Below are 288358 nucleotides of genomic sequence, written 5' to 3'. Positions count from 1 at the left end.
AGATATTCTTCCTTGCCATTTTTATGTCTTTGTGTTTATCGGTATATGCTCCCGATGGTACCATCATTTATTTTACAAGCAGTTATATAGTAGCACTAGAAACAATGATTTCTTGAATATATAAATTAATACTATTGCCATATCAGAATTTTGTCCTTGGCAATTAAAAAAAAAAAGATTATTCAAAGACAAGATTCTAAAATAAACAGTTGAAGTGCGCCTCCGGGTGCGAAATTTTCTCTCTGTTTGAAGACTCGTTGGTGGCCTTGTGCTGTTTTCTGTTCTTTTGTCGGATTGTTTCTTTGACGCATTCCCCATTACCATTCTCAAATCTTATTTTATTACCTCCATTATTTTCATTACTATATTATTACAATACGGAATACGATATCAAATTGCATATACAATATTTTTCATGATCAGATATAGGTTTGCAAGGAAGAAATATAAAAAAATAGCTTTTGATAGGTATGATGACAAAATGTAACATGATACATGTGTATAATCCAACTTGAGAAAACTCAATTCATGTCTGAAGTAACTCAAACTCCAAATGTTCATCCGGTTTTTTTTTATTTAACGTAAGCAGAGTGGTCACATGAACTTTGTTGTGAATGTGATTAATAAAAAAAAACTAGAAAAAACATACATGTATCAGCACTAACTTTACTCATATATAGATGATAACTATTTTGTATTATCTTTAAGAACTACTTTAAGTTTGTATATTATTTCAAGGTCTTTTTAAGCATGTGTAGTCATACAGCACCATAGGAAGTATTTTTATTGAAGAGTTCTAATGGTGTTAAACCAATTCAGAAAAATGCTTTGGATGCACCAACATTATATAATTTATAATAATGTACTTAATATTTCCACAACTAGATACGTTCAGATACATTTGAATCATAAAAACAATATCTACCAGAAGTCATATATATTGTATAGTAACACCACAGTAATCAAATACATTTACGATAGGAAATACGGTTATATATGGCTGGGAATCATAAGGCGTACAGTTTCTGGGAAAATAATCATTACAAAGACGACTATAAAACACAGTTAAGAAGCAATGTTAAAAGGTTTTTCTTGCACAGTTTAGTATCTGAAGTTAAACATCATGCTGTATACGTAATTTTATATTTTGTTGATTTTCGCAAATCGCGGTATATGGTTTCTTTGTTAAATTGATATGCTATCAATATTTAGACATTGTTTCGAATATACGTTTATTATTTATTCATCTATGCTTATCGATTTATTGGAATCATGCGCAATCTTGATCCGACTTTCCAATGCCATTTCCCGATTGTTTATACTAGAATTATCAATGAACACACGCATCGGTGCCGTTGTATCGATTTAAGCATAGAGAAGAAAAACATTTCATAGACATGATTTCAAGGCTGTTGTTGGTAGAGGACAAGCTAGAATAAGGTTTGTTTCTTATTTTACAAATGATTTATTCATCATTTATATACAAATTAGGAAATACAAATTATCTTTTAAATGTAAACGAAATCCTACATATTTGTTCTTGAAATACAAATAAGCTTCACTCCAAATACAACGTAAGATACACAGTTTTATCAGCCTTTCTGGACATGAAAATATGTTGTGTTATCGTCAACACTTTTATGTATGATTAAATACCAACAAAACATATAAAAATATCAGATTGGTACAGTAAACACACCAGATACTGCGTGTTGTTGGTTTTTTGTCTTGTTTACCAAAATCTCATTGGTTTTTTTTATTAAGAAGTAGATAAATATTTTAATGATATCATGTTTCATATATTCCTAGCAGAGTATATTGATTTTAATTTCGTAATTAAAAACCTAATGATTTATTAAAATAAAAATTACATTCGTAAACTTAGAATTGATTTCATCGTTTTTTGGTCAAACCCTATTTGACAGAATCTTATTCTTAAAACAACCTTCTGTCAATTAATGAAATACAAGATTTTCATTTCTACACGTATGTGAAACAGTTTGCAATTAAAAACTTCATATAAATCTTGATTTCCAAATTTTGCATAAAAATGAAGAAAAAATGACTCGTCATTGTCAACGACGAGACTGCCTGTTGAAGTTATATTAAATCGCTTATATGAATGTAAACATTCAACTAATACGTTGTAAAAGTTAAATAAATGTATACTAATAGACTTAAAGACTAGCTCGTGTTCTTTTCACCTAATCGGTCTGCTTTCCTCCCTGTGTTACTATGCCTTTGAGCGCAAATACAAGACTCTCAGTGTTGAAAACTCGATTTGAAAATATATGGCATTTACTTTACTCTCGGATATAAAACAGATTTGAGTAGTAGGGCTTTGGGTTCTTATTTAACCCAAATTTTTGTACACAAATAAAATTAAACACACTAGTCCACAATCTCGACATAGAAACATTAAATTAAACAATTAAAATCTCTGACATTTTAATCAGTTTTCAAATTTCCTCAATATTTCATTTATTGTGTATAAACTTTTGATCAGATATTGGAATGAGGAGAATCGTGAATAGAAACTATCTTATTATTCTATTATTTGGTATAGTTCTGTTCTTAATTCCTTGTTGTTTCTTAAACACAAAAAAGTGCAAACAATTTGTTCCTTTATTGATTTTAATAAATGTTGGTGTATGCTCTCCCAATATTTGATTAATGACAAAATATGCCCCTTTTTTTCATTTTCCAATTTTTAAGGTAAAACCCTTCTTGTGTATTCCTGAACAAAATTAGACTCAATGTCCTTATTCATCTACTGAAAGAAAAGAATAAATTTAAAAGTTTACATTGATAAAGCAAGGAAACTATCACTTGTTTTGGTTTTATAAATTTTACTGGTATTCTTGTCATTGAGGCTCTTGTTTTTATCACATTGAGACTTTAGGTTATCGAAAAAGTTCCTACTCCTTGTATCTTGTTTTCAAGTTCGTTTTTTTTTGCCTTGACATGTTTGTAAGCCCTTCTCATTTGTAATAAGACGTAATAATATTTTTTATTTCACCAAATTGCCTTTTTCTACCGACTGCAATCTTTTATCAATGCTTGATATTAGGTTTAAAAAGGTGTTTAAAAGTAGGGATACGCTTTGGATCTCCCCATTTTCTTCTACAATCTTTCTACTCTCCTCCACAAGTTTGAAACAAATCATCACTGGTCTCTAAAAACACAGTCACGAACTTAATTGTCTTAACGACATTGTATTTTATTACATTTCCAAAACAAAGAAGGTTAATTCAGCAAAAAACATCTCTATCGACCCTGAAACACTTTCATTTACATAAAAGTGTTATCATTTATCAGCAAAATGTTCAGGTTTTGGCAATTAAACTCCTAAAATACAAGATAGTACAGCGAGTTTTATAGCCATATAAAAGCAGTATTAATTTAAGGACAGAAAATAGTCGCAATTAAGATTTCATTTCAAACCCATAACTATGAAACATTTTCTAAAGTGTACTGCATCTTGAAAATTTTAGATAATGACACTATTCTTGCTAATTTCTCTTTTTTAGAGCAAGATAACAAATAAGACAATTAATATTCATTATAGATGTAATCTTCTCATATCTTTGTGGCTGACACCACTCATATGCGAGAAGACTACATATAAAAAGTAAAATCACAAAAATTCTGAACTCCAAGGAAAGTTTAAAACGGAAAGTGATTTAGTCCCCAATCAAATGGCAAAATTAAATAACAAAACACATCAAACGAATGGACAACAACTGTCATATTCCTGATTTGGTACAGACATTTTCACATGTAGAAAATGGATTGAACCTGGTTCTATATAGCGCTAAACCTCTCAATTATATGACATTCGCATCAACTTCCGTTATTTTAACAACGATGCGTGAACAAAACAGACATAATCGGTAAAATAGTCAAAATATAGTTATAGCAATACACATTAAACGGACATTCTATTAGCTATCAAATAAACATGTGGAATAAGTTTTCATAAATTATACAACAAATGGAATTTCTTTTACCCATACTATGCAAATATAATCTATTTATATAATCGATGTTGTTTCGGAAAATATACGCATACCCATTCATACTGAGTGTACAAACATGATTACGGTACGATCAAAGTATTCATATGTCATCGTACAAAAATATTTAGCACATTACAAATGCGTTTGCATTTAAATAATTTATTTTGAATTTTTCGGGAACTCTTTTAATGGTCATCTCTCTTGGGCGGTTACTTATGATACTTTCCATGGGTGACTGCTTAATGTAGGTTTTACAAATGTATTAACATTTCAATCAGTATAATGGTATCTTTTGTGTAAGTATGTTAAATATGATAGTATTATGCAACCAATTTTCGTGGATTACGGAAACCTTGCATTTTCGATCTGTGATTTCGTGGTTCTGCTAAAGTCTTGATACAATTTAATAGAAATTTGCGTTTCGCTGGAAATTTTGTGGTTCACCTGTACACACTAAACCTACGAAAATTGGTATCCAACAAATGATAATAGATCCACAGTATTTGTAGTACCACGTGTAATGTTTTTAATGAAAATCAGAGTGACTTTACAACTTTACATGACTCTTATTATTAAATTTTAAATTAATTCTCATCATTTAGTAAAGCACATACAAAATCGTCACACTAAATCATTTAAATCATTTGATTTACACTGATGTAGATTTATTTTTCGGACCTTGATAGTCAAGTGGTTTAAAACAGCAGGACATTATATATATGTTGCTGTCTTGTATTTTCTTCAGCGGTGTTCTTTAAAAAAAACCTTGTATTTTCTTCAGCGGTGTTCTTTAAAAAAAAAAACCCGTTATATGCGAGTCAATTATCCTAACTATGCTATTTTTAGTGTGTTTAACTTTCAGTGGCAAACAATACATGCACATCTGGAGGAGAAAATGATAATGTGATATGAATAAGTAACCTATCCGTTAAACATGGTTAAAACCAGGTTAATATACCGACAAGCTGAGCTGTATTTCTAACGTACATGTTCAAAAGGTTATTTAGTCTTCAAGATGACATTTCACCCTATCCGGACATTGCTCTCACTCTAAAATTCAGCTTGTTAAGAAGGAAAACACAAATACCAATTCTTAAGTCTTTGACTAGACCCGGGTTGAGTTCAATATCGTAGCAGCTACGTAGCGGCTACGTAGCTGCTATCAATATCTATGTAGCAGCTAGTTTATAGCTACACGTTCAATAGTCAAAATCTACGTAGCACTACGTAGCAGCTACGATATTGAACGCGGCCCGGTATGAGATAGAACCCATATATCGTGCACACGAAGTAAGCACGCTTCATCAAGATCATCGTAGCGATATACGCTAGATAATTGAAAGTACAATTTTAGTCAAGTGATTATACCGACGGCAAAATTGAATTTGAGATTTTGATTAGTTTTACGGTTATATTAATTGAATTCTGCAGAATGCGTTGCCTTATTTGATTTTAAGAAAACAAGATGAAAATCGTCATAAATCTTAACATCCGTTACCTAATTTACACAAATTAATGCATTTCGTCCATTATGTTATTGTTCTTTTGTGCTTATCCGGATTTTCTAATCGAAACCTGACTTGATTCTGGAGTTAACAATCATTTCAGGTTTGTTAACGCTTCTATTGTACAAAAGAATATTGTTATCACGGAAGAATCGCATTCAAACGGCAATTATGATATGATTTGAAAAAGAAATTGCATGTGAGGTTAATCGTCTCACAGTGACTAATTGCAATTGCTGTCAATGTATTGCAGCACACTCTGAAATTGCAACAGCATGCTATTGAGGATTATTATTAGAATTGTTTTTAACGCAACAATGGAACGGTAACCATAGAAATATAAAAACATTGCAAAACAGAAAACTGGAACGAAGTTTAAACAATTGAATATAAAAATATTGTAAAAACGTTATTAACATTAAGTAAAGGTAAAAGTAGACATAAAATTAAAGGTGCCGGGATGAAACCAAATAACATGGTATACCTGAAGAACAGTTACATAACAAAAAACTAGAGATTTTGTGATAAACTTCGAAAGGAACCTTGAAAATAAAATAATTTTTATTCATGTTTCTTGATTCTATGCAATATCAGCTGCTTTAAGGCAACCCTTTGACCTCAAAATCTGTTCGATTAAATATACAGTGAAGTAAATAAATATTAATGCATATCTGGCTTTTTTTACTAAAGACCCTACAACATAAATGCCAAAAAGCTAACAAGCAATGAAGCACACTATATATTTAACGATAACATTACGAAATACAATGATTAAAAGTACGTGCTTTTTCGTGGGTACTTTCCGATGAAAAATTAAACTTTTGACCGAACGAACTTTAAAATCACGCGATTGAAAATGCAAAACAATCTGTGCAAAAATACGTTCAAATGAAACTACAAAAAATATCCTAAAATGAATAAATTATTGAGTAAAAACAAATGAAAAATGTCTACACATTATGATTTGCTTGTTTTAGAGATTAAGATGATCTGCCATCGATACTCTTTGACAGTATAATGTGTCTTATTAATTTTTCCTATTTTTCATATATAACAGCGATACTGTTTGACAACATAATGTCTCTCATTAATTTTTCTGTTTGATCATATGGAATACTAACATTGAGTATATCGAATATCTTTCGACTTAACCGTGTAACGCAACCAATTTACTGAGTTAGATTTACTAAAACTAATAGATAATTAGTACACTTAATGGTGAACGAGTGTTGCTTCATTAGATCCATTGTAAATCTAATAGGTTTATTTTCTTAGTTGCTGTCAGATAATACAATTTAAGCAAGACCTCTAGTTATCCTTTTCTTTGTGGCTTTTATGTCGTTTGAACTTGTGTCGTTGACCTATAATACAAACGTCTTATGATTTATTCACATTACTCTAAAAGCAAAATGATCTAACTTTCATGTGTCAAGTTGAAACTGAAAAATTAGATACTAGTAGCATTGTAAGAGTTAAAAAGTAAGAAACAATTTAACAAGGGAAATTGATATGCATTTCAGTTATTGGATGAATATTTGTTAGCGTTCCTTGAATATAGGCAATTTGGTGACCAATCTTTTGCTTTCAAAATTGGCCTCACTCATAAAACAGTGAAGTTCACAATCGAACACATAATTTGCTTCTATTCAAAAGGCATTACAACTTAAGTGCCAATTGCTAACAAGCATTGAAGAACAACAATTTTTTTAACACAATCATCATTTTTCAACTTTGATGACCTTCTAATGGGAAATAAAAAATCTTCTATGTTTAAGTGACTTTCTAATTAAATTAACGTTAGAAATGACATCTTCAAATTATGATTTAGATCGTAATATGTTGTTTTTTCGAGATAAAGATGATATGTCATCCATTCTGTTTGACAATATTTCTCATTAATTTTTGTTCATATGTTATTCTAACAGTGAGTTGATCCAATATCTCCCATAATAGTGTAACACAACCAATTTACTTTGTTAGGTGTCAAAATACTGGTAAATAATTGATACACTATTTGCTGATCGAGTGTGCTATCATATTATATGTTTACATTTTTCAGTCAGTTCTGTTGTATGCCTGTGATGTATATTTACCCAGTTTTGGCTGCTGGGTCCTAATAATTGTCACAGTATTAAACCTATCATGTCTCCTCGAATTGTTTACCAAACTTGGACAATATTATCTATCGAACTACTAACAACGTTCATACAAGTCGGATGTTAAGCTATGCAACCAGGTTAAAAAAAACACCAGTAAAATCACAACAACAAAAAAACTGAACTCCGAGGAAAATTCAAAAAGAAAAGTCCTTAATCCAATGGCAAAATCAAAAGCTCAAGCATATCATTTCTTCGAAAATTTTCTGTAAGTTAGGAATTTTACCGCTGTTTTTCACTCGTTATGTCGGTTGACAATGTTTTATTTTGTCAGTTTTTGAAATCTAAATGTGTGTCCTGCATACACAGTTTAATCCTGGTATCTATAATAAAAATTTTAAAGAGAATATATGAAAAAGCATCAAAGTATAGTAAGACAAAGGTTTTTTCGCAAGATATTTTCCCGTCGTTTAGTAATAACCAAAGTCTATTGTAAGTTTTTTGTCTTATTTATCAACCGTTTTTTATATTCTTATTTTCATCATAGTTGACTTAATAAGGGGTAAGTTCCTGACAATGTCTGTTCTTTTCACTAAGGTAAAGTTTTGTCTATACAGCAAGATATCATGATTTTGGCACCTGAATAGTTTATTACGTACATATTAGAAATTATCACAGCATTTAGTCATTCAGTCCTCTTTGGCTGTCCAAACTTTTTGATGGATGAATAGGTGGGAAATGGTGTTAATATTTCATAAATATCAGGACATGTTGGTATAATTTGAATATTAACCATTCTTTGTACTAGGTCGACAGGCCGAACTGAATATTAGAGGTGCTATGTGTTAGGTTAGTCAATAAGAAGACTTGTCACCACACTAGAACTCATTAATCCTACACTAAGCCGACAACTCGTTTTGCTCTTACTCCGAAATACTGTTCGCTTAGCGGAGAAGCAGAAGATGCCAATGGTCAAGTATTTGGTTGGGAATTAGTAAAGAATTTCTGCGCCCAAGGCGAGAAAGGCACCTCAAAATCACGCATGTGCTTTTCAAAATATTTGGCTGTCCACGTCACTTATGTAGTTTAATTAAACAAAATGTGGTACGCACACAGCATGCAGCAGAATCGTTTCGTTTTATATGATGCTTTTATTGTTCTTGTACTTTTCATATTCGTATTTGTGCTTGTTTGTTTATGATTTGATATTAAGTAAATGTTCTCATCTCATCTGCCTGATCATTATAATTATAAAAAAAAGACTTGTGCTCTGGAAAATAAATATCCAGTTGCAACAATATGCTGTTACAAAGTTTTCGTGAAAAACGTAAAGTGTGTAATTTCCTGTTGACGATCATTCAGTTCAAAGCTTTGATCATAATTCGATTCTTTTTTGGGGAAACCTTTAACGTTAAATGAATCATCTTTAAAAAACTTGAGGTCTGTTTTTAGTTTTCTAAATATAGTAGTTAATGCTAAAAAAAGGCAACAGTAGTATATCGCTGTTCAAAACTCGTAAAACATTGTTATACCATGAGCTTTTTATAGAAACAATGATGCAGTTTAATAGAAAACCTTTGAGTTCTAAACTTGGGCCTGAAAATACTCATAGAAGAATAATAACTTTTTTTTTCATTTTTCTTTTGGTATTTTTATCCCTTTTATGTCTGTTTTCCAAATATGAAAATAAATCTTCAATACTGATGGTGTGGAGTTTTTGTGAATTCGAAAATAACAAACACATTATCTATTCGTATTATAGACAATTTCTTAGATGATAGAATATATTATAACACACGCAAAAGTAATTTCATCGAGTATAATTAAGTCATCAAAAATAATTCTATCTGTACATGTGTTGCTTTGATGCTTTTTTTCAAATCGAGTCAAATTTGGGTCAGATTTCCGACTGGGTATTGTAATACTTTGAATTGAACAGTTACAAAATTTAATTAAGATCGCTTGGGCAAAAATAATCACGAATATAATGCCTACCCATGTTAAAACTACAATAAAGTATAGCTTGCATCAATTATTTCGATTCTGATTCGGACAATTAAGGTAACTTCTATGTCCGATGTGTAGAAGGGTAAAGCGATTGTGTAGGCTCTTCCATGAACCTCCCTTTTTTGTTTGTAAAGAAGCAAACAGCTGGCATTGTGATTTTTCAGAGGGAGAGGTTTTTGAAAAGCCAGCACGAACGGTTGTCGTATCTAGGTCAAATATGTCAATTTTGGAATGCAGCACATTACAGTCATAATAAATGAATTAGTAACAACCTGTGCATCATTTAAGAGTTTGGAAGTGTTTTAAGCTAATGAAATATATCAAATGCATGCCAATTTGATAAAATTCATTATTCTGCAGAGTCAATATACATAAGCACAAAAAAATTATTGGAGCATTGGTTTATTCATAAAGCGAAAGAAGCATGTCATATTAGAATGAAATGTAAATGTTTATCTATGTGATTTTTTTATCATGAGGACTTAGTTAATTACATGGTATCATTCAAAACGACTTAAAGGTCCAAATTCTGATTAACCACTGACCACTAACACTAATTCAATTATTTTACTTCAATAAAAAATATACGACAAACTTGGACTCATATGCTCCATAAAATGAAACTAGCAAAACAGTATTTCCCGACCGTATAAAAACAACTTAAAATCATCACTCAATCGCTGACATGGCTATCTCTCACATGCTTCTTGAAAATTGAATTTTCTCTCTTAAAATAATTCCTCGAACTATCTTTTCGTTATTTCAGTAGCTTACCTTTAATACAAATCTGCCGATGAATAATATCCTGTATTTAAAGGCAATAAATTACAATGCATTAGCTTTCGAGCACTTATTTTTTTACGATTGTTCCCAAATCCACATCAATTGTTATTCAGATCAAATATTGCCTTTTTAGCTCACCTGGCCCAAAGGGCCAAGTGAGCTTTTCCCATCACTTTGCGTCTGGCGTCCGTTGTCGTCCGTCGTCGTCCGTCGTTAGCTTTTACAAAAATCTTCTCCTCTGAAACTACTGGGCCAAATTTAACCAAACTTGGCCACAATCATCATTGGGGTATCTAGTTTAAAAAAGTGTGGCGTGACTCGGCCAACCAACCAAGATGGCTGCCATGGCTAAAAATAGAACATAGGGGTGAAATGTAGATTTTGACTTGTATCTCTGAAACCAAAGCATTTAGAGCAAATCTGACATGGAGTAAAATCGTTCATCAAGTAAAAATCTATCTGCCCTGAAACTTTCAAATGAATCGGACAACGGGTTGTTGGGTTGCTGCCCCGAAATCAGTAATTTGAAGGAAATTTTGCAGATTTTGGTTATTATCTTTAATATTATTATAGAAAGAGATAAAATGTAATCAGCAATAATGTTCAGCAAAGTAAGATCTACAAATAAGTTAATATGACTAAAATGGTCAGTTGACCCCTTAAGGAGTTATTGCCCTTTATAGTCAATTTTGACCAATTTTTCGTAAATTTTTGTAATCTTTTACAAAAATCTTCTCCTCTGAAACTACTGGGCCAAATTAAACCAAACTTGGCCACAATCATCATTGGGGTATATTGTTAAAAAATGTGTGGCGTGACCCCGCCAACCGACCAATATGGCTGCCATGGCTAAAAATAGAACATAGGGGTAAAATGCAGTTTTTGACTTATAACTCAAAAACCAAAGCATTTAGAGCAATCTGACATGGGATAAAATTAATTATCAGGTCAAGATCTATCTGCCCTGAAATTTTCAGATGAATCGGACAACCTGTTGTTGGGTTACTGCCCCCGAATTAGTAATTTTAAGGAAATTTTGCAGATTTTGGTTATTATCTTGAATATTATTATAGATAGAGATAAACTGTAAACAGCAATAATGTTCAGCAAAGTAAGATTTACAAATAAGTCAGCATGACTGAAATGGTCAGTTGACCCCTTTAGGAGTTATTGTCCTTTATAGTCAATTTTTAACCATTTTTCGTAAATCTTAGTAATCTTTTACAAAAATCTTCTCCTCTGAAACTACTGGGCCAAATTAAACCAAACTTGGCCACATCATCATTGGGGTATCTAGTTTAAAAAAATTCAGTTTTTGGCTTATAACTCAAAAACAAAAGCATTTAAAGTAAATCTGACGAAGTAAAATTATTTATCAGGTCAAGATCTATCTGCCCTGAAATTTTCAGATGAATCGGACAACCGATTGTTGGGTTGCTGCCCCTGAATTGGTAATTTTAAGGAAATTTTGCTGTTTTTGGTTATTATCTTGAATATTATTATAGATAGAGATAAACTGTAAAAAGCAATAAATGTCGGCAAAGTAAGATCTACAAATAAGTCAACATGACCGAAATGGTCAGTTGATCCCTTTAGGAGTTATTGCCCTGTATAGTCAATTTTTAACCATTTTTCGTAAATCTTAGTAATCTTTTATAAAAATCTTCTCCTCTGAAACTACTGGGCCAAGTTCATTATACATAGAGATAATTGTAAGCAGCAAGAATGTTCAGTAAAGTAAGATGTACAAACACATCACCATCACCAAAACACAATTTTGTCATGAATCCATCTGCGTCCTTTGTTTAATATTCACATAGACCAAGGTGAGCGACACAGGCTCTTTAGAGCCTCTAGTTTGATCTTGCTCCGAAAAACCTTTAGCTAAGCGGAGGAGCAGAAAATGCCAATGGTCAAGTATTTGGTTGAAACCAAATATACATCAAGCGCTCGAGGAAAGGCATCATGCAATCACCAAGGTGGTTTTTGAAATTTTTGACTGTCAACGTTACCTATCAAGCTTAATTAACCAAATCGGAGAACAAACGTAGCAGAAACGCTTCGTTGTATTTTATTCCCCCTTTTTTTTTAGCTTCATGTTCTTTATATGTCATGTCATAGAAATGAATGAACATATCGTACTTCACTCTAATAAAACAAGTTATGAATGCAATGTAAGGTTTCTGTAGTTCCCCTTCAACTATACGCATTTTAACAGTTTATTTGATAATATGAGGTAGACATTACCTGTAAATGGGGACGAAGTATGTATGAATTGCCCTGTATAGTCAATTTTTAACCATTTTTCGTAAATCTTAGTAATCTTTTATAAAAATCTTCTCCTCTGAAACTACTGGGCCAAGTTCATTATACATAGAGATAATTGTAAGCAGCAAGAATGTTCAGTAAAGTAAGATGTACAAACACATCACCATCACCAAAACACAATTTTGTCATGAATCCATCTGCGTCCTTTGTTTAATATTCACATAGACCAAGGTGAGCGACACAGGCTCTTTAGAGCCTCTAGTTTGATCTTGCTCCGAAAAACCTTTAGCTAAGCGGAGGAGCAGAAAATGCCAATGGTCAAGTATTTGGTTGAAACCAAATATACATCAAGCGCTCGAGGAAAGGCATCATGCAATCACCAAGGTGGTTTTTGAAATTTTTGACTGTCAACGTTACCTATCAAGCTTAATGAACCAAATCGGAGAACAAACGTAGCAGAAACGCTTCGTTGTATTTTATTCCCCCCCTTTTTTTTTAGCTTCATGTTCTTTATATGTCATGTCATAGAAATGAATGAACATATCGTACTTCACTCTAATAAAACAAGTTATGAATGCAATGTAAGGTTTCTGTAGTTCCCCTTCAACTATACGCATTTTAACAGTTAATTTGATAATATGAGGCAGACATTACCTGTAAATGGGGACGAAGTATGTATGAATTGCCCTGTATAGTCAATTTTTAACCATTTTTCGTAAATCTTAGTAATCTTTTATAAAAATCTTCTCCTCTGAAACTACTGGGCCAAGTTCATTATACATAGAGATAATTGTAAGCAGCAAGAATGTTCAGTAAAGTAAGATGTACAAACACATCACCATCACCAAAACACAATTTTGTCATGAATCCATCTGCGTCCTTTGTTTAATATTCACATAGACCAAGGTGAGCGACACAGGCTCTTTAGAGCCTCTAGTTTGATCTTGCTCCGAAAAACCTTTAGCTAAGCGGAACAAACGTAGCAGAAACGCTTCGTTGTATTTTATTCCCCCTTTTTTTTTTTTAGCTTCATGTACTTTTCATCTCCCTAGTTGTGCTTGTTTGTTAATGACTTGATACTGTTCAAATTTCATAAACAAATCTCCTATAATCATAATAATCAGATTTACGTTCTAAGGTCAATTAAACAAATATCCCTTTGCAAAAATACACTGTTTCCGAGTTTCCGTGAAATAGAATATTGTGTAATTTCCTGTTGACGATGATTCACTTTAAAGCTGTAATCACCATTCGATTCTTTCAAACTGGAAAACCTTTACCTTTTAACGTTAAAAAAATGACATGTGCCATCTTTCAAAACCTTAAGGTTTCTTTTTAATTTCTAAATATAGATGTTTGTTCTAATACATTGTTATACCTTGCGCTTTTTATAGAATCAATGACGCAGTTTCAATACAAAACCTTTGAGTTCTGTACTTGGGCCTGAAACTACTAATAAAATAATGAGTGTGATTTAATAACTAATTTTTTCCATTGGTGTTTTGGGTAAAATTTCCCTTTTATGTCTGTTTTCAAAGTATGAAAATAAATAAAAAAAAATGATGTGATGACTGAATGTAAAGGGAAAAATCCCACAATATTCATTATTGTCATATGGACAAATTCGTAGATGATAGATGACATTTTTAAAAACACACACAAAAGTAATTTTATCAAGTCATCAACCTCATACCATCTGTGCATATGTTGCTTTGTTGCTTTTTTTTTACATAGGGTCAAAACGTGGTCAGATTTCCGATTTTTTAATGGAATTCTTTGAATTAAACAATTACAAAATCTCATGAAATGTGATTTTTTTTATCTATGATTTTTTTTATCATGATGACTTACTTTACTATATGTTATCATGCAAAACAACTAAAAGGTCAAATTCGTGATTAACCACTGACCGCAAACCCAATGCAATGATGTAAAAATAAGGTGTACGACAAAGTTGAACTCAGATTAGTTAAACGCAAAAGTTTTTGTCCGTGTCATATTTGAAGTGCCGGGTTTTTCTGATGTAAATAAATAAACAAATGTTATACATTTAAATGTGGATGCGATACTTTAAAAATATGATAGCAGAATTGTTTTAAAGCCATATGAAACGACTGACTGGTGAAAAAATAATTATAATCCAATTTTTTAACAAATACCTGCATGTATCATAAACTTTTTATCAATTTTTATGCATCCATATCGTATAATCGTAAAAAAAATATTTCACTCGGTCAATATGGCAGCTAATTAATGGTCGTGTTTTGAAACCGAAGTTTACCGATTGTCATCTGTGTAAACAATCAATAAAGGATGTATAACATGTACAATACGACATTTTTTAACCAATGAGATAATTCTTTTAATTCATTTGATTTGTATTAAAAATCTAACATGCTGTCAATTTAAGTGTGTCAATTTGAAACTGGGAAGAGGTAGGGGAGAGATAGCATGGTAAAAGTTTAATCATCACGAGTTGGATGACCGTTATGGAATTATCGTTTCACAGATGATATCAGATATGTCCCTTATGACGTTACTAACATCCCCTTCTCTTTTCGCGAATGTAATAACATGAGCAACACGACGGGTGCCACATATGGAGCAGGATCTGCTTACCCTTCCGGAGCACCTTAGTTTTCTATGTTGTGTGTTGTGTACTATTATTTGTCTGTTTGTCTTTATCTTTTTTAGCCATGGCGTTGTCAGTTTATTTTGACTGTCCCTCTGATATCTTTCGCCCCTCTTTTAAAAGTTATCAAACATTAAAACTAGGAATTTCGTTATAAAGTTACGAAATGCACATTGGATGACTATTTTATGTTAATGTTTCAATATTAAAGTGAAAGTATCATAGAGGTAACATTATAATTCATATCTACATATTATGATTTGAATCAGAATTTGTTGGTTTTATAGATAAAGATGATCAGTCAACGATACCGTTTGACTACATAATATGTTTTATACTGCACTCATTTTATTTGAGCAGTCAAAATGCGTTGACTGTATATTTCTATGTCATATACAGTCACTGACCCGATATCACTTTTCCTCATGAATATTTAAATAGAAGTTGCCGAAATAATATTTAATTATTCATACGACCTCTTCAACCTGTTCTTGTTTCCAATGCATACAACGATGCGTGGAACGACTCAACCTTGTTTCTTTTGCAATTATTGAAAAAAACATATATCATTTGTTAATATTTTTTGTTTGCAACCTATTAATCATTATGTTTTATGCTTATGGTTGATATTTTAGTCCATACTCAAGCGTTCACCATCGAGTGTGGATTTCAACAGGTAAAAATGTACATTTCATTGTGTTGTATATTTCTCCCCGAGTATGATATGAGGTCTTTTTAAAGGGGATTTTCCACAATATTTAAATCAAATAAATAACCTAAAGGCATTAAACAACAATTGAAATGTTGTTTTTTTTTTTAGATTGCAGTATAAAGAAAATAATAGTGCATTGACTTGACATATCAAAGACATAAGGATTCGGCCCCAAACGGGGAAATAGCTCGGCACAGCCTCGCATTTCCGCTTTTCTAAGCCTCATCCTTATATCGTTGATATGCCAAGTCAATTCACTATTATTGTCTATTTATCAATGTTTTGTTTGTTAATATTTAACTCTTACCGTGAGTATATCAAATATACCTCCCACTTTACAGTATAACACAACCAATTAACTGAGTAAGGTATCAACATACTGATTAATAATTGATACACTTTAATAAATGAGTGCGCTATCATTTTTGTGTTGACCATTGTTTCTTGTATAGTTCTGCATATTCTCTATGAATTACAATCTCCAAGTACATATACTAGTATGACATAGGTTTTATCCTTTTTTGTTTCCTTACTTGTTTTTGCCGGACATGTTTAGCCCAACCAGGTTTTAAATGATCTAGACTTGTTTACAATCCCATGGCATCAGAGACCACTCTCGATTTTGGTAGATCATGAAGCTCAGTCTTAAGTTTTTATGTAGTTTTATTTAAACTTTTGTCTTCTCGTCGTTTTCCGGATTTTTTTGCCATGGTTTTGTCGGTCTCTTTTTGACTTCAATATTAGTTTCGATTCTCCATTTGATATCTTCATTATCTTTTCTATTTCTGACAGACCATTATCATTATAGCATACGATAGTCCGTTCTTTATATGTCATGTCATAGAAATGAATGAACATATCGTACTTAACCCTAATAGAACAAATTATGAATGCAATGTAAGGTTTCTGTATTTCCCCTTCAACTATACGCATTTTAACAGTTTATTTGATAATAAGAGGCAGGCATTACCTGTAAATGGGTACGAAGTATGTATGAATTATTTTGTTGTAACTTAAATATTTTTTAAAATAGAAATGGAAATACCGTTACGTTTCCGATTTTGGTTCTGTTGTTAGGGATTTTAGTTGTGACGTTATTTATAAGTTATGACGTCATATGCAATGACTATCATCAGGTAACGTTTTTTCATATCAAGGAATTATTAAAAATGAAATTGGTATTGCGTTCCTTCCTATTTTATACTAGACTGATAAATATATATTTTACTCAAAGTTTCATACAAACGAGACCGGAAAAAAGAAGTACATTGTAGATTTCTGCACAGATGCGGGAATTCAAAACATGACATCAAAAAAATTGAACGATTTTGAGTTCATTAGTACAATGAAAATTTCGGGAAAAAATTTCCGATTTTTTTTTTATTATTATTTTATTGATTTTTCTACTGTTATTGGGGACTTCGTCCCCATACGTTTTGATTTACTTAGCCTTTCATAAGATAAGAACCAACAAGTATACACTATCAAAAGTAAAATAAAAAAATACTGAACTCCGAGAAAAATAACCACAATATTTTTCGTTTTGTTTGGTATTGACCAAAGACTATTTTGGTCTTCTGCTCTTTTCGTACACCCTTCTACCTAATCTTATTTACATAATAAGTTTATTCCTCTGTCTATGTTCCAGACCATATGAGTATTTGGACCGTACGCGTTCGGTCCGGACCGTATATGTATACTCGTACGCTCCGACCATACGCGTACGGTCGGACCGTATGAGTATACGCGTACGGTCCAACTGATGTTTTGAGATCATATGGGTTAAATTTAAACAAACATTTATTAAAATCTTTATTTTTAGTTATACAAATTGTTATTATTACATGTATATGGATAAAATGATTAAGCGAACAATTGAAATTAAATATGTTTATTTGTATATCCGTGAATCCTATTTTGATTCTCAAGGTGACACTGACTTCCACAAAGAACGTCATATTTTGTTTACAGTAACATAATTTGTTCATGCACGTTCCTTTGCAGTTTTTTTTTTTGTAAAGTTCCTAAATATTCTAAAACGATTGTCCTCCAACTCTAAGTTTACTTCCGATAACTGCGATTTCAATGAGCATACTTGGCTTCAATTTATGAATTACTGACATGCTAAATACAGGAGATTAACAGATTAAATAAACGTGATTTTTTAAATAGTTATATTATTTTTTTTTATTTCAATTACTATTGAACTTTTTACATTAATTTGAGATATAAGTTATGTTGATCTGTTATATACATTTGTATCTGATAAAGGTGACCAACTTCTTAATATTAGTCAGACCGTACGCGTACGGTCCAAATACTCATACGGTCTTGAACATCTATACATCTCTTGGAGGACTGTTAATCTACAAAGGTATAACCAGTCAACCTCAGTCGCCAGTACTTCGGTACTGACATGAAATTACCGATATTGCATGTTTTTGAATTTGTTGTTTCAAAATTTGAAACTATTCTAAATTAAATGATATGTCATCTTAATGCGTATCTCTGATTCCTCGCCTGGCTATATTTTGAGTCGTTTTTGGTTTTGTTAGCTCAAATTGTTGAATAAGTCTTGGATTTTCAAATATTTTGGCCTCGGGCGTCACTGACGAGTCATTAGTTGTCGACATGCGCATCTGGTGCAGCATAAATTTAAGAAGGGATTCAATTTCCTAACAATGTCGTTTCTTTCAATAAGGCTTATCTCTGTTTTGGGTTTTGTGGATAGTTGTGCTTCTATATCATGATTTTGGCATTTTCATCAATGATTTATTACGTACATTTTATAAATACTTATTCTATGTATTCATTCATTCCTCTTTGAATGCCCAAACTTTTGATGGATAGAATTGTGATAATATTTTATACTTATCGGACATGTTGAGGTTGTTCGATTATAAACCATTAGACCAATTTGTACTAGAGCGACAGGCTGAACCTAATATTTGGGGTGCTAGGTAAAGGTAACAGTCCACACGAAGACAAACACATTAAATCTATTCCGAGCCGAAAAGTCTTTGTATTTACTTCGAAATGTCGCTTGCTAAGCAAAGCAACAAATGCAAGTTGGACTCAACTAACGCTCGATAATAAAATGCTCCAGAGAGATCATGAGATCACCGATGTGGTTGACCATATTTTGACTTTCGGTGTTTCTTCTGAAATTAAATACAAAACAAAATATGGAACGAACGCATCAGACACGTTTCCTGTTATCTCATGCCTTTTTAATTCTTGTTGTTTTCATCTCCTTATTTGTGCTTGTTTGTTTATGATTTAATATCGTTAAAATTGTATCCATCAATCTGCTAAGTCATGATTATAAGGTTTGTGTTTTAATGTCGATTAAATAAATATCCTGTTGCAAAAAAAACATAGTTTCATAGTTTCCGTGAAAACAGACAAAAAGTGTCATTTCCTGTTGACAAAGCATTAATCACCATTCGATCCTTTGAAACTGAAAACTTTTAATTTTTTAACGTTAAAGAATCAAAGATATCAGGTTACTGTTTAATGTCTTGAATAGAGCAGTAAATGCGAAGACATGACTGTAATGACTCATGAAAGAATGAGCACGATTTAATTGCTTAATTTTTCCTTCTCTCTTTCGTTGTTGTTTCATAACTGTTTTCCAAATCTTGAAATTATTTTGCCATTCGGATGATAAAAGGCTGAATTTGAAAAATAAACAATTCATTATTTGTTTGTATTATAGACACATTCTAAGATTACAGAAGTAATTTAAACACATACAGAAGTAATTCAAACACTTACAGAAGTAATTTAAACACATACAGAAGTCCATTAACATTACACCATCTGTTCATGTACTGCTTTGTTGCTATAATTAATAGGGTCAAACCGGGGTTAGCTTTTCGACAGTGTAATGGAATACTTTGAATAAAACAATTACAAAATGTATGAAATGTCGATGTTTATCAATGTCAATACTTTTTACCATGATGACTTAGTTGGCAATATATGGTATCATACTTTTTGATTAACCACTGACCACTAAACCTAATTAGATAACTTTAGTTCATGAAAATATGTACGACAAAATTGAACTCATGTGCACCGGAAACAGAAAGCAATCAGCTCATACAAATAATATTTGCTGATCGTAAAGAAACTTTAAATCATCAATCAATCGATGGCATGTCGGGCTCTCACATGCGTTCTCGAAATGGGTTTTTTTTTACTCATGCATTAATTTCTTGGACTGATCTTTTCGTTATTCCATTATATTATTTCAATGTTTTTGAACAAATCTGTCAATAAAGTAATATCCTGTATTATCCCTTCAAATATAATTAATTATAATGACTGGACATTTGCTTTCGCGTCATTATTTTTTACAATTATTCCGAAAGGAACATAAACTGTAATTGAGATCATATATTGCTTTTTTCATGGACATTTTTTGATAATTGTGTATGCAATTCTCAATTATATCTAACATGTGAAAATAAGAAAATTTGATATGATCTTCAATTAGACAACTCTGTGGACCGAAGATCAAATGACCTAGAATTAAAAAATATATTAAGGCACCGTACGGCTTTTAGGTTGCACTTTGTAAATACAGCTGTTTCTCAAAACACACCTCTTTTGGTAAGATCTTGAATATTCATAGAAAATTAATTTTGTTTACATACTGGTTCCCAGTTAAGCTCTCTGTGTTCTATCTCACAGAGACATAACTTGGGAATGTAACTAGTAAATAAACATGTGCATATTGTTTACATTGAAATCTGTGGTAACCTTTCATTCGAGGTAGGGGTAGCTAAGAAAATTAGTGTTAGTTTAAACTGTGAGAAGTTCAGGGCATATAAACGTTGAAAATATGCCGCACAGCCCTATATTTTGACGTTGAAAAAACTTGTGGTGCATATGAACTTTCAATTCTAGGATAAGATTTTTTTCAAAACTTCATAGTAAAAGTGGTACAGTTTTAGCCGTAAAAGGAGTTCCTATGGGAAATTGCATTGTCAATATTTACAGAAATGCAACCTATATAGGGTGAAAAAGGGGAACATTCAGAATTTAACCAAACTTGCTTTATTTCACAGATTTTAAAGAAATTAACTCAAATATGAACTTTTATAAATATTTAATGAAGATTGATAGAATCCTGGGCCTTAAATATGATGACTCAGCATAATTTCACAGTTACAGTATGCATAGTTTACTTAAAGTACTAGATACAAAATTAATTTATAATATTTGCATATTTGTAAGTTAAATTGTTAAGAAGTGCTTGTATTTACTCTTCGCAGTCATTGAAACTCATAGATCCTTCTTGAATATTATTTATGGAGTATTGTGTCCTTTCGATAACCTAAAAGTAAACCGCAACACCTAAATCTGCTTGTTCGTCACCACGTCATAATACATATAAGCTAGAAAAACAAAAATATCTCAATAAAACTTACAATGGTGTGTTCTATCCTGAATATGTACTAAATATTCCAAATTGCTAGAAACAGCAGAATAATTTAGGAAATTTGAGGCCCCAGGGGCAAAAAAAAAATGTGTTCTTTAATTGACAAATAGGCATACAGTAAGATGTGGACTGGAGACAGAGGCTGGATTATATAATCTTGAATGTTGTATTGATTGACTGCTAAACTTTACATTTATAGTATTCTGATATGCTTTTAATATGTTATCAAAACAGTTTTAAACAGGTTCTAGGCATTTTTTTTATCAGAAAATATGCAAATAGGGTAAGCTGGCAATAATTAAAGTCTTGTTTTCAAATTCTTTCAAAAATTGAAATAGGGGAGGGGGTAAAAAATGTATAGTAAAGAAAAACTTAGAGTATACGCAGTGATTTCTTTTAGACTTTAATTCTGATAAATGAGTATTAATGTGAGAAAAACTGATTTTAGAGAGTTTTCTACTTGAATAAATGTCTGTAAAATAATGAGCAAAACCTTTACCGCATAGAAAGCTATACACATGTTTGTTGTTATTTTCCCTTTATCAATATTGTCCCTGTCTCATAGCGGTATACATGCTCAATGGAGAAGTTTACGTTCAAAGTTTAATTGTACAATTTAATTACAAAAACATAGATGTACTTAAGAAAGAGTTCAAAGTCCCCCCCTCCCCTTTGGAAAAATTGAACTCTCAGTGCTTCGAAAATAAATTGGGCGCTTTCTTTGGTGTCTACTTAATACATTTGAGCATATCTTAGAAATCTTAACGCGAGTCTTTATCTTGTATCATCTTTTAAGATGTTGAACCATTATTACCATTTATAATTTTTTTGCAGTGGTTTCAGTGGATGCGTGTCTCTAAGTATCTGAATTCTTTTCAAATGTCTTCGGACTTTTAATCTTTGCGATATTCATTTTAGAAATTAGTCAAAGAAATCGCTTTGAGCATCATACATGTAATCAAATATCCTTTTTTAGATTTTATAGAGCAATACAATTTCGTATGTTTGTTTCCATAAGTAAAAATAAACATGTTTATACTGTCTCAGTTGCATTCTTAAACATCTATATCTTAAAATATGAGCAAAAATGATGGATTTAATTATTAATGTTTACGAAGAAAATTAATATTTTGCATATTAGCATTTGATATGTTTACGACAAACGACTTATATATTCGCATAAGAAGATCAAATTATCTAAAAAAAAAAACCAAGTAAACTACATTTCACTAAATTTCTTCTAATGTGTTCAATCAACAATTTTCTAACGTTTGAACTACACTTAGATTTTCTTAAATCTTAGAATCATAGTCAATCAATATATATTCATAAATTGGTTCTTATAAAAGCATTAACGTCATGTCATGATTTTTAGACATTTACTCTTTAAATAAACTAGTAGTTAGATATAACTCTAAATTAAATGAGATTCAAGCATAAAAATATAATCTTAAAACCCATACCAGTTTGCATCGATAGGATTTCGTTCGCTTGATATAATCAAGACATCTAATATTGTTCACGTGACAAATCAAGTATATTTTCTAGGAGCAATTTTGTCGTAATTAAGTTTATAGATAGAATCGTATTCGTAAAATCTACATAAATCTATGTTGATATTGACAAACCCGTGTAAGCAAAAATTATACTGTTCCGTTTTCCCATCATGATAAGAATTATATCATTCGTTACGTATTTATTTCCCAATCAAAAATCTATAAACAACGATTAGTTCCACAGACAGAATCATAATTGTTATCTCTTGAGAAATTTAGTCCTGTATCAGTCTATATGATATTATCAACCATTTTAATTTAATACCATTTATAGCATTCACGATGAAACATTAATGTTCTTGTTCTCTAGCTGCATTACAACCCGGAAGATAAGACTGAAATCTATTTCTGTATATATTTCATAGAAAAATGAAAGTAATTTCAGAAATAAATTCCTGTATTCATTATTGCCAGTCATTGATCCATTTAAAATACTTTGAGTTTTATCAAACGCGATTATGTGAGGATTGCTGTAGAGAAAACCAAGTGTTACTTATTAAAATATCTCATTATAAAAAGGAGATATGGTATGATTGACAATGAAACAACCTTTCACAGATCAACACAACGTGAGTGAAAGCACCTATAGACCCAACGTTTCCTTAATTTGAAATAAATCATTTATAGTCATATTTTATATCTACAAATTTTCTAGTATGTCATCGCGTCATTGGTTTCTTGGTAGCTTGCTTGCCTCGAGTACGGGAAGTGATGAGCTCAATACCCGACCGGTTTAAAATTAAGACTTCAAAAATATCATTTGTTGATTCTCTTCCAAGTACGCGACATTTAAGAGTACGAAAAATTACTGTGCTCCTTAGATTTGGGAAATGATTGTGTCCGAGTAGAGTGACCTGTCTTCTTGTTGACTGTTAACAAGCACGTAAAAAATCCCACTCAGCATGTCGGTATAGAATTCAGCAGGTTTTTAATAAGCCATATTTTTTAACATTGCTATATAAGCGGGAGGTTTTCTAACCATAAAACCAGGTTCAAGCCACCAGTTTTTCTTAAAATGTCCTCATCAAAGTCCCGAATATATGGCAGTTGTGATCAAATAGTTCGTTTCTATATTTGTTGGCGTTTGTTTTTGTTACACTTCAGTGTGTTCTGTTGTTCCGTTGTTTTCCTCTTATAGTTGGTGTGTTTCCAACGATTTAAGTTTGTAACCCGAATTTGTTTTCTCTCAATTGATATATGAATAACGGGTACTACAGTTGCCTTTATTTATTTTTCATATCACATAATCATGTTCTCGTCCATAATTTGCAATCAATTTTCCACTGGCCGTTCATCAGCCAGCCATTCATTCAGCTATCATGCCTGACTGTTAAAATCTATTTCCCTTTTGCGGAAACCTAATAAGTGCATGGTGTAATATAATTCAGTCAATACATTTTAAGTATGGAGACATTACATCTACCATGTAAGATATGCCTTATAATTTTCTCAAAATTCTTCATGTTCGATGCATCCAAAATTTATATATTAATTTGTTTTAGTATAATGTAGTATTATCACAGTAAACACTTTAACTTGAAGTCGCCAACTTCCAGAGCTCATAGCTATCGTTTGGGTTTACAACCACATATAACCTTTTCAGTTCGTATTGTTGTCATGACTGGATATTTAAAGACACTTATGAAGGATGAATATATTTTGTAACTAATGTAAAACACATAAGTGCTCCAAATACCCGTTAAGAGAAAAGACACAATTTTTGACTAGCTGGAAAAATAGTAGTTTTACAACATAATACATTTTGGACCAGAAATTAAAAAAAAACTTGTAGAGCAGGATCTGCTTACCCTTCCGGAGCACATAAGATCACCCCCGGTTTTTGATGGGGTTCGTTTTGCTTAGTCTTTAGTTTTCTTTGTTGTGTCTTTTGTACTATTATTTGTCTGTTTGTCTTTTTATTTTTTAGCCATGGCGTTTTCAGTTTATTTGCAATCTATGAGTTTGACCGTGCCTTTGGTATCTTTAGCACCGCTTTTGTAGTATAGAAGTAACTTAAAAATAATAAATATTAATAGATTGACATTCTTCTGCTGCCGAATTCTGATTTTCAAAGAAAGACTGAGTTTGGGACGCGACGGATATCTCGTATTTTTTCAAGATCTACAGTTCAAGTACTTATTTGATAAGTTAAAACAAAAAATCTGTTCCTGTAAGCTCCCTCACGTTCTAAAAATCGCATAATTTCTACTTTGAGATATTATTTTTTCATATGGAGATCAATTATTTCATGTTCGTCTGAGAGATCAATTTACAATTAGTTATAAAGGAAATCCATCTTCCTTAGTCGTAAAAGCATTGCGTTTAATGGAAATTATAGCATATAATTACAATTGTGTGTCTCATTAAATGTATGAAAACGATTTGGATATCCATAGATGACAAAATTTTAATATTTACAATTTAGATGTGTCAAAGGCAGACAGTATGCGTCCTTAGAGAGAAATGAAAATATTACTCTGGCTTTTTTCACTTTCTTTGATTGCTTCCATTTTGATACCAGTAAGTCTCCAAAGCTAATATAAATGGTTCTGTTTATTGCAATTCATCTAACTCACTCACAAAGTGTGTAGTCTTTCATCATCTAGTGCGGCATAACTTCCAACTGCACATGTTTACTATATTCGATGGGTTTTTATTGTAATTATTGGTTCTTTATGGAGGTTATAACTTAATTGCTGATATAATGTGATTATTAAAGCTCCAACCTTACAAAGGGCAAATACTGATCTAAGATTTTAAAGCTGTTTTTCCCCGACCAATGTACTACAAATTTCACAAAGAAACTGTTAATATTACTATGTATACAAAATAACTTCATTTAAGCACTTCCTATTATAAAATTCAAAGTTGAAAGTACATCAATTGTGCTGTAACACTAGTTTTTAGTCCAATTCTTCCTTAAATCATAACAGTTTAAATCATAATTTACTTTGGCCGCCATCTCTGATACAGAAAATATCTATGTCTACGGTCAGATTTAATATTTACCTTAGTACTTTTTGGTAACAGCATATTTTGGATCGTAGGTTGCTGCTAAAGTTTCTTAAGCTTTTAGTTCCAAAAATGCACACACTCATCGTATTATGGAATTATCGTCAAAATATGCTAACTTTGGACTCGTTTACTATATGTATACATTTTTAAAGAAAAAAAAATCCTAGCATTTGGGCTTTTGAAAAATATACATTTAAAAACCTTGTTGGCCTTGATGAAAAAGTCAAAATTCAAGACCATATACGTGGATATTTTGTAAATAGTAAACCTTCTATTGATACAAAAAATGATAAACGAAAAAGACGATATAAATAAAAACTTCCTCATCCAACACAGTTTGTTCTGTAAATTATACCGACTTTACGGTTAAAGACTATCAGAAAATTCAGTGACATATCATGCACGCGTCTTTATTCTAGAACTACTTGTCGTCTGCCAAATCCATCATCTGGAATATTATTGTTGTAACACAAGACTTAAAAGTCATCTTTTGATATCGATATAACAATATTTCATATCATAGCATCATTTTAATGTAGCAAACAAATAATAGCCATAGATATAAATGAAAAAATATCTGATTAATGTTTTTGAAATAATATATACATGAAAGAGAATAGACGCCTTTAGAAAGAACATATATATACATATAACAGTAAATGGATAAAGTTTCTAAGTTATTACGAATCGATAAATATAAGTCTGATGTTGTAGCGACTGCTGTAGAAATTATAATGAAGACTGGATGCTCTACAATGAAACACTAAGCATAAAGGGATAATGACATTAACCACCAAAATGTGCTGACCTTGGAACCTACTATGAACCCTTTTAAAGAAAAAACAAGAAAAATACTTAGCATTTGGGCTTTAGAAAATTATCCATTTAAGAACATTGTTAGCTGTTATGATAAAGTCCAAATTCAAGACCATATACATGCATTTTTTGCCCAAAGTAAACCTTTTATTGATATAAAAAATGATAAACGAAAAAGACGATCTAAACCAAAACTCCCTCATCCCATACACACAGTGTAGATACTATTCTGTACGCTATCCGGAAGTCGAGATTTTCGAAGCGAGAACTTTTTGGATCACATTTTAAATTTGTTTGATATGCTATATTAAACGGTAAAATGTTCATCTGTACATTGCTTAATGATTAATTCATCTGACATCTATATTCACAAATGGTTTAAAATTAAATTTAGCACATTCATTATTCGTATCTTTGCCTTAATCAAGAGATTTTCAAGTGCATCACTAAGAAAAATCAGTCGGTGAACCTAAAAACAATCTTTTTGCACCCTTACTGTACAAATTAACGTAAGAACCAGACTTAATTTACTAAATAAAGTATATTTAAAGTTGTGGTAAAAGATTCAGCCAGATCTTTGAAGCCAGAAATAAGAAAATTACACTTGTTTGAATTTCTCACTGTACGATCAGTCTCGCTTGTATATTTTGAAACCGTATGATCAGTCTTTATTTCACTGTATTCTAGTGGTGATTTCAAAGTTATTTACGATACATTAGAAGATGGCATTTTTCTAAATAACACAAATATATTTTAATAAATTCACATCCTGAAAACTTATCAAACATGTTTTAGCTTGATAGCGTGTACTCGACTTACTACATTAAGTATAAGGATGTTTGAATGTTGTTGAAATAAGAGAAAGGTTTTTTTGTTTATATAAAATTCAAAAATGTCCTCCGTTATACTTAAAATTGTATTTTTATTTAATTGTTATATAAAAATGCATGTATTTACAAACAATCGAGGCCGTACTGTAGCCTATAATTGATCACAGTTCTTTCACTTTGTTTTGGATGTAGATCTGTCTCTTTCACACTCAATTGTACACCACTTTGTAAAGCGGTGGTTTATAGTGGTAATGAAGTCCATCTTTCCGTTCGTCCGTTGGACCGGTACAACATGTTTCGCCGGTTTTGTAAGCGCATCTCCTCATAAACCACTTAATTTACATTGGGGTTTCCAAACATTTTTAAATAGAGAGGAGGTCCAATTCAGGAGAAAAGTCATTAACAAATATAGGTCACCGTATGACCTTCAACACATGATAAGCAAAGCCAATACCACAAAGTCAGCTATAAAAGGCCCCGAAATGACAATGTAAAACAATTCAAACGAGAAAATTAACGGTCTTATTTATATAAAAAAAACGGAATGTATTTCGAATTTTATTAAAAATCTTTTATGGGTTTTCAAGATACGGTCTTGAACATTGCATTATATGGGGGCACCCATCAGGTATTTCCAACCTTGACCTCCAAAACCAACTGTTAAACTTTTGTAAAATTGCTTCATTTTTAATCAATTAACGTATTATGGACCTTCTATTTCGAATTTTTGGTAAAAATGTTTTTGATATTTTTATATCTAAAATACGGACTTTGTCATAACCTTATATTGGTCGAACCTATTTTATATCCTACACTTCCTTCAGACACTTGTCATAACTTAATGAATCTTTTTTTTCCAGATTCCTTATCATTAAATTCAATTGTGAACCTCTTATTTTGATTTTTCGAAAATTCACCAGTTTTCTATTTCCATGATAAGGACTTTTCCACTACCTTATTGGGTGGTACCCGTTTACTATACGCAAATTTCAAAAACTTACCATATATTAATAAAACTTCCTCATATTCGTTATTAAATGATGCCCCTGTGCACCTATAATTTAGTTTTTTTGGTGGTTTATTTTTTTTCCAAAACATGGACTATAGAAGTGGCGGGGTATAATTTCGTTAATTCTTTCCTCAATACCGAAAGTTTTTAAACAAAGCTTTCTCTATTTATTTTTTTGTCATTTTAAAAGAGACAGGCTTGATGTATGTTATCACCAATTTGTCAACAGCAGACGGTGTAAATAGTCTTTAAAAATGTAATCGTTAACCAGATAACTGCAACGACACAAAGGTCCACAAGCGAATCATGTATTGCTTTTTAGGCATTTGATTTTAAGTAAGACTGACGGGAAAAAAATATAATTATTTTGCCGTCTACAAAAATCATCAGAAATATATTTGTAATTGTCGGATGAAAGAATTTACACGTTATAGTTCCATGGACACAATCATAATATCACTTAGACACGTATATACCTTCAAATTGCCGGGTTTTTTTTCTTCAAAATCACGACTGGTCATACAGACAAAAAAATCTGAAATCGCTTCTAGAATACAGTCAGTTTTAGACTGATCGTACAGTAATTTATTTTGGGATCCTCAAGGAAAGCATATTTTTTATTTGAAATACGAACATTCTACTTAAATACGGTAAGAATATTGAAACAGTATATATTTAACTGTAAACTGATGCAAATATTTGCAATAAAAGATTAGTTGCTTTGTACTACGAGAGCAAAATTGTCAATCGATTTCACTTTTTTCTATGAAGTTGGCGTGATGCACACGTATATTTCATATTCTACGGCATGTTTTTGTTACAGTTACTCATATTTATGATGATATACATACTTTTAAGATGTGCAAAGCACTTAATAGATATAGGAGTAAACAAATGATGAAAAAAAGCACCAAAACAAAACCGTTCTGTTAGCCAGTTTGAAATCCTCGCTTCGAAAATCGCGACTTCCGGATATCGTACAGAATAGTATCTACACTGTGATACAGTTCGGTCTGTAAATTATACCGACTTTACAGTTATGGACTATCCGGAAAATCAGTGAAATTTTATGCATGCGTCTGTATACTGGAACTACTTGTCGTCTGCTACATCCATCATCTGGAATATTATTGTTGTAACACAATACTTAAAAGTCATCTTTTGATATCGATATAGCAATATTTCATATCATAGCGTCATTTTAATGTAGCAAAAAAACTAATAGCAATAGATATAAATGAAAAAAAATATCTGATTAATGTTTTTGAAATATATACAAGAAAGACAATAGACGCCTTTAAAAAGAACACATATATATAAACGAGTTTAAATTGAAAACTACGTTCAAACCTATGATTGCGTTGGATAAAAACAGCAATTTTTATACGTGTGCATGTAAAACAAATTTCGTTGTAGAAGGGTCGAAATACAGCACAAACAACATTTTATAAAAGACCTAAAAAGTGAAAAAGTATATTTAAACAAAACGCATTTGACTAACAAGTCGAACAACTGATGTTCTTTAACCCTGCTGACTGTCATTGGCGCTTGCCAAATAAAATTGATCACAAGATGTAACAAAATGAATTTTAATGTAAATTTAATACTAAACAGAAAACAATTAACTTGTGGCCACGATGTTATGCCACAAACATAAGGTGTTAATATTTTTTAGTACACCAGATCCGGATTTCGACAATAAATGTCTATTCAGTGATGTTAGGGATCGAAACGGTGTTTGGAAGGCCATATAAAATGTACCCTCATTTTTAGATAAACGTTTGAATTTTAAGAGTCAATATAGGATGAACGGATCATATAAACTGGAGGGAAAATATGATACAAGCCCAAACGAAAAAATATAAACGAGTCTATATTGAAAACTACGTTCAAACCTATGATTGCGTTTGATAAAAACCGCAATTTTTATATATATAACAGGTTTATCCATCGGATCACCAGCAATGATGGTGATACATGGCTATGCACATTATGTATATACAACTTGTCTAAAAAACATCAACCCAACAATTTTAGATCTGTAAATTTGCTTTCGTAATTTTTTTGTTCTTCCCTCGCCGGGATTCGAACCCATGCTACTGAGATATCGTGACACCAAACCGCCTGCACTGTATCCGGTGCGCTAGACCACACGACCACCTTGGCTTCACAAAAATGAAGCTTTTGGTGGCCGTGTGTTCCCTTTCCACGTCAATTTTAATCCAGCGTCGTACTATAGCATATGATATATAAGCCAGGCGATTTAGTGTCACGATATCTCAGTAGCATTGGTTCGAATCCCGTCGAGGAAGAACAAAAAATTTGCGAAAGCAAATTTACAGATCTAACATTGTTGGGTTGATGTTTAGACAAGTTGTATATACATAATGTACACAGCCATGTATCACCATCATTGCTGGTGATCCGATGGATAAATCTATTGTAGAGTTGTTACTGACTCAGACGTACTTATATAATTATATAATTATTTTCTGTAACTGTATCTTACATTAATTTGTAGGATCCTTTACTATAGATACTTAAGCTGATCTGTAAAAATAACATCTCCATGGCTTACATATCATGTACTGTAGTACGACGCTAGATTAAAACTGACGTGGAAAGGTAACACACGGCCACGGAAAGCTTCATTTTTGTGAAGCCAAGGTAGTCGTGTGGTCTAGCGCACCGGATACAGTGCAGGCGATTTGGTGTCACGATATCTCAGTAGCATGGGTTCGAATCCCGGCGAGGGAAGAACAAAAAATTTGCGAAAGCAAATTTACATATCTGACATTGTTGGGTTGATGTTTAGACAAGTTGTATATATATATATGAAAAACAGTAAACGGATAAGGTTTCTATTTTATTACGAATCGATAAATAAGTCTGATGTTGTAGCGACTGCTGAAAAAATTAGAATGAAGACTGCATGGATGTTCAACAATAAAACACTAAGCATAAAGGGAGAATGACATTAGCAACCGAATCTTTTTTTAGGTTAAAGACACAGATAATTTTTTGTAAATACAAATGCTGTTGAAAAAAATGCGTTTGACTCTGATTCTCTTTTCTCCCAATCATTTGTATAACCTCTTTGGTGTTGATTTAAGGTTTCGAATTATAAAGTTTTGGCAATATGGAAATGTTCATACACTGCATAAAATGAGACGTTTTGGTATTTTGATCCTCAATGCTCTTCAACTTATTACTTGTTTGGCTTTATAACTATTTTGATCTGAGAGTCACTGGTGAGTCTTGTGTAGACGAAACGCGCATCTGGTGTACTAAAATATAATCCTGGTACCTTTGATAGCTATTTACTATATATATTTGCATGTTTTATCTGTTGTTTTGATTTGATGGTCTCAAAAATAAAAATTGTGGATTTAGCCAAGTTTAGAGGTTGTAGGGTGGTGACCTATAGTTGTCAATGTCTGTGTCGTTTGGTTTATTGTTGCAATATGAATATACAACATCTTCTTATCTTTATATAAGAGTGAATATGTTGATTCACTTCGTTTTTTAACGTTCTTCAGAATACTGAAACAACAATATTACTAATATATACATTCGAATTGATTTTGTCTACCTTACATACCATTACCGTTTACGGGTTCAATAACTTTGTGAGTATTTTGCTATGATTATTTTTTAACTATCCATCTATGACATGCATCGTATTTAGTATTACCAAATAAAATTAATTAAAATAATGTCCAATCTTGCAATATGTTATAACAACTGTACGGAATAACACCACACTGGATTGCAAAATTGCTATTTTAATTCTAACAGCACGAACAGTGTCATTGAAAATTTTTGTACAATTTATTTTAAGAACAAATTTTTCTACAATCTTTTATTCTACGTACAAACAGATTTTGGTGAAGGTATTTAAATGAATGGGGAGAAGAAATGAGTTGAGAACTAAAGTTACTTTTGAATCCCACCGCACCTTCTTGTGTCTGTCCTATGTAATTAAAAGGGTCATCATTGAAGTCATTAAATACTTTGGTGTATTTTGCAATTTGGTGTTGAAGGCAGTTCTTCATAGTTCGAGTTTGTAGAATTTAATAGAAATAATTATAATAATTCAGTACGTATTTGCATTCATTTCAATTCAATTCCAAAGTACTTGCTAAGGTGGATGCTACCCATGGGGATTGTAATCTGAAAAATAATTATAATAATTCAGTACGTATTTGCATTCATTTCAGTTCAATTCCAAGGCCTTGCTAAGGTGGATGCTACCCAAGGGGATTGTAATCTGAAAATATTTAGTGAATAAAATCATTCATATTCAAAGCCATTTATTTCAAGAATACAAATTCTAATATGATACATGTTGTTGTTGTTGCTAAAGCATCCTTCATGTACATATTATCTGAAAAAAGTCAACGTTCTTTATACTTCCTGGTTGTGACATCTGTCACTCGAAATACAGGAATACACAATTTAAATTGTCAGAAATGAAACAGAAGCTATTAGGTAAGGTTGAATATAAAAAAAGTCTTTACGATAACTTAAAGAAATCAACTATTTTTTATATGGGGATTTACTTGTAAAAAGTAAAATATAAGTAATATCGGTCCTGCAAGGATTCTTGATCATTCTTAATTGCATTATTATATAAGTTGATGATATTTTTTGGTTGTTCAGTACAAACTTATTGTTATATCAAAACGAATTGTACAATTTAGAAGTGTGTATTCTAGGATATCTACAATTGAATTAATTAATAACTTTGATTTATCCTGCAACAGATTATATAGTTCAGTTCTAGGTTCTGTGACAATTTTAACTTCTAATAATCACTATTTGGACAAGGTAATTTTAAAAAGTATGTCCCTGAAATCAATCAATATCGCAAAGAAATTTGAATTTACCACTTTTTCATTCATTGGCTGCTATTTATACTCTTTCTCTAGCCTTCAATATAAGTGTAGCATGTGTAGAGAAGGAAAACTGTGTGTTGGCTAAGTATCCAGCACTTATAATCATGTCAAAGTAAGAAACGGCCATAACAGTGATCGTTATTTTTTATTAATGGTATCGTATTTTGGCTAATTATCCAGCGATATAGTCGAACACTCATTTCAAAAGAAAGGTGTGACTGTCAAACATGTCAAACGCGGAGCTGCATTTCATAACAAATATAATAGGTTTTTAGCAGTTTGAAAAGTAAAAACAATTTTATAATTAATTTCTTTGATAATCGCATTTCCGAACATCCCTTACTCACTTTCACAATTTCATCATGGCACGGCCAAAAAAACAGTCGAGGTGAGATTCTTTCTTAATATCCTTCATGAAAGATAGAAATACTGTTTCAAGCGAAAGGTTAGTTGATAATTTGTATCTCTGTGTCTATATATATATATTGCTTACTTGCAACCTATAAATTTTGCCGAATTATGTACAGTATTACATGCATGGGATCTCCAGAAAATAAACATAACTTCCGACGGTAAATGCATCTCATTCTGATTTAGTGGTTTGTGGCGAACATAGTTTATATAAGGCAGGAACGACTTCCGAAAATAAAAAAAAAATAAAAACAGATACATGTATTATGAAAGGACAATTAAAAAGCACGGGGGAAGTAGAAATTTTCGTTTGCAAAATCTTATACTAGTATACTGTTGTGACCTGTCTCGTCTCACTTTGCGTCCGTCGGTCCGTCTATCTGTCAACTTTTCACATTTCCATCGTCTTTACCAAGTTTGTCAGGGCTGGTGTTATGGAGTGTAAAAGTAATTCTTAAGTTAACCGGGTTCATTTCGCATTATTGAAAACACCTGTACAATTGGCTTAGACACATTGACGATGTGCAAAACACAGGTCTTTTTTTTTGTAATGTTCCAGTATTTCTTTATGTCCCAACTACCACTTTACCAGCACCATGTCTTTCAAGGATTAGTTCAGTTATTACCTGATATTTCTACATAAATAATTTTACAACAAGTGCTGGTGTCTTGATTGTAGATTGGTTTGCATAGGTACACAGAATCAATATAAAATGTTTGCATGATCTTCAGCTACTGTTTTTGGGGGCTGCAGCTTGTTTATAACTGTAACTTTATAAACTCATTTATGCACGATGAATCTCTTAGTGTGTAAGTTAGGGACGACATCAAAAGTTCAATGAAGGATAAAAAAACTTAATTCACATAGTTTTTTTTTCACTCACCCCTACACCCCCTCTTAACTTAATTTGGGAAAAATTGATTGACAAATAGGGATATATGTAAAATCGATTTTAGATTAACAAAACTTGCAGCAATGTTGATATTATAAAACTGGTGCATCGCAGGTTTTGTTTCCCTAAATAGGCTAGCCAACCTTTTTTTCACATAAGGGGTTGGGTCTCTGTAGACTCTCCCCCTTCGTCAGCCTCTTTCTCTATCTTTTGCAAATCTAAGTCAATACCAGGTGCATCGCAGGTTTTAGTTGGGAGAAGATAAAGTTTTATACTTTTTTATCAATTCGTAGTATACAAGCAGATATTATATCAAATCACTTTTACTGTCGTTTTAGGTCCCAATTAGCTATACATATTACCATGGATCTATAAATTGAGGATAATAAATCGTAAAAAAAAGTTTATTAGCTCCTGGTGAAGCTTAACTAGAAAAAAAAACACTTCTAACTCAATACGCACAACTTGTATTTTTGTGCATAATGAAACAACTGGACTTTTGACATTTACCTGTAACATAATGCACAATTGATCTCTCTCTTCCAAACTATTGGGTGTATATCATTTACCTTTTAGTCCAATATACTGTTTCATATATCATATATTCATATTAATCTATAAATAATGGATTTTTGTGTAAAAGTGTAAATGTAAATATGTTTCCATTACTTCTCATGTACATTAAAATCTGTTACAGGTATGTGTAAGACTATATAAGATTTGGTTTCTTATTCAATATGTTCAATAAAACAGGTGTTTATTGGGTTTTATTTCCCAAAGGATTTTTAATTATTTAGCTAGACAGTAAGTATGAATATTTAGAAAATAAGAATTTAGAGACATTGTCATGGAATGCAAATCATATACATGTACATGAACCGAATAATACAAATTAAAAAGAATTTTTACACACCACTTATACGCAATAATGTAACTGAAACTGTATTTTGTCTGGTACATTGTATTATGACAAAAATGTTTAATAAAGTAGTTTTTACGTTTGGATAAGAATGCCTCCGTATTCGTTTTTTAATTTTGGTTTAAATTGTCCGTCTTTCTTCTGCGTAAATTCTTAAAATTTCTGAAATATAAAATTTTAGCAGTTTTGCTTTATCTAGCAGCAGTTATAATTTGGTATCATATAAAAACAAATGTGTCAGTATCGAAGTACATACAAGCCCCGGTTCTGTGACTTGAAGTGAATATTGAACAAAAACGGCATAAATTAACAAATTTGGTGGATTCAGACTGTAGTATATTATAAAGGACAAATCATTAACCTCTCTTACATATAAGTTGATATACAAGCAAATATAAATGTCAATAAGACAGCAACCTAACGACAAGAATAAACACACGACAACCTACTGTCGTTAACCATAGAATTTGGTATTCACAATTTGCAAGCTCTGAATAGTCCAGTTTACAATATTAATTTATCATGAAACAATCAAATATTTACAATAAACACCAAATTCACATTGTTATTAAACAAATAAACAAAGTATGACAACCAAAGACAGTTTCAATCATTTTTTTTTTTATTTTTTTACACTCGGACACAAAATATGTGTTATATGAGAACAAATTGCAAATTACAAATCAAATACGATAAATGTCAGAATATAGGATCGTGACTTGGAGCAAATAAACGGATATGGATTTTAATTGTTATTTTAGACTAACAATACATATGCATGTATTGAAAGACATATGATACATATAGTACAATGAAACTAAGAAATACTAGTTAGTACTTAGATATGTGCTATGAATAGTAAGTAAACATTTTAAACAAAATCAAACAAATAATACACCAAATGACATATATAAATATTTAAAATAATCATCATTACTATAATAAAAGAAGTATGCTTATGATTTTCCATCCTTTCTAAACCCTATCTGTGGAAAGATTAAGTGACATAAATAAAATGGACTCTTGTTAGTGGCTTTTAACTAGCTGTCAGTAACAGCGAGTACTGTCAGTAAATAGATATAGGAAGATGCGGTATGAGTGCCAATGGGACAACTCTCAATCCAAATAACAATTTATAAAAGTAAATCATTATAGGTCAAGGTACGGCCTTCACCATGGAGCCTTGGCTCACACCGAACAACAAGCTATAACGGGTCCCAAAATTACTAGTGTAAAGTTGTATTTAGTGTCTTTTTGTTGATGGGATATACAAGTACCTGGCCACGTCCGCTCTCTGTGGTCTTTGTATTTGTATCCATCTGATGAGTTAATTCTTTTTCAATTGATTATTATAGTTAGTTCTTATTTTGTACTGATATACCACTGTCCCAGGTTAGTGGAGGGACATCGCTAACATTTTTAACCTCGTCACATTCTGTATGTATGTGCCTGCCCAAGTCAGGAGCCTGTAATTCAGTGGTTGTCGTTTGTTTATGTGTTGCATATTTGTTTCTCTTTCATTTTTTGTATATAAATTAGGCTGTTACGGTTTTCTCGTTTGAATTGTTTTACAATGTCATTTCGAGGCCTTTTATAGCTGACTATGCGGTATGGGCTTTGATGATTTTGATTATTGTTGAAGTTCGTACGGTGACCTAAAGTTGATAATTTCTGTGTCATTTGGTTACTTGTGGAGAGTGGTCTCATTGGCAATCATACCACTTCTTCTGTTGTATATCTAACGAAAGTCATTTTCTAAATTAAATGCAAAATTTACTTATCTTATATTAAAAAGCTTTCGGCAATTTTTAATGGTTTCGACAGGAAATCTCCCAATTTAACATTTGTTGTATTTACTTATTAATCATCAATTTGAATCCTTTATTTATTTTTCTGCTACCTTTAATTCGATTAACAATTTTTAAGCGAGGGTGTTTAAACATGTTTATTATTCACGCTCAGTATACTTCTATTGTTGTAACTTTATAATAAGTGAGTTTACCTTACAGTCACATTTAATCGATTATGTTCCGATTTCGATAAATGAAAATAAAAACTGACCCGTGACTAGACGAAAGTATTTCTATATCAGATCATTGGAGATATTATTAAAAATTTTGAATGGTGTATTTTCCATTGTATTATAATTATTCACGTGGATACAGGTATGTTGAAATTCGTATATTGTAAAACTTTGACACACCCCTTTTACACATGATTACTATATGTTGTAACACGACTTCACTATTTTGATTAAAACATTGATTTTCGTACCGATTTTTATTGCTAAATTGAAATAGTGTTAATTTAAAGTATCATATTATGTAGGATATGTAAATAAACGGAAGTAATATAAACGTAGCTATCATATTTGTAATTTTTTTTCGTCACGGTATGTTTTGATTATTTTATTATTGCGCATTTTCTGATTATTTGAATGTTATTTATCAAACATTGTCATTATCATAAATGCTCGCATAGCTTTAATCATCATGGCGGCTTCTAACCCATTCGTTCCCATCCAACGTCTAACCCCAATAGCACTTGACCCAAATAGATTTAGTTGCATTTAAAAACCAACCCGGACATGCTTTTTATAGTAGATTATATACTTCCTTCATTTTTGAAGTATGAACATGTGGTTTAAATGTTTCCTTGATATTTCAAATTTGGCAGGAAACTCGTATGTGTCTGCTTGTATTGTAATCCCCATGTTAGTTCTATATTTGGACCACGTGTATGCATAGACTAGAATTGGCGGTAAGCTCTCATTCATTATATGTATTTATTTTAAATGTATATTATATATATACCCTGAAGGATTGGTGGCTTGTACAATGTTGTAACTATCATCAACACACAATACTAACGGAAAGAAGCATACAAACTTAAGGGATGACATCAAAAGTTCAATGTAGGATAAAAAAGTTTAAACTTAATTCACATTTTTTTCACAGAAATTAGCAACTATAGGTCACCCGTTACGCCTTCAACAATGAACAAAGCCAATACTGCATAGTCAGCTATAAAAGGCCCTAAATGACAAATGTTTAACAATTCCTATGTTACTATCCTAGAGGAATCGTATACTTTTCGGATAAAGACTGATCAACTTTCTGCAGTTCTCTATGGTTTTTATCAATGGAATACCAAAGACATTATACATTCAGAAATAGATTACAGTTTTGTTAGTTGGTATTCCTTATATAAATCATTAAGCTCTGATTTCTGATTTCTGTTTATAATTTTATAGTTTATATGATTTATTCATAATTCAGTAATCCTTAAATTTGTATTATGATTTAAGTTATGCGTTTAATTTACGAAGAATCGAGATCGAAGTTTTAACACTTTTGAATGGTCATTGACAATTTCATAAGAGGATAATAATCATATTAGTCCAATTGTTAACTAAAATTATTAATACGATCAAAGTACACTTTTAAAATTCACTTGACAAAATCCTTTTCTACAAATCCGTGTGTTAGTATAATGACCCATATCTGTATGCGCAGAGTAAACATATATTTATATTCGTCGGTGGTGATAAATGCAATCTTTAATTCATATATAGATATAGATAATAGCAAGAAATATTGACCAAAACAACTGATAAAATAAAATAAACGCATAGTAACTAAATTAGGTGCGGAAGATTTATCTCTTATTCATTGAAAGTAAAGATTATGTTTCTATCATAACATTTCCGGACTTGTATGATATATTACTACAAAAATGATAATATCTGCGTTTATGGTTGTTTTTTTTTTTGTAAGAAAAGAAAGAAGTTATAAATGTATCAATATTTGCGTGTGGTCCAAGTTTTAATTGTGACTTTTAGATAAGCATCTAACTTTAAATACAACATTAATGTAACAGTACCTAAAACAAAAGGAAGGGCCCCATTAAGGGTTTCCTTTTACGTAAATGTTATGCATTTTGTAATGATTTATGATTGATGTTAAAAGAGAAAAAGAAGATACCAAGGGGACAATCAAAACCCTTGTCGAAAGAATCCCCTGACAAAAATAATGGCAAAAGAAAATCGACTAAAATAAAAAAAAAACAATAGTCTACAAAATAACTTACGATGTTAAAAAAACTGCTAAGGAAACAATATATGCTAAATTTCATTTCTTAAATATTGAATATTCGTCTTAGTTTGAGAATAATAATAATAATCTGATTAAAATATAGATACTGTGTCCAAAACTGTCTAACAGATTTGGAGACCGAATCAGTAATTTAATCAGATTGTTTCATTTTATTATTAATAATATCCAACTTAACCTACACTTTGAAGCTCGGATGCGCGATATTATCTGGCTTAAAAAAATAAAAAAAGATAGGATGAAAAGTAAGAGTGTAAATACAGTACGTTATACAATAAAGAGATAATCTTCTTAGCTTTCAAAGACTCTAAGTGACAGGTATGAAAGGAATAAGAATTTATAAAAACATGATGATTTAAAGGGTAAAAAACATTTATCACTATCCAATGTTTGGATAAGATATAGTTTAATATTGCAGTTACTATGTCAGTGATTAAAATATTTTCTTTGTGATTTATTATTTTTTCATTTCACTTTATTTTAATACAGGTCCAACAACAGGGTGATTAAATATCAACAAACATGTGCTGAGGGTGTTGACAGGAATGCTTTCTTCAAAGTCGACCATCTTTTTGCATTCAGCCGTTTCTTAACATATAATGCTTCCGCGGATACCATCTATTTATAGAGGCATTCTTACACTGGTTGGAATAACTTTATTACTATTCATGCTTTTAATGCAAGGCAACAGACCAGATACTGTTAGTTTACGACGTTTGGAAATTCAGAATGAGGTTGTGGGTTCTGCTAAAATCCGAGAAGAGTTTGGAATGGAAAAGTCTACTGCGAATATAAGAACAACACTCAGAACAATAAAAGAGACTGTACGATATCAAAATACAGATACTCGGAATATAGTAAACCCTCATAATTTTTCGTACTTGAAAAACCCTGTTAATATTTGTAGTGAAAAGGATATATACATGATAACATACATTCATACATCACCGAAGAATTTCCATAAGCGCCAAACCATCAGAAGCACGTGGGGAGACAAACGTCTGCTTGAGCAATACAAAACGAAAATTGTGTTTGTGATGGGGAGAGTGGAGGATACAAAAGTAATGAACAAATTAGACCTAGAAAATGCTCATTATGGAGACATAGTACAAGAAGATTTCTTAGATTCCTACAAAAATTTAACTTATAAAGGCATCGCGGCTTTGAAATGGATATCAAATTATTGCAATAATACCGTGTTCACTTTGAAAACAGACGATGATATTCTAGTCAACATTTTTAAGCTTGTGAAACATTTAAAAGAAATTGTAGAATTTCAGCTAGGTCACAAGAATCTAATTTTGTGCAATCAATGGTTACGTATGGCAGTATTAAGAGACAAAAATAGTAAATGGTATATTCCGAAAGAAGACTTTACACCGGACTATTTCCCGCCATATTGTTCCGGCTCGGCATTTGTGCTGAGCACTGATATGACTAGTCGGATGTACAATGCTTCTTTATATGAAAAGTTTTTCTGGGTTGATGATTACTACATCACGGGTATGTTACCTAGCCATATAAAAGTGAAGCAGAAACGATTAAACGAAGCTTATATACTCAATGGTAGGGTAGTTTATGACAAGTTAGTGAATGATACGAAAAATCAATTGATGTTTTTTCATGTGCCTAAACTAAATACAATTTTTTCAATGTGGAGATTGATCAAACAGCGACTTAAAATGCATATTCAAGAGGAATTCACGTGGTCACCCGTCGTTTCTCCTAGTACAGTTGTGTAATAAGTGTATTTAGAATTTGCATACATTATGTTAATAAGTAATTTCAAACCCCCTCTTATTACGATTAGGAAGAGTCAATTTATACTTTATTCACTTTCTGTTTCAAGCAAATTATGATATTTTCTAACTAAATGTGTTTCTCCTAGTACAGTTGTGTAATAAGTGTATTTTGAATTTGCATAAATTATGTTAATAAGTAATTTCAAACCCCCTCTTATTATGATTAGGAAGAGTCAATTTATACTTTATTCAATTTCTGTTTCAAGCAAATTATGATATTTTCTAACAAAATAATGTGTAGATATATAATGAATGCCTTAAATTGAAACTTGCCTCAACCAATAATATTCAAAACCTTCATGAAATCCAGAACGTATTTTTTTTTTTTTTTTTTTTTTTTATTTCTTTATTGCATTTCTTATTTACATTTTTTAAATTTTACTGTTTTGCATATACATGTACGTTGAATTCATATCATTACTCTCTTTTAAATTATCATTTCAAATACACATAAAATGTACGGGTATGTATGTCAAATGTGCCAATACGGTTTAAAATATACACCAATTTTAGATACATAAGAGTTATTTACAAAAAAATAAAAAAAATAATATTATAAATATGATTGCTTCTAATTTAACAGTTCGATGCAACATTAATATGGCTTTATTAAAACCGCATCTTAATTTCACGATTCAACAAGTTATAAATGTTAGTACTATAATACTATAAATATTAGTCCCAGATAACTGTTATAGCGAATTGTGATGCAACCAAGTAAAACCAAAGATTTTCTTCGTAGTTTTATATGTTGTATACTTTCTTTTAAAAATGGTTAAACTCTTTGATGCAAAACAAATAAATAGCAGGCTTTGAAAATATATAAATGCATGTTAGGTGCTACCATGGAACCAAATTGGATAGCATGGGAAATATAAAATGGCCGTGCAAGTTCAATTGTTTCAAAAATACATTTTTGTTGAATATAAAATTAAATCGGTTACAGGTTGGGTTGACCTTTAAGGATTATGTACCCTTGTGTTGATTCAATGCTAAACATATGAAAATTTTATAGAAAATCCACAATAAAAGTCTTGATCCTTGTACTCTCATATTTAGCAATTTGATGACTGATAGATATAGGATTATTGCATGCAGTGCTAGCATTGATTTCCTTAAAACAAGTTTATTAATGTAGTTATTGGTTAAAACAAATAAAAATATGGACCAAATCAAGTACACCTTTTAGGGTGTGCTTGACTCAGCACGAGGTATTTTGGAATTAACATGTTCTTTAGAACTTTTTGTAAAAAATAAACACTAGCACATCATTGAAAAGCAAGTGAGTAATCTATGTTTCAAATTTTATAACACAAATATCTGTATTAAAGGCTGTGGATTTTCTATAAAAATCTTGGTTTATTTGCCACAAAGGACTCTTTTTCTATTAAATGCAATGAAACAGTAGGTAATAGAATGAAATTCAAAACAGTGTGGCTGTGGCCATTGATTGACACATTAAATTCATCCATTGACTGGGACAATTTACGTGAACGTTTGTCTGTAACGACCACTGTTCACGACGTATCTACGATAGACATTTAAACTGTGGGGTCACCAAAGGTTTCTTAACGCCTTTAATTATAAAATAATTCGAAAAAATAATCAGGAATAACCTTTATGTTTTGATTTATATAATTGATATAAATCAAAACATCGTGTTATTTCTGATTAATTTTTCGAATTACTTTATTAAGGTGTTGAGAACCTTTGGAGGCCCCATAGTTTAAGTGTCTTTAAAAAGTACATAGTGAGCAGTGGTCGTTACATACATACGTTCACCTAAATTGTCCCAGTCAATGGATGAATTTAATGTGTCAATCAATGGCCACAGCCACACTGTTTTGAATTTCATTCTAATGCTTTGCATCAAGTTTCCCCTTGGTATATGTACAAAATAGCCGATCTCTATTATTCATTGCATCTGTAGTTTTGATACAATTGAAGTTTGAAAAGTTCGTACAAAAATGACTACAGAAGGGGTCATAAACCTTAAAAAAAATCCTGTCATTGTTGTATATAAAGATAAAACATATTTAGAGTAGAGTGTTTATGATCTCAAATCCAAGATACTCCTTTATTTTTAATTTTTGATATAAATGATAAAAGTAATTAAAATGATGGAAATTATAAAGTAAAAATGTATTATGGTCTGAATTAAGTACGATTCCAACGAAAATCATAGCTGGTCGACTCCTCCTTTATTTCTTGAACAACTGAAATTCTTGGCACGATCTTTTCAATTTGTGTTTTTCCAATTCAATTTTCTATTCGAATAATGACAATAATCAGCCAAAGCAAAAATCGATTCTATTTTGTACATTTACTTTCTTGTCAATATTCAAAATAATTAAATTTCTCAGAAGTAAAATCTGATTTATAGTAGTGTCAAGTATGATAGACTGAACCGTTTTATTTAATTTGCTTCCATGTAAAAGTTTTGTAATCATCGTGTGAAGGATAGCAAGTCTACCTCCTTAGTCTAAATATAGCAAAGCTACCTTTTGAAAGTGTTTTATAATGGGAAATAAAACTACTTTAACAAGATTTACATATTCATATGCATTTGGGAGTCATAAACTGACTTTTAAATGAAACATTTATTAGTCTTTTGAAATAGATTATATTAATGACTGTATTGAGAAATGTTAAGTTAAACGAGAAGGTGTAAAAACCCGTAATGACGGTGCATTCCAGTAAGTGGCTTGTGAAGTTGACTCAGCAACTAGGATTATAGGTTTGAAACATGTATAAAAATCATCGATCATGAAGTCGAGGGGTACACATGGTTGCATAGGTTCAAAATATGGGACGTGGGTTTTATTTTTTCTATTTGAGGGAATGCTTTTTTTTTTAATATCATGGAAATGATTAAAGGGAATGTTTTTTTTTTTAATATGACGGAGAAAAAAAAACACCAAATAAACCCTCACAATTAGAAGAGTGCACAGTTTTACATTTAAAGGTATACATATTAAATATGAATAAAAAATTAGTTTTTCTAAAAAAAATAGATAAAAAAAAATAAATGCTGAACACATAGACCTATATAAGATACTCAAACAATTATAAAACATGTACATTTCGAAACTGATTAGTTGTATGTGGCATATTGTTTAACAATTCTTGCTAGAATGATAATGCATTTAAACTATATAATCACTTGTTACTATACTATATATAAAAATATTAATTTTCGCGAACCATTTAGGTCACGGAAATTCCAAAATATGGCATCAGTAAGGAGAGTTGTGCAAATAATGTGAATACACAGAACCCCCATCCAAATTATCTTTAGCTAAAAGTATTCATCATTTTCTATTTTATATGTACTAACAACATTCCATTTTTCCATAATTTCGATTGAAATATTCCAAAATCTGAGTTAAAATCGATCGAATGCCCCAAATAAACATTGTCTGATTGGTTGAAGTACTGTGGCGTCGATGATTAGCATAATAAGCCTCGATGTAAAGAATAAGCCTCGATGTAAAGCACACGCTTCACATGAATAAGGAGAGTTTTACAAATAATGTGAATACACAGATCCTCCATCCTATTTATATTTTGCTGGAAATGTTGCAGTGTTCATCATTTCTGTTTTGATTCTGCTCACAACATTCCATTTTTTCTATAATTCCGATTTAAATATGTGGAACCCGCAATAAAAATAGATGGCCTCAATGATCTAATAGTATTTAGTGTAAAAAATAGCTAAGAAAAAACAAACAGAAATGAAAAAATGCATTAGACCTTTTCTAAATTAAGATATGTCAACATAACATTAATACATATCAGGGGCGAATCCAGCCTTGGACAAAAAAGGGGGCGTCCAACTACACCGTGTAGAACGCCACATGCGGGGTGTCGGCTATGTTTGACATGGGGTGGCAATTTTGAAGCGACGAAAAAGTAACAAGGTAAGTTCAAGCATCAAAATTTCTTATTTCTAGAACTCTCAGTACCATATAATGTATTGCACGGAAAGAACCGCAACATAATCTATTTCCTGAAAGCAGAAGCAGTCGTTTTCAGTGCTCAGTTTTCTCAAACACCTCGCCCTAGTTTAAAATAAAGAATAAATGTGTTAAGGGTTTCTAAACATTACTTCTTTTTTTTTATGAGGAAACCTTAACCACGCATACTTTTTAACATTATTTAGATTTTTATATTTACTTTTTTAGCGTTTCGAACATTTTTTACAAAGCGCTGGCTGGTAGACTTGTAGTCATAGGTCATGAGTCATAGGCCATGAAATGCCGCTTCCTTGTGCAATGTTAATTGAATTTTGTGTAAATTGTGATAAAAGTGAATTCCATGTTGTTATTATTATTACTATTCTTAAAATTGTTGTTTTACTAAAAATAAACTTTAAATATCAAATAAGTGTTATTTTTTGTTTTACTTGTATTCTAGAGAAAATATACGAAATACGAAATATTTTATTAAAGAAAGCTCAATTATGAACATTAATAGCATAGATACAACAAAGAATAACATTTAAACAATATATATATGGTGGTGGATAGAGAAAGCTACAGAAACATCTCACTGTTTACAACGAAGGAAACCCACAGCTTACTGGTCAAAGGGTCTTAGTGAATATAATCTATGATTCTCCATGATTCTGTATCGCAAGTCATCTTATTCAAGTTTGATTCACATGGATACCATTGAACATAACGAACATATGTACTGACTTATGGAATTTTCGAATTATTCCCTTTATTTTGATTATGTTTTCTAAACGTAAAGTTAAAAATAGTTCACACATGATAAGCACGAGGAACAAATAAAACAATTACTTCAATATGTAGCCTTTGGCAAAACCGAAGATCGAAAATTTGGACTACCACTAAAACTTGAGGGACTGTTAGATGTGGCTCGGTATTTATACATCCCGTCATTGTGTTATTTTGCTATGGTAATTTTTTGTGTTCTCTTCTTTCGTGTTTGCTTATTTGCTTTGTCTACATGCCTTTTTGTTTATCTTCGTAGACATATTTGCTTGTTTTTATGTGATTAAGATTATAACACAGTGTTGATTACTGTACCCCTATTTTTGAAATTTTTACTTATTATGTATGTTTGTTTTGTTCACACATCGTTACAATGGATTTTTTGCGAGTCGCGTCACTTTTAGTACAAGTGAGAGGTTTGGCTGGCTATGAAACCAGGTTTAATCCACGGTTTTATACATAAGAAAATGTCTGTACCAGGTAATGCATATGACAGTTGTTATCCATTCGTTTGATGTGTTTGAGCTTTTGATTTTGCCATTCGCGTAGGGACTTATTGTTCAGAATTTTCCTCGGAAATCGGTATTTTTGTAATTTTACTTTTTGGATATGTCACACATTTAGTTTTGCAACTGATGACCCTTCTGACCTATTTTCGGAGTTGTTAATAGTGGTATTTCACACTAGGAGACACTTTCTCTACAAGAAGCACTGGATTAAACGTTGCCATTCCGACCTGACGTGACTGCGTATTTGTACATTCTTCAAATTCAAATGTACACCCCTCTTTAACAAAGAATTCACTAACGATTTTGAGAAGTCCAGTTGACCACATTTTAATACTACAGTCAATCATTGGGGTCCTTATTTAAGAAACGAGTTAGAGAATACTGCAACAGTGTAAGTGATGTACGACTTCAAATTATTTTTCACATGACCATAAGATAATGGAATAAAAGCGTCTAATGTGTTCATTGATGAGGCCGGTTACTTTATACTATCATGGTAAATATTTTATATTACCACACTATTGTTATCTATTATTGCATATTGATTTTATTGGATATGGTAACTCTAAATTAAACATATTTACAATGAAGATGTTTCAAGATTTTTCGAAAATCCTTCTTCTACTAGTTGCCTTTTGTTAATTTATGTTTATAATTGTCATTTGCCTCTTAATTCTTCTGTTACCCATTTGTACACTGGATTCGGACTTCTTTTGGCCTGAGTTTTACTGTGCGTTTTGCTTGTGTTTGTTTATTCCACTTTGGCTAGAGGTATATGAGAGTGTTGAGATCTCAGAAAACTTGTTTGACCCTGTTCCAAGTTAGGAAGCTCCACCCTTCATCAGTCTTGTGTATTTTGTTAATTTTGGTTGACTGTATGTTTCAGATTGTTTGGGGCGTCCTATCGCTGAAATAGTATACATTATCGTTTAGGGGCGAGTGGCGCCCACCTCCGGTCTCAGGATTTTCAAGTTGTGTTGTAGACCAATCGGCGACCTTGTGCTGTTTTCTGCATTTCATTTTGGGTTGAATTGTTGTCTCTTTGGCACATCCCCGTTGCCCTTATCTATTTTATCCTATAGCTAACAGCACTTTCAACAAAATTTCTAGTGTGGAGGAATTATTCTTGTAATTGTGTTTAACTCTTTGAAAAATATGCAGTTTTAGTTAGATGCCATAAAAAAAACTACAATTCTAATTTGACGTGCTTCTTTCGCTTTATGAATAAACCCATGCTCTAAATCCAATAATTTATTTTTGCACTTGGCAGTTGCGTATATTGACTACTGCAGAATAATGAATTTTATCAAATTGGCATGCATTTAATATTTTTCATTAACTTAAAACACTTCCAAACTCTTAAATGATGCACATGTTGTTATGAATTCATTTATTATGACTGTAATGTGTTGCATTCCGAAATTGACATATTTGACCTACATACGACAACCGTTCATACTGGCTGTTCAAAAACTCCTCCCTCTGAAAAATCACAGTGCCAGACGTTTGTTTCTTTACAAACAAAAAAGGGAGGTTCGTGGAAGAGCTTACACAATCGCTTTATCCTTATACACATCGGACATATAAATTACCTTAATTGTCCTAATCAGAATCGAAATAATTGATGCAAGCTATACTTTATTGTAGTTTTAATTATATTCGTGTTATTTTATCCCTCACTATCGCTCGGGCAAAAATAATCACGAATATAATGCCTACCCATGTTAAAACTACAATGAAGTATAGCTTGCATCAATTATTTCTTAATTTTAAAATAATAATTTTTGATTTGTATATAATGGATATAGCGTGTGGTTATTGCTTCTAATAAACATTGAACATGTACATATTTTAAGGATGCGATTTGATTTGAAAAACGGTTTCTAAATGTGTGTGTCATATGTGACAATGTATCATACCCACAACATCGTCTTCTGTCGTCGTTTCACGAGATCATTGAAATCGACTTCATGTAATTTTTTACGATCACCTCACCCATTTGGTCGACCGATATATGTGTCACAAGATATTAGCGCTATGCAGTTGCAGTCTGAAATCCGGCTTTAGATCACAGAACAGTTGAGTGATCCATAGATTTACGGATTGTGGGCTATCACCGAACGTGATATTTTGACTGAATGTGGAGTCAATTATGGGTAATACCTGCAATAAAAGGAGATGCCTTCCCTGACTCAGAAGAATCCATTCTTGCTCCTTTTGGAGATCACTAATTTCATCAGATGTTTTCCTTGATTATGATCGTCTTAGTGTTTTGTAATGATATTTGAACATTGATAAACTACTGCTGCCATTAATTTGTCACCAGACTTCTACTTGTCAAGTGCAGCATGCATAAATCGGTCAAACTTTGACCACATATTTCAAATATTTACACTGTTACACCTTTAAATCACCCAATACGGTGGCAAGATTCAATCTTATACATTTATAGTTAAAATCTTATTTGTACGAAACAGACCTTGATTTTTTTCTCCTGGAGCAAACAAGTTCAACCGAAAATGTACCTGCACAATTGTCTCTATCGTGTTTACATATCGTAGGTTATTTGAAAGTGTGGTGTTTAGTTTCCCAATGGGCTTTATGATATAAACACTCAGTAAACAATACTATATCTTGCTTGAAGTTGTATCGAAATACCTACACATACATTTAATTTGTTGTGACAATATGCGTAGGAATTCCGTTTAATATGAAGCCATGTAGTAAACAACTGCACAGTTTAATAATATTTCGTCACAATATTGTACGAAATTAAAAATCCTTTTTGTCCACAATGATTTAACTAATGGAGGTAGACGGTGGCTTCTGAAGCAAACAAAAAAGACAAAATGGATCATTTTATGGATTTTACCCTTAAAACTTCTGTCTTCTTTTGTAATTATAAAGAGAAATACTAATTACAGTGACACAAACAGCTGAGCTTGCCTAGTGATAATTGAAGGGTTTTTTTCAATCCTGATTAATTTCAACATGCTGTAATTTAATATCAGTACATTTTTATTCATCGTAGCCTCAGGTACATTTTTCCATTCTCATACCGAACCGAACCGAACTGTTTACTGCAATTGACCTTCAATCATTAAACCTATACAATTGTTAGATCAACATGTTCACGAGAAACAGAACCTGGTCTCATAGGAAAAATAAAATTACAAAAAGACCGAACCCCAAAGAAAATTCAAAATGGAAAAAACCTTTATCCAATTGCAAAAGCTCAAACACCATAAACGAATGGAAATCAACGATATACGAGTTTATTAAGATGTAATTCTACTGTTACATAAAGGTAACAGTAGTATACCGATGTTCAAAACTCATAAATCGATAGAAAAAACAAATCCGGGTCACAAACCGAAACCGAGGGAAACGCACACTTAATTCCGATTAAAAGTGATATTTTGTGTAAGGGTAAACGTACGTTACAGTGGCGGATCCAGCCATTTTAAAAAGGGGGTTCCCAACCCAGAGTAAAGGGGGGGGGTTCCAACTATATGCTCCCATTCAAATGCATTGATCGTCCGATAAAAAGGGGGGTTCCAACCCCCGGAACCCCCCCCCCCCTGGATCCGCCACTGCGTTATATTTATAAGCCGACGTGGTCGGACTCACACTGTAGATCAGGAAGTCCTATTGGCAGTGTTATTTTTATTAAAAAATACACCTACAGCTTTTTTTCAATTACTTTGCCAATTGTTTATAAATGGATTATTGATAAGTACATAACCACACACTACAAAGGACGCAACATGCGACTAACTGCATTCAATATGTGACCAAATTCATTTCAATATGGTGTTTGCAATATGACCATTGTGATGTGTACATAGCGTAAATGAAAATAATAGATTTCTATATGCTCACTGATTATATAATTCGAAATTAATTTAAAAAAAACAACATTAAGTTATCAAAATGTCGATAAAAAATAACGTCACAAAGTTGAACATGTAAATTTATTAACTTGTTCAGCAAACACATGTTGTCTTGAACAGTTGCTTTGAAACATGCCCCAAACAAAACTCATAGCCCTTCAAAGATTTATCGAGAGGATTAGTTTGCGTGCACAAACGTCATAGCACTCACGTATGCACATGGGTCTTACTTAAAGAGCGTTAGACATCAGGCGACTGATAAAGAGAAAGACTGATTAGTAATTACAGTTTTTTATTTATTTTATTTTATTTTATTTTACTTCTCTGTTTTTTTAGTACATACAAAACATCTAACTAATTATTTTTTGCGAAACTCACATACACAAATTTAGGCTTATTTCGGTTTATACAAAATATTTGGCATATAAATTCACATACACAATTTGGCATATCAAAATTATCCGCTCTTTACTTGGCTGCTGGTGTACCAGGACAACGTTGCTGCCGTTCACTGCTGTTTGCTTGGTCTAGCTTTCATCCTGTTCCTACTTCTGGTGGCTCCGTGTTTATTATTTTTTTTATTTTTACGCATATATTGTTTTTGTTTTTTGTTTTTTTTTTTTATTTTAAAAATGTTTTATTAAAAAAGAAAGAATATATATATTATTTTAGTATATTTATTTTTATATTCTTTTCGTTTCTTTTTTTATTTAATTTCATCAATTTATTCATTCATTTATTTATTCAATTTTTGCTCTATTAATTTTTACTAAATTTTATTTTATCATTCTAAAAGAGGAACGAAAGATACCAAAGGGACAGTCAAACTCATAAATCTAAAACAAACTGACAACGCCATGGATAAAAATGAAAAAGACAAATTATGTCAATTTATATGGTAAATATTAAATTATTTAATGCCCAAAAAGGCACAAGCCGGGGCCGACCGTGCAAGGGCTGTATAGCCAGTCAAGGTCGTTAAAAACTGCCACGGAAAGACCTTTAATTTATCAAATTGCAAATTCAAAAGCTCAAACACATCAAACGAAAGGAAAACAACTATCATAGGAGGTGTATGTTGAACCTATTGTACTGTTACAATAGATTCTGATTAAAAATGATATTTTGTGTACAGGAAAAACTATCATTAAATTTATAATCCGACAAGATGTCACTTCAAATCTCAGTTCAAACGACCTTAAAGTAGATAAGGAAGTCCTGTTAACAGTGTTATTTTTTTTAAACACACATTAAGATTTTTGTAATTACTTCGCCATTTGTAAATAAATAGATTATTGGCAAGTAAATAAACACACACTACAAAGGACGCAACATGCGACCAACTGCATTCAATATGTGACCAAATTCATTTCAATAAGGTGTTTGCAATATGACCTTTTCTATGTGTACATAGACTACATGAAAATAAAAGATTTCTATGATTATTTAATTTTAAATTAATTAAAAAAACAATTTAATATTCCAATGCTAAAAAATACATTTTTTTTACGTCATGAAGTTGAACACGTTTAAAATTTAATAACTTAGCAAACATATGTTCTCGTCTGATTATCACAATCGGGCGGACTGAAAAGCTTACAATTTGAAATACCACTAGGATTAATGAAAATGTTTGGTATGGTCTATATAGGTAGTTGCTTTGCAATATGCATCAAACAAAAACTCATAGCTCCTTCAAAGATTTATCGATATGATCATTTTGCGTCAACACATCATAGCACTTGCGTAGTATATACTTGATTTAAACATCCGCATTTGGACGAGGAAGCTGCATGTTTGTACATCTCGCACATTTGAACGGTTTGCGCATGGGTCTTTTAAAGGAGGTTAGAGGCATCAGGTGACTAACCATTATGACATATTTACCAGTACTAGTATTCAAAATTGTTGTTTTCAAAACCAGTACAGCTTTATACATGTAATGTTGCTTTGAGAGTTAAAAAAGTTCTACAAAGGAAACATTGCTCACATGCCTGATAAGATAGGAAAAATATTGATAAATCAAAAAAAAAAAATGGAACATTTGAAAAAAGTACATGGTGTATATATGCTATAGTAATTTAATCATTATAGTTATTTCTTTGATTCTTTTTTAGACTACTCCGCTATTCTTGAGATGTCAACCCATGGACAAATATAATAATGACGAATGAATAAAGGCGCTGTTTAAAAGTCATAAATCGGTTTTGGAGAAACCAAATCCGCGGAAGAAACTAAAACCAACCAAAACACATAAACTTTAATATGAAAACTATGAAACAACAGAACATAGAAGTGCAAAAAAAAAAAAAAAACAACAATGCAACATACATAGAAACGATATATTAGATAACAACTGCCATATTCCTGACTTGGTATAGGACATTTTAAGAAAAATTGGTGGGTTGAACCTGGTTTTGTGGCTAGCCAAATCTCCGTGCCTAATGACATTGTAAAATATTTCGCAAGAAGGACAACATTACATGACGGGAATACAGTACAAATATTGCAAGAACACTTAAGAAATAAAGGCAACAGTAGTATACCGCTGTTCGAAATTCATAAATCGATAGAGAAAAAACAAATCCGAGTTACAAACTATAACTGAGGGAAACACAACAAATATAAGAGAACTACGACGCAACAGAAACACATCATTAAAATGTAAGACACACAGATACGAACTATAATATAAGAATGGCCATTTCCCTGACTTGGTACAGGGCATTTTAAGATAAAAATGATGGGTTGAATCTGGTTTTGTGGCATGCCAAACCTCCCGCTTTAATGGCAATGTTAATCAATATACCATTAAAATGACAACATTACATGACAGGACTACAATACAAATAAATGGGAGAAAATATAGGGCAGAGAAACAAACGATTAATAGCCAAGAAAAGGTACCTGGTAAAAAATTTAACACGGCAGACGCGCACCTCGTCAACACAAGACCAACCAGCGACGCCCAGGTAAAGACAGAGAAATTATAAATAAATAATATAGTAGTGCATTTCGACATGTTAACCACAGAATGACAACACATAACTAAAAATAGTTAAAAACAGTTCATAAACACCGCTTCATACTAGACTTACGAGCTTTGTGTCTGTGGCACGAATGGATCAACGCCACAAAAAGTAACGTCACAGGTAAATTTCTAAAAAATTGAGTACAATCAAGATTAGGTTTCTTATTATATTATTTGATGCATTTTATAATTTTCTCTTTAGACAGAATGTTAGAATAGTTATCAAAGGTACCAGGATTATAATTTAATACGCCAGACGCGCGTTTCGTCTACATAAGACTCATCAGTGACACTCAGATCAAAATATTTATAAAGCCAAACAAGTACAAAGTTGAAGAGTATTGAGGACCACAAAATACCCAAAAGTTGTGCAAATTCGTCTAAGGTAATCTATTCCTGGGATAAGAAAATCCTTCGTTTTTCAAAAAATTCAAAGTTTTGTGACAGGAAATTTATAAAAATTACCATATGATCAACACCGAAGTGCTGAATACTGGGCTGGTGATACCCTAGGGAACCCATATCTTACTCACACAGCTGGGTGAATATATCTGATGACAATATTTCTGAATACCATCCGTTACTGTGGAAAGATTTTTGTATGAACTTAACAAAGATCAATGTTTCGTTTGACATCTTGATGACCACTGTATGTAATGGTAATGTTATTTATAAAATTTGTGAACACTGATCAGTGTGGATATATATTATCATATTTGACGATGGGTCTTTTTAGAGAGTTTATTTGATATTGGATATTTGTGTTGTAAAAGTTTGGGTATCAATATAAAAAAATAAAGATTTTCATCATCTATTTCAAAGTTAACAAAGAGAAGAACAGATATGTAATTTTCTCAAATTCTTTTTTTACTGATTTTTTTTTCTAATATCAATTACACCATTTTAATTGATGATATGTTATCCCTTTACTTGTGAGATCACCGAAACGGTATATAAATCTAGAATCTCGTTTTGGAAGAGAGTTGTCTCATTTGCCCTCATACAACATCTTTTTATTATTAGTGACGATTAGATTTAGGTTCATTTTAGATATACATTGTATAAAAACTCATCAAGGATACCCGGTTTATAATCTAGTACTTCGTCTACATAAAAATCACTAATGGCACCCAAATTAATAACGAAGTTAAGAGTGATAAAACCAAAAATATTCCCCATAGTTGTGCTAAATATGGCAAAGGCAATCTATGATTTGGGCAAAAACTTGTTATAAACAGTAAATGTACAAAACAAAACCACAGAAGTGATAGTTCTTGTCAAAACAGGAAACGATACTAATATGATGGTTCAATCGGGAACAAAACATCACTAGTTCAGTGATTGTAAAAACTCATTGAGGACACCAGGCTTATATAAGTTAGTGCACAAAACTTGCGGTCGAATCAAAATCGTTGGAAAACCAAATCAATCACAAAGGAAGAATATATGACATCCGAAAATCAATTACCGTATATCAGTTATCTTTGATATTTGATAATTAATTCTAATATGACATGCTTCTTTCGTTTTGTAAACAACACTGTGTGAAAAATCTCTATATATTTATACTTAGCGCAGACTCAGAAATATACATAACAATGGATGTTACAATATACCTCCCACGTAAATCCACATGTATTTGAACCTACTTTGCAAACGCTTTGCAAATTTTATTGTATAAGAAATTGTGATAAAACAGAAGACAAAAGAACTTTTATTCTTATTCGGATACATAATAAAAAGAATTAATATATTGTTAACTATTTTTTTTTTATTTCCTAGATATAGTAACACAGCTATATTTTGTGCAATGTCAATTTCATCATGGAACACTTTCTCTACAATCAGGGGTTCATTAAGGTATGAAAATAAGCTTGATATTTATGTTACGATTTTAAAAGCTATCAATATACTAATTTAAGTTGCAGTATAAAAACATTATTTAGTCAATGTCACAAAAATATAAACTTTTTTGTAACCATCGAAGTTCGTATAATATTGTATTAAAATGGAATTCTGAGGTAAGTTTTGTTTTGTTTTCTATTCTATTGCATTTGATTTCAGCGAGTCAACATGGCAGCTCCTTCGTTACGAAATGTCAATGTTGGTTTTGACGGTAGTTTACGAGAAAACATGTAAATGAAAAATCGGAAATATTGGGTTTGAGAATTAAACATATTTTTTCTAGCGGTTATGAACGAAATAATCAATGCAAGATAAGGATTAATGAGAAGATTTGAGCTTTATCTAACAAGAAGTAAAAAAGAACAGCTACACACACGGCATACCCACCCACGTTTCAGTATTTGAATGCACTTATTTGTCCTATTAGAATCGAAATAATTCATGGAAGCCATGGATTTGTTGGAAATTTACACATGGCCTGGGCCGTGATATTTGTTAATTTAATCTGTGGCTTCCATGAATTATTTCTTAAATGAAACTGTCATGCATGGTTTTTTTTTTTTATCTCAAACATGCAAAACACAAAAATGTATCGAATACCATGATAAAAACTTCACATCTAGGAAAGTTTTGCCTTCAAGTGTTCAACAAAAAGTAAAAAGGAATTTTTTAGTTTGATCTTTAATTGTTGAAATGCATTTAAATTTTAAAGGGAATCCAGTTTCATATTTGAACACTTTGGTCGAAGTACCTAGAGAGCTTCCACATCATCTGAAATAGTTCTGGTTGTTCTTGTTCGCACTCTTCTCGCACTCTTTCCCGTAGTCGATTTTTACTCATTTCTGCTTCATACTTGTCCCTTAATTCTGAAAGTTTACTATCGGAAAGATTATTCCCATTCATCTCACGAAATGTGTTCTCCTCGTTTATACTTCCTTCAAAGAAATCTTCGTTTGGTAAATGCAAAGTTGGAATATCGAAATCTTCATTTATTCTTCTCTTTAAAGCTTCTATATCGCAATCACCGAAGTCATCGTCTTCATCTGCAAAAGACAAGTCACATTTTGACGATGTTCTTCGTTTCGAGAGCCTATCATTTTCATTTACTTTATGTTTTAAATGCTTATCCCTCTGTTTACTTTCTTTACTGTGAGATGTTAAATTTGGCAGTTTTGTAAAATGATCTTCTATCCCGTTATTTATACTTGTAGTTTTTGAATTTTTTCTTCTAGTTGATTTCTTTGACTTTGAAGGTTTGCTTCTTGGTGTTGCACTTTCACCGAAACCACTTGTTGGTCTGACGGATCGAGGAGTTTCATACATCTTAATCTGAGCTTCAATGATTTCCTGTTCACGCCTCAGTTTACCTTTTAAGTTACGTTTAATATCGTCTATTCGTCGTTTTATGATCATCTCTGTAGCACCGTAAACCTCCGACGAAAAATGTCTTCTATTATTTAGCTTCATAATATTATCGATCATATCTATTAATCGATGAACTTGAACATCCTTTTCCCGCCCAGTTGCATTGTTGTTAAACGCCAAATAACGTCTTTTACATTGTTCCATAACTTCCTGTATCCCTTTCGGAACGTCACTGACATACCCGTATATAGTTGAACCATCACTGTCCAGAATATCTCGTCTAGTAAAAAGAATAATAGTGCGAAACTTGATATCATTTCCAAAATGGCGGACGAATTCGCGGAACACGTGGTGCTCCTTGCTGTCAATATTTCCTATAGACAATACTAAAACTAACACATGAAATCCTGGTGATGTAAGCCCCACTAATTTGACAAGTTCGTGAGAAATGACACTTTTGTCTGAATGTTTGTCAAACACGTTGTAAGTATCTACAACAGAGATCTTCTTTCCAAATCTGTCTGTTGTTCCGTAACGACATTTTGTACTACTTTTTCCAAAGATTTCTTCGTTAAGAATACAATTTCCTGTAGAACTTTTACCAGATCCAGCTTTGCCTATCAATATTATTCTGTATTCCTCTTCTTCGTCTGGGGGACATTCTTCCCATGCATTCTTTGGTTGTGAAACTGTCACTATAAAAGAAGCATGATAATATATTTTTAACCAAAATTTTTTAGTTTAATCTTTTTTAATGTTTAATAATTTCAATGAATTTTTAGATACAGAAAAATTGCAAACAAAATGCATTTCATTGGTTGAAGACATCTTTCTTTTCTTAAATACTAAAACTGTAATCCATGTTTACATCTATTTAAGAATAGATAGGTCATATTAACCGCATTGCTGTCACAATTCAAAAAGTTAAATATTTTTTCAATAATGATTTAAGTTGAAAATAATTAGATTAAAACAAAAACACGAGAACTATAGGCACTGCTTAAGACTTTAATCAAATACAATGCTCTTACTTTCTGGATTTCTTCTGTGCGATTTGTCTTCGTGAAATGACGAGTCCCGAACAAGCTGTGTCCATGACTTCACAGGAAAGGGGGCTGAAAACAGTATTTGTATATAAAAAATGTGTATTGAACAGTTGTAATCTATAGTAAATATGCCTCTTTCGGGGACATCATATGACTGGCTAGGATTTGAATGCACTTTTGTGATTAAATGTGTTGCTTCTTAAATTTATTTTTTAGTTAAAAATTTCTTACAAAGAAACAGAAAAATTTTCCTATATTTTCTACTCAAAAGTTCGTTACCTTTTTTTTTAAATTACACTAACCTGTTTTTGGTCTTGATTCTGACAGGGCTGCAGGTGGACTCCTTACAGTTCTCTTTCTAACACCTAAATAAGAATTAAGCATTGATATTTACGAAAAAATATGTTCCTATTATGCGTTTAATGTTAAATTTAGTTATAGTAAGAAGTAATTAAAATATAATACTGTTTATGTTAGATTATACAAGATTATAGTATTTTAATCGCTTTGACATTATTAATAGATTATCACACTTCGTATGAACTTTTATTATTTCGTATCTTGGTAAAAGGATAATGACCCTGTCTAGACATAATGACTTCGTTCATTTTTCCATTGTTCATTACAGCTATTATAGTTAGAGTTAGCGTGTGGTCAAATAATAGGAACAGTTTCAAATGGACCTAGAAAAGAGTGGGGGAGTTACCAATGGTGTATGACAAACCGAAAACACAGTGCCAAAAAAAAAACAACAAACGACAAACAACAGTAAAAACCCAACCTAGAAAACTAAAGAAACAATCAAAAGCTGGGGGAGTTGTGTCTGCTACTGTAAGGGTAAGCAGATCCTACTCCACATGTGTGACCAGTCGTATTATTCAAACTCTATGACAAGTCTAATTCGGTGACGTCAAATTTAAGGAAAAGAAAAATGTATTGTGATACAATTGCAAGCTTGGTTATAATTGCTTCAATATAGATCACAAATTGACGCCTTTTAGACATACGGCCCCTCGCACTGAATCTTAAACATATGATTATGTCTATATATGACTCGTATTACATGCTGAAACCATGCAAATAGATCAAAGTTCTACTCTTGGAATCCATATAGCAATATTTCGATAGATTAACTTTGCTTTTTGTGTTCATGCCTCCGAAATTTACTTACAATGGTGAAATGGCATTTTCTTACCGAACAAAAAAATATATAGTGTAGTCTACATAATATTATTGATTTGAAAGAGGCATCAATTTAAAGCTAAAATATAGTTTTGAGTGAAGAAGAAATACACAAATAAGCATAAATTACTTAATGAGTCTTATTATTCATTTTTCTTCTTATCCATAAACAAAATGTTGTATTTGTCATTAATTTTATCATACTTTTTTCTTCAGACTGCGGTTGACAACACGTATAAAATTTATTAAATTGACTTTGAAAATTGGAATCCTCTCATAACGATAATTCAATGTGTATGTAAACTAAAGTTGCTGGTGTGAGCCATAATAGATAGATACACATCACTGATATTTTTATAGAAAAGTAATTAGTCTCTCCAGTTCAATGTGCTAACTTTAGTAAGAGAACATCAAAGTCAGACTGAAGTATATCACTTCAGTAAAAAGTACAGACTTAAGTATACATGACTACATAGCCGACTGATAAGTAAATTATTATAAAGAGCAGTTACAATACAAATAGGATCATTATGAAAATAATGAGATGTATATCTAAAACATAAAGATGCTGTATGATAACAAATGTGACAAAAATCGACAAGAGATAGATATGGTCATTATGACAATAATGAGATGTATATATAAAACAAAACAGATGTTGTATGATAACAAATGTGACAAGAATCTACAAGAGACAGATACAGATAGACGAAGATGAAAACAACTGTTCAAAGATTGAATTTTGATTTTCCAATGAGACAACTATCAACCATAAAATTTGAAGAAGAAAAAAACTAACGATTAATGATCATGGTAAAAACCCATTTATTACCATAGGATGGGGGCTCATCAGGAAAGGTCGTATGATGATATATAGTAGCTTGTCAACTATAACAGGTCCCTTCATAGCAAAAAGTTAGACATTTCGACAGGTTATACTGTTATACCACTGTCCGAGGTTAGGGGGAGGGTTGGGATCCCGCTAACATGTTTTACCCCGCCACATTATTTATGTATGTGCCTGTCCCAAGTCAGGAGCCTGTAATTCAGTGGTTGTCGTTTGTTTATGTGTTACATATTTGCTTTTCGTCCATTTTTTTTTACATAAATAAGGCTGTTAGTTTTCTCGTTTGAATTGATTTACATTGTCTTATCGGGGCCTTTTATAGCTCACTATGCGGTATGGGCTTTGCTCATTGTTGAAGGCCGTACGGTGACCTATAGTTGTTAATGTCTGTGTCATTTTGGTCTTTTGTGGATAGTTGTCTCATTGGCAATCAAACCACATCTTCTTTTTTATATTTGGTCTGGTTATATCAATTAATACCAACGAAAACCAACTTTGACAGACAAGAACTTATTGGGCCATGCACCTAAAAACTGGCTGGGTTAAACATATGTGTTAGGGCGCAACACTCATGTGCATTCTGCTTTGTTTTGTTTGTTGGTCGCAACCTTGAACACTCAATTTTTTAAATGTTTTGAATTGAACGCAGCTTTTTTTTTTCTTTCTCTGTATATAAGGTTTGACTTCAAGAGACAAAAGAAGCGGATTTAAGCTCTTATATTTCATTATATGGCTATCAATACTTAACAAAACCCTTACCTTACAAGGCACTGACATGAAAATTCAATGACCAGAACTTTGATAAAATAATAAACGAACAATAAATATGGTAGATGGTAACCAATGACCAAAATTGAATCACATGCTAGGCACACATAGAATGCTGCGGGATTAAACATGTATGTGAACGCCCAACCCTTCCCTGGCGTGGGACATGGTGTAAGACAAGAAAGAAAAAGTAAAAATTGGTTCGAAAAAGCTTTATTGGTCAGATCGGCATGAAGCATGCACAAAATAGACTAACATAATACAAAAGATACAAAGTGTCGATCTAAGAGTACTCGAAGTTATTGAAAACAAGTCCAAATAGTTATCAAAGGTACCAGGATTATTATTTAGTACGCCAGACGCGCGTCTCGTCTACATACGACTCATCAGTGACGCTCATATCAAAACTGATAACAACTAATCAATAAATAATAAATTCGGTATAAAAAGAAACCTTACTTGTGGTAGGTCTGCAAACAGGTAATTCTACAAGTTCCTCTGTTGCAACTGGTTTTGGCTTCTTTGTTAAATATGTAAAATTCGTCAGTGCTGCAATTGAAAATTTTGTTATATAAAATATGTAGTCTTATTATTCTTTTGTAATTGTAAATTTATATGATAAGGAATTTTTGTTTTACATTGTTCTTGGGAGAAATTCATTTTTGCATCTAAAACCAGACAATACATTTTTTTCAGTTTACACACATATGTCCTTTTCTTTTTCATATTCCATTCTTTTTAAAATCAGTTCATGTTAATCGATAAAAATAAATCGTTCAGTTATTTAAAAATGTACAAAAGATTAATTCAATTATGTGTTATTGATAAAATAAGTTAACAAGAAAAGGTTATTTGCTTATTTTCCTTTAACTTCATATACAAAGTTCTATCCTAATCCAAACCCGGCGATTTGAATATGTATTCTTAATGACTAGGGTTTACAGACAAGTCGATGGCCGCTTGAAATAATACATACCAGTTTTTGGACGATTTAGAATGGAATCACCGACAATTAATGTTGACAAACCATCAATTGATGACCTCGGGGTTCGAGAGCTTGATGCTCTGGAAGTTCGACCTTTGAAATGATGAGAAATAATTATTGCAATTTAAAAATATTTGGAAATAATGCATAATTTAATATGGAATAAGCCAAGACTATTTTATGCGTGTAAAACTTATAACATTAAGAGTAATTTTGAAGAAAGAAAGACAACTCAAAGGTTTTTTCATACCTTCGGTAAATTCTTGATTATGCATGAAATACTTGCCACTGGAATTTAAACCAGTAACAGTAAATCAATCAATGAAAGGAATAACATGTTCCAGAGGCGAATTTAGGGGGGCAGGAACCCCGCCCCCTCCCCCTTTTTGAGAAAAAAATTTGGTTGCTTATAGGTTGCATTTCTGTAAATATTGACAATGCAATTTCCCATAGGAACTCCTTTTACGGCTAAAACTGTACCACTTTTACTATGAAGTTTTGAAAAAAATCTTATCCTAGAATTGAAAGTTCACAATTTTTTTCAAAGGTCAAAATATAGGGCTGTGCGGCATATTTTCAACGTTTATATGCCCTGAACTTCTCAGAGTTTAAACTTACACTAATTTTCTTAACTACCCCTACCTCGAATGAAAGGTTACCACATATTTCAATGTAAACAATATGCACGTGTTTATTTACTGGTAACATTCCCAAGTTCTGTCTCTGCGATATGGAACACAGAGAGCAAAACTGGGAACCAGTATGTAAACAAAATGAATTTTCTATGAATATTCAATTACTCCCCAAAAGAGGCGTGTTTTGAGAAACAGCTGTATTTACAAAGTGCAACCTATATAGGGAATCACTAAAGCGTAACGAGATCGGGCCCCCTCTTAGGCAGCCAGTGGGCCCCCACTTATGAAAATTTTTGGATCCTCAACTGTCAGTTTCATCACCATAAGAAATACATTATACGTATGTCATATAGTACAGCCAGCTGTTGAAAAATCCTGTTCATGCACAAATTGTTACGGGAATTATTTTTGTGTCATGATATTGGGATCCTTAGAAAAGATATAGATTTTAAAAAATATGTAAATCTGTTTATATCATTTTTTTATAATACAGAGTATGATCATATGATATGTAAAATACAACCTTTAAAATATCATTAAACACTGAAGTTTGTCGAACATGCGGCATGGGTTTTACTTGTTGTTGAAGACAGTACGGTGTCCTGTAATTATTACATCTGGTTGTCATTTTTTCTATGGTGGAGAGAAAGTAGTCTCATTTGGCAATATACCACATCTTCTTCTTTTTTTTATGACATCGTTATCGGACATTGATAATTTCAATTTTTGCTAAATTGGGTTAAAATCTTGCGCTTAAATGGGGTAAACTTTGGCGCTAAAACGTCCTATTTTTTCTGCAAAAATGTTCGCCACAGCATGTAAAAAGTTCGAGAAAGATTGATAAAGAAAAAAATGAGCCTGCTATACAGAAATTCGTTTTCTAAAATAGATAAATATTTATAAACTTGCATGACAACTATTCTATTATCGAATTAAATGCAACATTCAGTATAGATGTACTAGATGAACCAAATGATGTAAGTTAATTAAAAAAGTCATTAGAAATTGTTCGTCAATTTAATCTTCAATTTACTCGAAATCAATAGGTTTTATAATATCATTGCATCTAGAATTATTGATCACAATTATGTAATGCCTGTCAAGACTATTGTAGAACAAAATCGAGTAATTATTAATATCATAATTATATATAATAACATGTCTGATAAAATCAACTATAGAATGCTACATGGACATGTTTTAAAGCTGTTCAAAACAGTTTGTTATGAATATATTTGATTGACGTTTTATAAGTAATTTTCAAAAGGGCAATTGCGTCAGAAAAAGTTTCACTGAATGACCTAAAGTGTACTTACTGCTCATTTGGGTTTTAGGACGATCCATTTGATCTACAAATATGAAAATATGGTAAAGTACTGATAATAAAGTAACTTTCAGTAATACTTTCCGTGTTGTATGTTTTGCTATAGCTTATATACAAGTAATTCCGATACATAGATTAATTAAGAAATAAAGGACATAAATAGATATGACCGAGCGATGAAGTGATGATTTTTGATTTTGTGTTTATTATGTTATTTTACACTGAAGATAGCATCGATTTCGGGAAATCATGGGTTTGGTCCCCTGCCTGCAGGGTCAAACATGCAGTGACATAAAAATTGGTATCTGTTGCCTCTCCACTTATCACGTTGCATTTAGGGGTAGAGTAGTCCTTTTGTTGCATTGAAGACCAATTGATGGCATTCGTGTGTTATCTGCTCTTTGTTCGAGTTGTCGTCTCTATGACATATTCCCCATTTCCATTCTCAAATTTATATTTTTGTTTTCTTAAACGGCAGGATCCAACCAATTATTTAGCAGTAGCTAGCTGCCAGTAGTAGCTAGCACAGTTAACCCTTGTTTCCAAATAAAGTGTATTTATTTCCTTGTTCAAGTTGGTGGTCATCCTGTTTTATGACGTTTGCCAAATTGGTATAGATAGTCAAAAGGGGATGTTTGTTCGCATCGATCCCTGTACCCTGTAGTCTAACCTCGCCGTAAGTTGGTTGTTCCCGTCATCAAATCAGCTTATCTTGACAATGACTTTTCGTCTTTGAGTGTACTTCAATTTGTTTCGGAGGAACCGGTAAGTTTAATTTTTCTTGGGGAGAGGGGGGGGGGGGCATTTTAAGAGATCCCTTTTTTATGGATAACTATAAACCAACTTTTTTCGTGGATACTTTGTTTTGTGTTCATGGCCACCATTTCTAACCAACTTCATGGCATGGCGATTTAGAATGAAATTCAAAACAGTGTGGCTGTGGCCATTGATTGACACATTAAATTCATCCATTGACTGGGACAATTTAGGTGAACGTTTGTATGTAACGACCACTGCTCACTATGTACTTTTTAAAGACACTTAAACTATGGGGTCATCAAAGGTTCTCAACACCTTAATAAAGTAATTAGAAAAATATTCAGAAATAACACGATGTTTTGATTTATATAAATTATATAAATCAACACATAAAGGTTATTCCTGATTAATTTGTCGAATTATTTTATGATTAAAGGCGTTAAGAAACCTTTGGTGACCCCACAGTTTAAATGTCTATCGTAGGTACGTTGTGAACAGTGGTCGTTACAGACAAACGTTCACGTAAATTGTCCCAGTCAATGGATGAATTTAATGTGTCAATCAATGGCCACAGCCACACTGTTTTGAATTTCATTCTAGTTTCGCGATTTTCTTTATTTGATGTAGTTTTTAAAAAAAAATGGTAAGATCTAACGGTTTAACATATATTTTGGACGATTTAGTTTGCGTTATTTTTTCTATTCTCGAAATTCGCGAAAATGAAGTTGTTTACAATATTCGCAGTAATTTGGAAAAGGTCGAAATGCAGTCAGTACCTTACAACCTTGTGACTTTATTATCGGGATTTGACATGTAGAACACGACGGATGTCACTTATGGAACAGAAACTTGCTTTCCGAGTTCCATCACGCCTGTTCTTGTGGTTTGTGTTAGTCAATCTTTTTTCTGTGTATAATTATATTGACTTGTTTGTAGTTTATTAGTTGTGTTTACTCTGCTTGCAAAAATAATGTTTTCAAATTGGGTGGATCTAAAATTTAACTACTAGTACTATAGAAGAAGATGCTTTATTTCCATAAAATGGGCTCACAAGGAGCATAATATGATATCATTATAATATTATTTTTTTACAAAAATAATAAACAATACAGTGTACATAGTTACAAACACAAATAAGAAACAACAGTTTTCATATATTAGTATATATATATAGGTATATATATATATATAAGTACGTCTGAGCCAGTGACAACTCTACAACATTGTTGGGTTGATGTTTAGATGAGTTGTATATAGTTGTACATAAACCTTCGTCTTAGCCACATCTCTAGAAAGTAACAAAAAAAATTCTGTGAGTAGGCTAAATCATAAAATTTAGCTGAACTGCAGGAGGTACTATATAAATCATATTTGTTATGTCTGAATTGAATTTATTATCTGTTGTTGTAATTATATTGTTCTCAAGGAAATTCTGGCATGCGTTTCCATTTTTGGGTCAAATCAAACATGGCGGCTGTGCTGACATTCCTTTTAACAAAAATGTTTTTAAAAGACCCAGAAGACCGCTATGTACTTACTTTGATATTGATTCCTTAAGACGTCATTTTCTGATTTCACCATTTAGAATGTTTCAACAAATTTATATTCTCTTTTAACTATCTTCTCTTTCCTCAATTCATTTCTTTTACATGAAAACTCAATTTTATAAACAACATAAAAATAAAATTGAGAAAGGAAATGGTGAATATGTCAAAGCGACAACCACCCGACCATAGAGCAAACAACAGCCGAAGGCAACCAATGGGTCTTCAATGTAGCGAGAATTCCCGCACCCGTAGGTGTCCTTCAGCTGGCCCCTAAAATATGCATAATAGTACAGTGATAATGGACTAATAAATGGTTACGCACCCTTGTTTTCTTTAAGAATAAATAATACGGTTAATTATTCTGTCTATTGTTTTGTACCTTACATGGTAATTTGTCGTAAATTGTAAAAGAAGAAATCAGTGAAACACAATAAAATCATTAAACTGTTGAAAATACATTGTCTTCGTATTATTAAGGTAAAGGTTGAAATGTTGAAATATAAAGAAAGTGATCTACATAATAACAATTTTAGCGGGTGCGTATGTTGTATATTTCGACATGACATGCAATAAAGAAAATAGTAACAAACATTTTTCGTTCGACAATTTTTTTTTTTTAAATTCGTCTAAAATATATAAATGTATATTTTTCATTACATGTAAAATTGCTCCTAAATGTATGTTGGAGTCCTATTAAAAGGCGTATGATTTATTTCATTTTTTATCGACATCTTAACAGGGATGTATGACCAATTGGTATATAAATGTCTACCCGTTGTCATATCATAGAGATATAGTCATTATTGCTAACATCAACGTCATTTGAATTTTGGTGGATATATATACATGTATATAGTTGCCTAATTGACAATCATACCCCCATCTCGTTCTTTCTATATTATGGCTTCGATATCTTCTATGGTCATATTGCCTCTGTGAAAAGGTGCACCCTATTCATATATTTGGCATTTTTTTTTTTAAATTACCAATACCGAGCCAATACCAGTCTCTGTATACTTTTTTGTAGTAAGAGACCCCCCTTTTCAGTTTTAGTTTGGAGAATGACAAATTCTCACATTTAAAATAGACTTTAGTACAATTACTATTGATCTATTGATAGATTATCTACCTCAACATTTAAAATATGATAGGACTAATACTTCGGCTATAATGTTTATAATATACGTATTAGTCCAAGATATATGTATATTTTGTTCTCGTACCGTGATATTAATTGTTGATTTTAATGATCATTGTTCAACACATTTTGGTAAAAATCGATTTATCTATTTAATCAACTTCGCTTTTCTCTAACAGTCTTTCTATATTATGGCTTCGATATCTTCTATGGTCATATTGCCTCTGTGAAAAGGTTCACCCTATTCATATATTTGGCTTTTTTTTTTTTAAAAATTACCAATACCGAGCCAATACCAGTCTCTGTATACTTTTTTGTAGTAAGAGACCCCCCTTTTCAGTTTTAGTTTGGAGAATGACAAATTCTCACATTTAAAATAGACTTTAGTACAATTACTATTGATCTATTGATAGATTATCTACCTCAACATTTAAAATATGATAGGACTAATACTTCGGCTATAATGTTTATAATATACGTATTAGTCCAAGATATATGTATATTTTGTTCTCGTACCGTGATATTAATTGTTGATTTTAATGATCATTGTTCAACACATTTTGGTAAAAATCGATTTATCTATTTAATCAACTTCGCTTTTCTCTAACAGTCTCAAACATGTCTCAAACGCCTATAGATTATAAAACTTCTGTGTAAACGCCACGTGTAAAGTCTTGTATTTAATACATTTATCTATGTTAGATGGGAGATAACTCAAAACACAAATTAAGCAAAATTTTCATTTTAAAGTGCTAGTTCACGTTCAAGTTGAAATTTTTAGCGAAAAATGGTTGATCATAATATTATTTTGGCTTGCGCTTCTTAATTAGTGTTGAATAAAACATAATTGAGCAAATACTATTCAAATGAAAAATTCAACAATATTTGTAAATTTAAATTTCAATACCTTTCCCCTAGAAATGCAATTGAAAATGTTAGTATATAAAGAATACAAGTATCAATATTGTCGCCTGAATGAACCTCAGTGGTCTGGGGTGCAGGCTTCAAACCTGTAGCTGATTAGCGTCAGAGTGGTTCAATTCCACCTTTCGGGCGTATCACGATGTGAATGCTTCCTGCAAATCATATTGCAAGAGAGCAGTATTTTTGCATTGGCCCATTGTTGTGCGAAAATAGGTTTTTGTCGCAAACTTTTTACAAGCTTTTTACAACGTTGTCTATATTGTATTTCGTACGTTTCCTTTGACTGGAAACCAACAGTAAAACTAACAACCTGAAGAAAATATAGCAACCATTATGATTATTTTTTCATCTAGATTGGGAAACAAATGGGGTTCCTTAGGAATCCTTTCCACTCCACCGCTGGAAATCTTGTTTAAATAGCTTCCTTGTGGCCAACAACTGTCTTTCATGGAAATCATGATAGGAAATGCAAGCCCTGGAATTTCGTATCAGTTGGGAGACATATACTACATATGCAGTCACATTCGAGGAAAAGAGGAAAGGATTGTGGTTACGACAATTGGAACATATACGTCGTCTTCTGTGAAACAGATCTATAAATACTTTTTCAATATTCCACGAATGACCGATCATACCACGACAAATGTCTGTGTTATAAAATGAAATACTATTATTGTGAACCATAAGAATAAAATGATACTTTAAATAAATTTAACCTTAATATATATTTATTTATGATGATATGTGTAATAAAAATCTCCAAGTTCAAGCAAATTTTTATGTTAAAAATAAACCCACCCAAGGCTCTCCAAACATCATTATGGATATAAAAGTGAACAAAGATACAATGAAACGTGTTTCTTAAAAAAATCATTTTGTTGCAAAACAACAAATATTTAGTCTTGTGTGACAGAATATATGTATGCATATTAATAATTTGTCCTAAATTGCCTACATTGTTGAGCATACTTTGTAGACTAAAATAGCAGAAGATTAAGTGTCAGAGAGATTTTATAAGTATGCATAGATTGTATCACATAACCCCGTCGATTTCGATATTTATCCACTCAAGTTCGTCAAGTTTGACACTTCAAACATTATTGAATGTCGTTAGTAGACTAAAATAGCGGAAGATTAAGTATCAATAAGATTTGATATATATAAAGATTGAACCACTCAAATCCGTTTTCGATTTTTTTTTTGTGTGTATTTATCCACTCGAGATAGCTAACTTTTTATACTTAAAAATAAAACGCATTATATGCAGCAACACTAAGTCAAAGTTATCATGATAGAAAATGCAAGCTCTTGAATAGTGTATCAATATTTTAATGATTAAACGCTGATGGAACTGGCGAAAGAAGCACCCGAAATAAGCCTTCCCTATCCACACTTTTAGAATTGATTAATCGATGGATAGCTGCTAAGCACCCTGTAGCAAATACTACATGCATATGAGTAACAATACATTGCAGTCATATTCAGGTCGATAGCACGTTAATGAAGATTCGAATGTATATTCAACATTCGCTTTGGACATAAGGCCTCTTTTTTCTTTCCTCTTTTCGTGTTTTTTTTTTTTTTTTTTTTTGTAGAAAATAGTCTTTAATATTTTTTACATTTGTCACTTATCTATAATAATGCTCGCTCTTAACCATGCGATATTACGAGCATCTGAAACAATAACAACATTGACTATATACAAAAATAAGAAGATGTGGACCACTTTTATACTAGTTTACATACGACTCGACTGTATTCTTGCGGGAAATAAAGGAATCCAACAAACGTCTATGATAAAATCTCTATCCGACAAGACAGGACGATCATAGCATGCTAGCACACAAGGAAATAGTAATGTAAACATGTTTAACCCCGCCGCATTTTTGCGTCTGTCCCAAGTCAGGAGCCTCTGGCCTTTGTTAGTCTTGTATTATTTTAACTTTTAGTTTCTTGTGTACAATTTTGAGTTTAGTATGGTGTTCATTATCACTGAACTAGTATATATTTGTTTAGGGGCCAGCTTAAGGACGCCTCCGGGTGCGAGAATTTCTCGTTGCATTGAAGACCTGTTGGTGACCTGCTGTTGCCTGCTGTATGGTCGGGTGTTGTCTCTTTGACACATTCCCCATTTTCTTTCTCAATTTTAATTTTATAGTAACTGATTCTATTATTCAGATACATTATCATGATTCATGATAGCAGACTAGTATTTGCTTTTTTTCTTAAATAGCGAGAATTTGGCGGAGGATCATGAAATACCATGTTATCTTTGAGTCATTTATTTCAACCCTTTGAAATCAGACCCACTACCTTAACGCCAATCAGAATTCTGGAGTTTCGTAGTCTTACCGTACAAAGGTCGTATGGTTGAAGTGATTCGACTCTCTTATTAGTCAAGAGTTTCCGACTTATTTGACTTCCGTTTGGAGTAAATGTTGCAGTTGTTTTTGTTTCACTCTAATTGTATAACGAAAATTATCACATAGATCTAAGAACAAAGTCCTGTCGTCTAATAATATCTTGACCATATGTATGAAACTTGTTTTGATGAATAACCTTATTTTGAATATATTTTTTTTCCGAGAAAAATTTCATAACAGTGTGGTTGAAATCTTCTTTGGTTCTAGGAAATTTTACTTGAATGTTGTTTTCGGCCCTGTAACTTTGTACTAGAGCTTAAAACATTATCTGGAAGAACTATTTTTCTAATGTCATTTTAGAACAGTGACTTTACGGTATACGTTTTTTCATTGTTGAAGGCCGTACTGTTGCCTTTGTAATTGCTGAAATCCACTTTTGTAGATAGTTGTCTTATTGACAATCATATCGCATCTCTTTGTTTCTATAGTGAGATCGACGTCTTCTGGTGTTTCATAAGATCCTGTTTGGATGTAGCTTTGTAAAGTGGTGTTTAGCTATTACTTATTGAAATTATCGGTCTTAAATATAGAAAAATTAATATCATATGAGGCATCGTTTCATTACGAAGAAACAAGATGTAAGACATGAATATAATGATATATTTTATATATGCGAAAACTTAACAAAACCCCAAAAAAGGCAATATGTGTGCCATCACTAGATTTTTTTTGGTAAACCTATTTCTTCAACCCTTTGTTTCATCTTAGAGTCCACATTATAAGATACAGTGAAGAAGCTGCTAATATCATGGTAAACCACGGGGCTGAAATAGAAAAATTGTCTATTTAAATATCTCATTTCCGAATGCAAACCAAATATCTCATTTCCGAATGCAAACCAAATATCTCATTTCCGATGCAAAACACTTTTGTGAATGTTTTTTTTAATCTATAGTCTCTTTCAATTAAATGATAAAGTTTTTAGTAAAGTCGAAATGAATAATATAAACATAATCTTTACATAATAAATATATCAGCATTTGCGCCGTCGATCTTTGCTGTCTTCTGTTGGTTTTGATGCCTTCAAACATTTCATATTCACTCTTTTTTAAGTCTATAGCGTGTTAGATATCTGAACTATCCAAGAAACATGTTTCGTGCACTATGAAGTTAACATCATAATTTCATTTTGCCGTTTTGTCTACCATCTTAATATTGTTCCACTTAAACACGTATAATCATTTTGTTCGTCCTGAATATGCATTTAAAATAATTTTCCGCTGCAAAGACGTTTAACATCCATTCATCCACATATCTCATCAACTCATAGCTTCCTTTAAATGCAACTCAAGCAAATTACCTTTTATATTTAGCTAGTTGTTAAAGATGTCCACCGGAAGAAAGTACATGTTCTTCCATGATTAAACTTACCTGAAAGCAAGGTACTGGCAGTGTCACAGTCATCTCCATCCGAAGCCAGTGTTAGATGATTTAGATAGCCAGCATCTGAAACAATAACACATACAAAAATAAGAAGATGTGGACCACTTTTACACTATGAAAAAGTCTCTCTATTTTCTAAGAAAAAAATCTTAAAAAATTCAGCAGACAGTCAGTCGATTAAGGAATCTTATGTATCGGGTAAGATTCAACTACTGTCTATTTATTTTTTTTATTCTTTATTTTTCAAAAATGTTTTAACAAGAATGTGTCCCAAGTACACGGATGCCCCATCCACACTATACTTTTCTATGTTCAGTGGACCGTGGAAATAGGACAAAATCTCTATTTTGGCATTAAAAATAGAAAGATCATATCATAGGGAACATGTTTACTAAGTTTCAAGTAGATTGGACTTCAACTTCATCAAAAACTACCTCGAACAAAAACTTCAACCTGAAGCGATACGAACGGACGGACAAAGGACGCACAGACCAGAAAACATAATGCCCATAAAATGGGGCATAAAAAGTACTTCATCAATTTTGAATAGACACAGCGATCATTGTCGATCTTATCTAACTTGAAAATATCATTTGTCCTTTTTTTATGGTACCATACATATGCTTTTGTGCTGAGTTCACACGTAATTCGAATTCGATTCGCATTAACTAATTCGAATTAGTTTAATTCGTATTCGAAACGTTTTACGTCCTAACGTCAATTCTAATTCGAATTCCAAACGACGTTAACTTTTAATTCGTATTAACAAAAACGTATTTCTAATGCGAATTTACTAATTCGAATCAATTCGAATTAAAAAAAGAAGAGTGTGTGAACGCGATAAGCGAATTCGATTCGAGGCGTTATCATAAAAATATAAACACATTGATTTTAATCAGTCACTTTACAATCTTCATTTATACCATGTTTCTACAAGTCTTTCTAAAATATTCGCCTGAAAAATAAGGTAAAATCACCTTCGAGACCTCTTGTATCGTTGTTCCGATGGGGAAATTCAATCAAAATCATGCCAACTCTCTAGTATGAAAGAGTTTTATAAATTAATCTTAAATATATTCAAAACTAAATGACAGCCCCATGAATACAATCCTTCGTATTGGTGCACGGGGGATGCATATGTTGACCAAGTCTTTAAATTCTGAAGATTGTTGAATAAAGAAAACTTCACTGATCTCGTGAATCCGAAGCGCTTTTCCGGATATATCTTCATAAGAAACGATCAAATGAAAACATTTCAAAGCCAATGATGTTAAAGAGACGAGAAAAGCCATAAATGCGTTATGAAACTTCTACTACATGTAATGGATTGATGTCATTACACAGCTATTATATGTTATTCTGTATGTGTAATAGAGTTTCGTGTCTATTTCAAACACGTGAATTTTTAATCTGCTAAGATATTGATGTGAGATAACATTCAAATATGCGCTCTGATTGATTAATGTGCATCGTTGTCAAAACATTGAAGGTCATGATTTCAAATTTTCTTTGAATGTGATGCATAAAATATACAATCGTTTATTCAATTATTGAAAAGATTTTTTTGAATGTTTTTTGACAAAAAGCACTGATACTGGTTCTTTGAAGTATGATATAAAATCAAAAGTTGCAGTAAAATTGCAGTAAATTACTGCACTCCATCATTAGAGCATAACTGATTTTATAACATATATTTGTGGTATATTTTTATATTTTAGTTATTATCAGATTCAGATCATACAAACATTTATAAATATTGATAATTATTTGAATGATTCACGCTTTTTTAGAATTCAGAGTGTTAAATGGAGTTACGTTATACAACAAAGAGATTGGGTGAATGATTTGTATTTTTTTTTTTTCAAATGTAAATATACTTTTTTGTAAGCAGTTATGTTGACTTTATAATTCGCTATTTTATTTTCATCATACAAGTAAGGAAAACAAGATGAATATTTGAGACTTTTTTCATTTTTTCTGGTTATTCAGAAAAAAAGTTTTATAAAATGTTTAGACAATATTGACACAGATGGACGACTTTACACTAAAATCTATGACAAACAGGATGATTTCTACTTCCCAATAATCAATTTTCCATTTTTCTACCGTAAAATTGAGAATGGAACTGGGGAATGTGTCCAAGAGACAACAACCCGACCACAGAAAAAACAACAGCAGAAGGTCACCAACAGGTCTTCAATGTAGCGAGAAATTCCCGCACCCGGAGCCGTCCTTCAGCTGGCCCCTTACATACCCACTGCTACGTCGTATGGTGTGTATATATCTTAATTGATGTGTGCATATTCACACTATACTGACATCATATACAAAAGTGTTCTACTTCCTCAGAAACTGCTCAAGTATAGTTATGAGGAGGACAGACTAAGAATGACACTCTGTAAACTTTATGGACACCATCACGAATTCGGTTGATCTATACGATGTGTCTGTATCTAAACTAATTTATGACATTTTTACCATGTCTTAGATTGTGGTTTAACATCTATGTTGTCTTTCTACTAGGTACCGAACCTGACCTATTTCCTAATATGACTGTTATGCCAAATAGTTATCAAAAGTACCAGGATTATAATTTAGTACGCCAGACGCGCGTTTCGTCCACATAAGAGTCATCAGTGACGCACATATCAAAATAGTTATAAAGCCAAACAAGTACAAAGTTGAAGAGCATTGAGGATCCAAAATTCCCAAAAGTTGTGCCAAATACGTCTAAGGTAATCTATTCCTGGGACAAGAAAATCCTTAGTTTTTCGAAAAATTCAAAGTTTTGTAAACAGGAAATTTATAAAAATGACCACATAATTGATATTCATGTCAACACCGAAGTGCTGACTACTGGGCTGGTGAAATCCTCGGAGACGAAAGTGAATTCACATTGCTGTGCAGTGTATGTCGGTGTTTTGTACATACACACAACATTCATGGATTTATTGTTTATGTTTCTGTTATGGTTTCGAGTAAATACTATGTTTATGTCTTATAGTTTCTAGTCCAAATAATTATAATATTGCCTTTCCATACCATTGTTTAAATGAATATTATAAAATAATAGTTTAAAAATTCGAGATTGTATGTTAGTGAAGTAAGCGCGTCACAGTTTTTAATATCCTGTGGTGTTTATCGATAGTGGAATATGTTCGTTGTTGTTCTGCAGTTTGCATGTTGTGTCGACTATAATATAATTTGTTAGTGCCTGTCTCTGTTGTTAATGTTCTTGCGTGTGTTTGTTCTGTATTGCTGTCACATTGTGTTTTAGTGATATTTTTTAACATTGTCATAAAGCGGGAGGTTTGACATCCCATTAAAGCAGGTTCAACACACCAATTTGTTTTCTTAAAATGTCCCATACAAAGTAAAGAATATGGCAGTGGTTATCAAATTGTTAGTATCTATGTGTGTTGGCGGTTTTTTTGTTCGGTGTTCCTGTTGTTCCTATGTTTTCCTTTTATAGTTGATGTATTCCTCTAGGTTTTGGTTTGTAACCCGGATTTTTTTTTCAATCGATTTATGACTTTTAAACACCGGTATAACCAATTTTATTTGCTAATTGAAAATTAAGCGGAATAAAATAATTTAAGACAGCAGAGAAGATAATTCTGTTTTAATTGGTTATTACTAACCGACTTAAATAAAAGAGTGAGCTATTAATACTGTAAATGTATTATGTCTCTAGTCTGATCAAAGGGTCAGAGTGTCCTACTTAATTAAACGATAAATTGTTGAAATTAGATAACATGTTTTCACGTGCAGAGAAATTTCACTTATGACCAATGCATGATTGGATATCATCTTTCTTATTGGTCAGTGATCTTGCGGGTCAGTACGAGTTCACGTGTAAGTGTATTGTGGTCACTTCCTTTTATCATCAGCATTTGATGTGTTAACTTGTGATTCTTAGCAAACAATTTGTTCAAAATTATATGTGATTTTGTTTTTTGTTTTATGGATAATTTTGGACTGGAGTGATTTCATTTTAGCTATTTCAGGTAAAATCGAACTATACTTTTATTTTTAAGCTATTCTATGCTTACATTTTGAACAAACGTACAGTTAAATTTTTTTTTTTAACCATTCTTCCATTCGGATAGAACTCACGATTTAGATTTATGCCAAACATGAGCAGTTGGTCAAATTCATTTCTTTGTCAAAGAGATAGTGGGTCAAATTGATTTTCATGTGGGTGGCGACACTGTGCGTTTGCGATCAAAATGTATATAATTATCATTTATCTGATGATTAACCGCTGATGCTGTTATTTTACAAGTTACTGAATCCTTCACATCATCATTATATGTTTGCAGAACGTATATCCGCCTTATGTATTTGTAAGATACAGGATTCGTTTAAATTTAACTACAATTAAAAATTGGATTATTGCATAACGATAATAATCACTGTGTCTAAACCACACCGGCAAAATTTGCTCGGACTCGATGCTATCTAACATCCGGCACAATGACGGAACACCAATAGACAAAAGAAAGGTAGGTTTCTCCTTATTGTTTTATTCATTTTATGATATCGAAGAATATATATACATATACAGCTATTTTCTATTGTGAGATGCAATATTTTCTACAACCGTTCTCTATTAACGGAGAATTAAGTCAAAATGAATGTCAAAATGACGAATTGAGTGAACCTTGCCTCGAAATTGTTCAATGTCTCGTTAAATTGTTCACATTGTACGGAAAGAAAGGTACGGGAAGATAGATATTGACACGGAGATTGCAAATTTAGTTATTATGAGCATCTCAATAATTGTAACTCTGTGTATGGAACGAAAGAAATGGGTCATGTCAAAATCGAACTGGCCGGTTTCGTCAATGTATACAACCCGGTTTCGTCATAGATTTCAAAATGCATAACCCGGTTTGGTCAAATAAAAAAAATCATAATCGCATTACATTAGAATTGATTATTTAACTTCAGCGTCCAGAAGGAGTTTTGTGGGTCATTCGAAAACAATTTCGCTCACCGAACAGCGGCTTATTAGTTATATGAGTCTCAGATTCAAATAAATAATAAGCAAATTCATACTCTTATAGCCGACACATATATGTTAGTTTTACTTTGCATTCCGAAATTTATTAACAGCATATTGAGATTAAAGCTCTCTAAATATGTCTTTTCTATATGAGTTATGGGAAATATGTTGAACAATTTTAAACTTGAAATTAAAGTTTACGGTCTAAAAAATCGAAACACAATTGATATGTGATTTTCTCGCACAAAAGAATGGACACCTTTATAAGTAATCTAATCATTCCATGTATGTAATCTTTTCTACCATCGTTAAAAATAAATCTTCTTAAGGATAAACGTTGATAATAAGACAAATGTATATGCATGCATAATCGGCATAGAAAATGAATGTAGGGTTACAACTACCATGCATTAAAATAAAATTTATTTATCACTATACTGCTATGTACAAATTAGTATAATAGTCTCAGGTCATCGATACAATTCAATAATAATTATTTTGTTAACATTATTAAAAAAAACCGAGTCTGCACTGTCGCCATTGTGTTATGATGATCGTACACTGATGTTGATCAATATATTTTGACAATATATACGGACAGACGAATTCAGTTTATTTCAAAGTTGGCGTATTTCGAACAACTTTTACATACCGACGAGCGTAGCGAGTCGAACAATATTTTGATTATTTTTTGCTTTACAAAATCTTTAAATACAGGAATCAATAAAGTTTTGGCAACCAAAGGTGGGGTCGGGGCGTGCAACATATACGTCATCTAGATTCGCCACTTATCTTATAAAGTGTATACCGAATTAAAATATTGTAAGAAATGAGAAAACAGGGAAACCTGGGAAATCGGATTATGTCAGTTGGATTATGTTTCTCATAATAAATGCCGAATATCAAGTTCTTTTTATCGATTTCTATACATTTTGTTTCAAATATATATAAAAGTTATATAGGAAAATGATAAGGCAGACAAATATACAAATAAATCGACTTGGCCGATATCCTAATAAAAATTATTGACCTTTAATTACGATTTTTTTCTCCATTTCTTCGCGTTTTTACACGCCCGTCCCAATTTTGACAGGCCGTATTATTGTATACACCCGTCTAACCGTCCGTCCTTCCATCCGTCCGTTCCTCCATCTATCAGTCATTCTGTCCGTCCGTCCGTCCGTCTATCTATCCGTCTGTCCACCATAAACATGTCGCACCGTAACTTCAGGACAGCTTATCTTATTTTCTTAAAATTTAACATGATCTGTAAACCTTTTAGTGAAAATCAAATTAAATCTTTTTGAGTTACAGAACATGTAAGTGAAACAGGAATGTGGTTTTTTTTTTAACATGTCGCGCCATATCTCAAAAACGAATTATTATAACTGCATCAAACTTTATACACTTCTTAGTTATATAAATACTATAAACTTCTGTTTACTTTTTGGTGATGTTTAAAATTTTGGTTTAGAGGGATTGAATTTTTTTTGGTAAAACAAAAACAAAAATAGGGGGGGGGGGGCATTTAATTCATACAAATTCCAAGCGACAACAACCCGACCATAGAGCAGAAAACAGCCGAAGGCCACAATGGGTCTTCAATGAAGCGAGAAACTCCCGCATCCGGTGGTGTCCTTTAGCTGGCCCCTTAATAAATATGTATACTAGTTCAGTGATAGTGAATTTCATAGTAAACTGCGAATACATGTATATTTATCATATTTAATGGATAATTTGAACTATGATACAAGTTTTGGCACAAATCGCGAATTTACTATAAAGGCTCTGTCAAAGGACGAGTTAAGGTTTATTCATCATTTTTTATTATTTGTACTTTTGTTGTACTGTTTGTGTCAGCGACAACACCTTGACTCAGTCCATTTCCCGAGTCACAGGCTTGTAATTCTATGGTTGTCTTTGGTTGATTTATACCATATGTGTTTTGAACATAAAATAGGCAGGTAGTTTTTTTGTTTGAATTGTTTTACATTTATAATTTAGGGCCCTGTTATAGCTTCCGCGCATCATACAAAATGTACTTCGGTCAACGCTTTTACACCCCAATAAATTTACAAAAAGAAGCATTCAATTCTTAAATAAATATATATTTAAATCTCGAAATACAATGTTCAGATCCGTGCAAAAGTTGCTTTTCATAAATTGTTTGTTAAAAAAAACAACCAAACCGGGTGATATATATAGACGAAACCGGGTGATTGTGTAGTAACAACATTGACGAAACCGGTTTATTTTAATTTGACATGACCCTTTTCTTTCGTTCCATACAAAGAGATACAATTAATGAGATGCTCATAATAACTTAATTTGCAATCTCCGTGTCAATATCTATCTTCCTGTACCTTTCTTTCCGTACAATGTGAACAATTTAACGAGAAATTAAACAATTTCGAGGCAAGGTTCACTCAATTCGTCATTTTGACATGCATTTTGACTTATTTCTCCGTTAATAGAGAACGGTTGTAGAAAATATTGCATCTCACAATAGAAAATAGTTGTATATGTATATATATTCTTCGATATCATAAAAAGAATAAAACAATAAGGAGAAACCTACCTTTCTTGTGTCTATTGGTGTTCCGTCATTGTGTTGGATGTTAGATAGCATCGAGTCCGAGCAAATTTTGCCGGTGTGGTTTAGACACAGTGATAATACCATACGTGATAGAATGCAAAGTTATACACTTATAATTTATACGATGTTATTAACGGTTCCATACATTTTAAGTACTCTTATATGAAAGAGCAGGACAGTTTAAGTTTTAATGCTAAGCTATTGTGTTACAAACCCATTTGCCTTACTTGTTTGGGTAAGGTTGACGATATTTCAATTGGTGCAGTGAACTTGACTGCTTGTACGTATGACCTCTGTGTATGTTCCTTTTCAATACGTTTTATGCAGAGTTCATTGTTTTATGCTATGTCACGAAACTCATGCTACTTTCGTAAATCTCGTCACGGCAGTTTGGTTTGAGCTTATTATAATTTTGCAAGTTAGCCTAATCGCTATAATTGTTAGTATTTTAATTTATGCAAGTGTACCTTGTTTGCTTTATGTAATCGGTATAAAAAGGATATATCTCTTACCTATATCGCAACCCAATGCTTATTTATTACGAACCAATTTACCTGTCTTTGCCTGTTTGGGTAATGTGGACGATATTTAAATTTTCGCAGAGGGCGTGGTTGCTTGTACTTATGTCCTCTGTGTATTATTTTCTCAGAGGTTGTGGTAGCTTGGTCTATGACCTCTGTGTATTTACTTTTGCAAATATTGTAGTATGTAGTGGGTATTGTTTTATGCTTCGTCATGAAACTCATGCTGCTTTGGTTTTGCAGAGGTCGTAGTAGCTTGGTCTATGATCTCTACATTGTTTTATGCTTCGTCATGAAACTCATGCTACTCTTTCAGAGGTCGTAGTAGCTTGGTCTATGGCCTCTGTGTATTTGCTTTTGTAAAGTTAATATGTAGTGGGTTTTGTTTTATGCTTCGTCATGAAACGCATGTTATACTTTTGCAGAGGTCGTAGTAGCTTGGTCTATGATCTCTGTATTGTTTTATGCTTCGTCATGAAACTCATGCTAAACTACTTTTAATTATTATTTCGTCATGGTGATTGGTTTGGAATAAATTAATTTTGTAATCAATTCTTTAGCTACATACAAAATTGCCAGTATTTTGAGACATGTAGCCAGATTTACATGTTTTTCAGTTTGTAATACTTGTTTTTAATGTATTATTTTATTTATCTTTACTAGTATAATTCATGTACATGATATAGTTTGGGATGCGATGAACGTAATTGATAATTTTTATGCCGATACTTATGCACTGTAAGGTCGTTTGCTTTTTTCTATATACTAGATTTATTAATAAAAATAACATTGGACAAGACATATATATATATACTGATGATATTTTAAAGTTCATACTCTTCATTTAATACATGATAAAAACATCTTTTCTGTTTAATGGTTGATTATTAAAGAAGAGAAACTATGATAATTTAATTATCGCATATTATTCCTCAACATTCGTTATGTTTGTGGTCCTTGAGTAAGACCAAGTTTGTTTTTTAATGGGAATTTAATTTCATCCATTATTTTATATTCTTTTTTTGTTTATTTCATGCCTTAACTATGGACGAAGAGCACTAAGAATGGTATTCACCTACGAAAGAACTTTTCCCATTGAAGGACATGTGCAATAAAGCGTGATATCAACAACTTACATATACTTTCATTTGTCAGCGGTATGCCATTAGTCCGATAATACAAACATACGATTATTGATGGTTTGCTGTTTCACTGGCATTAATGACACATACCTAATTTAGATTAGAATTTTGATCCAGAAGTGCGAGTCGTATCAACATTGACTAACCAAAGCCTAATTTTACTGTTTTATAAATACAAATTTACAAAATACGACTTCTATCAGCATTTTGATACACAACTGGACCCTAGTTACAATGAAAGCTCAAAGCACCTATTGTTATTCCACCATCTCTTTAAAGTTGACTATGTCGTTAATTGTCCAGGACTCTCGTTACTTAATTACAGCACTTAGTTTTAGAGGAAGGAAAATAAAACAAAGAAAGACTTCTGCCGCAGTTCATGGATGGAATGGTCCTATTAGTATCCGTGATTCAAGAATTGAAGTCAAATACGTTTATGGAATTTTACAGCTAAAAAGAATAAATTTAGTATCAGAACTTTATACTTCAGCTGTTGCGGGTCAGTATTACCTGACAAAACATTATGATCTTTATTTCATATAATTACTACTGTCTTGTTTTGGGTCAGCATTGCTTGCCAAAACATTTTATTATTTTTATTTCTTATAATTACAACTGTCTTGGTTTGGGCCAGCATTGCCTGCCAAAACGTTTTATTATCTTTATCTCTTATAATTACAACTGTCTTGTTTTGGGTCAGCATTGCCTGCCAAAACGTTTTATTATCTTTATTTCTTATAATTACAACTGTCTTGTTTTGAGTCAGCATTGCCTGCCAAAACTTTTTATGATTTTATTTCATATAATTACAACGGTCTTGTTTTGGGTCAGCATTGCCTGCCAAAACGTTTTATGATTTTATTTCATATAATTACAACTGTCTTGTTTTGGGTCAGCATTGCCTGCCAAAACGTTTGATTATCTTTATTTCTTATAATTACAACTGTCTTGTTTTGGGTCAGCATTGCTTGCCAAAACGTTTTATGATTTTTATTTCATATAATTACAACTGTCTTGTTTTGGGTCAGCATTGCCTGCCAAAACGTTTTATGATTTTTATTTCATATAATTACAACCGTCTTGTTTTGGGTCAGCATTGCCTGCCAAAACGTTTTATGATTTTTATTTCATATAATTACAACCGTCTTGTTTTGGGTCAGCATTGGCTGCCAAAACGGTTTTTATCTTTATTTCACATAATTTCAACCGTATCTTGTTTGGGTCAGTATAGCCTGCTAAAACGTTTGTGATCTTTATTTCATACGATTTGTGTCTTTATTGCCGCCCTCCTGCCGATGCTGTCTTTACACATTGTTGGGGTGTCAATGGGATCATTCGATAGGCTACCTTAAAATTATTTTTTAATTTCATGGCTCTGTTTAACTTCCTGTATGTATACATGAATAGTTCGTAAATCATGTTATGGTTTTTAATGTTGCCTATCTAATTCATATTAAGTATTCATATTATATATATAAAAAGACTTTGATGGTTTATTCCAATGTTGTCTAAATGCTATGGTCTTTAGAGGTAAATCCATCACAAACCAAAGTTTTTATATTTAATTAAACTGGTTATTAACTAAATTGGATTTTTCTTTTGTTTAAAAAATATATATGAAACATCACTTAAAGCTGGATTATTATATTTTTCATTTAACAACTTTATTTACTACCATACAATATAATCCTTTAAAAATGTATTGCATTGAAATAACAGTTTGTTAAAATAAGTTCTGTAGCATGCCAGGTAGAAATGAATTTATTTTATGTAAGTTTTAAGTAAGTTTGGTGTATTCCCCCTTTTTTATAGTGATATTATCGATATAAATTATTACTATTAATATTGAATGGTGATGTTCACCAGTCATTAAATTTCTAAAAAGCTGTATATTAAAAATTGTGACTAAAACTTTTCTTTTTACAGTATCATGAGTTACGAAAATTATTTCTATAGTCTCATACCAATTCGGATCACAACAAAATTAACTGAGAGTTAAAAAAGGTTTACACTAAATACTTATTTACTAATTTCAATTTAAAAACTTTTACCCTATGGAATTCACCCCTCCACATTATTTATGTATGTGCCTGTCCCAAGTTAGGAGCCTGTAGTTCAGTGGTTGTCGTTTGTTTATGTGTTACATTTAAGTTTTTCGTTCATATTTTTTTTTTTATATATAAATAAGGCCGTTAGCTTTCTCGTTTGAATTGTTTTACATGGTCATTTTGGGGCCTTTTATAGCTGACTATGCAATATGGGCTTTGCTCATTGTTGAAGGCCGTGCGATGACCTATAGTCGTTAATTTCCGTGTCATTTTGGTCTCTTGTGGTGAACTGTCTGATTGGCAATCATACCATCTTCTTTTTTATATTTATACATTTTCGATTGAAAAATGTCAAGTGTAGTATGATAATCCTTTGCTCATAATCCCTTACAGAAATAGTCAGATATAAAACTTCGTATTTAGGACGGATCCAGGGCTTCGTAAAAATGTACTTTATTTTTGTTTGAATTTTCACTGTCCGGAATAAGATTTACACCTTTAATAATTGTTACCAGTAATATCTTGGTATATGATAATACGAACTTTTAATATTTCTGCTAAATGTGGAAACGTTTTACATAATAAAGTGATATGTGTTTGGTGTACATGTATGTGAATGTATTTTTTTTTCAAGTCATATATAATTGTATTCACGTCGCCAGAGTCCTCGGGTGGGGGATCCGCTCTTTCAGCCTTAGAGTGGATTTCAGATCCACTCTTTCAGCCTAAGAGTGGATTTGTGGCAGATTTTTCTCCCCACCTTTGCTATTCTTTGTCATTTATTCAATTGACATGATATTAGTTGATGTAATTTCGTATTAATTATGTATTATTATTTCATATTAAATATGAACTTTTATGTCAAATGTTTTATTTGCAAAATGTATTTTTTGCATTTTATGATTTTGAATAAATGACCTTTTTTCGTCAGTTTAGTTTTTATATCATATAGCAAATCAAGCTCAGACTCTGGCATGTGTATACATAGTATGTTTATGGTATCTAGCTGTCTGTCTTAAAACCAATTTTATTTGCTAATTGAAAATTAAGCGGAATAAAATAATTTAAGACAGCAGAGAAGATAATTCTGTTTTAATTGGTTATTACTAACCGACTTAAATAAAAGAGTGAGCTATTAATACTGTAAATGTATTATGTCTCTAGTCTGATCAAAGGGTCAGAGTGTCCTACTTAATTAAACGATAAATTGTTGAAATAAGATAACATGTTTTCACGTGCAGAGAAATTTCACTTATGACCAATGCATGATTGGATATCATCTTTCTTATTGGTCAGTGATCTTGCGGGTCAGTACGAGTTCACGTGTAAGTGTATTGTGGTCACTTCCTTTTATCATCAGCATTTGATGTGTTAACTTGTGATTCTTAGCAAACAATTTGTTCAAAATTCCCACCCACATACCGCCCTTAATGTTATCTTTTGAAGTAGATATGTATATATGTTTATTTATGGGCAGATTTTTCTCCCCACCTTTGCTATTCTTTGTCATTTATTCAATTGACATGATATTAGTTGATGTAATTTCGTATTAATTATGTATTATTATTTCATATTAAATATGAACTTTTATGTCAAATGTTTTATTTGCAAAATGTATTTTTTGCATTTTATGATTTTGAATAAATGATCTTTTTTCGTCAGTTTAGTTTTTATATCATATAGCAAATCAAGCTCAGACTCTGGCATGTGTATACATAGTATGTTTATGGTATCTAGCTGTCTGTCTTAAACTACTTTTCTCTTAATTTAGAACAACAACGAAACTCGAAGTAGAAGGAACGACAGAACTTAAAAAAGGAATTAAGAAAGGAACGGAAAGGAAAAAAATACACAGAAGAGATTTAGAATTTAACCGACCTTCATTTGAAACAATTGTGTAAATACTGTAGAATGGAAAGAATACACGTGCGGATGTCGTGTAAAATGTTTTAAGCTTTATCTACAACATTCAATTTTCGTTTAAATGTAATGCCTTTTTTGTATTATGTTTATCGATATTCATACAAGGAGGAGCTTGACATTGAAATGTTGAAATCATATATTTTCATGTAAAATTATATTTGTCATCTTATTTTAATTAATGCTTTAATATCCAAAACACACATTCTAGAATTAAATCGTTACACTAAATACCTATACAATTATATAATTTAAAAAAAAATGAACTCTTAGCCTTTTTCTATTTACAGCATTTTTTTTTCCGATATCAGTAGTGTGATTACAGGTACCATCCAACACACAAGATATTCACATTCTTTTAACTTGTACCATAATATAAAATATTACATAGATACTTATTACATATTTGTGTATCTAACATTCTTTATTATTTCTTATAAAATAATAGGGAGACAAATACAAATAAGAAAACATTTAATGGAAACTTATTTACGCTTAGATTCGTGAAAAAAAACCCAAAGTTATTATCATAATTGTATAAAAGAGGGACAAAAGATACCAAAGGGACAGTCACACTCATAAATCTAAAATAAACTGACAACGCCATGGCTAAAAATGAAAAAGACAAACAGACAAACAATAGTACACATGACACAACATAGAAAACTAAAGAATAAACAACACGAACCCCACCAAAAACTAGGGGTGATCTCAGGTGCTCCGGAAGGGTAAGCAGATCATGCTCCACATGTGGCACCCGTCGTGTTGCCATGAATATATATTGGTTATTCTCATCGGGTTTTGTCTAATGCTTAGTCCGTTGCTGTGTGTGTTACATATTAATGTTGTGTCGTTGTTCTCCTCGAATATCTAATGCGTTTCCCTCAGTTTTAGTTTGTTACCCCGATTTTGTTTTTTGTCCATAGATTTATGAGTTTTGAACAGCGGTATACTACTGTTGTCTTTATTTAGGTAGCAATACACAGTTAGGAGTTTAGTTTCGCATTTTGGCCCCTGGTGGATTTTTTAAATATGAAAGTTATTGTGTAATAAAATTCAGTTTTAGACAGCTGAGTACTAATTTAACCTTCAAAGATGGTTTATAAGAACCTCAAGATTATTTTTAACATGTTTTATGGGCTATTTTCTGTTTGACTCTCCGTATTTTCATAGCTAGACCGGTCATCGGTCCAGAAAATAATGTGATGTTTACAAACACTTTTTTTCTACACGAAGTTTTTGACACAATTTTATTTTTAAAAAAAATGAGACGAAAGACATATTATTTTCATTGTATTAACTGAAAGATATATGTAACAAGCATTAGCCTTTCAAAAAGGGCTAGTCGACTCTTAACTGATGAAAATGGAAAGTGCTCTCGCTTTGTAGATTAATTCATTTACTAGAATAGCCACGTGCATCAATCAACAAATTTTACCACACACGTGAGGTCACACGTTATGAAGCAGTATATATCATTTAACGTTGTTGTTGACGAAACTCCAGAAGATTCGACTTTTTATAGATAAAAGTTACCTGTGTACCAATATCAAGAATATGCATGATTAATGACCAGGCAAAATCTAATTGCTAAAATAGAGAGGACAAATCCGATACTCTACGGGATTGAAGGACATTTACTAGGTTTGGATTGTCCTTACCAATAAATAAACTTTGATTATTCACGTCTCGTAATATCTTCCAATCAGGTAGCAAAAATAATTCACGCACTAACTGTCCATCGTTCAATTTTTAATATCGACTCCTAGGAGTCAATAACTAGGAGTCGATAATCAGCTTCAGAAAAGGTATTACTTCAGGCGATTGGAGTTCTACTTTTAGCCAAATTTTGGGGAAATATGTGACATTCCCCTCCCCCCCTTTTTGCAATATTTTATAGCAGATGAATGCAGTTTGTTTCCATAGATACACCAAAAACGAAACTATATTTTACCATTTTATATACTGGATATGAAATCTATGGAATATTCCTATTCCATACATATGCACATATATGACACAAATAATAAGCTTAATATTGCAAGAAAGCAATAAAAAGGGGATGGTAAAATTTATGAGGGCTAATTTTGATATTTTTCCTAACTGTTTATTGCTACCTTATGTGATAACAAATCCGGTAAATAGTCTTATTCGGTAGGTCACATTCATGAAAGGGAAGGGGATTGTAGTTGCAACGTAAGGGACATATCCGATATCATTTGTGAAACGGTTATTCCATAACGGTCAACCAACTCGTGATGGCGTCCGTAAAACTTACGAAAGGATGATTTCAACTTCACCATTTGCAACTCTTGGTTTAATAGCTTCCTTGTGAGCAGCAACCCTCTATCAAGAAAATCATGATAGGAAATGCAAGCACGGGAATATCGTATCCATTGGGAGATATATACCCCGTGTGCAGGTGCTGCTGGAATGTTGCTACTAAGAAATGGAAAGTTCACAATTGGAAAGCTGAAATCATCTCTTTTGTCGTAAAGTTTTGTTTTCAACCGACCCTCATTGTCAATTTCTAGACGTAAGTCAAGATATGAGGCCGACTTAACTGTATCTGTAGTATTCTTTATCGCTAGTTCGATGGGATAAATGCGTTCCACATAGTCACCAAATTTTGAATTATTTAGTGAAAGAACATCGTCTATATAGCGGAAAGTAGAGTTAAAGGATATTGCTAACTTCTTATCTTTCTTCCTAAGAAGTTCCTGCATGAAGTCAGCCTCATAATAATAAAGAAACAAGTCGGCAAGTAGAGGGGCACAGTTTGTTCCCATTGGAATGCCGACATTCTGTTGAAATACACGTCCTCCGAACGTAACAAATATCTTGTCAATCAAGAAATCAATCATCTTGAAAATATCAGTTTCAGAGAATTTTTTGTTTGAATCAGAGTGATCCTTTACAAAGTAGGATTTATCCCTCTCTAAGACAAGATACCTGTATCTACGTTGGCCATTCTTTTTTATGAAGCAAAGCAATACTAACTCTTTCAATTTGTCTTTTAGTTTGGAACGTGGAATACTTGTGTAAAGAATAGAAAAGTCAAATATTTTAATACTGTTACAAGATGAAAGCGAGTTAGATTGTATGTACTCTAAAAGATCTGTGGAATTTTTAAGTATCCACATCTGATTCACGCCACCTCTAGAATAAGCAGTTTCTCAATAACTTTGAAGCCCGTCTTTAATGTAAACAAGATCATGAAATTTTATTTATAAATATTATCTACTTATTTTAAATCATATTTTTTACGAATCATTAATTTTTATTTTATTTTTAATTTTGATATATTTCAATCGTGTGATATATTACACGGTATCTAATATATTAGATGGTAATATCCGATATAACAAAAAAGAATTTAATAAATATATAATAGTTTGTTCAGTCGATGAACAGTTTCTAAATAAGCCCTCATTTTAATGAAAGGAGGCAGACAGTGGGAACGTTTGTTTGTGTGTTTTAAGATTGTAACACAGTTGTACCCATATTTTGACTATTTTATTTATTTATAATGTTTGTTTTGTTCACGCATCGTTGTAAATATAACGGAATTTGATGAAACTGTCGTACAAGTGAGAGGTTTAGCGCTATAAAACCAGGTTCAATTCACCATTTTCTACATTTGTGAATGCCTGTACCAAGTCAGGAATATGACAGTTGTTGTCGATTCGTTTGATGTGTTTTGTCATTTGATTTGCAATGTGAATAGGGACTTTCCGATTGAATTTTCCTTTGAGTTAGGTATTTTTATGATTTTAATTTTTGTTAGGAGCAAAGCTAAGGAACTTAGCTACCACCAAGTGGCTACTAGCTTTAGTCAAGCACTTAGAGAGTGACTAAACAGTCAAGCTTTCCTGAATTTTTGGTTATTAATGCTAAACTTCGTATTTGATTTCGCTTTGGAACTCCTTTGATTAGAACGCCACTGAGGAGTATAATGGAAACGAAGCATGTGTCTGGCGTACCAAATTATAAGCTGGTATCTTTGATCAGTTTATTGTTCGAACGCTCATAAGGATTATAGGGTTCCAAACGTTCAATGGTAGTCAAATGGTTTTAAAGAGATTGAGACTGTTTTATCTTAAGGCAACACAAAATTAAAAACCATATAAATCTTAGATGAACTTTTGACTGATTGTTTTGCAACCTTAGTTATGTAATATTAAGATAAAGTATGTGGGACAATGAAAAAATTTACTGTATCATAGCCCTTGTCATTATTTTTATTCTTGTATAACATCGTGTAAAATCTAAGATCAATCAATCAAATTATAAATATTTTAAGATGGATCAAATAGAGTTTAAAACATGAATATGAAAAACATTTCAAATTCTGTTATCTTGCTTTTATTTTGCTATCAGATACAAGTATTTTTTTTATCATATCCCAGGTACTTTATTGTAAATTTATAAAAAGGATGTCATGAAATGTAATATTTAATCAAAAACTCATTCAACGGCAAATTGTATGCCGAAATCTAATTATATTTTCAAGATATTCATCAAAATGTTAGACTAAATCATATTCAAGTTTCACTAGGTTTTTTATTATTGATAATCATGGCTCTGCAACTTGTTGACTATAGTCAAGGAGTCATTTTATTCAACTAGGTGATAAAAAAAAATATTTAAGAGAATATTCGAAACCATATAAGGTTAGGTATCTGAAGGATTTGAAAATCTAAATTTTATATTATTCAAAGAATTTATCAGGTGCGATTTGTCAAGTGTACATAATAAATAATAAAGTCCTTCCCATTTTTAAACTTAAATAAATGCGTCTGCATTTCAGCATTTTATTTTTTACAACATAAGTCGCGCGCTTAAATGTACAAGTTCAATTGTTGGTATGGTTATCTGAAACTTCTTCTCTCTTTTTACTCACCCTAATTTTCATAATCTTAATACCTTAATGAAACTTGTAATGCAATGTTCGTGGTATATGCAACATATGGATTATCCATTTCAAAAAATCATGTTGGTATGACCAAAACTATAATTTTAATTTCATTAATTTTAATAGTAAGAAAACATATTAAAAGTCATAAAAGTATTAATATTACAACACCTACCTTGCAAAGAATTTATAAGAATTAATACCAAAAAACATTTTACAAGTAGTTGGGTCGTCATTTCAAATGGTACACTTTCAACGTAATAAAGACGAAGAAATTTGTCTCTTTAAATATTTCATTTTGATAAATAAAAATTAATTGGTCCTGTCGCCTGCGTTATTTGTGCTTGATTAAATTTCTATCGTCATTATATTATGTTTATATCTAACTAATTCAATGTGATCTTGGTTTGATGCATAAAGATATGATTAATAATTGCGATGACCAATCACAATTTTAATCGCTGAAATTGTGATGACCAATTATTTTAGTCTTATTTTTGAAAGTAAGAGACAATTGTTATAGTTATACCAATCCTCCTATGTAGTTTTAATACTTGAAAGGTCGCATTTGTTTCAGGAGCAAGCAACTCGAAAATCACCCCAATTTTTGGTGGGGTTCGTGTTGCCCAGTCTTAGTTTTCTATGTTGTTTCTTGTGTACTATTGTTCGTTTCTTTGTCTTTTTCATTTTTAGCCATGGCGTTTTCAATTTGTTTTAGATTGATGAGTTTGCCTGTTCCTCTGGTATCTTTCGCCCCTTTTTTGAAATTGAATAACCGTTTAACCTTGGACGAGATTATTGTTTGATAGATTGATTATTTGGTGTCTAAACTTTCAGCACTTTTGTTAGTACCTACTGGGCTGATAATATTCCTTGGGACTAACAGTCGAACGACAGAGTTATCAACCAAGGGTTCAACCTTTGGCATCCCATCTATCTTTTTAGTCAGTTACATTTTGAACGACAATTTAAAGATATTAGAGAGTGTTCTAGATTTAGTTTATAAATTTTCGGTAGTAAAGAGAAATATAAGTTGGTGTCAAAACTAGACGTAGAAAGGACTAGATAATTCTTTTTTTTTCAAATGTGAGCGCAATTGAATGAATGTATGTTCATTTTGTTACACATGTCAATAAGTAGAATAGTTATATCATTTGAACTTAATTTTGTTGTAGTTGTTTATATTTAATATGAATTTACAGAGATACGTTACCAAACAACTATCTAGTCATAGTCCCCCAGCAAACCAAATTCAAATAAACACTCTACATTTAATATACCGGTATAGAAAAATTAAGGGATGCATTTGTCGTGAAAGAGATGTCAATTAATTAGAAATGCTGTGTTTAGTATCAACCGAAGGTCTTTGATGATTTCAAAAAATGTGATAGACATCATCTTTTATTCAAACTTTGGCGTAAATGATTTTATAGATTTTGTTTGAATGGATATAAGGTGTTTCCTTGGTTGAGACACAGCAATTTAAAATTTGAATATATAAAATTCGTTATTGCAAAAAGTAAAAACCGGCCTGACGTGTATAAAATATTTGAATCTAATATACTAGAAGTTAAGTTTAGACTTTGAGTCAAACTGGTTAGAATTAAGATAATTAATTCTTGCAATTATTTGTACTGTATACCTGCCATGTTATGTTGTCATTTTAGTGTTATATTTAATATTCAGCCATCAAAGCTCGAGGTTTGGCTAGCCACAAAACCAGGTTCAACCCACCATTTTAAGAGTCCTGTCAGGAGAATGGCGGTAGCTATCTTATAGTTCGTTTCAGTGTGTGTTGCATTGTCTTTTTTTTGTGTGTTGCACTTCAGTGTTTCTGTTGTTTCGTTATTTTCCTTTTAAACTAGTAGTTGATTTGTTTCCCTCGGTTTTAGTTTGTAACCCGGATTTGTTTTCTCTCATTGATTTTTTACTTTCGAACAGTGGTCTACTACTGTTGTATTCATTTAATTGCATTTATAAAGGGATTTGTAATAAAATTGATAGAAAAAAATGTTCTTCAAATTATTTCTTCTCGCGTTACAGAATAATAATTTTACAGTGAATATCTACAGCCCATATAATGCAAAAAATCTTGATACATGTAGTAAGGCTACACATGTCTGCTTCGTGACGAGATCAGTTGATTAGTAAATTAAACATCTACGAACAATTCCTTATAAGGGAGCAACCATTTAACTTCAAAAGGGTTGAAGAGTAATAGTTGTTTGTCTGAGTCGCCTAAAAAATGTCGCGCTTTTTTAACATGTTTTCGACACTATCAATCAATTATTATTTTCAAAATTCAACACTATAAGGTATGGGGAAAACTTGATTCAGAATATCATCTTTTTTATCAAATTGGGGATTATAATATTATTTTTAAGAAAATAAACATAACTCGCCCCCAAGACGTTGTATTTGTGTTCCCTTGGGATGTTTGATAAAAGTAACGATTCAGCTTCAATACGGTTTATTCACCAAATTTTAACTTCGCAAGTTTTGCTGTTGCCATCCCAAACTGAAAGATTTGTTTTACAGTGTCGCAGTCTGCAGACATTTATTTGACCTGTCATAGATCAATTAAGCTCAATATGTTTTATATGGGATTATAAGGGAAATAGCATTACATGCTAAGTATAACTTTTGAAATGCAGGTTGTCTGTCAATGGATATACCTCATTCACATTCAGATTATTAATACATTTAAAAACAAAAATGTAAATTGTTCCAATCAAATTACTTCATAACCCTTAAATATCACATGATATAACACATATCTTCTTTATCCTGTAATACACCCTAGCGACTTAGTAAAATATAGCATTTCAGACAATATTGCAGTTCAGTAAAATCACCAAAAAAAATCATTCTCTCATATTAGTAGTTAACCGCCCGATTCATAAACTGCCATAGCGCTCACTGTCATTATTTCAATTAATTATTTAAAAAAAAACTGCATATCTTTTTTATAAACTGTCAACCTTGTTAAACAAACAAACACTTAAATATGACAAATTACTGCACAAATATCGTTTTAGATTTTAAACTTTTTATTAGCTCAGTAACAGTTTGATGACACTTCGGGAGCACCACATGTATTGAAGTCTCAAATTTAGCAAATGTCAAAATTTGTGTTAAAGTCTTAGTTCCTAGTCGATTAATTTGTTTGCTAAACTTGTCGATTTATTTGCATTATATTAAGTAGCCCAAAGGTGAGACCAACTTGACAGGTTAATGTGAATGATGAAAATGTATTGAATTTTTTAAGCTATAGAAAACCAACACCCAACTAAGGTTATTTTCAGAATTTTTTAATGGTCTAAATTATTTGCTTATATCAAATTAACATCTTTAGCGTGATGGATAATTATTCAATTATTTGAAAATTATAACTTGAATTTAGGTGTGATTTATATTCCATCGTGATTTAAGCTTCAATTTTGGATCAGTTTACCTCCGATTAAATATTTTTTTAAATTTAATAAATAATGTATTACATATACTTTAAAGACATTGTTCTTTCATCTCAGAACGTAGGTATCAATTTTTAATGTAAATGCACCTAGACGGGGGCCTGTAACAATATACGAAGAAATACAGTACTCTTCCTAACATTTGACAAATACAATAATAGATATTTGTTTTATATTTGCATATCTGCATGTAAATATATCGAAGCATGGACTAACGGATGGAATAACACGCTAATGTTAGTTGACAACTTGAGATTCACAATAAACATACACTCCATGACGTACCAAACGTCAAAGGTTTCAGCTGAGAAAAAATCTTCTTCAGAATTATGCCTTATATCTCTTTACTTTATCAGTTTTTCAATGGGATTAAAAAGTTTATATAATTTCCAATTACAATGATAGGTGTAACACCGTTTATTCGCATTCAGTTATAAAAACAAACCAAAAGGAAGTAGATGATACTTAAAACAAAATAGTTCGTACGCATGGGTGAAAAAATATGAAGACTAGTTTGGTATCAAATTAAAGCTAAATTATTGGTGGTAAGGGAAGTTTGAACATTATTTCAAATTAGAGAATATATCTCCCTAGCGTAAATATCTGATTTCTTCTCCGGCGTTCGGTATACCTTTTGTAACAATGTCGACACCTATATTGTCGAAATCCGTACCGTTTATGTTATTTAACCAATTTACATCACATGATTTCCCTTAAACAATAATATCGTCAAAATATAACACTGCAATATGTCATTGAAGTCCGTTAACTGCGCTTCAATTATTCTCTATAACATCGATGCCACATAACAAAGTCCAAACTGCATTGGTTTAAACTTGGTGATGAGAACCACTGACACTCACACAAATATCAAAATTACCTTTAATCCTCGGGTTCGGATACGCATCTTTTATGGTACCTTCATTGAGTTTTCGGTGATCCACACATTGCTTTCATGAGGAACCACTTGTTGTTGTTGTTATTGTTGTCTGTACTAAAACAGTGGACCATGGACTTCATAATTTTATATGGTACTTTTCTTTTGTAAATGCTCTATATAAGTTTTGTCTCTTAAAACAATGGTAAAAGGGGTTATTTTGATTTATCGTGTAATTTTATGAATGCATTCCAAACAAATGCTTTCAATTATAATTGGCAAGTAACTCTTAGTATTGCATGAACACCTCCAAAATATATTGGTCTCTTCGAGTCAGAAATATGACAGAGTTGATGTGTTTGAGCTTTTGGTTTTGCCAATTGATCATATACTTTACGTTTTGAATTTTCCTCGGAGTTCGGTATTTTTGTAACTTTATTTTTTTCCTGTGTTAATAACTTCTTCCCATAAAAAAAATTCGTTATCCATATAGTGAGGAAACTGTGAATCAGTTTTGTATCTTTTCTTGCTAGTCAACATTACCATTACATCACTTTTGTCATCGATTTCATAAAGGAAAATATTGTATATATATAGAGTATGATCATTATTTTTCATGTATCTTGGATACACTCTGATTTACATTTTCTATGCCGTTTACAACCACCAGTTGGGACATTTTATACTGCATCCTGTCCATATAAATGTTAGTGGGCATTATCACTCCGTCGAACGGTATTGTGAGACACCTCCAAAGACTTCTTTTGCCCTTTTCTAGCACGTTAAAACTGTATTAGTCGTTTTGCCTTATTGCAAGGTGGAACATTTATACGTCTCTGTCGTCCGTGAATATTTGTATCCTGACTCTTTTCTCTGCGCTCCACAGTTTGCTTTCCTCGTGGATTTCTTTAACATTTCAATCATTGACGCGAATGCACTTTTCTGCATAGCACTTGTCATTGCTTGGTGAATATTTGACTTCGTTCATTGGTTGTCCCACATCTGAACCATTGTACTGGTATTCTTCTTCTCAATCTTGCTTCACGGAGACAATTTTCATTCATGTTTTTATAACTAATGCTTTCTTATATGATAATATTTTGTATTTATAAAAAAAAAAACAGATTGCAATTCCCTCTGTTTAAACTCCTTAGAATAAGATATCGGGTTAATATTTTAGTGTGCAAGGCGTCTACATGTTTTGACTCCTAAAATCAGCCGGAAAACAAATCAATTACTAAGTGGAAAGCCATTCAAAACAAAACGATGCAAAGCATTGATCCAAATCTGGCTAAGAAGATCTACAGTGGCGGATGTAGAAATTTTCATAAATGGGGGCCCACTGAATGCCTAAGAGGGGCCCGCCTCAGTCATGCTTCAGTGATTCCCTATATAAGCAACCAAATTTTTCTCAGAAAAGGGTAGGCGGGCCCCCTGCACCCCTAAATCCGCCGCTGATCTAGATTTGTTTGGGTTTTTTTTTGGGGGAGAGGGTTCTTCATTCTTTAATTTTGATACTATGTTCTGTACTCTTTTTTTTATATAATTTACTATACTTTATAATTTATCACGCATTAGTCTCTATTTTTTTGGATGTTTTCCTCTATTATTTGTTTTGTTTGCCCTCTATTCTACAATTTTGCCTATTATCTTTGAAATGTAAACCTTAAGTCTATCTTTGGCTAAAAGTAGAAAAGAACTGAAGTTAAAGGGTGTCGTAAAATTGGTTTACAAAAGGTAATTCTGAAGTTACCTTTGATCGGTATTGACACACAGATCGGGTAGGGAATCGACAATGTCGTGTAGGTGTTGGAAAAATTGTCGATATATAATTGCTGTTGAATTGGAAGATATGAATCTAAAATATGACAAGCGATTAAAATCAAGCCATATTGATCAACGTTTAAAGAAAAGAAAAATACATAAAATATTAAAACTGAAAATGACTTAACATTTCATGTCGTAAAAATTAAAAGTAGTAATTAAACAAATGAATACAAGAAAGATAGCATCTTGAAAGACTTGCAAATCAAATCTATGAGTAATTCACCTACCACAAACAGGAATCATGTTATGATGAATTGGTTTTGACAAAAAAGGATTTATGAATTGGTTTTGACAAAAAAGGATTTACTCACCATGAAATCGATGTCAAGTGTAAAGAAATCAAACGTCTTAAGAAGAAGAGATGGATGACATTAACATAACAACCCAAAGAGGTACAAATATAAACAAACAAAAATGGTTGACGTTTGTTGATGCATATGATTTTTTTTTCGTTCATTGTTTTTGACATATACTAGACATTTATATTTCTAGTTGGAGTTGTTTTATGGTGAAGGGGGCTTTTATACCTTACTATGTTGTATGGGGTTCGCTAATTGTTGAGGGCCGTTCTGTGACCTACAGTTGTTAGCTTCTATGTCACTTGTGATCTGGTTGAGAGTTGTCCCATTGGCAATTACACTACCTCTTCTATTTTTTATAACGAGATAGGCGTTTTTGTTTGTATTTCACATCTCCTCTATACGGTAGATAATTTTGCAATTGATAAGTGTTTCTGAAACACCCATCATGTACATGTAGTATACAAATATTATCAAGAGGACTCTCCCGTTAATCCGATGTCTCCCCTTGGGAGTGCCAAGATCTCTCTCTATACATACTAAAGAACATTTGCAATAACTTTTTACAGGGGATTTCCATAGTAGTTTATTGTGAGGCATATTTGATATTTTCTTCCAAAGTATAGAAAACTACAATGAAAAAGTTTACAATATATTTAGGACTTCAGTGTGATGGTATAAAATATAAAATGCATAAATAGATGCTTGAAATTAAGTCCAACTGATTCAAACCTACCACGTTCTTTGGATGAAAACAAGTAAAACTTATGTAACATATGTTGTCCGCAGTGGTGGATACAGAATTTTCCATGAAAGGGGTGGGGGCGATGACTGACCTAAGGGAAAAGGGGGGGGGGCTCCAGTCATGCTTCAGTTATTCCCTATATAATCAACCAAATTTCGGGGTCCCCAGCCCCACGCCCTGGATCCGCCTACGGTCCGTTGTTTTTTTTTGTTTATGTGACATTATCTGTTTTGGGTGTTGGTGGTTTGTGTGGTTCGGTTTTATCTTTTAGCGATCCATGTTTGTTTTATACATTATACTCGATGACGCTGAAATTAGAAATGGGTCTGGATTAGATCACGTCGGGGTTTGTTTATATCTAGATGTTTTGGTACTATTAAATATCAGAAGTAAATATGAATAACGTAAAAATAACTCAATGAATAGGCTATTCATGTCAGATGTAAAAAAAACTTCTATCAGACTTCTAACAGATCCTTTTTAACAACTTTTTAACAAAAAAAAATCGGTACATAATCTATTTATAAATTTATTTCGTGAAGGTACAAGTTTTAGAATGAGAGCTAGTGCTTGTTGGTCTGGTAGGTAATCAAAATCAAAGTCACTGTAAAATTTTCTCAAAGAAAAGAAACACAAATTCAAACACTTAGGCTAACAATGCTACCAATTTAAACTTCTTGAAGTTAAAAGATTGAATCAGTAATTATGACAGATAACATCTTGATCATGCATAGATAAAATCTAAATGTGATTTACCCACCTCACATTCAAATGATAAAGTCTTGTCTAAAAAAAAAGTTAAAGGGTTCGCCTGATTTTGCTTTCTCATCCTGCTTTTTTCCATTTGTTTAAACATACAAACGGATTATATTATGACATGTTTATATTTTTAATTTTTCTTAACATCAACACGAATTGTGACATGTTCACATTTTTTTTTCATTTTTCTTATATTAACATCAACAAAGATTATGACATGCTTTATTTGTATCATTTGTCTAAACATCAAAACGGAACATAGCATGTTATTTTTTTCATGTGTCTAAACATTAAAACGGATTATGACACTTAAATGCTATAGACTCTTAGAATCAAAATAAAATTAAATTTTACATTCTTATATATACTATAATACTAAAGTAATGAGGTCCAATTTGTTAGCTGGCATGACATAAAAACCACGAATCACAGTCAAGGCATCCAACTTTATATATAACTAATATGGGACAATGATGTTGATTACAAATTAGTTCATTACAGGCCCTTTTGTTTTCCACATAATGGATATTACCAATAATTAAAAAGTTCCGGGTCGAATTCGATACCAAACCAATCGTGTATGTCACACGTTACTTGTTACCTAATCTGTACGTTCGGTCTCTTTTAGGAGCAATTCTATGAAGGTTGGACCATGGAAGTATTTTATGTCAATTTGCTCATTGTTGAAGTTGTTAATTGTTAATAGTTGTTAATTTCTGTGTCATTTGGTCTCTTGTGGAGAGTTGTCTCATTGACAATCATACTGCATCTTCTGTTTTTTTTTATATATACACAAGGGAGATTCACTTCGTAACATTCAAAATGATTTCAAAATAGAGGCCAAAGATATACTCAAACTCATAAGCCAAAATATAAGGACCGGCAATTTCATAGCAAAAAAAAGACCAAAAGGACAAACATCAGCACAGAAAGTACTACAGAGAAAACTAAAAACTAAGCAATACTGACCACAAAAAAAAAACGAATGTAATCTTAGGTGCTCCGGAAGGGTAAGAAGATCCTGCTTCAAATGCGATATCAAACGTTTTATAACTGGTCCACCAGCAGAGCGAATTGGTAATTACTTACATCAATTAAAAATACTCTGAAATATCATACTGCATATATTTTAAAGAAATCTTCCTTTTGTATTGTCATTATGATGTCAAATCGAGGACGATTCTACAAAACTGGGATATACATTATTAAGCTAGAAACACATCATTAAAACGCCTGAAGTGTAAAAATGTTGGTACTCAAGAACTATTTATATTTGAAAAAAACGTAATGATTTTATGTAACATTTATTTCATTCTAACGTACATATTTAGTATATCCCAAAATTCCGACCTTAGAAATTACAATTAATTAAATAATAAATCAAATTGGTAAATTAACATTTGTATTCAGAGTGCAAGATCGAAAAGGTTTTATTTGTTATTTTTAAATTGCTATCAAATTCGTGCCCCATAGAGTCAATATTTTGCTTGCATTTCGTCAAGCAAAAATGTTTATTTATTTATTCATAAATGCTGATTTGTATCATGAAGGTTTGATTGCATATTAACGAAACGAATTACACAAAGCATAAAATCATAAATTATACATCACAAAGCAAGTAAATTACTGAAGAACTTATGCAGGTGTGGAGTCTACCTGTCGCAGTGCAAACGAGATTTTGATTAATGGGACAACCGAAGTGTTGTTTGTGTAAATTGTAAGTGCAAGAGCTTTGCAATATTTAGAAACATTTTAATGGAATAAAACAAATCTGGATTGAACGCAAATGAAAATGTCTGTGGAGTTCAGTTCGATTAATAGAAATGGACACTATTCAACTGGCAAAACTTTTTGTTTTAAGGTGGTACCCAACACTACAGGGAGATAACTCTGTAAAATCAGCAGAACGCTTAAATAACGTTGTGTTGTTAAGGAATATTAAGCTTCTCAATGATCAAAATAAGTATTTGTCAAACTGCTATATAACCAGTGTAATTTTTCTGATTAAACGGTTGGTTCATGTTTTTTGAAATTTTTTATATTAATTTTGTCAAAGAGTCAAAGTAAATACTTTGTCAAAAATTTAAGAAAATTAAAAGAGCCAAATAAATTTTAGTTAAGATGTTGGGTACCACCTTAAACATTTTGCAAAGAGGTAGACTCACATCCCCTATATCTTTTTTTCAAAATTGGGCTTATTCAATAGATTGTGCTTTCTAAACTGTACACTATATACGGTTTTAGTAGTAAGCATCACATATAACCATTTACAACCTTGAACAGTATAGTTTGTATCTATAAACGCCAAATTCTCTCTTTATTTTTTTTTAATTCCAAAGTCTACCCCTACTTTAAAAAGCAAACTACTACTTATTCATCACAAAATGATTGTCTATCCAAATAGTTTATATATTGCAGCGATTTCAAAGAATAAGGCAAGGAGCTTTTATGGTCTTTGAAAATTGACTGTTTTCACGTTTTAAATAAGCATGTTTGGGAAAATACATAGTGATAATTTCACCTCATGTGCATAAAAAATGCATACTACTATACTGTGATCAGAATTTTGTGAAACATCAAAATTAACGAAGTATATTACAGATTCAAGCATGGGGCACTTCCTCGGGTCAATAAATCTGATTTTATTGATCATAATACATGTTTAGTGCCTTATCTTATCCGGTGTATTACATCGCGATCAAAGAAATGGTGTTTATTTTGTGCTTTATTTTTACGATTCTTTGTACAGTAGAGTGCCAGGATTATATATTCAAAACCATCGACAGTCTTGAAGAGCGACTTTCTGCTTTGGAATCTAACAGAAACGCGTGTCCAGCATGTTGTGACTGTGCTGATATAAAAACAAAATACAATGACCTTAAAGTTGAAATGGGTCAAGTTATGACTACAGTAAATCAATTGAAACTGGAACTGAAACGGTTGCAGCCCTCAGAAAGTACCTCCAAACAAATATCCACAACCTCGGGTTCGCAAAATGGAATGGATCAACAAACTTCAAAGTTAAATGTGGCTTTATCAACTGTAGAGCACAATTCGATTCCCTCAATAACGATGTTCAACACTAAACCGATAGTTAGTAATCCGCCAGTCACATTTCTAGGTACAGCAATGGAAACTATTTTGCCTACTACTTCCGCGATAGCTTCTACTTCAACACAAAATCTAACAACTACAGCCAAAACAACATCACCTACTACCTCATCGAAAACGATATCAACCACAGCCAAAACAACATTACCCACTACCTCATCGACTATTTCAGCAAAGACCTTCACCACTCCAGCAGGTAGTAGATAATATATTTCAAAACTGATGTACTCTCCTGTTTACATGTCCCTGTTTATCTATTAAATGCTGGTGTTTTTTGTGTTCTCTGCATTTCCCCATCGCGTTCTCCTCCTCGTTAAAAGTCACCCTTTCTCTCTTTCTTTGTATCATCGGAGTATAAATGCGCCTTGTTTTTGTTCAATTTTAATTAATTTGCCAAAAAACACAGTAAATGACATATTTTGTTCACACTTATGGCACATTTTATATAAAAAACGACATTTAAGGGGTGCTCATTTTGTTGTATTTTAAGGTCAAAAGGAAACAAAGATATTGCGAGGTATAATAAACACTTCAATTCATGAACATACAGGGTATAGTAACAGAAGCTTGAATAAAGAGGACAAATAGAGAGATACAAAATTAGCGTACATAAACAAGATAAAGTTACAGAGCGAAACATTTGGAACTTAATTTTAATTCCTTTCCAACATGAATTATATTTTGAGATAAGAATGGAAAAATGACCCAGAAACATTTCCATGTACATGGTAAAATGAGAAAATTAAGATGTTCAGTAAAATAATTTATAATTTAGGGCCACAACACGACTGTAAAGATGTCATAAGAAATGGACATAAAGGAAGTGGTTTGTATGACCTTAGTTTACCAAATGGTTAGTAGTCTATATAGTAATGATTGAAAAGTATTATAATGGAAATTGAACCCCAATGAGAAATGATTAGTGTATTAGTAAATTCAGCGGAGGAATAGCCTCCAACATAATAAATACCGCAGAGCGCCTGTCTTTGACTTAAACATTATTTTAAGTCAAAGACAGGCGCTCCCCTTGAATCAGCCACTGATACTTCAACTTCGTAAAGACACCTCTAAGGTAAAAATGACGAATTCACAAAATATGTTACGAAAGTATGCAATAAAGTAATCTATTGATCCTATTAAATATCAAATCAAATCATTGAAACTCTAAAGAATAACACACCTTATTGTAAAGTTGACCTTTTCTGATCTAAAACTCACAACTGTGCATGAAAGAAAAGAAAATCAAATGATAAATGCATATGACAAATATAAATGATATTTTAAAGATTATAAAACACATGATAATCTATCAAATATTCGTGTTGAAAAATTATTATGACAGTAATTAGAGAAAGTGAACAATCGACGATTGTTATTGAGACAATACGCGAGTATATTAAATGCATTTTAGGATATAAAAATTCAGTGTAGTTTTAACATTATGATATATCCCATTAATTCTCTTAAATGACTTATAAAGCATATATAAAACGCCCGCATATAGCGTCTTGTCAATTATTTTCATAAGTTCGATCTGTCGCGATTGAAGCATTGTATACTTATGAAAAACAATGTATGATTTATCAATTGTATGGGTAAAAGAGGGACGAAAGATACCAGAGAGACAGTCAAACTCATAGATCGAAAAAAAAACAAAACCGGAAAACGCCATTGCTAAAAAGTTATAAGACAAACACACAAATAATGGTACACAAGACACAACTTAGAAAACTACAGACTAAGCAACACGAACCCGACCAAAAACTGGGGGTGATCTCAGGTGCTCCGGAAGTGTAAGCAGATCCTGTTCCACATGTGGAACCCGTCGTGTTGCGCAGGTTATTACAACCCCTGTAAAAAATACAGTCAGTGAAAGTTTTGTCAAAATAAGGACATCTAACCCATAATTCTCAAGGTCGCCCCTTAACCTATCCAATCAAATCCTGGATCCACGCATGCAAAATCTTGAGTAGAAGATAGACAGCATTACAAAAAAAAAAAAAAAAAGAAAGAAAAACCTCAAGTGGAAAAAAAATAATTAACAAAAAGCTCAAGATAAAAAAAAAACGAGATTTCAGGTCTGACGGTCAGCAAAAGACTTCTGTAATTGTGTATTTTTAAATATGTTTGATTAACATGTTTTATTGTGTTTCACAACTTTGAAGGTAAGCAAATAACAGCTTATTGTGACCAACAAAATGATGAGGGTGGATGGATTGTAATACAAAGACGAGTGGACGGCAAACAGAGCTTTAATCAGAATTGGAACCAGTATAAAGCAGGATTTGGAAATCCTTTAAACGAATTCTGGATAGGCAACGAAAACCTGCATGCTTTAACAGATGGGAAAGATATGATTTTACATATCAAGATGATGACATGGGAAGAGAAAAACTATACGGCGGTTTATAGTGGTTTTCGTGTAGGGAGTGAGCAAGAGAAGTACAAACTGAATATACAGCAAATGATTTCTGGTGATGCAGGTAACTAGTTTATACTTAAGTTGACTAATACGTCTTATCATGTACGCAAGTCTAGATTGGGGGGTTTCTTTCTTTCTGTTATATTTAAATCTTTGTGTCGTTTTTCTCTATTCTCTGATTATTTTGTCCATTATCTTTATTATTTTATTTTTGACCTATTCTCTTATCCCCATCTAAACCCTCTAGCATTTGATACTGTAAACATAGAATTAAGAAATTAACATTGTTGCAAAACTACCAAATCCGAGCGAGACCAAATCACTTTGAGCTACTAGCTATTAGACAATAGACGGGGTAATTTGCAAGTCTAAGCAAGAACCACCATTTTTGTTTAATGATCAATGCTTCTGAATGGGGAAATTTGCAATTCTAAGCAAGAACCACCATTTTTGTTTAATGATCAATGCTTCTGAATGGGGAAATTTGGTTTGAACCCCCCTTACTTTTTTTTTATCCTGGGTTGTAATTGCCCCCCTTTTAAAAATGGTTGAATCCGCCCCTGGTTCTCTGTCTTTAGTTTGGAATGTGTTTTGAAATAATTGGAACGCAAATTAATAAACGATACACATGAAGTCCTACTAATGTACAAGTTTATTCTTATGTTGAAAGATGGTCACAGCTTGAAGAACGACAACTCTTGTTGGTCTATTAGAATGTCTTTTTTTCCAATAGTTGAATTTATACCGCACACTTGTCCTTGTTCATTGGTAATCAGATTTGATGCGATTGAGAGCGATAAATAAAAGCAAGTGAAAGTGTTGATTTAAAACAGACGAACTACACAGAATGAATAAGATTTTTTTCTTCTTCAAAACTTCAAAATTCAATAGACCTGAGAGCATACTAAATGAGTAATATTTTTTTTTTATTTAAAGAAACTTCAAAGACAGAAAATTAACCCAAGAATACTCTTACAAAGAAGATAGAATATACATTGCCATTGATATCAGGTATTATACCCTTATTTTTGTTTAAACACTTGAAAAACAATTCAATGGCAATGCTGTATTGTGCAAATGCGATGACTGAAAATTTGCATACTATAAAAGCTCACAGTGAACGTAAAGTTAACAACTCAACCTCGTTCATTTATTGAAAAAATCAATCAATTGTTTTCTCCTTTTTTTTCTAATTCCGTTTCAGGTGACTCCTTTAAATATCCATCATCTTACATGTTAAGACACAATAACATGGCTTTTAGTACACCAGATCGTGACAATGATGTCAGCTTCCAGAACTGTGCCAAAGTACTTCAGTCTGGTTGGTGGTTTAACCAGTGTTACAGGTAAAGTGTTCAGATACTTGAGTCTGGTTGGCGGTTTAACGTGTTTTAAAGGTAAAGTGTTCAGTTATTTCAGACTGGTTGGTGGTTCAACATGTGTTACAGGTTAAGAGTTCAGTTATTTCAGTCTGGTTGGTGGTTTAACGTGTGTTAAAGGTAAAGTGTTCAGTTATTTCAGTTTGGTTGGTGGTTCAACATGTGTTCAGTTACTTCAGTCTGGTTGTTGGTTTAACAATTACATGTGTTACAGGTAAAGTGTTCAGTTACTTTAGTCTGTTTGGTGGTTTAACATGTGTTACAGGTAAAGTGTTCAGTTACTTTAGTCTGGTTGGTGGTTTAACATGTGTTACAGGTAAAGTGTTCAGTTACTTTAGTCTGGTTGGTGGTTTAACATGTGTTACAGGTAAAGTGTTCAGTTATTGCAATCTAATTGGTAGTTTAACATGTGTTACAGGTAAAGTGTTCAGCTATTGCAGTCTGGTTGGTGGTTTAACATGTGTTACAGGTAAAGTGTTCAGTTACTGCAGTCTGGTTGGTGATTTAGCACTTGAAGTATCCAAATAGAGAAATATTCTCCTATTTAGGATGCACTATGCAGCAGATTTGACCAGACTTGGAAAGTTTGCTTCATCGTCAAATCTTGGAGCAGTATCCCGAGGTAAAGTGTTCAGTTATTGCAGTCTGGTTGGGGGTTTAACATGTGTTACAGGTAAAGTGGTCAGTAATTGCAGTCTGGTAGGTGGTTTAACATGTGCTACAGGTAAAGTGTTCAGTTACTGCTGTCTGGTTGGTGGTTTAACATGTGTTACAGGTTAAGTGTTCAGTTACTTCAGTCTGATTGGAGGTTTAATGTGTGTTACAGGTAAAGTGTTCAGTGACAGTAGTCAAGTTGGAGGTTTAACATGTGTTACAGGTAAAGTGTTCAGTTACTGCTGTCTGGTTGGTGGTTTAACATGTGTTACAGGTTAAGTGTTCAGTTACTTCGGTCTGGTTGGAGGTTTAACATGTGTTACAGGTAGGTAAAGTGTTCAGTGACTGTAGTCAGGTTGGAGGTTTAACATGTGTCACAGGTAAAGTGTTCAGTTACTGCTGTCTGTTTGGTGGTTTAACATGTGTTACAGGTTAAGTGTTCAGTTACTACAGTCTGGTTGGAGGTTTTACGTGTGTTACAGGTAAAGTGTTCAGTGACAGTAGTCAGGTTGGAAGTTTAGTTTCTCCAGTCTTGTTGGTTTAACAAGGTTACTCCAGTCTGGTTGTAGGTTTAACATGTTTAAAAGGCTAAGTTGTCAGTTATTCAAGTCTGGATGCTGCTTTTTGATACTAACCATTACTTTTAAATACTTCTGGTTTGAAATTTCTTAGGTGTAACAGATAACATATGCCGTATTTTTGGTTATTTAAAAGTGTCACACTGACAGTAATTTCAGATTGATTGATTGTTGGTTGCTTTACGCCCAGTAGCAAATATTTCATGCATATTCAGGACGACAGTAATTTCAGAAGGTATTTAAGTAGTTTAATACTGTTAAATGTAAAGCAAAGAATAAACTTGTTCAAGTTCTAAAATTAGAGAAGAATAGAGAATAATGAGCAAAATTTAAAAGAAATAGATGATTGAAGGATTTCAATCCAGACACTCAGACACTAAGGTCTTTTTTGGTCAGTCTTGTTGACAATGGTCTAATATGATTTACAGGTAAAGTTAATATCGAGACTGACTTCACCTTGTTGCTCTAACTTGGTGAAAGGTTGTTTTGAAAGTGTCCAGTAAATCTTACAACTGTGTTTTTTCACTTAAATCTGGAAACATGATTGTTCACAAAATGTGAATGAAAGAGTGCCAAGAAAATATCTCTGGCTAAAAGATCATTTAAGATGTACTGGTAACATCAGTATACATGTATATTAATTTTCAAGCTGTCTTTTTACTTTCATTTGGTAACATAATATTTAACATGTGTTTCACAAAGTGTGAATGGAAATGTGGTCTACATGTGCCAAGAAAATATCTCTGGTTCAAAGGTCATTGAAAGAAGTTAAATAATTATACTAGTACTAGTACGTAAATTTTAAAGCTGTCTTTTTACTTCAATCTGGTAACATAAACGTTTAACATGTGTTTCACAAAATGTGAATGAAAGAGTGGCCAACATGTGTCAGGAAAATGGCTAAAAAGTCAATCAGGATGTAAGGACAACATAAATATATATATTTTTCAACACCATCTTTTTACTTCAATCTGGTAACAACCTTGTTTACATGTGTTTCACAAAATGTGAATGAAATAGTGGTCAACATGTGCCTAGAAAATATATCTGGCTAAAAGGTCATTTAAGCGTCTAAATCAATTTTTTTCTTAATATAGGATTTCGCTATATTTTATGTATAAATGAACTTTAACTTATACTTACAATCACTTAATAGAAAAATAAAATAAAAAAATGGGGTCACCATTCATTTACACTCACAATCTGCCCGTAAAGATGCATACATTTTTGTGAAGGTACTTTTTTTCCAGAGAAATAGAGGTAATATCGAAATAAAAAAAGAACTAAATTACAGAAATCGCTCAAATTTTACAATAGTTTAGTTTAAGTTCAGCTTATTTGAAAATAATAATAAAAATAAAGGTCACTGATGAGTTAAAAAAGATATTTCAATTTTAATGCCAAAAAATATCATTTTTAAACCAAAGGGAGATAATTTGGAGCTTTTTCAATGATATATACATTTTAAGTCATCTGGGGCCAAAACAAATTGATTTTTTTGAATGATTTTTGTACCATATGATAAAGTAACAACTAATAAAGTAATAAATAAAATTTATGATGAAAAAAAAAAAGTTTTAATTTTTTTCTGAAATTTTTATACCCTAAAGATGTAACATAAATATATGTATATTTTAACACCATCTTTCTACTTCAATCTGGTAACAAACTTGTGTACATGTGTTTAACAAAATGTGAATGAAATAGTGGTCAACATGTGCCAAGAAAATATCTCTTGTGAAAAGGTGAATGAAAGGTAATTAAGGATGCAACATAAGATAGTAAAAGTATATGAAGTTTTTCAGATCACAAAATTCTATTAGCTATGATTAGTTGTACGTTTCTTGAAATGAAAACATTATTGACAGTAAAAACAAAACAAAAAATAGCAGATATCACCAGTCATCATGTCTTTCTAATAACTTGCACACACACACATTAAACAGTTTCATTTTCTTTTCTAGATTTGTACTAATGTATTATTATCTTATCTTATATCATTGACATACTTGAAGTTACACTATTTTCAGTTCCAATTTGAATGGAGTATATTTGAGAGGACCATATGGCCAAAGAAATTATGGTGAATCTTTTGGACAGCCAACAACAGAAGGCACGGGAATAGAGTGGTATCCACTGAAACAAAAACAGTACTCAATGAAATATGTTGAAATGAAAATCAGAGCAAAATAAAAGTTATTTCACAAAACTGTTTTTTCTTTAATTTTTCACTGTACTGCTATCATATGGTATTTTGAACCTCCTGAAAGTGAACTCCGGGTCAAAATATCATATGGAAAATTTACCCCAGGGTCATTATACCACATGGTAATGTATAATTCTTTTGTATATGAAGTACAATGTATGAGTATGTTTGTAAACTCAACTTGTATGGTAAAATTTATTTATTATGTTTTGATTTTAAATGCCAGTTCATAGAAGCTTTCTGAACACATATAAAATCACAGTGCAGACATTTTTGTTCCTTCACACCAGTGTGTGTTGACATGTGTGTTCTTAAATTGTAAGAATCTCGAAATGACTTTTCACAATCATCAAAAGTACATTTATAGTTGCATTTCTGGTCACAATTCTTTGACTTAGTCTGTTGTTTTTGACGGCCATTTTGTTTCACATTGATACATGTACTTATTCCATGAACATATCTTTCATGATCAGTTAATGCACTTTTTACTTTGAAACTTTTATCGCAGCTTTCAAATGTACAAACAAAAGGTCTAGCTTCTTGGTGAGTTTTAGAATGTCTCTTTAATGCAGTAGCTGTAACAAATCTCTTTTGACAGATGTCACATTGAGATTCAAATTCACCTGAATGGCGTTTGATGTGAAGAAGCAGACTTCGCTTTTGTTTACATGTGTAATCACATTGGGAACATTTTAAGACCGAATCAACGAGATTGTCACAATCACTTTTACCGGTATTTTGTTTTTGATGTAAAATATCACTTTGATCACTGCCAACAGTTGTATTAAGTTCTGTGTCCGTTAAAACTGATGCATTTATAGGGTCCAGTTTATTCTGCTTTTGAGATGCACTTGTCACATCAGAAAAATGAGGTTTGTTTGAGTCGAATGTCTTGATGTGGCGTCTTTTGAAGTGCTTTAAAAGTACCTTCCGACAGGATGCTACATAGTTACAAGACTCACACTGAAAGGGATTTGTCACTTGATGATTAATTAACATATGCCTACAAAACTTTGATTCAAATTTAAATTTTTCGTTACAGAAAGAACAGGAGTATTCATTTTTACTCTCCTTTTCCAGTTTAACTGATGAGTTATTTGAGAAAGATATGCATAGGCTGACATTATTCCCAAAAAGGGCTGTAGGTAAAACATGAGCATCACTACTTATACATGGCATATCATAATTTCCATCATCATCACATTCTAGATGAAGTTCCATTTGATCTAAATTTTCCAAAAGGTCACCATGGATACCACTGGCATCAATTGAACTGATGTTTTCAAGAACACTTTCTTCGCTTAACATAAAAGGTTCTAATGTAGGAACTTGTATAATGGTATTAAGGTCTGCCGAAGACAAACCAAGTTCTTCATTATCAAAATTCTGCATCACTATGTAGGATTCTTCCTCCATGATCTGGTAATATAATTGGTTGTTTTCTCTTATATACAGTTTGAATTTCTTGGGTTATCTCCCTTTCTTTAATCTTCAAGTGAACTGAAAAAGATAGAACATGTAAGTACCGAAGATTTCTTTTTAAATCCTTTAAACTTATATGTTTGTCCTGTACAGCAATAGATGAGGTAGTTCTATAATATAAGACTTTGTAGGTCCAATTGTTTGCATTCAAGGTTTTTTATCTGATATTTCTTTTTTTACCATCATTGTTGAACCAAGAACATTGACAGTGAAAAAAATAATCTTATAAAAAACTTTTTAAAGCAAACAATATGCACCTTTAAAGTCTTATATCAAAGGACTGTAGATGAGTGTCTGAGTGATCCTTAATTTCTTTATCCTTTAATTTTATGAGTCATGGAGAGATGGACACATGGACTTGCCTTAGTGAGAACACTGCAAAATCTGAGTTGTCATTAATTCTGAAAGAAAAGTTCTTGTATTTGTACATTACAAAATAAAAAGATTGATTTATTGTTGCCTGCTAAATGTCCAGTGGAAAATAGCTGATGCATTTTAAATAAAGAAAATATCATATTTATTTCAAATGGAAATTAAAATTATAATGTGGTAAATAGTCATTTTTTTTCAGTTATATTCTGTCTTTCTCTAGAATATAACCTCATTTCCCTATGGTAGGTAGTCTTATATTCCTATCCTTTAAGTCAGGAGATTTGCTATTCCAGGCCTACTTATTGTACTTTAAAATTGTTAATTTATTTTTTGTCCTAATTAGATATAGGAAGATGTGATATGAGTGCCAATGAGACAACTCTCCATCCAAATAACAATTTACAAAAGTAAACCATTATAGGTCAATGTACAGCCTTCAACACAGAGCCTTGGCTCACACCTAATAACAAGCTATAAAAGGCCCCACAACTACAAGTGTAAAACCATTCAAACGGGAAAACCAACAGTCTAATCTATATAAAAAAACATGCATGAAATATTTGCCACTGAACCTAAACCTAACTGTGGAACCATAGCTCTTAAATCTGTATGTTATTTTTTTACTATTTGCAGTCTCTGCAAAATCAACAAAAATATATAAAAAGGATCAAAAGAGTTATGGTTCCGCAGCTAGATATAACACAAAAAGAAATCAATCAACCAAATTCACTTTTAAGTTTTAAGTACTGGTAGTGTTTTTATTATGAAAGCTTTATTGTAGGTCACACTTTGTAGAAGTAAAACAAACTTTTGCAAGGTTGTTGATTGCCTTATATTCATAGGATCACAGTGTTTCTTACAATACATATAAGAAATGTACCGGTCTTTTCATTTAGTTGTTATATTCAGAAGGGACTAATTCAAATCTACCGATTCTATGAAGTAGATTTTTAATGATGACATGTACAGTGTACATGTACATGTGTTGGACAATTTGTAGGATTTAATAATGTCCCTCATGAAAAAATGTCCACCTGACACTTTTTGACAATATTTACTTAATTAAATGTGTCCTGGACACAATTTCCTATGATAACATGTCCTCAGGTATGAAAAAGTGTCCATGAATATGGACATTATTCACTACCATAATATTGTCCAGGTGGACATTTTTTTTCACAGGACTTTGTGTCCGCCAGGGTATTTTTTGATATGATTAAAGTATTAAATGATATCCATTGCCTTGTTATTACTGGACGCATTTTTACTTTAATTATTAAATTGAATTAATTGTTACTTTGAAATAGAAATTGTCTCATTGGCACTCATACCATCCTTATCTCCATATCTATATCTTTTAATATAATTATATACATGTATAATTCAAACTCAAATAAGTAACAGCTGCTGTTCAGTTTTATTAACCTTGGAGGACACAATTTAAGAACATTCACTACGAAAATGTGTTCTACAGATGGACCATATTTCACAACTGTTGCTGTAAAATGCTGTCCACTTAGGAGACAATATTTCATGGCAATGGACATTATTTATTTTCTATTGCCTTCTTCTCTGACATAGTAAATATAGTAAAGTTACATATTTGATTTTACACTTCCTTCTTATTGTTATTCTTTCATTGTCATTACCATTTGCTGGGAATTTCTTAGAACTTAAATTTCTCTATATTAACTTCAATCCATTATTCATTTGTTTACCTTTGTATATTGATTAATTTCTCATCAATCCTTCATATCTATAATACTAAAATTACGAGGTCCAATTTGTCAGCCGTCATCACGTAAAAACGACGAATCACAGAATTCAACTTTATATATAACTAATATAGTACAAAGGTGTAGATTAAAAATTACACCACTCCAGGCCCTTTTGTTTTCCACGTAATTAATATTGCCAATAATTAAGAAGTTCCGGGTCGAGTCCGCTACCGATACCAATAGTATATTCACCTGTTACCTATTACCTTATCTGTACGTTCCGAATCTGACAGGCGCACCACCAAACGTTGTATTCAGGATTAATATGCTATATACACGGGTCATAACCACAGGGTTGACACTACTAAATTGTCAAATTGTTACCTATTGTAGTATTTTAATCAGTAACACTTTCTAAGATAACAATACGAATACTAAAAATCTGGACTAAAAATAAGGCGTATAGGTACAGTTTTCAATTTGTTAGTGGGCATGACGTAAAACAGCGAAGCAAAGAATTCAACTTTATTTATAACTTATATAGGACAATGCTGTTGATTAAAAAATATTCCATTCCAGGACCTTTTGTTTTCCAAATAATTAATATTATTGTTTCAGTTCGACGGGTTCAAACAGAAAGACTTGAAAGCAGAGAAAAACTGTGTATCTATTCTTATAATCGGCATGACTTTATCAGATGACAATACTAATACTAAAATAAGGCTTGCGCATAGTTATATACTTTAATTCAGTCACGGACCCGTGATATCACGGGTGTGTTCTAGTTTTAATTAAAATTCAAGTATAATAAAACTTTGTAATGACCTTTGTATTACTTTCCTTGGAGGACACAATTTAATAGCAACAACTATGAAAATTTGTCCCGTGAGTGGACACTATTTTATATTGATACCAGTAAAAATCTGTCCTTTTGATGGACACCATTCCATGGCAATGGACATTATTAAATAACAAATTCCCATAAGAAACTGTCCACATGGAAAAATTTTCACAGGACACTATTATGTCTTACACATTGGGATGTCTGACTACTTGGGTGTCTGACTTATTGATGTCAGAATATCGGGTGACCCTTAAATGAGGGTAGTAATGCCCTCTACCGTCAGGTGTCAAAATTAAAAAAAATCTGTGATTTGTCAGAGGTTTGATAAAATTACTGTTAGCGTCAAAATAAGTTGATTTTTATATTCCAAAAGAAAGTGTACATTTTATTGTCATGCATAACGTCATTTGGCATTAGTTTTTACTATTATTTTCGTCATGAAGGTAACTCCATAACTACCCTCTTAATTTTGATTGCCACCTAATGGAAAGAATTTACTTTAAAGAAAAGATCAGAAAAGGGATGGAGTACCCAAAACCTAAGAATAAAGATTAAATTAAGCAAGGCCTTACTATATAACAATTGATATTAACCCTTATGACTGTGATTTATAGAAAAAAGATAGGTATTTTTTTACAGATTGCCATTGTTCCCATATATATCAAGTATCACCACATAATTTTAAATTAGATATTTGATCATATTTCACTATTTGAATAAAAAACAAACTGCATTCAATATTTCCATTACTTATCATAAAATTGAGAATTATCATGTCAACATAAATTATCTATCGATTTTTTAAACACAGGTTTACAATTGTATACACTATATACCTCTGATTTGCACATAATTTTACTTTTCTTAATTTCTAATCTGCTACTTTCACTTTGGAACATCTGGGACAATATTTGATATCGAGGCTACATATAGCATCCGGGCATGCTAATTTCAACATGGCTGCCGTCTGGAGGTCTGCATTTTGTAAATTTATTCAGTTTTATTCATCAATGATGATTCTTTAAAGGTTGCATTTGACTGTAATCAGTACTTGGTATTCCACTTTCCCCAAAACATATATTATACACCCTTTCAAAATGTCCATTTTAGATAATTATGCATCATCATCATTTTCCGCCATTTTCTATAGTATTTCGAATTTTTTATCTAGAGAAGACGGACGCAGTTTACAGGGCGTGATAATCCATTTATTTTGTTCCTCATGGTCGTAGGGAAACAGTGCTTCAGTTTCTCTCTACATGACGCCAAAACTATAGAATGTTCGAGAACGGAGGGAGCACGTGTTCTAAATTTAAATAGATCTGATTCATATAGAAATTTCCGTTTCAACAGTTTAATATGAAAGCAAAAGTAAAACAGGCAAAGTAAGGCATTACCTCACTGTCAGTGAAAGCTACACAAAAAACTCTAATGTTTAAATGTATGTATTGAAGGTTTTATACATGATTTCAAACCAAGTTTTTGATATGGGCTATTTATATATTAAATTATTTGTAATCTAAAGCACTGAATTTCCTTATTTTTTGGTGGGTTTATTTATGTATGCAGTTGACTATGAACAGTAATGAAAGCCATGCATGCTAGCCTATAGTTAATGATTATTAGCTTTTATGATGAGTGACCAATACACCTCATCGCTATTTATTCCATTCCGGATAAGTTCTAAAATTACGCAGCTTTTTCATCCAGTTGAAGCTATCTTGGACCCTGTTTAAACAATTCACCATGCATGATACTTTTTAAACTAACATAAATACTTCAAAAAAAATATTTTTTTACTCCAATTTTTATTATGAAAAAGTGGATCATACTCTATCAAAGTTTCTTAATGGTCGCTTTCTAAAGTTTTTCATCCCTCAGCTCACTACTGATGACCTCTATTTTCGGCGGCCTTACCCAAACAGGAAGCTGCATAAATGACTGTTTTTCCCGGATTGGACTAAATAGCGATAAGGTGTATTAAAGCCTAAAGAAAAGAAATGAGTTTCTAAAGGAGATGTGTGAAAATGATAAAACAGCGACCTAATGATAATTGTTTATTTTGCATGCAGTAGACCACTTTCAAGTTATTTCCGGTACTGAAATGTTTGTCAATCATGTACTTCATTTATCAGATGAAAGGGATGCACTATTTAGGTTCAAGTGACAAGTGTCTTCGTGGTCGTCATTATGCAGGATATACTACAAATAATGTTTGTTCTGTAGTTATTTAATCAAGATTCCCTTATGACAGCAGTGCTGATTATCAATTATAAAAAAATAAGTAGCCAAATAATTCATGCAATATATAGCATCATATTTTTTTCAACAGCTTGCTAGCTTTCTTATGCCTGAGGTTAATGACTCCCTTTTTATACGACTGCAAAAATTTAAATTTTTTGGTCGTATATTGCTATCACGTTGGCGTCGTCGTCGTCCGAATACTTTTAGTTTTCGCACTCTAACTTTAGTAAAAGTGAATAGAAATCAATGAAATTTTAACACAAGGTTTACGACCACAAAAGGAAGGTTGGGATTGATTTTGGGAGTCTTGGTCCCAACATTTTAGGAATTAGGGGCCAAAAAGGGTCCAAATAAGCATTTTCTTGGTTTTCGCACTATAACTTTAGTTTAAGTGAATAGAAATCTATGAAATTTTGACACAAGGTTTATGACCACAAAAAGAAGGTTGGGATTGATTTTGGGAGTTTTGGTTCGAACAGTTTAGGAATTTAGGGCCAAAAAAGGGCCCAAATAAGCATTATTCTTGGTTTTCGCACAATAACTTTAGTATAAGTAAATAGAAATCAATGAAATTTTAACACAAGGTTTATGACCACAAAAGGAAGGTTGGGATTGATTTTTGGAGTTGAGGTCACAACAGTTTATGAATTAGGGGCCAAAAAGGGGCCCAAATAAGCATTATTTTTGGTTTTTGCACCATAACTTTAGTATAAGTAAATAGAAATCTATGAAATTTAAACACAAGGTTTATGACCATAAAAGGAAGGTTGGGTTTGATTTTGGGAGTTTTGGTCCTAACAGTTTAGGAATAAGGGGCCCAAAGGGTCCAAAATTGAACTTTGTGTGATTTCATCAAAAATTGAATAATTGGGGTTCTTTGATATGCCGAATCTAACTATGTATGTAGATTCTTAATTTTTGGTCCCGTTTTCAAATTGGTCTACATTAAGGTCCAAAGGGTCCAAAATTAAACCTAGTTTGATTTTAACAAAAATTGAATCCTTGGGGTTCTTTGATATGCTGAATTTAAAAATGTACTTAGATTTTTAATTATTGGCCTAGTTTTCAAGTTGGTCCAAATGGGGGTCCAAAATTAAACTTTGTTTGATTTCATCAAAAATTGAATAAATGGGTTCTTTGATATGCCAAATCTTACTGTGTATGTAGATTCTTAATTTTTGGTCCTGTTTTCAAATTGGTCTACATTAAGGTCCAAAGGGTCCAAAATTAAACTAAGTTTGATTTTAACAAAAATTAAATTCTTGGGCTTATTTGATATGCTTTATCTAAATATGTACTTTGATTTTTGATTATGGGCCCAGTTTTCAAGTTGGTCCAAATCAGGATTCCATATCAAGTCTTGTGCAATAGCAAGAAATTTTCAATTGCACAGTATTGCACAATAGCAAGAAATATCTAATTGCACAATATTGTGCAATAGCAATTAATTTTCAATTGGAGTTATCTTTCTTTGTATAGAATAGTAGTTGATAATATATATGTTGGAAATTTGCCAGACATGACTATGATGTCATTTTCTATTTTTATTTGCCAATAACTTTATGTAAATAACTTCATTGGAAATTTGCCAATATAAAATGTTGCTGATGAAGATTTTTTCCTTATCTTATCTAAAATGTTTTTAGATAATGTATGTTGGACATTTGCCAGACATGACTATGATGTCATTTTCTATTTTTATTTGCCAATAACTTTATGTAAATAACTTCATTGGAAATTTGCCAATATTAAATGTTGCTGATGAAGTTTTTTTTATTGTTTTATACACTAAACAATGTATATTCACTTTTACTACCAACCAATCTTTACCATTCAGTGATAACAAGCACTTTATTTTACATTTTAATATTTTATGATGTATTTAAATGAGTAGTTATTGTTGCAAACTCCATTAGAAATTTGAATTGATATCAGTTTTGGAAAAAGGGAAACGGGGATGTGAACAAAAAGGGGGGGGGGGGGGGGGGTTTAAATTTTTCTCATTTCAGATTTCATAAATAAAAAAAATTTCTTCAAACATTTTTTTGAGAGGATTAATATTCAACAGCATAGTGAATTGCTCAAAGGCAAAAAAAAACTTTTAAGTTCATTAGACCACATTCATTCTGTGTTAGAAACCAATGCTGTGTCAACTATTTTATTTTAGATTTAAAAAGTTTGAAGAAGAAATCTTTAATTGATTTGTAAAATCTTGACATTTGTTTTTTGTAAAAAAAAACACCATGTAATGTCAAAAATTTGATCACAATCCAAATTCAGAGCTGTATCACGCTTGAATGTTTTGTCCATACTTGCCCCAACTGTTCAGGGTTCGACCTCTGCGGTCGTATAAAGCTGCGCCCTGCGGAGCACCTGGTTGTGAATATAAAATTTTAATCTTTTAGTTAATCATGCCTTAGTAGCATTTAGTAGAAATCAAATGCATATTTAAAGATTTATAGCATTTTGCCAGTCTTCACGCTGAATGGCAGTCCTGGCAGCCCAGGCTTGTAAAATTGCACTTGGGCCTGTTAAAATTCTATCTACAGGCCGATAGATTCTAACTAAAAAATTTCAAAAATTGAGCTCCGGGCCTGTAGATTTAACAGTTCACCGTGTAAACTGTAATTTGCAATTCTTTACAAGAGTCCAAATGTCACAGAAATTGATAATTATAAGTCACATACAGCCTTCAACACTGATCAAAGCCTATACTGTACAGTCTGCTATATAATACAAAACCCAGAAATAACACATGTACTGGTAAAACAATTCAAAAGAGAAAACTAACCGCCTAAAAAGGAAGATCAAACATGTAGCACAGCAGCGAACAACAACCACTAAATTACAGGCTCCTGACTTGGGACAGGCACATACCATAAGTATATGACAGGGTTAAACATGTTAGCATGATTCCAACCCTTCCCTTAACCTGGGACAGTGGTGTAACAGTTCAACATAGCAACGAACTATAAAAATCAGTAGGAAAATGCTTGACCCATCAGATAGATTCAAATAGAGTGGACCTGGCTGAGTACTTGTATATCCCAACAACAAAAAGACACTAAAGTACAGATCTGAGAATACTCGCAGTTACTGACAGCTAATGCAAAGTCGATGACAACTGATTAAAAATAATCATGCGTCTAAGACTATTGGAATATTTGACTGATAAAACTCTGACACTAACCTGTACATGTGCAGGGGTCACCACACTTTAAAATTATAGGGAGAAGTCACTTCTCCCTGGCAGCAATACAGGGAGAAGTGAAGACCCAACAGGGAGACTTCAGGGAGAAGTGAAGGCTCAACAGGGAGACTAGTGAAAATCGACAGATCGCGTGTATACTTTTTATGAATAAAATTTTCTAAGAATCTATACTTTTTGTTACTTTTCTAATAATTTTTTACTTTTTGTAAGTCATTGTCTTGCCATGTTTGTAGTCTGAAATACTTTTTTATTTACATGTGTACCTATGCAAATTGTCAAAAAATATCATGACACAAGGACCATAAGTTAATGGCATAAGAGCTATAGCTATGTTTATTCTGGTAGGTCTGAATGAATTGAAGATTTGATCAAATTATGCTGCATTTCAAAGATTTTACAATTAAACCCAAGTCCAAGAACCTTTTAAAACAGAAATAATAATCAATTAAGAAAAGTTAAAATACGGTTTCACTGTCTTTCATAGCTAAGATCATGATTCAAAAATGTATTTGTTCTTAAAATAATATTTAATAAGAATTGAGAGAGAAAACTGTTTGACATGTGTTGAAAACGTAAAGTAAAACTGTTAATTTCAAATCGTGTACATGTAATCGCACACGTTTGCGGTATATTCATGGAAATGTCAATTTCCAAAATCAAGTTGCCGTTAGAAATGTATGTAATTGATTCTAAAACACTTCACGAGTGTTTAAATATGACTAAATCACAAAAAAATAACATTGTATTCAGTCATATTTTTCATAACCGGAATTGAATAGATACTTGTAAATCAAAAACAAATACGGTGCGATCCGCGTCAAAAATTCTTACTATATATTTTTCAAAAATATACGACTTTGGAAGTAAATATTGCCAATCCTAATCAAATTAATGAGCAGATATTCATTGAAATACTGTTTAAAGGACCTTTAGCTGAAACAAAGCACATGTATCAGTCTGTAAAACAAAATCCTGAACGAAAACCGACTGCGTTTTTATAGTTTATAATCATTGTGCTCGTTCCTGGTAGTGTACTAAACTACCTAAGTAGTAAAAATACAAGTGGATACCAGTTGATAATATTCCGTTTTTGAAAAGAAATCTGAAATTTTTTATAGGGCATCACATATTGTCAGTAAATATAAGAAAATCAAAATTAATAGTGCATATCAATATGGATTAGGTAAATGATGAGTTGAAAAGATGAAATGGCGCCATCTACAATTTTCAATAACAAAGATGGCGGACAATAAAAAATTCGCAAGGGTTCCACGGAACCCAGTGTCTCGCCTACTTTTGCTGTTAATCGCAGACTCAACAAAAATGAGGAAAAACATCAATAAAAATTTCCCTCTCGATACTGTCTTTTGATTGAAAGAAGCTTCCAAGTTTGGTAAAAAATCCAGGATAGTTTATGAATCTAATAAATGTTTTATAAACTTTAACTGCAGACTGTATGTAATGTTAACTGGAAGAAAAACTAAGTCCATTTATAAGTAAAATACGGAAAAAGTGAATTTTTTTTTACAAAATTTCCTTCTTGATACTATCTTATGATCATAAACAAGCTTCTGTCCAAGTTTGGTACAAATCAAGGACAGTTTATGAAAGTTATTAAAATTTTAAAAACTTTAACCACAGAGTGAATGTAATGTTTCCTCGCAAAAAAAACTAAGTCCATTTATAAGTAAAATACGGAAAAGTGGAAATTCATTTTTACAAAATTTTCTTCTTGATACTATCTTATGATCATAAACAAGCTTCTGTCCAAGTTTGGTACAAATCAAGGATAGTTTATGAAAGTTATTAAAATTTTAAAAACTTTAACCACAGAGTGAATGTAATGTTTCCTCGCAGAAAAACTAAGTCCATTTATAAGTAAAATACGGAAAAAATGGAATTTTATTTTTACAAAATTTACTTCTGGATACTTTCTTATGATCATAAACAAGCTTCTGTCCAAGTTTGGTAGAAATTCAGTATAGTTTAAGAAAGTTATTAAAATTTCAAAAACTTTAACCACAGAGTGAATATTTGTGGACGCCGCCGACGACGGAATGTAGGATCGCTTAGTCTCGCTTTTTCGACTAAAGTCGAAGGCTCGACAAAAATCATAACAAAATCGAGATTTTTCTTTTTACTAGCTTATAGTACACCCGGGCATGCAATTTTTATGTTGAAGTATGATACTATCGCGGAGGAATCAGTTAATTTGGGGAAAACATGCTTTGTATTTCAATACCTATCGGTCGTTTACGTTTGAATCGAGAATTTCTCAAAAATCATGAGGCGACATTGGGGAATTTTACTGAAAATCGAGGGCGACATAAACTTCTCCCTGGAGCTTCTCTAGAGCGAAGTGGGGAGACCTAGAGCGACTTTGTCACCCACTTCGCCTGGTGTGGTGACCCCTGCATGTGATATGTTAATGCTTCATACATTTTTGTCGAGCCTTCGACTTTAGTCGAAAAAGCGAGACTAAGCGATCCTACATTCCGTTGTCCTCCGCGGCGGCGTCCACAAATATTCACTCTGTGGTTAAAGTGTTTGAAATTTTAATAACTTTCTTAAACTATACTGAATTTCTACCAAACATGGACAGAAGCTTGTTTATGATCATAAGAAAGTATCCAGAAGTAAATTTTGTAAAAATAAAATTCCATTTTTTCCGTATTTTACTTATAAATGGACTTTGTTTTTTCTGCGAGGAAACATTACATTCACTCTGTGGTTAAAGTTTTAAAAATTTTAATAACTTTCATAAACTATCCTTGATTTGTACCAAACTTGGACAGAAGCTTGTTTATGATCATAAGATAGTATCAAGAAGAATATTTTGTAAAAATAAATTTCCACTTTTCCATATTTTACTTATAAATGGACTTAGTTTTTCTGCGAGGAAACATTACATTCACTCTGTGGTTTAAGTTTTTAAAATTTTTATAATGTTCTTAAACTATCCTGGATTTCTACCAAACTTAGACAGAAGCTTGTTTCTGATCATAAGATATTATTCAGAAGTAAATTTTGTAAAAAAAAAATTCACTTTTTCCGTATTTTACTTATCAATGGACTTAGTTTTTATACGACCGCAAATTTTGAAAAAATTTTCGTCGTATATTGCTATCACGTTGGCGTCGGCGTCGTCGTCGTCGTCGTCGTCCGGCGTCCGAATACTTTTAGTTTTCGCACTCTAACTTTAGTAAAAGTGAATGGAAATCTATGAAATTTTAACACAAGGTTTATGACCACAAAAGGAAGGTTGGTATTGATTTTGGGAGTTTTGGTCCCAACATTTTAGGAATTAGGGGCCAAAAAGGGCCCGAATAAGCATTTTCTTGGTTTTCGCACTATAACTTTAGTTTAAGTTAATAGAAATCTATGAAATTTTGACACAAGGTTTATGACCACAAAAGAACGGTTGGGATTGATTTTGGGAGTTTTGGTCTCAACAGTTTAGGAATTAGGGGCCAAAAAAGGGCCCAAATAAGCATTATTCTTGGTTTTCGCACAATAACATTAGTTTAAGTAAATAGAAATCAATGAAATTTAAACACAATGTTAATGACTACAAAAGGAAGGTTGGTATTGATTTTGGGAGTTTAGGTCCCAATAGTTTAGGAATTAGGGGCCAAAAAGGGACCCAAATAAGCATTTTTCTTGGTTTTCACACCATAACGTTAGTATAAGTAAATAGAAATCTATGAAATTTAAACACAAGGTTTATGACCATAAAAGAAAGGTTGGGTTTGATTTTGGGAGTTTTGGTCCCAACATAATAAGGGGCCCAAAGGGTCCAAAATTAAACTTTTGTTTGATTTCATCAAAATTGAATAATTGGGGTTCTTTGATATGCTGAATCTAACTGTCATGACTGTGTATGTAGATTCTTAACTTTTGGTCCCGTTTTCAAATTGGTCTACATTAAGGTCCAAAGGGTCCAAAATTAAACTTAGTTTGATTTTGACAAAAAATGAATCAGTTAGGTTCTTTGATATGCTGAATCTAAAAATGTACTTAGATTCTTGATTATTGGCCCAGTTTTCAAGTTGGTCCAAATCGGGGTCCAAAATTAAACTTTGTTTGATTTCATCAAAAATTGAATAAATGGGGTTCTTTGATATACCAAATCTAACTGTGTATGTAGATTCTTCATTTTTGGTCCTGTTTTCAAATTGGTCTACACTAAAGTCCAAAGGGTCCAAAATTAAACTTAGTCTGATTTTAACAAAAATTGAAATCTTGAAGTTCTTTGATATGCTGAATCCAAAAATGTACTTAGATTTTTTATTATGGGCCCAGTTTTCAAGTTGGTCCAAATCAGGATCTAAAATTATTATATTAAGTATTGTGCAATAGCAAGTCTTTTCAATTGCACAGTATTGCGCAATGGCAAGAAATATCTAATTGCACAATATTGTGAAATATCAAATTTTTTTTTAATTAGAGTTATCTTTCTTTGTCCAGAATAGTAAGCAAGAAATATCTAATTGCAAAATATTGTGCAATAGCAAGATTTTTTTTTAATTGGAGTTATCTTTCTTTGTCCAGAATCAACTTAAATCTTTGTTATATACAATATACAATGTATATTCACTTTTTACTACCAACTGATAAATTAAAATAATCTTTACCATTCAGTGATAACAAGCAGTTTTTTTACATCTTAATATTTTATGATGTATTTAAATGAGTAGTTATTGTTGCAAACTCCATTAGAAATTTTAATTGATTAGTTTTGGAATAAGGGAAAGGGGGATGTGATTAAAAAAATTGGGTTCAATTTTTCTCATTTGAAATTTCATAAATAAAAAAGAAAATTTCTTCAAACATTTTTTTGAGAGGATTAATATTCAACAGCATAGTGAATTGCTCTAAGAGAAACAAAAATTTTAAGTTCATTAGAACACATTCATTCTGTGTCAGAAACCTATGCTGTGTCAACTATTTAATCACAATCCAAATTTAGAGCTGAATCCAGCTTGAATGTTGTGTCCATACTTGCCCTAACCGTTCAGGGTTCAACCTCTGCGGTCGTATAAAGCTACGCCCTGCGGAGCATCTGGTTCTTCCAGTTAACATTACATACAGTCTGCAGTTAAAGTTTATACAACATTTATTAGATTCATAAACTATCCTGGATTTTTTACCAAACTTGGAAGCTTCTTTCAATCAAAAGACAGTATCGAGAGGGAAAATTTTATTGATGTTTTTCCTCATTTTGTTGAGTCTGCAATTAACAGCAAAAGTAGGCGCAGTGATTTTGCTAGCACTCGTCACTTTCGTATTTTACGAAAGGGTTTTCTCATTGACGAAAGTATTTCAAATCAATTTCGTCACTTTAATTTTGAAAGTGAAAAAAAAATTTCGCAATAAAAACTATAAATCTACCTGTCCATGTTTTTGACAAGTTTATGGCCTCCAGGTAATTAAACATTTCATAAAGGTATTACAAGTTGTGATTACAACTAATCCGCCTATCGCCATCGGATGGGTCACTAATCCGTTAATTATTAATAAACCCCATAATTGAATGACCATCATAATTATTTCCCCCAGGAAGATCAGTCAGTCAGTCGGCATTTCAACAACCAGGAGTATAGTTTCGTCATTTAATAAAAAATGTAACAACCCGGGCAGTTCGCATTTGAATTTCAATATTTCTCAAACGATCACAATCTGAAGTTCGTTTGTCGTAGATTCGTCATTCGAAGGCATTTTCGTCATATTTGATTTAAATTTTCATCAAAAACTTCCGGCAATTTCCATTTAAAATAAAGAAATTTAATGTGTTTATTCAAAACTTTCACAAGTTAAACAGGTGCTTTCTGTATTGTGTTCTACGCATGCGTGAAAGTATTCCTTTGACTATTTATAGACATTAAAAACGTAAAATACGAAATCATATAGAATCAATTTAACGAGAGAGACAAATATATATCTCTTACTAAAGGAATTTAAATCGAAAAAATATAATTTTCTGATGAATCCGGACTCGTTTTAAATTTATTATCCACGTGTCACTTCCCGTTTTCGTTTCATTTTAAAACCGAAAGTAGTAAACGTGATCTATTGTTGATTTGTTTACAACCTCCTTTCAGTCATTATAATAGTTCCAAAAAGGATTTTACACATTTCCAACTTGATAGAAATGATTTCCAAATATCGATTTAGACCTTTTATAAGGATAATGATTATTGAGTGAAATAATTATTGCAAGTTAGTTTCTGCTGTGATTCCTTGTTTAAAAAAAAAATAGAATCCAACTTTTGTTGATCAGGAATGACCCCTGGAACAAACTGAAGAGAAATTGTGAACTTAATTTCTGGATTCCATGTCAGAATCTTTCATAATAATGGCCAATACAGTCAAATCATACAATAACTGCCAACCATGCTGGTGCCTCAATCCCTTAAAATCTGACAAAGTCAAAAGATGAAGTTAGTAATATACATCATTGGTCCCTTGCTTTTACACAAAATAAGGTTGATTTTAATAGCGCGCAAAAGTGACTAAAGCCCTCAAAATCCTAGCTTAAACCCTGAGTAGGCGAGACACTGGGTTCCACGGAACCCTTACGAATTTTACTATTGCTATGTATTACTCTTGTAAATTTGTTGCAGTCATAATCGTATGCTCACACATAAATTACTTTCAGAATACATGACTTAATGAATGAAGTACATTAACAGATATTGATAACATACAGAACTGAAAACATGCCTCAATTTAACATGTATATATATATATTTTTTTTAGGAACTTGTATTTGTTAGAATAGTTACAGAACTTCACAATGAAGATTGACAGAGCAAAGTTGAAAAAGTCAACAACAGAAGTGGTAAGAATTAAAGTATATAACACGATCTTTTCTACATGTTCACAATTTTCTTCAAAGACTGTTTCAGCATCATGTGACTAATAAAACAAGATTTTATCAAGAGAGGTGAAATATAATGGGGATGTTTTAACTTACAACTAAGAAAAGCAATCTACATGTAACTATGTCATAGCAAAAAATGGCAAAAAGACTACAGTATTCAAAACACAACATAGATAACTTAATTCTGATCAACATGATCCAACATCAAAATTGGGAGTGATACCAACTTCTCTGTATTTGTGAATGCCAGATACTACAATCAGACAGAGCATTGGGTTCCACAACTTTGAAATTGATGCCAAATATAGTTCATTTGTGTTAGCAAACTGAAGTAAAAAAAATCTTTTTTTGACAACACATGACGTGCTGGTCCTTAAAACCTATTGAAAGTGTCAAAGTTGCATGAATTCAATGAATTGTAACATGTGAGCTTCAATAGAATAGTAAGTGTTGCCAATGAGTCACAATTGTCTTATTTGGTAACAATCTGTTGGTTTATTGCTTTACCTTCATTTTAAGTTACTTTGTTTATAACTATAAATTATATTTTTCAGCCTGTTGATTGCAGAGCACTTATAGAAAAGCTAAAAGTAGCTACAGAAGAAAATCTCAAAAGCGAATTGTTGCAGTTAAAAACATGGACATTTGGAAAGGTACTTGCAATAGTGTCATCAAATTTATTTCATATATGATAAAGTTGTAAGGATTCTTAAATATGAAAAAAAATTAAATGAAGTAGTTAGTAAATTTTGATGTTACACTACCACAACAGTTTTCTTTCAGTTCACGATGAAGAAATGGAACATAGACATTTAATATTGTAAATCTTCTTAACACACAGAAGTATAAATCAATACACATATCATAATTGTCAGAAGTAACCAATATGTCAAAAAACATTATAAAACCAGTAATTATTTTTTTTTAATTTATGAGTTGTGTTACTTGCAGTGTGAATTGTATCATTGGTCAGATGTATTGGACAGATTTGATGAAGTTTTGGAAAAGACTTGTAAGAAAGAAGAGGGAAAATGGACTTTGTCCTGCGACCAGTCTGGAAAGGAAGATGTAAGTGTCTGAGATGCATTTTTATACGACCCCAAAAATTTTATGGGATCGTATAATGGTATGATGTCGTCATCGGAAGACACATTGGTTTCTGGATAATAACTTTAGTTTAAGTAACTAGATCTTAATCGGAATAAGGGGCCTAAAACAAGCATTTTTCTCGTTTCAGGATAATAACTTGTGTAGAAGTATTTCAATTGCTCTGAAATCATACCGCAATGTTTAAAACCACAAGTAGAAGGTTTGGATTCATTTTAGGGTTATGGGGCCAAAGTTTAGGAATTAAGGGCCAACAAGTGGTCAAAACAAGCATTTTTCTAGTTTCAAGACACTAACTTATGTGTAATTGTATGGATCTCTCTGAAATTGTACCACAATGTACCATCTAACAAAGGGGAGGCTGGGATTAAGTTTTGGGTTAATTGCCCAAAATATGTAGGAATTAGGGGCCAAAAAGAAGCATGTTTCTAGTTTCCAAACAATCATGACAATAACTTTTGTTTAAGTGTATGGATCTCTCTGAAATTGTATTACAAGGTTCAATACTGCAATGGAAAGCATGGGATTGAGTTTAAGGGTTATTGCTCGAAGGGGGTTTCAAAAAGTTGGGGGCGGATTTTTTGTTTACCATCTTTTGAAGGGCTTCCTTTTTTCAAAAATTTTCAAATTTTGAATTTTGAAAAGTTTCAAGAAGAAATCTTCAATTGCACAGTATTGTGTAATTGATTTGTTAGATCTTTGACCACATTAATTTTGTGACAAAAACCTATATTATGTCAAAAATTTTATCACTATCCAAATTCAGACAGAATCAAGCTTGGATATTGTGACCAAATTTGCCCCAACTGTTCAGGGTTCAACCACTGGGGTCATATAAAGCTGCGCCCTGCAGAGCACCTGGTTGAATATTTTAATAACAAATTACTGATGCTAAACAACTGAAAATCAGAAATCATTATGAAGAGTGCTACTAATGATGAGGCAAATATCGAGCAACCAGATAGGTGTATTGAAAAAACAAGTACTTCAACCTTTATTGTCGAGCCTTCGACTTTAGTCGAAAAAGCGAGACTAAGCGATCCTACATTCCGTCGTCGTCGGCGTCGTCGGCGGCGTCAACAAATATTCACTCTGTGGTTAAAGTTTTTGAAATTTTAATAACTTTCTTAAACTATACTGGATTTCTACCAAACTTTGACAGAAGCTTGTTTATGATCATAAGATAGTATCCAGAAGTAAATTTTGTAAAAATAAAATTCCATTTTTTCCGTATTTTACTATAAATGGACTTAATTTTTCTGCGGGGAAACAAAACATTCACTCTGTGGTTAAAGTTTTTAGAATTTTAATAACTTTCTCAAACTATCCTGGGTTTGTACCAAACTTGGACAGAAGCTTGTTTATGATCATAAGATAATATCCAGAAGTAAATTTTGTAAAAATAAAATTCCATTTTTTCCGTATTTTACTTATAAATGGACTTAGTTTTTTCTGCGGGGAAACATTACATTCACTCTGTGGTTAAAGTTTTTAGAATTTTAATAACTTTCTTTAACTATCCTGGGTTTGTACCAAACTTGGACAGAAGCTTGTTTATGATCATAAGATAGTATCCAGAAGTAAATTTTGTAAAAATAAAATTCAATTTTTTCCGTATTTTACTTATAAATGGACTTAGTTTTTTCTGCAGGGAACCATTACATTCACTCTGTGGTTAAAGTTTTTAAAATTTAAATAACTTTCTTAAACTATCCTGGGTTTGTACCAAACTTGGAAATAACCTTATTTATGATCATAAGATTGTATCCAGAAGTAAAGTTTGTAAAAAGATTACTCTGTTTTTTTCTGTAATTTACTTTCAAATGGACTTAGATTTTCTTACAATCATAAAATAGTAACAAGAGGAATATTTTTATTGATTTTTTTCCTCATTGTTGTTGAGCCTGCGATTTACAGCAAAAATAGGCGAGACACTGGGTTCCGCGGAACCCTTACAAATTTTTATTCTGGCAGGATAAATAAAAAAGATTAAGAAATGCAGTGTATCCCAAACTCTGTCTGACCGACAAAATGTCAGACAAAAATTCATTCGGGCAGACAGAACTTAAAAGAGTGATTGGTTGAATATATAGTAGAAAATTTCAAATTTCTCTTTTGGTCAGACAAACCCTAAAACAGTTTAGCACAGACTGGAAATGTACATTTTTATGCTTTGATAATTATATAAAAAGGATTAAAGGGGTACCAAAATGTTGAACAGTAAACAATTAAGTGCTCCAATGAAATAGATGTACATCTACATAAAAAATCAAAAATTAACATCACTTGGTCAAGATAACATTCACATAGTAAAAGGCACATAATGTGGTGAGGTTAAAACAGTACATATAAAAAGAAAAATATCCTGTAAAGGGCTATAATTGAAGAATATGTATGATATCACTCGGTCTCAACTTGTATAAAGTTTTGACTGACACTCTTGGAAACTTGCACATCTCTGTGGGTTTTATCATTCAATTAGGTGTATATTATGCATTGTGTATCTTCATTTGTGTCTTGTCATGTGACATATGTGATTGTTTACAATGCTATATTAATGTAGTGATTGGCATCGTTGGGTAGAAGTTTATTGTAGCTTTTACCCTGGTATTGTAGCTAGACAGTAAATGATAATACAATGTAGATTCATCTCATTGAATGCTAGGAAATAATAAGTACAATAAAGAAACAGTGTGTGTAACTTTCAAGGTTAATTTCTTCCGTTCATTTTGTAGATGAAGAGTTTACTGCTGCATGTTTTGCACTTCACTTCCTTACTGATAGAACACAGCTTCTCCCGTCATTTGTACAACTCGATGGAACACTTGACAACTTTGCTGACGTCCTGTGATATGACTGTAGTTTTGGCAGTACTAAATCTCCTATATGTATTCAGGTAAGGGCAGAGTTTTTGATTTTTTTTCAAAATTTTGGTTAAAGGGATAACAAACAAAGTGGCAGTGACAAGCCTGACAGCAATGGTTAAATGATAAAACTCTGTGTAACTTTTGTTTTGACTTATCATCATCAGTACACAAATGTATAAAGCTATATCTGAAACTACAGGACTTATGGCATACATTATTGTTTTCAGGTGTGCTGTTTTATTAATATTTAAAAATCTACAAAGTTACTTCCCCTTGATATGTATTTTTTGGGTATATTATAAGCCCATTACCAAGATTGAAGTATATTTTTTATCTACAATTATCTGATCTATTTTGTATTCCATTTACTTTATACTCAAATACTTTGATATCAATGTTATTTTAAATTGTTTTACTTTTGCAAGAATGAAAATTAAAATATACCATAATTTGGACGAATTGCATATTAACTACACCACAAACAGCATTATACCCTGCATGATTTCTGTTCACAAATGTGAATTATAGTTTTTGTAGATTAAATTGATCAATATCATAAGATCAAACTTTATAGGTTAATAAAATTACAAAGTTACCAGTCCATGTGCAGTTTGAAAAGATGGGGCATGTTTTGGTATGCTTTAGATGAATTTGGCTATTTATTTTAGATATTTTTGACATATAGCTCTTCAATGATTTTCTGTACTTATATATCTTCGGATTTCAAATGTTTGGCTTTGAGTGTTCCTGATGAAGGTTACTCCAGAAAAGTGCTTCGGACGCAATAAATTATTAAACATGTTGTTTTCCATTTTTTAGTAGGTTGAAAATGTTTATTTAGAAAAAAAAAAAAAAAAGATGTTTTGGGACTTTTTGATTTTGTTTTAATTGTTTCATTGTAAAGATCTGGCCAGGAAACTTTAAAAAAAAAAAGCTCATCAGTGTCATTAATATCTATTTCAGCAAGCGCTCCAATTTCATCACAAGGTTAGCAAATGACAAGAAACAGGCCTTAATTATCAGATTGACTCATTTAGCTGAGGTAAGGTTGCCATTCATTGTACATACATTATTGCTATATATTGAATTGAAATGAATAGTTTGCATGATATATTATGTTTTTCTAAGATCTATTTTCATTGTTTATGAATAATGAACAGTGAACTGAAGATAGCAATTCTTCTCTAAAAATACTTTTGTTTATAAATAAAATTTGGATTGTTAGTACAAAAGACTCCACCTAATCGGATATTGGCTAAACGAATATATCGGCTTTTGTAATATTATTTCAAAACACAAAACCCTTCCCTATATGTTTAAGGTTAATTTTATCGTGTAATCGAATATTGGATGTAAGAATATATCTGCAAATCTAAATATTCAGGTAATTTTGTTAAAAACCATGTACATTTGGATATTTTCAATGATTTTCTGACAGGAAATGGACTCCGAAGTTACAAATTTGCAATTTTGCAGACAAGAAGATTTTATTTTTAATAAATAAAAAGGATCTATTGCTTATTAAATTGTTGATTGTTTTCTGATGTCATGTGAATTAGATGCCCTTTTACTTCAAATGGTTTGAACCTATTTATAAGTTATACAAGACTCAGTTGACAAGAGCAGTACGTTGATGTTGGGGAATTTTGATTAAACTCCAAATGCTTATAGAATGAGAAATATAATCTAAACTGAATGAATCTCCTTCTGAATAATTTATTACAATGTAAATATAACCCTATTGACAAAAGAAATCTGACTTGTGTCAGAAATATTTTTTTCAAATGTGCAAAGGTAACCACATGTCATGGCGGCAATATTGGTTTGTTTACAAATTTGTGAAGAAGCCTTTAGAACCATGACCTAAATATAAATAGTCTTCAGAAAACGTAAACTTTATACAATAACATTTTATCAATCATAATTATTGTCATAAAATTAAATTTGATTATTTAAAAAAATAAAATTATAACAATTACAATTTTAGTTCAGAGATTCTACCCAAACCTGCTTTGATCTATTTATAGCCAAATCAGTTTACCTGATTGAAAATGGAAATAATGCCTTTAATGGGTATTAATTTGTTTACTAAACAAATAAAGACAAATTATGGATGGAAGATAATAATTCACATAAATATTTCAGGACATTTGATTTATTTTAATAAATATAGGATTTAAAAGCTGCAAGTGCAAAACAAATTAATCATTACATAATCATCTGACATAATCTTTACACAAACTTGCAAACATCGAACTAAAGTAACTGATAAAAATCACTTCATCATCCTCCAGCCCTTTCACATATTAAGCAATTGTCAGGGTTAGTAACATCTCAGGATAAGATCTACTTATTATTGCAGAATATTGAATGAATATATATTTATCGTCTAATTGAATATATTCGGTAATCAGATATTTTTAGCTGACATTTTGGGTATCCAATTGTCCAAAGTCTACTGTACTGTATGTAAGTTATTTAAAATTTGTGATTTCATCAAAACTCTTGCAAATCTGTCAGAAGGTGATTATTTAAGTAAACAATTACAGGAATTGATAAATTAAAATATATTCTTGGCAGTAAAGGATGATATAATAAAAGAGGAAGGTGTGTCTATGGATACAGATGGCGCTGCTCAAGCTTGCTTCTCAATCAAAAATGGAACAAACGGAAGGACAAAGATAACATCTAATGCCCCCTTCCCCATGCCATGAGAGTATGAAAAGATCTTCCAACCTCCATATTATTATATCTGGAACAGCCCTAGCATAAAGATTTTTTATTTTATGCTCATTTACTGAGTATGAGAAATTTAGGGAAAACTATTTCATCAAATGCATTGTGTATCTTCATCTGTGTCTTGTCATGTGACATATGTGATTGTTTACAATGCTATATTAATGTAGTGATTGGCATCGTTGGGTAGAAGTTTGTTGTAATTTCTATCCTGGTATTGTAGCTAGACAATTTCTTTTGCTAAACCTTAGCATTTGTAAATATTTCATATATTTATATGAAAGGGTTTGTATCTTCTGCTTAAAACATATGACATTAAATTTTTATTTTCAGAGTTGGGGTGGAAAGGAAAATGGTTTTGGTTTGGCAGAGTGTTGCAAAAATAGCCAAGTATCGGTTAGTATTTGAAGAAAAGTAAACTTCCAAAGTTTGCATGGAATATTTCTTTTGTCTGGTTTAAGATATAGTGGCATATGTAGTAGTCAGTACTAGAGTAAATATAATGTGTTGTAGGATGGAAATTGAAGAATTATTCTACCCATTTCACATTTTCACAGTGCAGTTTAATGCCAAAATGTTGAGATTCAAGTTGCCTATGTTTTATGTATATTAGATTAGAAAATATCATGCACAGTAATCAAAGTAAGGTAAGTAAAAAAAAACAATTCTTATGGAGAACCTTATTATAATGATATATATGTAAGGATTGAGTGGAAAGTATTTCCTGTATTTTATTAGTCACTATCATAAGGTATATTTCTACTTCTGTTAAGGTTATTGAGAACGTTTTAATTTTTTTCTTCTTTATTGTTGTAGGAGTTTCCATCCAGTGCAACCACACTTCACTTTGAGTTTTACATGGAAAACAAGGAAGATAAAGCTGGGAAAAAGGTATTATATAGCTCAATTATAACAGGGCTCAAGCTACCAGGCGACTTGGGCGAAGAAGTCGCCTTCCCGACCGTCACTTCGCTTTCCCCGACCCCCAAAAGCGAAAACAAGTCGCCCTGTTCTTGACGATACTCGCTTTCAGTCGCTTCCGTAATCGAACATTTTCAATTTTTACCAAGTTGATGAAACATCAATTTTTTATTGATAATTAAAGAAATTCAGACATAAACGATTCATTATCTTTATTAAAGAGGTTGAAGCATTGTCTTCGCAGTGTGTAGCAGGTTATTTGATAAAAATACAACTTTTTATCACTTCGTGCATTTCCGCAAGTACCGGTGCTTGTTATACTCGAAAACGTACATCAACCTAAATTTCGGCGGCAAAATAAGTTTGTTACTTCATTTAAACGTGATAAAAGTTGCCTCCAGTAAATGTTTAATCCATTCATTGCATTAAAAACGTCATTTTCCTTTCCAAATAACTGGTCAAACATCGTTTATTTTTGTAAATTTTCTTGCATTCTTCCGCCATTGACCGATTTCTAAACTACGGATCTGAACCGGACTAGCTATGACCGAAATCCGTACTTTTACAATAATTACTACGGACGCACGGATGGAACAGCTGACCGAAGAATATTGATACCAAAGGGGAAACTGACGCATTCCACATGCATTAAGAGACTTCTGGTTACATCTAATTGATTGGTGTATATAATTCCCTATATTTTTTATGGATTGTTTCAAACTATGGATTAAAGTTGCTTAACTCTGAGACTATTATACTAATATCAATATATTATGGCCCAGCTTAATAACTTTTATATTTTTTTATGAAAAACACTGAATTTCATACACAAGATAATTTTTAATTAAATTGTAATTGATATACATTTTTTAAAATAATTTTTTTTTTTTTTTAGTGCTAGATATTTAGTTGGTAGTTTCTCACAAGAACCTTAAACTTAAACAACTTTTAATTTCAAATGTTACTTTAATTGTAATTTTTTTACTCGGGTATGAATTGAACAATATAAAAAGAACATTATTTACATATGGCCCTTTATACTATTGTAAAATCCAAACATTGTAGTGCACCGCGCGAATGAGCACTTCTCTTTCAAATCTCACCACTTCTCCCTATCAGTTTCAAAAAGAGAAGTCACTTCTCCCTATAATTCTGAAGTAGTGTGAGCCCTGTATAAGTTTATAGACTTGTTGGAAACTGCATCATCTCTGAAGTACAGAACAATTTAAAAAAATCATTAGGAAAGAAACATAAACAAAGCTTAATCTACATGTACTGTGAAGATCACCTCAATTAATGCATTAAAATTTAATCCAGTATATTCTGCTGTATTTTAATTTTCATGGAAGCTATTATCAAACACAACTTCTTTATTTACTGCTTTCATTGGTAGGATTAAAGAGAAAAAAGTTTTTTTTTACTTCACAGAATCAAGCCAGTGTTATAACTTCTATTCACATGGAAAATTTGGACAAATCAAAGAAGATGCCTTCAGAAATAATGGAAGAAATCATGTCATCTTTTAAAATTCCAGAAAATAAGCAGGTAATGACCTATAATGGTTTACTTTTATAAATTGTTATTTGGATGGAGAGTTGTCTCAGTGGCACTCATATCACATCTTCCTATATCTGTCTAAGAACATTATAATCATTAAAGATTAATATTTAATGCTAACTACAACTTTTGGCATATTATAAAGGATTTTAGGCATGTGCAGTAAAAAAAATGGTTTCATGATTAGTGTAAAGGTAATTTTATTTAAATGCAAGATATATCTTGATTGTATTTAGTTCCATAATTTTTTGAAGATATATCAGATATGTTTAATGTTTTGGTTTCTAGTTGCCTTTTCAACATTCTCTGGTATGTTCTTAATGAATGAGCATATAGTGTTTTGTTCTCGTTTGAGCATAGGTTTAAAAACCTGGCAACTAGTTTGAATGAAAACACTAGCAGACAAAGAGCTGGCAATAAATACCCAATTGTTACATTGGTTCCTTGGTCTGCATGTTTGTCTGTTCAAACTTTTTTTATCTACAAAACATGAATTATTTTTTTTGTCAAGTTTTACTTTTGCAATACATGGTGCAGTGATATAATTAATGCTTGTGTTTTTCAGACTTTGTTGTATACTCATATCAGACTTGCCTGTTTGTTCTCCAAGTATGAAGCAAGATTGCAGTGTGTTCAGGCAAGACTTCAGGCATTGGCAATCCTTGGTATGTACATCACATTTCATAGTTTACTTTAATGTCATAAATCTAATGATATTGATCTTGCTTTAAAGTCAAAACGAGATTTGTCAAATTTAAACATATTTAAAAAAAGGACTGTTCCAAAAATAAATGTATATGGGGAGGTGAGACAATTCATTTTTACATCATATGCATTAAATTTTAATTATTCCCTGTAATTGTTTATACTATCTTTATAAAATAACCACCACCCATCAAATTTAAAAAGACGTGCTTTCATCCCTACTTAATTCAAGAACAGGGGCCTAAGTTACATACAGGTTGTCAGGTCATAGTATTGGTTTATTTGTGTAGTAAAACTACATGAAAGACATTGATAAGAACAATTAAAAATAGTTTTTCCAGGCTTTTTGAAATATCCTGACATTTATGTATAATGCTACCATTTATATTGACTTAACTGTAACAGCTATACAATATAAAAATAGTAGTAATTGTTGATACATGTATCATATTTAGATATTCTATCTTTTTTTTACAGTATATTCCAATGCTGTACAAGAAAATATGAACTCTATGCTATATCCAGGATTAGTCGAAGAACTGGTAGATATAGTGGAAGTTAATGATTCAAATTTAGTTGTAAGTAAATGATTTCTTTTTTTGAAAAAAATAATCTAAACACATTTGAAATTTTTTTTGAAGGGGCACTTAGAAAAATTGTGCCATTGGATAAGAACTCACTTAATGTTAGGTTTATTTAGGCATGTTGGGGTTTGAATTTCTTTAAAGAAAATAAAACACTGTTAAAAAAAATTCAGGGATTGGTTAGATTGTTTTGTTTTAAACCACAAACAAGCAGTTTTAGAATATTCAAATATGCATGTTTTCAAAGAGAAAGCAGACAATAAAATGATTTCATGAAGCCGTTATATAATTTACTTTATTACAGGATATTAAAGCAGCATCTTTGAGAACTCTGACATCTATTATTCACATAGAAAGAAACCCAAAGTAAGTCTCTTAGATTATGTATAACATGGTATTAATTATGCATAGATGTTTCCAAATACATTTGAATATCACAATCTGAGTATAAAATGTTTCAAGTTAAACCTGATAGTTGTACATAACACGTTTGCAATAATTTTTGAAAATAAAAGGGTGATAGAAACACTTTAGTTCATTAATGGAAATTTATTGTATATACCGAAAAAGTGCATTTGTTTTGCCACATAATTAATCATGGTAATCCATAACAGTATAAACATGTCTAGTACTGGGTAATTATGCAAAATTGTTAACAGTAATGTTTTATGTACCAGGTCATTATGCAAGTATGAGAATTACTCTTTTATTATTATAGCAAATTTGATCCATTTGCAGCCGATTTCAATGAGTGTGTAGGTAAAGGTAATATATTTGGTAGCTCGCTTGTTAGCTGAACTGTAATGTCACTGTTAGGCTAGGTAAACTACCCTCCATTAAGAGTCGACTAGTCTGACAGATAACCAATCTATCTGTTTGTAGGGACTATACTACTTTGAAAGGAGGGTAGTATACCTTACCTAATAATGATTTCATGGTTCATTTAACAAGCTAACAAAGAATTCTATCTTTTTCTACATGTTTTATGCAATCGGCTGTATCAGTAACATGTTTGTCACTGAATGAGGATAAAACTCTAAACAAATTTGATCCATTTGATACTTGGACAACATTTTATCTTTTGTTTTATTTTTAGATTAACAAATATCATTGATGTGACTGGTGCATCTTCTTACCATGGCTTCTTACCAGTTCTAGTTAGATCATGTATACAGCATATGACAGGTAAGTAAAAATAATATGAGTGGATCTACATGTTGAATTAGTTTCCATTGCTTCAATTTAGTGATAGTATACAGTTATTTAATATGTAACTATGCAATAGATCAAAATATATTTCCCGAGGTATGATGAGGGAAATATATTTTGATCTATTGCACTGTTACAGATTCAATAACTGTTTTATTACCTTCAGTCAGTTCTAACAAATTCTTAGAAATTAAACACATGAAAGTAACAACCATATTAATTATAATGTGTAAGGAGCATACAACCAATACTTTAGAAATTCAATAAAATGGACAGGAAATCAAAGTAATTTATTCTCAACATTTTGCTCAAGTAATTCATTTAAGTCTACATCATCAACATTTGCAAGCCGCTCCATCGCAGAAGTTATTTGCAGACGATCAAAACAATAAACCCAAGAATGTTTAAAAGACCCAATTTGATTGAGAATGTTTTAAAGACCAAATTTGATTGGACAACATGAATACCTTTCAACTAATCAGATTTTAGAATAAGAGGTCATAACAGGTCATTGCAATAGACTGCACACAGGTGCAATAGAACGATATTTTACAGTGCAATAGACCAAAGAGCTAAAAATGGCAGAAAAATAGCAAATAATATAGAAATATTAATAAAACAGTAAAATATTCTGTATTAGGTAATAAAAAGGGATGTTGACATATAGTCAGTCTTAAAACAGCAAGGCTGTTTACTTAACTTTTTGAAACTTTGTTACAGTAAGGGTGTTCCATTTGAACATATTTGAGTAAGCAGTTTCATATTTTCAACAGCCACTGGTAGAAGATATATCAAATCTGGTTGCATTGTTTAGCTGTACACGATTAGTTGTTTTTTGTCCATAATTGTCTATGGGAAGTGTGCAATATTTGCCATGTTTTATGTTTTACACACCCAGTATCGATAGCAGCAATTTTACCCAATGTTTTATATTTTACACACCCAGTGTCGAAAAAAGCAATTTTACCCAACATGTACAGTACACTTTATCGTAATTTTATGTAAAATATTTATATATCAAAGTTCCATAAATCAAACCATCAGGGCAAAATTGTATTAGATGAATTGAAAACAATACTAATTTATGTATAATTGGTGAACACTAGATTTTCAAGAATTTCGCTTCATATTTCAGAGAAAGATTTGAAGCCTTTTCCTCAACAGTATGCCACTGCCTTATTTTCTTTCCTGTATCATTTAGCAAGTTATGAAAATGGTAAGTAAATGAGCTGTTTTGCCTTTTCGTTTTAAAAGAAAATAATGTTAAAATCTTGAAATTGTTCACAGTAGTCAGTCAATATATTCACAGATAAGAAAAATGTATTATAGCTATTATGAACCAGTTGCTTTACATTTTGGGAGATCAGCCCCTGACATCAGTATATATGGAAAACTTGAATACTGAAAATAGGAAAAATATCAGTTACTGATACCATTTCTATTTTAACCATACATGTATTATAATGGTTTGAATTACAACCTTTAATTTCAGGTGTAGAAGCTTTAGTATCTTGTGGCATGATGGAATGTTTGTTAAAAGTAATTAACTGGTATGGAGATGGTCAAGAACATATAACAGTAAGTTAATCTTAGATTTAAAAAAAATGAATAAAAAAAAATGATTTCTATATTTATTTTTTTAATGGGAAATAAGAGAATTGTAAGTTTAAAAAAGTTACTAGATGTAGAACAAATCATAGCCCACAAAATGGGATTTCAGTCCATTATTGTAAGTCAGAATCTTGCAGATATTGTTTACGTAAATCAAATACCAGGGATACCAACCTTCTTCCTAACCTGGGACATTAATGTCACAGTACAACATAATCCTTACTCATAATATCAAATAGATATAGATAGAAATACATATAACAAAAACACTTTGACGTGAACGGGTACTTGTACATCCAACCAACAAATCTTTTGGAAATTGTTACTTCAAAAAACCTCATGATTTTCAGTGATAATTTAATTTTAAGGAATCTAAAGTTATACATATTTTATTTCTCATTTCAGCAGTTTGTGACAAGAGCAGTAAGGGTTGTGGATTTGATCACAAATTTGGACATGGCAGCTTTTCAGTCACAAGGAGGGTTATCTATCTTTATTAACAGATTAGAGGTAATGATCATCTGAAATACTATTGTTGTGTATTAGAATCTATTTTATACGTCATTTTAAAGGTTATAAAATCTGTTGTTATGCTTAGTGAATTACGAAAAAAAAATTTCCCCTACAAGTCAGTGGAGAATAATATTTTCCCAGATTACTACCACAAAAAAAGAGTCTGGACCATTTGTGAATGAATTATCATAAATCTTAAGCTCTGTGTTCAAAGATTTTTTTCAACATTTCATTTTAGTTAAAGAGTTAAGAGGGTGGGAACCTTTTTATTGACCCCAAACAGCCGTAGAATTTCAGTTTTCTTGCAACTCTTTTAAAACGAAGAAAATTGCAACCAGCCACAATCATTTGAAATAAGCACCTCTTTCTTGCCCACATCTCCACTATCAAGATATATTTGGAACAGCCCTCAACATACTGTTCTAAAGTTGGTTTCAGATCAAAATTAATCAGATATATTTGTTGCCAGCTTGGATTGGTAATCCTCTTTACAGCGTACATGTTTTGTGAATTTTATAGAATGAAGTTGAGATATGTAGAACTGAACAACCATTTGAAATAAAAGTTGGACATGCTGATGAACTAATAGGATCTCCTGGAAGTGCTATGGAAACAGAGAGCTCAACAACAACAGAATCATCTGTTGATCCAGTGGAGCCTTCAACATCGGCAGAAACTTCACATGCTATTGTTGTCCAAACTCCAACAAAAACAGGTAATTGCATTACCAACAAATTTATAGCAGCATAATTGTATAAATTAAATGAGGTTCTTAGTAAATGTTTATAGGTCAGCAATCCAATAGCATGTTGATATGGAAATCATATTGAAAACTAGTTGACCCATTAATTTGGATTTTTCACAATATCTGTGAGCTTGATTCCTACACACAGTGATTAAAGTGTCATTTAAATTTTCAGGAGTAATACCACCATTGATTTTACCTCATTTAGTGTTTTTTTTTAAATTGTCATTTTTCAAAAATTGCAGAATTTATCTCATCAAATTGAATATTCCAGTTATATACTATGTCGAATCTTGTGTATTATTGGAAAATGGTATTGGAAAAGAAATACATGATGTATTAAGTGTAATCTTTGATTTTTTTTTACAGGAATAAACTGTTTTCCCCAGAGAGCAGCTCTATTAAAGTCTATGTTGAATTTCTTGAAGAAAGCCATTCCTGATCCCTCATTTTCTGACAGCATTAGGCACTGTAAGTTCACATGTAAAAATATATATTAGAGTATATGATATTTTTTATGCCCCACTTACGATAGTAGAGGGGCATTATGTTTTCTGGTCTGTGCATCCGTCTGTCTGTTCGTTGGTCTGTCTGCTTGTCTGTTCGTTCGTCCCGCTTCAGGTTAAAGTTTTTGGTCAAGGTAGTTTTTGATGAAGCTGAAGTCCAATCAACTTGAAACTTAGTACACATGTTCCTTATGATATAATCTTTCTAATTTTAAAGCCAAATTAGACTTGACCCCAATTTCACAGTCCACTGAACATAGAAAATGATAGGGCAAGTTTCAGGTTAAAGTTTTTGGTCAAGGTAGTTTTTGATGAAGCTGAAGTCCAATCCACATGAAACTTAGTACATATATGTTCCTTATGATAAGATCTTTCTAATTTTAAAGCCAAAGAAGATTTTTTACCCAATTTCACGGTCCATTAAACATGGAAAACGATTATGCGAGTGGGGCATCCGTGTACTTTGGACACATTCTTGTTACACCAGTTTCTCTCTTTGTTATTCAAATATATTATATCTGCCTATATCTGTAATAGTTTGTAATGTATGCTCAGGATCAAAAGTTTTGAAAACCAAAAATATGAAACATTAGTGAGCACTAAAATCGAGAGTCTTTTGTTAACAGCTAAAATTCTAAAAGATTTTAATTTTGAAGGAGTAAGTAGAAGCCTTAGCTTAGTAATGACCTGAAAATTACATCCAAATAAATCCTTTTAATCATGTCAATGCTAACACACTGGCTTAACAAATTGTACCCTCATTACAAATTTTATACAAGGATCAGTGCCAATTTTAGAGGTAGTGAAAAAAGGTATGCATGCACATGCTCATTACTGAAATAAGTGATTAAAAAGAAAACTTTTCTCTTGTGGTAATTCTGACATTATTGTAAATATTGTCTGATGTATAATGAAATTTGATGTAGGAACATTTATTTGTATATTGACAGTAATGGAGTGTTCTCTGCCTAAGTCCTTAAAGCATATCATCAGTAATGCTGATTACTACGGACCATCTCTGTTCCTACTTGGTAAGTAAAAATTATGCAATCATGCATGCTTATTATTCAATGTGTTATTTGTTAAGTTTTTATGTTTAAAAAAAACTTGTGATACAGGTGCTGCACTTTATTTCAGCAAGAATATTTAGAATTTTGAATAGTTTTAGTTTTACAAGAGCTGAACTAGAAACTGTCTCAAGCCATGAAAATATAAATATTTTTTAAGCCTGTCCATGATCTTGTTTAAAATCTTTGGTTGTTTTTTTTTTTTACAGATTATGATTGTATATTTTGTATTATATTATAACTGTTATTGTTATCAATTTGAAAATTTTAATTTACAGCCACTGATGTTGTGACTGTGTATGTCTTCCAAGAACCTTCCCTTCTTTCCTCTTTACAAGATAGTGGCCTGACTGATGTTGTTCTTCATGCTCTTCTCATCAAAGATGTAAGTACATAGAGGTTTAACAACAGGCAGCTGGACATGCCAGATGACCTTATATATACAGGCTGAGTTCGATATTTTATGTGAATGTATTTTGCAACTACTTGAAACATATTTCAGATATATTTCAAGTACACACATGTAAGCAGCAACACATGTTAGTAAACAAACAAAGAAATATTCAACATGGGTTTAAAAAACATGAAAAAACACTTCACATTTAAATTTGAATTTAAAGAATTAAAAAATTATTATCAACTGGATGAACTCAAACAATCAGTTCAAAAGCCTTGACTATTACAATTTTATGAAAACAAATGATATGTAAATTCACTGAATATTAACACGAAAGTTGATAAAGGACACAATAAACTTAAAGTTATGTCAAATAAAATGATTTGTTTATAATTCTAGGTACCAGCAACCAGAGAGGTGCTGGCTTCATTACCGAATGTGTTCAGTGCTTTATGTTTGAATGCTCGAGGTCTGCAGTCATTTGTTAACTGTAAACCATTTGACAGACTGTTTAAAGTTCTATTATCTCCTGATTACTTACCTGCTATGAGGAGGAGGAGGAGTTCTGATCATTTTGGTGAGTACAGAAATCATTATTCCTATATAGGTATTCAAAGAATAATATTAGAAAACAGATAGGAGTAATTAATTCATTAAAATGCAGACATATGGTGGAGATTAGACAACATATATACAGGTCAATTCAGTCACTTGAATATGTATCTTGCATCAGTTATTTTAAATTTGAAGAACAATTTGTAATGTACATGTATATTCATGAATCAACACAAATATATGACCTTCCAATGGTATTCCACTGAATATATATCACTGAATTGATACAAATTTGAAATAGAATTATTCAAACAGTCACATAAACTTCATTGATTCAAAATATACCTGTATTTTAGGTGATACAGCCAGCAGTTTGGGTAATGCTATGGATGAACTGATGAGACACCAGCCTTCATTGAGGACTGATGCTACGACAGCTATTATTAAGGTACGTTTTTGTACAAATGTATATGTTAAATGTTATGGATAGTTTCATTTATCAGACAGTGAAGTTTAAATTTTACATGTAACCTCTCCTGGATTCTATATACAAATGTGCTGTATTCAAAAACCATTTTGTTTGAAGATTAGAAAAAAATGAAAGGATTTCAGTATATTCTTAAAAATTTGAAAAAAGTTTTTTATATATTTTGAGTAAAAATGTAAGCAATTCAGTTTTTCGCTGGTTTGTGCTATAATAAATTTAAAAAAAACTGAAAAAGGATAGTTTGAAAATTTTTATTCAAAGTGCCTTCTTATGAAAGCATAATTATTAAGATTCAATACTGATTTGTTATGCTTTAGTATGGTGGCATTTTCATCATATTGCTCTTGTATGAATAAAGACTCAACATGTCTTATGTATGAATTGGGTATATTATTTCAGCTATTAGAAGAGGTATGTGCCATGGGAATGGACCCAAAATATGTTTGTCAGAAATCTCAACCTAAGACAGAACAGAGCTTATTTGTTACACCCTCTCCTCGCCCTCCTGATAATGGCTCCTCAGATGAGGAAGATGAGGATGAAGAAATGGCTGCAAACACCCAGGAAAGTACACAGAAAAGTGTCCAACAGGCTGCACAATCTAGTCAGTGAGTAGACATTTCCAAATATATGCATATGCTTAACTAAAGAATGGAAAGGCACTACTGTGGATACATTATTATTCGTTGGGTTCTTCTCTTTTTTCGTAATTCCCTCCTGTTTAGGAGCACTCGGGTTCTAATTTTCTTTGATTGCATGGGTACAGGAGAACCATGAATTTAAATGTTCAGTGAATTACAAGTTTTCTGAAGAAAATGTATGTAGACTTGGTTAAAACAATGAAATCAAATATCCACGAAAATGCTAGACATCCTCAATCCACAAACATTGGTACCCACGAATATAAAAGAGTTCACAGTATCATAGATAAAGTATTTGACCTATTATGTAATGCTATGATGATCAGGTCTCACTTTCTGCTTTAATAAATGTAATGTTTTAATATTCAATGCATGTGCCCTGCCTTCAGTTGTGTGCAGGAAAGGGGCTTAATGTTTTAAGTAGATGACTGTCCGTCCTGTTTTATTTAAACATTTTTATTTAATGTAGCTTCCATGAAGTTCAAACTTAGTGCATATGGTTCTTTTATTGTAATTTCATTCTGTTAATATTTAGTATGTGATTATATTTTCAGATCACAAACAAGTCCAACAGAAAAAGAAGCAATACCATTGATGGATTATGTATTAAATGTGGTAAGTTGAAATAATAGAGTTGATTGGTGTATTTGTAAAATTCATGTCTGATTGGGTTTTACTTCAACTTAATTTAAGAAATATTTGATGCAAGCTATACTTTATTGTAGTTTTAACATGGGTAGGAATTATATTTGCGATTATTTTTGCCGAAGTAATAGTGAGCATTATATTTGATCTTCAAATGATAGTTTGTTGTCATCTGGAATAAAGTAATGCGACAATAACTTGGCAATTCCTTGGTATACCTTGTTTTATCAATGTTCTACAAGGTAAAATTGATTGCTACATAATGACACCTATAATTTATATGTTGTTTTAAAATAACACCTTTAAATGTGATTTATTAAGAATTGTTTTAAATACTGTAAATTTAGAAATTATTGTGTTTTTGTCATTTTTGACTTGCATACGATTTGATTTTTACGATTTTGAGAAAAATCCTGTTTAATTTAACTAATATTTTCAAAATGCTAGTTTTAATTACAACTCTGTCGCATATTTAGCAATTATAAAAACCTTGCAAAATTTCTTAATTTACAGTATCTAAAATTAGAAATACTTTAAAATATTTGTTATACTTTAAATTGTTGTTTTGTAGATGAAATTTGTTGAAGCTATTCTGAGCAACAATTCAACTGACGACCATTGTAAGGAGTTTGTAACCCAGAATGGACTACAACCATTGATGTCAATTCTAGGGATGCCTAACCTGTCCATTGACTTCCCTGCTTCACAAGCTTGTCATGCTGTCTCAATTGTCTGTAAAGCCATTCTTGTATGTCTTCTTATTTTTTTACAATTTTGAATTCACTATTTCATATCTCAAATATGAACTAGAAATTATTTTTTAACAACTGAAGAAAAAAAAGTAAAACCATAAAAATAATGAATTAAAAATGGAAAGTCCCTAATCAAATGTCAAAATCAAAAGCTGAGTTCTGGAAGATTATTGGAAGATAAGATATTGAGATATTGAAATTAATACATATGTTTTGAATGCAAGCAGATAACTGTTTTATTGTTGTCTACATATAGTCATTTATTATTTTATAGCAATTATCCAGAGAGCCAAAGGTTTTAAAGCAAGGACTTGTGAAACTGGACGAAGTTTTACAAAGCTTAGAAGGACTCCATAAACCACTAGATGCTCCAGGTGGCTCTGTACTGTTGAGAGAGCTGGCAAATGTAGCACATCTCCCAGATGCCATCCAGTCTCCACAGTTAACACCCCTATTACATGCTTTATCATCTTGCCATGCCTACATCATGATGTTTGTACATGTCTGTAAAATGGGACAGGTGAGACACATTTGTTTGTTTCAGAATTAAGCACATGTGGGGAACAGGAGGCACTTTTAAAGACATTGATTTAGAATATATATAAAAATGAGGTTTACTTTGTATACCCGAATTATATATATAAATTAAATGAGGTTTACTTTATTTAATCCTATATTCTAATCTGCTTCTGCAAATACCAGTAAAAAATATAAGTATTTCCTTTTTAAAATAAATACTAGTGTGATCGGAGCATTATATTTGATCTTCAAATGATAATTTGTTGTCATCTGGAATAAAGTAATGCGACAATAACTTCAGTTGATTTTTAGCTCACCTGGCCTAAAAGGCCATGTGAGCTTTTCTCATCACTTGGCGTCCGTCGTCGTCGTCGTCGTCGTTAACAATTTTTCAAACATCTTCTCCTCTGAAACTACTGAATGGATTTGAATGAAACTTAGCATGATTGTTCCTTAGATTATCCTGCTCAAAGTGTGAAAATTATTATAGATAAAGATAAACTGTAAACAGCAAAAATGATCAGCAAAGTAAGATCTACAAATAAGTTAATGACCAAAATTGTCAATTGACCCCTTAACCCTTTCGCCGACGAGTCCCGGTTTACCGGGATTCACGCTTCAGACAACTGACGATGAGTCCCGTTTTACCGGGATCGGAATACCTCTTTTATGTTTCCCGCTCAAACAGTGCAAACGTGGGTTATCTTTCTTTGATGGATAACCCGGATGAAAGTGTAAACATGCCGGTTCCGTTTGTTGAAAACCGTGTCAAAATCAGAGGAAATTTACGGAATTTACGAGAATTTGAAATGAGGGAACATTTTTTTTGAAAGAATATGGAAGAATTGAAGCCAAACTAGTATACTTTTTTGACATAAAATGTCGTTTTATGTACAAAACAGTTGGAATGGACATCGATCAGTGTGAGGAATTTGTACAGCCTCATAAAATTTTTTAAAATTTTGCCGTTTTGGGTTAAAAAATTACGATTTGGGGTGAAAGAGTCGAATTTTGAGAATTTCACCTTGATAATGACGAAAATTTGAAAATTTTGATATTTTATGAAGAAAAAATTGTCAAAACATGAACAAAACTGTGAACATGGTCTTAGTGAATAAAATAAATACACAAATAACTATAAACAAGTTTTTATTGACATTTATTATGAATATTTCCAACTTGAGTAATAGTAGCCAGGGACGCCATCGTCTCAGAGTAGCTTCTGTCTGGGCAGCAATCGGTGAAAGGGTTAAGGGGTTATTGTCCTTTAATGACAATTTTTCACAATTTGTTCATCACATTTGCTAACTTTAAAAAATCTTCTCCTCTGAAACTACTGAATGGATTTGGATGAAACTTAGCATGATTGTTCCTTAGATTATCCTGCACAAAGTGTGTGCTTCGATTTTTGATCCGTCAAAAAACATGGCCGCCGTTACTTAAAATAGAACATAGGGGTCAAATGCAGTTTTTGGCTTATATCTCAAAAAACGAAAGCATTTAGAGCAAATCTGACATGGGGGTAAAAATGTTCATTAGGTCAAGATGTATCAGCCCTGAAATTTTCAGATGAATCAAACAAACCATTGTTGGGTTGCTGCCACTTAATTGGTAATTTTAGGGAAATTTTGCAGTTTTTGGTCATTATCTTGAATATTATTATAGATAAAGATAAACTGTAAACAGTAAAAGTAATCAGCAAAGTAAGATCTACAAATAAGTTAATATGACCAAAATTGTCAATTGACCCCTTAAGGGGTTATTGTCCTTTAATGACAATTTTTCACAATTTGTTCATCATATTTGCTAACTTTAAAAAATCTTCTCCTTTAAAACTACTAAACCAAATTCAACCAAGCTTCAACTGAATGATCAGTAGGGTGTATAAAATAAAGTTTGTGCTTTATTTTTTATTTCGTCAAAAAACATGGCCGTCATGGCTAAAAATAGAACACAGGGTAAAATGCAGTTTTTGGCTTATATCTCAAAAACTCCAGCATTTAGAGCAAATAAGACAAGAAGTTAAAGTATTTATTAGGTCAAGGTCTACCTGTCCTGAAATTTTCAGCCGAATTGGGTAACTGGTTTTTCAGGTATAATGCCCCTGAATTGATGATTTTAAAGAAATTTTGCAGTTTTTGGTTATTATCTTGAATATTATTATAGATACAGATAAACTGTTAATAGCAAAAATGTTAAGCAAAGTAAGATCTACAAATAAGTCAATTTGACCAAAATTGTCAATTGACCCCTTAAGGAGTTATTGCCCTTTAAAGACTTTTTTTCACAATTTGTTCATCATGTTGACTTACTTTTAAAAATCTTCTCCTTTGAAACTGCTGTATCAATTTCAGCCAAACTTAGGCTAAATGAGTTTCAGAGTATCTAGTATAAATTTTATATTTCATTTCCTTGTATGTCAGAAACATAGCTCCTATGGCTAAAATAGAACATAGGAGAAAATGATTTTTTTTTTGCTTTTGAAGAAAATAGGACGATTCAAAGAACATTTAACCCTTTCAACGCTATACACGGCATATGCCGCGATGACATACGCCGTCCGCCACTGCTATTCGCGGCATATGCCGCGATGACAACAGATTTTTCATTAGGACTCTTAAACCATTCGGTTTTCATTCGGGTCCTCTCTAATTTTTCCTTGTATGAATCGAGGATATGCAAGGTCTCATTTGCGCTTGAAATCCCGGCAATTTTTATTGTAAAATCATGCTGTAGAAGGAAAATTGAAGGAAAATAAAAACAAATATTTTGACAAATGCAAATGGCGGAAATCGGAAACGAAGCTGTAAATATGGAAATATTTCAGCATTTCTATGGCGAAACTGACGACGAGGATTAGTTAAAAGGTTTCTTGTTATCTGAATGTGTTTATTACATTCAATTCGTGTGGGAAATATGATTTGATAGATCATTACGAGACGTAGAAAAAGGGGGGGAAACGGAGGTTGACTGAAATTTTGAGAACGGAGCCTCTGATTTGTGCCACGATTACATAATACGTTGTGTATGGTGCAATACGCTACGGAATCGTGCAATTGGTGTCTTCTTTATTATATGGCAGATAAAACAACAAAATAGATGAAGACTAAAAGTAGTTTTTATTCCAAATTCAACACAAATGTAATAAATTACACCTTTTACCTGTTAATTACCTGAAAATGCAGGTAACCTGATAAAAAATTTACTGAAATAACTGCCTTACATTACAGTTCATACTCTTCTGAACATTTTTCATGCAATAGCTTTCTCTGTATCTCTTATAATAAAAAAGATACAGCAGTCTGAAAAAGAATATACTGTTCTAATGAATGAACACAAAAAAAATGCAGCAGCAGCAGCCATTTTTCTATTTTTTTGTGTAGCGTTGAAAGGGTTAAATAAATTGAAAAGCCAAAATAATCATTGATGAGAGATTTAACCAAAAAAATTAAGGTGAGCGATTCAGGCTCTTGAGAGCCTCTTGTTTGAAATACCATGTATTATCAATGTTCTACAAGGTAAAATTGATTGCTACAAAATAACATCTAATGAGATTTATTGAAAAATTAAGAAATGCTGAAGAATATTGGATAGACTTTTTAGGTGGTTGGAATATAAGTCTTGCAGTCTATCGTTGTTGGGAATGGGGATCAAGACCTGTTCCTGCAACTACAAGAATCACATGAAATAGTAGTTCTATTGGTGAAAAATGTATTGCAAACTCTTGGTTAGAATTGAAGGTCTGTTGTTTATTTCTTGTGTTCTTCATTTATTTCCAAAGTAAATTGTTCCAAAAAAATATATATGCATTACATCTGGAAGTAAACTGGCAATAGCTTCATGTAACAAACATGTGAATGTATAACTAATTAAAAAGTTATTTAATTTCAACTGGATTATAAAGTTGTGAACATGTATACAATTCTGAATAGTGTTAAACATATTAAAATGAACATTACAAATAAAAAGCAGCTCACAATTCATGTAATTACAGATAACAGACCGCTGGAACATAATTACATCCAAGTTTCTGAAGTGTGAATTGTCATTGCATGATTTTATTTGTGTGGGTTAAGCAGGGTTTAAGCTAGGATTTTGAGGGCTTTAGTCACTTTAGCACGCTATGAAAATCAACCTTTTTTTGTGTAACAGCAAGGGCCCAAGGATTTATATTACTAGCTTCATCTTTGACTTTGTCAGATTTTAAAGGACTTAGGCATGATTGGCAGTCTAACAGTATTATATGATTTGACTTATTGGCCCTTATTATGAAAGATTCTGACATGGGATGTGGAAACTTAGTTCACAATTTCTCTTCAGTTTGTTCCAGAGGACATTCCTGATCAACAAAAGTTAAAATCAATATTTGGAAATCTTTTCTATTAAGTTGGAACTGTATAAAATCTTTTTTGGAACGAGTACAACGACTGAAAGGAGGTTGTAAATAAATCAAGAATAGATCACGTTTACTACTTTCGGTTTTAAAATGAAACAAAACGGGAAGTGACACGTGGATGATAAAGTCCGGATTCATCAGGAATTTATCAGTTTTCGGTTGAATTTTTTTAGTTAGAGCTATATATTTGTCTCTCTCGTTTAATTGATCTAAATGATTTCGTATCTTACATTTTTATTCAGAGTCTATAAATAGTCATAAGTACTTCCACGCATGCGTAGCACACAGTACAGGAAGCACCTGTTTAACTCGCGACGTTTTGAATACAGTTCTATATTTTAAATAGAAATTGTCGAAAGTTTTTTATGGCAATTTATATCAATTATGACGAAAATGCGTTCGAATGACGAATCTACGACAAATGATCTTCAAATTGTGATCGTTAGAGAAATATTGAAATTTCAAATGCGAACTGTCTGGGGGTAACCATTTCGATTAAATGACGAAACTATAATATACACCTGGTTGTTGAAATGCCAACTGACTGATTTTCCTGAGTAAATAATTATGATGGTCAACTATGAGGTTTATTAATAATAAACGGATTAGTGACCCATCTGATGGCGATAATCGGATTAGTTGTAATCACAACTTGTAACACCTGTTGAAAATGTTAATTACCTGAGGGTCATAAACTTGTCAAAAACATAGAAACAGGTAGATTTATAGTCCTTTATAGTATTTTAATGCGAAAATATTTTTTACACTTTCAAAATTTAAGTGACGAAATTGATTTGAAATACTTTCGTCAATGCGAAAACTCCTTCGTAAATTACGAAAGTGACGAGCGCTAGCAAAATCACTGGGGTTAAGTACTGGTGAAAATAAATTCTTAAAAAGTTCAGTTAAATATATAATTACAAATATTCATGTACTATCAATTTCTTTTCTTTAACAGACTGACATAAGAACAATATCTGTCAACCACTGGGGTTCAGAACTCGGTCTAAAAGTATTGAATGGACTAAGTAAGTTGTACACTTCACTTGTGTGGGAAAGCACAGTTCTGTTGGCCTTGTGTAGTGAGGACATCTTGCCATCAGGCTGTGAATTTGGCAGGTCCGATATGGAAAAACTTTTACCTAAAGATTTCAAGTCAGAAAAGGATGACAAAGAAGAGGAAAAGGAAGGCTCATTAACCAGGGCTGCAGGAGAAATGGGCAGTAATGGTGTCAGTGCTGCCATGGAGTCTTTATCCACTTCAGAAAGTGTGGGATCTCCCATGGATGTAACAGACAGTCAGACATCTCAGGGGACAGACAAAAAACCAAAACTGTCTCCTGCATTACAAGCTCAGATCAAACAATTGAAACCACTGTTATCAGTTTCATCTAGGCTTTGTAGAACACTTGCCGAGTTATTTGGTCTCTTGGTTAAGTTAAGTGTTGGAAGCCCAGTGCGTCAGAGAAGGACCAATGCTGTAGTGTCTCCTACCACTCCAACACCAGCAGCCCAGGCAGTGGCAAGAGCTCTGACTAAACTTCTTACAAACGGTTTGAATTGGGAGCCTCCACCCTGGTCCCCTGTTCCAAAATTAAGGTAAGTTATTGTGGTGATATAGGTTGTTTTGGATTTTTTTTTTTTGAATGTTGATATACTAAAACTTTGAATGAATAAAAGGAATTGTATAGATAATGTCAGTGAGACAGCAACTCAAACTGTATAACATGCAACACTCTAGATGTATTGTAATTACAATCTTGAAAAAGTACAATAGAAAAGTCTTCATGCAGAATTAAAAATGCTAAATTCTTGCTTATTTTTTAAAAACTGAATTATATTGGGTTTTTAATGATTTATCTTTATTTGTTGACAGGTTAACATTCCTTGTGTGTTCTGTTGGTTTTACATCACCAATGTTGTTCGATGAGAGAAAGAATCCTTACCATTTGATGTTACAGAAGTTCCTTTCATCTGGTGGACAGAAAGCTCTTTTCCAGTTAGTATATAACTTCTTTTTTTTCTATCCTAAATTTGAACTTTCCCATTTAAGAACTTTAATGATTAATGTATGTTAAAATGTATATATAAGCATATATAATTTATTGTCTGATGCATGTGTTTTGCAATGATGATTACAATTTGACAAGCATATATCTGAACATATTATGTTGATTCAATGTAGTCTGAAAAAGTACATGTGACCTCGTTGGTGTGCTTACTTGTTTGGTGATTTCTATCTATGCTTATGACACATAAAAAAGTTGATGTCAGTATGTACTGTCTAAATTGGCACAAATCTGTCCAGTTCAATAAAAGAAGACACTAAAATTTTCAAAATATTTTAACAAAAATATATGTTTTTATTACAGGGCCTTTGAGTGGGCACTTGCTTGTGATGGTAAAAAATTAGCTGATGAACTGCCAGGTAAGTTTTCATTAATTATCTTGGATTAAGGAAAGCTTTATTACTTATTTGTAAAACTTGCTATTGGGTTGCTGTCTTGTTAAGTTTATGACACATGATCTTGTGTCTTTTTGTTTTGACTTCCAACTAGAAGTATGAAGTTAAAAAGTGTTTCTCATGAAAAATTAAGTTCTTATATTGCAGACATATACGTTCATATATTATTACAGCATATAAAAAATTAACGTATGCAAGTGGAGTTTTGTAAGAATTGATGAGTATACATTGTATGTAATTTCCAATTGACTTAAAAATCAAAGAAATTTTGGTTAGATTTTCATGTAAAAAAGATTGCGGTATTGTTGAGGGAGCTAACTTTTACTGTTGTACGTCTGTATAATATATTTAAAATGTTTTGTCTTCTTTTCATAACTGGAAACCGCTTTTTATCCAGAAATATCTTTTGTATAGAAATGGGACAATCTTGAGTCTCTTTCTGTTTACAACATATTCTATTTTCTTATAGATGGAACTGGTGAATTTCTGGATGCATGGTTGATGCTCATTGAGAAAATGGTGAACCCAAAGACAATTATGGAATCCACACACACCCTGCCAGAAAAGTCTAGTCAAGCAGGATTTATACCCTTCAACAAAGTGCAATATCTCATCAGTACACAAAAGGTAAATTATCATACAAGGTCGTCATATATTTTGTGCAAACTGTTTCATTTGTTCAGATTTTCTAAACTGAAAAATTGACTTGCATTAAGGTACAGTTGTGATCCTGAGTAAAATTTTGTTGGAAAATCATCATTTAATAGTGTCTGATTGGGGGGAAAAGCTGAAATTGCTGAAAAATGCCGGTCTTACCTCTAAGTCTGATTTATTGGTAGTTGTTTATATTGTCAAATATGACATACTAGTTTAGAAATGCACAATCTATGATGAATATACACTGACAAGCATATGTCTGAGTACTGCTATGTTAGACACACCTACTTCTGAGATGTTTGTGCCCTGAAATTGTTTATTTAAAAATGAAAGAAACTTATAGTGAAGTTACATATTAACAATGATCGAATATATATGCTCCAAAACTATCTGAATTAAAATAAGGAGATGTGGTGTGATTGCCCATGAGACAGTCCACCAGAGTTCAAATGATGTGTATGTAAGACCTATATGTTACTGTATAGCTCCACAGATATAGCCTTCAACAATGAACAAAACCAATACCATTTAAATATTGAACATAAAATACTGCTAAATATAAATGCACAATCTATGATGAATATACACTGACAAGCATATGTCTGAGTACTGCTATGTTAGAGTCACCTACTTCTGAGATGTTTGTGCTCTAAAAATAGTTTATTTCTAAGTAAATGAAGTGTGTAGTAAAGTCGCATAACAATGATATAATGTATGTTTTAAAGATATCTTTATGAAAATAAGATGTGGTGTGATTGCTAACGAGACCGTCCACATGAGTCCAAATGATAAGCATATAAGGAGCTAGAGGTAACTGTATAATCTTCAACAATGAGCAAAACGCCTACCATATCAATACTTATTAAACCACACTAGGTTTACATAAATGCACAATCTATGATGAATATACACTGACAAGCATATGTCTGAGTACTGCTATGTTAGACACACCTACTTCTGAGATGTTTGTGCTTCTAAAATAAAAGTATAAGAAACTTATAGCAAATTGAAATAACAATGATAGAATGTATCTTTAAAAAATGTTATAATGAAAATAAGAAGATTTGGTGTGATGGCAAATGAAACTGTCCACCCAAGTCCAAATTGATATTCCTGAGCTATACAGAAGTTTAGCCTTCAACAATGAGCAATGAGCAAAACACCTATCATATCAAATACTTATTATAACACTAGTTTTACATAAATGCACAATCTATGATGAATATACACTGACAAGCATATGTCTGAGTACTGCAATGTTAGACACACCTACTTCTGAGATGTTTGTGCCCCTGAAATAGTTATAAGTATATGAAACTTTTAGTGAAGTTACACAACAATGATAGAATGTATGTTTTAAAAATATCCTAACGAAAATAAGGAGATGGAGTGTGATTGCTAATGATACAGCTGTGAGGTCTAAATCATCTTCTTACCTGGGACAGTGTTGTTATGAATTTTATATTGAGGAATGTATTTCAGGCTGCTTTTAATGCTGTAATGGAAATGTGGAACAAGAAACCTCTGAAAATTTATGGTGGACGAATGTCAGAGTCCATGCTAGCAATACTTAGTCATATTATAAAAGGAGAAATCATAGTCCAGGTAAAATATTGATGAAACGTATGAGTTAGTTCAATTAAGTATGGACATTTGTTTATTGTTCCAAAGAAAGAACATGCACTATGAAAGGAATATTTGATTTTTGTTTGCTCTAGGATTGAGATTACTATTTGGTAAAAAGAATTGCCAAACTTGGATTAATTACTGATCACATTTTATTTCAAAGGCTCTTTTTAGTTAAGTATTCAATATTAATATTTTTCCCTGTTTCAAGAAATGAGTTGTTTGACAGAACACATTTATAATTGAACTGTTTACTGATAGATATATCATAAAACATTATAAAAGTATAAAATACATGCAAATAGACTTTGGTGGAGTACAATTTTGCTTTTCGACCAACTTATTAAGGCTGTTAATTTTAGGAATATTTGGCTAAAGAAAAAGCAACAATTGAAGCACAACCAAGCAGTGCAACTCCTGCAACCCCTGGACCATCAACAGCCCCAGCAGCTGCAGCAGCGCCTACTGAACAAGAACCCCAGGTTCATCAACTTTACTTACAGATGGTATGTAATTTGGTCAAATATAATTGTTGATGTTAAGTAAATAACTAGATACTTTTTGAAAACCATGATAGCTTTCATCATCACATTTTAAAATGGATGTTACAATTTTGATGTCCTGTTGATTATTTTAATAATGTCATTTAAAGGTTAACTATGTTTGTTCTTCTCATATATGTTATGATGGTATGATACTAAACCCCTAACGGGAAGGATTGTGCCTGATGTTCATATGATGAAATCATAATCTTTCAGTCAGTTTAATTGAAGTCTGGAGCTGGCATGTCAGTTAACTGCTAGTAGTCTGTTGTTATTTATGTATTATTGTCATTTTGTTTATTTTCTTTGGTTACATCTTCTGACATCAGACTCAGACTTCTCTTGAACTGAATTTTAATGTGGGTATTGTTATGCGTTTACTTTTCTACATTGGTTAGAGGTATAGGGGAGGGTTGAGATCTCACAAACATGTTTAACCCCGCCGCATTTTTGCACTGTCCCAAGTCAGGAGCCTCTGGCCTTTGTTAGTCTTGTATTATTTTAATTCTAGTTTCTTGTGTACAATTTGGAAATTAGTATGGCGTTCATTATCACTGGACTAGTATATATTTGTTGAGGGGCCAGCTGAAGGACGCCTCCGGGTGCGGGAATTTCTCGCTACATTGAAGACCTGTTGGTGACTCTGTTGTTGTTTTTTATTTGGTCGGGTTGTTGTCTCTTTGACACATTCCCCATTTCCATTCTCAATTTTATTAGGTATGGATTTAGTATTAATCATTCAATACCAATTTTCGTGGATTTTGTTTGTTATGGATGGACTACAAAATCAAGAGTTTAAAAAGGCTCTTATTTTCTGTAGGTGTGTATGCAGACTTGTAAAGCTATGCATTCTAATAAATGTTCACGAGAATACAATTTTTCCCTTATCCAACAAAATTGGTACCAACTAAATGAAATGAATTTATAGTATTAGAAATAAAATGTTTCATTCATGTAAACTATGTCTCCCAGAGCTCCAGATAAGCTGCGTATTTGCGTGATCACGCAATACAAATAATAAAAAACCCAATGCAATTGCACATTGCAGGGTTCAATAACCCAATTAATTCAAAGGAAAACCCAATTATATGCCAAAACAATGAGTTCTCAACCCTTTTATTGGCTACCATTTGCGTTACTTACCCTTATCTGTTTACAGGCGTCACGTAAATTATTTTTATAATATTTTTATTTTAATTGGAAATTTCCTTTCGTTCTAAAAATAGATCCCTGCATCAAGTAACTGAAATGGGTCCCTGTTAGAGTTTTCCGTTGCTCAATAGGTACACGTGTTTTTGAAAACATTTCGATCTTCTCGTCGTTTATCCAATTAGCGTGTGTCATGTAGTCAAATTTTTTTCGAATTGCTCGGGATTTATCAGAATATACATTGAATTAAAACGAAAGTGAATGTCCGGTAAAAATATTGAATAGAAAGAAGCATGTTTTCTGCTTCTTTTGAAAAGCTGAGGGAAAGTTATGATGATAACAAGACTCAGTCAGTGTTTTTAGAAAGCGTCCATCGCCCACGGGCGTGTGTGCGTATCTTAACGAGAACATTAATTGCTGATAAAAACGGGGTTTCCTCAAAAACGAAATCAGTAGGAAAAAGTGAAAGGCCAAATCAATTATGACATGATAAAGCATCAGAAACCAAAAGTTCTAATAAAAGACAACTAAACCCATATTTATGAAATTGGAATAAAACAAAAACATTCAAGTATAATAAGAGTTTATATAACTATTTTTTATACGACCGCAAAATTTGAAAATATTTTCGTCATATATTGCTATCACGTTGGCGTCGTCGTCGTCGTCCGAATACTTTTAGTTTTCGCACTCTAACTTTAGTAAAACTGAATAGAAATCTATGAAATTTTAACACAAGGTTTATGACCACAAAAGGAAGGTTGGGATTGATTTTGGGAGTTTTGGTCCCAACATTTTTTAGGAATTAGGGGCCAAAAAGGGCCCAAATAAGCATTTTCTTGGTTTTCGCACTATAACTTTAGTTTAAGTTAATAGAAATCTATGAAATTTTGACACAAAGTTTATGACCACTAAAGAAAGGTTGGGATTGATTTTGGGAGGTTTGGTTCCAACAGTTTAGGAATTAGGGGCCAAAAAAGGGCCCAAATAAGCATTATTCTTGGTTTTCGCACAATAACTTTAGTTTAAGTAAATAGGAATCAATGAAATTTAAACACAATGTTTATGACGACAAAAGGAACGTTGGTATTGATTTTGGGAGTTGAGGTCCCAACAGTTTAGGAATTAGGGGCCAAAAAGGGACCCAAATAAGCATTTTTCTTGGTTTTCGCACCATAACTTTAGTATAAGTAAATAGAAATGTATGAAATTTAAACACAAGGTTTATGACCATAAAAGGAAGGTTGGTATTGGTTTTGGTCCCAACAGTTTAGGAATAAAGGGCCCAAAGGGTCCAAAATTAAACTTTGTTTGATTTCATCAAAAATTGAATAATTGGGGTTCTTTGATATGCCGAATCTAACTGTGTATGTAGATTCTTAATTTTTGGTCCCGTTTTCAAATTGGTCTACATTAAGGTCCAAAGGGTCCAAAATTAAACTTAGTTTGATTTTAACAAAAATTGAATCCTTGGGGTTCTTTGATATGCTGAATCTAAAAATGTACTTAGATTTTAATACGACCGCAAAATTTGAAAAATTTTTCGTCGTATATTGCTATCACGTTGGCGTCGTCGTCGTCGTCGTCGTCGTCCGAATACTTTTAGTTTTCGCACTCTAACTTTAGTAAAAGTGAATGGAAATCTATGAAATTTTAACACAAGGTTTATGACCACAAAAGGAAGATTGGTATTGATTTTGGGAGTTTTGGTCCAAACATTTTAGGAATTAGGGGCCAAAAAGGGCCCAAATAAGCATTTTCTTGGTTTTCGCACTATAACTTTAGTTTAAGTGAATAGAAATCTTTGAAATTTTGACACAAGGTTTATGACCACAAAAGGAAGGTTGGGATTGATTTTGGGGGTTTTGGTTCCAACAGTTTAGGAATTAAGGGCCAAAAAAGGACCCAAATAAGCATTATTCTTGGTTTTCGCACAATAACTTTAGTATAAGTAAATAGAAATCAATGAAATTTTAGCACAAGGTTTATGACCACAAAAGGAAGGTTGGGATTGATTTTTGGAGTTGAGGTCACAACAGTTTATGAATTAGGGGCCAAAAAGGGGCCCAAATAAGCATTTTCTTGGTTTTCGCACTATAACTTTAGTTTAAGTAAATAGAAATCTATGAAATTTTGACACAAGGTTTATGACCACAAAAGGAAGGTTGGGATTGATTTTGGGGGTTTTGGTTCCAACAGTTTAGGAATTAAGGGCCAAAAAAGGGCCCAAATAAGCATTATTCTTGGTTTTTGCACCATAACTTTAGTATAAGTAAATAGAAATCTATGAAATTTAAACACAAGGTTTATGACCATAAAAGGAAGGTTGGGTTTGATTTTGGGAGCTTTGGTCCTAATAGTTTAGGAATAAGGGGCCCAAAGGGTCCAAAATTGAACTTTGTGTGATTTCATCAAAAATTGAATAATTGGGGTTCTTTGATATGCCGAATCTAACTATGTATGTAGATTCTTAATTTTTGGTCCCGTTTTCAAATTGGTCTACATTAAGGTCCAAAGGGTCCAAAATTAAACTTAGTTTGATTTTAGCAAAAATTGAATCCTTGGGGTTCTTTGATATGCTGAATTTAAAAATGTACTTAGATTTTTAATTATTGGCCTAGTTTTCAAGTTGGTCCAAATGGGGGTCCAAAATTAAACTTTGTTTGATTTCATCAAAAATTGAATAAATGGGTTCTTTGATATGCCAAATCTAACTGTGTATGTAGATTCTTAATTTTTGGTCCAGTTTTCAAATTGGTCTACATTAAGGTCCAAAGGGTCCAAAATTAAACTAAGTTTGATTTTAACAAAAATTAAATTCTTGGGCTTATTTGATATGCTTTATCTAAATATGTACTTTGATTTTTGATTATGGGCCCAGTTTTCAAGTTGGTCCAAATCAGGATTCCATATCAAGTATTGTGCAATAGCAAGAAATTTTCAATTGCACAGTATTGCACAATAGCAAGAAATATCTAATTGCACAATATTGTGCAATAGCAATTAATTTTCAATTGGAGTTATCTTTCTTTGTATAGAATAGTAGTTGATAATATATGTTGGAAATTTGCCAGACATGACTATGATGTCATTTTCTATTTTTATTTGCCAATAACTTTATGTAAATAACTTCATTGGAAATTTGCCAATATAAAATGTTGCTGATGAAGCTTTTTTTCCTTATCTTATCTAAAATGTTTTAGATAATGTATGTTGGAAATTTGCCAGACATGACTATGATGTCATTTTCTATTTTTATTTGCCAATAACTTTATGTAAATAACTTCATTGGAAATTTGCCAATATAAAATGTTGCTGATGAAGTTTTTTTTATTGTTTTATACAATAAACAATGTATATTCACTTTTACTAGCAACCAATCTTTACCATTCAGTGATAACAAGCACTTTATTTTACATTTTAATATTTTATGATGTATTTAAAAGAGTAGTTATTGTTGCAAACTCCATTAGAAATTTGAATTGATATCAGTTTTGGAAAAAGGGAAACAGGGATGTGAAAAAAAGGGGGGGGGGGTTAAATTTTTCTCATTTCAGATTTCATAAATAAAAAGAAAATTTCTTCAAACATTTTTTTGAGAGGATTAATATTCAACAGCATAGTGAATTGCTCAAAGGCAAAAAAAAACTTTTAAGTTCATTAGACCACATTCATTCTGTGTCAGAAACCTATGCTGTGTCAACTATTTAATTTTAGATTTAAATAAGAAGAAATCTTTAATTGATTTGTAAAATCTTGACATTTGTTTTGTGTAAAAAAAACCATGTAATGTCAAAAATTTGATCACAATCCAAATTCAGAGCTGTATCACGCTTGAATGTTTTGTCCATACTTGCCCCAACTGTTCAGGGTATGACCTCTGCGGTCGTATAAAGCTGCGCCCTGCGGAGCACCTGGTTGATTATTTTCAAGTTGGTCCAAATCGGGGTCCAAAATTAAACTTTGTTTGATTTCATCAAAAATTGAATAATTGGGGTTCTTTGATATGCCAAATCTAACTGTGTATGTAGATTCTTAATTGTTGGTCCCGTTTTAAAATTAGTCTACATTAAAGTCCAAAGGGTCCAAAATTAAACTAAGTTTGATTTTGACAAAAATTGAATTCTTGGGCCTCTTTGATATGCTGAATCTAAACATGTACTTAGATTTTTGATTATGGGCCCAGTTTTCAAGTTGGTCCAAATCAGGATCCAAAATTATTATATTAAGTATTGTGCAATAGCAAGAAATTTTCAATTGCACAGTATTCAGCAATAGCAAGAAATCTTCAATTGCACAGTATTGTGCAATAGCAAGAAATCTTCAATTGCACAGTATTGTGCAATAGCAAATATTTTCAATTGCACAGTATTGCACAATAGCAAGAAATATCTAATTGCACAACATTGTGCAATAGCAAGAAATTCCAATTGGATTTCAATTGGAGTTATCTTTCTTTGTCCAGAATAGTAGTTGAATCAACTTAAATCATTGTTTTATACAATATACATTGTATATTCACTTTTACTACCAACTGATAGATTAAAACAATCTTTACCATTCAGTAATAACAAGCACTTTTTTTACATTTTAATATTTTATGATGTATTTAAATGAGTAGTTATTGTTGCAAACTTCATTAGAAATTTGAATTGAGATCAGTTTTGAAATAAGGGAAAGGGGGATGTGAAAAAAAAATTGGGGGGTCAATTTTTTTCACATCAGATTTCATAAATAAAAAGAAAATTTCTTCAAACATTTTTTTGAGAGGATTAATATTCAACAGCATAGTGAATTGCTCAAAGGCAAAATTTTTTGTTTAAGTTCATTAGACCACATTCATTCTGTGTCAGAAACCTATGCTGTGTCAACTATTTAATCACAATCCAAATTTAGAGCTGAATCCAGCTTGAATGTTGTGTCCATACTTGCCCCAACCGTTCAGGGTTCAACCTCTGTGGTCGTATAATGCTGCGCCCTGCGAAGCAACTGGTTTTTCATTTTACGGTTAATTAATGAATACACACACAGGCACTGGTCTCAGAATTTATTATATAAAGGTATAAGGGAGCTACCATTTGATTTTTATGGGGGGGGGGGGGGGGATGGCTAGGAAGAAATTTGAAAAAAATAGGCAGGACAGGAGTTTTGAGTAAAAAAAACATGAAAAAGGCAGGATGAGGAACTTGTTAAAAAAAAAGGCAGGATGACAATTTGTGTAAAAAAAGTCAGGATAAACTAGTAAAAAAAAAAGCAGGACCGAATAGAGTAAAAAATAAAAAGGCAGGACAGAGATTACAACTAAAAAAAAAGCAGGACAACATTTTTCATCCTAGCCCCCCCCCCCCCATAAAAATCAAATGGTAGCTCCCTAAGACGAGTGTCTGTAAATACACAGATCCCTTTTTAATAGTTTATATGAGAAAATACAAAACTGGCAGAAGGTTTGAAACGGAACACAAATTAAACCTACAATTGCTCCTCAGTGAATAAACCAAATGAAACAGCTAGCAAATAACCCTAACCCTAACCCTAAACCAAATAAAACAGCTAAACAAAGAAAGAAACATATTTAAGATGGACAAAAATCTGGGGTTGATATTGCCTAAATATTCAATATTGTGTTGATGAAAAAACCCAATACATTAAGGAGCTTGGTGGTGAAAAACTCAATTTGATATTGACATGAGGGGTGAATATGAATTGATAATGCAATTAAAAAACTTTATCACCCAATTATATAAGAAAAAGGTGGGTAAAAAACCCAATTTGTGAATTCTTATCTGGAGCTCTGGTCTCCCATTTCTTGGTTAGCACAAATAAATTTTCCCCACAATGTAGGTATAGTCTATAAATTTTGTTGATTTAGCACACAATAGTCGTATATATATTTTCCTCTGTCATGCATTGTGTATCTTCATTTGTGTCTTGTCATGTGACATATGTGATTGTTTACAATGCTATATTAATGTAGTGATTGGCATCGTTGGGTAGAAGTTTGTTGTAACTTTAACCCTGGTATTGTAGCTAGACAGATTCATTAAAAGTAAACAGAGTTAATAATTTAAGGGTTGCATTGATCTCCCAAATTCAGTAAGCAACCTTTTTTTAGCCTTAAATATTTTTGTTTGATGATGCCCAGTATCTGTTGAAAAAAAATATGTGATAATTTACTGTACTGTCATGCTTTGTCACAATCAGGGCTACGATATTAGAAAAAAAACACAACATTATTTAAGGATAAATCACTTGGTAAACCTCTTCAGTACTTAGTTTATATGCTATTATATATAGAAGATGTTAGGGATATGACATTGAGACAGCAACCCAAAAACACAGTGTATCCTGTAAAGACATCAAGGGGTGAATATATGTTATATGGGAGACATTTCTACAATGCTAAATACATTAATTTTCCTTCCAGCTGATTGGCATGGGTTTTACTCCAGAACAAAGTGCCGAGGCCTTGCTACATTGTAACAGTTTAGAACAGGCTACAGAATGGATAGTCAATCATCCGTCTACACCTGCTGCTGCACCTCCAAGTGATGCAAATGTTACTGATGTAAATATAACATGTCTAGACATAGACCTTCAAATTATTTATAGCCTAAATCCCTATTAGAAGTGTCATTAAACGAAAGTTGTTAATAAACAAAAGAAGTTAACTTAAGGGAAAAGAAAATTGACAGCTTTGAAATTTAAAAGAACAAATGCTTATGATTAAATGTTCCTTCAGAAGAATCTTACTTATAAGCACAATTAGAGATATATGAATGAATGTGTATATTTTTATATAAGTAGAAGCAGATCTGTTGAAAACTTTATGAAGTTGTTGTTCTTCTTTATCATGGCTACAGTTGTATTCTCTATACTTGCAGCCCTTTAGTAATTTACTTGAGATGTCTGAAGAAGATCAGATGATGACAGCCATTGCCATGTCTTTAGGACAGAACGCAACGATGTCCACTGACAATGTAAATATTTCATCTTTTTATTTTTTTTTAATTTCTGTAGATTTTCCCCTTTGCCTCAGTTTATGTTTTTCTTTTCTATGATGATTTTTATTGACAAGCATATATCAGATTATTTGTTGTTGATATTAGAAGTCTGAGAGAAGATATTTTATTGCAAAGTCTTATCATTCCGCAAATGAGCTATTTTAAAACCTTTATAGCCACACCCAAGATAAAAACTAGAATTGTGTTTTTTATCCGTCTGTCAGTTGTTTCATTGGCCTGTCTGTGTTGATCCATCTTGTATCAAATTAAAGTTTTGGTTTACAGTCATTCAAAGATTTGGTTATTGGTAGCTTGTAGTCACATCTCTTGAAACTTAGTATACATGTCCATTATTGTGTAAACTGTTTAATAAATACAAGCCAAAATAGGGTTCTGATCAGGATATTACTGTTGACTTAACATCTTTGTAGAACTGAACTGTTGCATTAGTTAATGGCTTTCTTCCTTTGTATTTGTTAAAGGTGTTTTTATTTTGCTATTAACAAAATTCACCCACTCGAAAATATGTCATTTTGATATTTTAGCTTATCTCGTACAATATGAAGTAAAATTATTATACTTCAGTGTGTTTTTTCTATATAAAAAGTAATGAAATAGTTGTGCTATTTCATTCCACAGAACCATTTGCTAGTCAATAGTTTCAAAGACTATTACACCGGTTAATAGTTTCATAATCATCTTTCCCGTACTTTTCATGCTTATTTTTCATTGGACGATAATGATGTCATTGACTACTCTGCTTGGTTACGTATGCTTTGCAACGTCAAACTCCCGCTTATATTGTAAACGGTGGAATCTGTTTGTGTTGATTGTAATTTCACTTATAAGAAGCAATTATAAAAAAGAAAAAAAGATCTTCACTGGGAATTTTTTAAAGATCTAAAATATAATACCTTATTCTTAATATGGGTTTGCTCTCCGTATATAAAAAGTGAATTTGCGTTTGGTGTATTTTAGCTAGAATTTTTTTTTAAGCACAAAGTTTAACATAAGTATTTCTTGTCTTGATTGAAATTAATGAAATATTTATTAATACAAAACGAATTATAAAAAAAAGTATAGTTCATCATGTGCATATAAAGTTATGTGACATTTTTGTTTTCTTTCAGATGATATATATATACACTTTTAGAAAATTATTTATTTGGTATATATATAAAATACTTAATGGCTGTGTTGTTCAGTATAATAAAACACCTAATGACTGGGTGTGCGGGTAATAGCAAGTTTGTTGTCCCTTCGCATACCAACTATTGCTCTCGGCTTTGCCTCGAGCAATAGTTGGTACCTCAGGGACAACAAACTTGCTATTACCCTCACACCCAGTCAATAGGTGTATACTATTTCTCACCTTATTTTATTTACAAATATTGTTGGATCTGTATATACATGTATATCTATATATGTGTGACTGATATGTATATTTATAGATCAGTCTGTTCATCAATACTTTATACTTTATTGGTGTGGTCTTTTCTATGATGATGATTATTGACAAGCATATATCAGATTATCTGTTGTTGATATTTATAGTCTGAGAGAAGATGTTTATGGTAAAGGATGATCATTCTGCAAATATACTATTTTGAAACCTTTTTAGTCATACCTATGTTAAAAAGGAGCATTATGTTTTTTCCAGTCTGTCAGTTGTTCCATATACCTGTGCTAGTTCATCTTGTATCAAATGAGAGACTTGGTTTCAAGAATTGTTATTTGTGGTCACATGACTTGCACCAACTTGAAACTTATTATTACAAGTGTCCTGTATTTAATAATCACTTATCAAATTTAATAGGGTTTTCACCATTTACTGAATGTCTTTGTAAAACTTTACTGTTGCTTCATGGTAGTCTTCCTTTGCATCTGTTTAGGGTGTTTTCATTTTGGTATTTGCAAAAGAAAATAACACAATTTACAGCTTTTACATTAATGCTAGCAAGACAAATCTTTGTTTGGCTTGCTTGCTTTGTTTGCATCAATGTTTGCTCAAGCATGGCAATTAAGATAGGCGGGGTTTCAGCTTGTATACATCATACTTAAATTTTATTGGACGCTATGTTTGAGGTTAAGGACACTTAATTTTAAAACATCACATGACAAATATTCTCACATGTTGCCTTACCTGTAAATATACAATACAGGCAGGATTCTACTTCGTAAAAAATTATCTCCCCATTAAGCCAGTTCATTTTCACAATCGTAGAAATGGAAGCCAATTTTTTTTTTTTTTTTTTTTAAGATATGCATTTTCATCATCCACAGTGGCGGATCCAGGGGGGGGGGGGGTTCCGGGGGTGCGCACCCCCCTTTATTTTTGCCGATCAATGCATTTGTATCGGGACATATGTTTTGCACCTTTGCCCTGGGTGCCCTGGGTTAGCACCCCCCCTTTCGAAAATTCCTCCATCCGCCCCTGATCCAACTTAAAGAGTGTCGTCAAGTACTTTTAGTAAAATAGCTATTCGAACACACCTACTCTGATTTTGTGATTCATTGAATAGGTATTTCATCTTTTAGTACTGTGATTTTTTTTTATGTTATAAAGTCAACCTGTAGCTTTGCTATATAAAACTGATAGAATTTGAAGCGAGATGATGTATCAAATACTCTTGCTTTGTACGTTTTCAAGACAAAATATTCATCTCAAACACACCCTAACATATTTTTTCTTGAGTCACATAATGGAAGGGCAGACACGGTTTTAAACTGAACTAATAGATTGATATGTTATAAAAAAAAACAATATTAGGTCAATGTCACAAAAATATTTTAAAAAAATTGTACTCGGCGCAAAACTGTGGAAGGCCAGTTTCAAGAAAAAAGTTTATATTTTTCTTTCATTGACCAATTATTGTATTTTTACAGGTGAGGAAACATGTGAGAATATTTGTCATGTGATGTTTTAAAATTAAGTGTCCTTAACCTCAAACATAACGTCCAATAAAATTTACGTATGATGTATACAAGCTGATTAAGCCCCGCCTATCTTAATTACCATGCTTGAGCAAACATTGATACAAACAAAGCAAGCAAGCCAAACAAAGAATTGTCTTGCTAGCATTAATGTAAAAGCTGTAATACAAATTAATTTTTATAGTATATTTTTTTTAATATTTCTAACTTAATGTTTATTACAAATACTATCAGATCTGTTGGTATCTATACATATTAAACATATATTTAGAGATCAGACTGTTCATCAGCACTTTATACTTTCTTGGTTTGGTCTTTTCTATGATGATGATTATTGACAAGCATATATCAGATTATCTGTTGTTGATATTTGAAGTCTGAGAGACAAAGTTTGATCATTCTGCAAGTATATTGTTATGATTTTTTTTTATGCCACACCTACAATATAGAGGAGCATTATGTTTTTCAGGCCTCTCAGTTTTTCCATTTGCCTGTCCTTGTTATTCCTGGCATCTTGTATCAAATGAAAGTTTGTAGGTTAAAGATTTGGTCATTGGTAGTTTGTGGTCACATCACTTGAAACTTAGAATACATCTCCGTTATTGTGTAAACTGTTTAATATGTTCAAGCTAAATAAACGTTCTGATCAGGATTTAACTTTTATTCTGAACGTCTTTGTTGAAATCTACAGTTGCATTATTATCCTGTAATTATTTTCTTCCTTTAATTCTGTTGAGTGTTCTCATTTTGGTATTTTCTGCTTAAATTAGTTTGATAGAATTACTTCTGATATTGTCGACTATTTTCAAGGATCTGTTAGTCAGATGGTCTTTTTTTTAATTTCTTCCCAACAGGTGAGACATATCTGTGGTTAAACAGTGTATGTTATATTTAAATAAACAAATATGAAAATATTATGTTGCTATCTATGAAGAGTGACCATTGTTTAGTGGTTGCTTGTATTTTCATTATGATAGCTAAATTAATACAACATAATCAAGCCATGACAGAATGTCTCATATCTGCATGGTTCAAATTGCTTGTAACATCAGATTTAAAAATGCATTATTTTTTTGTTTCAGTGGTTTTTTTTACTAATAAAAATAAATTTTGATTATGAACCAAATATTCGATTAATTTTATATTTCTCAAATTTCTTACAATATTAAGTAACAGCTATATCTAACTGTATGTTGTTTAAAATATGGGCAGATCTGTTTATACATGCATATCTATGTATATGTTACTATAATATGTATATTAAGAGACCAGTCTGTTCATCAGTAATTTATACTTTCTTGGTTTGGTCTTTTCTATGATGATGATTATTGACAAGCATATATCAGATTATCTGTTGTTGATATTTCAAGTCTGAGAGAAGAATTTTATGTCGAAGTCCTACAACTGTATATTCATTTAATTTTCAGGGTATCCATTTTTGTGGTTTCAGTTCCTTGATATCTAATTTCGTGGATTGCCACAAAGTCTGCATACAAGCCTATAGAACATTTGTTTTTCTTTGAAGATTTGAATTTGTGGTTTTCGAAATCCACAAAAATTGATATCCCATAAATAATATTGAGTCCACAGTATTGTATAATGGTTCTTTTCCTTTGTATCTGTTTAAACCGTTCTTATTGGGAATTGAAAGAAACAGCAATACCAAAAATTTCATCCATTCCAAAAGTTTTTTTTGAGTTCATCTCTTACAAATTAAGCAAAAGCTAGGTGTAACCTAATGTTGTTTATGAATACAGATAACATATATATATATAGTCTGTTCATCAGCACTTTATACTTTCATGGTATTGTCTTTTCTATGATGATGATTATTGACAAGCATATATCAGATTATCTGTTGTTGATATTTCAAGTCTGAGAGAAGAGTAATATTTTGTTCTTAGTCTTGATTTTAATAAGTTGTGTTTTATGAACTTTTGTTTGTCTTTTATTCTTTTTTTTATACGACCGCAAAATTTGAAAAATTTTTCGTCGTATATTGCTATCACGTTGGCGTCGTCGTCTGTGTCGTCGTCGTCATCGTCCGAATACGTTTAGTTTTCGCACTCTAACTTTAGTAAAAGTGAATGGAAATCTATGAAATTTTAACACAAGGTTTATGACCACAAAAGGAAGGTTGGTATTGATTTTGGGAGTTTTGGTCCCAACATTTTAGGAATTAGGGGCCAAAAAGGGCCCAAATAAGCATTTTCTTGGTTTTCGCACTATAACTTTAGTTTAAGTTAATAGAAATCTATGAAATTTTGACACAAGGTTTATGACCACAAAAGAACGGTTGGGATTGATTTTGGGAGTTTTGGTTTCAACAGTTTAGGAATTAGGGGCCAAAAAAGGGCCCAAATAAGCATTATTCTTGGTTTTCGCACAATAACTTTAGTTTAAGTAAATAGAAATCAATGAAATTTAAACACAATGTTAATGACTACAAAAAGAAGGTTGGTATTGATTTTGGGAGTTGAGGTCCCAACAGTTTAGGAATTAGGGGCCAAAAAGGGACCCAAATAAGCATTTTTCTTGGTTTTCGCACCATAACGTTAGTATAAGTAAATAGAAATCTATGAAATTTAAACACAAGGTTTATGACCATAAAAGGAAGGTTGGTATTGATTTTGGGAGTTTTGGTCCCAACAGAATAAGGGGCCCAAAGGGTCCAAAATTAAACTTTGTTTGATTTCATCCAAATTGAATAATTGGGGTTCTTTGATATGCCGAATCTAACTGTCATGACTGTGTATGTAGATTCTTAACTTTTGGTCCCGTTTTCAAATTGGTCTACATTAAGGTCCAAAGGGTCCAAAATTAAACTTAGTTTGATTTTGACAAAAAATGAATCAGTTAGGTTCTTCGATATGCTGAATCTAAAAATGTACTTAGATTCTTGATTATTGGCCCAGTTTTCAAGTTGGTCCAAATCGGGGTCCAAAATTAAACTTTGTTTGGTTTCATCAAAAATTGAATAAATGGGGTTCTTTGATATACCAAATCTAACTGTGTATGTAGATTCTTCATTTTTGGTCCTGTTTTCAAATTGGTCTACACTAAAGTCCAAAGGGTCCAAAATTAAACTTAGTCTGATTTTAACAAAAATTGAAATCGTGGGGTTCTTTGATATGCTGAATCCAAAAATGTACTTAGATTTTTTATTATGGGCCCAGTTTTCAAGTTGGTCCAAATCAGGATCTAAAATTATTATATTAAGCATTGTGCAATAGCAAGTCTTTTCAATTGCACAGTATTGCGCAATGGCAAGAAATATCTAATTGCACAATATTGTGAAATAGCAAATTTTTTTTTAATTAGAGTTATCTTTCTTTGTCCAGAATAGTAAGCAAGAAATATCTAATTGCAAAATATTGTGCAATAGCAAGATTTTTTTTTAATTGGAGTTATCTTTCTTTGTCCAGAATCAACTTAAATCTTTGTTATATACAATATACAATGTATATTCACTTTTTACTACCAACTGATAAATTAAAATAATCTTTACCATTCAGTGATAACAAGCAGTTTTTTTACATCTTAATATTTTATAATGTATTTAAATGAGTAGTTATAGTTGCAAACTCCATTAGAAATTTTAATTGAGATTAGTTTTGGAATAAGGGAAAGGGGGATGTGATTAAAAAAATTGGGTTCAATTTTTCTCATTTGAAATTTCATAAATAAAAAAGAAAATTTCTTCAAACATTTTTTTGAGAGGATTAATATTCAACAGCATAGTGAATTGCTCTAAGAGAAAACAAAAATTTTAAGTTCATTAGAACACATTCATTCTGTGTCAGAAACCTATGCTGTGTCAACTATTTAATCACAATCCAAATTTAGAGCTGAATCCAGCTTGAATGTTGTGTCCATACTTGCCCCAACCGTTCAGGGTTCAACCTCTGCGGTCGTATAAAGCTACGCCCTGCGGAGCATCTGGGGTATCTATAGCGTTGTCAGTTTATTTTCAATTTATGAGTTTGAATGTGACTTTCAATTGTATCTTTCGCCCCTGTTTTATGTTGGAGTTTATTCATTCTGCAAGTATACTATTCTAAAAAAAAAAAAATGATTTGACATTTTATACTGTGAATTTGGTTCTAAGAGGTGCATAAATGATTTATCAGTTTGCCAAGTGTCAGTTTCATCTGTCTTGGTGCAATTGTTTAAGGATATTTATAGTTCTTTCATGGTTTGAACCACTCAAAACAATTGATATTTATAATAAGTTCATTTATACATTTGAAATATTTCTTTTCAATGGCTAATCAACCTATTGCTTCGTATATAATTATTAGTTATTCTTGGTATAATCATTTCTATGATGATTTTTATTGACTAGCATATATCAGATTATTTGTTGTTGATATTAAAATTCTGAGAGAAGATAATAATGACAGAATCTAATCATTGTGCATAGAACCAGTCTGCACCAAAAACTTTTTTCAAATACTAGTCCAAAGACCAATATTCTGACATTTTTCTTTAGGGCCAAACAAAGTTTTGCAAAAACTCACTAGCCCGAATGAAATTTTACTAGTCTGGGGCATCGGACTAGTGGCTAACCTTGCAGACTGTAGAACAATTAAAAAAAGGAAATTTTGAAACCCAGAAGTTGGTTCTAATATGTGCTATTCCTGAATGATTTCTCAGTTGGTCAATGTCGGTCTATACTGTTGGTTTGCAATGGTTGTAAGACATTTGTAGTCCTTTCATTGTTTGAATCACTTAGCAGCATGTTCATTGATACAAACAAAATATGTTCACTGAAATATTTCTTTTTAAAGGCCAATCAACCTACTTCTGGTCAAGCAGCAACAGATGGACCAGCAAAAGTTAAAGAAAAAGAGAAGGAAGAAATAGATGAAAAACAAGAGAAAGAAGAACCATTGGATAAAGAAGCATTAGATAGTTTTACTAATTCTGTCGTAACAGGTTAGTTTGTAGAATTTCTACTGCTTTAGTAGATATGACTATTCTGTTCAATAATTTTGTGTGGTAATAATAGTGGACAAAACCAAATTCCATCAGTGTTAATGACTGGTTCAAAATAAAATCCTATCTAGAAAAATACATTGGGGAAAAGTTTGATTTTTTTAAAATTACTAATGATGGATGAAACATTCAGTCAGCTGAAAGGACTATTGTTTTTCTCAACAAGTACTGATGGATACCTATTTACTTTTCTCCCTAAAAATATGATAATTATAAAAAATGTAAAGCCTCAGTACATTTTGGAATAATTTAATTTCGGATGTAACGCATCTTCTGATTGGCTGACGTTATTTTGTTATCAGCCCATAGACATAATTAAGGCATGTGACTGACGTCATCAAAGTTTTTTCATGGTTTTCTACGGTTTAAAATGGAATTTAGAATTAAATTATAAGAAACGACTGTAATATTTTTTCTGTCTATTCGAAATAACATAAAAATGTGGTGCACACTGTAAAATAACCAGCTACGTGCGTTATTCAGTGTGCACCAAATTTTAATGTTATTTCTTCATAGACAGAAAAAATATTACAGTCATTCCTTAAATAAAGACAGATTTTAAAAGTACTTCACCAACATAGAGTTGTATTTCTTAGTTCAGTGAACAGCCAATGAAAAAATTATTTGTACCTTATATACTTTCTGTGATGATTCATTATTGACAAGCATATGACAGAACATAATTTGTTGATGCCTATAATCTGAGAAAATACTATTGAGAACTTCAATTTTTTAAATGGGTTATTTAGTTCATCATCATCAAGCCGCAACTTGTACACACTAACTTAAATTTGAGGTAAAGGGTTGTTTTGCTCGGGAAGAAGAGGGATGGGTTGTTAGTATGTAGGAATCTTGAATAAATGCTCCTTGGGTTGTAAGAAATGGAAAATGAATAGAATTTATAAACTCATTTTATGGGTAATTCAAGTTTTATAAAAGTGCCTCATGACCTATAAAAACAACATGGCACACTACAATACTCCACACAATGTCAGTAAACAATGGAATCAAAATACTAAGCCCTCAATATTTAAAAAAAAAATTTGAAGTTCAGTAAGTTTTTGAATATTTAGTAACTTACTGTTTATGCTTTCTTTGTATTAATGTTTAATATATTTGTGAATTTACTTTTCTGTCACAGGCTGTTTGACACTGTTAGATTCATTACCAGAAACCGTATACAGAGTTTGTGATTTATTTCTTGTTGTAACTCAAAGAAATGGAATAAAATGGCAAAAAGATGTGTTATCAACCATTGTACAGGAGGTATGTTTTATTTTTAGATAGAAATTAGAAGATGCAGAATGAGTGCCAATGAGACAACTTTCCATCCAAGTCGCAAGGTGTAAAAAGTAAACATTCAGTGTTTGATCGATAAATACAAGAAAATAAAGAAGCTTAAAAAAACAACAAATAAATATACAAAAAATCACCAACTCAGTTAAGAATGATCTTTCAGCAGTGATAGATATATTGATGATTAAGATTCATAATTGAATGTTGGATCCCCCTATTGTGATGAGTATTTCTGTCCATCCGTAACAAATTGAGTAGGCTCTATATCTAGATAACATTATTTACCAAACCAGAGGGTGTGTCATAATGTATGTACAACTTCCTTGGTCAGAGCTCAAGGTAAAAAAGGTTTCAGTTGACAACTCCATGTACTAATGTAAAGATAACTTAATTTTATGTTATACAAGATATAAAAAGTGTGTAACCTTTCATAGTTAAGTCTCTTAATGAATTTAACATTTTTTTCCAGGTAAAGGACCTTAGTAAGCTGATTTTGAATACAAAATCAAAGGAAGATAGACAAGCAAACATAGATAACTCATCTCGATTTGCTGCAAGGCTTCATCTTTTTAGCCTGTTGTTTGAGGTAATTACATTATGAGTTATAAATTGTTTGTTGGATATAATTTCACTATCATTGTAATATATCATGCACCCACTCTAGGAATGGGGAGCTATAATGCATTTAGCTTGACTGTGGATCTGGTCCGTCTGTCTGCTTGACAAAAACACTTAAGTTTCTGTCAGATGCCTTCTGTTTTTCCCGACATTTTCAAATTGTCATAGTATTTTAATTACCTACTGTTGCCATAGTATTTAATTATGCTTTCTTCAAATGAGTGTCTTATATAAAGATTATAATATATTATAACATTCAAAATTAATAGTTGTGATTATGGTGACTTGAATAACACCGGTATCACTCAGATTACAATTCTACCTGACGGGTAAGTTTGTATTTAGCCTATAAAAATACTTATTTAGCCTTGAGAATTGAAAGGTCAGTTTATCTCATTCATACAATAGAAGTTTACCTATAAGGGTCTGAATGGGGTTTACAGAATAGAGAATAAATGTAATAGCAACAAATAATAGAGAATAGAGAAAATGAACAACAAAATAAAGAATAGAGAATAATGCGGTGCAAAAGTATAAAGAATAAATGTGCAAAATAAAAAGGTAACTTAGGTAACTGTAATGCAATACCGATAATATAATGATCAATGTGCATAATTGATAAATAATCTTGTAACAGAAAGACTATATAGTAAAATCATTTCCATGAGAATTTGCTTTACAGAATGAGAGTTAGTTTTAAGGCTATTAAAAGAAAAATGCCCTAAAAATTTAAAGAATACAGATATTAAAAAAACCCATGCAGGTCCTCATGTCATTTACATTGTCAAAATATAGGACACATCTAGTCAAACTGGTTTTAAACTAGACATCTAGTCAAACTGGTTTGGTATAACTGACTGTTTCTTGCCCTATAGTGCCTAACAAGATTTTGTGAGGTAGACGAAATTGACATTAACAACGATCGTATTGACTTTTGATGTGCAGAAATAGGCAGATTGGACATATTTTGACTTTAGTTACTTACTTCTTAAGTTCGGGATTAATTGTAATCAACATATTCCAATGAGACTGAAAAATGTTTTTTTTTATTATGGTAATTAATAATTTTACCTGCCGTAGTCGTGCGTAAAATATATTTCGGTATTTCTCTTACGAAAATGACTTGTTTAATGGAACAAAACGTATTATTTGTAAACTTTCTCTTTACTCTTCACAATAGGCTTTTAAAAAATAACCTTTCAACTGTATATTCCGAAAATTTTGTGAAAATCGAATAAGTGGCAATTCTTACCTTTCATACCTTAACTTTCATTGATAAAACATAATATTGACTCGTCCAGTGTCCAGTTTGAAGGTCATTTTAGTTACCGTACACATTCATGCACGTTCTAATTAATCAATAGTCATGTATGAAAAGCATAAACAAGTTTGAAGGTAAACTAATAACAACTTAATCCAATCAAATTGCCTACGATTCAATAACAATGACCAGTCCACATCATAAAAATGTATAGGGGTAAATTGGGTAGGGAGAAAATGTCAGATATATTAAGTTCATTATTTTGCAATAACGAGTAAAAATTTGTTAACCAATAGATTTGTTATAATTTCATAAACATGTCGTTATGTATTGGTATAGTTTTTGGATCTTTCATTAGCGTATTTAAGGCTGTAGAAAGTTTGGCCTTCAAAAGTCAACACAATCATTGACTTTATAAAGAAAATTCGCATTTTTAAAACATTGAATGTTTCACAAATAATACTCGACAACAAAGCAAAATCATTTCTTAAAACACTGCAAAAAAAATAATTCTGATTGATGCAGTGGTATTGTCATAAATTGCACTGGAGTGAACAGTGGTACATCAAATGTCGAATTCCCTCACACAATGTTATCACACACTATAGATGTCTATTTCACAGTGACCTTATGTGTTTGTGCTAAGAGTACATTGTACTGTCAGATTCATCGATTTTCTGTTGGGACATGACCTACATTGTAAACATGCAAAATAGTGGCTTGAGATTTCAACTGATATTAGTATAATAAATTAAAATTTGGAATATTATATCCTGGTTGATGATGTTTTTTTTTTGGGACCAAGATGTTTTCTTCATTCTTGTTCACATTATGATTATTTTAACCTTCAACATTGTTCAATGCACATTTAAAGATAGAAAAAATTTCAGCTCTCATTTAAAATATTTTGCAAAAATAACCCCTAAAATTCAACATTAACAGATTTTTAACAATTAAATCAAGATGCACAAAGTTTTAAGTATTGGTCAGAATATAGGGTTCTTTAGTACTTTAACAATATCACAATAACAATAAAGTGACCTTAATTTTGGACAAGGTAAATGGCATGAAGCCAAATTTATCAACCTCTATTGTATGAATGGGATAAACTGACCTTTATAATTCCTGTGGAATACTTCTGTTCTATTACTGATAGATAGAGTTTCAGCCCAAACGGATGGTGGGATCACAGCACTGTGTCATCAACATATGTGCATGGCTAAAAAAATTATCAGCAAAAGCTTCTATTTTCTTCTCTTTTTTTTGGCATATCTTGTATTAAATATTCAGCAAAGCAATAATGTTTCTTCTCTCTCTGTACATGGACTGTCTAATGCACTTCAAGTCTCCAGAAGCTCATTTTCATGGTGAAATATATCTCCGAACATATAATACTTTTTAAGCCAAACATAAGAATAAATATTAATCATTAATATTTATGATATACATGTGTACAGGTAAAGTGGCGCAAATGAGTTCCGAAATATTGGCGCAATTGATACATTTGGAAAACAAAATTTTGGCGCAAATGATACCCCTGAAAAACGGTAATTGGCGCAAAAGGAGTGTTGCCCAATTCTCAAGGCTAAATAAGTATTTTATAGGCTAAATACAAACTTACCTGTCAAGGTAGAATTGTAATCTGAGTGATACCGGTGTTATTCAAGTCACCATAAGTCCTTTCATGCATTGTGTATCTTCATCTGTGTCGTCCAGTGACATATGTGATTGTTTACAATGCTATATTAATGTAGTGATTGGCATCGTTGGGTAGAAGTTTGTTGTAATTTCAACCCTGGTATTTGTAGCTAGACATTAAATTTTGATTTAAAAATTGATACAAGGATTAAAGCGATGAAAAAAAAATAAAAAATTGCAATTTCATACTTGGTCAGCATCTTGACAGTGGTGAGTTGTAATGTATGAGCACTTTTCTGAGATGTCAGACAACAACTTCCTGTTTGATGATGCCCTGAATTTTTATACGACCGCAAAATTTGAAAAATTTTTCGTCGTATATTGCTATCACGTTGGCGTCGGCGTCGTCGTCGTTGTCCGGCGTCCGAATACTTTTAGTTTTCGCACTCTAACTTTAGTAAAAGTGAATGGAAATCTATGAAATTTTAACACAAGGTTTATGACCACAAAAGGAAGGTTGGTATTGATTTTGCGAGTTTTGGTCCCAACATTTTAGGAATTAGGGGCCAAAAAGGGCCCAAATAAGCATTTTCTTGGTTTTCGCACTATAACTTTAGTTTAAGTTAATAGAAATCTATGAAATTTTGACACAAGGTTTATGACCACAAAAGAACGGTTGGGATTGATTTTGGGAGTTTAGGTTTCAACAGTTTAGGAATTAGGGGCCAAAAAAGGGCCCAAATAAGCATTATTCTTGGTTTTCGCACAATAACTTTAGTTTAAGTAAATAGAAATCAATGAAATTTAAACACAATGTTAATGACTACAAAAGGAAGGTTGGTATTGATTTTGGGAGTTTAGGTCCCAACAGTTTAGGAATTAGGGGCCAAAAAGGGACCCAAATAAGCATTTTTCTTGGTTTTCGCACCATAACGTTAGTATAAGTAAATAGAAATCTATGAAATTTAAACACAAGGTTTATGACCATAAAAGGAAGGTTGGTATTGATTTTGGGAGTTTTGATCCCAACAGAATAAGGGGCCCAAAGGGTCCAAAATTAAACTTTGTTTGATTTCATCCAAATTGAATAATTGGGGTTCTTTGATATGCCGAATCTAACTGTCATGACTGTGTATGTAGATTCTTAACTTTTGGTCCCGTTTTCAAATTGGTCTACATTAAGGTCCAAAGGGTCCAAAATTAAACTTAGTTTGATTTTGAAAAAAAATGAATCAGTTAGGTTCTTTGATATGCTGAATCTAAAAATGTACTTAGATTCTTGATTATTGGCCCAGTTTTCAAGTTGGTCCAAATCGGGGTCCAAAATTAAACTTTGTTTGATTTCATCAAAAATTGAATAAATGGGGTTCTTTGATATACCAAATCTAACTGTGTATGTAGATTCTTCATTTTTGGTCCTGTTTTCAAATTGGTCTACACTAAAGTCCAAAGGGTCCAAAATTAAACTTAGTCTGATTTCAACAAAAATTGAAATCTTGGGGTTCTTTGATATGCTGAATCCAAAAATGTACTTAGATTTTTTATTATGGGCCCAGTTTTCAAGTTGGTCCAAATCAGGATCTAAAATTATTATATTAAGTATTGTGCAATAGCAAGTCTTTTCAATTGCACAGTATTGCGCAATGGGAAGAAATATCTAATTGCACAATATTGTGAAATAGCAAATTTTTTTTTAATTAGAGTTATCTTTCTTTGTCCAGAATAGTAAGCAAGAAATATCTAATTGCAAAATATTGTGCAATAGCAAGATTTTTTTTTAATTGGAGTTATCTTTCTTTGTCCAGAATCAACTTAAATCTTTGTTATATACAATGTACAATGTATATTCACTTTTTACTACCAACTGATAAATTATAATAAATAACATTCAGTGATAACAAGCAGTTTTTTTTACATCTTAATATTTTATGATGTATTTAAATGAGTACTTATTGTTGCAAACTCCATTAGAAATTTTAATTGAGATTAGTTTTGGAATAAGGGAAAGGGGGATGTGATTAAAAAAATTGGGTTCAATTTTTCTCATTTGAAATTTCATAAATAAAAAAGAAAATTTCTTCAAACATTTTTATGCCCCACCTACGATAGTAGAGGGGCATTATGTTTTCTGGTCTGTGCGTGCGTCCGTCTGTTCGTTCGTCCGTCCGTTCGTCCGTCCGTCTGTCCCGCTTCAGGTTAAAGTTTTTGGTCAAGGTAGTTTTTGATGAAGTTTAAGTCCAATCGACTTCAAACTCAGTACACATGTCCCCTATGATATGATCTTTCTAATTTTTATGCCAAATTAGAGTTTTTACCCCAATTTCACGGTCCACTGAACATGGAAAATGATAGTGCGAGTGGGGCATTCGTGTACTGAGGACACATTCTTGTTTTGAGAGGATTAATATTCAACAGCATAGTGAATTGCTCTAAGAGAAAACAAAAATTTTAAGTTCATTAGAACACATTCATTCTGTGTCAGAAACCTATGCTGTGTCAACTATTTAATCACAATCCAAATTTAGAGCTGAATCCAGCTTGAATGTTGTGTCCATACTTGCCCCAACCGTTCAGGGTTCAACCTCTGCGGTCGTATAAAGCTACGCCCTGCGGAGCATCTGGTTCAAACATCTTCTCCTCTGAAACTACTGAATGGATTTGAATGAAACTTAGCATGATTGTTCCTTAGAGTATCCTGCACAAAGTGTGTGCTTTGATTTTTGATCCGTCAAAAAACATGGCCGCCGTTACTTAAAATAGAACATAGGGGTCAAATGCAGTTTTTGGCTTATATCTCAAAAACGAAAGCATTTAGAGCAAATCTGACATGGGGTAAAAATGTTCATTAGGTCAAGATCTATCAGCCCTGAAATTTTCAGATGAATCAAACAATCCATTGTTGGGTTGCTGCCACTTAATTGGTAATTTTAAGGAAATTTTGCAGTTTTTGGTCATTATCTTGAATATTATTATAGATAAAGATAAACTGTAAACAGCAAAAATGATCAGCAAAGTAAGATCTACAAATAAGTCAATATGACCAAAATTGTCAATTGACCCCTTAAGGGGTTATTGTCCTTTAATGACAATTTTTCACAATTTGTTCATCATATTTGCTAACTTTAAAAAATCTTCTCCTCTGAAACTGCTGAATGGATTTGGATGAAACTTAGCATGATTGTTCCTTAGATTATCCTGCACAAATTGTGTGCTTCGATTTTTGGTCCGTCAAAAAACATGGCCGCCGTTACTTAAAATAGAACATAGGGGTCAAATGCAGTTTTTGGCTTATATCTCAAAAACGAAAGCATTTAGAGCAAATCTGACATGGGGTAAAAATGTTCATTAGGTCAAGATCTATCAGCCCTGAAATTTTCAGATGAATCAAACAAACCATTGTTGGGTTGCTGCCACTTAATTGGTAATTTTAAGGAAATTTTGCAGTTTTTGGTCATTATCTTGAATATTATTATAGATACAGATAAACTGTTAATAGCAAAAATGTTAAGCAAAGTAAGATCTACAAATAAGTCAATTGACCAAAATTGTCAATTGACCTCTTAAGGAGTTATTGCCCTTTAAAGACTTTTTTCACAATTTGTTCATCATGTTGACTTACTTTAAAAAATCTTCTCCTTTGAAACTGCTGTATCGATTTCAGCCAAACTTAGGCTAAATGAGTTTTAGAGTTTCAGAGTATCTAGTATAAATTTTATATTTCATTTCCTTGTATGTCAAGAAACATAGCTCCTATGGCTAAAATAGAACATAGGAGAAAATGATTTTTTTTTTGCTTTTGAAGAAAATAGGACGATTCAAAGAACATTTAAATAAATTGCAAAGCCAAAATAATCATTGATGAGAGATTAAACCAAAAAAATTCAGGTGAGCGATTCAGGCTCTTGAGAGCCTCTTGTTCTCATTTGAAATTTCATAAATAAAAAAGAAAATTTCTTCAAACATTTTTTTGAGAGGATTAATATTCAACAGCATAGTGAATTGCTCTAAGAGAAAACAAAAATTTTAAGTTCATTAGAACACATTCATTCTGTGTCAGAAACCTATGCTGTGTCAACTATTTAATCACACTCCAAATTTAGAGCTGAATCCAGCTTGAATGTTGTGTCCATACTTGCACCAACCGTTCAGGGTTCAACCTCTGCGGTCGTATAAAGCTACGCCCTGCGGAGCATCTGGTTCATTTTGTTGAAAGAACTTAAAATTTTCCACACACATCACTAATTTACATCTGTGCAGAAAGACTTTTATATAATGTCAGCAGCTTGACTAGCTAACTTCTTAAAAGCTTATATATTTTAGAAGGTGGAAGACCTGGATGCTTCATACTTTGTATATAAATGCCTCATGTTACAAAGTTTCCGTCAGTCACATGTCCAATATCCTTGACCTCATTTTCAGGGTTCAGTGGCTACTTGAAAAAAAAGTTAAGATTTTTTTAATGTTAAATTCTCTCTTATTATAAGTAATAGGATAACTATATTTGGTATGTGCGTACCTTGCAAGGTCCTCATGCCCGTCAGACAGTTTTCACTTGACCTCGACCTCATTTCATAGATCAGTGAACAAGGTTAAGTTTTGGTGGTCAAGTCCATATCTTGGATACTATAAGCAATAGGTCTAATATATTCGGTGTATGGAAGGAATGTAAGGTGTACATGTCCAACAGGCAGGTGTCATTTGACCTTGACCTTATTTTCATGGTTCAGTGGTAATAGTTAAGTTTTTGAGTTTTGGTCTTTTTTTCTAATACTATATGCAATAGGTCAACTATATTTGGTATATGGAAATATTTTTTGATCTATATATCAGTCGCCCAGGTTTTATTTGACCTTGACCTCATTTTCATGGTTCATTGATCAGTGTTAAGTTTCACGTTTTGGTCTGTTTTACTTATCCTGTATGCAATACGTCTACCATATTTGGTATATGGAATGATTTTTAGATGTACATGTCTAGTTAGTAGGTGTCATCTGACCTTAACCTCATATTCATGGTTCAGTGGTCAAAGTTAAATTTTTGAGTTTTGGTCTTTTTTTGTAATGCTATATGCCATAGGTCAACTATATTTGGTGTATGGAAATATTTTATGATCTCTATGTCAGTCGCTAGTGTTGGATAATCGGTTGAAATTACCAACCGATTATCTATTACAATCGGTTGACAGCAACCAACCGACTATCGGTTATAATCGCATCATAATACATTTTGTACCTTGCCCTTTTTTTTAAAATGAAATCAAGCATTTAGTCTCATTGTACATGTCCAATGTGTATATTCCATATCATTGCAAAGTTCATATATTCATATTTGATCTTTTGTTTCCTTTTCATATTCTGGCGTACTAAATTATAATCCTGGTACCTTTGATAACTATTTATTTAGCAGTTAAAACAATGAATTAATAAGAATCAAGATTCAGATTGAACATATTTTATCTCATAATTACAACATTATTACCATTACATTATTACAGTGACACTAACATTTCTAAATTTCAATGGTGTAACTCACAATAAAATTTCAATAACATAGCTGTTTAAACATTTGAATGCTTCTAATTAAGAAAAGATATATAAAGTTTTAAACTTTAAGAAGTTTAAAATTAACAGAAAAAAATAAAACAGTGCATTTGCATTGAAATATATACAGTAAACAAAGGGGAATAAGCCAATGTCTGTTAATTCGTGTAGAATGCTTTTTTTCACTGTTGTGATCATTATTTTTCTGTCAATTGTGTCATTCGTGCGTCTGAACTTATAAATGCAAGAATGCGGAATTATTACATAGTTGAACCGTTTCCGATTCGTGATTCTTATATTTTTCAATGGCGGACAAATTTCGGAAAATTTACAAAAATAAACGATGTTTGACAAGCAATTTGGAAAGGAATATGACGTTTTTGATGCTACAAATGGATAAAACCTTAATAAAAGGCAATTTGCAACACGTTCCAATGAAGCAAAGAAATTATTTTGTCTAAAATCAGAATGATTTTATGTACGCTCTTAAGTAACAAGTACCGGTATTGAAAGAAAATATTTCATACAAAGTTATTAATTTTAAATAACTTTCCACCAATCTGCAAATATTTATGGTCAATGCTTTTGTCATGTTTATAAAGAAAGAAATTGGCCATGTCTTTAATTATAGGATGTTTGACATTGTTATTGTCATCGACTGATATTTTTTGTTATTATTTGTTTGACTGCGCACATAAAATGCAAACCGCAAACGGACCGGAAGTTGATAAGCTAAAAGTCCGGAAACTATAACGACAATCGATTGAACAAAATCCCAATCGATTATCGACATCGCCAGTCCCAACCAACTGATTTCCGACTTATTCCGATCATCGGAACAACACTATCAGTCGCGCAGGTTATATTTGACCTTGATCTCATTTTCATGATTCATTGAACAGTGTTAAATTTTTGTGTTTTGGTCTGTTTTTCATAAACTATAAGCAACAGGTCAACTATAATTGTTGTTTGGAAGAATTGCTAGCTGTACATGTCTGCCTGGCATGTTTCATCTGCCCTTCCCTCATTTTTATGGTTCATTGGTTAATTTTTAGTTTCCTTGATTAATGTTAAGTTTACGTGACAGTGTAATAAAGCTTTAGATTTAGGACTATCAACATTAAAATATCAATGATTAGTAAAAAAGGCTAAGACATTTCAGCGTGTGCACTCTTGTAATAATTTGTTTGGTTCTTTTTATTTCACAATTAGATACTCATGATACTGTTGTCGTAGTATTTTGTATTGGTTTGAAAGGATGTTTGAATGCCTGTGTATACAAAAATTATCTATTTTCATGCATTGTGTATCTTCATCTGTGTCGTCCAGTGACATATGTGATTGTTTACAGTGCAATATTAATGTAGTGATTGGCATCGTTGGGTAGAAGTTTGCTGTAATTTCTATCCTGGTATTGTAGCTAGACAAATGAATATTTTCAAATGTAAAACAGTTTTCTCAGACAACTTCATCTTTGCTTAGCTACCTAAAAGTGAGGAGTAGTAATGTGTGAATACTTTTTGGAGATGTCAGTCAGCTATATCATGTCGCCCATACTTTGAATTTTGTCAAGATGTTGAAGGAAATTGAATTGTCCTTACACCTTACTTGCATAAAATTGATCAGAAGGATTTGTCTTTGATCTGAAACTTGACAGTGATGAGTTGTTGGTGAGAGCATTTTTTCAGATTTGTCAAATATCTTCTTTCTGCTTTCCAATTCTTTGCTTTACAAAAGAAGTATGCTAAGCCCCACATCACAATGTTCTTGCTTTTCTTACAGCTACATAAACATATTGTTGTCCTAGTATTTTATAATGGTGTGACAAGATGTTTGAATGCTTGTAATATAAAGATGATATACAATATGTGATATTTGTGATTAAATCCTTTTCTTGCATTGTGTATCTTCATTTGTGTCTATAATGTGACATATGTGATTGTTTACAATGCTATATTAATGTAGTGATTGGCATCGTTGGGTAGAAATTTGTTGTAATTTCTATCCTGGTATTGTAGCTAGACAAAATGCATATTGATTTCAAAATTAATACAATGATTGGAGAAATAAAACTCTGCCCTCATGTGCAGTTTCATATCTGGTCAGCAGCTAAATAATAAGTTGTTATGTGTGAGCTCTATTGATAGAAGTCAGAAAACTGCTTCCTGTTAACGAATACTTCAAATTGTTCACTATGTTAAGTGAATTAAAAAAATAAATTCCAACACATTTCTCCCACTGTACAGAATGATTTTCGTTTTAGTCTGACACTGATGAGTTGTGTAAGTTTGCATTTTTCAGGTCTGTTGAATATCATCTTGTTTTACAATACTTTTGATTAACAAGTATGGTAAAGCCTGACAACATATGTGTTCTGTTTTTATTACAATTTCATACTGTTGCCATAGTACTTTAAGCTTTGACAAGACATTTTTATGTCTGTGTTTTAAAGATGGTATTCAAACATTACATGTTATAGTTGTGATTGAAAGATTTCCTTGCATTGTGTATCTTCATTTGTGTCTTGTCATGTGACATATGTGATTGTTTACAATGCTATATTAATGCAGTGATTGGCATCGTTGGGTAGAAATTTGTTGTAACTTTTACCCTGGTATTGTAGCTAGACAGATTTTATTGTCGAGCCTGCAACTTTTGTTGCAGAAAGCTTGACATAGGGATAGTGATCCAGCGGCAGAGGCTACGGCGGCGGCGGCGTTAGCTCACTTCTTAAAAGCTTTATATCTTAGAAGGTGGAAGACCTGGATGCTTCATACTTTGTATATAGATGCTTCATGTTACGAAGTTTCCGTCAGTCACATGTCCAATGTCCTTGACCTCATTTTCATGGTTCAGTGACCACTTGAAAAAAAAGTTCAAATTTTTTGTAATGTTGAATTCTCTCTTATTATAAGTAATAGGATAACTATATTTGATATGTGCGTACCTTGCAAGGTCCTCATGTCTGTCAGACAGTTTTCACTTGACCTCGACCTCATTTCATGGATCAGTGAACAAGGTTAAGTTTTGATGGTCAAGTCCATATCTCGGATACTATAAGCAATAGGGCTAGTATATTCGGTGTATGGAAGGACTGTAAGGTGTACATGTCCAACTGGCAGATGTCATGTGACCTTGACCTCATTTTTAGGTTCAGTGGTCAAAGTTAAGTTTTTGAGTGTTGGTCTTTTTATCTAATACTATATGCCATAGGTCAACTATATTTGGTGTATGCAAATATTTTATGATCTTTATGTCAGTCGCGCAGGTTTTATTTGACCGTGACCTCATTTTCACGGTTCATTGCACAGTGTTAAGTTTTTGTGTTTGGTCTATTTTTCTTAAACTTTAAGTAATGGGTCAACTATATATGTTGTATAGAAGCATTGTTAGCTGTACATGTCTGCCTGGCATGGTTCATCTGACCTTGACCTCATTTTCAAGGTTCATTGGTCTTTGTTTAGTTATCTTGCTTAATGTTAAGTTTATGTGACAGTTGTAATAAAGCTTAGCTTTATACTGAGGACTATCAACATAATATCAATGATTAGTATAGAATGCGAGACATTTCAGCGTGTGCACTCTTGTATTAATTAAGGAATGACTGTAATATTTTTTCTGTCTATGAAGAAATAACATTACAAATTTGGTGCACACTGAATAACGCGCGTAGCGGGTTATTAACGGTGTGCATCACATTTTTTATGTTATTTCGAATAGACAGAAAAAATATTAGTCATTTCTTAGAATTTAATTTTAAATTCCATTTTAAACCGTAGAAAACCATGAAAAAACGTTGATGACGTCACAGTCACAAGACTAAATTATGTCTATGGGCTCATAACAAAATAACATCAGCCAATCAGACGAGGCATTACATCCAAAATTAAATTATATTCAAATGAATTATTATAATGATTGGAAGTATAAAACTCTTTATCTCAGGTGAAGTTTTATATTTGATCAGCAGCTAAATGATAAGTTGTTATGTGTGAGCTCTTGATAAATGTCAGACAACCACTTCCTGTCTGCTAATACTTTGAATTGTTCACTATTTTAAGTGAATTAAAAAAAAAAAAAAAAATCCAACACATTTCTCTAATTCTACTGTACATACAGAATGACTTCATGTTTTAGTCAGACACCCATGAGTTGTATAAGGTGTGAGTATTTTTCAGGTCTGTTGAACACCTTCCTGTTTTTATGGCCCCTGCAACAAGGTTAACAGATTAACAATGCTATATTAATGTAGTGATTGGCATCGTTGGGTAGAAGTTTGTTGTAATTTCTATCCTGGTAAAAATTAATAGTTGTGATTAGTTCCTTTTCATGCATTGTGTATCTTCATTTGTGTCTTGTCATGTGACATGTGATTGTTTACAATGCTACATTAATGTAGTGATTGGCATCGTTGGGTAGAAGTTTGTTGTAATTTCTATCCTGGTATTGTAGCTAGACATTTAAAATATTGATTTTGAAAGTTAAACTGGATTCTCAGATAAGATTTCTTCTATGCTCAGCCTCTAGACAGTGAGGCAATGTCGTGTGTGAGCACTTGTTCTGAGATGTTATTTCCTTTTGCCCTTACTTTGATTTTGTCACCATGTGGAATGAAATTTTGAAAATTGTCTTCACACCTTACTTGCATAAAATTGATCGGAAAGACTCAGAACTCAAAAGCTTTACAGAGATGAGTTTGTGTTTGGTTTGAGCAAATTTACAGATCTGTAAGACAATTACTCTCTGCTTTATAATTCTTTGCTTTATTGGTGTGGGTATGTTAAGCCTAACAACACAGTTGCTGTTGTTTTTCAGACAATAACATTGATTCTGTTGTCATAATATTTATTAATGCTTTTACAACACAATTTTATGCCTGTATTATAAAGATAATATACATAATTTGATAGTGATGATGAATTCCTTTTCATGCATTGTATCTTCATTTGTGTCTTGTCATGTGACATACGTGATTGTTTACAATGCTATATTAATGTAGTGATTGGCATCGTTGGGTAGAAGTTTGTTGTAACTTTTACCCTGGTATTGTAGCTAGACAGATATGATATTGATTTGGAATGTAGTATAATGATTGAAGGAGTCAAAACTGAAAAAAGATGATCTACATTATTGCATTTATACTATGTTTTTGCACTTAATATTTTCTTGCATTATATTATATTAAATTAAATTTTTCTTCACAGGAAATGATGATGCCATGTGCAGAAACCCTGGATACTTTCTATCTGACTGATATGTTGGTACAAGTTCTCAACAGCGAGCAGGAATTTCTATCTGCAAACAAAGAAATGATCACACCTAGGTAAACATATACTTCACATATTGCAACATTTATACAGTTTCTAATTGATTTTGTATGAGTAAGAAAATATAAATGAAGAGAGATACTGGTATGCATCAATGAGACAGCAACTCAACAACGCAAAAAGATAAAGACAACTAGTGTTTAAAATATGTTTGAAGGGGTTGCAATTTACCAACTTGTTTATTATTTGAATAAGTAAAACAAATTGTTCCAAATAATCTCTTTGTACATGTACTGGTTGAATGTTGATATGAAAATGGGGAGATGTTGTATGATTGCCAAATAGAACACTGGAGTTCAAATGAAGTTGAAGTTTGCAATTATAGGCCACTGATCAACCTTGAACAATAAGAAAAACTAACCCTGTTTATAGGCTATAAAAAGCCCTGCCACGAAAAAAGGTGAACAAATAAAACAAGAGAAAAAAGTATGGAAAAAATAAATCATCTAAAATGGTTGTATGTTGCAGTAAGCTGACTTGAAACATGAAATTTGTCATGCAGTTTTAATTTTCATATTCTGTATGCGTCAGAACTAGGAAATTATTTGGCCATAGATGCTTAACAATGCACAGAAAAAGCATGAATATTTTATTTTATATTTTAGATGGCTTGCTCCCCTGCTTTTACTTCTTGACCTTTATGAAAAAGTATCTGTGATATCCAAGAGGAAAGCAGAAGCAGCAAAGCTTACGGTAAATATTTTAGACTGTAAATTAGCTGTTTGAATTGTTCATTTGGAATCTCTCACACTCCCAAAAGTCTAGAAAGCCAGAAGATTTGTGTTTGGCTAAATGATAATTATGTTATAAACCCACCTGATGAAGTGAATGGTATATATGCAATCACCTTTTTTACTAAGTGGTCAAATCACAACTGATGGCAAACCTTAAGCAGATTCTGGTTGAAACTATGTGCCAGGAGAGCAATGAAAAATACATTGTATTGCAGGAATACTGCCATTTCAATATGTATTGGAAGTTACTTTAGGGTCTAGTGTTCAACCTTCTTTCTTTTGTAAAAGTTTGGCATTAAGCAAGAGGGATTTCAGTTTTCATAATAGTTCTTCAAAGAATGCAGAAATTTTAAACATTTCATTATACATATACCAGTAGAAGATTGAACAACTACACAGGTTTTAAGATAGATTTGAGGATAGTTTATCACTAACAATTTGTGCAATAAATATCACTACAATCACTTTTATAAAGTGAATATGAAGCACCTTTTTTCAGCATTATTGAAATATTCAATAGTTTGCTAGTAGAGGGTGCAAAATTAAAAGCTGGTTATTCCTTAACTAGAAATACATTTCTTGTTAATTTATTCCCCAGCTTACATTTAAATGATCTTCATTGCTTAATACAGTAAAAGATTTCCCTGCCAAATTCTAAATTAGGCACTTGTCCAATGTATGTGAATTTTCAGATGACATCATTTGATTATATATTACGGACAAACTAGATGCTACATTCTGAACTGACAAGGCTTTACATTTTCCACCTTCTGTCTATATTACTATGTACATTCTTCAACCATTCCAATATTAATATATCAGTTTAGTCACCTATTAGGTTTTTCTTAGCCTTGATATTACATTTTTAAACATTCAGGTTTTTGCAATGATTTCTTATATTAACATTACTTACTACCTCTTTAACCAGGTTCAATCCACCATTTTCTACATTTGAAAATGCCTGTACCAAGTCAGGAATATGACAGTTCTTGTCCATTCGTTTTTGTTGCATTTTGTTATTTGATTTTGCCATGTGATTATGGACTTTCCGAATTGATTTTCCTCTGAGTTCAGTATTTTTGTGATTTTACTTTTTGCAAAGATAAAACGAAGGAATCACCTATGGATGCACTTGGTACCTTGGTTTGAAATCTCTGAAATGTTACCAGTACCTAGAGAATGAGCACATTTTTTTTTTGGAGTTGATGATTTGTTCAAATCTTTCTTGTCCAGCTGCATTTGGGGTTATAGTTACATGAAGAATTTTTTGCATCAGATCTTCTACTGTTTTGCTCCTAATAAGATTTGTTTGCCAAAATATTGTTCTGTCAGGAAAAATACAAGTTTTATATGTTTGCTGCAAGATTTGAACACTATTGATCTAAAGCCGTTGTTTTAATTTAAAGTGATGTATTACTTGGCTGTTCACACTGCACCTCTTTTTCAACACATTTGTACTTTTGCAAATGATGGTAGTATAAGGTGCTACATAAATGTGGTGTTAATTCCTCAGTTAGAAATCATTTCTTCCTGATTTATTCCACATCCTACATTCACCGTTAATTATCTTCATTGGTTGTCTATAAGGATGCTGACTTTAAGAGGGAATAAAGTAGTTGGCTCCATCCCTGGCTGGTTTAGATTAAAGATTTTAAAATTGGTATTTGCTACTTCTGTTCTGAGCACGCTGTTTAATTTCTAAGTTACCCACTTTTTCCAAGAGAATCATCTATGGATGCACCCTGCTATCTTATTTGAAACCTTGGAAACAACCTGTTCCTTGAAGGCATACACACATTTTTATGGATCTTCTGATTTCTTCAAATTTTCTTTCTACCTACCTAGCCGATTGTTAGATTATATATACAACACAAATATGTATTATTTGGCTGTTCAAACTGCACCTCTTTTTCAACACATTTGTACTTTTGCAAATGAAGTTAGTATAAGGTGCAACATAAATGTGATGTTTATTCCTCAGTTAGAAATCATTTCTTCCTGATTTATTCCACATCCTACATTCACTATTAAACCTTGTTGGTTGTTCAAATTAAAGATTTTAAAGTTGGTATCTGCTACTTCTGCACCAAGCACATTGTTTAATTTTAAGATAAACCACTTCTCCCTATTTAGATCAAGAGTAAACACCTATTGATGCACTCCCAAGTCTTGTTTGAAACCTTGGAATAACCACCTGTTCCTAGTATTTTTATAAAGCTTATTATTTCTTTAAAATTTTCAACCACATTCCTGAGTGTTGGGTTATATGTATACAACAACAAAAATTGTATTGTTTCACTATGTGCATTTCTTTTTCAACACATTTGTACTTTTGCAAATGATGGTAGTATAAAGTGCTACATAAAAGTGGTGTTTATTCCTCAGTTAGAAATCATTTCTTCCTGATTTATTCCACATCCTACATTCACTATTATTAAACCTTATTAGCTGTCTTGCTCAAGTCTGTTGACCTTAACATGGGAAAGGTAATTGGTCCCATCCCTCGTCATGTAAATTTAAAGACTTTAAAGTTTGTATTTGCAATTTCTTTAAATTTTTAAATAATATTTAAATAATATTTTGTTTGTTTTTCAGCAAAATAGCCATACATGGAAATGGTTTGATGACAGCAGTGGTAGATGGTGTAAATATAGTCTTCCTAATAACAAAACCATAGACGACGCTTATCAGTCCGGTGATATCAATGTTAGGTAAGTTCATGGCTATAGCCTAGCTTAAATACTTTCGTCATGTAGGTAATATACTGTCAAGCAAGATAGTGTATATCATATCTCTCTTTTGTCATTTTCTATGACGGGTAATTTAATAGATGATGAAGCTCAATAGTGGAAACATTTATATCAAGTTTCACTGCAGACATCTTTTATAGCCAGTTAAGGTCGTTAAAAACTTCCATCTTGTCATCTTTTACCACAAACAAAACATGAATTTGAAATATTTTTTTTTAATTTAGAAAGCCCAGATGAACATAACAACAAATTACTCATAATGAAAAAAAATTAGCTTAAGTAGGATAATGTCTGTATAAAACTTGCTCAGATTTCGAAAATTACATGTAATGAAGATGCTTTTGTAAATATAAGTTTGTTTAGGGGTTCATGATTTAGATAATACTTCTGTAACAAAAATGCATTTGACGGTAAAAATATACCATTTTAAATGTAAGATAAAAAAAAAAATCATCTTTTTAACAGGTTCTCAGCTGGAAGAAGAAGGTACACAATTCATTTTAACACCATGGTTCAGGTAGGAGTTCTTTATTATCATTTGTTAAGTAATCTTCAATTAAATATGTCTTGTGGAAATAAGAAGATGTGGTATGATTTTCAGTGAGACAACTCTCCACAAGAGACCAAATGACACATACATTTACAACTACAGGTCACCAGTGGCCTTTGTCTATAAGCAAAACCTATCCAGCAGAGTCAGTTGTAAAGGGCCCTGAAATGACAAATGTAAAACAATTCCAATGAGCAAACTATATATTGCTAACAGCCTAAGTTTATGTACAAAATACTGAACAAAAGCTAATATGATGCAGAGCAACAAACAACTACCACTTTTCATTTGTCAGTCAGAGATGGGTAAAGCAATCAATAAATCATTAAATTGTTTAAAAAAGAATTATATCAAGTGACATGCTAACTTTTGTATGCTGATGATTTTAGTTTAATATTCAGAAAGATTGTACTCATATTTTTGAATATCTTTGTAGGTTAATGAGGAAACTGGTAACAGACGACCAATCATGTTGAATCTTTCCTCACTTGAGGAGAAACAGCAGGCAAAGGAGGAACAGAAAGTTGCTAATAACCTTGATACATTGTCAGTTGAATCTGGTTCTGGTAGGTTGTTTAGGTAGTATAGTGGTTGGAGTAAACTCTGGGAATCATTTTCAAATAACAATATGTTGTTTGTCAAGATAGAATTGAGTTCTAGTTTTGAGTTTGTAGCTCACATGATTGATTGAAAAATGCTGAAGTGTATGTAGGTTTCAGTAAATAAGATGAGAATCTTCAATTTGTTAAAATGTTAATATGCTGGGTTTATTTTTGACGTAAAGAAGGTTATGTTTGTTCTTAACAATTTTCATTTTTTTTTTTGGGAGTTCAGTTATGGTCCTTTACTGTTTTAAAAAGGAAGTTCAGAATTTTTCATTCAACTTTGAAATCTGTATTCTTTTTAATGATATCAATATCAGTTTAAACAACTGTGGAATGGATTATAATTGTTTTTAAATTACATGTATTATTTTTCTGAAGAAAGAGCAATATTTGATGTGTTATTTTATTTTCCAGAGAGTAAAATGGAAACAGAAAGTACAGAAAAGAAAAGAGAAATACCACCTGTGGTTAATGGTTTAAATCATGACCACATAACAAGTATAATTAGGTAAATTCATATTTTCAATGATTATAAGTACTTTTGAACCTCTTGACAATGCACTTCTATGAAAGGTATTGCTTGCTTACTTTCAACCACCATGAATTTTGGTCATGTACGAACAATTTGGGAAATACTATGTTATAATTGTGTCTCCTACTTTTCAATGAATGCTTAATGAAAGTCAAGTAAAGGTTACCTCCCTTGCAATTTTTGAATTGGTTGTTATTGATTCGAGTAACTTGAATTGAAATACTTATATTTGTTTCAATGATGAATTTTAAAGACAAGCATATAACTGAATTATGCATGTTGAATATCTAATTCTGAGTTTTTGTTTTTTTTTAAACCATAATACAGTACAATATATCTAAGGGTACATTGTCATGGTCGAAAAAACTTTCCCTTTAAGAGAAAAAGGCTGATACCACAATATGTACTTTAACACCTGAACAAAAACAGAATCAATAGTCTATATTATATATGGAAACAAAATTAGAGCCTAAGATCTGTATTCTAATCCTTAATTCTCCTTAAAGAAACATACAAGATAATGTATTATTTTCTGTCTGGGGTATTCAAGATGCATATGCACTTAAAATTGTCAATAGGTAGGGTGGTTCCATGCATCTACAGAATAGAAACAGTTTTTATTATGCCCCACCTACGATAGTAGAGGGGCATTATGTTTTCTGGTCTGTGCGTCCGTCCGTTCGTTCGTCCGTCTGTCCGTTCGTTCGTCCGTCCGTCCGTCTGTCCCGCTTCAGGTTAAAGTTTTTGGTCAAGGTAGTTTTTGATGAAGTTTAAGTCCAATCGACTTCAAACTTAGTACACATGTCCCCTGTGATATGATCTTTCTAATTTTAATGCCAAATTAGAGTTTTTACCCCAATTTCACGGTCCACTGAACATGGAAAATGATAGTGCGAGTGGGGCATTCGTGTACTGAGGACACATTCTTGTTATTTGTGTACTATCATGCTGAAACTACACTTGACCCAGTTGTTTACATAAATCCATGATGAATTATAAATTGACAAGCATATGACTGAATTATGCATGTTGACATATACTATGGTTCTGAGTACTTCTGTTACAGCTAATTTTCTTTTGTTTGTAGAGTAAAACTTTGGTTGCCTTGCATACTTGTTTTGTTTAAATGTTTGCTAAAGCATTGTTATAAAGATTGACATCTGCAAACAATATAAATAGGCAGAGATAAACCTGTACACATAAGTAAATGAATGGCCGTTTAAATTTCTAGGATAAACTACCCTCCTGTAAGAGGAGACTAGTCTTACAGATAACCAATCTGTCTGTAGGACTAGACAACTTGGAAAGGAGGGTAGTGTACCTACCTTAATGATGACTTCACGGTTCAGCTAACAAGCAAGCTTACCAAAAATATTTCCTTTACCTACACAATCAATGCAATCAGCTGTAAAACTTTTTATGTTAGATTTTGATGTAGTGCACTAAGACAAATACAGGACCCAGTCTAGTATATAAATCCATGATGAATTATAAATAGACAAGCATATAACTGAATTATGCATGTTGATAAATTAGTTCTGAGTACTACAGTTTTAAATTCCAATCTTATAACATACTAAAGCTGACTGCGACTTCAATGTATATGAATACTAGTTGAATTTCTGAAGGTTATTCCAAAAAGGATATTTGTTGTTTGGTTTTAAAAAATAAATTTATTGGACAAGGAATTAGGAGAGAGCTAAATATACTTGATATTGTTCTTCAGTTATATTATTTAAATGCAATTTATTTATTGATATGAAGATTGGATAATTATTGCATTGTTTTGTGTTAAATCATGCATTGATGATGAATTTTATAATGACAAGCATATGACTGAATCTTGCTTGTTGAATTTATTATTCTGAAACCATTGTTGGGAACATTGATAATTTTTGACATTAAAATTAGGAAAAATATCAGACTTCCCATATAGGTTTTGAAAAATATAATATTGCCCTGCCCCACTTAAAATCTTAAAATATAAGTTTATGGTATCAATATCAGTTTATAATGTATTTGTATACATAGAATTGGCTCGTGACCATTTACATGAATCTTTATTTCATTTATGTGTTGTTTTAATATTATAATTATCTGTATTTGGATCACGCCTCTATTGTGCTCTTTCCAATAAAATATTGAATTGAATTGATATTATCCATAAGAAATTTTGGACTTATTTTCTTTGATTGTTATTCACAATCACCTAAAATGGGTTTGTTCAGTTAAAATTCAGGACTGCTAGACAAAAAGGTTGTTTAAAAAGTATGAATTGCCTAATATTAGATCTGCCCCCTGATTAAAATTTTGTATTGGATAATAGTTTGTAAACTTCCAGTTTTTAAATTTTCAAACTAGATGAATTATAGTAGTATTATTCTTGTACTTGTGTCAATTAGACAGATTTATTGAATATATTGGGTCTGAATATTGATCTTTACAGTAGTCTCCTAGGTATGTCGTGAAGAATTATATAGAGACGAGCTAACCTGAATAATTCAGTCCCTCACTGTAATCAATCTCTCCTACTTGCAAGGGCCTGAATTCCTTACAAAATAAAAACTATTCACAAATCCTGGATTTTGATTGGTGCCCTGTAGAAGAGGTGACCCATCAGCAAATTCCGAATGGTTGATTGAAGATTTTTCATTGTCTATGCATTCAGGCGTTAATGTAGTAATCGTAGATCAGCGGAATATAACAACTGAATTATAAGGGTTAGAGACGAGCTGTTGATAAGTTTTTTTTTTAACATTGCACCTAGAAAAAAGAAGGTATGCTGTATTGGTTGCTGAATTAGGTGGACCCAAACTGTACTTATCATTCATGCATTGTGTATCTTCATTCGTGTCTATAATTTGACATATGTGATTGTTTACAATGCTATATTAATGTAGTGATTGGCATCGTTGGGTAGAAATTTGGTGTAATTTCTATCCTGGTATTTGTAGCTAGACATAGAAGATTGATTTATAATGATTGAAGGGGTCAAAACTGAAAAAGAATAAAATAAAAAATAAAAAAATATATAAAGCCAGCTTTCACAAAGTTAAAGAGAATTCTAATATTATGATGATATCTTTTTATTGCATTGTGTATCTTCATTTATGAATTGTCATGTGACATATGTGATTGTTTACAATGCTATATTAATGTAGTGATTGGCATCGTTGGGTAGAAGTTTGTGGTAATTTCAATCCTGGTATTTGTAGCTAGATATAGAAGATATTGATTTCAAGAGTAATATAATGGATAGTGGGATATTTTAGTTTATCATATAAGTTTTTGATGGGGTTATACTTATCATTCATGCATTGTGTATCTTCATCTGTGTCTATAATGTGACATATGTGATTGTTTACAATGCTATATTAATGTAGTGATTGGCATCGTTGGGTAGAAATTTGTTGTAATTTCTATCCTGGTATTGTAGCTAGACAAAACTTGTCTTAGATTGAATAAACATTTAATAAATTCAACACAGAACAGTTCTGTCAGACACCAGTAGTTATGAAATTGTTAATTTTTGTTTGTAAAGATATCTATATAATATTTTTTTTATTTTTTGCAGGTCGGTTGTAGTGTTAGTGGGTATACCTGTAGAAGCAGATACTTTACATGCATCCCTTCGGTTAGTGTTACGTCTGACAAGAGAACATAAATATGCAGTATTGTTTGCCGATTTAGGTGGACCAAGACTTTTACTTGCTCTTACTCAATCCTCATCTTTCCAAGGATTTATTTCATTAGTGACGTTAATATTCAGACATGTAATGGAAGAAAAAGATTCACTGAGATACTGTATGGAGAAGGTATGTCTTTGGATTTTGTAGATAATTTGTTATAGATGAGATTTTAAGAAAGATGGTTGAAAGTGAATACTTTTTATACGACCGCAAAATTTGAAAAATTTTTCGTCGTATATTGCTATCACGTTGGCGTTGCTGTCTGCGTCGTCGTCGTCGTCCGAATACTTTTAGTTTTCGCACTCTAACTTTAGTAAAAGTGAATGGAAATCTATGAAATTTTAACACAAGGTTTATGACCACAAAAGGAAGGTTGGTATTGATTTTGGGAGTTTTGGTCCCAACATTTTAGGAATTAGGGGCCAAAAAGGGCCCAAATAAGCATTTTCTTGGTTTTCGCACTATAACTTTAGTTTAAGTCAATAGAAATCTATGAAATTTTGACACAAGGTTTATGACCACAAAAGAACGGTTGGGATTGATTTTGGGAGTTTTGGTTTCAACAGTTTAGGAATTAGGGGCCAAAAAAGGGCCCAAATAAGCATTATTCTTGGTTTTCGCACAATAACTTTAGTTTAAGTAAATAGAAATCAATGAAATTTAAACACAAGGTTAATGACTACAAAAGGAAGGTTGGTATTGATTTTGGGAGTTTAGGTCCCAACAGTTTAGGAATTAGGGGCCAAAAAGGGACCCAAATAAGCATTTTTCTTGGTTTTCGCACCATAACGTTAGTATAAGTAAATAGAAATCTATGAAATTTAAACACAAGGTTTATGACCATAAAAGGAAGGTTGGTATTGATTTTGGGAGTTTTGGTCCCAACAGAATAAGGGGCCCAAAGGGTCCAAAATTAAACTTTGTTTGATTTCATCAAAATTGAATAATTGGGGTTCTTTGATATGCCGAATCTAACTGTCATGACTGTGTATGTAGATTCTTAACTTTTGGTCCCGTTTTCAAATTGGTCTACATTAAGGTCCAAAGGGTCCAAAATTAAACTTAGTTTGATTTTGACAAAAAAATGAATCAGTAAGGTTCTTTGATATGCTGAATCTAAAAATGTACTTAGATTCTTGATTATTGGCCCAGTTTTCAAGTTGGTCCAAATCGGGGTCCAAAATTAAACTTTGTTTGATTTCATCAAAAATTGAATAAATGGGGTTCTTTGATATACCAAATCTAACTGTGTATGTAGATTCTTCATTTTTGGTCCTGTTTTCAAATTGGTCTACACTAAAGTCCAAAGGGTCCAAAATTAAACTTAGTCTGATTTTAACAAAAATTGAAATCTTGGGGTTCTTTGATATGCTGAATCCAAAAATGTACTTAGATTTTTTATTATGGGCCCAGTTTTCAAGTTGGTCCAAATCAGGATCTAAAATTATTATATTAAGTATTGTGCAATAGCAAGTCTTTTCAATTGCACAGTATTGCGCAATGGCAAGAAATATCTAATTGCACAATATTGTGAAATAGCAAATTTTTTTTTAATTAGACTTATCTTTCTTTGTCCAGAATAGTAAGCAAGAAATATCTAATTGCAAAATATTGTGCAATAGCAAGATTTTTTTTTAATTGGAGTTATCTTTCTTTGTCCAGAATCAACTTAAATCTTTGTTATATACAATATACAATGTATATTCACTTTTTACTACCAACTGATAAATTGAAATAATCTTTACCATTCAGTGATAACAAGCAGTTTTTTTACATCTTAATATTTTATGATGTATTTAAATGAGTAGTTATTGTTGCAAACTCCATTAGAAATTTTAATTGAGATTAGTTTTGGAATAAGGGAAAGGGGGATGTGATTAAAAAAATTGGGTTCAATTTTTCTCATTTGAAATTTCATAAATAAAAAAGAAAATTTCTTCAAACATTTTTTTGAGAGGATTAATATTCAACAGCATAGTGAATTGCTCTAAGAGAAAACAAAAATTTTAAGTTCATTAGAACACATTCATTCTGTGTCAGAAACCTATGCTGTGTCAACTATTTAATCACAATCCAAATTTAGAGCTGAATCCAGCTTGAATGTTGTGTCCATACTTGCCCCAACCGTTCAGGGTTCAACCTCTGCGGTCGTATAAAGCTACGCCCTGCGGAGCATCTGGTTATAGTTTTATATTTTCAAGTAAGATTTTGTTTTAGGATAATGAAACTACCAACATTCAGCATGTTTAACGCTTGGAAAAATAAAGATAAGAAAGTATGAAATGATATAAAACAAAAATCGTTATAAATTTTTAGGTTGCCCGATGAAAGCGTCAAGTTTTCACTAGTGGCAAATAAGGATCACTTCTGTGGTCTCCTTTGTTTTATGCACATTTTGTTAATCTGCAACTTCTTGAAAACAGCTGGATAGATGTCAATATAATTGAACTTCTTTTACACACTTACTTTCTTAACTTAAGGTCAGTGATTTTTTCTATGCAAAAGCATGAACTTAGTTAATTTGGTATGGCAGGTGACACATCGTCTTCCTCGGGAGAGTTACATTTGTTTATGAATAACTGATTCATAATGGATCATGCTTATGTATGTCCAGAGTATCCTCTTTAAAATTGCTTTTCAAATTACATTGATTATGGTTTGGAGTCAGGACTGACATAAAAGCTTTGATATTTTACTATTTAAGTTTGTTATTTAAGATTTTGATGGGTTTACTTAACATCCATGCATTGTGTATCTTCATCTGTGTCTATAATGTGACATATCTGATTGTTTACAATGCTATATTAATGTAGTGATTGGCATCGTTGGGTAGAAGTTTGTTGTAAATTCTACCCTGGTATTTGTAGCTAAACAGAATTATTTCAGATGGAACAAACAGTCTCTGAAATAAAATTTTGATAAATTTCACAACTGTAGTTATGAAATTGTTCATTTTAGGTTGTAAAGAAAGTAACTTCTGGCTCTGGTTCCAGTACAAGTGGTGTGTCACAGGGCAGTATGGGTTCCAAAGAATTACATTATGTCCTGAGAGTCCTGGGTCCAGCAGCCTGTCGACATCCTGAATTGTTCACAGAAGTAGTCAAATCTATCTTGCGGGTAGCCTTACCACCACCTGCTAAACGAGGTTTGTAAACATTCAAGATGTAAAAACAGGGGGAGGTATAGTAAGAGCCACTATATGACCCCTGAAATTCATATTGAAAATTTGACATGCACAAAATTTCCTGATATACAGATTAACAGCTTGCACCTCGTTTTAATAACACAATCTTGTTATTTTAGTAAACAGAATATTTTAAATGCTGACCACGAAGAGAACCCAAAAATGAACAGTTGTCCAAAAAGAAATATTCACATAACTGTTTGCCCATTTATATTATGGAAACAGAGTAGCAGAAGACATTATTTGTACAAATAAAGCCAAAATTTATTTGTATACATGTTATTTCTACAATAGTTGGTTGAATGCAGGATATAATTCTTAAATGTGAGATGTTTTTTTTTAAGTAAGGGCTGTTCCAATACTTAAATGCATAGGAGGTACTTTCATAAGACCATGACTACTCATAAAATAAAAATTCTCATTTTACTTGTAATTTTAAGGTAAATGCAACAACCATAAATATTTATTTAATTTGAGTGCCTCCTGTCCCTCTTCCTGATTTATTTTTAAACAGCCCTGATTAGACTGATTTTGTTTTTTGGCAGGCTTTTTTTTTTAACATTTATATTGTTTATTTACAGTAAAATATATATTTTTTAGATGAAGACGAGATGAGGTTTTATGGTCCCAATAGTCCTCAACTTCTGAAGTGTATAGCCAGTAAACATACCATCAATTATACAGTAGAATCTCCATTGAAAGAAGTTCTTTTTGATCTCTTAAATGCTCTTATATGCAAGTGTCACTATGCAGAGGAAGGTATATATACAAATCACTCTAGATACAGTAAACAATAGACATATGTTCTTGCTCAACATATTTTATTAATGCAATGTAATCTCTTGTTATTTTTTATTGTAAGTTCAAAAGAATTGCATATTAAAATTGTTGAGAATTAACCAATGAAGGAATTATAATGAATGTATTGGGAATAAGTTTGATGCTTAGAAAAATGTTATATCAGAACATATGCATTGTACAAGTTCAAGTTCAAGGGTGTAACATGCACATGTGATATTTCTTGATCTTGACTTGAGCCTCTTGTGATCTGGTAAATATTGACATTAAATTAACAGACGGTCTGTTTCTACACTAGTGGACATAGTATTTTAAATATCAGCAGAAAGTAACAGCTAATTCATTATGCTTGTAGAGTTAAACTTTAGTAGGATTATATATATATATATCTTTATTCTGACAAACCTTCGTCAATACAATGGTATACAGAAGTTCAGTGTTCTCCCCAGGCCGTTTTAGCGTCGCGGTACCGCGACGCTATATGTTTTTACCGTGATGCTATAATAATTACCGCGACGCTATAATTATTCCCGCGACGCTATAATTATTTTGAAGATGCTTATTTACTTGTCCTCAATTTTGAAATTTCATCTATTATCGATTATGATCATAAACATTATATCACCTTTAATTGTAATCCCTTTAAGCCGGACACTACAGGCAATTAAGAGATTAAATAGCTAGGTGTTAATTGCCTTCAGGGTGATAACTGTTTGGATGCGAATATCCCAAGCTTATGACATGACTAATTCCACGGCACGTGTCTGCAATCACCAATTTCGACATGGAAAAATGCAATCACAAAACAATTCGAAATCTACGTTTTGTATTACGAAATTTGCAAAGATTGGAACGATTTTTATTTTTTTAATAAAAGGTCGTTTATTTGTGCAACTCTCCAAAAATTACTTTCTTTCTCTTCCGAGAGCGAGAATTTTGGTTTAGAGCTGAAATAAGTTTAATACTTCTTTCAAAAGTTATCATAATTGGTTTAAGTTTATGTTTAATCTATTTAATGCATTAAAAGCGTCTTATTCATTCACAATCTCTTGTCAAACAATGTTTATTCTCGGACTCATTTTCGTAAGTTTTTCCACAGCCGCCATTGCACATTTTTGGGAAAACTACGGATCGGAACCGGACCAGATATGACAAAAATCCGCATTTTCACGATAATGACAATAGATCGAAAAAATATACCAAGAGAAAAAACTATGCATTAACAGACTTAGTATTTGTTAGATAACTTTGTTAAAAATACATATCATTTTGATGTAAAGATAAGAATCAACTGGGACTAATTGATTGAGTGCCATGAAACAATGAATTTCATAAACAAAACAAAAAAAAGTTTTTAAATTGAGTTTTTTTTTGCCAGTTTTGCTACTTTATCTTTATTTAATATAATATAAATAGTTAATTTTGTGTACTAGATATTTAGTTTTGTATATATACAGCTTGCACTATAATGAACCATTCATTCATTTGACTTATTGTTGGGTAACTGAAACCACATATTTATTTTTATTTGGCACAAGAGGAAAAAAATAATTCTGTAACTATAAATGAATAAAGAAAACATAAACTGAAACAACTGTTTTTGTGGTTATAGTTTAATTGTATTCTCAGTTATGAATATATAACAATATAAACTAAAACATATAAAGGAAAAAGAGCATCGACGCGACGCGACAAATGACATTAAAAAAATAGTTTTGTTTTTTTTACGCAAAATGTGATGCTATCCAAAATTTCTGGGGAGAACACTGGAAGTTACATGTAACAAATAGCACAATTATAAATTACAGAAAACATAATATGTACACTATTTACAAATATAAGTTGAATTTAGCCAGGAGAACACACACATGAATTAATATGCCTTATAAATGTACATAGCTTTTTTAAATATGATTGTTTTGCCATATTCATTACTTCCTTAAATTTGATTATATTTGGATAATCAATATACTTTTTAGCGATATACTTTTGTCTTTCTATAGACATAAATTTACACTTCATTACATAGTGGAATTCATCTCCAAGATCTTTTAAGTCACATAGTTCGCATATTCTTTTATCTCTCTGAATTTTTTTCCATCTTCCACTTTCTATAGGTAATCTGTGGTTAATGAGTCTAAATTGACATAAAGTATAAATATCTCGGGGTTCCAAAATGTCTAAATACTTTTCGAATCCGAAAAGTTCCTTAAAAAGGCGATAATTTAATGTTTTCGAGTTCGTTTGAATATCTGAATACCATGTTTGTTTAAATTGATCTTGGAGAGATGTTCTTACAATAGTCTTTAACCAAATTTCATTTATACAAGTTTGAGTTAACCATACATAAGATAAACCAGTTTCATTAAAAATAGATTCTATACATTTCATCCAATAAAGTTTAACATTATTTCCATGATATAAACTAAACATTAATTTGTATGCAATTGCTGATAATTTACTGGGTTTGCTAAAAATCAGTTTCGCCCAGTATGAAATCATGCGAACCTTGATATCTAAACTAATAGGATAACGACCTAATTCTCCATATATAACACAATTCGGGGTAGAAGATTTAAGATGGAGTAGAAGTTTACAAAATTTCAAATGAACCCTTTCTAATATATCATTATTGCCAAATCCCCAAATTTCACAGCCGTAAAGTAAAACAGGTTTAACCAATTTATCAAATAAATCTAATTGACAGCTTATGGATAACCCATGCTTTCTCCCCTTTTTGATAACTTCATACATGGCTCTCGTCGCTTTTTCTGCGAGATGCTTCTTGTTTGCTTTAAATGAGCCATTTTTAGAAAAATAAATCCCAAGATAATTAAACTCATTTACAACTTCTAAATCAGAATTACCAAAATTAAATTTAAGATTAGCAGGTTGTCTACCACTGCAAAAAATCATGATTTTAGTCTTATCTACATTGACTTTCATTTTCCAAACATTAGAATATGATTCAAACTTTTCTAATAACAAATTAAGTTCTGTGGCTGATTCAGCCATTAATACAGTATCGTCTGCGTAAAGAATTGCAAACAATTTAACATATATATCTAGTTCGTCTTCTAGGGCATCTGATATAGTCTTTAAGCCTATCAAATTCCCTTTACAAAAGAAATCTTCCAAATCGTTCAAAAAAAGCGAAAAAAGAAAAGGGGATAAATTCTCCCCTTGGCGTAGACCAATGTTACTTGGGAAATAATCAGATTTTTCACCATTGTATGACAAGCATGATTTAATATCAGCATACATGTTATGAATTATTTTATACATATAACCATTAATATTATTTACTAGCATCTTATACCATAGAGCATCTCTAGTCACTGTGTCAAATGCTTTCTCAAAATCGACAAAAGCACAGAACATTTTTTTCTTTTTCAATTTCAAAATTTCAAAAAAAGAGTGTAATGTAAAGATACAATCACAAGTTGAGTAACCATTTCGAAATCCACATTGATTTTCATTGAGTAGTAAAACTTCATCAGAGAACTTTCCAAGTCTATTACTTAAAATAGCTGTAAATAATTTACCCATACAACTTACAATAGTTATGGGTCTATAGTTTTTAGGATCAAACTTATTGCCTTTGTTTTTATAAAATGGCTTGATCGTTCCAATCACCCAAGATACTGGTACTATTCCGGTTCTAAAAATCAAGTTAAACAATGCAGCATAAACATCAATAAAAAAATCGCCAGAAGTATTAATATATTCGTTAATAATCATATCATCACCACAAGCTTTGTTATTTTTTAAATTCTTAATACATTTTAATATTTCTTCTTTCGTAATTGGACTATTCAAATTATCATTCAGTTCACTCATCAAATTTGTATCATTAGTTGGCAAGTCAATTGGATCTGAGTTACTTGAGTTTAGCTCTTTGAAAAAATTGAGTAAATCCTCAAAATTAATATTCAGTTGTTTTAAATGTTCGCGTTGGTTCAAAATTTTCCAATACTCTTTGGTGTTTTGAGATCTAAGATTTTTTAATTTTCGAGTCATATCTTTTTTATGTTTTTTAATAGCCTTGTCCATGACCTTTTTATATCTTTTCTCAGATTCTTTAACTTTATTAGATAATAAGGGTGAAGGCCTCGTCTTCAGTTTGCGCTTTAATTTCCTATAATTCTGTCTCTCAAATTTACACTCAAGGTTGAACCAAAGTTTATCTCCCTTGTTTTTGTATGCTCGTTTTTTCGGCTTGTCTGATCTCGTTCCTAAAGTTTCCCTTGCGGATTCTATTAGGATTAATCCGATCTCATCCACAAAAGAGTTTATCATGTCATCACTAATACTTTCCAAATTTACATTTACTAAATCATGTAATAAACTGTGTAGTTTTTCAAAATTTAAATTCTCTCTAAATTCAGGTTTCTTTTCGTGATCCCATTTATTAACTTTTTTATTTGATTGACTAGTAAAATTATTCTGTTTAATACTTTCTTTTACAGATTGATTACAATTCAAACATATAAACAATGGACAATGTACATCTGAATACAAATGCGAAAATTCTAAAACGTTCAAACTAATAATGTTTTTAATAAAATTAACATTACATAAACAGTAGTCTACTACACTTGCGTTTCTACAGGTAAATTTTCCAGCTATATCAGTAGCTAGTCTTCCATTCATAATAAATAAACTGTTACATTTGCATAACTCAAGTAATTGATTACTGTACCGGTTTGCTTGGTCTGTTTGTATAAAGGTTAATTCAAGCTTTGTAATTAACATTGACATTTTCAATCAATATATAGGCATATTTTAACCTGTATATATTATATTTAGATTTAAGTGGACGTTATCCTTATTAAAATTGTACAATATATACAAACAAAGAAATCAAGCTTATTAACGTATTGTTTTACATGAAGTAGGAAATTAGCTGTAAATTGACATAGTTTTCTTTTCTCCTAACATTAGGATTTGTAATTGATCACAATTGTCAGATATATAATAAAAAAACAAACTGTCTGTATATTTCTAGAAAATAAAGTACAAGAACCAAAAACATTGGCAGAGGCAGTAGCCGAAGCAGAAAGAACAATAGCCAGACAAAACAGTGCAATAGATATGGTCACAGAGGATGAAACATCTGTAAGTAGGAAACTTGTTTCTGTTGTCATGTTTGTATTTGGGATTGGAAATTATGTTACAGAAAGAAAATATTAAACTTCTGGCCTTGTGGACATACAAATTTTGACCAGGATCATCATATTCAAAATCAGATATAAACCAATCAAAATACTGGATTTGGTGTTTCAAACACAAAATTATACTCCGAGTACAGAATAAAGTGTTATAACCAAGGGCCAATTTTTTGTTGTTGCAATTTTGAACTCGCTTAAATGGAGACTTAGGCATGCTATTTTTGGTGTCGATGGTGTCAACCATTGTTAAAGTTTATGATTAGGATTAAGATGAGACATGTCTCAGTGTTTTTTTTAATAAAGGATTAATTAACATGGTAAAAAGTACAAGCATGATATGAAAAACTGTTAAGCATACAGGTGATAAAAGAGTTTTTTTGAGATTGAAAAAAACACATGTCATACTGCTTTAATCACAGTGAAGCAGGTTATTGCACCTTTTTCTAATTGAATATGTCAATGATGAATTTTATAATGACAAGCATATGACTGAATTATGCATGTTGACAATTTTTATTCTGAGTCTAATACACCAAAAGAAGTATATTTTCGAAACGAAATGGAACATTGCACACCAAATTGTTTATTTTTTTGTCCTTTTTTTCAGCTATTGTTTCTTCTGGTTTTATTATTTAACTTTTTTTTGTGTAAGGAAATAACAAGCTTACTGTTAGATATGGGTTTTGCTTATTTGTAAAGGCTGTATGGTGACCTAACTTTGCTAAAATTTAGGTCACTGGCAGTAGATGCGTCCTTAGACATCATTCCACATCTTCTTATTTCAGTATTTGCTAAAATTTAGCAGTAAAATAATTTAATGAGGTAGTTGATCAACACTACAAATTCCATTCTATTGTGGGAAGTCAACATTCATTAGAGTTAGGAAATTTGTCTTCAATCGTACAAATATGAATTTCTATTTTAGAGTCAAATTGATGTCAATAATTCAGAAGCAGGCACATCCAAAGACCAGAAAGAAACAAAAGAAGACCTAAAGAACCAGAATCCATTGATGCCAAAATCTGCAGTATTACGATTGTTATCTGAAATGATTAAATCTTATTCTAGTTGTACAAGGCTAATTACTAACTACACATACCATAGTGGACAGTCAGAATTAGTAGTAGAGGTAAAGAATGTAGTTATTGATAATTCAAGCAGAAAGTTTAAATGGGAATAAAGATACAAATCATAGTATTTGTTACTTCACAAAAAATACCAACCTCAAAGAAAAATGGAAAGTTCAAAATGGTATTTTTCTGACGTTATAAAAAAGATGAATACACTCAGATGAAATGATTAAAAAATTTAAAAAAAATATAGCAACATAAACAACAAATATTATTAAATTGAATATTTAACTGCTTTGATATTATAATGAATGCATTTTAAAGCGAACTCAAGAAAAAAAGTATATCAAGAATTTGAATAGAGGAAGATGAATACAAAATCATAATAAGTTCTTTGAATAACTGAAGATCAGAATTTTTTTAGTTTTGCTGTACATTAGCATTCTTGTATTTGTTTATTAATACATGTTTTCTTCTTTTTTTTTAGGATTGCACTGTGTTAGCATATGTTCTGGACAATTTATTACCACAGTGTCAAAAAAGTGGAGACAAAGACTGTCCTGCTTATTCTAGGATTTTCTTAGCTAGCATAGCTGCTTGTAATCACAGTCCAGATGCTCAATTAACTCTTGTAAGTGAACTGAAAGCATCCATTCAGAGAGCTTTGGGCTTGCCTGAAAGCTCAGAAAAACACACAAAGATTCAATCATTGACTAGTTTAATCAGTGTGATTATTGAATCGTGTCCTAGTCCCGGTCAGATCCCTAATCAAGTTTTCAAAGGACAACAGACATTAATCAATAACATTGTTAAGAGTCTGTTGAAGAAGGGCATTGTAGCTGATTTAGCCAGGATACCTCATAGTTTGGATCTTTCTAGTCCGTATATGGCTAATACAATCAACTCTGCTCTTAAACCATTGGAAACCTTGTCTAGAAGTGTGAACCAACCGGTGCAAAATGTTACAGCTAAACCTAAACCAAAAGCTGAACTACCACAGATTGAACCAGGAACTGGACTTGCCTCTGAAAATAATACAACAGGTACATATTTTATAATACCTCATGAAAAAATTTCACATGTCCAGCAATTTGTTATGGTATATAGATAAATTGTATAATGCATTGTATGTCTAGCATTCTTGTGTACGGCTGACCTCTTATCAATGGGTCATTTAGGAAGGGAAGACTGTTATATAAACTACCACTACTAGAGACTCATTAGAAATACATGTATCTTTTGTGTGTTTATTGTGGTTACAATTTAACCTCTCATAGAGTTTTGTTTCTTTAAGACATTGCATGACTAAACCAATAAAAAAATCTTTGAATCAGTCAAAGTAGGTGAAATAATATGTTGCTAGAATAGTGTTCTTCAGATAATACTTGCATTGACTATATAAGGAAAGTTTTTAAAGATAAAAATATATATTTTCGATATACAAATGAGACAGTAGCCCAACACCATAATTGTCAGCTTAATATCAATTAGTTAATAATGTGTTATTTTGAAATCTCTACAAGGTACACTATGTGGTGTTGCAATTTCATGAAAATAGTGTGAGCGGAATAAGTTCAGCCGAAAACCCAGCCTTTCAATTATTATTTTCATAAATTTATATCCGAAACCAGGAATTAATATTAAAAAAAATATTTCAACTTGTCATTTAATTGTCCATTTTTAACTGCAATGGCTCAGCTATAAACATTCTTTTATAGAAATTGCATGCAAACTAGTATAGCTTGTTTTGAAAATGCCTTTGTGGAAGAGCTTTAATTTTATCACATCTCTTATGAGTAAATATGACAATGAAGGTCAATAGATTAATTATATAATGTATTGTATGTCAAGCATTCTTGTGTACGACTGACCTCTAACCAATGGGTCATTTAGGAAGGGAAGACTGCTATATAAAATACCACTACTAGAGACTCATTAGAAATACTTGTATCTTTTGTGTGTTTAATGTGGTTACAATTTTATTTTGTATTTTTCTTAACATTTTTACATAAATGTATCAGCTGAATATTTGACATTTTTTATATGAATAAGATAATTGTTTGAAGCATTTAGATCTATTGTATACATTTTGTTATTTATCATTTGTCTTGCATTCTTGTGTAAGACTGACCTCTAATCAATGGGTCATTTAGGAAGGGAAGACTGCTATATAAACTACCACTACTAGAGACCCATTAGAACTACTTGTATCTTTTGTATGTTTATTGTGGTTACAATTTTATTTTGAAAAGATATTACATGATAACATTCTGACCAAATCTAATTTTATTCATGTCAACAAAATCAAACAAACAACTAATAAATTGAAAACATATATACTTCAGAAGATAGGGTCATACAATTAGTGTGTGATTTTAGAAAAGTACTAATAATCATACTGATACTAGCATTCTTGTGTACGGCTGACCTCTTAAACCATGGGTCATTTAGGAAGGGAAGAATGCAACAGTCACATCAGCATTTCATTTATAGCATACTTATTTGTAATTATGTTGTCTGTTGCTGAAACATATTTTGAAGGCATATGTTTCTGAGTTTTCCAAATTTTGCATGTGTTACACCAATGTTATAGGTAGTACATAAATTTGGAATGCCATGACTTTAAATTTGCATCATACTTAAACATCAAATATTTATTGTGAAAATCAAACTGATTTGAATGAGGCTTTTATTATTTGTACTGTGCAAGTCTAAAAAAGCATGTTCTGGAAGTTATGAAACTTTGCCAGACAATGCTGCAAAAGTTGTTTTTTTAAGTATTTGAATAACCAATGCCACATCCATAAAATATCAGTATTTCTATAACTAGACTGAAGCTCAACCTTTGTCAGTGTTTGTTTTCATTTGTTATGCTTGGGTAAAATTCCCTTGAAAACTATAACCAAATTAAAGTAAACTTTTATTGAACATGTTATTGTAGAATAGGCCTGATTATACAACTTCTCTGATGTAACCATATGACATGTGTGAGGAAAATTTTTAGATTTCAGAAGAAAAAAAAAGCATTAGCCATTTTGTAATTTATCATTTGTTTTGCATTCTTGTGTACGACTGACCTCTAACCAATGGGTCATTTAGGAAGGGAAGACTGCTATATAAATTACCACTACTAGAGACTCATTAGAAATACTTGTATCTTTTGTGTGTTTAATGTGGTTACATTATTTCACCCTTAGCAGAGGTTTTACTACTAGATATTTTGTTAATATAGAAGCTAAGTTATCTTTAGACTGATTGTATGTCCAGCATTCTTGTGTACGACTGACCTCTAATCAATGGGTCATTTAGGAAGGGAAGACTGCTATATAAACTACCACTACTAGAGACTCATTAGAAATACTTTTGTGTGTTTAATGTGGTTACAATTTTACCTCTCCTTTTACCATTTTACTACTAGATAAATTTTTTTAGAAAAGAAGCCAAATTTTCTTTAGTCTTTTGTATTTTCATATTTACAAAATCTTTGAAAGAACTGATTAAAATCAAGTCATTATGTTTGTTACTTCTAACTTGTGTCTTGTGACTTCAGTCAATGGTTTAAACTATACTAATACTAGCATTCTTGTGTACGACTGACCTCTACAACCATGGGTCATTAAGGAAGGGAAGAATACTATAGTAACATCAGCATATCATAAAGCATACTTTATTGTAATTTATGTTGTCTTGTGCTGAAACATATTTTGAAGACATGATTTTTTAATGTTCTTCAATTGTAATAAGATTTAAATATTTTTTAAATTTGAAGCTCTTCTTATATATAGCATGTGAAAAAACTTTAAATCTTTGCAAATTTCATGCATTGCACATTGATCAAACTCTATTATTTTCTATAACCAGACTGAAGCTCACCTTTGTTCTTGTCTGTTACTGTGAGCGTCTATTTTAATTGCATTGCTTATGTGACACTATGAAGATTACTTTTATAGCATTGAGATTAATTGTATAATGTATTGTATGTCAAGCATTCTTGTGTACGACTGACCTCTAACCAATGGGTCATTTAGGAAGGGAAGACTGCTATATAAACTACCACTACTAGAGACTCATTAGAAATACTTGTTTCTTTTGTGTGTTTAATGTGGTTACAAGTTTTCACCACATGGTAAAATTTAATCTGTATTAGAAACCAAAAATGTTGTTAAAGTAGCAAACTATTTTAAATGAGCTTTTGTTCAAATAGAACAGACATATTCCAAAATGGATTTATCCTAATTTAATTTAAAGTTTTGTTATTGGGTTTTAAACTGGAAAAGAATATAATGTATAGTACATGAGACATGTTGACGGACAGAAAACTAATGTTTAACTTTTTTCTTCATTTAAAATAGTTGAAGAGGCAGCACCTGCAGAAAATGAGATTGGAGAGGTCACGATAGAGGATATAACTGAAGAACAAGAAGAACAAAACGAGGCTCTTGAAGAGAGTGAAGCATTTGATGCTGTTGAACCAGTCACAGAAAGCCAGGTATTTGTGCTTTACTGATTTACATGGTTTTGATCTTTTGCAGAGTAGGTTTGTAAATAATTGAAAGAAAAAAAATATTTAGTTCATAATTGATGGTCATGGAGGGGGTTTATCCTCATTATACCTTTGGTCAAAAAGAGGAGTGATTATGATAATAAGGCACTGATGCCTGCTTAATCATGTTTTTGTTTATAGCTATAAAAAAAATGCATTCTTGTGTACGACTGACCTCTTAAACCATGGGTCATTTAGGAAGGGAAGAATGCAACATAATATTCAGCATTACTGGCCTGCAGTGACTTAATAGACACCTGTAGTATGCTAAAGCTGGAACAATTAAGCTTATCATTTTTTTAAAAGGCAAATTTAGGCTTTGAATCTGCCACTGTTCGTATTTTTGGTTTTCATATATACTGTCCATAACTCATTTCTGGCAAATGGAATATGAAATTATGAACAACAATACAAAATGGCAAAAATGTATATCAACAAAAACATATGGAAAGGTGTCTATTTGAAAATTATTTGATTACTACTTCTATTTTTGTAAACAGGCTGCTCAGGAATTAGACAACATACTAGATAATATGATTAATAGAGAAAGAATCAGAGATCCTGAAAGTGAAGTAATTGCAGATATTATTATGGATGTCTCAGGTACTTATCACAGCATGATTTTATGAAGTGAATATTAAAAAAAACCAAAAAAAAAACACCCAACAACAATAGATTACTGTGGATTCATCAATATTCTTGTGTAGCTAAATTTTGGTGAATGTTTAAATCAGCATCTGATTGTTACACAAACAACACATTAAAAAAATAGAACTAATTTGAGGTATGCAAAATAGTATCTTGATGAATCTAGAATTTTTACTGGAGTGTGTAAATGGTTTGAAATTCAGTCATTTTCAGTTTGAGATGTTGTCCTTAACATTATGGAAGAGTTTTATTGTGTCAAAATCATTGCTTTAGCAGAATAGTTGGTGTTGTAAAAACGATCAGTACTTGCCTTCATTAGACAATATTCACTTTTAGTTATTACTACCTATGAATGTTAATAATTATATGTAACCTTTCAGAGGAAATAAATAGAGCATCAGAGTCTGAGGAACATGAACATGATGATGTTTTAATTGATGTAGAAGTTGGTGAAGATGATGACATTGATCATCATGATTCACAGATGGTCAGTCAAGAACTATCCATTGATGAAGATGACCCAGATGAAAATGCACATGGTAAAATTGTATTTCTTGAACTTTTATTAAATAATTTTGTTGGTGACTCGCTGTTATGTTTTGTTTTCTATTTGTTCTAAGGCAAAAGTAAAGTTTGTTTCAGTCTTATAATGCTCATATAGTGGATAGTATTGAAAAAGAAAACAAAAATTATAGTGACACCCTCTTTATTCTATCGATGAAATTATTTTTCCAGTTTAAAAAATATATTTGCCTTCTGTTTTAAAATAGCACAAAATATTAAGGTATTCCAAAACATTTACTTTTTTTATTGGACCATGAACATATAAACCCGCACACAATTTCCATGATAGTTTTGCACAATGCTTGAAAATTGAAAACAAACGAACAGAAATTTGTCTTTTTTAGTGCATGATACTCCTGACAGTGAATCCAACAGTTCAGATGATGATGATCATGAATGTGGTAATGATGATGAAGACGATGATGATGTCGATGAGGATGACGATGAGGAGGATGAAGATGATGACGATGAGGTACTGTTGCCTGCTCTTATAGTTCATAGGTGTAAACAATGCATTCTTGTGTACGACTGACCTCTTAAACCATGGGTCATTTAGGAAGGGAAGACTGCAACAATAACATCCAGCATTACTGGCCTGCAATGACTTTATAGACATCTGTAGTATGATAAAGCTGGAACAATTAAGCTCATTCTTTTAAATTAAAATAGCAAATTTAGGCTTTGTATCTATCACTGTGCTCATGTTTTGTTGTCATACAGCTTTTAATTTATCATGAACAAATTTAACCAAGCCTGATCTAAACAATTATTGGTAGCTTGAGTCCAGTGACTTGCTTCATTCAGTCAAGTACTTGAAATCAATAAGTTACGGAATATTTATATTTTCTGTTGTGTTGTTATAAAGTATTTTAAATTTGTAGTTTTACAAAACTTTTATATACAGGACTATAGAAAATTTCATCTCATAAATATGTTAAATGTAGGTGTTTCTTATCCCTCAAAATCTATGAAAATCAGTATACCATGAATGATAATGAATTCAGTGTTTGAACATTTCAGCACGACTACAGACAAGTAAAACATTTATCTTGATTTTATCATGTTTTTAATTTGCATTTAACCTAGGGTTCTGATATGGAGAATGGAATAGAAGACGATTATCAGGATATAGAACCTTCAGTAACTACACATTATATAGATGATAACTTCTTCCATCCTGATGATATGTTACTCCCTGGTAAGTAGTCAAATGTGTTATTCTTTTGCCTGTCAGAATTTAGATGTGTACATTTAACTCAAAAGCCTGCAAACTAACTATCATTGTTTTGAGTCGGGAATTGAAAATGTTATGATAGAGATGTTTGAAAATTCTCTTACATAATATTTTTTATTTATTTATTTCTTTTCTGTAGTAATGAACAGAAATGTTGCTATAAAAATGTTTGAAATTCTCTTACATAGTCAATTAGTTTTTTTGGGGGTCTTTTCTTACCATTCTTGAATAATGACTAAAAAAATATGTTAACAGGTCAAATTTCTGATTTTCTGATAGTTAGTTTTAGCAGGTTTTTGAGTGCCTCTCCTTTCATATAACACAACACCTATATCTATTCCATATTTTTGCTTTTGTTCAGTTCAACATCAATTTTACAAGATCTAAATATAAAAGAAATGTTCTGTTTGAGATAAGAAAACAAAATTTCAGGGATGAAACAGATTTATTATGCTGACTCCCCCAACTTATTAACTGTGACTATTTTTACCAGTTTGATTTCAGCCTCAACTAGATTATAAAAAAGTCACGATACATAACTTGTTGATAGAAAATATGGATTAGGTTTTCAGTATTGCAATTAGCTAAACTATAGAAGTGAGCACAACGCCTTCTTTTTATAGATGTTCTTTGCTAGTTTAGGTTCTGATTCAGTGGGTTCAAGCATTGTCAGATCGATATTCAAATGTTTCTTGTTTTGTATATATATATAAAACTAACAGCCAATTGTACTGTCTATGTTACAGACGGAGGTCAGCACATTATGTTCAACACGATAGACAATCGACAGTTACAGAGACATGGCCTTCCCTTCCCTATTTTTATGGACAATGACAATGGCAATGAGGCTTTGAGTATGTATGAGATTTTTTTTAATGAAAAAATCATTTTTCTTTTCTCTCTTTCTTCTTGTTGTTGCTGTCTTTCATTTTGCAGATTTTGAGTCCAAGCTGTTTGCATTGTTTTTATTTTGTATTCTTGTATGTAAAATGACTGATTATTGTATGCTAGCTTTAAGGGGACTTTTTCTCACTAGAGATAAGCATTAAGAAAGATGCCTTCATTATTTCCCTTTTTACAGAACAGGCTGAGAATAGACCAGATGTCAATGTTATTATTTTATTTTTATTTGTTTTTTAAATTCATTTTGAAAATGATTATTTTAGGTTTGAAGCCTTCACTTTCAGACCTGATAAGGGTACATAATGATAAATTATTTAATAAAATTGAGATGGAAATGGCTTACATTTCTGGAATAAAGTACACATAGATACATAGAAATGTCTGCCTTGAATGAAGGAAAATTTTCACCATACATTACAATAAAACTCAATTTATGGTTATGCTCAACTCAGTGAAAGCTGAGGAAGACAATTATGTATCAAATACATTTAATACTATTGTGTACATAAACCGGTAGTTTCCTTTTCAGCACCATCTGTGCCACCAGCACCGAGTAATGTGCTTCCAGCTCATCCATTGCTAGTAAGACAACCAGACCAAACTTTCATTTCTGGAGTTGCTAGAGTGAGGGGAGGGCGACAAAGAGGAACGTGTAGATACAATCCCACAACACAAACTTTACATGTTAACTTACCTAGACAGCCTAACCCACCAGCAATTTTACAAAGGTATGATTTTATTATACTTCCACTTAGGAGCTTTTTTGAAATCTCATTGTTAATCCATCTGTCCAACAAATACTTTTGTCCCCCTTTTCTGAGGAACACTGAGTGGAATAATTTCATATTTGGTAAGCAGCTTGACAGTGGTGTGTATATAACATGCTAGCAGTTTTAGGATCTGTCAGACACAAACTTCCTGTTTGCCCATTCTTTAAGCTATGAACAGGTTTGCTTAGCCAGACAATCTGTAACACTTGTACTAAAGATATTAATTTTTAAAATGCATTCTTGTGTACGACTGACCTCTACAACCATGGGTCATTTAGGAAGGGAAGAATGCAACAATAACATCAGCATCTCAAAAAAGCATACTTTATTGTAATTTATGTTGTCTGTTGCTGAAACATATTTTGAAGAAATGTTTTGGAGTTTGTCATGTTTTGCATGTGTTACCAATGCTATAGGTAGTAAATAACTTTTGTAAGTGAAATGACACGACTTTTAACACTTTCACTACTGAATTTATTTTTTTCGCGGGATTCCCTGGCCGAAATTTATTTGCACGAGCCGTTTGCCTGACCGGGATTAATTTCACATGTGCTTCATCAAAAACGACCTCGTAGTTTTGGTCATTGAAAACTCGGGAACTGTAGCGAGTTGTGCGGTCAAATTTTGATAAAATGTAGATAAATATCATAGGTTGAGCGTCCGTAACCTTTTCATAGAGTGAAAAGCAGTTTACCTTAAAAACGCGTGTCGAAAACGTAGATTGATTGAATCGGAAGATAAGTTTTGTCATTGCCTACCATATATCACTTTCACTTCCATTCGGCAACATTTCTTAAGCACACGTGTGTTTCAAAATTCTATTTCTATGAGCTACTGAATTATTTTCTTTCAAAACCCGTTTCCGTTTTCGTTTTCTTGGCAATAATACTTGTAAATCGAGACTGTCGTTCACGTAGATTTTGGCCGCCATTTGTTTACGGTTTCGAAAGAAGAAAGATAACTCGGGCTCGATAACGGACAATAACTCTTCGAGACGAGTTGTATAATACCCCCAGCGTTGATGTGCGATTACTGAACTAATTAAAAATAATTGTTAACTGCAATAATAATCGATGGGACTTCATTACTTTATGACTTAACCCCAGTAATGCCTTAATTCTTCCACATGTGAATGAGATAAAGCTTTCCAATAGATAAAATAAATGAACCCAAAAAGTGATTTTTTTTTTAAAGTTCTAAATCCATGAAATTTCCAATAAATTTGATTTGGGTCATGGGGGTTGTATAATATAAAAAAATATTTAAGCATTAATAAATGTACTACAAATAAGCAAATATTCAGCTGTATCTCAAGATAAAGAGCCTAGTGAATTTATTTTTTTTGAAAATTGTTGAAATTAAATTTGAACTTACTAGTCAAAATTTAGGATGTATAAGACAACATAAAATTGACAAATACATCAACTGATGTTTGTTAAAGCAGCACAAATAAATACTAAAAGCTGGCAATTAATATTTTATAAATTTATTTTCATCATAGTTAAATTTATTAATCATATTCAGGAGAGGTAAAGAAGATAATATATGCAGACAACTACTGGGTACTGTTTTATTTAAACTCATGATATGTAGACACATATGCAAGTCGTTGAAAACTATTGCCAAAAAGGGATTAAAATACATCATGTACATGTTTTACTGCAAAATGCAGTTTTAAAATTCATTGATGGAAAGCTACACCAGGGAGCTGCATGATATAGTTTGTAATAACATTTGGAAGCTATGCAATTTGTTTTAGTTTATAATGCTGCATACTCATTGAATAGGAGGATTCATATCATAAATTTTGATTTTAAAATTGAGTGAGGACAATGGAAACTATTTTTTTTTTATTTTCTGTTTATATTGTTGGGTTATTTAATGGAATGGTTTGTCAAAAAGTGAATAAAAATTACTTGAGTGAGGTTGTTATACTATAACCATTGTTACCAGTCTATTAATTAATCTTTTACATCCAGCAGCAAGTGTTACTTACATATAAGCCTATATATATTAATGTGGTATGAAGATACCTGCTTATGTGTACTAGTCCCATAAACAGTGTTAATTTAAGAAGCTGACTTACAAGGTGACAGCTACAAGACCCTAATGTGGTCCCATTATCCCATTTCCAATTTGATCAGTTTTTTCTCTTACTCCTTACTACTACATGTATATGACTTGGCATCTGAGAGAAGAAGCAATTTATATACCATTTGAAGTCCCTTTTTGAACACAAAAAAGATGTTTCCTAGTGTTAAAAATGGTTGCTTATATTTGCATTACATATTGTAATAAACTTTAGGCACTGCCGCACTGGTCATTCATCTTTTGTGTTAGTGTGCTACATGAGGGGGAGTTCTTCCTCATAATTTCCATAACAAAAAATTTAACCCCTATATTGTTTTCAGAAACATACAGGAACAGTATTATTTTACAATAATAAATGATGCCATCTCAAGATTAATCAGAAGCAACAGACAACACCTTATGTTATTTCACTTTGGGGAAAAAAAATCACTTCCCTCCAGCAAAAAAAATTTTTTTTCCCCCCTTTCCAATTCTGAAAAAAAAAAAAAATTTCCCTTCCCTTCTAAAACAAATATAATTTTTTTCACTTCCCTTCTTTGACAATGTTTTTTTTTTTAAATGAGAAAGAAAACAATTTGTTACATAAAATAATCATCTTGGCATCTTTCAGGATTTTTTTACTCTCTGTCAACATTATTTGTTTTTCAAAACAACTTTTAAAATTTTTGTATGCTGAACAAGACTTTTAAAAACCTCTGTCACAAGACGAGATACATCATGGAAAATAATTTACACTCGATTAAAATACGAATAAGATTGCAGAATATTGTCTCATCTTTCGAAACCACTTTTATGTAAAATAATAAATCTATGAGATGTAACAACACGTGTTTTTATGAACCGCACTATTTATAGACTCAGCTGTCAATTTTGTCAATATCCGGTTCTATTTAAAATAAAAGTGGACTTTCGTTTTGTCGACCTACATACTGCAGTACAGCCTTTCAATGTAAAGAAATAAAACCTGTAGCACTACAGACTCCTGAGAGTGTCTAAAACGATGATAAAAGACTCTGACTCAATCGGTAATGAAAGGTTGACTGTCAAACGGCAACGAGAAATAATTATTTACAGTCGTGCACCTGATGGCGACAATCAAAGTCTCGATTTCAGGTTGTTTTACAAATATCCTTCTCACAACTCCAAAATATACGTACAATCACTACTTTTGTTCAATTTAAACGACTTTCATGACCGCAGGTTAAGTTTTCTCAATGTTTCAACTCGAAATGAAACTCCTGACCACGATTGTTTATGATTCCGCCATTTTGTTTTTCACGAGGTTTTTTTTCTCTCAACAATCTTTGAAAAAACATATTTTAACAGTGTTTTTACGCCCGATACTAAAATATCGAATGCATTTGCTGTTTATCATAACATCCATGGAGCAACGGGGCCAAGAAACATGTTTAAACGTTATTTTTACTGTTTGCACTGTGACCGTCTAAAAATAGAAATCTATGTATCCTTAAGGATACATTCGGCATCTACACGGGGGTGCCAAAAGGATACATTCGGCATGCGCGCGGGTGTGCCAAAAGGATACATTCGGCATGAAAGGGTTAAGTAATTTTTGTACAGGTTGTAAATTTGCATCATATTAGTACTCAATAACATCAAATATTTATTGTGTAAATCAAACTTATTTTAATGTCCCTTTCAGTATACCCTTTACGCTCTTATCTATTATCAGGCATAAATGAATACAATATATACAGTGTTGCCGATAGCCCAGCAAGCATAGTGGACAATGGAATTTATTAAATTAATACATACATGTGTCTTTATATATATATATAAATTTTGATGTCACGATATCACAGTAGCATGGGTTCGAATCCCGGCGAGGGAAGAACCAAAAATTTGCGAAAGCAAATTTACAGATCTAACATTGTTGGGTTGATGTTTAGACGAGTTGTATATATATATATATATATATACTTATTTATAAACATATGAAAAAAGCAATAACCACAATTACTCCTAATAACTAAAAACCATGAAATATACTATTAGGTACAACTTAGCTAGAAAAAGTAAACCTTGTACGAACAAGAGCTATAATATGGTTGACATAAATGTAAACTGAATAAATGAATAACTGACGAACTCGATCATGAACGACCTCGCCAGCAAGAAACAACCAAACAAACCCAATAATGGGATAAACTGGAAACCTGGGTCCAACCCAATGCGACAAGTCATCTCACGAGACATAATTGGACGTGTATTGTTTTGAAAAATATATAAATGCATGTATCAAAGTATATTCATAATATGAATGGAACTTGAATGTTGCCCTGTCTATGGCGGGCTAAAAAGTGATAATCTAAGGGAAAAAAATTCCTGCAATAAAGTTGGTCACGTGTCTAATACCTAGTGACGTTAACTTATAAAACCCCACGTGTCTTATACCTAGTGACATTAACTTATAAAACTACTACGTTAGTACCCTATATACAATAGTTTCTCCCTATACTGCGAAACGTGAGAAATTTTACTTATTTTTACTGTGCAAAATTCTAATATAGCATGTTAAAAAAGTTTAGAACCTTTGCTTGCCAGACAATGTTGTAAAAGTTTTTTTTGTTATTTGAACTACCAATGCTACATGGATCAAATTCTAGTATTTTCTTACAAGCAAAGTAACCAAACTTTTGTTGAACATGCTTTTGAAGAGGTTTTGACTTTACAATATAAAGATAATTATTTGAAGCATTTAGATGAATTGTATATATTTTGTAATTTATCATTTGTCTAGCATTCTTGTGTACGACTGACCTCTTATCAATGGGTCATTTAGGAAGAGAAGACTGCTATATAAATTACCACTACTAGAGACTCATTAGAATATTGTATCTTTTGTGTGTTTAATGTGGTTACAATTTTTCCTCCCATTCAACAGATGTTTTACTATTTGATATTTTGTAAAAATATAAATTTTTAGACTTTTGTAGTTTCATATTTTCAAAACATTTGAGACAGTTAGACTAATTAAAATCATGTTGTTCAAATTGTAATGTTTATGTCCCATCTACGATAGTAGAGGGGCATTATGTTTTCTGATCTGTGTGTCCGTCCGTCCTTCTGTCCTCCTTCAGGTTAAAGTTTTTGGTCAAGGTAGTTTTTAATGAAGTTGAAGTCCAATCAACTTGACACTTAGTACACATGTTCCCTATGATATGATCTATGTCCAATTTTAATGCCAAATTAGAGTTTATACCCCAATTTCACGGTCCACTGAACATAGAAAATGATAGTGTGAGAGGGGCATCCATGTACTTTGGACACATTCATGTTAAGTCCTCTTACAGATTTGATCTTTACATATTTTATAAGGAAAGTCTGATTTAATAGAGATTAGGGAAATACAAAGGAGACAAACACAATGACACAGTTGTCAACTCATTATCAAACAATAGTTTTTTTTTAAATTTTAGAATATATAAGAGTGACAATATAACTGTTAATAATACTAATATTTCAGTAGATTTTTGATTGGTATTCAACAATCAATTTGTAATTTTTGAAAAACTAATTGCAGAAAGAATAAATTGCTACATGTTATCTTACAGCCGATTGTATTGAGTGTGTAGGCAAAGGTAATATCTTTTGTTTGCTTGCTTACTAGCTGAACCATGAATTCATTACTAGATTAGGTAAACTACCCTCCTTTAAAAGTAGACTAGTCTGACAGATAACCAATATATCTGTCTGTAGAACTAGCCTACTTAAAAAGGAGGGTAGTATATCTTACCTAATAATGACTTCAGGGATCAGCTAGCAAGCAAGCTAACCAAAGATATCACCTTTGCCTACACACTCAATGCAATCGGCTGTAAAACTTGTCACATAACACCTCCAGTCAATAGTTTTCAACTTTACTTATACTAGCATTCTTGTGTACGACTGACCTCACCAACCATGGGTCATTTAGGAAGGGAAGAATGCAAAATTAATGTTCAGCATGTCCTGACTTGATGACCTCTTGTGTTATCAAAAATGGTCAAAAGCTGTTACATTTAACAGTTAATGAATACAGTAAAACCTGTATAAACCGGCCGGCTACGGGACCATGAAAAAGGGCCGGTTTGGACAGTGAGCCGGTTTATTCAGGTTTCTGTTTTGACCGGAAGTTAATGACTTGTGACGTCCGACATTGAATGAAAAAATTCTCTCTGATTGTAAATTATATCTGATAAATTAAAATACTTTCACTTCATTTTTCATTGTTTGCATTTGCATCATAATGCTCGCGTTGTTTGGATTGTAAGACCAGAGTTTCGATTTACTCCCATGATCAATAATTTGAAATGTTGGAATGGCCGTTTAAAAAGCCAGAATATTATCAAACGTAATGTCATCACTTTCGAAATGTTGTCGTACAGTCACTGTGAGTGTACAATATCCATTGATTGTTGTCATCCGGGTGTTTTTCATTATGAAGGTCATTTGTTTAGGGGTTCACAACAAGGAACCAAGGATTTCGAAATTACGATGTGAACTTTTTACTTCTCGATTTTAATTTGTTTATCCAAGTTAAAACGTAAGTTCTATTCGAGATATATATTCGGTTTGTCTTTTAGTTTAATTGTTTTAATAAATAATACAGCTCACTACTGTACGATTGTAGGTTCACAGTTTGACACCTGACTAATTGATTATCACGAAAAGTTATATTGTATCAACAAATATGTTTTGATTGCATATCGATCATTGAAATTAATAAGACAAACCGGTTTTGACAGGTAATAATTAATGTAATTAAGAGTATTGGGACTTCATAATAGATCATAATAAGACCGGAATTCGGAATACACAGGGTCCGGTTTACAAAGGGTATTTTAACAAAGACTTTGAATGGAAAAATATGGGACTTTCATTTTCGGCCGGAATGGACAGGAAACCGGTTTATTCAGGGTCCGGTTTATTCAGGTTTGACTGTATATAGATCTTTCTAATAAATAATCAGTTGTAGACATTTTGGTGATGAAGAAAATATGCAAAGGATTGTAAAATTTTTGGGAAATAGTGCCATTTGAAAATACTGGGGAGAAAACTGTATAAAGTAAATAAAAAAATTACCTCTCTGATTTATATGAGAGTTGTACTAGAAAAATGTCTGTTCATTAAATACATGGTTCTGTCAGACTGCAAGATATGACAGATATCAATCCTTTTGAATGGCTAAACAACTTATAACAAATCTTAAAAAACAGGTGAGTGAAAACACTTTATGCCCTTGCTGCATGGCTAAGGTGGCACCCAATTGGTACCTTCCTCTTTATGTACGACCCATATTTCGTTTCCTCACTCGTAACTCAAGTCTCGTACTAATTTTATGAAATTCATACAAAAGATAATAAATGCAAATTGCAGACAGAGTTCAAATTTTTCAGTGTGTCATTTAAGTTTATAGATTAACCCTTTTGCCGATGAGTCCCGGTTTACCGGGATTCACGCTTCAGACAGCTGACGATGAGTCCCGTTTTACCGGGATCGGAATACCTCTTTTATATTTCCCGCTTAAAACAGTGCAAACATGAGTTATCTTTCTTTGATGAATACCTGGATGAAAGTGTAAACATGGCGCTTCCGTTTGTTGAAAATCGTGTCAAAATCAGAGGAAATTTACGGAATTTACGAGAATTTGAAATGAGGGAACATTTTTTTTGAAAGAATATGGAAGAATTGAAGCCAAACTAGTATACTTTTTTCACATAAAATGTCGTTTTATGTACAAAACACTTGGAATGGACATCGTTCAGTGTGAGGAATTTGTACAGCCTCATAAAAATTTTCAAAATTTTGCCGTTTTGGGTTAAAAAATTACGATTTGGGGTCAAAGTGCGGAATTTTGAGAATTTCACCTAATAAATGCTGAAAATTTGAAAATTTGAACATTTTATGAAGAAAAAATTAACAAAACATGAACAAAACTGTGAACATGGTGTTAGTGAATGAAATAAATACACAAATAGCTACAAACAAGTTTTTATTGACATTTATTATGAAGATGTCCCACTTGAGTAATAGTAGCCAGGGAAGCCATTGTCTCAGAGTAGCTTCTGTCTGGGCAGCAATCGGTGAAAGGGTTAATGCCATTTTCAATTTGGAAAATTTTATTTTATGTTTGAAAGTTTTAGCCTGAAATATTGTTTCTACTATTGCAGACTACTAGGACCATCTACAGCTGCTGATGTTCTACAGTTGACTAATACATTCACATCTGTGGCAGGTCCTACTCCAACCAGAGTGGTTGTAAACAGTAGTGATGACTTCATGTATAATCAAAGGGAAGATGAATTTTATGAGGAATTGTTTCAGGTTGGTAATCAAATAGTTTTAGAAACTCAATCCATATGTAAAACATCTTGTAACAGTTGATAAATTTAAATAGTGTGGCATAAGTAGACAAACAAGTTGGTCCATAAATACCTTGCAAATTACTTCTGAATATTAATAGTATGATATTGGGTTTGTGTTTTATTCAAGTTGATTAAAAAAAAAATGGCTGTGCACTCTCAAATTTGCTACTATTTTATGAATTGGGCAATTGTCATGCCAAAGAACAGTTACAAAACTTAAGACATTTGTATCTTTCACAAACAAAATCAAGTGCCATCACATTCTACAAATACTGTGTACATAGGTAACAATGTATCTTTAACATAATTAAGATCAACATTGATTTAACAACTGTGGGATTGTAATTTTCTGTGTGTATGAATAATTTTTTATTTTTATTACAGGATCCATTTTCTAGCAATGGAGCTTCAGGATCAGGACTGTTAACATTAGTTCCTTCAACAATGAATAGATGGACTGAAGAAGCTAAAGTATTGGACGGAGATAGTGTACATGACTGTGTTACATGTATGTATTACTGTTATATATTTATTAGCAATAAAGAAGTAGAAATTGACCATCTTGAATCTTGTATTTTTTTCTACACAGTATTTGTAAAGAATGATATCAGAAGTAGGTCAAGTTAAATACAAATGTTCAAGCACAGTAATTTGATTTCAGAATTAATGAAATTGAGTTGTAGTTTTAAAAAGTACACCAAAACACAAGAACTGGTTATCCAACAAATGGGCCAAAGGTTTACATTTTGTATGAATAATGAAAATACCAACAATCCATGAGATACCAAAAAGATAAATGTGTAAATACAAAGCTTTTCCTGATCATCAGTTTCATTTTAGATGTATTTTACATAATATAAAGAATAAAAAGCAGAAACGAAAGACAGGTTAATGCTGATATAATATATCCATTAATCTATTTATATATATATATAGAGTGGGGGCACATATTCGCCGGGGACACAATTTCGCCGTTTTATGATTTTGAGGTGTGAAAACTTCAAAGGATGGCTGAAATTGAAGAAATATGCCAATAAATTACAATTTTATAATAAATATGATTATTTTTTAAACTTAAACAAAATTGCGGCAATTACTGCAAAGGAACGAAAAACTTTTCAGTCAATTTCCTGAATGAAAAACACGATTTTCAAAGAATTTTCTTAGTAATTTTTTGACTGATTGGCCTAAACTTCTGTTTTTTACACCTTTGAAATGTCTGCTGTTCATCTATCATGAAATTTATTTGATAAATATTATATAAAGCTGCAGTTATTTGGTTTTAAATAGATGTGTGAAAACGGCGAATATGTGTTCCCCATTGACAAAACATCAGGAAATTTCAAACACCCTTTAATCTAACTTTACAGATGATTATTTTCAAACAAACATGTTTTCAAGCTTAGGAATGTTTTGCATTTGAAGTTATCTTCATATAGAAATATCAGTATACTTCAAAAACATATAGACCTGAACATAAACTGTAGAAAACATGGAAAGATATGGCGAAAATGAGCACCCCACTATATGTGAAGCTTGTTATGTTTATGTTGATTAGCTTTGAAACCAGAAATAATTGAGGAGCTTGAGAAGTTAAGGGATGAAGAATTGGATGAAAGGAAAGAAAAAAGGAGAAAAGTAGCAGAAGAGGAAGAGAAGAGAAAGAAGGAGTATGAAGAAGAACTAAAAGCAAAGGGCCTTGTACATCCTGACTGGAGAAGGCCTCCACCACCCCCTGACCGATCAAAGGTAAAGACCACTATTCCTACAGATACTCGACTGGCATTAATTACTTGATACCAACATAATTCATTTATTTTTTTGGTTTTATTCTTTACTTTTATTAAAGACCAACTGGTTTTTAATTGTAAAAAGTTATAACCAGCTGAAAATGAATCGCATCTGGAAAAACTCTTATTGGAATTGTATATTAAATATGATTTGAATATATTTACTAAGACCTATGGATCATTAAGACCATTATGAATGGAATTTTATATATCACATGCAGTTTTGTGAAATTTCAAGAATTCTAAATGTAAAAAAAGAGAAGTTAGCTTCGATGAAAAAAATCAGTAGAAAATAAGAATTAAATTAAAATTGATTTAAAGTAACATTAGACAGCTAAATATTTATCTTAATTTTACTTCACAACTGTTCTCCTTGTTTGTAGCCAAATGCTGCAATGTTGGTAACAGCCGATACATGTCCACCTCCAAGACCAATAAATTATGCACCATCAATAGTTACCCCTGGAGGTATTATAGAAAACATACCCTATGAGGATGTGCAGAGGATAACACAGAGCTTAGAAGAATCAGCGAACAGACCAATCAGTAAGTACAGACGTGAAGTTAACCGATAAGACTAATACGGATGGTCCTTCCTTGCATGTTGTTCAAATAGATCACAAGATTATACTTTGACCTTCAAAGGTTTGCTTTTACAAATTGTGATTTGGATGGAGTGTTGTCTCATTGACACTTATACCACATCTTCTTTTATTAATATAATAATGTTGCTTGATGTTCAAAATTTGTTGTATAAACTTTTTTAATATATTTTCACAAATAAGGTATAACTGTTACAATACATTGAGATGATTACTACCTAGAACTTTTTCACAGTTTTACAAAATGGCTGTACTTTGTTCATAAAATACAAGTTTTCTTGTTTGTTACGGAACGGTGAGTATGATTAGGGTTTTCAATCATCACTTTAGTTCCATGATTTGATTGGCTAATATTTACAATTGTTACTGTTCCATTATTTAGATAAATGAAAAGAAATTTCCATTACTTCATAAGTTTAACTTCCTTGTCGTCCAACACTTCCAAATAGATATTTTGAACCTACTGACTTCTGTGTCAATATATTTCCACAATAATTATTGATGTCATGAATTTTAAGATTTGTTGGAGAAAAATTTAAGAATGAAAATGTGATGTTGAGATTATGATACAAAATGTGCTGAATGATAATTTTAGGTGCCACAGAAGCAGCTGCAGCAGCCGAAAGAATAGCTACAGCTATGGTGGAAGGAATATTGGCTCCTAGTCCAGGCTCAAATCTAGTAATACCTCCTGGCTCTCGAGTCTTAGGGTCAGATTCAGCATCTTCATTTTCACTCCCTGTTGTTCGACCAGGTGCTCCAGTACCAGAACCTCAAAGGTAAGATGTGAATATTTTATCAATTTAAAATGTGGTTCTGTTGATATGTTGCATTTTTATACGACCGCAAAATTTGAAAAATTTTTCGTCGTATGTTGCTATCACGTTGGCGTCGTCGTCGTCGTCGTCCGAATACTTTTAGTTTTCGCACTCTAACTTTAGTAAAAGTGAATGGAAATCTATGAAATTTTAACACAAGGTTTATGACCACAAAAGGAAGGTTGGTATTGATTTTGGGAGTTTTGGTCCCAACATTTTAGGAATTAGGGGCCAAAAAGGGCCCAAATAAGCATTTTCTTGGTTTTCGCACTATAACTTTAGTTTAAGTAAATAGAAATCAATGAAATTTAAACACAATGTTAATGACTACAAAAGGAAGGTTGGTATTGATTTTGGGAGTTTAGGTCCCAACAGTTTAGGAATTAGGGGCCAAAAAGGGACCCAAATAAGCATTTTTCTTGGTTTTCGCACCATAACGTTAGTATAAGTAAATAGAAATCTATGAAATTTAAACACAAGGTTTATGACCATAAAAGGAAGGTTGGTATTGATTTTGGGAGTTTTGGTCCCAACATAATAAGGGGCCCAAAGGGTCCAAAATTAAACTTTGTTTGATTTCATCAAAATTGAATAATTGGGGTTCTTTGATATGCCGAATCTAACTGTCATGACTGTGTATGTAGATTCTTAACTTTTGGTCCCGTTTTCAAATTGGTCTACATTAAGGTCCAAAGGGTCCAAAATTAAACTTAGTTTGATTTTGACAAAAAATGAATCAGTTAGGTTCTTTGATATGCTGAATCTAAAAATGTACTTAGATTCTTGATTATTGGCCCAGTTTTCAAGTTGGTCCAAATCGGGGTCCAAAATTAAACTTTGTTTGATTTCATCAAAAATTGAATAAATGGGGTTCTTTGATATACCAAATCTAACTGTGTATGTAGATTCTTCATTTTTGGTCCTGTTTTCAAATTGGTCTACACTAAAGTCCAAAGGGTCCAAAATTAAACTTAGTCTGATTTTAACAAAAATTGAAATCTTGGGGTTCTTTGATATGCTGAATCCAAAAATGTACTTAGATTTTTGTCGAGCCTGCAACTTTTGTTGCAGAAAGCTCGACATAGGGATAGTGATCCGGCGGCGGCGGCGGCTACGGCGGCGGCGTTAGCTAACTTCTTAAAAGCTTTATATTTTAGAAGGTGGAAGACCTGGATGCTTCATACTTTGTATATAGATGCCTCATGTTACGAAGTTTCCGTCAGTCACATGTCCAATGTCCTTGACCTCATTTTCATGGTTAAGTGACCACTTGAAAAAAAAGTTCAAATTTTTTGTAATGTTGAATTCTCTCTTATTATAAGTAATAGGATAACTATATTTGATATGTGCGTACCTTGCAAGGTCCTCATGTCTGTCAGACAGTTTTCACTTGACCTCGACCTCATTTCATGGATCAGTGAACAAGGTTAAGTTTTGGTGGTCAAGTCCATATCTCATATACTATAAGCAATAGGGCTAGTATATTCGGTGTATGGAAGGACTGTAAGGTGTACATGTCCAACTGGCAGGTGTCATCTGACCTTGACCTCATTTTCATGGTTCAGTGGTTATAGTTGAATTTTTGTGTTTTGGTCTGTTGTTCTCATACTATATGCAACAGGTCTACTATATTTGTTGTATGGAATGATTGTAAGGTGTACATGTCTAGCGGGCAGATGTCATGTGACCTTGACCTCATTTTCATGGTTCAGTGGTCAAAGTTAAGTTTTTGAGTTTTGGTCATTTTATCTAATACTATATGCCATAGGTCAACTATATTTGGTGTATGGAAATATTTAATGATCTTTATGTCAGTCGCTAAGGTTTTATTTGACCTTGACCTCATTTTCACGGTTCATTGCACAGTGTTAAGTTTTTGTGTTTTGGTCTATTTTTCTTAAACTATAAGTAATAGGTCAACTATATATGTTGTATAGAAGCATTGTTAGCTGTACATGTCTGCCTGGCATGGTTCATCTGACCTTGACCTCATTTTCAAGGTTCATTGGTCTTTGTTTAGTTATCTTGGTTAATGTTAAGTTTATGGTACAGTTGTTATAAAGCTTAGCTTTTTACTTAGGACTATCAACATAATATCAATGATTAGTATAGAAGGCGAGACATTTCAGCGTGTGCACTCTTGTTTATTATGGGCCCAGTTTTCAAGTTGGTCCAAATCAGGATCTAAAATTATTATATTAAGTATTGTGCAATAGCAAGTCTTTTCAATTGCACAGTATTGCGCAATGGCAAGAAATATCTAATTGCACAATATTGTGAAATAGCAAATTTTTTTTTAATTAGAGTTATCTTTCTTTGTCCAGAATAGTAAGCAAGAAAAATCTAATTGCAAAATATTGTGCAATAGCAAGATTTTTTTTTAATTGGAGTTATCTTTCTTTGTCCAGAATCAACTTAAATCTTTGTTATATACAATATACAATGTATATTCACTTTTCACTACCAACTGATAAATTAAAATAATCTTTACCATTCAGTGATAACGAGCAGTTTTTTTACATCTTAATATTTTATGATGTATTTAAATGAGTAGTTATTGTTGCAAACTCCATTAGAAATTTTAATTGAGATTAGTTTTGGAATAAGGGAAAGGGGGATGTGATTAAAAAAATTGGGTTCAATTTTTCTCATTTGAAATTTCATAAATAAAAAAGAAAATTTCTTCTAACATTTTTTTGAGAGGATTAATATTCAACAGCATAGTGAATTGCTCTAAGAGAAAACAAAAATTTTAAGTTCATTAGAACACATTCATTCTGTGTCAGAAACCTATGCTGTGTCAACTATTTAATCACAATCCAAATTTAGAGCTGAATCCAGCTTGAATGTTGTGTCCATACTTGCCCCAACCGTTCAGGGTTCAACCTCTGCGGTCGTATAAAGCTACGCCCTGCGGAGCATCTGGATTATTTTTAATATTTTTTAAAGATTGCAGCCAAAGGACATCTATGAAGACTATATCTTTTACATTGAAATGAGCTGTAACAAAATATTTTTAAGCCCTTTGTACGTTTATACAGTGATGAATATTTATTTGATATAAATATATTTCTGTCATAGAATGCACTAATACAGTTAAAAAAGCTATTTATTCATTCATTTTAGACGTAATCCTACTACCACTATCACCAACCTTGCTACTCTGCTGTTGAGTGACGATCCAGAAAACCGAACCAGTGAAGAGAACTCACTTGTACAGATGCTGAGAGGAGTAGTGGCTCATAGTACCCCTAGTTCCACACCAAGTATGTTTTAAACTTTTCATTTAAAGTATCTTTTTCTTCTTCTCAATTTTTGGAAATTCATAGATCATCCAGACTTTTTTTATTATGCCTTCACAAATCCAACTGATTTTAATTTCAATTTGTATAATGGTGAGTTGCTGATTGAGATTTTTTTTCTGCCAGATGACTGTCTTGTTGAGGAATCACATTATCCTGTTATGTCACTTGTTTTCCATATTGGAATCAGTAAAGATATCCACTGAAAACCAACAACATGTATATCAAGTACAATGTACCATAACAAACCAAAATTGAACAACATTGGATGGATCTAACCAATAATTACTAAACAAAAATGCACCACCATTTACAATCATAAGAAAATTGTTCCAAGACACAACAGGATTGATTTCATGACAAATGAAATAGAGATGACCATTTGGAAAACAATTCAACATAAGTAATTTCTACATGAACTTTATTACTTAACAATGTAAATTATGATATGTCCTGATTTCATGGGTTGATATTATTGTAGGAAAAACTAGACATAAATCAGAAATTACTGATGTTTAATTTTCTGTTAATTATTCCAGGTACTACTCTGCCAAATGTAACTGAGCCAGTACAAGCCAGTCCAATACCTGTGATATCGGGAATAGGAAATCCCCTCAATGAAGTTACTGGTATCAGGTCAGGATATTAATATTTATTCTTAAACTTTGAACACATATACTCTAGATAAGTGTTCTTGAACTCATTTTGCATATAATTCTGAAATTTGGTGAATTGTTCTGGTCAAAGACTGCAAACTCATATAACTGGTACACTTTATTTGAAAAGAAAGAATTTGAGCTTAATGTAATTAAGACAAAAATCTTGTGACATACAATAAGGTTGGCAATTTATTGAAGGAAAACTGCTTTTATAGAACTGCTTTACAGTTCCTGGTTGTTGGTACACCACAAATAATGATTTGTCTACAGAATATAAATCTTTTCATGTATGATAATCTGGTTTTATTTGTTTTTTAGGGATCAAGTATTGCAACCAAACAGTATTGTTACTCCTCCTTTACCAGATTTCCTTCATGTTGATGTACCCGTCAGTCTTTCAGTGCGTGGGGAAGCCATAACTGCACCATTGGTACCCCCAGCAGCTACAGCCATGCCAACAGCAGCAGTGACAACAACCTCAGCACCTCCTGCAAACCCTGAGTCATCAGCTGTACCAAGTACGTCATCAGAAGCCACACCAAGTTCCTCCACAGGACCAGCAAGCTCTACAGGTGAGGGTAAAATTTTTCTGCTTTGTTATCTGATGTATTTAACATCAGAGTCTGAAACACCTGGCCTCTGTTTAAAGTCTTACCAGCACTTATGCCCAAGTTTCAGTTCAGTTGTTTTTACCTGTATTTGTTTTATTTACTGTTGATATTTCAATATATTCAGCTATTGGTAAAAGTTATTCATGTGCACAATGCTCCTAAGTTTGTGAAATCAACTCCAAACCCATACTGTATACTTATCAGTCTTGATATAGAATAAGAATACACATTTCTGATTTTGTCTGGCGCTGTGATCATGTCATTTTATTAACATTACAAGCTTACTTAAATAGCATTAACTGTCCACAAAAAACATCAGATTCACTGAATGCAAATAATATCCACTGAAAAAAAAAACTCCTGTGAAATTCAATTTGGTTCTTTCAAAAGGCACTACCTGAATAAAAATTACTATGCCTAGGGCACATAAATATATATGTATACAGTTTTGATGATGGGTTGTATATACAAGCGTTCTAATTTTTTGTTCAGAAAACAATTTGCCAGATGGAGTGGATCCCTCATTCTTGGCAGCACTTCCAGAGAATATTAGACAGGAAGTAGTAGCAGAACAATTAAGGCTTCAGAGAATACAACAGAGTGCTAGAGACCAGGCTGCCACAGCCCAAAATATTGGTTCCAGTGAAGTCAGTGCTGAGTTCTTAGCAGCATTACCACCTGGTATTCAAGAGGAGGTAAGTAGCACCTGATGACAGATAACATACTTTCCATGCAATTCTTTCAAATATTCATACATGGCCTGAAATAAGTTATAAACTGATACAACTTGTATCAGCTAAAATTTTACTAAGAGGTCTGAAAAGTTTTTGTACAGTCATCCTTGTGAATAAAGGGTTGGAGATTTATTGTGTTTTTAACACATTTTGTATGATACACTGTTGTCATTCAGATATATAACTCTCCAAATATAAATGTGTTTTACAGACAGACCTGTGCTTTAATAGTTGGCATTGTGTTTCGCATGTGGACAAACATATCTTAAAAGTAATAAGAAAAATGTTTTTCTTCAGATTTTTCCATTTTGAATTTCGTTTGCTGGATATTAAACTGTGCGCCTGCTATTTTAATTTTAATTGAAAGATTTATTTTATTTCCATACTAAAAGTTAAGGTGGACTTTGTCATGTCCTCTTATTATTCAGAGTCGGCAGAGAGCATTCACTTTCCTTGGAGGACCCAACACATAGATTCATGCAATGCAAATTATATAAATTTCTAAAATGTTTTCATGCTTTATTGCTGTACCCAAAAAAACTTAATTAGTTTGTTAGAAGAATGAAAGAATTGTTACTAGTACTCTGGATCCAAGATATTGCTGTGCAATTTTAGTTTGAATTCCCACACACTTGAACAAAACCATTGTACTTTTCAGCACCAGCAATAGGTGAAATTATTTGTGTATTGTTTTTTATGCCCCACCTACGATAGTAGAGGGGCATTATGTTTTCTGGTCTGTGGCTCCGTTGTTCGTCCGTCCGTTCGTTCGTCCGGCTTCAGGTTAAAGTTTTTGGTCAAGGTAGTTTTTGATGAAGCTGAAGTCCAATCAACTTGAAACTTAGTACACTTGTTGCTTATGATATGATCTTTCTAATTTTAAAGCCAAATTAGACTTTTGACCCCAATTTCACGGTCCACTGAACATAGAAAATGAAAGTGGGAGTTTCAGGTTAAAGTTTTTGGTCAAGGTAGTTTTTGATGAAGCTGAAGTCCAATAAACTTGAAACTTAGTACACTTGTTGCTAATGATATGATCTTTCTAATTTTAATGCCAAATTAGACTTTTGACCCCAATTTCACGGTCCACTTAAAATAGAAAATGAAAGTGCGAGTTTCAGGTTAAAGTTTTTGGTCAAGGTAGTTTTTGATGAAATTGAAGTCCAATCAACTTGTAACTTAGTACACATGTTCCTGATAGTATAATCTTTCTTTTTTTAATGCCAAATTAGATATTTACCCAATTTCACGGTCCATGGAACATGGAAAATGATAGTGCAAGTGGGGCATCCGTGTACTTTGGACACATTCTTGTTTATTGTTACTTTATTCCAAGAAGTTATTTTAAAAAACCAGGCATTGCCTAAATAAAGTGAAATTTACTTTTATTATGCATTTCCAAGATAAAATCTCTGATATATCCATGAAATGAGAGGAAAACAATATAAGATTTATTAATATGTTTACGCAAAGTCCCAGGTTTCTTATTAAAAGTATTGTTGTATAGTATTTTCTTTAAAAACTTTTCTGCACATATGTACGAGCTTAATTAGATATATGATTATGTTTGGAAAAATAACATCATCAACCTGTACAGTAACTATTCACTTAAACTGCTATATTAACTTGGGGCTATTCCAGAAAAAAATGTATGGGGGGGGGGGGGGGGGGGGGTTGGAAGGCACTTTTTGTCAGCACCCGCCACCCAGACAATTGCAATTGAGACTGATAGTGCATTATAGTGTGAAAAGTTGCTCTGATACCCATCACCCATGTATTATTAATATAATGTGCCTTCCAACCCCCCATACATTTTTTTCTAGAATAGCCCTTACTTAAGGGATTTTTTTTTTTTAAAGAGTTCCGTTTCAGTTGATTTTTAAAAAAGGTAATGGAGATAGGTGTGTTTGAACACGTTTTTTAATGACACTCTGTTGTCGTTCAAATATAAATTCTCCAAATATAAATGTGTTTTACAGACAGACTTGTGCTTTCATAGTAAGCACTGTGTTTCGCATGTGAACAAACATATCTTAGTAATAGTGAAATAGATACCATGAATATTTTTTTTAAAAGTTTCATGACTTTTTAATTATTTTTTTTAGGACAGGAACTGTAAACATGCTATTATAATTTTGATCGAAATGATCTCTTCTATTTCTCTTACTAAAACATGGATATTGCCATTTCCTATTGGTTAGAGTTGACAGACTACACTCCTTTTCCTAGGAAGATGCACATATTTTAATCTAATAGCTTCTTGCAATTCAAAATTACAAAATTTCTAAAATATTTTCTTGATTTATATTTATCCATAATAAATTTTTGTAAGCTGGTTGAAATTGTATCTGTATGATCTATCCAAAATTGGGTAAACATATTTTTGTGCCATTTTGGTGTGAGTTCCTATGCTCATATATAAATCATTATGGTACTCTTAAGCATCAGCAATGTAGAAAATTACATAAATCATAACTTATTCAAGGCAATATTAGATAAAACTAGGCTTGGCTAAACAAACAAGAAGCACTTATTACATTGATTGTAAGAAAAGTCAACAATATATTCAAAGAATTTGTAGAAAACAATATGAAATAAATAAAATCAATAATGCCAACTCCCATAGTTTATTTTTAAAGAACAACATATTACATAGTAGTCTTTTTAAGACTTTTCTTCACACATATATGAGCTAAGTTTGGAAACATGAAGTCCTCAACTTGTACAGGTAGGGCTCGTTTTAAACTGTAAACTGAATTTAAGAAATTGTTAAAGCTTTTTGGCTTTCCTGTTTAAGAAGGACCTGGAGATTTGTTGCGTTTTTAACACATTTTGTATGATACACTGTTGTCATTCAGATATATAACTCTCCAAATATAAATGTGTTTTACAGACAGACCTGTGCTTTAATAGTTGGCACTGTGTTTCGCATGTGGACAAACATATCTTAAATTAGAGTTGATTTAGAATATGAAAAATTATTGCTATAAACCAAGGACACAAGTGCTGTTGTCAATGTAAACCTCAACTTCGTCATAGGCAAAATGGGGATAAGCAGATTATCAATGGTCATCTCAACTCGATTGCTTTTCTCACTTTTGCAGGACCAGCTCAAGCCAGAAAATCAATCTTATTGAGATAACCAATGATAATCTAAATATTTGAAGGACTGTGATCGCACATTTCTTTTGTAATGAAATGCATATTAATTCTTGCTTTAATACATGAATCCCTCAAGTAGTGCAGGTAGGGTTCATTTTAAACTTGTATCAACTGAAATTGGAGAAAAAATTAAGCTTTTTGGCCAAGTTATCCTGTTTAAGAAGGCACTGGAGATTTATTGTGTTTTTAACACATTTTGTATGATACACTGTTGTCATTCAGATATATAACTCTCCAAATATAATTGTGTTTTACAGACAGACTTGTGCTTTAAAAGTAGGCACTGTGTTTCGCATGTGAACAAACATATCTTAAATTAGATTTAATTTTTGTCCTAAAGTTTTTGAAATAAGAATTGAACAAAGTATATACTGATAATACAATTCCAAAAATAACTTTTTAACATGATTTGGTTTGATTGCTGTAGAAAAATAAACAAACAGTTTCAATGCAATAATGCTTCTTATGAAATGTGGAAATTCAGAAATATGTTTTTCTAAAATGTTGTAAACGGTAAAGGGTTACAGTCAAAATTAATGATATATTTAAAAAAAACTTTGTAAATTAATGAGTGTAGTAGGTTATATTTTAAATATGATTTTGTAGGTTTTAGCTCAACAAAGAGCTGAACAAGCAAGATTACAAGCCCTTTCACAGCCGGCTCAGCCTCCTTCAGATGCACCTGTAGATCCATACAGTTTCTTTGCTACATTGCCAACCTCTCTCCGAAGACAAGTTCTGGCTGAAATGGATGATAGCATGGTAGCAGTATTACCATCAGATCTAGCCACTGAGGCCCAGTCTTTGAGGAGAGAACTGGAAATAGATCGTTTGTTCTCTCAGGCTGGTGCTGGTTCACTTTCTGCCATTTTGAGACATTCAGGTACAGGTAATTTTATAAAGTAAATCTTTCAATTGATTATTCCTGCTTTAATATCTAACAGTTACATTATGTAATACATAATTTTGATTGGCAAACAATAATTTGGAGGCATTCCAAAAAAATAGTTTATTTTATTTCCAATCCAGATGCAATATTCATGACAACATGAGCTTTCTGTGATAATATCACAACAATGCTTATAAAACAAATGAAAACAAATTAATTTTCCTTTCGTAGTTGTAGTATATATCATGTATATATTTGTGATTAAAAGAATTATGCATCAGGCGCACATTTTTAGTATGAAACGCTATCTATTAGAAGGCACTTTGAGATTTATTGTGTTTTAACACATTTTGTATGATACACTGTTGTCATTCAGATATGAAACTCTCCAAATATAAATTGTGTTTTACAGACAGACCTGTGCTTTAATAGTTGGCACTGTGTTTCGCATGTGGACAAACATACCTTAAATTAGAGTTAATTTTTGTTGATTTGTTGATTTGGTTGTCCATGATTCTTTTTTGTTATTGATAAATCTGTGTTAGAATGTGTAGTGTTGGAAACCAGAATTGAACAAATGTATATTCATTGATAATAATACATAATTTTGATTGGCAAACAATAATTGCGAGGCATTCCAAAGGTATATTTTGTTTTTTTTCCAATTTAAAAGAATGTTCACGACAGCATGAGCTTTCTTTGATAATACCACAACAATGCTTTAATAGGAAACAATTAAAAAAATTGATTTTACTTGGCTTTCAACGGTTGTAGTATATAAATGTGATTAAAAGAGTTATGCTTTGTGTGCTTCACAAGTGCTTTGGTCAAAGGCTTTGCACCCAAATACAATTACAAAAATAAGCATTCATTTTCTTAGTGAAAATTTAACCAACACTTTTTTTTTGGTTAAAACAATTGTACCGTTGACCCTTGATATGGCAGAGGTACTAGACATTACTATTTGACTCATTTGAGATACCTTTTACTACAATTTACAATTTACAGATATATTGGCTATCTGTCAGACTAGTCAACTCTTAAAGGAGGGTAGTTTACCTAACTTATAATTACTTCACGGTAAAGTTAACAAGCAAGCTAACCAGATATCACATTTACCTACACACTCAATGCAATCAGCTGTAATTCATTTTGTAATTGGCTCAGGTGAATTGTGTTCCTCAAACATAATTTTCTGCATGGTCAGACATCAGAGATCTGGACAAAAAATTGGTGTAAAATGCCAGTCTGTTAGATACTCAAACAAATTGAATAAGGAAACTTGCTTCGATGCACAATAAAACATAAAATTTCACTTTTTTTTTCATATTTAAAAAAAAAAACTTTCAAATAAATAGATAACTAAAATATTTACTTTGAAAAAATTTTGCAGGTTTTTCTGGTGGAAGACTTGGAGGAGGAAGATACACAATCAGAGCTGTACCTACTAGTGGAAGACATTGGCCTTTTAATTCAAGGTCAGGACCATCTAATAGTACCCCTAAAAACAATGCTGTTAGAGTGCGAGGGCGATTTCTTTTGGATCATGAAGCAATGACGTGTCTCTTAGTATTGCTGTTTGTTGATGAGCCAAAGCTCAACACAACCCGTTTACATAGAGTTTTAAGAAACTTGTGTTATCATGGACCGACACGTATTTGGGTGATTAAAGCTTTATTATCAATGCTTCACAAAACTGGAGAGTGTCAGATGGAGGAAGAGAAAGGCAAGAGTCCGGACAAAAGTAAAAGGAAATCTGCATTAGACAGTCCTGTTACAATGAAAAGTGATACTAAAAATCAGGGTACTTGGCTGTCAATGAGTTTAGAGGCAGCTCTAGGTTGCCGGGCAAATGTTTTCCAAGTTCATAAAACGGGTAAGAAGCACAGTAGTGCTGCTAGTGGGACAGTGACAATTCATACACAAGCAGCCCCAATGGTTTGTCGCCATGCTTTAGATACCTTAATAGCGCTTGCAAAAATATTTCCAAGTCAGTTTTTACCGTCGACGAAAGCGAAAGAAGTTGGAAAATGTGATACAGATGAGAAAAAAGAGACTGATAAAGTTAAACCTGGGGCTAGTGCTAGTCCTAAAAAAAATGAACCAGAAACTGATTTGTGGGATTTATTAGTCAAATTAGACAGTATAAGTGGTAGTAAAAAAGGTAAAGGTATGCAACGGATTCATAGTATACCTCTCACTGAGGGAGATACACAATTTCATAGTTACGAATCGTCACCTCTAGGAGCTTTAATGTGCATGTTAAATCATCCAGTTATCAAACGAAGTCAATTATTGACGGATAGACTGCTCAGACTGTTAGGTTTAGTGTCTAATGGATTAGCTGACTCTTCGGGTGCTCAGTCCCAGTCCAGTACTACGATAGCAGAGATGCCACAAGGTGGTGCCCAAGCACAAATAAGTACTACTGCATTAACGGGGGCTTCAACTGTTACCACGTCTACTGCAACAAGAGCAACAGCATCAATGGGAACTAACACAGCTACTGATCAAATTAAGGAGAAAGAAGAAGAATCTGAAAAGAAAGATGAGGAAAAATTGGAAGAACAAAGTGCTATATTAGAAAACCAGTTACAATTGGCAGTTAAGGTAAGATTACTGAGTACACGCACATACCATTTTGATAACTTAGTTGCATATCCACTGTCTTGTAAAAATCTTCATATACGATTACATTGAAACCTTGATACTATAATCATGATTCTTAGTGACGGGGAGAACATTGCAAATAGAAATAAGTTAGTGCTAGAATAGAGTTTGTTATTGAATAAACTCAATTGATTATGAATTAAACATTTTGCGTAAATGTCAATGAGACAGCAGGCAAATAAAAAAAAGCAGACATTTCAAGATTAAAGGTCATGATCGGTCAGGTATTCAGTGATGGACAAGAATACCTCACCATATGGAAAACTAAAATTTCTTTAAAGATTTATAAAAAATTAATTAAATTAAGTGTAACACAATATGGGACTTCATTGCTGGCAATCAGTAATAGAATGAAGGCTGTGATATAATTAATTCACATGTGTCATACACCCCCCTTACAATGAGGGAAATAACGAATTAGATGATTTCTGTTAAATTACTACATACACAAGAATGAAACGATATAAGAAAAATCATACTGTCAGGACATTAAAGCACAATGCTTGTTTTGATAATTAAGTTTTAATACTGAAATTTTGTGTTCTTTCAAAGCTTTACCCCTTGTTGGGGAGAATAAAAGCATCTGTGTACAATTTTTGAAAACTATGAAATTGTCAATACTTGAAAAGTTGGAATACCAATATATCTTTACTGAAAAACGAAAACAGCTGTTATATATAATTTTCAATCTTTAAAGATGCTGTAAATTACCAGGGTTTCCGCTGGCGGTCGCCATTTTCGCAATTTGCGAAAAAATAATAATTGTGGCGATAAAAATTCGTCATTTGCGAAAGAATTTGGCGAAAGAAATATATAAACCGATTTATTTTCCTCCATCTTGTTTATTTACTTTTTTTCGAGTTTCTCGGACTTTACCTGATCAGACAATACTCGGAATTCATCTTGACCTCATTAAGATTTAGACAGAAAATCAATAATCAGCTGATTGCATTTTATAGCTATCGACAACAAAGGACTAATTAATAAAGGTGTTGATTGAATTGTTTCACAAAATGATATGGTCAAATGGCTTCCGCTATAAATGTCACATACAGAATTTATTTACATCTTTGCGACGCACGTGTTTGAAGCAAACTTTTGACATCTCTCCCTTTAAAGATAGTTTTGAAAAGAAAGCTGTTGTTGTGACGAAAATTGTTCAAAAGCAAGAAAAATCTCCGATTTAAAACTTTAATTCGTTTATCCTTTGACTTTAATAAAGTCGTTTGAGTGACACATGCACGTGTTTCAAGCATAGTTGTACATCTCAACTTTTTCATTTACGATGGTCAAGAAAAGAAAACTGTCTTTATGAAAAAATCTATCCAAAAGGCTGTGAACAACCCCTCGAATGAGAGTAACCCTTCAATGTAATGACTACACATGAAATGAGGGATCAATTTCATGTGATAAAAGCTTTTGTTTTGTTGTAAAAATTACTTCTTAGTACAAAAGGGCACAACAGGAAAAATATCTTTATGTTACTTGGCGAAAAAAATAATAAAGTGGCGAAAAATATATTGTTTTGGCGAAAGAGGTGGCGAAAAAAATAATTGACCCAGGGGAAACCCTGAATTACTATTTTTCGTATTAGCTTAACCAATATCTGTGTTTTTGCTTTAGGTGCTGACATCCAAATCATGCTCAGAGGAAGGATTAGAGGATGCAACAAATTTGTTGGTTCAACTGTCGTGGGCAAATTCTTCTACTAGAGAAGCAGTTCTAGGTCTATTATTGGATGGTGCTAGAGAATTAGGTTTTACAGTTTGTGCACATATTAGGTGAGAGATAATCTTTATTTTATGGAAACAGTTATTGATCTTCAAAATACACCAGAAAAATTTACAAAAAACTGTTTTGTATGATGTAAAAAAACAACCATGAACTATAAATCTTTCAGAAACTGTGTTCACTATATTTTATTAACTAAGACATCAATAAATATTTGGCCTTTTCTAGTAGCATGATCATATAAACTTATTGGACCAAATCCAAAAATTTAAGTTTTATAATCATAATTTACTCCAAACAGTTTTCTGTTGTACATTTAAAATGTCCAAAAACAGTTGCATTCGCATTCACATTATCATGATTATGCCACACCATTTCTAAATAAGTCCACTAATTGGTTCATGATATATATGACTGTTTTATAACTAGAGGGTGTGCATGATATTTATTAATCACCTACCAACGAAGTCGAAGGGGGCTATAGGTTTGCACTCTGTCCAGCAAATCAGTTTTCCAGACTTTTTTTCTTCATGCTTGTTTATGGCAATACTTATTGTGCATCTCTTACAGAACCTTAATAGAAGAACTACAAAAGTTAAATGTGAAGTCTCGGTATGAAGACGATGAAGATTCCCGTGATATGGATACTACACAATCTACATCAACTAAAGGCTTCATTGCAGATAGGTATGTTTGTATTATAATAATGAAACCAGTTTAAGAATATCCAGTAAAGATGTTAGTCATTTGTATTAATCTCATGTTTAATTCCTCTGTGTTTATTCACAACATTGATAAGGTTGTTTTTGGGATACGATTGCTTTTAAGCAATCTGTAGACTTTTACCGTTGACTCAGGGCTCATTCCCTCACGTCAACCGTTTTATTCTAAACATTCAGCAACATCTCAGATTCTTATGATTGTCTTGCTTTAAAAGGTAAAAACAAGCAAAAGGATTGAACATAAACAACTTTCCTGTAATGTTCTTCTCATAATCTTCATGTTTGATTTTTCCCTTGACTTATATGCGTGTTTTTAACAACACGGAAAATCAGAATTAAGCAGTATTTATATTTAGTGTTTTTATAAATTTAGAAACACGTCAGAGGGAATTCCCCAGTTTTGATAAATGCGAGAGTTCTTTGAATTCCGATAATTCTATTTCTGTCATATAAGAACTGAAGTGGAGTTTTCTATATTTTACCGTTATGAAACTGATACTGTACTCTCATATAAAGAAATTGAGACTCATTCATCATATCATAAATTCAAGGATTTGTATAGTAAGACTTACTATACAAATCCTTGATAAATTTAATAAACGTTCTTGTTCCAAATCTCAAGTCGCGGGTTTGTTTATGTATTAATGCGCATGCGTATAGTTTTCTTGATTTCAAGGGGTATCAGATTGAGTGGTTGTTCTGGATTCCCCGCTTATTAATTAATTTGAAACTCATTGGATTCTTTCTATGTCTGTCTGCTATTGAGGGTTTAATATTGTTGTTGCATAATTTAAAATCATATGCATCATTTAAATTAAAATCAATGAAGTTTTACCTATATCACCCCTTTAGCCGAAATTGAGTCTTCCATATTATCGTTTCGAGTTGTCTCCCTTTCAGAAGTATTTCCCGTCAAAATCGTCAAGAAAAAAATAACTCGTTAGATGTAGATAAACGTCGTATTATATTAAGAACGATCTCAATTTAAACAGAGGAGTGTGTACGGAAGGATTCATGCCCACTGACCCAAGGGAAATTAATAATTAAAGAGTTAGAAATGGGGTTCCTCCTAGAATTAACGGTGATAAGATACGAAGTGAATAGTCCGAGATTACTGGGTACAAGTCAAATCGGCACCTGGTTAAATCGGCATCTAGTCAAATCGGCACCTATTTAAAAGTCAATTCGGCATCCAATAATATTTGATATAATATATGGGACTGGGAAATGGGGTTCCTCCTAGAATTAACGGTGATAAGATACGATGTGAATAGTCCCGAGATTACTGGGTACAAGTCAAATCGGCACCTGGTCAAATCGGCACCTAGTTAAATCTGCATCTAGTCAAATCGGCACCTAGTTAAATCGGCATCTAGTCAAATCGGCACCTATTTAAAATTCAATTCGGCATCCAATAATACTTGATATAATATATGGGAATGGGACTATTTAAGTTTGTAATTTAAGTATACTAGCATAAAAGTCCCCCACGGTCCCAGCTTGTCTGGCAAATCAGCCGTCGGACATCAGAGTAATCTCGAACTATGAAGTGAAATACCTTCTCTCTCTCTCAGTGACTGCTGTGGAAAGTAAACTTGGAATTCATAGCACACAAATAAAACACAATAGGTACATTGCTCGTACACTTGTATCCGGGATTAGCTATTTTTAAAGTTGAGTGACTATTCAGATTTATATTACCTTTGCATGTGCAGTTGAATTAGTTTTGAAAATAACGACGTCGAAGTAAGGCGTCAAAAAAAAAATATAGTAGCCTTTCAAGACGTCATAATTAAGGCTTCAAAGAAAAAAAAATATAATAGCCTTCCAAGACGTCATAATTATTTGGACTATCAAGGCCAGGGCTGCCAAAAATGCGTGAGACTCACGCATGTTCATGCTTTTTTGCAGCAGTATCCTTAGATCAATTTTTTCCTCTTTGATCTTTTCTATTTTGGCCAAATCTCCTGAATTTGCTTAATGAAAAGTTGGCAGAACTGCTATACATGTGTCAATGAAAACTATATGGCAATCGTATCCCTCAGAGCATTCTGCTCTTTGATTTGATCTCCAATGAAAAATATTTTGCAATTTTTATAGAAATCTTGATTTTATCACAAGATTGGTGGATGCAGTGATTTCAAGTAGTCTTTCCTTCTGTATTGTTGAAAGAATATCTTAATTTATGTAAAAAGAACATAATTGGAATTTTATCTTTTATACATAAAATTTAATATCTACATCTTTTTCTCTTTTTTTCCCTCAATACTAGCTTAAGTTGTTACATTTGTATTATGAGTAGTAGGAAATGTAACTAGGCAAGTCAATCATACTTAAAACAATGCAGAAACATTTCAGCTTTATGTTTTAACAATATAGGTACAACCCAGGACAGAATCTTCTTGTAAGTGCCTCAAAGAAAGTGAAAGTAGGAAGGGAATTACAATTACCTTCTATGACAGCATTAACTAGCAAGACATCCAGTCAGCAGTTCTTCCTACGAATACTGAAAGTCATAATTCAGCTCAGAGATGCTGCAAGAACAGTGGGCAAGAAAAACTCTGCAAGAGGAGGAAGGGCTAATAGAGGTTTGTACTCTTTAGTTTTGTTTACAAACTTAAAAATTGGAGATAACATAAAACGTTGGTTTTTTTTCATTTAAATTTCATATTTGGTATAAAAACAATGTATTTTGAAGACCTTATGGAAATTTTGAGAGAACGTATGACACTGAAATTGAGGCAGCATTTTAATCAAAAAAGTTCTTGGATTTTAAAGGATATAATTGAAAAGAAAAGACAAAGTCCCTTTTTGGTGTTTATAAAAAAAAAAAAATTAAAAAAAGATTGTCAGTACAAAATATTGATTTGTCATTTGTCAAATGATATATAAGTTTTTGTTTAAAAAAACCGACAACATTTCACAATTCAGATTTAAGAGTCTTGGGTAACATTGCAGAGGCAATGGATGCAATAGAAGCAGAAGCTGAAGCAATTATGGAGATGGTAGGAAGACGTGGTAATCAGCTTCCCTCTGCTGCTGGCCAACAAGGGGAATCTGTTTCAGAACCATCAAGTGCTGAAGGCAACACGTCAAATACACCAACATCTTCAGCGGAGACAACTGAAGGATCTGTCAATGCCCCCAGTACATCCGAAACACCTATGGATGTAGACCAGCCAGGTAATTTGATACAATATCATGGTTGATCTGACGACCTACCTTTCAGAAAATGTCTATTCAATATGCATATTATTACACGTCTTTTTCATAGTATGGCTGTGAAATTAAATGTATCCCTTTCAATGTAATTGAGATGTCACAAAATTGGTTTCCGTTCTCTAACATGAGTTTGTCTCAACCTAATGTTGTGAAACTGATTCACAATGCTTATTGAAGAGTATACATTAAACCAAATAAATATGGATATTAGCCTCAGGTAAAAACTCATTTGGTGGAAACAGGTTAATGTTTACTTGTAGTCAATATTTCGTTTAGCATACAGTGGTTCACAAATAAGGATATCAATTTTACTTGATAGAAAAAAAATTGTATATATGTTATTTTATACTTGATTTTGTTTTTTTATCAAACTCTGCATAAAATTAATTTATAAAGTTAAATTCATGGTGCACAAAATCCACACAATTAGTACATCACAAATGCAAGAAATAACAATTCCATAGTATTGTTGTATAGTTAACTTGTAGAATACATATGATTTCTAATGTTTTCAGGATCAAGTCAGAATGACAAGAAAGATAAGAAAGAAGTGGTACTCCCCAGGTTAAGTGAACAATTAATCTTAGATGAGTTGTGGCAGTGTTTAGGAGAGTGCCTTTCAGAATTAGATAAGACACCTGATCATCATGCTGTGTTGATACTACAACCAGCAGTGGAAGCTTTCTTTATTGTTCATTCTGGTAAGTTATCCAGGGAATAATTTTAGGACTTTTTGGGGAAAAGAACAATATTTAGAGTTGTTTGATAATTTTTTTAGACATAATTGAAATTGTGCTTTTCTACATCTTTAAATCCAAAAAGCCAATGGAAACTTCTGAAGAGTATTTTTAACTTTGATTTGTGTTTTGTTTTATTTCATTCTAATCCTGTTGTACATTTTGAAATGTAAAAATTACTTGGACAAACTATTATCCAACTTTCTGGAAAGAAAAAAAAATTGAGTAAAGAAAATGAAGTACCTGACTATTAAAAGAAATTATCAACATCGAATTATTATGTTACAGGAGAGAAGGGAAATAAGACTAAAGATCAGTCATCTCAGAGGAGAGAAGATCAGCTAGCTCACCTGAACATTGATTTTGCTCCAGCCTCTCCTGCTGCATCTACCTCCTCAGAAACACCAGCATTGGCCAGAGAAAATTCTGTGTCCTCAATTTCATCTCTGCCTCCTGATACTCAGAAATTCCTAAAGTTTGCAGGTATGGAATAGCTTAAAGTACAGTCATAACACTTTTATAATGGTTGCAATAGTAGGATCATGAATGTGTCTTTTATAGTTTGGTGATTATTGAGAAGTCCAAGGAAAATATGTATATCACTTAGTATGGTATTTCATTGTTTATGCATGAAACCACACATTCAATGTACAGTTTGAAAATTTTATGATAATTTGCTATAAGGTGCAGTTTAAAACAATCCCAAATGTTGCCATGATGTTATTGGTCTGAAAGGTACCGATAAAATTTAGGGTTCAGTAGTTGATAAATCAGGGTTAAAAAGTTTCTTTAAAAAAGAGAGCATTTTAAACTTTGCTCAAAAATCTGGACAATTGTTAAAGAAGTTTCAGGTTTTTTTTCTATTAAATGTGTTGTGGTTATTTTTAAAAACAATTAAAATGAAATTCTCATGGATCCTTAATGGTTTATTTGAAATAAAAATGTACATGGAGAATTTCTGACTGTTTCTCATAGCACATCAGATCAGACACTATGTAATATAAATCTTATCACCCTGAACCATGGTCATGTGGTTACACAATCAACATGTCACACTGATTTGGGTTATACAGCTGTTTCCATAGCATAAATATTTGTAAGAAAAATTTATATTGCATGAAAAGAAGACATTTATTGAGAACTTTGTTGATTGATTATATTTTCTATTTTTAACCGGATTTTTGTGACAAAAATGTCGGTTATTGATTTGGGGATGTACGGCAGGCGGTCGGGCAGACGGCAATCAAATGTTGTCCGTGCATTAACTCATGAACCGTTCAACCAAAGCTTTTAAAATTTTAATATGTTGTTACTGACAACTAAATGAAGGTCAAGTTCAATAATGGCGATTTTGACTTTTACCGTTCAGGCGTTATGGTTCTTGAAAAGATTGAAAAATGGAGTTTCCAGTCGTGTCCGTGCATTAACTCATGAACCGTTCAACCAAAGCTTTTAAAATTTTAATATGATGTTACTGACAACTAAATGAAGGTCAAGTTCAATAATGGCGAGTTTGACTTTTACTGTTCAGGAGTTATGGTTCTTGAAAGATTGAAAAATGGAGTTTCCAGTCGTGTCCGTGCATTTATGCATGAACTGTTCTACCAATGCTTCCCAAATTTTAATATGTTGTTACTGATGACAAAATGGAGGTCAAGTTCAATAATGACGATTTTGACTTTTACCATTCAGGAGTTATGGTTCTTGAAAGATTGAAAAATGGTGTTTCCAGTTTTGTCCGTGCATTTTCTCATGAACCATTCAACCAAAGCTTTTGAAATTTTTATATGCTGTTACTGATGACAAAATAGAGGTCAAGTTCAATAATGACGATTTTGATTTTTACCGTTCAGGAGTTATGGTTCTTGAAAGATCGTAAAATGGCGTTTCCATTTACGTTGTTGCATTTACTCATGAACCATTCAATCTAAGCTTTTCAAATTTTAATATGTTGATACTGATGACAAAATGGAGGTCAAATTTGATATTGACGATTTTCACTTTCACATTCATCAGTAATGGTTCTTGTGATATTGCCAGGACACAAATAAATGTTAATAAATCCGGTTTGGACAGCCTCTTGTTGAATTTTGGAGCAACTTTTCATCCACAAGGTCCAACATGGAGAATTTCTGGTTGTTTCTCATAGCACATCAGATCAGACACTATGTAATAAAAATCTTATCACCCTGAACCATGGTCATGTGGTTACACAATCAACATGTCACACTGATTTGGGTAATACAGCCGTTTTCATAGCATAAATATTTGTAAGAAAATTTTTTTATCACTTGAAGAGAAGACATTTATTGAGAAATTTGTTGATGGATTATATTTTCTATTTTTGAATTTTGGAGCAACTTTTCATCCACAAGTTCCAACATGGAGAATTTCTGGTTGTTTCTCATAGCACATCAGATCAGACACTATGTAATATAAATCTTATCACCCTGAACCATGGTCATGTGGTTAAACAATTAACATGTCACACTGATTTGGGTTATACAGCTGTTTGAATTATATGAATTTTTATGAATGAAAGTTTATTGTTGTAAGAAGATTAGTCTGTTATTAAGTATCCTATTTCATGGATTCTGAACTGTTTTTATGTAATGAAAAATATTATGAAATACAATGCTGGCTAGAAGTAACAATGAAATCTTTAATATTGTTGGGATATGTGAACACTCAGCAAACCTTGTCATTCATTGAAAGATATATAATCTAAATAGATATACAAAAAGTTATATTCAATGTCACTTATAGGTTGAATGAGCTATGTACAGACAGAAACTGATTATGGTTTTAAAGAATTGTTGAATGCTTTGATGCACTTGTCACTATAACAAATAATTATGAAACTTTTAAAAATTTTAGCAACCTTTTTGGCCCTTTCCTTTTGTCAGCTCTGCATTGTTTCATGTTTCTGTCAGAACATTTTTACCTCGAGTATCTCTGAAAAAAAATAAATAAATAATTGGGATTATATTACTGGTTCCCTCTCACTGACTAGATATCCATTAAATGGGCAAAACATTTTGGTTTAAAACAGTTGATCTTTCATAACAGATGTACATATACACAAATACAACATGGCGAATTTCTGATTGTTTCTCATAGCACATCAGATCAGACACTATGTAATAAAAATCTTATCACCCTGAACCATGGTCATGTGGTTAAACAATCAACATGTCACACTGATTTGGGTTATACAATTGTTTGCATTATATAAAACTTTTTAAGGAAAGATTTGAAGACAACACAATTAACGAAAAACAAATGAATTTTGTGGATTCAATATTATTTGATGATTCCTAAATTCTATTTGCTTGTTTTCAGACTCTTGCAAACCACCACCACCCCCCCCCCCCCCCCCCCCCCCCCAAAAAAAATGAAACTTATACACACTTATACACACGTCTAAGAACCAAACTTATGCTCTATAACTTGTTAAATTAGGAAAAAAATTGTTTCTGCAATCTAACTGTTAGATTTACTCAATTGAATTTTGTGAAACTTTAACACTGCTTATTACCACCAACCACAGATCAGGTTCTCACTGTTCTTGTCCTTTTAAAAGTGGAAAAATTGCAGAATTTGCCATTTCCTCACTTAAACTATACTTTGCCTCAACCTGTCAACCAGATGTTATGAAACTTGTATACAATGCTATTTACCACCAAACACATGACAAGTTTGAACTTTGGTTGCATGACTTTCAATTGTTCTCAAGTTATTTCCATTAATAAATGTGAAAAATTCTGAATTTGGTGTATATTTACAAGTGTAAATTCTTCTTCTATTTACATTTATGTTTGAATCATCAAATATTTTCTGTCTTACATACACAGTCACAAATACAACATGGCGAATTTCTGATTGTTTCTCATAAACACATCAGATCAGACACTATGTAATATAAATATTATCACCCTGAACCATGGTCATGTGGTTGAACAATCAACATGTCACACTGATTTGGGTTATACAGCTGTTTGCATTGTATGAATTTTTGCAAGGAAAGTTTGAAGACCAGACATTAATTAATATACTGTGAAATCATTAATATTAGGGATACCAATTTTCATGGAATTATTTGGTTTTGGTTAACCAGGAGGATAAATGTTTAATGGAATATAGATTTTAAGGATTATTGGTCAACAAAATTTGAATTTTATTAAAGATATATTCAGACTTGGGCAAACCCACAAAGTCTATTATCAACAAAAGTTTTCCTCAATCACACAAATTTTGTACCATAAAAAATTCATAGCATATTTGAAAGATTTTCAATTTAGAAAAAGTATTTTGGATACTAACAAACGTTGTATTACTTCATTAGGGGAAAATAAAAACTGCAAATTTCTACATCAAAATCAAATTTTTTTCATTTTCTTTGTTTAACAACTTTTGATCTTGTATACCTTGTATACAAAGCCCCAAGTTTAACATAGCGAATTTCTGATTGTTTCTCGTAGCACATCAGATCAGACACTATGTAAAATAAATGTTATCACCCTGAACCATGGTCATGTGGTTAAACAATCAACATGTCACACTGATTTGGGTTATACAGTTACATTATTTGCATCATATACATTCAAGTAAGGAAAAGTATTAAGTTTGGATTCATTATTTTTCAGTAATACCAATTTTTGTGAAATTCTTGGAAATTGGTAGACAATGAATTTAAATGTAAAATGGAGTATTAATTTAATTTAAGGTTGTATTCAGACCTTGGCAAAACCATAAAATGATAAAAACTCTAAAGTACAATTTCCATCAGTCCCTATAGATAGATGAATTCACAGTACTTAGCCTTATTGATGGATTTTTACCATTTTTTCGTGCAGTAGAAGAAGCATTTTGAGCTATTACCAAAAATTTGCTCTGAGAATTATAACCGTGGAAATGAACCCTGCTTATTTCTGCCCAGTATCAATATCTCATTTTTGTCGAGCCTGCAACTTTTGTTGCAGAAAGCTCGACATAGGGATAGTGATCCTACGGCGGCGGCGTTAGCTAACTTCTTAAAAGGTTTATATTTTAGAAGGTGAAAGACCTGGATGCTTCATACTTTGTATATAGATGCCTCATGTTACGAAGTTTCCATCAGTCACATGTCCAATGTCCTTGACCTCATTTTCATGGTTCAGTGGCCACTTGAAAAAAAAGTTCAGAATTTTTGTAATGTTGAATTCTCTCTTATTATAAGTAATAGGATAACTATATTTGGTATGTGCGTACCTTGCAAGGTCCTCATGCCCGTCAGACAGTTTTCACTTGTTCTCGACCTCATTTCATGGATCAGTGAACAAGGTTAAGTTTTGGTGGTCAAGTCCATATCTCAGATACTATAAGCAATAGGGCTAGTATATTTGGTGTATGGAAGGACTGGAAGGTGTACATGTCCAACTGGCAGGTGTCATCTGACCTTGACCTCATTTTCATGGTTCAGTGGTTATAGTTAAGTTCTTGTGTTTTGGTCTGTTTTTCTCATACTTTATGCAATAGGTCTACTATATTTGTTGTATGGAATGATTGTAAGGTGGGCAGATGTCATGTGACCTTGACCTCATTTTCATGGTTCAGTGGTCAAAGTTAAGTTTTTAAGTTTTGGTCTTTTTATCTAATATTATATGCCAAAGGTCAGCTATATTTGGTGTATGGAAATATATTATGATCTATATGTCAGTCCCGCAGGTTTATTGACCATGACCTCAATTGCACGGTTCATTGCACAGTGTTAAGTTTTTGTGTTTTGGTCTATTTTTCTTAAACTATAAGTAATAGGTCAACTATATTTGTTGTATGGAAGCTTTGTTAGCTGTACATGTCTGTCTGGCATGGTTCATCTGACCTTGACCTCATTTTCATGGTTCATTGGTCTTTGTTTAGCTATCTTGGTTAATGTTAAGTTTATGTGACAGTTGTAATAAAGCTTTATACTTAGGACTTTCAACATAATATCAATGATTAGTAAAGAAGGCGAGACATTTCAGTGTGTGCAGTCTTGTCTTAATTACATGTATGTTTAAAAAACATGTAACCGCTATTTATCTTATGACACAGCAACAAATACAACATGGCGAATTTCTGATTGTTTCTCATAGCACATCAGATCAGACACTATGTAATATAAATATTATCACCCTGAACCATGGTCATGTGGTTAAACAATCAACATGTCACACTGATTTGGGTGGTACAGCTGTTTGCATCATATAAATATTTGTGAGCAAAGTGTATTACTTGATTTGATTGAAGGACTGGTTCTCTCTGGGCAGTCCGGCTTCCTCCACCAACAAAAACTGACTGCCATGCAATAGCACAATTGTTTTGAAACACCAATCAATCTGTCAATCAACATGATCAATGTATTGCTTGAAGAAGTTATGTATCGAAAACTTTTTTGATGGATAATATTTACAGACCAACTTTGTTACTTCGATGTATATTTAGAAGTAGTATGAACAGAGGGACTTTCATAGGATAAAGCAACCCTGATAATTGTTTCCCTAGTATCAATATAGTTTATTTTCTTTATTAAATGTATGTTTGAATTTTGGAACAACTTTTCATGAATAATACAGCATGGCGAATTTCTGATTGTCTCCTTGTAGCACATCAGATCAGACACTATGTAATATAAATCCTATCACCCTGAACCATGGTCATGTGGTTAAACAATCAACATGTCACACTGATTTGGGTTATACAGCTGTCTGCATTATGTAAATATTTGTGAGAAAAAAAATGTATTGTTTACTTGAAGGATAATTTTCACAGAGGAACTTGTATGTTCATTTAGAAGTTAAACATGGAGAATTTCTGATTGTTTGTCATAGCACATCAGATCAGACACTATGTAATATAAATATCATCACCCTAAACCATGGTCATGTGGTTAAACAATCAACATGTCACACTGATTTGGGTTATACAGCTGTTTGAATTTTATGAATTTTTATGAAAGAAAGTTTGTTGTTGTAAGAAGATTAGTCTGTTATTAAGTAGCCTATTTCATGGATTCTCAACTGTTTTTATGTAATGAAAAATATTATGAAATACAATGCTGGCTAGAAGTAACAATGAAATCTTTAATATTGTTGGGATATGTGAACACTCAGCCATCCTTGTCATTCATTGAAAGATATATAATCTAAATAGATATACAAAAAGTTATATTCAATGTCACTTATAGGTTGAATGAGCTATGTACAAACAGAAACTGATTATGGTTTAAAAAATTGTTGAATGCTTTGATGCACTTGTCACTATAACAAATAATTATGAAACTTTTATAATTTTTAGCAACCTTTTTGGCCCTTTCCTTTTATCAGCTCTGCATTGTTTCATGTTTCTGTCAGAACATTTTTACCTTCAGTATCTCTGTAAAAAATAAAATGATAATTGACATGCACTTTTGGAATTAAATTACTGGTTCCCTCTCACTGACAAGATATCTATTAAATGGGCAAACATTTTGGTTTAAAACAGTTGATCTTTCATAACAGATGTACATATACACAAATACAACATGGAGAATTTCTGATTGTTTCTCATAGCACATCAGATCAGACACTATGTAATAAAAATCTTATCACCCTGAACCATGGTCATGTGGTTAAACAATCAACATGTCACACTGATTTGGGTTATACAGCTGATTGCGTCATATAAATATTTGTGAAATATCTACGAGTTTGACTGTCCCCCTCTGGAATCTTTTGCCCCTCTTTCAAGAAGATCAGACATTTATTGAAAATTTTTGATGGATTATTTTCACAGAGAGACTTTTATGTTCATGTAGAAGTTAACATGAAGAATTTCTGATTGTTTCTCATAGCACATCATATCAGACACTATGTAATATAAATATCACCCTGAACCATGGTCATGTGGTTAAACAATCAACATGTCACACTGATTTGGGTTATACAATTGTTTGCATTATATAAAACTTTTTAAGGAAAGATTTGAAGACACCACAATTAACAAAAAACAAATAATTTTTGTGGATTCACTATTTTTTGATGATTCCTAAATTCTATTTGCTTGTTTTCAGACTCTTGCAACCACCCCCCCCCCTTCAAAAAAAAATTACGTTTCCATGTCCAAAATTTATGAAACTTAAACACAAGTCTAAGAACCAAAATAAATCAGTCAGAGTTTGAATAAGGGCAGTGATTCACTCACTATTCTAGAGTTATGCTCTATAACTTAAGTGTAAATTCTTCTTTTATTTACATTAATGTTTGAATCATGAAATATTTTCTTTCTTATATACACAGTCACAAATACAACATGGCGAATTTCTGATTGTTTCTCATAAACACATCAGTTCAGACACTATGTAATATAAATATTATCACCCTGAACCATGGTCATGTGGTTAAACAATCAACATGTCACACTGATTTGGGTTGTACAGCTATTTGCATAGCATAATCTTTTGTGATTAAAATTGTATCGTCTGAAGAAGAGAAGACATTTATTGAAAAAAAAATTGGATGGGTTATAGTTACAGACCCACTTATATGTATATTTAGAAGTAGTATGAACAGTAGAACTTTTATAAGGTAAAGCAACCCTTATAATTGCTTCCACAGGATCAAAATATTTTATTTTCTTTGTTGCATGTATGGTTAAATTTTGGAACAACTTTTCATCCATAAATACAACATGGCGAATTTCTGATTGTTTCTCGTAGCACATCAGATCAGACACTATGTAATATAAATCCTATCACCCTGAACCATGGTCATGTGGTTAAACAATCAACATGTCACACTGATTTGGGTTATACAGCTGATTGCATCATATAAATATTTGTGAAATATCTACGAGTTTGACTGTCCCTCTGGAATCTTTTGCCCCTCTTTGAAGAAGATCAGATATTTATTGAAAATATTTGATGGATTATTTTCACAGAGAGACTTTTATGTTCATGTAGAAGTTAACATGAAGAATTTCTGATTGTTTCTCATAGCACATCATATCAGACACTATGTAATATAAATATCACCCTGAACCATGGTCATGTGGTTAAACAATCAACATGTCACACTGATTTGGGTTATACAATTGTTTGCATTATATAAAACTTTTTAACCCTTTCACCGATTGCTGCCCAGACAGAAGCTACTCTGAGACGATGGCTTCCCTGGCTACTTTTACTCAAGTGGGAGATCTTCATAATAAATGTCAATAAAAACTTGTTTGTAGTTATTTGTTTATTTATTTCATTCACTTACACCAAGTTCACAGGTTTTTTTTATGTTTTGATAATTTTTTCCTCATAAAATATTCAAATTTTCAATTTTTCGGCATTATTTCAGTGAAATTCTCAAAATTCTGCTTATTGACCCCAAATCGTAATTTTTTAACCCAAAATGGCAAAATTTTGAAAAAAATTATGAGGCTGTACAAATTCCTCACACTGAACGATGTCCATTCCAAGTGTTTTGAACATAAAACGACATTTTATGTCAAAAAAGTATACTAGTTTGGCTTCAATTCTTCCATATTCTTTCCAAAAAATTGTTCCCTCATTTCAAATTCTCGTAAATTCCGTAAATTTCCTCTGATTTTGACACGGTTTTCAACAAACTGAAGCGTCATGTTTACACTTTCATCCGGGTTATTCATCAAAGAAAGATAACTCATGTTTGCACTGTTTGAGCGGGAAATATAAAAGATGTATTCCGATCCCGGTAAAACGGGACTCGTCGTCAGCAGTCTGAAGCGTGAATCCCGGTAAACCGGGACTCATCGGCGAAAGGGTTAAGGAAAGATTTGAAGACACCACAATTACAAAAAACAAATAATTTTTGTGGATTCACTATTTTTTGATGATTCCTAAATTCTATTTGCTTGTTTTCAGACTCTTGCAACCACCCCCCCCTTCAAAAAAAAATTTACGTTTCCATGTCCAAATTTTATGAAACTTAAACACAAGTCTAAGAACCAAAATAAATCAGTCAGAGTTTGAATAAGGGCAGTGATTCACTCACTATTCTAGAGTTATGCTCTATAACTTAAGCGTAAATTCTTCTTTTATTTACATATATGTTTGAATCATGAAATATTTTCTTTCTTATATACACAGTCACAAATAAAACATAGTGGAAAAACAAGTGAGGAACAATACTAGGTGCTTTGACATTCCCACCAGTAAAACTCAGCAATACTCCAACTCATTCTTTGTGTCCACAGTTATTAACTGGAACCATCTTGAGGACACTATTGTGCGCGAAACGAGCGTTGAGAGCTTTAAATCTGCTCTCACGAGACGTCAGTAAATCGACGGCGCCTTCACCCCGTTGTATTAAAGCCAGAATTGGTAGCTACGACGTAACCATACAGATACAGATACAGATGGCGAATTTCTGATTGTTTCTCATAAACACATCAGATCAGACACTATGTAATATAAATATTATCACCCTGAACCATGGTCATGTGGTTAAACAATCAACATGTCACACTGATTTGGGTTGTACAGCTATTTGCATAGCATAATCTTTTGTGATTAAAATTGTATCGTCTGAAGAAGAGAAGACATTTATTGAAAAAAAAATTGAATGGGTTATAGTTACAGACCAACTTATATGTATATTTAGAAGTAGTATGAACAGTAGAACTTTTATAAGGTAAAGCAACCCTTATAATTGCTTCCACAGGATCAAAATATTTTATTTTCTTTGTTGCATGTATGGTTGAATTTTGGAACAACTTTTCATCCATAAATACAACATGGCGAATTTCTGATTGTTTCTTGTAGCACATCAGATCAGACACTATGTAATATAAATCCTATCACCCTGAACCATGGTCATGTGGTTAAACAATCAACATGTCACACTGATTTGGGTTATACAGCTGTCTACATTTCAGAAATATTTGTGAGCAAAGTGTATTAATTGACTTGATTGAAGGTCAGTTGTTCTCTCTTAGTACTTCTGCTCCCTCCACCAATAAAAACTGACCGTCATGCAATAGCACAATAGTTTTAAAACACCAATCAATCTGTCAATCAACATCATCAATGTATTGCTTGAAGAAGTTACTTATCGAAAACTTTTTTGGTGGATTATAGTTACAGACCAACTTTTTGACTTCAATGTCTATTTAGAAGTAGTATGAACAGAGGGACTTTCATAGGATAAAGCAACCCTGATAATTGTTTCCCTAGTATCAGTATAGTTTATTTTCTTTATTAAGTGTTGTTTGAATTTTGGAACAATTTTTCATCAATAATGCAACATGGAGAATTTCTGATTGTTTCTCGTAGCACATCAGATCAGACACTATGTAATATAAATGTTATCACCCTGAACCATGGTCATGTGGTTAAACAATCAACATGTCACACTGATTTGGGTTATACAGCTGTCTGCATTATGTAAATATTTGTGAGAAAAAAATGTTTTGTTTACTTGATGGATAATTTTCACAGAGCAACTTATATGTACATTTAGAAGTTAACATGGAGAATTACTGATTGTTTCTCATAGCACATCAGATCAGACACTATGTAATATAAATGTTATCACCCTGAACCATGGTCATGTGGTTAAACGATCAACATGTCACACTGATTTGGGTGATACAGTTGTCTGCATCTGACATCTAAATATTTGTGAGGAAAAAGTTCATTGTTTAAAATTTAGATGTAAAATTTATTGAAAAGTGTATTTGATGGATTATTTTCACAGAGCAACTTATATGTACATTTAGAAATTCAACATGGCGAATTTCTGGTTGTTTCTCATAGCACATCAGATCAGACACTATGTAATATAAATCTTATTACCCTGAACCATGGTCATGTGGTTAAACAATCAACATGTCACACTGATTTGGGTTATACAGCTGTTTGCATTATATAAATATTTGTGAGAAATGGTTTATAGTTTGAAAAGATCAGACATTTATTGAAAATTTTTGATTAATTATTTAAAAAAAGCAACTTTTATGTAAATTTAGAAGTTAACATGGAGAATTTCTGATTGTTTCTCATAGCACCTCAGATCAGACACTATGTAATATAATTATTATCACCCTAAACCATGGTCATGTGGTTAAACAATCAACATGTCACACTGATTTGGGTTATACAGCTGTTTGCCTAATATGAATTTTTATGATAGAAATGTTGTTGTTTTATAGTAGATATGTGAAACATTTTAAAAGATTACACCAAAAATTTTGTTTTGGTGGCAGTTAATTAAAAAAAAATTGTGCCTTCCTAAAAAATACAATCCTGAATATAAATACAAACATGTTATGTTTGCCAAATATGATTTCTCATTGATGTTTTAAAATGCTTGATACTTGAATAGATATAATTTTGGATACTGCATGTGAATTTTGTCTTTTAAGGTTAACTACTTAGTATATAAAATCTTTTATTCTGCCAGTGTATTGGTTTCATCATTTTGAGATGTTTTGTTTTTCAGAAACACATCGAACAGTCTTGAATCAAATCCTGCGGCAATCAACCACACCCCTTTGTGATGGACCATTCTCAGTCTTAGTTGATCATACTAGAATATTGGACTTTGATGTGAAACGCAGGTATTTTAGGCAAGAGTTAGAACGACTTGATGAAGGATTGAGAAGGGAAGATTTGGCCGTACATATCAGGAGAGAAAATGTATTTGAAGACTCTTTCAGAGAGTTGTTTAGGAGAAAGGCTGATGAATGGAAACACAGATTCTATATAGTATTTGAAGGTAATATTTAATGATTTGTTTGTAGTTTTAGAACTGAACTTTCAAACAATTGGCTATTTACTATGGTACATTGTTTTAACTGTGTAATTTCAGCCTATTATATATAATTAGGCAGTTTCGGTATTATTTATAGAATAACTAATCGAAGAATTCAAATAGAGAAAAATATTCAACGAGTGACCGAACAACACATCAATTGACGAATGCGCGTAAGCATGAGTTAATTATCAGTGTTGATTGGTCACGAGTTGAATAATTTTAGATATTTGAATTCTTTAATTAGTTATTCTTTTTATTACATTGGCAAATGGCTTTTTTAAAGAAATTAATGTCAAGCATGTAAGGAACTTTATCTTTTTTCTACGCATTCACAATTTGTTTTGATCCGCCGCTATCGACGTCTTGACAACACCTATTGTTGTATGACGTCAGAGAGTGAAATAACCATGTTTATTTCACATGTGAAATTATCAGTTTTTATTTAACTGGGAAATCAATGTAATTCATTGCAACCAATGTAATAAATGTTTTTATATTAATATACCACTAAAGGTATAAAACCACTAATTTACAGCCCGATTGCTTTCTTTGTTAATTTCTGCAATTTCAAGCATTTATGGTTACTTTGTCTTAAGTTTACAAAAAAGTGGCAGTTATTTCATGTCAAAACTGTACCTTATCCTGACATGTGCTGAAAGGATCAACATACCTTTAATTGCATATTAGAGCAGGTAAATGGACAGAAAGTCACAGGACATAAAGTCACAAATTTGGTAGGACAAAAAGTCACAGGACAAAAAGTCACAAATAATAGATGACAATTGTTTGAATATATAAGTGAATATCTTAAAATATTTACTTTTTATACGACCGCAAAATTTGAAAAAATTTTCGTCGTATATTGCTATCACGTTGGCGTCGTCGTCGTCCGAATACTTTTAGTTTTCGCACTCTAACTTTAGTAAAAGTGAATAGAAATCTATGAAATTTTAACATAAGGTTTATGACCACAAAAGGAAGGTTGGGATTGATTTTGGGAGTTTTGGTCCCAACATTTTAGGAATAAGGGGCCAAAAAGGGCCCAAATAAGCATTTTCTTGGTTTTCGCACTATAACTTTAGTTTAAGTTAATAGAAATCTATGAAATTTTGACACAAGGTTTATGACCACAAAAGAAAGGTTGGGATTGATTTTGGGAGTTTTGGTTCCAACAGTTTAGGAATTGGGGGCAAAAAAAGGGCCCAAATAAGCATTATTCTTTGTTTTCGCACAATAACTTTAGTTTAAGTAAATAGAAATCTATGAAATTTAAACACAAGGTTTATGACCATAAAAGGAAGGTTGGTATTGATTTTGGGAGTTTTGGTCCCAACAGTTTAGGAATAAAGGGCCCAAAGGGTCCAAATTAAACTTTGTTTGATTTCATCAAAAATTGAATAATTGGGGTTCTTTGGTATGCCGAATCTAACTGTGTATGCAGATTCTTAATTTTTGGTCCCGTTTTCAAATTGGTCTACATTAAGGTCCAAAGGGTCCAAAATTAAACTTAGTTTGATTTTAACAAAAATTGAATCCTGGGGGTTGTTTGATATGCTGAATTTAGAAATGTACTTAGATTTTTAATTATTGGCCTAGTTTTCAAGTTGGTCCAAATGGGGGTCCAAAATTAAACTTTGTTCATCAAAAATTGAATAAATGGGTTCTTTGATATGCCAAATCTAACTGTGTATGTAGATTCTTAATTTTTGGTCCAGTTTTCAAATGGTCTACATTAAGGTCCAAAGGGTCCAAAATTAAACTAAGTTTGATTTTAACAAAAATTAAATTCTTGGGCTTATTTGATATGCTTTATCTAAATATGTACTTTGATTTTTGATTATGGGCCCAGTTTTCAAGTTGGTCCAAATCAGGATTCCATATCAAGTATTGTGCAATAGCAAGAAATTTTCAATTGCACAGTATTGCACAATAGCAAGAAATATCTTATTGCACAATATTGTGCAATAGCAATTAATTTTCAATTGGAGTTATCTTTCTTTGTATAGAATAGAAGTTGATAATATATGTTGGAAATTTGCCAGACATGACTATGATGTCATTTTCTATTTTTATTTGCCAATAACTTTATGTAAATAACTTCATTGGAAATTTGCCAATATAAAATGTTGCTGATGAAGCGCTTTTTTTCCTTATCTTATCTAAAATGTTTTTAGATAATGTATGTTGGACATTTGCCAGTCTTGACTATGATGTCATTTTCTATTTTTATTTGCCAATAACTTTAAGTAAATAACTTCATTGGAAATTTGCCAATATAAAATGTTGCTGATGAAGTTTTTTTTATTGTTTTATACAATAAACAATGTATATTCACTTTTACTACCAACCAATCTTTACCATTCAGTGATAACAAGCACTTTATTTTACATTTTAATATTTTATGATGTATTTAAAAGAGTAGTTATTGTTGCAAACTCCATTAGAAATTTGAATTGATATCAGTTTTGGAAAAAGGGAAACGGGGATGTGAAAAAAAAGGGGGGGGGGTTTAAATTTTTCTCATTTCAGATTTCATAAATAAAAAGAAAATTTCTTCAAACATTTTTTTGAGAGGATTAATATTCAACAGCATAGTGAATTGCTCAAAGGCAAAAAAAATATTTTAAGTTCATTAGACCACATTCATTCTGTGTCAGAAACCTATGCTGTGTCAACTATTTAATTTTAGATTTAAAAAGTTTGAAGAAGAAATCTTTAATTGATTTGTAAAATCTTGACATTTGTTTTGTGTAAAAAAAAACATGTAATGTCAAAAATTTGATCACAATCCAAATTCAGAGCTGTAACACGCTTGAATGTTTTGTCCATACTTGCCCCAACTGTTCAGGGTTCGACCTCTGCGGTCGTATAAAGCTGTGCCCTGCGGAGCACCTGGTTAATACATATATTCATACTAAAGTTGAGGAAATGTGTCACTATACTTGAAAAATGAAAATTTATTTAATTTTAATCATGCAAAAGATATATTTCTTGGCACCATGAAGCCCTTTAAGTGCCAAGCAACTTTGACACTATGTTATTTTAACAATTATTTGATCATCTTAAATATTTTTTTGATGAATTTTGTTTACAAAGTTGGTTTATATACAATAGTTCAAGAAAAATACAAAAATATTTTTGTAGAAATAAGGGTTTTTTATTCAAAGAAAATAATCTGAAAAAATGATTTGTGACTTTTTGTCCTGTGACTTTCTGTCCTACATTCTTAGAGCACACTGGTTCCCCAAAGTTTGATAGTACAAAACAGGAACTTCTGATCTGAACAACAGGCCAAATGTGCCCTCCTATTAAAATTTCATATACTTCCTTATTATTCAAGTAAAACTTTCAACAAGGGTTCTGCAGTGATCCCAAGTCTCCAAGCTTTCATTTGATACAAAAACTACCCAAATATTCCCACTATTGACAAAGATACAGCTATGCGTAGGAACTATTTTGTTTAAAATATGTACTTCTTTCTTGTATGTTCTTTCTGACTGGGCCTGAATTAGTTGTTCTATACCTTAAGTAGTAAGGGCTATATTGAATTCACTCTTGTTTTTAATCATCACAGATAAACATAATATCAGTCTTGAACAGCCATTAATGAAACTGAAATAAAAATGACTGCTTGCAAACAAACAAAAACAAAAAATATGCTCTTTTGTTTTTGGTCACATAAAAGATCTTTGTATTTGATGAGCAGGAACAATTCTTAGCAAGATTTTAACCAAGAATTTACATTTCTGTACATACTTAAAGATAAATTCTACTGGAAATTAAAAAATAAAAGCAATTCTTATATGCAAACTGTTGTCTGTGATTGGCTATACACTATTCCTAATATCAATTTTGGTTCATGGTAAATTATTTTCAGAACTTCTTCTGTTGTATACTTTTATTTGTTGACTCTTCACAAATACAGAATAGTTGTCTAATTGTGAATTGATTCATTGAACTTTTAATTCAATATCAGTTATATGGTATGATTGCAAATGAGACAATTCTCACACTCAAAAAGAAATTAACTGTAAAAAAATAACGGGAGCATGGACGAAATCTACTGCATCCTCACAGTGTTTGTAGTTTATAACTAGTTATTTGAGATTATTAAAGACCCTGTGTATTTTGTAGGTGAGGAAGGTCAAGATGCTGGAGGACTGTTACGAGAATGGTACATCATCATAGCTCGAGAAATTTTCAACCCTAACTATGCATTGTTTGCTACATCTCCTGGAGATCGTGTGACATATACAATTAATCCTAGTTCTCACTGTAACTCTAATCATCTTAGCTACTTTAAATTTGTGGGACGTATCATAGCTAAAGCTATTTATGACAATAAACTGCTGGATTGTTACTTTACCAGGTCTTTCTACAAACATATTCTTGGACAGCATGTGAAGTGAGTATGCCTTATAAGTATTTCTGAGAGTGGAAATAACATAGGAATTGTAGTCTTTTATTTAGATTTGCAGAAGAGTGACCAATTATGTGTTATGGAAAAAATCTGTTTAGTTTGAGGCAATGGTAAGAATCCTACAATTAATAGGAAAAAATGTATTAACTGCAGAAGCGTTGTTATAGCTTTAAAGGTATGAGTGAACTTGATGAAGCAACCATAATGACCATAAAACATGTTCAAATTTGAATGGAATATATGAAACCCCAACATCTACACATCTCTTGTTTTTGCTTTATAAACAAATAAAAATAATTATATGAGTGCTATATAGTTCAATGATAATCAAGTATACTTCAGTGATGACGTTTAGGATATAAAATGTGCAATACATGTCTTCTTTTAAACATTTGCCAAAACTGCACTTAAATTCACCTGTATAAATATTTTTCGAGACTAACTTGAAAAATGTTGCATGGACAAATAGATAATGACTGTCATTAAATGTACGTTGGGTCTGATTTTGAAACCTTTCCATTAAACGCTTTTGTTTTGTTTCCAGGTATACTGATATGGAAAGTGAAGATTACTCATTTTATAAAGGTTTAGTCTTCTTAATCCAGAATGATGTACAAGATCTTGGATATGAATTGACATTTAACACAGAGGTAAATTAACTACTAAGACAAAGAGAAGGGAGGGGGATATAAGTTTGGTAGATTTGGTGTAGGCAATCTACATGCCTGTCAACTGACCCGGATTCTGCGGGTGTGACCCGAGATTTTCACAATTCTGAGGGATCACCCGGATCACCCGTATGACCCGCCGGGTCATTGAAATAACCCGGAAATTCCGAAAATGACCCGATTTCACCCGTATTTCTTAGCCATGAGATTGATTTTCATAAGTAATATTCCTTTGAAATACCGGCAAATTCGTAATTCTTCCATGAACATGCAGTTCATCTAGCTATGTAAACTGTCAAATAAAGTGACCCATTAAGTGCATGGCTTCACTTGACAGCTTTGGTGTCAAACACACTGTTGATTGACACCAATTACTTTAGCTTTAGGTCGTAAATAAATTGCCCTGTTGTTTTACAAAGATATTTAAACTAAGAGTAACTTCCCCTTATTTGTCACCATTCAAAATTATTCCTTATATTTACGTTTTATGGGTGAAAAAGATTAAATCATAATAATATAAAATTCAAATACATATTGAAAAATAACTTTTCATTATTTTTATACCTTTATACATTTTTTTAAAAAAAAGTTGAAAATTATTTTTTACATTTATACTTCCTTTAACTGTATTACTATATGTTATCATAGTCTAATTTCCTTCTCAATTGAGAGATACCGACCGTGCAAGGGCTTTATTGCCAGTCAAGGTCGTTAAAAACTTCCATTTGTATTGAGAGATGAATGTTCATACATGTAATACCTCTACATGATATGTTTAAAGGTTTGTTGTCTCATTTTTAAATTACATTTGAAAAATAAATTTAAAATGATGACAAAAAGTAAAGGACATAAGACTATGATACACAAGTTTATAAAAATCTTTAAAAGTGTAATGAAATAATAATAAATAAGATGTAAAATGACTTAACCAAGTGAACATGCATTGATGTTTTGGTATCTTTGATATACATTATAAGAAAATGTACCATAAATACTGAAATTCAGCTCGAAAAAGTTTGTACGCGTTATGACCTGAGATTTGATTCTTCAATGCAGGTCATGACCTGCATTTTCATCGTTACAGGTTGACAGGTATGAATCTACCACAAAGCGATACTTAAAAATCTACAATACAAAAAATATCCTAAAATAGGCAATAGAAAAGTTTTAAACTGTGTTGCCTTAGGCAGAAACAGGTTTAGTAACCACTTGAATCCAAACTTTTTTTTTGGCTTCTGTGAATTGGAAGGATTTAATTTCTTATCTACAGCTTGATAAAGTTGAGGTATAGTGATTAAGCAATATTATATCTCGTAATCTGCCATGCAGAAATTTCCTGTTTCACTTTAATTTTAAACTTTACAACACTCACTCTTCAAGAAATATTTGAATCAAAGTTTTCTGTCAAGATATCATAAATGCTGGATTATTTTGTGTTTACCTTTAATCCCAAAGAAGACAAAATATTTGGAATTTTTATGCATGAAGACAATGTTTAAATTGGACTGCAAAGCATGGAAATTCTATTTCTTTACTTTCATTTTTACTTGGAATAGGGATTCAATATATATATCCACTGTCCTATATATGTGTTGGGTGAATAAATAAAAAATTGTCATTTTTTAACTTTTTTTTTTTAAAGTAATATATGTATTATTTATGTTATGTATGTCAAGTGGAAAGTGTTATTTAGGTGGAGGTTAAAATATGTTTTATTTTGTAGATCCGAGAATTTGGTGTGACTGAAACAAGAGATCTCAAGCCCAACGGCCGTAACATACCTGTAAATGAAGATAATAAGAAGGAGTATGTCAAGTTAGTGTGTCAAATGAGAATGACAGGTGCTATTAGGAAACAGTTGGGAGCATTCATGGAAGGATTCTATGACATCATACCAAAGAGACTAATATCAATATTTACAGAACAAGAATTAGAACTTTTAATTTCTGGTCTTCCTACAATAGATATTGATGATTTGAAAGCTCACTCAGAATACCATAAATACCAGCCTACTTCATTACAAGTAAGTGTTAAGTATAATGGGGTAATACATTTTATCTTGTTCCTTGTAGTTAAAATTATACATTCCTATAAAATTATAGTGTTTGTTTGTTTTAACTATGAATATCATTGATCGATTGCTTTTCAGTGATAGTATTACTATTTCCACAGAGCATGAATATTTTTCGTTTACAAATTTGTAAATGGCTTAATTTGGTAATAACTCTTGTTTATAAAATATTTTGGTATGAAATTTTTTTAATTCTCAAGTTTTATGAAATGTATCCTATAATTACTTGGACAATGTGTCATGACGCCACATAAATGATGCCGTAATTCTGTACGTCAGAGTTTCTAATTTCTGTATGCTTTGTCCTGAAGACACATATCTAATCAGCTAAATATGTCTACCAATAAAAGTTGCAAATTAAGTGTTTTCATTTTAGAAGTTTTTAATTGATTTTTATTTGATAACCCTGCATGCCATACATAATCTTCTCTGTCAATATCAAATTTTGGATTCATTTGGTCAACAGTCCTTTATTTCTTTTCATTTTAAAAACCAGAAGCCAATAGTTAAAATTTTCTCAATTCAGTAATCACAGTACAGAGGATAGTATTTTTTAATTTACTCAAGCAATTGTTTATCTTGAATAGAAAGACACTTATTTATATGAAACGTGACTATCATAACAAATATTTTCAGGTTCAATGGTTTTGGAGAGCTTTGAGATCTTTTGATCAAGCAGACAGAGCCCAATTCTTACAATTTGTAACTGGTACCTCAAAAGTTCCTTTACAAGGTTTTGGTTTCTTGGAAGGAATGAATGGGTACCAGAAGTTCCAGATTCACAGAGATGACAGGTCTACAGACAGACTTCCAGTTGCTCATACTTGGTAGGTTTGAAGTAACTGTATGTTGTGGCTGTCTGATACAAAAATAAAAAAAAAATAAACTAGATACAGAGGTTGCCATTAGAGTTGTGTTGATATATTTGAAGATAACCCCAGCAGTAGCAGAGGGGGGCATTAAGTTTTGACCTTGTCCCTACATCATAAAGTTGGTTTCTGTTCTCCAACTTTAATTTGCCTCAATCGAATATTATGAAACTGGTACACAATGCATATTATCATAAAACACGGATCAAGTATGAATTTTGGTGGCACGACTTTCACCGTTCTACAGTATGTCCTTTACAAACTGGTAAATGGCTGAATTTTTCAATTCAGTTCTCTTAACTCTGGTTTGCCTCAACCAAATAGTATGAAACTTGCACACAGAACTTATTACCACAAAACTCAGATCAATACAAAAGAGTAGGTTTGGTAATGTCCTAAAATGGCCCCCTGTTTTACCGTGAATTTTAATTTAGGATTGATTGACCAATATCACAAGAAATTATAATTTGTACAATGATTAGATAGGAAATAAGCCATTTTGTTGAAAATTTACGTTCCTGCGTTATATGATGACGTCACAAGTGGTACTCATATTGATTTTTCACGAAAAAATCAATAAAAATGGCTAAATTTCGATAGATTATTGGACAGGAAACATAGAGCACATATGTCGACAACAGAGATCTTTTACAATAATGTTTATGAAGATATTTCACATGTCTTATTTGAATATTTAGTTTGTCGACGCCTGCACTCTATGATTCCTGGTCCTAAATATGGTTGAAATTCAGCTGATTTTGTCAAATTTTACCAAAATCTCATATTTTGACCTTTTTCAGATGTAAAAATCAACTTGTTAGAATTAAACTTTGACAAAAAGAGTCCTATTTAACTTTCTCACACGTCTTTAAGTCATCTTGAAACATTTTTTGTCTTTTAACATTGACCTTTATAATCGGGACCAAGAATGGCCATTACCAAACTTACTCCTTTGGGTAGTGTCGCTTTTACCTTTGTTCAGTTATGTCCCTTTACAACATTATATGATATGCAAGTGGGGTCATCTTCTGTGTCAATTTCCAATATATTGTTTGTTTGTTTTTCTTTTCTGACTGATGAAATGCATTAACTAGTGTTTTCTTTCATTTTACAGTTTTAATCAGTTAGATCTTCCTGCCTATGAAACCTACGACAAACTGAGGAAGATGTTATTGTTGGCAATAAATGAATGCTCAGAAGGATTTGGTCTGGCCTAGAGGACAATAACTGTCCCCTGAAAACTAGGTCGACATTCATATAGAGGTCCATGGTGCGTACCTTGCTTGTGAAGTTTTGGTTTACATGGAAACCACAAGAAGTACTTTTGTTAGTGAAATTCTTAATGATACCAGAGTTCTGTATGAATTTGTAATATTAAATGGAACACTTTATATGTATATATATATATTTGAACTTGTAAAAAGAAAAGTTATTCGTAGCATATGTGGAATACATATTTACGAACTTCAAAACATTGACATTACTCACTATATTGAGTATAAAGCTTTGTTACATATTACGTATGTAATTATATGTGTGTACAAGTTATTTAAGGATGGATACTTTTATGCAGTAAATATTTTACCAGTATTTGAAAGGAACTTGACTTGAGTGTGGTGAAAGGGAAAGAATTAGAATTGGACAAGAGAATTTTGCTTCATTAAAAATGGAATTATGGGCAAATGTTGCTATAGTTATTATTATAAAAGTTGTATCATGCACAATCTTCAACAGACTAGTTATGTTTACAGCAGAAGTGTAAAGTTAATATGTTTTTTATTTCACACACAGTGTAAACTGATAAAATTCATTATGTGGTGTGAACAGTGCTAATTGTTTTGTTTCTTCAATTTCTTTTACATTTATTTGCTAAGTCTTTGTAAGTGTCCACAGTATAAGGCATAATTTGTCAGGACTGATTTTTATGTGTGTATTGTGTTATTTTTGGTGCAGTTGTATCTTATTTATTAAATTTTTCTATTACATGCATAATGTTCCACATGATTGGATATGTAAAATATTGAGACTGTTTCATTTGTTTTCCAAATGGGACCATGCTTCTGAGAAATTGATTTAGTTGTCCAAAACTAATATAGAAAAATATGAGTGAAAATGGGATGTGTATTCCACAGCTATTGAAGTGCTTTACATGGTTTGTCCAAACTGTTCCAGATTGGGCATTTGTTTTCCTTCTGTTTGATTCGTTGTTTATAATTTATTTTCTGTTATATGAATATATACATGTATACCTTATATATAATTTGCTTGTAAAATAACACTTTTGTGTAGCTTGTTGTTAAATGTTCTTCAGACTTCTAAAAGTAAATAAAAAGTAAAAAATGAAATTGTACGCTTTCAGTATGCTTATTGGTTATATATGTGACATTAAATGCCCATACTTTTACCACAGGGACGCTTTTCACCACCAAAAATAAACAACAATTAAAATTAAATGCATGTTATACATAAATGTGTATGACTTGAAAGTTGTTTTATTCTTAAAAATATTTTCATGAAAAGAACCACACAAATTATTTGTCGTCCGACCATATCCCATGACATTGATGAAAGTTATATACTGCAGCTGTTCTATTTGTGCAGTCAAATTGCATTGACCCTATATTCATATGCTATATACAGTCAATGACAGTATATCGCCTTGTTTATGATGTTGACAACGTTTTTCTGTTGAGTTTTATTTATGAGGTCAATATAACATACAGATTCCAGGAAATTTTTCATTGTCCGCTACAAATTTAAAAAAAAACAAATGGTTTTTACCCTAAATATTGCATTTAGAACAATTACAAGAGTTGCAGTATATAAAGAATGACCATACATTGTCTCAAAATATAAATTTTATTTGTACTCTGCCTGAAACCGGTAGAAATGTTTGGCACAACCTGGCATTCGACCTGTTTTTAAGCCTTGTACAAATAACATTGATATTCGAGACAATTTATGGTTAAATATATATACACAGCCAGCTTTTACAGCAGAATGCATTGAGTGTGTAGGTAATGGAAATAACTTGGGTAAGCTTGCTTGCTAGCTGAACCTTGAAGTCATTATTAGGTAAGCTAAACTTTAAGAGTAGACTAGTCTAATAGATAACCAATCTATCTGTCTGTAGAACTAGACTACTCTGAAAGGAGGATAGTATACCTAACCTAATAATGCCTTCACGTTTCAGCGAACAAGCAAGCTAATCAAAGATTCTACCTTTATCTACACACTAAACGCATTCTGCTGTAAAGATTTATCTATCCCAAGAAATTATTACTTTTTGATTTTGATGATGTACATATGATATGTAAATAATATCTAGTTTATTGCTGTTGGAGGTTGTTTTGATTTTGAAAAAAAAAATCATTGTAACTTTTTTTCTTTCTTTTTTTCATTGGAAGCAAAACTTATCATTAAAACTGCAGTAGATAAATGCTAGTGTATCTTTATATAAAGTAAGCAGAAACCCATCTTTGCTAGCCAAGGGTTGCAATCCACTCCCCTCCTCTCCACCCTTGGCAGATTAAGCCAACATTTGTTATAACAATGTTGGGCCATCTATTGATTGATTAAAGTCCATTCCAAAAACATTCTTCTTGACCAATGGGAGCACTTGGAACTCTCTTCAGTGTTGAGATTAAAGCACCATAGCATCTAGAGTTTACAAACTTGGTGAATCGGGAAACCAAAATACATGTTGACATTCCAGGATCCGAAATTCTCTCTCAATCTGTGAATGGAAGAGCGTAGTTTATTGGTGTGTAACCCTTGTCTAGCATAAATGACAGAAACCATTGTTTTGGAATGGTAAAATTCCTCATCTCAATTCTTTGTTATATAAAAAAGAAGATTGCCAATGAGACTATTCTTCACAAGAAACCAAATGACACTGAAATTAAGAGTTATAGTACACCATACAGCCTTCAACAATGAGCAAAACATTTACTGCATAGTCGGCTATAAAAGTCCCAAAAATTATTCAAACAGGAAAACAAACAGCCTTATTTATGTACAAAATAATGACAAAAAAACAAATATGTGAAACAGCAACTAACAACTACTGAATTACAGTCTCATGACTAGGGGATGAGTTCAAGAATTGTGTTTTGGGTTAAGTATCTTCATGTATAAAGTTCTTGTTTCAATATTTAAAATACAGCTGCTAAAATTCACTAGTCTTGTATTTTATTACTAAAGGACCTTTCGGAAAACACTCCTCAGGATTTGTTTTTTTAAATACCAATCTCAACTACAAATTGAGAGGGATGCCTGAAAGTTTACATTTTATTTAGACTTGTTATTTCAGTTTATTCTTGAAAGGAGAAAATAGTATACCTATGTTTGAAGAATGTTTATTTTGGTTTTTTTTTCTGTTTCGAAATATATAGAAGAAACTTCAAAGTTTAACATAAAATAGCGAATATTATTTGGATAAGATATGAAATTGCAATTTAAAAGAAATTGTGCAAATTAAGGGATTTGCTATTATAGATTCCCATGACCCATTAAACAACTCATTTTATCTACTGAAAAAGTGCTTATCCTTGTAAAGACGTGCAGTTAATGTAATTGTCGGCGATCGTGCTATAATAATGATCTTTTTGTCCACACCATATAAAGGACCTATTTTAATATGATTTGAAATTATTCAAATAAATCAAACTTTCCAGGAGTGAGTGATTTCCATCACATCTATGTGTTTTTTTTGTTCACTGGACATATACAAGCGGGCTTAAAAGTCGTGTGGACACAATTTTTTTTAATCTATATTAGTAAATAATCGGAAATATTTCAACTTATTTTCCTTTTTTTTTTAGTTTACTTGCAATTTTCCATAACATATTGAAAAGTAGAGTTAAAGGGTAAAACACATTGAAAAGTAGAGACAAGGGTAACATTAGTAAACTATACAGTTATTTCAAGTTTGTATTGATGGCACACATACAATAAGGATCTCACATTGAAAGATTATATATTGCGGTATTAAAATTGTAGGCTTAGAACCTGAAATATAAAAGTATTGATTAATGTGTTGTATTGTTGATATGCTTTCTCGCAGTCTATTCATAAAGTATACGGTTTTGAATAAAGAAACTATACTGTCATTCACCCAAATGACATACACATTGGTTTCTTTTCAAGATTTATTTCCAGTCATTGTTTATTTAGTGTACAAAGATTTAACATAAAGGATACTTCATTGTTTTGTGTTTGGGGTTAAAGCACTAACAAACATATGAAACCCCGCCACATTTGTAATGTATCTGTCCCAAGTTGAGAGCCTGTGAGAGTGGTTGGTTGGTTGCTGTATTTCATATATTTTTATGCCCCACCTACGATAGTAGAAGGGAATTATGTTTTTTGGTCTTCGTCTGTCCTGCATCAGGTTAAATTTTTTGGTCAATGTAGTTTTTGATGAAGTCCAATCAACTTGAAACTTAGTACACGTTCCTTGTGATATAAATTAGAGTTTTTACCCCAATTTCACGGTCAATTGACTCGACTTCGAAAATGATAGTGCGAGTGAGGCATCCGTGTACTGGGGACACATTCTTGTTTAATAAATATATATTAGACAGTTAGTTTTCTCGTTTGCTTTGTTTCCGAACTTTGTATATGACGGCAATTTTTATTGGTTCGTATACTAAAAATGAGATGATGCAGTCGGTGGTATGGATTTTGATCAGTGTTGAAGGCTGTATGGAGACCTACAGTTTTGAACTTCGATTCTGTGTCATTTGGATTCGATTGGAGTACCTCATTGGCGTTCATATTACATCTTTTTTTTTTAATTTGATAGTTAGCCAAAAATCACAGGATTCTGGTCCTCCAATTCACAATTAAAAAATTGTAACAGATACTGTACATTATGTTTCCGATCTGCTGATGAAGTAATAACTGGTTTAGATTTGTCTCTGATGAGACCATTGGCCATACATGTAAACAAGGACAATGAAGTTATAGTTGGATTACGAGAACAAGGACCACCGCATCCATCCAAGGATTTTTCGGTCCGACAAGTTATAATTTTTGGTAGTGATTGTCAACGGAAAGAAACATTCAAATTTGACAAAAAAGGGAATAAATTGTTCAGTTATGCAGGAATAATTCGCACTGATTCTCGAAATGTTGTCTATGTTATTGATCGTTTTGACAGTGCATGCAACGGTAGAATAATAGCTGTAGACAGAAATGGCCACTTAAAATTTACCTATGATGGACAAACAGATAAAGTAACATTTCAACCAGTAGGAATTACTATTACACCAAGTGATAACATTGTAGTTTTCGATGGTGGTAACCATGCACTACATGTTATGAGTTCGAGAGGAGATTTACTTGGACTGCAGTTCATTTTCAAAGACTTCGGCATCTATTATCCATATAGCTTATGCTTTAACAGCGAAGGATATTTGTTAATTGGATGTAGTGGCAAAGATGAGATCTACGGAAAAATACATGTCGTTAAAATGACAGACAGCTTGATGTAAATTAATATATTTTGTTTAAATGTAAATTATGAAAATTGTTAAATATGATAAAACGAGTATGACCTTATAACTGCATTTAGAGTTTTAATAATCTATGGCGATAACATGGGACATGATAGGAGATTCTAGGGCTAAGGTTTACAACAATTATATGAAAATGTTCAAAATTATTTTCTCAAGTTCCCTAACTCATTGTCCAATATATATATATATATATATATACAAACAACTTATGCAATCGTTTGTTGATTATCTATGTGCAATTACATTGTTAATATATATATCGTTACTATAAATGTGATTTCCGGATCTTGTTTTAAGGAATGCTTTTTTGTTTAATCGTCCTTCGAAATATACATAAGTCCTTTCTACCCTGAACTCGCACACAATTTAAAATAATATACTCTTAACGATGATACAGTTTTAATAATTTTAATGAATCTATAATTACATGTTATTATTAAAAATAAGGAGTGTTCATCAGCTCTCCCAGATAATATATGTATACAACAGCTGCTATATAAAGGCAACAGTAGTATACCGCTGTTCAAAACTCGTAAATCTATGGACAAAAAAACAAAATTGGGGTAACAAACTAAAACTGAGGGAAACACATTAAATAAAAGAGAACAACGACACAACATTAAAATGTAACATACACAGAAACAGACTAAGCATTAGACAAAATCCGATGAATACATGAATTTGAGATAGAAAAGTACCGTGACACGTCTTATAGTAATGTGAATTCACACTCAAATATAAGAGAAAACAAACGACACACGGAACACAACATTAAAATGTTACACACACAGAAACGAACTATAATAATATAACAATGGCCATTTTCCTGACTTGGTACAGGACATTTTTAAAGATAAAAATGGTGGGTTGAACCTGGTTTTGTGGCATGCCAAACCTCGCACTTTAATGGCAATGTTAAATATAAATGACAACATAATATTACAGGACTACAATACAAATAAATAGGAGAACGTATTATACAAAGAAACACATCATCATGATTAATAGATAACAAAAGCCATCAGGGTTAAAATTCAATACGCCAAAAACGCGTCTCGTCCACACAAGACTCACCAGTGACGCCCAGAAATAAAAGATCGAAAGTGAAAAAAAGTACAAAGTTGTACAGCACTGAAGATCAAAAGTTGAAAAAGGTTGTGTCAAATACGGCTATGTTTTTATGGTTGGGATAAGAACATCCTTATTATTTAGAACAATTTATGCTATCCAAACAGTAAATTTTATCAAATGAATATAAAAGATATAAATAATGAAACTGAAGTATTAACTAATTACAGAAAACAAAACCCGAATACATAATGCAAAGACCAACACAGAAAAATAAACACACCCGACTTGGTCCAGGCCTCAACGCAAAAAATCATAAAAATGACGTCACATACGAAGAGGTGAAAAGACACAAAAATTACTCCACATTTGAATTTCTGAAACATCACAAAAGTGACGTCGCATTTGAAAAACTATATCTCAAAAGTAAGATAGAATTTGGATTGATTTAAGATTATAATAGAACTAAATACTGATTTTACATTTAAACACAATGCACATTGCAATACTTATTAATAGCAATTAACTATAATATATATATATATATATGTCCAGTTTGTTTTGAATCCAACTTCAAACGTAAATTATCGTAGATTACATTCAACAAAATCAAATCTAATAAATGAAGGCGGTGATTAATTTTCTTTACCATAACACATGAATATAATAGAAAAGACGTCAACAAATTTGACAAAATCCGACGAGAACCACAAATACAACATCAAACTAAACACATGAATTTGGGATAGACAAGTACCGTAACACGTCTTATAGTAATGCGAATTCACACTCAGCAATACAGTCACAATCGGGAATAAGTCACGTTCGGTAATTAAAAGACAAGACGACGTAATGACAAACCACAATCTACCATGTGGTAAAAATGTCCTTAGCTAGTTTGGTTAAAGACACATCGTATGGATCAACTAATTCGTGATGGTGTCCATAAAATTTACGGAGTGTCAATTTTAATCTGTCCTCCTTATAACTTTGTTGAAGCAGTTTCTGTGTAAGGAGCACACTCCTGTATACGAAGTCCGTATAGTGTGAACAAGCACGAGAATAACGTATCAATTGTGATATGTAAACACCATACGAAGGGGCAGAGGGTATGTTACTGCTGAGAAATGGGAAATTGATAATTGGGAAGTTGAAATCGTCCCGTTTATCATAGATTTTCGTGTGAAGTCGTCCATCTGCGTCAATATTGAGGAAAAGATCAAGGTATTAAGCAGTCCTTTTCTATAAATGTAAAAAAAATCATTAGATAAGAAAATTGAAACAATATATTAGTTATCATAACTTACATATTCTTTTTCTCTTGATTGTTTTTGATGTCTTAAGCTCTAATCTAAATCCTAATGTAGGATGTGCACTGGCTGATTTTCTAGTCTTAGATTCATGATTTTTTTATTAGTTGTTATTGGTTTTTAACAGCTGCCAGTAACGGAGAGTACCCTGAGATATGTACTCTGTATTTTTGTTGGTCGGATGTACCTGGCCACGTCCACTTTGTGTTTTTGTTGGACGTATTTCTATTTGTATCCATCTGATGAGTTAAGGCATTTTACAACTGATTTTTCTGGATTATTCTTTTGTTCGACTGTTACACACGGTTCAAAGATAAGAAGGGTTGGGATCATGCTTTCATGTTTAACCTAGCCACATTCTGTATAGTGGTGTCTGTCTCAAGTCATGAGCATTTAATGCAGTGGTTATCGTTTGTTTCTGAGTAACATTTTAGGTTTTCGTTTATTTTTTTGTACATTAATTAGGCCGTTTGTTTTCTCGTTTGAATTTTTTAAATTTGTTTTTCGGGGCATTTTTATATGTGACTATGCCGTATGGGCTTTGCTCATTGTTGAGGGCCATATAGTAACCTTTAGTTGTAATGTCTGTATCATTTGTGAACAATTGTCTCCTTAGCAATCTTACCACATCTTTATTTTTTTTATACTCACAGTAAATAAATTAATGGGTCGATCAGAAAGAAAATGTAAACAAAACTCTTTCTGAGAAAAGTCACAAAGAAATGTCTTACATTCTTGCTTTAACTTGTTTTGACAATTAACAATAGTATTCTTAGTTTCTTTTATTTGCTTTACAGGAAAATTAGCTTCAAGATATAGAAAAAACTAATAATATGATTTTTTTGTTCAATCATTGATATAAATGAAAAAGTAAAACAATATATCGCTTTTGAATGCCTTCTTAGGTACCAGTCTTGTATAACAACTTTATTACAAAGTTTCCGTGGCATGTCAAAACATGGAGGGAAATGAAATAGTCCATTTTTTCTGAATTTTTTTTCTGGACTTATTTTTTTCTGTTTGATAAAAAGTTCATGCTGAATTAAAACATTTATATAGATTTAAAAAACATCTTGCAACTTTTTTGCAGAAATCAATCCAGAAAAATGGAAGGATATGTTTACTGCAAGTGGTGCAGCCTTATAAACACAGCAAACAGAAAGTAAAAACAAATAGTTTTGACTTCAGGCTTACTTAACATCTTATGCTCGGTTGCACGACCCACTTTTTTTTCGATTTAATTACAATTTTACGTTAGTACATACATGATATGAATATGAAACAAAAATTCTTTATAGCATTTTTATGCCCCACCTACGATAGTAGAGGGACATTATGTTTTCTGGTCTGTGGCTCCGTTCGTCCGTCCGTCTGTGCCTCCGTTCATTCGTCCGTCCGTCCGTTCAGGTTAAAGTTTTTTTTTGTCAAGGTAGTTTTTGATGAAGCTGAAGTCCAATCAACTTGAAACTTAGTACACTTGTTGCTTATGATATGATCTTTCTAATTTTAAGCCAAATTAGACTTTTGACTCTAATTTCTCGGTCCACTGAACATAGAAAATGAAAGTGAGAGTTTCAGGTTAAAGTTTTTGGTCAAGCTAGTTTTTGATGAAGCTGAAGTCCAATCAACTTGAAACTTAGTAAACTTGTTGCTTATGATATGATCATTTTACTTTTAATGCCAAATTAGATAATTACCCAATTTCACGGTCCATGAAACATGGAAAAGGATAGTGCGAGTGGGGCATCCGTGTACTTTGGACACATTCTTGTTTATTTTCAAAGATCTTCTGTTTTGCATGTAAGCATAAGGAGCAGTCAATTACAAGACTGCAACCTGCATAGTTCAACTTTGACAAAATTTGCCTAGAACCATCGATAATCAATTATTGACTTGCAAGTGAATAAGTCAATCTCATTAAATCCGTATTCATGCGACCTTTAATCTAACCCTTTAGCTGAAGCTGGATTGTGCATGAATTACGCATGGTCAGTTATTAAGATGGAATGGAATATCACCATTGAAAGTGAAACAAGGGTAAACCATTTGATTTTATACACAACAACTCATTCTTATATAGTAAACAAACTAATGGCTTATATATTTTTTTAACATATAAGTTGAAATTAAAGTCATAAGAAACGAGTGACTGGTGAAAAATAATGTTCATCCAATTCTTGAACCAATGCGTGTATATATCATAAACTTAGTCCTCTGTGCACGATTTTATCATTTTTTACGCAAATATATCGTATATAATCGTCAATTTTTTTTTCTATCTGTCTGTTATGATTTAAAAAATATGGCTACTCATTAAATGCCGTGTTTTGAAGCCGAAGTTTACCGATTGTCACCTTATAGTAAATAATCAACAAAAAGTATGGGTATTTAGCACGTGCTTAAAGGGGCACTAGCTACGAGTTATATAAAAAACTAAAGTAAGATTTTTTTTGTTCAATCAATAATGAAAGTGAAATAATGAATCAATAATTCGTTTTAAGCATCCAAAATGGTTCAATTTTGTCAAATTAAGCGAAGAAACATTGATAATTACTCATTCACTTGCAAGTGAATTAGTCGACCTCATTAAATCCGTATTCATGTGAACTTCAATTTAACCCCTTGCTAGAGATTGACAACGCATGCATTGTACGTGTATTGGTTATTTAAAGAAAAAGAATGTCAACAATGAAAATGAAACTACGGTAAATCATTTGATTACTGATTCGATCCATATAAAATTACTCTTATACGGTTAAAAACAATGAGAAACATATATTTTTAATCTATAAAATAAACTCAAACAGACCTAAAAAAAAATCCTATTGCACGTGTTGGTTTAATCTATTCATATCTTTATTTATGTTTACATCGCTTATATGGTCATCTGAGGTCAAATCGATAGTTAATTAGATGGCGTCTGGACTAAAATACACACAAAACGAACCTTCATATTATCTACCCCATGCTCTGTAAACTGTTTATTTTAGACTTTTGGTAGTTAGGATAAATGTTTTACATAATTATAAATCAAATATGAGAATATGAGTCAAATCGGTGACCAGAATTTGACAGCTAGTGCCCCTTTAACATATACAATCAGGTAATTGTTTATTCTAATGACAGATTCATGCGTATTGCTATCACCGGATTTTTACGAGGAGGGTCACGCTTAGGTAGCAATACACAGTTAGGAGTTTAGTTTCGCATTTTGGCCCCTGTGGATTTTTCAAATAGGAAAGTTATTGTGTAATAAAATTCTTGCTTAACCAATGTTTTATGGGCTGTTTTCTGTTTGACAATCCGTATTTTCATAGCTAGACCGGCCATTGGTCCAGAATTTAAATGTAATGTTTACGAACACTTTTTTTCTACACGAAGATTTTGACGCAATTTTACAAAAAAATGAGATAATAGACATATGATTTTCATTGGATTTGCTGAATGATATATGTACACAGTTTCAGAAAAGGTATTACCCAAAATTAGCCAAATTTTGGGGAAATATGTGACATCTTTTCCCCCCTTTTTGCAATATTTTATAACAAATAAATGCAGATTGTTGCCATGGATACACCCAAAAGAAATGATATTTTACCATTTTATATACTGGATATAAAATCTATGGAAGATTCTGATTACATACATATGCCCATATATGACACAAATAGTAAGCTTGATATTGCAAGAAAGCAATGAAAAAGGGATGGTAAAATTTATAAGGGCAATTTTTAATATTTTTTCCTAACTGTTTATTGCTACCTTAGGTCACTATGCATACGGAAAATATGTCGAAGAATTGCTTCCTGGCAGCAAGCAATTAAAAATAAGTAAACTGTTTCTATATGTGGACAAATTAAAGAATTTTCCTCAGAAAAAAGTATATGTACATAAGTTGTATAATGAAAACTATCCATTTAGTTTTAAAAAAACATATGCATATTTTTTTTTAATTTGAAGTTTCATATGACTTTAAGCAGACAAAGAAATACAATTACACGAGTTCGCTATCTATTTTCATATCTATACTTATAATTATACCAGATTTTATGGCCGTCGTCGGTCTCCGGAGGTCACTGTGATTGTTTATATGACGGCGTCTAGACGAAATTGGGAATCACACCCAAATGCCGATGCATATTAGACTTTTTATCATTTGTTTCAATATATGCTTCAAAATTAGAATCAAATCGGTGAAAATTTATATGACAGCTAATGTCCTTTAGTGTAAAACTAAATCATACTTTCGATGGCAAAGCGGTTGTTGATTAACAATGGCCCAACATTGTGATATTTAATGCATTCCAAATACTTTTGGTCGCTTTGTGTTCCATAAAGGTTTTAGTTAACAGATACGTACACAGTTCAATGCAAATAGGAAAGGCACTAATATACCGAGTCAATAAAATATGACGGATAGTAATAGACACTGATAATCATTGGACATATATAAAGAAAACAAAGTATAATGTCAAGTAAAACAATCCTTTATGATGAAATATAATCTTTTGATGCAATAATATAAAAAATTGTGAAAAAATACTGGTATGATGTAAATTGAAAGAATGATTTTACAAGCATTTTCAAAGATTTTTTGCAAACATTTTAATTGATTTTATCCCTAAAAATGTATCAATGACCAAATTTGCAAATGCAAATGCAAATTTGTTAATATCTGAAAGTCTTCAAAACATCATAAAGAAACCATCCCCCCTTGTCACCCCTCAAATATTTCCTGTTTTCTTTAATTCATTATTAGAGCAAATCGATTCGAGAAAGTTTCAACACTTCTTTATGTATTTCCACATTTATCATTTGAAAATATTATTTCTCCTAATAAAAGATATTTTTTTTTGGTCGTATGAATAATTATCGATGCATATTGTCATATGATAGTTATAACTTCCTTGTGGTAAAAAATTATATAAATTTCACTGAATACTACTTGTTCTCATCACTTTTAAAATAGACAGGAAACTTTTGAACTTTGATAGTTTATACATCTTATATATGAATATAATTTTGTATCATAATACAATTAGATATCGAATTCAGTGCTGGATTAAACTTGTATACCATAAAGTAGTTTTTTTTTAGAACATGATGGCTTTTACTCTTTTTATAACAGCATCTTTTTTTGCATATGTTTCTTGTCATACATGTTTTATTGAAGACAACAGAGGAGATTGTTCTTCACGAGGGCTCAAAACTATTCCACAGAATTTACCACGGAATCTTACGTCACTGGACTTAAAACGAAATTTAATAGAAACAATATTACATTGCGATTTCCAATTTTATGGAAGATTGATAATATTGATTTTAGACAAGAACATGATTTCCGTTCTGCAATCAAATGCTTTTAAAGCACTTACACTTTTGAAACATCTGTCAATGGCAGACAATATGATTGATCTTAATACATCATATGTTTCGGAAATATTCAGACCTCTGAAATCTCTAGATAGGCTTTACATTTCAAGAAATATGCAAGTAGGAACAGGTTTGCCAGTTTATTATCCGTTTTTTGGATATTTTCGTAAACTTACGATTCTAGAAATGGATCTTGCTCGAAAGCCAGTGTGGAATAAATGTGGATTTTTAAAACTGCAACAGTTACGAACTTTATCTTTTGACTTCTGCTATTTAGATAAAATGACGAATAGGACCTTCGCTTTTATGCCACCATCAATAGAAAATGTCTACTTTGTGGGCTGTAAGATTCGACAGTTGGCTGAACTGAACTTTCTCGAACCTTTCCAATCATTGAAGATCCTCCGCCTATTCCAAGTTTGCATGGACATTGAGTCAGCACTGATGATTGTATATCCTTTTACAAAAATGCAAGAGTTGAACTTTACAAAAGTTAATCCTGGATACTGTGATGGACTAGTTAGGGCTCCATATGCAGTAATAATAACTGCTGATATGACAAAATACTTGCGAAATATATGTTTGAGAAAATTAATTTTGATAAGAAATGGTATTGTTGATTTCAAGCCTAATTCTTTACTTTCTTACACATATCCTGAATGCTTTGTTACAATAGTTTTTTCTGGAGACCGATTTTCAATAACAAATGGATTTAAAGCAGTTGAACTGACAAAATTCGCATTGCAGTTATCAAGTCTTGTAACCTTTAATTATTCCGGGATTCTCGGTATATCAACCGACGAAATGAATTCAGGTTTAACGGTTGATACAGAATATGCAGAAAATCTGGATAATGTCAACGCAAATAATTGGAAACTAGATGTTCAGATAACCTACCCGTTCCCGCGATCACTTGTAGTACTTGTTTTGTCGAAATTTGCTGGAGTTGAACATATTCAAGGGACTACTCCACACACAATATACTTTTCGAGTATTCACCACTTACGTGTCCTAGATTTATCCTATTTCAAGATGAAGTATTTTCCAAATATTGTGTTCAATGGAACGAACTACTTGAAATATGTTGACCTTTCGGGTATTGACTCAACTCTATACTCAGGAAGGAATAATATTCCGTTGTTTAAAGAATCTAAAACTTTAATATTGAAACATGCAAGACTTGATTTGACATTTAGAAGAGGTAAAAAAATATTTAGTCTTTTTCCAACAGTAAAAAGATTGGACATATCATATAACCACTTATGGTTTCTCCCAATTGACGCATTCAACTCCAACAAACACTTACGACATCTTGATATGGGATTCAACTTATTTTCGGAAGTACCAATAGCGGTGCACACTTTAACAAATCTTGAAGTACTAAATTTAGAACGTAATAATCTCCAAACGATCAATGAGACGTTTCAGCAATTTTTCGATTTGAGAAATGATCGAACTGAGGCTTCGTTTCAATTGAAACTTTCTGGAAATGTTTTTAGATGTAATTGTGAGACTTCTGACTTTGTGTTATGGATTTCCAAAACGAGGATAAAACTTGATAAACCTGCGCGAAACTATACGTGCCAGTTAGGAAACGGAACATATACTACTACACAAAAAGCGGCAGAAAATTTCCATGAATTTTACGGCAATTGTGAAAATGAAGTGTGGCTCCGAGTTGGTATATGTTTACTCGTGATTTTTATAACATTTACTACTCCTATTGCAGTCATAGTTAATTTCAGGTGGCGAATAGCGTATTGGGTATATCGGGTTTTTAAAAGAGTTGTTGAAAATGATTTAAGGTCAAAATTCAAATACGATATTTACTTATCTTATTCAGATGATTGCTTCGATTGGGTTAAAGAAATGTTAATATCGAAAATTGAGAACACATGGAAAATGAAAATATGTATAGAGGATCGGGATATTTTGGCTGGAATTATCCGATCTGATGCCATTTCACAGTCTATTCATGAAAGTAAAAATATAATATTTGTCATTTCTAAATCATTCACCAAAAAAACCTGGGGAAATTTTGAGATTCAAAGAGCAAAGTATGAAAAGTACACTGGACATCTGCAGCGTATTATTGTCATTACAAGAAACGTCCAAGTAGAAAACTTCCCAATCGAACTCGATTGTATACTCGATGACGTCTTTCTTGTGAATTGGTCAGACCAGGAAATTGAAAATGGATGGGACAAGTTGAGAATGGCGTTGTTTTCCGACTATAGTTAACTTCAACTGTTTTACTGCAGATATAAAACAGAATGATCTTTCAGTAGTTTATCTAGACTGATGCCTAGCAGAACAGCTGCATTAGATTTTAATAGGGCTGCAAAAGGAACAAAACTGTATTTTGATATATAAGAAGAATTTATTGTGCTGTTCCATAAAGCATGAGATTGACGCTACTTTCGAGCATTTATTATCACTTGTTTTTTCCCCACTTTTTAAACAATTTTGCAATTTCATCTTCCCGTTAGAAAAATAATACTAGTTGACAATGCAGTCGTCGAGTTACCTGATATTAATTAAAAATAGGCATATGTAGAAATTAAAAATGATCGGGAATATGAATATAGTACAAGATAATATTTATGTACAAACATTTTAAAAATGTATTCAAATTTGTTTTTTTTTTCACGGAAGAAAATATACAAGCAAACATTTAGCTTACCAATTCAACACTGCCATAAGATCTTTGGATATTGTATTTTTTTTTATTTTGTTAACATGGTTAATATTGATTTCGATATCAGTTAAATAAAACCAACATATAATTTTATAGACATACATGCATGCACATTCACGGAACTATATTGTACAATCTGACGAGATCTATAGACTGGCTTTGAACAAGGTCATGTTTTTCTCTGAGTGTAAAAATGACGTCTTTAAACTTAACCTATTTGATGTTGGATTTGTACTGATTGATTTTATAGTCTTAGATACATAATTGTTAGTTGTTATTGGATTGAACTACCTGACAGTAATTGAGATAATTCTAAGATATGCACTTTGTGTTTATTTTCTTTGTTAGGATGTATAAATACCTTGCCACGTCGTGTCAGTTTTTGTATGATGTCTTGTTTCGATCTGATGAGTTACTGTTTATTTTAGTTTTTCCTGATATTTTTTCTGTTACAACACAATTTCGGGTAAGAAGAGGGGTGACGCCTGTCCCAAGACAAGGAAACTGCAGTTAAGGGATTGTCATTGGTTTATGTCATGTTATATTTTGTTTCCTTAAATTCTTTTTATTTATGAATTAGTTTCGTTTGAGAACCTATAGGAGAGTACCAGGAAAGCTGTTGTGTCGATTTGTATATTTAACATCGTAAATACGCGCCATTATTTTATGCTTTTGTATGGATATTGACACAACAAAATTAACCAAATTTTATGACACAAGACTAGTTTGACTTTTCCCGTGATGAAAATCAAAATTAAGAGGTATCTTTCAGACGGTAATGTGTTATGCAGATATTGTTGAACTGTTCCCGACACTATATATACATTGCTGACGTTATCAAATGACATTTTTGTGTCAAATAAAAATGAACATTGTAAAACGGCTGTTATCGAACCTAATGTATAGTAGCTTCAACCTAGTAGGTTCATTATTGAAATTGAATAGGAGCAGAGTTTACAGGATATCTCGATTTAGTACATGTGAATGAAATATCTTCATATTTCCTTTTATTTGATATATTACCGTGATACAAAAATATGAAATATGTAGTATTTTGATAAGGTAATCAACTTTTATAATTTTATTCACAGGGAAACATAATCTGGTATTAGAACATTGATTATTTATTTCCGGTTAATTTTGTAGACAGTACAAAAGTTCATATTGTTTATTCAAAATGATTTATGTTTTCTGTCTTGGCTTTGCAATATAACTTCGATCAATATTGTATTAAATGGGTTTCAATGATAATATACTAAAAAACAAATAAACTCATCAAAGATAGAAGTATTGCCATTTTGTAGTTGCACCACAGACGAGTTTCGTCTACAAAAGACTCATTAGTATTAACCATATTCTTTATGTTGATATTTTGTATAGCGCATTTCATGCACAAAATGTGTTTGTTTTCTTGATAAACCATGCATCCTTTACAATCTAAAGAAAATAAAGTATAACAAACTAGTAAAGCGGTTTCTTTATTTATCCTTTTATTAACTAAACAAGAATTTGATTGGCTAGTTGTAACTATGGTTATTTTTTAGGGAGTTATTAAAGCTGATTTCATGTTCCCCGAAAACAAAGTTAGCATGATTTGTTTTTGTACACACTCAAATAAAGATGTTGTATGTAAGACCTTGCTGTTTCTATATTTGTCAGTTAAAAAGCAATGATGGATCCCGGAACACATTTTCAATTAATTAAACACATAGCTTTTTAGTCTGTATCATTATTTGGACCATTCATTAGGAGTTTTAAGTTGGGTCGCTGTTTCATTGACGTATACACTTTTGTTCCTTCTTTATTTTTTTGATACTCAAGATACACGATTTTGAAAGATCAAGGATACAAAATTAATGAGTATATGATTTGAATAATCCGAGCGATGACTTTGTTTAATTTGTTTAATTTGTGGCGAAAACTTCGAGAATGCTTTCAGTTAATTTCAGTATTTTACTATACTACATATAGTGTTTGAGCTGACCCAAATATGTTGGAAATACACTGATTTTGTTAAAAGTATGAAAAGAAATATTGATGAAAAGATGTGAGCTACTAGAGCTAAACCAGTGGATCTTTGGTAAAAATACCGAAATTGTTTTCTGTCGTTTTATTACTTTTGTGTACTATTTCCATAAAGAACGCGAAGTCTTTAAAAAAATAATAATAATTAAACATATGAATGGATGAATTAATAATAAGATTCAATTAAAGAGTCCACTGCAACAAAATTTTCCCTTCCCTGTAAAAAAAATAATCCGTAAACAAAGCACCCTGACCTGACCCTGATCAATTATTTTAATTAACTATCTACGATTTATAGGTTATTACCCAGTTACACTAGACCACGATCGCACCATGCTCACCGCGATCTAAAATAATTTCAGATCGTGGTAAGCGGAATGAAAATGTAGATTTTCGTTGTCTTCACGATGCAGCTACGTCCTTTTTTATACGCTTCTACAACGATTCCACTACGATTATACCTTTTCACCATGCTTATTCGGCGACCCCGCTACAATTATCACGATCTTACTACGCTCATCACGTTCTCACTACGACCATACCACGATTTATCCGATTGCAACACGATCTGTTCACGCATTTTCTGCGATTATAGAACGCTTTTACCACGATCATTCTACGACCTTACACGGTTCATATTGCGATCCGACTACGCTTTCAGCAATATCGTCATCAACATCATGTTCCTACGCGAACTGTTTATATAAATACTGTTCCATTCCTTCTAATTTTCAATAATATGTAAAATTCTCGAAGACGACACAGGCATGCCACCAAAATTTAACAGAACTCGTGGTCGTTGTGGTAGGGGTAGAGGTAGCATCAGATGGACCTCTGATACAAATCCTGATCCAGATGAGATGCCAGATCATTCAATCCAACCTGAATCACAACGTTTTGCTGATCCATCAAGTTAAAATGACGATATTTTATTTAACAATAGTGGGAATGATACAGATGTGTCAGGCATGGTTAAGATGCTGGAAGTAAAGCACATGAGGTCAAAAGTACATACAGACACACAAAACCTGGAGAGCTTTTATACATTTATTTGACAATGACAATGAGCTCGAGCATGGCTAGAACGTTGAGGACGGCATGAACGTGTTATATTTTGTATGGTTTATAAACGTGGAAAAGTCGTAGAAGAGGCGTTGTCGGGTCACGGGGAGAACGTGATGGTTGTAGTGAGGTCGTAGTATCGTCGCTGTTTGATCGTAACACAATCTCTCCGACTAGAATCGCTCTTTCGCTACGTTGTCTCGACGATGGTACAGCGACCTTTGCGATCCTACCACGACATAACTGCGCTCTCGCTACTTTTCTACTACGATTTGATTTCGTCACGACCGCACCACGATTGTTTGACATGTTCAAAGTTTGCAACGCTCATCACGATCGTGAAGACTTCACCACCACTCTACACGATCGCACTACCATCGTCAAATTTGTTTTAGAAATTGTAGTGTGATCGGGCCTTGTGTCAAAAATCAATTGTTGCCGGTAAATTGTATAAATAAAGGCAACAGTAGTATACCGCTGTTCAAACTCATAAATCCATGGACAAAAAACAAAATAGGGGTAACAAACTAAAACTGATGGAAACGCATTAAATATTAAGAGGAGAACAATGACACAACACTACAATGTAACACACACAGAAACGGACCAAGCATCAGACAAAATCCCACGAGAGTAACAAATATAACATCAAAACCAAATACATGAATTTGGGATAGACAAGTACCGTGACACGTCTTATCGCAATGTGAATTTATACTAAAAAATAACGACGCAACGTTAAAATGTAACACACACAGAAACGAACTATAATATAACAATGGCCATATTCCTGACTTGGTACAGGACATTTTTAAAGGAAAAGCTGGTGGGTTGAATCTGGTTTTGTGGCATGCCAAACCTTCCTATTTTATAGCCATGTGAAATATAACATTAAAATGACAATTTAACTCCACAGGACTACAATATAAATAAATTGGAGAACACAATTGACAAAGAAACACACGAACAACAGCCAACAAAAAGGCAACAAGTTCAAAATTTTAATACGCCAGAAGTGCATTTTGTCCACACAAGATCTACTAGTGACGCCCAGATACAAAAGTTTGAAAGCCGAAACAAGCACAAAGTTGAACAGCATCGAGGACCAAAAGATCAAAAAAGTTGTGCCAAAAACGGCCAGGGTTTTCTATAAGAATTACTTTCTTCTACAATTTTATAATTACATAGTTTTGACAGCTAAACAATGAGGAAATGTACAGAAGTATAAACTGGTTTTTGTTAGACATTTGTTTTTCATCTTTACGATAATTTTGGTAAACATTTTATAGTTCTTTTAGTTTTCATTAATCTATTTTTCAGTGGGTGTTAATCCTCTTTTTCCGAATTGTAATACGGTATGCAATTAACTGCTTGTAAACATAGAACATTTTCATTGTTTATATTTAGATCAACACCATTTTCTGTACTTGAAATTTGACTTGAATTCGAAGTTTATATCGAAGTGACTGGAATTGCAATTCAAACTTCAACCATAACCCTAACTTTAACTCCAACTCCAACTCCAACTGAAAGTAGTCGAAATTAAACTCGATATATAAATCAACGGTTAATGCAATTCCTCATGGACGTCTGATTTTTGATAAATCGTTTGGTATTTTCAACTTCCTGTGTACTCCGTGTTCAAACTCGGTTCAATAAATCAACATTATTTGTATTCTAAAATATCAGTGAGATTTTGTTCTAAAAATTAATTGAATGCATTTTTAACAACGAACTTAAGGGTAAGAAAACTGTTTGGAATCAACAGTGACTCCGATAATTTTTATCGTATTTAAAGATGTTATATTTTGTCAAGGTCCTCAGAATGGAGCATATTTAACTGGTGTATATTTTGTGAAATACAAAGAGTCTACCAATTTGCCTTTAAGTTGCAAATTTTAGAAAATGGCTTATTTTCCAGAATCTCGATCGAATGAGTAAATCAAAATGAGCAGTCACTTAAATGTCTCGTTTATTCAGAATGAGAAACAAGCATTATATTGTAAAAAAAAAGTCAAATACGTTACATTGATACCGTTACAATTCCCATTGTTAGACCATATCATTATCCGTTACCTTGGAAACAAAAGATATATACAACTTTCGTCACATCAATACACGTTATGTACCAAGTCAGGAATAATACAGTAATTTCCTTCGTTTGATGTTTTTGATTAAGCCATTTGATAAAAGACTTTCATTTTTGAAATTTCCTTCAAGTTCCGTGTTTTTACTATAATTGTACTTTTGATATATGCAACCATATATCATAACATTTATCATAAAGATTTTGTTCACTTTCCGTTCATATTTAGGACAATGATAGATTGTTACTTACACTTCGTCTCAATACTTGTATAAATAATTCCAATTTGCATAATAACTGATTAATTTTGAACATGATCTATGATTTTGCATCTAATTTCAAAGGAATATATTAACAAAGTCTGTTCGCACAGAATGCAAATACACGATTGCATACAATATTTATGCACCCGTCATATCCTGGGCAAATTCATTCAGAGTGGATGATACACGATAAACGAGAGAACTTTAATTTTGAAAATTTTACCACAATTGTTGTATAACTCATACCTTAGAATCTTCCATCGTGTCCCATTTCATTCCCATGCCCTGGTAATTATAACTCTAAATGAAATTACTATGCCATACTCGTTTTATTATATTCAATTATTTT

General features: G+C 32.0%; 5 protein-coding genes and 1 non-coding gene across 11 annotated transcripts; 5 read left to right on the top strand and 1 right to left on the bottom strand.

Moving 5' to 3' along the window:
* The first annotated feature begins 38388 nt into the window (after nt 1-38388).
* LOC143077851 (beta-1,3-galactosyltransferase 1-like) lies at nt 38389-46118 on the top strand. The gene is made up of 3 exons (XM_076252994.1): nt 38389-38578; nt 40420-44897; nt 45798-46118. Exon 2 carries the CDS (start codon nt 40530-40532, stop codon nt 41670-41672), a length of 1143 nt encoding a protein of 380 aa, XP_076109109.1. The 5' UTR covers nt 38389-38578; nt 40420-40529; the 3' UTR covers nt 41673-44897; nt 45798-46118.
* A 9525-nt stretch (nt 46119-55643) lies between these two features.
* Nucleotides 55644-66390, bottom strand: LOC143077835 (uncharacterized). Its single transcript, XM_076252993.1, has 7 exons — nt 66259-66390; nt 63954-63986; nt 61994-62095; nt 61477-61566; nt 58523-58585; nt 58206-58289; nt 55644-57869 (listed from the first exon to the last, which is right to left on the bottom strand). The coding sequence occupies exons 1-7, from the start codon at nt 66299-66301 to the stop codon at nt 56533-56535; spliced, it is 1752 nt and encodes a 583-aa protein (XP_076109108.1). The 5' UTR covers nt 66302-66390; the 3' UTR covers nt 55644-56532.
* A 1984-nt stretch (nt 66391-68374) lies between these two features.
* Trnastop-uca (transfer RNA opal suppressor (anticodon UCA)) lies at nt 68375-68461 on the top strand. Its single transcript has one exon. It is a non-coding gene; the product is annotated as a tRNA-Sec (tRNA).
* A 32491-nt stretch (nt 68462-100952) lies between these two features.
* Nucleotides 100953-108618, top strand: LOC143077803 (fibrinogen-like protein 1). The gene is made up of 5 exons (XM_076252992.1): nt 100953-101572; nt 102152-102229; nt 103542-103859; nt 105003-105144; nt 108440-108618. Exons 1-5 carry the CDS (start codon nt 100972-100974, stop codon nt 108600-108602), a joined length of 1302 nt encoding a protein of 433 aa, XP_076109107.1. The 5' UTR covers nt 100953-100971; the 3' UTR covers nt 108603-108618.
* Nucleotides 108619-113960: 5342 nt separating this feature from the next.
* Nucleotides 113961-267521, top strand: LOC143077737 (E3 ubiquitin-protein ligase HUWE1-like). Of its 6 annotated transcripts, none has more exons than XM_076252988.1 (79): nt 113961-114004; nt 125246-125327; nt 125924-126022; nt 126321-126437; nt 129212-129372; nt 130307-130385; nt 132413-132475; nt 132896-132970; nt 134429-134545; nt 135123-135222; nt 135740-135840; nt 136151-136212; nt 136943-137031; nt 138191-138271; nt 138548-138633; nt 139072-139176; nt 139699-139894; nt 140294-140395; nt 141381-141461; nt 141776-141882; nt 142294-142471; nt 142806-142897; nt 143336-143544; nt 144132-144192; nt 144794-144970; nt 145249-145494; nt 150848-151488; nt 151766-151888; nt 152262-152317; nt 152823-152980; nt 154493-154615; nt 154999-155142; nt 162752-162892; nt 163209-163304; nt 171053-171200; nt 172402-172526; nt 173026-173142; nt 186818-186936; nt 187546-187633; nt 190270-190385; nt 190890-190941; nt 191411-191540; nt 191994-192087; nt 195686-195926; nt 198759-198945; nt 199585-199743; nt 204791-204900; nt 205879-206082; nt 206511-207066; nt 210376-210512; nt 211067-211169; nt 211595-211753; nt 212123-212250; nt 212865-212976; nt 213759-213866; nt 214445-214643; nt 222950-223103; nt 223529-223652; nt 224703-224893; nt 225318-225480; nt 226132-226315; nt 229481-229620; nt 230196-230292; nt 230634-230887; nt 231419-231621; nt 235429-235705; nt 237105-238321; nt 240005-240162; nt 240683-240799; nt 243214-243422; nt 243766-244017; nt 244572-244757; nt 245082-245276; nt 257261-257536; nt 261710-261980; nt 262540-262645; nt 264387-264686; nt 265371-265561; nt 266718-267521. In XM_076252988.1, exons 2-79 carry the CDS (start codon nt 125283-125285, stop codon nt 266818-266820), a joined length of 13071 nt encoding a protein of 4356 aa, XP_076109103.1. In that variant the 5' UTR covers nt 113961-114004; nt 125246-125282; the 3' UTR covers nt 266821-267521. The 6 variants fall into 6 exon arrangements, with proteins under 6 accessions (XP_076109103.1, XP_076109104.1, XP_076109101.1 ...); XM_076252989.1 differs by having other exon boundaries at nt 235429-235711; nt 243793-244017; XM_076252986.1 differs by having other exon boundaries at nt 235429-235711.
* A 12031-nt stretch (nt 267522-279552) lies between these two features.
* LOC143080571 (toll-like receptor 2) lies at nt 279553-282515 on the top strand. Its single transcript, XM_076256514.1, has one exon. The coding sequence runs from the start codon at nt 279603-279605 to the stop codon at nt 282114-282116; it is 2514 nt and encodes an 837-aa protein (XP_076112629.1). The 5' UTR covers nt 279553-279602; the 3' UTR covers nt 282117-282515.
* The last annotated feature ends 5843 nt before the right edge of the window (nt 282516-288358 follow it).

The sequence above is a fragment of the Mytilus galloprovincialis genome, chromosome 1 (assembly GCF_965363235.1).
Source record: "Mytilus galloprovincialis chromosome 1, xbMytGall1.hap1.1, whole genome shotgun sequence".
Taxonomy (NCBI): domain Eukaryota; kingdom Metazoa; phylum Mollusca; class Bivalvia; order Mytilida; family Mytilidae; genus Mytilus; species Mytilus galloprovincialis.
This window is presented reverse-complemented; position numbering and strand designations above follow the sequence as displayed.

Bases quoted from the DNA above. Each gene is read 5' to 3' on its own strand.
- LOC143077851 (XM_076252994.1), top strand. From the start codon at position 40,530: ATGCTTCCGCGGATACCATCTATTTATAGAGGCATTCTTACACTGGTT.
- LOC143077835 (XM_076252993.1), bottom strand. From the start codon at position 66,301: ATGGTGAAATCAGAAAATGACGTCTTAAGGAATCAATATCAAA. The intron at 62,096-63,953 runs GTAAGTACACTT...ATCATTTCAAAG, and splicing joins TCCTAAAACCCAAATGAGCA to GTCGAACTTCCAGAGCATCA. The intron at 61,567-61,993 runs GTATGTATTATT...TTTCAATTGCAG, and splicing joins TCTAAATCGTCCAAAAACTG to CACTGACGAATTTTACATAT.
- LOC143077803 (XM_076252992.1), top strand. From the start codon at position 100,972: ATGGTGTTTATTTTGTGCTTTATTTTTACGATTCTTTGTACAGTAGAG. The intron at 102,230-103,541 runs GTTAGTAGTCTA...ACAACTTTGAAG, and splicing joins TGACCTTAGTTTACCAAATG to GTAAGCAAATAACAGCTTAT. The intron at 105,145-108,439 runs GTAAAGTGTTCA...CACTATTTTCAG, and splicing joins TGGTTTAACCAGTGTTACAG to TTCCAATTTGAATGGAGTAT.
- LOC143077737 (XM_076252986.1), top strand. From the start codon at position 125,283: ATGAAGATTGACAGAGCAAAGTTGAAAAAGTCAACAACAGAAGTG. The intron at 144,971-145,248 runs GTATGTCTTCTT...ATTATTTTATAG, and splicing joins TTGTCTGTAAAGCCATTCTT to CAATTATCCAGAGAGCCAAA. The intron at 171,201-172,401 runs GTTAGTTTGTAG...TTTCTGTCACAG, and splicing joins TACTAATTCTGTCGTAACAG to GCTGTTTGACACTGTTAGAT.
- LOC143080571 (XM_076256514.1), top strand. From the start codon at position 279,603: ATGATGGCTTTTACTCTTTTTATAACAGCATCTTTTTTTGCATATGTT.